Source organism: Amia ocellicauda, chromosome 8 (genome assembly GCF_036373705.1).
Source record: "Amia ocellicauda isolate fAmiCal2 chromosome 8, fAmiCal2.hap1, whole genome shotgun sequence".
NCBI classification, from domain to species: Eukaryota; Metazoa; Chordata; class Actinopteri; order Amiiformes; family Amiidae; genus Amia; species Amia ocellicauda.
The window spans coordinates 3,267,156-3,549,729 of NC_089857.1; the positions used below are offsets into that span (position 1 = coordinate 3,267,156).

General features: G+C 36.3%; 2 protein-coding genes and 1 long non-coding RNA gene across 4 annotated transcripts; 2 read left to right on the top strand and 1 right to left on the bottom strand.

Annotated features, from left to right (window-relative positions):
* The first annotated feature begins 7,101 nt into the window (after window positions 1-7,101).
* arb2a (ARB2 cotranscriptional regulator A) lies at window positions 7,102-215,068 on the top strand. Its single transcript, XM_066711846.1, has 11 exons — window positions 7,102-7,171; window positions 8,350-8,484; window positions 12,342-12,443; window positions 22,127-22,227; window positions 39,622-39,687; window positions 42,567-42,758; window positions 103,311-103,523; window positions 120,207-120,326; window positions 148,209-148,325; window positions 156,329-156,413; window positions 212,577-215,068. The coding sequence occupies exons 2-11, from the start codon at window positions 8,385-8,387 to the stop codon at window positions 212,726-212,728; spliced, it is 1,248 nt and encodes a 415-aa protein (XP_066567943.1). The 5' UTR covers window positions 7,102-7,171; window positions 8,350-8,384; the 3' UTR covers window positions 212,729-215,068.
* Window positions 215,069-239,503: 24,435 nt separating this feature from the next.
* Window positions 239,504-248,584, bottom strand: nr2f1a (nuclear receptor subfamily 2, group F, member 1a). 2 transcript variants are annotated; one of them, XM_066711848.1, is made up of 4 exons: window positions 247,425-247,595; window positions 247,257-247,342; window positions 244,938-245,465; window positions 239,504-240,848 (listed from the first exon to the last, which is right to left on the bottom strand). In XM_066711848.1, exons 1-4 carry the CDS (start codon window positions 247,463-247,465, stop codon window positions 240,574-240,576), a joined length of 930 nt encoding a protein of 309 aa, XP_066567945.1. In that variant the 5' UTR covers window positions 247,466-247,595; the 3' UTR covers window positions 239,504-240,573. The 2 variants fall into 2 exon arrangements, with proteins under 2 accessions (XP_066567945.1, XP_066567944.1); XM_066711847.1 differs by having other exon boundaries at window positions 247,257-248,584.
* A 6,292-nt stretch (window positions 248,585-254,876) lies between these two features.
* LOC136755342 (uncharacterized) lies at window positions 254,877-262,352 on the top strand. The gene is made up of 2 exons (XR_010817672.1): window positions 254,877-256,011; window positions 262,048-262,352. It is a non-coding gene; the product is annotated as an uncharacterized LOC136755342 (long non-coding RNA).
* The last annotated feature ends 20,222 nt before the right edge of the window (window positions 262,353-282,574 follow it).

Genomic DNA, 282,574 nt, shown 5'->3' on the forward strand with positions numbered 1-282,574 from the left:
TTGTACCAAACTTTAGTAACTGTGACAAATGCAGTGTGAAGGAGTGTGTTGACATTGCTAAACTTGTAATTTCTGTTGTGTCGGGGATGTTCCCAGGAGCCTTTTGAACTGAGATTTGTATTTTTTTTAAATGTATCGTATTTCCAGGGTAGCTGAGAGATTAAATTATAGGTTGTCCAGGAGTACCAGTTTTGCATTTCTTCCTGAAAATACTTGACTGAATCATCTTTCAATTCTGAAGTTTTTTTTATCTTTCTTCTTTCTTTACAGGGTATGATATTATGAGGCATGCAACTTGTCTGTTGCTCTCCTGAATACCTGCATTTTACTCCTGAGAATCTGTCTGTAGATGTACTACTTTATTTATTTCATCTGACATTCTGTACAGTAAATACATTTCACACTTGAATTCTGATAAGGATGTTTTTTGTGTTTATTTTTCGCTTGTTTTGTTTTGTCTTTATTATTTCCAACATTGATTGTGTCAGATTCCTAAAGATTCCTTGAAAAGGGTCTCTTTCTGACACATGGAATATAATTTTAACATTCATTACACATGAAGTAATGCTTTGAGAAAACTTTAATACAGCTACAACTTTAGGCCGTTTTTTGCAATTCCCAGTTTGTATTAAGTTTTACAAGTAGAGACTGACCTTAAAACTATAAACTGTACAAAACAACAGTTGTGTGGGGCAAAGTACACACTGTCCAATCTTACACCAAGAGTATGCTGAAAGTGGGAATGTATAGAGCAGGGAAAGGTCTATTCTTCATATTTGTTATGTAAATAATTAATCCCCAAATACATTCTGACTTTCCAAAAGCTTTCCCAGCTACAGTAGGCTGTGCTACACACTGTCCTGAAATGTTCAGGTACAGTTTTAGTTTAAAGCATTCACACCCTTGAGACACTTATTTTATTTAATAAATATTGTTACTTAAATAAAACTTTTTGAACAACTTTATATTTTAGAGTTTGTTGAACAGCAATTCAGCCTATTGAAAACTTGCTTCTGAAGCATCTGTAAATATTGGACTGCCACTCAAATTAATGTAGAAATTAGGATTTCCTCCATCACTTTACTTAATTTGATTCCACAATACACTGTACTACCTGCAAACGTTTCTCATCTCTCCAATACAAATTGGCACAGAGACCTTCTAGAAGCCCTTCCCTATAGTTACTCACCATGAACAATAGTTATTTATTTTGTTATTTCTCCCAGAAAATTGTACTTATTAAAAACTCTAAAATGTCATTTAAATTACGGAGCTATGATTGTGTAAAATTGTAGGCTGGAGAAGATGATGACAGGTTGCTCCTCAAGATGGAGCAACACTGTTAAAAGTGAAATAATAGTGTTTCAGTGTAGTTTAGTGGTTTGTGTTGTATCTCTAATGACGTCCAAAGGGAATACAGCTCATTATCCGTTTATCTAAAACAGACGTTCTTAGGCTTTTCTTCTGACAGTCTCAAACTGATGTTTTCTTCTAGAAAAGACAATGAAATTTAGGAATGTTAAGGTACTGGGGGGGGTCACAGGAAACAGCCATGACTGCACTGAAGACTCTATGCTAGGAAACCTCAGTTCATCTGAATGTACAGCCTTTCTTTCTTTCAAATGTATGTATGTACATATGCATTTAAATTTATTTTTCTTTCAAAAAGGTTGGGCTCTTTCTCAAATATATTTGAACATTGCAAATTCCAGCATGTTGTTGGTATTCCTATACATGAAGGGAGCCAGATAAGAAGAGGATGCAGGATTCTGGTAAAGCATTAGGAATCATAACTTGTCTTGGATGTCTGGTGACAACAATCAAACAGCCCTGCTGATGGTACGTCGTCAGACACCTGATACCCGGAGTCTCAGAACTCAGGTATTGTACACAAAGGCTGTCACACGCACAGAAAGCACACGTTACGTTCAACTTGCCCTAGACTTCGGTGTCTGAACTATCACTGTTTTCTCTGAAGGTTCCAGAGAGCAGGCAGCTGTGTTTTTCCCAGGCTCCTTTATAAACACAGGCTCTGAGATAACCCTGCAATGACAGTATCGCTTGTGTCTCCTAAACCCTCCAGAGAACAATCAGAAGTTCCCTACATAGAGCACTCTGCCTGGCCTTCTGTCTCACTGCTGGCAGACTGACATGGAACTCCTGTGCTTAAATCATGGCATTAATGGTTAAATATTATATTCTGTGTTACAGGTCTTTGTTCTACAAAGAAAATGGTTCGTTTCCCCCCCTCCTTTTTTTAATTGCCTGTTGACATGAGCTTTTCAAAAATATGTGCTTCAGTTTATTTTATTATTAATACATGTTTCTGTAAGCTTGGCTTTAGTTTCAGTATATTTAATTATGTAGATGAACAGTGTGTAAGTCTGACCAAAAGAAGAATGCATTATTTACCTCAAGCCACAGAGTTCTGTGGGTTGACAAGAGATACTATCATAATTTGAATCAGAAACAACTTCTTTACAACTTGCCACATCAAAATCATTATATACAGTACTGTGTTATAAAGCTAATAAAACAATGACTGTAAACATAATTTCTTAATAATTATGAAACACTCCCAGCAAGATCACCTGATGCAGTTTATACAATCACAGACCATGATTTTTCCAACACTTTTTATAAATAAAATACCTTGGGAAAATCACTTGCTAAAATGGCGAAACAGCATCACATGATAACAGCATATACCAGAACATGGGTGCTAGCGAGTCTGTATAAATCAGTCTGCACCACAACACTACTACAAATCCATCACAAGTTTGTGCTGCATGGTCTGATGTTTACAAGCCAGGTTCCATGCAGAATCTCCCAATAAATGCAAATCACTACTACAATCACTAGACTGTGATGCAATGCAGAAGGGGAAATCAAATTGTATTGTTTTTTTAATAACTACTAAGTTTTTCAATAATATTTTTGAAGGTGTTTTAAAGGCCGTATCAAGCAGTCTGGCTTTTAGGGTCTTTATTAGATGTATGGCTTAATGGGGAGTGACCTGGTATATGGGATAGGCTACTTCTTAGAATCTGCCCATCAAGTACTGTGCATATAAGCAACTTCATCTGCATAAGCTGGGAACACTTTCAGATGGCAGCTAGTGTTAACATTGCTGATATTCCATCACTGAAAAAACAAACTTTGAATAAATCATTAACAAAGCAGACTGACTGTATATGATTTTCTTACAATGTTTGATGAATTCATGGCTATTATTACTAATAAATCTTGTTCAAATAGTCAGCTTGTTATATAAAAGCGTAATATTCTATAGTTCTTTTCAGAAAACCATTCTGCATTCAAAGTTTGTAATGTGATGAATAGGGCTATTCAGTTCTAACCACTGATTAGCATATCTCAAGTATAAAGGATATATTAGGACAATGCAAGAATAGGCCTTTTTTCTTGTTTACCTGGTGAAGGCTGACAGCCTTGAGTGGGCTTAGGAATTGTCACATCTGAAGCGACGCAGGCATATGCTAGAAAGATCCTCTCGAAATTATTAACACCTGTTCGCTACCCATTGCTGACAAGGGATATTTCATTTACTAAATGCTTCAATCAAATGTAAATTAAATGTTTCTGACAATAGAATGACTGAATGCATTCTCAACAGTAGCGGTGGTACACGTCTCAGTGATTTGTATTGAAGCTAGATACATTTAAATGGTAGAAAAGAATGCATAAGCTGTCATCTGTCTGGGAGATTATTAAAACAAACATAAATAAGAGCACTGCTTTGAGACCCTATTTAGGGTACCATAACCTCTCTTGAAAGTGATTTTTTAAATACTGCCATTCAGCATGTTCTTTAAGAATCTTGATTTCATATGGGGGTATTTTACACATTTTGTTTCACTAGTAACTGCTGAGTATGTCATTCTTTTCAGTGTTGATTCCTTTAAGAAAATATTTTTGTTTTGAAAATATTTTTGTTCCTAATACGTTTGACATTCATCTATCGGTTTGAAATTGGATTAGACACAGCAATGACCTTCTGCAAGGAAGCTGGAAATGAAGAATTTGTATCAATGGTAACAGATTTATTGTTTTTACAAAGCCACTTTGTTAAATGTGTATGAAGCCCCTCTGACATTTATGGGAACTGGATTTTCAGTCAAGATTTTAAATGTAAAAATCCCTAAACATTCTTCTATGATGTCTTCGTTAAAAAGTATTCCTTGAGCTGTTAATTCAGTTTTGAAATGGTGAGCACATTTTGATAACTTTTTTTTATTAATATATATTTATTTTATTTTTTTCAATTATTTTTGAGAAAAATCTGTTTTCAGCATCATATAACTAGATTTATTCCACAAATAATCAATTTACAAGATTAATTCAAATGTTTTCTTATCACTGGTGGAGTTCCATTGCTTTGTGTCATTCTTCCCTTATCATCTCTAGAAGCCTAGGCATATGAAAACAATAACATTACTGCAACAACATAAACATCAATAAAAAGTATGTGGAAATGATCAAACAACAACAGCTTCATTGTTAAATTCATAGGAAATAAAGCAGTCAGTTTTACAATTCCATTGAAATAATTTAAACCAGCTATGTTGCTCACAGAGCCTGAGAACCTTAACCCTTTTGGTTTCATGCCTAACTTTTGGCTTGAGAGAATTTTGCCAAGAGGGAATCATAATCAAGGGGATTTTAACATTTTATTCTCTAGTAACTGCATATGTCTTTCTTTTGTATATTCAGAATGGTAAATGTACTGCATTTTCCATCCCCTCCCCTCAAATGTTAACTTATGGTATTGGTTTATATATCATCATAAACCATCTAATTTTACTTTTACAAAAAAAAAAAAAAAAAAAAAAAAATAATAATAATAATAATAATAATAATAATAATAATAATAAATTACAGAATTATTAATAAACACCATAGTTCAAATTAGAATATACTGAATGGTTTCAAACTAATAATTATTCAGGACAAGTAACCATATACTCCTATTGAATCAGTAATACCAGAACAATGAAAATCACTGCATATATGAAGTGGATAAATCAGTGCAGTCATGGTGCTTTTGCTGAATCTAACAAGGAAGTGAAACATGGGCACATTCTTGCAGCAAAATGGAAAATGCAGCCTAATGTTATTTGAAATGCAAATACATTTGGGTGCAGTTCCTATCTTGGGCATTCTTACTATGATCAAAATAAGTATGTATTAGAATTAAATTAATTGCCTCGTAACTCATCTCAGTAAGCTAAAACGCATGCAACATCTCAATGGAAAACAAAACACCCAATACTTGTAAAACCCAAACTTGTAAACCGGTATCATACAATCATGTTACATTTAAAAAAAAAAAAGCTGCACAACTTATATTGCAATAAAAGACCCAGGGAACATATTTGACATGACACAGCTGTTGAATAATCCAGGAAGCAAGTACATTTATCTAATGCTTTCCTGAAACAAGCAGCCCAACATCAACCTGACATTTGTACCATGCGCCATCCTGCGCCATCCTGTCTGATAATTGTTCATGTTGGTGACAAACTTATTTAGTTATTCCAGATATATTTTTTGTTCAACTTTAAGTACATAAATAGTATATATAGCCTACATCTTAATGAAAACCATATTCTTGGTGATAGTCAATATGAGTTTAGATGAGGCAGGTTTTTTGAACATGCAACTGTAGCTGTAGATCATGTGAAAGCATATGATATAATATACTTAGATTTTCAAAAAGCTTTTGATAAGGTTCCACACCAAAGACTGATCCTCAAATTGGAAGCTGTAGGCATTCAGGGTAATGTAAGTAGATGGATTATGAACTGGCTGATGTATAGGAAACAGAGGGTGTCGATTAGAGGAGTCGCTTCTAACTGGAGTGAGGTTGTTAGTGGAGTTCCACAGGGATCAGTACTAGGGCCTTTGCTTTTTCTAATCTATATTAATGATCTGGACTCTGGGATAGTTAGCAAACTTGTCAAATTTGCAGATGATACTAAAATAGGTGGCTCAGCAGATACAATCTTGCCAGCACAGGCTATTCAAAGGGACTTAGATAATATTCAGGTGTGGGCCGACACCTGGCAGATGAAATTCAATGTGGACAAGTGCAAGGTATTACATGCCGTTAACAAAAATGTCTACTATAATTACACTATGGGAGGAACAGAACTAGATGAAGTAACGCATGAAAAAGACCTAGGAGTCTATGGGGACTCCTCACTTTCTCCATCCAAGCAATGTGGGGAAGCAATAAAAAAGGCAAACAGAATGCTAGGGTATATTGTGAAAAGTGTAGAATTGAGAACAAGGGCAGTAATGTTCAGACTGTACAATGTACTAGTTAGAGCTCATCTGGATACTGTGGACAGTTCTGGACTCCACACTTCAAGAAAGATATCGCTGCTCTAGAGGCAGTTCAGAGGAGAGCAACCAGACTTATTCCAGGTCTGAAGGGAATGTCCTACTGAGAGACTGAGGAACTGAACCTTTTCACCCTGGAACAGAGGAGACTACCTGGGGACTTGATCCAAGTCTTCAAAATCATGAAAGGCATCGACCACATAAAACCAGAGGAGCTTTTCCAGATCAGCAGGGACACAAGCACCCGGGGACACAAATGGAAATCGGGATTAAAGGCATTCAATAAAACAGGAGACATCTGTACAACTTTAAATTTCACCGCAAATGGTTTATCTGTATCATCCCGTGAAAAACACAAATTACCTTACGGTCTGTCTTGCTCCGATCTCTATCTCCTGGTCCTGTGGAACAATGGCCTCTGTGGTAGTGAAGATGATATCTCTGTAGAAAAGTCATATATATCACTATATATGTCACTGACCTGGACAGCACAAATACAGAAGCAGACGTTATATCACTTTACAGTTAGTTAGATCTATAAAGCTAGCTAGCTCGATGAGTAATATAAGACAATGTAACTAATAATAATGGCAAAAAAAGTACAACAACATAACATAACATTCAATATTCAATTCAGACAAGATTCAAGCAGTGGCGCTACGCTTTGTTTTCAAATGTTCCCACCAGCTGTCCGTTTCCATGGCGTCGGACACTTCCGCTTCCGCTATGACTCGCTTCCGTCCGCTCTGCGAGATTTTAAGGAAGCTGGATGCAGGATGTTTGTATTTTCTACTCTCTAGTTGTGATGGTATGTGACTAAAGCAAAATGCATGCTCGTAAAAAAATATTTTTTGGGGGGGTCTCTGTTATAGTCAAGTGCGTTAGCGCATAGATTGCCTTCGAGAAAGCACCGCTACTGGCAAGTGATCTTTTTAGTATATATTTTCAGAGCCACTGAATTAATTGCCCGGAATAAATATCATACTCGAATTGAAATATGGGCAACAACAACAGGGGTGACAGTGGCCTGCGTCTTTTTTATTATTTATTTTTCTAAATGGGCGATTTCTCTGGCGGTTAAAAAAAAGCTAAAGGCTGAAGAGTCACCTTTAAGCTGATTTTCATATTGCTAACCTTAAGGTGGATCATAATTTAACTTGCTGCATTTATTATTTTGTGTTGTTTTTTTACTACTTGCGATGCACAGTGTACTAGGCTAATATGTTCCCCACTGCTATTCTAAAAAAAAAAGAAATGAAAAGAAAACACATTAAAGTGCTTATTGGTTTTGTGTCTTTGTACATGCACCTTTTGACTAACACAAACTGCTACCACCATTTGAAAGGGCTCTCATGCACTTTCAACCCAGCGAAACCATATCATCCTGGTTACTGAAGGTGATCAGTGTTTAATTGTGAAGCGTTTTCCTCAGTAAAACGGCATTTAAAACTCACCTCTGTCCCCCTCTTACTTGGTTAAGCGTGTCACAAGATATATTCTTTCTTTTTGTTTCTAACTCAGATAAGGGGTGAAATTGGACACATGGCACAATACAAACACAGTAGAGCTGTCATTGTGTTAGTGCCTTTATTCTGCTTTTCCATTGAGTTTCATTGATAAGTAGTTGTAAGTTACACAATTAGTCTTCACCCTTGAGTTGAACAATTGTAACCTTCTTTAAGGGCCTTCTTGATTTAGTTCACCTCATAAAATGTGTTGTGTTTTACCACATTGAGTTTTAAATACATACATTGTGTATCTACATAAATACACACTAAAACTAAAAACAAAACCTCATCTGAAATATTTCAAGATCTCCCTTTGTTGCATGTTATTGCTTCACCTTTGAATATTAGGAAGTTTTACTATACATAATACAATAAATAATATCTATTAAACTAAAGGTTTGTTTTGTAGAGCTTTGAGAAGTGTGTGATAATTATTTAATACATTTTTTCTCCATCTTTCTTTCTATAATTGATGTAGGTTAGCCTGCAGTAATTAACCAAGGAAGAAGATCCATGCTCGTTAATCTCCATTCTTATATATTATTAATTTTGTGGACAGAGATGGCACAGCTAGGGGGGCATGAGGAAAAAGAGAAAACTACAGCACTTAAAGGTAAGGAATTTAAAAACAGATCTTCTTATACTGGTTTCTTAACTGCATTCAGCAACTATTTATTATTATTATTATTATTATTTTAACCTGAACTGCTGTGAACCTTCATATGGATTTACTAGAAAAAAAGGCTTTGAAGTCCATAGCAAGTGTAGAGAAGAAATGTGACTATGCAGACACACACACACACTCCCTCTGTAGAATTTTCAATAATATGGAAAATAATATGTATACATTCTAAAGTTACCTACTCACTTTCAACACAAAGCTGAGATATTTATTTGCTTTTCATTTTCCTAATGCTTGTGAAAACAAATCCCTTTCTCTTGAGGTTACGAATTAAAGTATGCATTGTATTTTCTATACATTACACTTGGTAATATGTTTGAAAGAAATTGATAAATTAATTAATGGATGTTGTTTAATCACAGAATCGTGGGTTACTCAGATGTACACAGTTTGTGTACAGATATTCAAGAACTTAAAAAACTGAAATATCAATGACTGACAAGTCTAGATTTAAGGCTGGATTAAATCAAAACTTTGACCCATCCGCTAATAGAAAACTACAGAACTGTACTCAGTTGTGGCTTCATTTTTAGTAAGATGCCACTTTCTTCTAATCAGAAATGTAACCGCTATGATGTACAGGTTTGTAGTTTGCTATTATCGGGTGGGTCAATTTTTTTTATTTAATCTGGCCCTTAATCTAACATTTTGAAAATTTTCTGAAATCTGAAACTTTTTCCTTGCGAGTGTTCTGCATTTTGTAATTTAGAGAAAGTATCATCAGCAACATGACTTGGTGGAGATGGACATTTGCGAAGGTCATCTAAAATGTATGAAATGTATGGTGATTTGCTTGGCCTTGGTCACACAGAGATTCCTTTGGTAAAGGGAGCTGTGCTCTGCATGCTTGCACAGCATCATGCATAAACAATGTGCTCTCTTCGTTGGGCTTGAAACACTGACAGCAGTCCTGTAGTTAATACTGTGGATATGCATCCATTTACGCGTGAACAACCACAAGACAGATGAATAAGTCATTCGTTATGGACATTACATATTTAGGAGAAAACTTTAAACACAAACTTTCTGTTCTGTGCACTCATACAGATTAAATACTTCTACTACTGCTAATGATAATGATAATTAAAATACTCCAAATGTTTTTGTTGTAACAATGGCACAACTTCTTGGGGTTATTGTTGCAAATTAAAGCTTTATCAGGACACACTGCCAAGGTAAAAAGAGTTGTTATTGGTGTGCAGCTCTCATATTTAGAAGACCTTGTTATGCTCTTGAAGTGCATGATTTATGGTGGTCTCATAAATACTAACAGAAAAAAGCATTTAAGTGACAAGCACAGATTAAATGCTAACCTTCCACATATTTTAACTTTTAGCTGTTTGATCTGACTTGACTTAATTTAACAGTTGCACTAGGTTTTATTAAGCTGGAAGGAACTTGGTTGTTGCTTCTTTAACAGAGGGCCTAATGTCCTTAATTACATACATATCCAATGTTTAGTTGGTTCAATTACAATATATTTTACTGGGTGAGTCCAATAATAAGTGGTAATTTGTGCTAAAGTTACAAAATTGCTTCACCCTGTGGGCTATTTTGGTGCTCAAATACAAATTTCAAAATCCATCATAGTGTGATGGATATTATATTTTTAGGTGAATTAGTATAAATTGTTACGTTTTGTTTGTTAATAAAAAAATGTTAATTGTTTTATTTTGTTTGCCATTGTACAGGAGAAATGCAGTAAACCTTAGCTTAAATTGACTTGGAAGCATTAGAGTGCTGTCAAAAAAAGTATAGTTACGCATGGAAAAATGTAGAAATTTATGACATTACATAAATATCAGTTGTGCAACACATACATATGTAAAATGTTTTCTTTGCTAGAACCACTTATGCATTAAATGGCTGATTTAAGGCCTAGTGTTTTCTAACATCAAATCACTGCAAAGAAACCTCCAAGTAGCATCTGTGATTATGAATTACATGATCATAATATTACAGTTTAATGTTTCTGCCATATGATAATCTCTTCTATGGTACATGGTCCATACAATATACAATATTGTCAGATTAAATAAAATAAATGACTCTTGTTTTTGTCTGTGACCTTTAGAAATTTAGTTTAAAAACACTGGTAGATGACATTTATTTTCAGCTTTAGATGTATAACAAGCATTTTGTTGAAAAAACTGACTATGCAATAATATGCATATTATTATTATTGTGCATGCATGCATTAATGTATTGTATTATTTGTGAAATGTAATTGATGTTCAGTCATTTTTTTTATTTGGTTAGTATTTACACATAAAATGATTTTAAAACTTCTTAATTCGTCTTTGAGATTATTGCCACTGTATGATTAGGTCATAGGCCTACTCCTCTAAGTTCACATTGTGTTTTTGATTGGAAGCAATGATTAAAAAAATGGTGCCCTTCGACTGTCCCATAACACATGCCCCAATTCATTTTTAATTTTAATTAACAAGACAGTCAATTCCTGCCACATGCGTAATGTGTAAAGGTAGGTTTTAGACAAATTTCAGAAATAAAATGGTTAGGGATTGTACTGTGAATCTGTTTGTTGCAATGAGAAAGAAAACCCTTCTGGGTGTCCCATATGAAACATATCGAATCAACCTAATGTGAACAAAACAAACAAACAATACTAAAACAAAAAGCAGCACAACAAAAAGCGCCGTGTTGGCAATGCATTTACATTTCAGATCTTATAGCTATGTGCCCAAGCCTTTTTTACTGCAAAAATAGAGAAGTATGATACTCTTCACATTATGATTCCCAGTGGTGTGCAGAAGAGTTGATTTAGGAGCTGGTGCAATAGCAGTGAGCATGTGTGTATCTGGAAGGACAACTCTTGAAAAAGCTACCAAAAGCCAAAACAGCCCTGCCAAAGCAGGAGACTGCCATTAACTGTGCTGTGCGTGCCAGAGGATGGTAACAGTCCAAGGAGATGAGCTGCACATCTTGCTGTTTTCTCCCATCATGTGTTGCCATTGTCAGTTAGCGTAATCTGGGGTTGTAAGTGATTGTGACTGGAATCTGCAAGGACATTAGTCTGCCTGTTGAGATTTTTGCTTTAGTTTTCTTTTATTAAAAATGGCAAGAAAGTCTTAACAGTAAGATGAACTATAGCATCTCTTTATCCAGTCAATTACAGTTTACTGTTGCCAGTTGCCCATATTAACAAACAGCTCCCTTCACATGCAGTTGTCATAGACTGGGAAATAAGAGATGAGTGAATGTATTTCTTAAACGGATTGTTTGTCAATGGTGCACATAGTTGCCGCTGAATAGACCCCAACCTCTGTACACTGAATTTGTTTGGCTTTGAGGCAATGCTAGCACAGTATGAATCAGGGGAGGAAACCTTGGCACTTCCATTTAGTTCTATTGCTGGACTTTGATCTAACCAGTGCCTAATGATTTTTATTGAGCCTTAATTCTTGAATTGTCTCTTCTGCAGATGATCACTTAAATAATTAGGGATTAGCTGGAACTTGCAGTGCAGAGGAATGGCATGGAAGTGCCAAAGCTCTCTATGCCTTCTGCAGTAGATGCAGATTTTGAAAGCCATTTTGTAAGCATATGTTTTATGGTGATAAACTAACGTCCAGTTGTTGGCTGAAGTGAGAAAATCAAATAGACTAATGCGTTTTGTAATTACATACATAAGACAACAGGAAAGTATGGGTGACATCTTCCCAACTTGTTGTCTTATGTCCCTTTTTTATGTATGTAAATTATATCCTTTAAGAATGCATCATTCACTGTATGTTTTCCTCATATTCTTTAACATTTTGTTTTAGATTTGTTATCTAGGATAGACCTAGATGAGTTAATGAAGAAAGATGAGCCTCCTCTTGATTTCCCGAGGACGCTAGAAGATTTTGAATATGCCTTCAATGAAAGTAAGTATAGTCTTGCAACTTTCTCAATTTTCTCAATAGTCTTTCTTAATACTCAGTGTGATCTGCAGTAACAAAATGATCTTCATAAGCAGTGCTGCAGCTAACATTTTAAGATTTGAAGCTTGGTTTATAGCAGCAAAATCAAATATTCACCCTAACAATTTTTTTTGTCTTTTTAGTAATTTAAATGTATGATTAATGTACTTTATTCAATTAGCCTACATAATTAAGGAGCTGGTTGTGAAAACTGCCTATTTTGGAATTGATTGAAAGTGCCAACTAATTTTTTTTAGCTGTTTGCTGTTGAACTATGAAAGGGTCGCATTAAAAAACAGGCAGCCTCATAATCGTCAAATATGTTGATATTTTGTGGGGAAGAGCATTTAGTCAGGACAGGACACTATTTGACTTACAAGTTTAATAGCTCACCGGAAATGAGACATGGTGTGATATGTTGATTTTGCATGTCTCCAGGTGTTCACAACTTCTCTTGTCTATGATGACAACAGTGATAATGAGATCTAGAAGAAGGAGAAAACAACAATATGCTTTATAGAAGTACTACACACATACATTAAAAAAAGGAAAAAAAACAAGAGTTTATATTACAAAGGCAAATTATAGGGCAAATCTGCTGCAGTGAATAGTTAGACACTGTTGTCTTAATGCTTTAATACTTTTCAAAATGCAAATGTGTTCTTTATATTCAGTATATGGGAAGCTCTTTAAAAATTGAACATAGAAGGATGACACACACACAGTACTCAAATTATGTTTCTCTGAATGGCTGCTAGACTTAACTGCAAAAATACATATATAAAATAAACATATTTCATTTAATTTATTAAATCTTATTTTAATCACAAGACTGACGGCTTCAGCAAAGTAGCCCTCAGCTTTTTCATTACTGGAAATCCAAGGTTATGTACACCTAATTAAACTAAAAAATTAGAACAGCACGCTAATTATCATGGAAAAAAAAAGTTAGGAAAGCATATTCCTCAGAGAGGTTATGTTGTAAAGGCGATGGAGCTGAACTTTCATTGCATGTTCAGTTTCATAATAATTTCAGCTTCCTTCTGTTAGGCATTGCCATTTTAAAGATTTCAGTTTTTCCTTCCATGAATGCATAATTTATATCTTCTAGGTTAAGATAGTGTTGTTCACTTGCCTTTTTCAAACCAATTTCTTTATGTATCTGTTTGGAATTATCTTGACAAAGCAAACATTTAACATTTGCATTTTGTTGAAATACGAATGATAATGCAAATAGTGTAATTTTTATTTAGATTTATTTAATGGTTGCCATGTGTAAGTAATGTGGTTTAAAGTGTTAAAACACATTTGCTGTTGCTGAATAATTGAATAAAATGTTTGCCCTGTAGGCTGACTGATTTTAACATATTTAAAAAAATTAAGTTTACATATATTTGCACTCATTCTGGTCACAATCAAGTAATTGTAATGCCATGGACTTGAGCACTGCATGTAAAGCACACAGACAAATTAACTTTTACCTTCATTCTATATCTGAAATGAAGCACAATGATGCGCTTTAATAATGTAACCACCTTGTGCGCTAGGTCTCCTGAGCTTGGTGTTTTGAAGGTTTTGCGCTACATAACCTTGGTGTTGTATCTAGGTGCAGAAAAAAAAAAATTAACCTTGGGTGCTGAAATGGGCCCTTGGCACTCTTAGTGCCTGGGGCCTGAGAATTCCCATTACACACTGCAGTTGCAACTCCCTTATATTTCATTTCTGGAAGCCTATGCACTATAATAAAAGTGTAGCTAAAACATTATTATGTGTGTATATATATAATGTATATAGGCCTATATTTATATACATACACACTCACTGATCTTTAGATTATGCTCTATTTTGAATGAATGCTTGCCTAGGGCAGGATTAAATCAAAACTGTTGGCACTGCGAGTCGCTGGCAGAAGCATTAGCGCATGTCTGCAAATGGAAATCGCGCTGCTAAACTATGGCGGTATTAAATCTGACCCGATTTGCGCCACAAAACGACCTTCTCGCAGCTCCTCTCAAACACAATGCAAGAGAATAAAACACAGCTTTCACAAAACTACACCACTGTACTCAGTAGCGCTTTCATGTTTAGTTAGATGCTAATCTCTTCTAATTTTTAAAGTAAATCCCATGATGTAAAGTTGTGTAGTTTGCTATTAGCGGCTGGTTAAAGTTGTAGTTAATCCCGCCCAACAATACAGTAGGAGTGGTTACGTTTTCACTGTAAATCACTTTAAATCAAGAAAATATCTGCGAGAAAACAACCTGAAAATGCTCTTGTAGGTCCTCTAGTTTTAGACACTGCGGATTGTCTAAAGCCTCTCGCGGTGCGCAGGTGCGCAGGTGCGCAGGTGCGCAGGTGCGCAGGTGCGCAGGTGCGCAGGTGCGCAGGGTCTACTGTCAGTACTAAAGATTGAGACACCGAGTATAAAGTTTGTACTTATTACTTTTTACAGTAGATGGCATTGACTGATATTGAAATTATGTATTTTGTACTGATGTACACCTCACTGTTAATTTTCAAGTGATGATAATAAAAATTGTAATAGGCATTTATATCACAACATCATATCCAGCAGTGGCATGCTTAGTGCAGGGCACGGTGCCATGGCAATTTTGAAAGAAATACACGCAGACGGAGCGGGAGTTGGACCCGCCAGCTCAGGCACTCAGAGCTCCGATACTGTGACACCCGCCAGGCCAATCAGACAGATATGTTGAAGCAGGCGGCTTAACACTGTATTTATTAATTCTGAAGGTTATCTCACTTGTAATGTACTCATATTACAAGTTATGTTCAATGAGCTAAAACTACTTACAACATATTTGCGCTCCACTATGACAGAGGAAAGTGTTTATGGGCAGCGCACCTGTATATAAGGACACTAATGTATGTTGATGTTATTGATGAATTCGGGCATCACAACAGGAGACTTATATTTAGTTGCTAGTGTCTTCCAATGATAAATGTAACCACTATGAGTTTTGTAGCTGGTGCGTCACAGTTTGTTTTTAATCTGCACCACTACACATAACCCAGATAACACACAATGTTGCCACAACATTGTAGCAACGTAATTCAACATTGTGGCAACGTTGTGTGTTAGATGAGAAGTGGACGCTGAATAAAATATTTACATCGATCTGTTATTCACCCAATCCACCCGCTAAAAGATAACGCCTAGGTAAGGGCTTCTGCCAATAAAAATAATAATAATAATAATAATAATAATAATAATAATAATAATAATAACAACTACACAGCTTTCATCAATGACGGCTTTTTATTTTACATTTTTTTCTTCTACTCATATTTGTAACCGTTACAAAGTATAGGCTTGTAGTTTTGTGTCAGCTGGGAGATTTATGCTGTGGATTCACAGCACGGAGCACCAGATCGCTGTGTTTATCTGCTTTATTGACCCATCGCTGCTTCTCGCAGGACCGTCCTGCTCTTCCGCCCCTGGTTTCTCTTCCATTTCAGACACTGTGATTGGCTCACTGTGCCTCTCGCGCTGCCCGCCCATCCCAGAAGCCACACTGGCAAAACATGTCTCCTCCCCATTCGCAGCTCCTCATATTTTAGATTTAATTTAGATTTAATTGAGCTGCGAGATTCCCTCCTGCAACTCTTCCTCAACTTTTCGCATTCGCACTTTGCGAACATTTTTGATTTAATCATGCCCCTAGTCTAAGTCACAACAGAATGAGACTTAGGGCTAAACCAAATCAAAATGATTGCACATGCTAGTTTAATCCATAGCTGGTGCAGTACCATACCATAAGATAAAAAGACCTGTGAAATATCCCAGAACAAAATCAAACCCTTCTTGTGTAGAATATCAGCAGTTTCGTTGGTTCCCTTTTGCTGGATGGGGAAATGGAGTGGATTATCACCTTACCAAATCATTAACTTCGGCGATAAGCAACAAGTAAAGATAAAACAACCAAGTAAACCAAAACTATTCTGGTTGTTGCAAAAAACCTTGGAAATGTAAGCAAATCAAATATTGATGCAAAACAATAACCAACAGTACAAAATTATTAGTAGTATTAGTAGTAATAAATAAACTAACATGCATATACTCTTGTAGCTAAAATATATACATGATTATGATACATGCAACATACTAGTTGTGACTTTATGCAAACATTGAATATTGAATACATCATTCAAATCTAGTGAAGACATTTGTATAATTGCCTTATGCAGATAAAATACATTATCTGACTATGGAAACATGGTCAACACAATTCAAAGTTTAAATGTATCTTAAAGTTGACTTTTACATATATCTAGGAGCACACAAAACTGCTAGTACAGTAGAAGAAAATGATGCCATTAATAATATGAATTACTAATACAACAACAATAATAACAATACACTTTGTAGTCATCAATGTGTTGCTGATGCTAAAACATTTTTTAAGATATGTACAAAGGACTTTTAGGAATGTACAGTGAGGGAAAAAAGTATCTGCTGATTTTGTATGTTTGCCCACTGACAAAGAAATGATCAGTCTATAATTTTAATGTTAGGTGTATTTCAACAGTGAGAGACAGAATAACAACAAAAAAATCCAGAAAAACACATTTCAAAAAAGTTATAAATTGATTGACAAAATCAACAGGGGATCAAATACTTTTTTCCCCCACTGTATGTAAAATAATGACAATAAGTTGACTTAATTTGGAGTAAAATTACATTACCTCCTAGACTCTAGCTTTCTTCTCTTTGTCTTTCTTTGTAAACTGGGAACTTGGTAACATTGTACAGGTATGCAAAACAGAGACCACAATGACTCACTAATGTATATCCATGTAACATCTCTCACATGTTAAATTAGTTAATTGCGAATGTTATATTAATATAGAGATATTAAGCACAGATTTTAATGCTGAAAGGTTAACTTTGGTAGATCAACGGATACTTCAAGTCGAAAGTTACATCTGTCTTGGATAACAATCAGTGCAGATGGAGATATTATGGAAAAAACAATGGGAAGGAGTGCATTTAGAAGAAATGGCACACTGTTGAAAGGAAATGTACCCATATGCCTGAAGTGAAAAATATTAGATCAATTCTACCGGTGCTCACTTATGGCTGTGAAATCTGGTCACTTAATGCACAAATGTTACAGAAATTATGGAAAATACAAAGAAGCATAGAAAGATGTATTCTTGGAATTAGGAAAAGGGACAGAAAAACAAATACATGGACAATGACAAACAAGTATGTCACATTATCAAAAGAGTTACAATGGGCTGGACACATTGCAAGAACAAATTATGAACAGAAGAAGCTATAGAATTGTTCAGAAGAGATAATGAAAGACTTAGAAGAAGGCCACATAAGAGATGGGAAGATTAAATAAGAAGCTTTTCTTTTTTACTTGGAAAAGAGACATATGTATATGGAAACATCTTGGAGAAACCTACATCCAGCTGTGGATCGATAAAGGATGATGATGATGATATGAATGTGGATCAGTGACATGACGTGCATTTTCTGTGTCCATTATTTCCCTATTTTTTAAATAAATACATGTAATATATACAATTATTCTATTATATCTACTTTATCTGGAACGTATTTCATTTTATTTAAATATAGTAAATTTTTGAGTTTTGGTGTTCCAAAGCCCCAAAATGTCAGGTGATGCAACCATCCGAACATATATGCAGAGAACAAATATGTAGTAAAAAGGTTATTTTACTCAATATAATTCTTAATCAAATAGTTTGGCGTAATTGTATGTTAAATTGCTTATAAATTATTTTAAGTTGTGAAACAGTGCTTTGTTAAATGTATTCTATTAAAAAAAAAAAACTTTTGTCAGAAAAATGCATTTCTCGAAATGTCAAATGGCGCAAAAAAATGCATTTTTAGGTAATATCACTTTAATAAAACTATATGAACATGATATGGCATCACAAAAGAAGACTCCAAATGACCCCTATGCTGCAGTAACAAGATTAGCAGTTCTCTCACAAGTATTTGATAATTTTACATTTTTCAGCCATGTTGAGGGTGGGTCAAGAATGGTTTTGTAGCAATTTATGTTTTATTTTAAAAATGTATGCATACACTTTACTTCAAGGCCAACATTTAATATAGTATCAGTATCCAGGTGCTTTGGTGGCGAAGGTGACGTAGACTATATCCTGAAAACAGAATTTACAGAATACGTGAAAATCTGGATGGATGCTACTGAGCAAATATTAAGAAAATACTGATTCAACAAACAGACCATTTTAGATATACAGTTAGGCCCATAAATATATGGACAGTGACACAACTGTCATAATTTCGGCTCTGTACCCCACCACAATGGATTTGAAAGGAAACAATCAAGATGTGCTTTAAGACTTAGACTTTCATCTTTAATTTGAGTTGTCTTTAATTGTGTGTGTGTATGTGTGTGTATGTATGTTTCTCTCAATACCCTCTCACATTTTTCATATTTTTGTGTTTTAAAGCTTGCACTTGGCACTTCAAAGTAGTAATTAACATGTGATTTATACACAACCTACTCCACACATTCAAAGCAACAACAAAAAAGCTGTTAGCACAAAATTACCTTAACAAGTCACACAATAATGGAATGGCCTCTATCTGTGTGCAGTAATAGTGGTTCTCATGATTTCTGAATAAAAACACTTTATTTATTATTTATTTTTGTCTGCAGAGTTCCTGGGTCATGTAGTGAATTTCAAGCAAAGACACAACCACTAAGACCAAAGAGCTTTCAAAGCAAGTCAGGGATAAAATAATTGAAAACCACATCAGGAAAAGGGTACAACACTCTCTGAATTTCCCTATAAGCACAGTCTACTGTACACTGTACCACCCAGACATCTTGATCAGACTGTCCCTGCAAATTGAGCAGTGGGGCAGGAAGGAAACTGGTGAGAGATGCCACTGTGAGGCCAGGCAAATACAAGTGGAAAACCTGTGTCAGTCTGCTGAAGACTTAAAACTGAGGCATCTTTTCACCTTTCAGCAGGACAATGATACAGAGCACAAGGCCAGTGCTGCACTGGAGTGGCTAAAGAACATGAAAGTGTCCTTGAGTGGCCCAGTCAAAGTCTTGACTTGAATCCTATGGAGAATCTGTGGAAAGGCTTAGAAACCACTGTCCTTAAGCGATCCCCAAGCAACTTGAGAGAGCTTGAGCATATCTGCCAAAAAGAAGACACCATAAGAAGGGTCTGAATACTTTTGCAAGGCACGATATGTATATATTTATACGGACAGTGCCTTGCAAAAATATTCATCCCCTTGCATAGCTTCCACATTTTGCTGTCTGCTTTTACAACATTACATTTTCAACTAGATTTACAGTCTACACAATCCACTCCAAACTGTTAAAGCTAAAACATGCTGATATTATGTTTGATTTCTCCATGTAACAAGTTTTTTTTTTTTTTTTTTGTTCCTGGGTAGTAAGTGTTATTTCCTAATCGCTTATGCCTCAAAAGTGTAGAAAATGGCTATTATTACTCACAAACTTTGCTTTTGTGACCAGGACAGTGATATTTTGAAAACAGGTGAATTTGTGTCTTTTCATTCACAAAAAGTCAGAAAAAAAATACATATGGATCTAAATGAACATGTATGTATACTAAAGTAATACAAAAATGACTAAAAAAGATTTAGAAGTGAGTAGTTTTTTTAGATTTACGGTTACAAAATGCGTGTTATGCTCTCTGTGTAAATAAAGTGGTTTCACTTGACTTTGGAGTAAATTAATTTGTTTCTGTAAGTTTGCCCAGTTAAATACTGAATTTCAATCCACAACTCACATAGTGATATAACAAACCAACCATGAAGATGAATGAGTTTTCTAAGCTAGTCAGGGAAACTGTTTTGGAGAAGCTTACAAAAATTGTCAGTCACTGAATATGATGAAGATCATCATTCAGTTGAATGTGCTTCATACCACCCACTCACTACCTAGATCGGCCTGCCCTTCCAAACCGAGCAGACGGGCAAGCTGGAAAGTTGTTAGGGATGCTACTGTAAAGTTAGCAGTGACTTTGATAGATTTGCAAATTTCTATGTCTCAGTATGTCTAAATCAACAACATCCCAGCCCCTGTACAAAGCTGGCCTATTTGGGCATGTGGCATGAAAGCAGCAATTGCTGGAAGAGACATCTTCAATTTCATGCAGTTTATGACAAAGCATGTAAATGATACTGCAGACATGTGGCAGAAGGTTTTGTGGTCAGACGAGACAAAAATTGAACCTTTTGGTTTAAATTCAAAACATTACAACTGGCACAAACCCAACAAAGCATATCACCCAGTCAACACCATCCCAAGTGTAAAGCATGGTGGTAGCAGCATCATGTTATGGGGATGCTTCTCATCAGCAAGGACCTGGAAGCTTTTCAGGATTGAGGAGGAAATGGATGATGCAAGTACATGCGAATCCTAGAGGAAAACCTGCTTGAGTTGTCCAAGAATCAATACTGGGTCAAACAGATCACATTTCAGCATGACAGTAAGCTGCAATGGAATGGTTTAAAACAGTGGTTCTCAACCCTTGTCCTGAAGGACCCCCTACCCTGCTGGTTTTTGTTCCAACCGAGGTCAATTACTTAATTTAACCCTTAATTCAATAACTTGCTTACATTTTACTTTTTAAATTGTGTAACTGATAAAAAGTTGGTTCCTTTTGCAATGTTGTATAAAATATGTTTAAGACTCTGGTTTAGGAAGCAATTGAGAGTGCTGTTGAAACAAAAACCAGCAGTGTAGGGGGTTCTCCAGGACCAGGGTTGTGAATCACAGGTTTAAAATGAAGAAAGTGAATGTCCTTGAGTGGCCCAATCAAAGCCCCATTGATTCTAATCAAACTTAAAGACAATTTATGACAAGACTTGAACATTGCATCAACAATACCCAATGCACTTGTCAGAACTGGAACAATATTGCAAAGAAGAATGAGCACAAATTAATCCATCCCACTGTGCAAAGCTGGTAGAAACTTATCCAAAAAGACTCAAAGCACTATTTACTGCCAAAGTGCTTCCACCAGATACTGACTTTGGGGGCTCAATATTTTTCCAACCATTACATTTTAATTTATATATTTGGAGGTATGGTTTTGAATGTAAAAAAGTTAATTTGAAAAATTGGTTTATAATTAATTGTAATTAATCAAATTGTGCACATACTTATGCAAGATACTGTAAATATATGTTGATTAAAAAAAGCTTCAAGCTACCAGACATAATTGCTTGACCCTTCACCCCCCCCAAAAAAAAAAGAAAAACTGAAATTAAAAGAAAACATGTCTTGCAACAGAATTTAAGGTCAGAGCATATCATAAAAGTATATGTTGAAACCTGAATTGAACAATAAACTTTTCTTTCTTCCAATTCTTGTTTTCTCAGCCCAGTGGCATGACATCTCACTTGTCTGCAAACTGAACACTTCACCCATTTCCCTCTTTCAGCACTGATAGAGCGGAGCTGTGGAAACCCTTTTCTGGGTCCTGAGGGAGCTGCTTTGTGCAACAACCCTCAAATCTGAATAAATCCTGTTTATTTATTTTTTCTATTTACTTTCAGAGAGAAACTATATTGGTTTTAGTTAATTTGAATCAATCTAAAACATCTGTATTTTTGTTTTTGTTTATAGAGGGACAGTTAAGGCACATCAAAACTGGAGACCCTTTTGTTTTCAATTATCGCGAGGACTTGCACAGATGGAACCAAAAGCGATACGAGGCTCTTGGAGAGGTATTACATTAAATAATGTAATTGATTGATTGATTGATTTATGTATTTATTTATTGAATTCATTCATTCATTCATTTTTCACCACATCTTTAAACTTTTAATATGAAAGTTGTTTGTTTCTCAGTTTTCTTTAAAAAGAAAAGAGCATTTTCTCTGCTTTGATAAAACAAAAAAACTTAATAACTACAGTGACGGAAAAAAAGTATTTGATTTTGCTGTATGTATGTGAGTATGTTGATTTTGTACATTTGCCTACTGACAAAGAAATGATCAGTCTATAATTTTAATGGTAGGTGTATTTTAACAGTGAGAGACAGAAAAACAACAAAAAAATCCAGAAAAACGCATTTCAAAAAAGTTATAAATTGATTTGCATGTTAATGAGGGAAATAAGTATTTGACCCCTTTGACTTAGTACTTGGTGGCAAAACCCTTGTTGGCAATCACAGAGGTCAGATGTTTCTTGTAGTTGGCCACCAGGTTTGCACACATCTCAGGAGGGATTTTGTCCCACTCCTCTTTGCAGATCCTCTCCAAGTCATTAAGGTTTCCAGGCTGACGTTTGGCAACTCGAACCTTCAGCTCCCTCCACAGATGTTCTATGGGATTAAGGTCTGGAGACTGGCTAGGCCACTAGGCCACTGTGCTTCTTCTTGAGCCACTCCTTTGTTGCCTTGGCTGTGTGTTGTGGGTCATTGTCATGCTGGAATACCCATCCACGACCCATTTTCAATGCCCTGGCTGAGGGAAGGAGGTTCTCACCCAAGATTTGACGGTACATGGCCCCGTCCATCGTCCCTTTGATGCGGTGCAGTTGTCCTGTCCCCTTAGCAGAAAAACACCCCCAAATCATAATGTTTCCACCTCCATGTTTGACGGTGGGGATGGTGTTCTTGGGGTCATTCCTCCTCCTCCAAACACGGCGAGTTGAGTTGATGCCAAAGAGCTCGAATTTGGTCTTTCACTTTCACCCAGTTCTCCTCTGAATCATTCAGATGTTCATTGGCAAACTTCAGACGGGCCTGTACATGTGCTTTCTTAAGCAGGGGGACCTTGCGGGTGCTGCAGGATTTCAGTCCTTCATGGCGTAGTGTGTTACCAATTTTTTTCTTGGTGACTATGGTCCCAGCTGCCTTGAGATCATTAACAAGATCCACCCGTGTAGTTCTGGCCTGATTCCTCACCGTTCTCATGATCATTGAAACTCCACGAGGTGAGATCTTGCATGGAGCCCCAGACCGAGGGAGACTGACAGTTATTTTGTGTTTCTTCCATTTGCGAATTATCGCACCAACTGTTGTCACCTTCTCACCAAGCTGTTTGGCGATGGTCTTGTACCCCATTCCAACCTTGTGTAGGTCTACAATTTTGTCCCTGACATCCTTGGACAGCTCTTTGGTCTTGGCCATGGTGGAGAGTTTGCAATCTGATTGATTGATTGCTTCTGTGGACAGGTGTCTTTTATACAGGTAACAAGCTGAGATTAGGAGCACTCCCTTTAAGAGAGTAAAAAAGACACCTGGGAGCCAGAAATCTTGCTGATTGATAGGGGGATAAAATACTTATCTCTCCTCATTACATTATTTGTCATTTAGCAGACACTCTTTTCCAGGGCGACTTACATTTGTACCCATTTATACAGCAGAGTATTTTACTGGAGCAATATAAGTGAAGTACCTTGCTCAAGGGTACAACAGCACTGCCCCACCCAGGATTTGAACCTGCAACCTTCTGGTTACAAATCCAGAGCCCACACCACTACTCCACAGTGCTCCACAAGGCAGTAATTGTGCTTTTCAATGTTACAGTGCCCTACACTCAATACAAATGAATTAGCATTCATGATCAAACAGGTGTCTGATCAAGGCATTGATCCAAAGACCTGGGTTTGCAACGTTTTCAAGATTGAATTGCAAAGGAAAGTGAGAGATTTGCTGAGCCGATCAGGACAGGCAGGCGAGAGCTATATCATGTGAAAATCTGGTAATTAAATGTTTGTTATGAAAAGTGTGTGACGAAAAGACGGGATCCCGGTTTAAACCATGTCACTTTGGTCAGGTTTTTGATCAGTTAGGATGTCTTTATGGTAAATACTTCAATGTTACTTATTATTTGTTGAGCAGGCAAACAATTTTGCATATCCAGGCTTTTCCCTATTTTAAAGTATTACTTCAGAAAATTTCATTTTTTTGGCATGAATTGCTCTATATTATTATTATTATTATTATTATTATTATTATTATTATTATTATTATTTTCTGAAACCCTTATGAACACATGGCTGGGTAGTTTTGATTTTATGTAATTTATTTCCTAACAAGCTTGCATTTAGGAAACACAAAAGCAGTGAGAAAAATCCCTTTTTATGTGAAAATGGATTTAAAGGTAAAGTTCAGATCTTGCTGAGATCTGTGTTTTGTGATTAATTAATAAGTAAATTTCACATTTACAGATATCTGGATTTCAAGCCTCTCTAAGGGTCATTCAAGGTGTTATCATTAAACTCTAGCAGTCTGTCTATTGGGACATCTGATTTGCAGCTCATATAATAAATGCACACAATGGAATTCAGACTTTTGTTTCTCTATTTCCATTACTTTCCATAAAAATCCAGCTCAGCAAATGCAGTGTGGATTAATAAATCAAATACACATTTTTAATTTGCTGCTTTGTTGTATTTTTAAGACGTCCTGCTATTTGCTGTAATTTTGTTTGTACTTTGATGTTCAAAGAAAGGATTTTTTTTTTCTTATGAAATTGTTATACAGGTGGGATGTTTCAGAAAAACTTTTCTGAAACATTACTATTACTTTTTTTTTTAAATATATTTTCCTACATTTAAGAAACATAATGTATTTCCTAAGAAACAGAACAGCAAATGCCAGACCTGCATGAAATAATCCATCAAAACTTTCTTGGCTCAAATTACAAATGCCAATAAGATCTTATTTAAGTTTGATAAATATGTGTAGACAGAATAAGTTTTGCTGTATGTTAGGCCTATGTCTTTGTGTTTAATGTTTCTCTGTTTTCAGTCTTATGCTAGTATAGGCACTATACTCAGATTGTACACCTGTTCTGAACTGTGGTGTTGGGGTGAGGAGGGGGCATACATGGCCTTCACAAAGACACCTGTATATACACTCACCTAAAGGATTATTAGGAAGACCTGTTCAATTTCTCATTAATGCAATTATCTAACCAACCAATCACATGGCAGTTGCTTCAATGCATTTAGGGGTGTGGTCCTGGTCAAGACAATCTCCTGAACTTCAAACTGAATGTCTGAATGGGAAAGAAAGGTGATTTAAGCAATTTTGAGCGTGGCATGGTTGTTGGTGCCAGACGGGCCGGTCTGAGTATTTCACAATCTGCTCAGTTACTGGGATTTTCACGCACAACCATTTCTAGGGTTTACAAAGAATGGTGTGAAAAGGGAAAAACATCCAGTATGCGGCAGTCCTGTGGGCGAAAATGCCTTGTTGATGCTAGAGGTCAGAGGAGAATGGGCCGACTGATTCAAGCTGATAGAAGAGCAACTTTGACTGAAATAACCACTCGTTACAACTGAGGTATGCAGCAAAGCATTTGTGAAGCCACAACACGTACAACCTTGAGGCGGATGGGCTACAACAGCAGAAGACCCCACCGGGTACCACTCATCTCCACTACAAATAGGAAAAAGAGGCTACAATTTGCACAAGCTCACCAAAATTGGACAGTTGAAGACTGGAAAAATGTTGCCTGGTCTGATGAGTCTCGATTTCTGTTGAGACATTCAGATGGTAGAGTCAGAATTTGGCGTAAACAGAATGAGAACATGGATCCATCATGCCTTGTTACCACTGTGCAGGCTGGTGGTGGTGGTGTAATGGTGTGGGGGATGTTTTCTTGGCACACTTTAGGCCCCTTAGTGCCAATTGGGCATCGTTTAAATGCCACGGCCTACCTGAGCATTGTTTCTGACCATGTCCATCCCTTTATGACCACCATGTACCCATCCTCTAATGGCTACTTCCAGCAGGATAATGCACCATGTCACAAAGGTCGAATCATTTCAAATTGGTTTCTTGAACATGGAGTTCACTGTACTAAACTGCCCCCCACAGTCACCAGATCTCAACCCAATAGAGCATCTTTGGGATGTGGTGGAACGGGAGCTTCGTGCCCTGGATGTGCATCCCACAAATCTCCATCAACTGCAAGATGCTATCCTATCAATATGGGCCAACATTTCTAAAGAATGCTTTCATTACCTTGTTGAATCAATGCCATGTAGAATTAAGGCTGTTCTGACGGCGAAAGGGGGTCAAACACAGTATTAGTATGGTGTTCCTAATAATCCTTTAGGTGAGTGTATGTCGATTATGTTACAAATTGGTGCAGTTCATTGCTAATCAATTGTTATATGGGCTAATACCAAATGAGAACTGTGACCCACCTGCACAGTATAAAAGGATGAACTCTTAGTCAAGCTGGGATCAAGTACTGGATTCATAATATACATAAGTAACAGTGTATACACAGTGCCATCAGAAATTAAGTGTTCTAGAACTTCAATATCAAAGGCACAGAGTAGATTAAAAAAACAACAACACGTTTAGTAGTTTTCAATAAACTCTGTCTCTATTACTTACTATTACTACTCCCTGGAAACATTTCTATAGCTTTTATGTAAAAAAGGGCTCTTCAAATAGTGGAATGCATGCATATTCTTTAAGAGGTGGATGCAAGGGCTCATCCAATGCTAACATTATCATCTGAAGATAGGTACTAAGTGGTTTATCTTTCTAACTTGTAAAACACAATAATGCAATTAGCAGCTAAAGGAGTATATTCCTATGGATTGACCTTGTACTGGAACCCTAATTGACACTGAACCACTAAACAAACTGTACAAGGACACATGTACAAAAGCTTGGTAGAATATGTTTTTGATAAAAAGAGAAACATGTTTTTTGTTTTCCCCCTGTAGATAGTAATCATTTTATTTTTGTGTGCATGTTAATGGCAGCAGAAATAGCTCAAGCTCTGTTAGAAATATCCACTGTGTAATTTTAGTGCAAAATATATTGCTTTTTGATTCTGCAATGTTTTATTATAATTTGGATGCAATATTTAGGACCAAACCAGAATTAAATTATGGCTGTTTTTATATATTTATTGATGGGGGTGTGTGTTAGAGGAAGACATTTATTTAAGGACAATGCGTGTCCTTGAAGCATCAGTCTAGCCTAATATTCCTTTGAATGAGGAAGTGATGATTGCTAGTCTTGGACACTGTATTAGGCATGTCTACTACAGTTTCTGTTACAGCCATGGCCAGTAGACCTTACTCTTAGTGATCTGTGAAGAAATAAATTAACCTTCATTCTTTGTATTTATTAATTTAATTGATTAATGGAATAATTCATTATTCACTTATTTACTTCTTTTTACTTTGCAAATGCTATGATTAATTTGTCATGGATGGTAAAAACAATTGCAGATCAGAGGTGACTTTTTAATTAAGAAAAAGTTATAATAATAATTTAACATTTAATAATATACTACTTTCCTACAGGAGCAGCGTGATCAAGTTTGTGAATTAATTTTTGAAAGCTCGCCTTAAAACAGTAAATGTGTCTTCCTTTTGGTAATTACATTTTGTATGTTGGCAATTTTACTATAATAGTTTAGCAAATTCCTAGAGTTGTCTAATTGCAATGTTTTTTTTTTTTAATATACAATTCTTGGCACATGTGTGTGAGACAGAAATATAAGAGATGCTGCTTTACTGAAAAGCATGAAGGTTGTGTGGGTGGAAAAAAAATAGTTAACCTTGTGGAGGAAGCTGATTCACTGGGGTATTTCACACAGCAGCTTGGAGGGGTCTTTGGAATAATATGCAACTTGTTAACAGATGAGCAAGGCAGACTGAAAATGGCCTCTTCTTGTCTATGTAATAGCCTTACTTTTGGCTCTCAGTTCTGTTACTTGACCATAATGTGTTTCTAATTTATGAATACCTTTTATTTTATATTAAACTGTATTAAAATAAATAATTAGTAGTTAATTTTAATGGCAGAAAACTTATACATAATCACTTAAGAGTTCATTCCTTTTCCTGGCAGTGTTTACTTTAGTTGGATGCTGGTACATCCAGTTGGACTAAAATATTACATAGGACTGGGCATCGGTAGCACAAACAGAGATAAACACGTAGTAGAGAAGAATGGCTGATATACACAAAAGCTTTAGACTTATTGTGTAACTGTACACCCAAGCATTTAATGTAGTTGATTGTTAACACACATACACACACACTCACACACACACAAAACTTTAAAAACTAAAACCATCAGTTAGAAAATGTGTTCTACTTACATTACATAGTTGTTTTTTCTTCACATAATCTTGTAATCCTATTTAAATCCTTGAAATTCTTAAGCAAAGGAATTAAACATGTTAAAGGAATATCCAATCAGTGGTGTCTGTACAATTGAGCACTAATATTTAAATCTTCCTGTGGCTTTTTTTTTTTTTTTTTTTTTTACTATTTCAATACAAATTTAAATGGCAGATTTTGTATCTGTGAATCAGCTTCGTTATCCCTACCTAACATAGAATTATAATCTTTTGTTAACTGGGATAAATCGTTTAACAATGTGACTCCTTTAGCTTGTCATATGCTATACTTAGATTGTCAGAAGGGAAATATATAGTGCACTGAGACTCAATGGATAGGGAGTAGGATCTCAGCTGAGGAAACAGGAATCTAATACTATACAAAAACTGTTTAGCTGCAGCAGCTGTCTTCTGAGCTTGTTGAAAAAGTTGGTATCAGCCTCTCAGAAGGTGGAATCCTCTGAATGTTAATCCTGACACCTTAACACTGACTGTAGCACCCAACAATATGTAGTTACCTGTACAGTAGTCTACAGTAGTCACATCTTGTGTGCAAGTAATATGTGATGTGGAAGGCATGCTTCCTTAAACTTGGATGAAAGGGTAATCAGCTCTTTCCGAGAATACACCCTGTGTCTGTTTCATGTGCTGCTGTCATCTCCAATTTTCGTTTCGGTTCAGGATTTAATGTGGCAAAGAGTGCAGTAGTTACCTGACAAATAATAATGATAAAACAATAATTTGTTTCATACCGTTATGATTGTGGTGTGTGCTCTGATTGAATAACGCAGGTATGCTGTGAAGCTGGGAGTGTGTAGTTCAACTTTAATGCAATTTGAACGGCGGCCCTAAGGGAACTGATGTACTGTAATAAAATTGTAATGCTTGCATTGCATTCAGTCTGGCAACCTCCATTTGCCAATGGAAGATGTATTGTAACTGTTGTTTTCAGAAACATGGAAAATTTGGAGCCACGCATTCAGGAGATAATATGTGATCTGCATCATTGAATCCTTCCTGGGCCTTTGAGGTGCGTGCGTGCGTGAGTGAGTGTGTGTGTGGGGAGGGGGTTCATCAAAGTGGCATCACAGGACTTGTGGGGTTCAGAGATAGTATAATTATGACTGTAAGTGATATTTCTCATAGAGAGGTGACGAGTGTCTGATCTAATCCAGATGGAAGTATATTATGCTGTTAATAAATGAAGACTTTTTTATGCATCTGTGGAGTGACAAACACTCAGATTATTTTAATGAAGTAGGATATGGCCAGATGGCAGTATTTTTTTTTATTTCTTCCCCGTCTGACAATTGACATTATGGTTCACCACTTTATACAGTGGATTTGATATAGAGAGAAGCAATTTAACTATTTTTAATTTCTTCCTTTTCTTTTTTTAATGTGCAGTTCTTCACATATTCAACAGTATTCCTAATGACAGTGGCAGTTGAAAGGATAGGGCTCATCAGTAGCGGGTTTACGTTGGGAACCGGCTGGTGATAGAGGTGTCGGATTTGTGGACACATTCCACAGCTACAGCCCTTGCCTCACACTTTCATGTCATATTGAAAAACATATGTTTTGCAGGTGACAAATCTATATAGAAAACAGTTTAACTGCATTTGGTTTTGATAGTAGGATTGCAAAAGCCTGACCCGTTCTCTCTAGGAACCCCCTGTCACAGTCTTATTCTAGTTTGTACAATGGAAGGTATCAGTTGCAGGGCTTGGATCCAAATGATAGAATTGTCTCGTCTGAATAAAGGAAGCATATAAAAACAAACCACTTTTCTTCCTCCTGGGAAGGATTAATTTATAACCAAAATAACTGATTCAGCATAATCCTTTCTGGATGGTTTTTGTACTTCATTAATATAGGCATGAAGGATTAAATCTGCTTCCAGTAAACAGGCATGACAAGAATGGAAATTTAATCTTAAGGCAGTGCAACTTTTCCTACAAATGGGACACCTGAACTGTGAGGATTTTTCTAATGGGAGATAGGTGATGCAATCCTATCTGGTATTACTGAGCCTGAAAAAATAAAAATGTAATTTTGTCCTATTTTTTTAATGTTACCTTGGATCTCCACTAAAACAAAATCAAACATTTATTTATTTATTTATTTATTTATTTATGTATGTATGTATGTATGTTACTGTTCTAGGGGTAACCTACTTATTATGCTTGTGAGCCACAAGTTATTAAATCACCATAATTAAAGTAATCACTTCTCAGTTGATATGCTTTTATTGTTTTCTTAAACTACTTGGTGTATTTTCCGAACACTCATGTAGCTGTGTTTTGAAGAACAACATTTTCAAATGTATCTAACATCAAAACCTTTTCATGCAGGTCCTCTGGAAACCTTTGCATCTCATATAAATTAAAAAACAAGACTAAAATGTGTTAAAAACAAAATCAGCACCAAAAAAAACACAGAAACTTACTGGCTTACTTGAAATTGTAGTTTATTATTATTATTATTTTTATTTCTTGGCAGACGCCCTTATCCAGGACGACTTACAACATAAGTGGAAAAATACAGAGAAGTACAAGGCATCAATCATTACAAATTCAACTTAGCTAAACCATAGCAATTCAAAATAATACATTTTACAAATTCAAAATTTACACAAGTACAGTAAGAGACTTCCTACATCCTGGACGGTGAAAGCTAAGTGCTGTCAAGATGTAGGGTTACAGACTAGGGCTACGGGAAAAGGAGCAAGGAGGAAAACAATCAAGAACGCGAGGAGCATAATAAGCTGAAGTGCTATCTAGCAGGGATAGAGGACTAATATTACAAGTGCTGTCGGAAGAGATACGTCTTGAGTAAGCGCCGGAATGAGGTCAAGGACTCTGCTGTTTTGACTTCGGTGGGCAGGTCGTTCCACCACTTAGGGGCCAGGGATGAGAAGGAGCGGCTCTGGAGGAAGGAGAGTGAAGAGGAGGCAGAGTTAGTCTTCTGGCACTGGAGGAGCGCAGTGGTCTGGAGGGGATGTATGGAGAGACGAGTGACTGAAGGTAGCTTGGTGCAGTGTGGTCAAGACAGCGGTAGGTGAGGGTCAAAGTCTTGAACTGAATGCGTGCCGCTATCGGGAGCCAGTGAAGGGAGCTGAGCAGTGGAGTAGCATGTGCGAATCGTGGCAGAGAGAATACCAGACGAGCCACAGAGTTCTGGATGAGCTGGAGCAGCGGGTAGTGGATGCAGGCAGGCCGGCCAGGAGGGAGTTGCAGTAGTCCAGGCAGGAGAGGACCAGTGACTGGACGAGTAGCTGAGTTGAGTAGTCGGTGAGGAAGGGACGGATCCGGCGTATGTTGCTCAGGAAGAATCTGCAGGTGCGCGTCAGCGTGGTGATGTGCTGGGAGAAGGAGAGCGCAGGATCGAGGGTGACTCCTAGATTTTTAGCGGAAGAAGAAGGAGAGAGTGTGGTGGATTCCAAGGGGATCGAGATGGGGAGGCCAGCAGAAGGTGAGGAAGAGTGGGGGAAAAAGAGGAGATTTGATTTGGAGAGGTTGAGCTTGAGGTGGTGTGAGTGCATCCAGGTGGAAATGGCAGACAAGCAGGAAGAGATGCGTGAGGGGATGAGAGGGTCAGAAGAGGGAAAAGACAGGAAGATCTGGGCATCATCAGCGTAGAAGTGGTAGGAGAAGCCATGGGAAGCGATGAGGGGGCCCAGGGAGCGAGTGTAGAGAGAGAACAGGAGCAGGCCCAGGAAGGAGCCTTGGGGAACACCTGTGAGGAGAGGTTGGGGGGTGGATGAGGAGCCTCGCCATGTCACTTGGTAGGACCGGTCGCTGAGGTAGGAGGAGAACCAGGTGAGAGCAGTCCCAGAGATCCCAAGGTCAGCGAGGCAGGAGAGGAGGATGGAGTGATTGACGGTGTAAAATGCTGCAGAGAGGTCAAGGAGGATGAGGACTGAGGAGAGGGAGGCTGCCCGAGCACGGCTGAGGGAGTCAGTGACAGCCAGGAGAGCCGTTTCAGTGGAGTGAGGGAGACAGGGCGGTAGTTCTGAGGAGAGGTGGCATCAAGGGTTGGTTTCTTGAGCAGTGGGATGACAGCAGCTTGTTTAAATGCAGAGGGGAAACAGCCAGAGAGGAGGGAGGAGTTGAGGAGGGAGGAGATGAAGGGGAGAAGATCAGGAGCGGTTGCTTGGAAGAGATGAGAAGGGAGAGTTTAACCACATTTAAATCTTTGCCCTTCTCTGCTTGCTGATTTTAAAATATCTTGATAGAAACCATTGTCTCATTTTATTTTTGGAAATTACTATAGTGTATTTAGATTATTAAAATATATTAAATGAATTCCATCTTTCCTACTCTAAAACTGGCTACTTCTTATAACTTTGATGTAATATATTTAAAGGGATTATCTTCACAATATTATATTGAAGGCCTATTCAATGTTTTTGTTTTGATTTGTTCTTGTCTCCAGACATATTCCTTTTTAAATGAAAAGCCCCTGCAATGAAATCAGACACCTTAATTCTTCCACTAACATTTAATAGCACATAGTTGGATGATTACCCTAAATAAATCATGGCTGAATGATTTATGCATATTTAAAATGTGTTCTGCACACATCTCAACTAATATTTCTGAGGCTTACCAGATTCCAAAGCATCTTAAATTAAAAAAAGGCTTGTGTATGTTTTAATTACTCCCAACAGAAAAAAAAACACTTGTACAACAGCTCCTGTTCCATCAGTGCTACATTTTACAGTGAGAAGGGGTCTGTGAACACATTGTACACTAGATAATGTTTTGTAAAGGTTTGCACACAGCACTCTGTTGCTAGATTTTTAAAACAACATAAAACAAGAAAGACAGACAGTAATTAATTTTCCTCTGATTAGGATTTCCAGTAGACCAGTCTGTTTAGAAGTATTCTGACTATTGGCCTACCTGCAGGATTTCTGTTTGTTTTCATTTTTTATCATCACCATATAATACCTTAATAGGACAACTAAAAAGGGGTAGTGTGAATTAAATAATTAAAAACAAGCTGGTACGTATTCCTTTAGCTTACTGTTATATTATTCTTGTTTACAAACAGAACACTACCCATCTGGATAAAATAAACCATACAATAATTCCTGGTGTCATTATTTTCAAGAATTCAAGCCATGGACAGGAAATAAACATCTGCAGGACATGTTATCTTCTGCAATATAAGAAAATGTTCCTATAAACTGCAGTAGATGGCAGCACTATGAAAAAGCGTAATACGAATTGGGAAATCAAAAACATACCTACAACTCATATATATAATTTATGTTTTTGTAATAAATTAATACAATATAAGTAATCCTTCATATAAATAATTTGGGAGGGAAGTAAACCCTGCATTTTGATGAACAAAGACAAAATTGTATGGAACTTACATGACTGTGATGTAGGCTACAAATAGAATATTGCTGTCGACATTGTAGATTTACTTTACACTTATTAGTCTAACAGCTGTTAAATTATTGGGTGCTCTGAACACAACCCGATAATTTTCTCATTTCGGGAACCTTTCAAAAACAATTGATCATCATTGCCTTAGCTACTGGTCTTTAAACAATTAAACAAACCCACCCTGAAATGTGCAGTTTGACTAAATGGATTTTTCTGTCTTGACGGAAGAGGAGCACTGGGAATGGGAGGAAGTGGATGGTCAACTGTGTCCTTTTCAATTGTTAAATACACCTCTTCAAAGATAATTCACATAATCTCTTTCAATATAAAGTCTTAAAACTGTCAATCAAACAGCATGTTGATATCAACATGACAAATAATAGGCTTGTAATAATATTTATTATTATTAATAATAATAAATAATGTATTTTCTATCAGCATTCTTTTTGGGTTGTACACTTTTGTAAATGTCTGCTCGGGTTATGTTATATTTTCTTTGCACTGATACCCAAGTATTGCTTCTGCTTGCACCCTACAAATTAATGTTTTTAATAACCTTTTAAACATTAACAATCAATATCCCCATACACCGATAATACACACTTGTTTTATTCCTAGGGCAAGCAAGTCATTGTGAAATGTACGCTATTACCAGGACTCTCCAAACGTTTTTTTTGGCCAGCAGCAATGGGTAAATATTCATATGCACTATGTTCAGTGCTAGCTAACCTGCACCCATTAATTAACACAATTTTATCTGTGTCTGTCACTTGCACAAATGATCTTCATTGATCTTCAATAAATTAGTGTATTCCTAATTTAATGGAATTTAAAAAAGATTCACTCAATCTTTGATATAGAGTGTTTGTGTGTGTGTGTGTGTGTGTGTATGTATGTATATATAGTTCAATAGCATTGGTATCTAGACTACAATGTGAACAATCAGTTGTTTCTGTAGGGACATTATAGCTTGAGGAACAAACATTCTGAATTACAATCGTCTCAAAGACATCACAACACTAGAAGTTGTTAGAGTACTACAGTACATAACAATAATTACAGCCTAGATGATTTGACAGCAACAAAAAGCAAAATTTCAACTACTTAAATATCATGGTAATGTAAAGTGTTTTTTTATCTGCTATCTTTAAAGTGTTGAACTTTAGGGAAAATAATTTGTTGGAATGATGTATTTTGTATTGTGTTACTTTATTGTGTATTATGTATATTTTGTTACTTAATAGAATAAAGTTTTTGTACTGTGTATGTGTTTAAGGTCATTCCCTCTTAGTGCATAATGCTAATATTAATACAAAATCTTAAAGGAAAGGCAGGACGGCTTCCATTCTCAGTTTGTCATATGTCTCCATTCTTTAAAAACCAGTGGTAGTGGTAGTGGGAGGTGTCTATATATCTATGTACTTTAAAATTGAATTATCCTTCTGCCAGCTTCTTGGGTAATACCTAGGGTGGTCATTAAACATGTCAAGCTTTTCGGTGAAGAATTCCTCACTCTCATCACAGCAATGAGAAGAAGCTGGATACAGACACAAGAGGAACAGCCAAACGGGAATACACTTGATGTGAATTTGCTTTGTTCCTCAGAATGCCAGACTTAAAATAAAATGTTACACTGTATTTCATTTTAATTTTCAGTTCTGTTATGTCAGCCTTTAAAAAAAAAAAAAAAAAAGTTTTTCATACAGGGATTTTCTACCTTTTTTCTTTATACCTTTAGTTCTTTTCTCAGCATTGTTGCATTTGTAGCACCTCACTCTTATTACATAAACAGCTTTGAAGTTGTGCAGTAGCTCATTCATTTACTTGACTAAGTGATAGTTTGTAAACAGTGAAATGAATCAATAAAGAAAAAAACAACAACAACAACTAAATAGTCAGGAGTGCCCATGCAGTCTTGCCTGGTTGAAATGTATTGGAAATTAACACACACACTGATAGGAACTGATTGCTGCCCATCTGATAAAGTGTATTTTAAACTCTTATCCAGCTAAGGCATGCTTTAATTAATAATTTATGTTTGGGTTGGCAGTGTTAAGGTCAAGGCTCCCATAACCCCATGCCTTGCAGATGATCCCCTTATCATTTGAAGAGCAGTGAACTGGACCAAACCTGGCAGCATTAATCACAGGAGATTAGACGGGACAGTGTGGGAGGTCTCAGTTTGGTCTTGTTCTGCCCGCTGTTTGAAGAAGATTTTCCACTGAGGTTTACAAATAGATCAACTTTCTTTCGTCTTGTTCTTTGCTAAGACCATGCTGGAGTAGCGCTAGGTGCCTGTTGTGTTCCCCCAGCTGGGTAGGGGGACAGGGGTTGTGATCTGAGCCCCCTGCCCTGACAGTCCTGTGTTGTTTTTTTGGCATTAGATAGAATTTGAATGGACTTCCTTTTAGACCAATGTCTTCAGGCATGAACAGGTATGAAAAGTTGCACATAAAATAATAAATATATAATAAGCTTCTAATTTATTTGAGTATGTGTTATATTTATTTAATACCTACCTACCTTAATAGGCGTATATTAATTAATGACCTAAATAATAATAAACAACGGAATATCCAAATCTTAATTTCATACAGATATTGTAATTAATTAGCCATAAAAGCCAAAATTACTATTAGAAGATACCTTACACTTTTTGTTGTATGCTAGCAGTAAATGACCTCTCCTAATTAAAATTTACCATGTCCATTTTTCAAATTTCTGGTGTGCTCTGCAATTTTGGAAAACATGTACAAAATACAAATTAAAATAGTAAAATAAAGTTTTGTTTTAAAGTTTATAATGGGGAGAGTGGGCTTAAGAAGTTCATGTACCACAAAACATGTGATGTTAAGAAAGTGTGACTTAGGCTTGGAAACGTTGAGAAACAGTGCTTTACTCTTGGTGTCTGGCAACTCTCTAACATTTCTCTCCAGATTTGTCACAGTTTTGCATTTGCTTTAATCCTCCTGTGGTAAGGATCCAGCCCAGCACAATTTGCTTTAAACAAATCTTCATTATTAACTCAACAATTACATTGTTCCCATGTGTCCATTTAATCACTGTCCTTTGCTTGGATGAAGTCTTTAAGTTTATATTTGTGTACTATATATATGTGTGTGTGTACAGTATGTATGTATTATTAATCATAATCATCATCATTATAATCATAATATATTTACTATTATTATTGTTTTTTTTATTAAGAAGCTTGCTGCTAGGTAATTAACCTCAGTTATTCTACATATTCTTGGCACTTATACGTCCTTCTGAAAAGTATGATTTATATCTAACACTGAGGTTTTAACCTGTGTCATATCCAAGGTCATCATGGGTTATTGAATTAAGTACAGAATTGCTGTACCAAAGTTCACAAACATAAGGTTATGTTGCTCGTAAAAAGAAAGAAAGAAAAACGGAATAATTTAGGATTCTTACCTGGAGGCCTTTAATTATCCAAATAATAATAAGGTAATATTAATTACGTGACAGGCTGGCTTACTAATTATGTTGATATACCACATAAAATCTATGAACCGTGAGACTTTTGTTTTATTTTGTGTTGATGCTTGCAAAGTCTAATGATCGTTTAAATGTCAATCACATTTGGTGAAGTTTGTTTCATATACATTGTTGTGACATAGTTCCTTATATATATTTTATATTAAATGGAATAATAAACTTTACAGTCGTGAAAAAGTGGAAACATCTTGGGGAGGCCTTCATCCAGCAGTGAAGTTAATCAGTATATTTCCTATGATTATTATTTGTATTATTATTATTATTATAATTAGTCACAACTACTTGTATTACTAATTTGAAATAATGCAGAGTCTACATATATAGTAACCACAATTATCAATTAATTAATTATTATGCTTTTAGAATCACAGTAGCAGCCTTGGTGTGTTGAGTGATTGCGTGTTTTCGCAGTTGTTCTCACTGCACTGAACTCCTCTTGCTCTGGCCCAGGGCGCTTTCGGATACGGAACTGAGGAACTGACAAGCACCTTTTCAACTATTCATTATCTCTGCTGTCAGGCCCTGAGTGATGTGCATCTGACTTAAATACATTGAAATTTCTCTTCTTCAATGTTATATGATAGTGAATGTTTTGTGTACAAACTGCAGTGGAGACTTTTTAAAGTTTAGTGGTGGCTGTTGTTGATGTTGAGTCACAACCTGACACACTAAAAACAATGCACCATACCCTCTTCTCCCCTCCCCTATCTGATGATTTTCCAGCCACCTGAGGCACCAAGCAAATAATGTACCACAAATGAAATTTCCTGCAAGGCCTATTGTTATCATTAAACACAAGCATATTGTGTTTCGCAATCATTTAGTCTTCATCGGAGATGTTGACATTTAGTGAATTAGATGAAGTTAAATAGAATATATTTCTAGTCTAAAGCTTTTGTCTGCATTTCCTGAATTAGTTGGATAGTAAAATTTGTAATTTAATTTATTCTTCATGCATTTGTTTTTTCTCACAGATTCTCAAGTCTGAGCAAATGTCACTCTGCATAAACATGTAGTTGCCCAGGATGTTTTACCTTCCTCAGACCATTTTGTGGGGGTAAATCTTTGATCACGTTGAATGAGAATTGCCTTACATGTTTTTTTAAGGGAATAGGGTAAGGCAGCTTTATAATGCTGTTTGGAAGTGGAATTAATGACTGAATGTGGAACTAAGCAACACCTGAGGTCTCACCTGGTAGAAAAGCACAGTGTAAAAAGGGGCTGTGTGTGGACTATGTGCTAGTAACATTTGCTCCCATATTAGTAGTCAATTTGTTTTCATTATGCAATACAATAGGAAAGGAACATGTAAGGCTTCATTGATGCATCAGTGCCTCATTACATTCCCACGCAGTTGTGTAACTTTATAACTTACCAAAATAACTTTAAGCGCAGTGTTGGCAGGGGAACATTAAAGGTTAGTGTGCCTCAGACTTTATACACCATGTTATAAAGACATTACAAAATCCTTTAAACTTGTGAAAGATCCGTTCTCTAATAATCACACTCAAATGACCAAAGCACGAATCGGAGCAAGCTACTCCTTTCTGCAGCTTAGCAGTTATTTCTGAGTGATATAAAAACATTGATGTCATAAAGGAACTGTATCTTTTATCTCAGCTATTGGTTTCCTTGTCTCTGTGCACTGTCTGTTCTCCAAAAGGCAGTCAATAAAGCAGTACGTTTTCTGCTAGCAAAAAATAAAGAAAGTTGTCGATGCCATTGAACCATAAAACTTTTGCCCTTAGGGTAAAATTACACTGTATACATGTTCCCCGCACACAGCTTTGGGGATAAACATATCTTACATCGGCACATGGCTTGTAGCTAAGATTTTCTCCTTTTGTTGACAATTCCCCTGCAGTTTGCTGCGCTTATAACAAGAGAATTGAAGGAAGCCCCCATTACTTCTGAGATACAGAATGTCATGAGATTGTATTTTTATGTTTATAGATTGAATGCATGATACATATATGTGCCCACAATGCTGACATGATGTTTTTTTCTTTTTGCATGCCTCTTCCTTCTTAATAAATCAGTTTTAACTGGGATGTTGCATGTTTCTCACTTTATCTTTTTGTAGATCATCACACAGTATGTTTATGAACTGCTGGAGAAAGAATGCAACATGACAAAAGAAATCCTTCCAGTAAGTACTTTTCTGTTGAGAAATGGCACATTTTATTATTTTGTTATTTATGCTATTGTAGATTAACTGGGTAACAATCAGTAAAGTGTCTTTAATGTGGTTTCTTTGAAGCATGATCATGATTATCTTTTTCTTTGCATTCTTATTTTAAACTTAATTTAAATGGATTGTGGCACATTATTGAAAAGTAAGAAAATATGTTCTTTAATCTGTTTTGCATTTAAATGTGTTCAGAGTTACTTTGTTTGCTGTCAGAATGTATTCACAGCTGTGGTATTTATTTGTTTGTTTTCTTTTGGAAAACTGTGCTGTCTTTAAAGGTATTATGATATTATTGAAAATATGTTTGTACAGCTATTACATGTCAAGTTAGAATGCATTTTTAGAATGTAATTGTACAGAAGAAAGCAAAATTATGTTGCAATTTATTTATTTATTTTGTGGCTTTCATACTTCCAGGCATCTGCAATTCACCATGGACTGTATAGTGTAAATTAAGTTATTTTACATGACTTAATGTGATTCTTGCAAAATGGAAAAAAACAAACACAAAACATTTCAGTGCATTAACTCTGGTGATGTTTAAAGTAGAACAACATGCTTGCTTGTTCTTGATAATATGACTGTTTGAAAATGTGTTCTCTGCTGCCGAATGATGAGCAAATAACAGAGACAAATAAAGGATACAGATTTCAATATCGTTCCCTGACATTTTACTGTATGTGTTGTATTTTGTCTTAAATTGTATATTAGCACTTGAATAAGTTCACCAGTAGCAGTAAGGCAAAGAGGAATGTTACTTCAGGTTAAAATCACAAAATACCTATGCAAATGATATACACTGAATGCTGTACTATACTATAATAATCAACAGCTGCATACATATTATTTATTTTCTAAAGAACTAAAGCAGTACTTTAGAAATCATTCATATAAGACTGGGCTTCCGTATGTATGCATTGCCATCCTGACAGGACACTCCTTATTTACATTCTCCATATATAAAAAGTGTGTACTCTTGTATGCATTCAGTTTATACGTACTCCTTAAAAATAACAAAATATAATAATGTCCAATGAATGTCATAAGACCATTACATGTACAATAATTTTAACACAATCCTCAGTTTATTTAAGATACAAGTCTTAAATAGGCATGAGTTGATTTTCTACAGCAGAATAAGAGAGGCTGGAGCCAACCTTGAAAATCACAAGCGTTTCGCTTTTTGTTGAATAATGTTAAACCCCTTTAACACAATTTTTTTGTTGAATGGTTCCAAGATGTGTGTTTTACAGATTTATAGAATGAAGCCCACTCTAAATACTAGTTGAAAACAGTGTCTGAAGAAGATTTGACAGACATGCTATAGAAAAAGGACAATGAGCAGACTTTTTATAATGTTTGATGGAGAAGAGATTTGTTTTGGGGAGTGTCTCTGAGTGTGTGTGGTTTGCTGGCCATTTACACTAAACTTTCTCTTTACTCCCATGGTTAAAAGCAGATTCAATTATTTTCTGAAGAGAATTAAGGCTTTCTTCTAGTCTGGTCTGATTTCCCATGCAAAATTAAATGTATCCAGAAGTGTGGAAAAAAAAATCCCCTTGAATTATGGATGCTTAGGCAATGGTTGCTGTTGTTTTCGGCAGTGGACAGCGGTCAGCATGGGCACCGTGACTGGTCTGCGGCTACGCAGCCCCATACGCAACAAACTGCGATGCACTGTGTGTTCTGACACCTTTCTATCAGAACCAGCATTCACTTTTTCAGCAATTTGAGCTACAGTAGCTCGTCTGTTGGATCGGACCACATGGGCCAGCCTTCACTCCCCACGTGCATCAGTGAGCCTTGGCCGCCCATGACCCTGTTGCCGGTTCAGCGCTTTTCCTTCCTTGGACCACTTTTGATAGGTACTGACCACTGCAGACCGGGAACACCCCACAAGAGCTGCAGTTTTTTAGATGCTCTGACCCAGTCCTCTATCACAATTTGGCCTTTGTCAAAGTGGCTCAGATCCTTACGCTTGCCCATTTTTCCTGCTTCTAACACATCAACTTTGAGGACAAAATGTTCACTTGATGCCTAATATATCCCACCCACTGGCAGGTGCCATGATAACGAGATTATCAGTGTTATTCACTTCACCTGTCAGTGGTCATAATGTTATGGCTGATCAGTGTATATACTACCACACTATAGACCTATAGACAACAGATAAAATGTTACAAAATATAAGTTTGAACTAACCTCTAGTACAAACTAAAGACTATGTTAAAAATAATTTCCATTATGGAGAGTGTGAAAGCAGACAATTCAAACCCCTGATCACTCAGAAGAGTACTAAAACATTCTCTATCAATTCCCATAGACCAGCAGACACGTACATGATGGGTCAGTGAGTTACTACTCTACTAGACTCAGATACTAGTTTGAAGAAAAATAAACAAAACAATACAGCAAGTATCATGTTGGCAGTGAAGAACATCCCCAAAAGACCAATAGGTTTTAAAGCAAAATTGCTGGTGATTGTTCTTGATGTCAGTATATTTTCAGAAACCCTTAGGCATTACAATGTTCAACAAGTTAAAATCCCATTTGATTAAATAAAATGAAAGGCACAATTCCTGGAAACTTCTAGCATTTTAAGGTTTTTCAAAGAAAATTGGTTTTAAGTGAGAGCTTACATTACCACAATCATAACAGCTTAACACACAACCTGATTGTTTTGAGGGGAGACTAGATCGAGAGTCTCTGAAAATAAAGTAAAAACACAAATCTTATCTTCACCTGGTTACACTGCCCCTGAGATGCACTCATGAAATTGAAATGTGTAGTAAGAATAAAGAAGTGCTTTTTTTTTTTTTTTTTTTTTTTTTTTGCAGGTGGATGCTTTACTGGAAGAACCAAAGAGCTTTATCTTTCTGAGCAAGGAGGCCTTGAATAACCCTGACAAACTGCTGGTGCTGATTCAAGGCAGCGGGGTGGTGAGAGCTGGGCAGTGGGCTCGCCGGCTCATCATCAACGAGGACCTGGACAGTGGGACTCAGATCCCTTTCATCAGGAGAGCCGTAGAGGTAAGCCTGCTGCTCCTCTGAAGGACCTCATCCTTAACGAACTGTCTGCAGCCAGAAGAGACTGGCCATTAGTGAATATCCTCTCAATATTCTGCCTTCAGCCTCTGAGTAATATTTAAATGCAACAACAGCCACATGATTTGCTTTATGCACTCACTCCCCTTCAAGAAATATTTATGCACATTTGTGGTGACACACCGGAATGAAAAATATAAGTAGTAAATAATAGAATAAATAATCTCCCCATGGAGAACTTTAAGAGACTAGATTTTACTGAAGGAAGAAAGACTCATTAACAGAAAAAAAGCGAGAAAATAAATAAAAAATAAAATTGAGTAAGTGCTCCAAGTGAATGGTTGATCATGCAGAGGCTTATATGCTGAAAAAAATCACTTTGCCTTTGTTTTGCTTGATGATTTTCTTGATGATTTATTCATGTCGTAATTATGAGGGACCCGTGTGCTGACTGCTGACAGAGCCAAGCGCGCAAGACCCCAGGTCATGGCTGTTAGCATGATACAGTTTGTAGTGGCAACGAAGAAAGGGATTGCTGTAAAAGTGGATTAGCTGTTATATTTTTGGTATTCGGGACTCTTGTTTTGCCATAGTACATATCCCATTTTGAATCTCATAAATATGGGCCCTCTTGATTATCATTTTAGTTCTGTTTTTATTCTTGTTGTAAGGAGTTCTGGATTTCATACCAATGTGCCTTTTGATTCCGAGAGGCTAGCCTGTGCCCTCTTCTCACCTGTAGATTGGGTCACTGGTTTCGTGTGTCTGTCATCCACGGTCTCAGAAGGTTGAAATCCGTTCTAACGAGCAAAATCTCACAACCATGATCTCACCTCTTTTATACCACCAGTTCCAATTGTATTGCTTACTCACAAAGCATTTAATGGTATAGCACCTTCTTACATTTTTATTATGTTAGCCAATAGCTTTCACCCTGTACCCCTGCAGATTATTTACTTTGCGCTGAAGCCGGTCTGTCAGCTGTTCCTAACTCCAGACTGCCCTCTCAGAGGCACTGGGGAGTCTTCAGTGTTAATGCACCCAGCCTTTGGAATTCCATGCCTGATCTTATCAGAGATTCCAGATCTATAGGGACTTTAAAGCTTTAAAAACATGCATTTTAAATTAGTCTTTCTCTTCCAATTAGGTCTATGTTTTTTGTGTTTAGTTTTTTCCACTCAAATGACCTAGTAATGGGTTTGCAGTTTTCCTGGTTTATCCTTTTTCCTCCCCTATCACCGTGAAAAGCCTTCTTGAGATATTAGGTTATGAAAGTTACTATATAAATCAATAGAAAGATTTGTGTTATTTGCTTGTTCATTTGAAGCAGTTACAATACTGTACAGATTCCCAGAAATTAAATTGTGCAATGTAGGCTCCCCCCTTCTCCCTGCTTGCTACAGCATGTTTAACATCAACATTCTCGTCTAGCCTTGAGTTTGTATGTCACCTGTCACCTGGTGGTTTGTATTAGTGAGACTGCTGCCAGTGTTTTCTGAGGACATGTCCACAGCAATATTGTATCAATACAGAACAAAAGTTGCCATGCTTCAGAGATGTAGAAATGGCTTACTTCCAAAAATCAACATAAACCTTTAAAATGAACTCATGAATGTTCCTCTGGATATAGATTATTTTAATATATTCATGTACGTATATATGCTCTGAGTTTCCTTGAACATAAAGTTTGATGCTCTCTGGTTGTAGTTTAAATACAGAGTAAATTGTATGGGTTGCCACTGGCAAATTTGGTCCAGATGTAATCTCAGACTGTTTGCCATGAGTTAGGAGGATAAAGGCAAACAAAACGAGCCTTAATAAATAATTTGTTTGTGCTGTCAGAAATCTCGTTATCAGCTGTAGAGTTATGCAATTCCCAGTAAGTAAGGGCGAGGGAGTCTAGACCACAGGCGGTCAACACTGATCTGACCCCTTCGATTGGCACCTGAGCTCGAAGACAATTATAAATTACGCAGAACAACCTAGCTGTTAGTCTTGCAGCCAGTATTCCCTCCACAGTCTTCACATGTAGCTTGCACGGCTTAAGATGTAACCCCCTCAAAAAGGGTAAAAACTGACTGGATTTTAAGACACTGGTTGTTTTAGGATTCTCTTTGATGTAATTTAATGTATTCCATAGCTAGACTGTTGCAAGTTAAGGGCTTGGAACCTCGTGCTTTTTAAAGATTCTACTATTAGCTATAGCTTTCCATCTTGGGCAGGTCTCCCATAAAGACAAAACTAGTTATGTTTAATAGCTGTACTGTAACAATCATTTTATTTATTCTAAATTCTTAAAATTCCATATCATGCAGAGAGAAATAGTACCAGTCTAAATATTCCTGAAATATGAACTCTAGCAGTTATTTAGAAAAGAAACTGATGTTTATATGCCAAATCCAAACAAGTTGAAAGGAAGTGATCAATTAATCTGTCTTTATTGGAATCAAATTAAATCTCAGGCCAGATGCAGATTGAAAAAGTTTGCTCGTAAAGTGAAAGTATTGGAGACCTCATTAAACTGAAACTGCGTCTTTGCATTTCTTCATAACCTTAGGATCAAAAAGCTCATCTAGGCTTCTCCCCCTGCTCATTTCTGTTTTTAGTAGTAAAAGTTATATATAGATGTTTCTTGTATTTTTTTTCTATGGGAGAAAGCAGAGACCGTGTATTAGTGTTGTGGTTTTTCTCTGTTGAACATAGCTTGTGTAGTTGATTTTGGGGCAGGCTGTTTTCCACAGCCTACCTCAGCTCTTCACTAACTCAGAAGAGTTCTTAATCTAATCTCTTACACTGGTAAACAACATTTATATAACCTACCAGTTGTTATGACATGTAGCTGTAAGACTGTGAGATCCCTTGTGATTGGAGTCGGTTGACTGTTGTGAGTGGCTGTGATCTTATTAAATAAAATCTGTAGATTTAGCTTCAGGCCTGGCCTCAGGTTTGCAAGATAATGTCGCTGTATTTCTGATTATTATTGCTCCTAAATAACAGCATGCATTCTAGTTCTTAAAACATTTGGAAGTGATCCCAGAATTGTCCCCCGCAGGAATTAGTTACTTGGTTGATAAGAGCCTGTGATGGTACGATATTTTCTGAAGAGAACATCATCTGGCATGGAGAGAAGGAGTTGCTGTTAATATTCTCAGAGGAGATGTGGAAAGTTTCAAGACCTTTCCTGCCTTCGTTCTTGTGTGTATGTGTATGTCGGAGTAGTATTTATCATTTTATTTAGGTAGACCTATCTCTGTTTTTTCACAGTTGAATCGGTTAACACATGACACGTTGGTACAGGGATAGGTCCATCAGAACTGGATGCCATCTGCTCCACAGAATAGAAAGTCTTCAGGGATGAATTTACTAACTCTTCATTTAACATATTGGGCTTATTTATCAAAACATAGGTGTTAATATGGAACCTTTAGTTTCTTGAAATTTGATAGCTGCCATTTCTTAAAGAAAGTGCCTCGGTAAGAGCTGCTTTTGCATACAGGGCCTGGGTAAAACATTGCTTTGTATTAGGGAGCTGACTTAATAACCCAAGCAGAAAAATAAAGTGCATGAAGACCTTGTCATACCATAATGACATAGGCCTACATACTAGCTGGTACACTAAGTGTGGACTGACACTTACTGCAGAGGCACAGTTGACCAACATTACCCATGATACAATGTCATGTGCATTCTGGTGTGGACATTTCCTATTGGAGGGCCCTTTTCAGGTCAAACTCACCGAAATTAGAATTTTCCTGACTAATCACACAAGCATTTGAGAAGAGGACAATACACATCAACTCATACATCAGAAAAAAATAAATCTGAAAAGATAGTATTGATTACATTTGTTCATTTTTTAAAATACAATTCCCCATTAATAAAGTATTGCCTCCTGTGTGCCTTACACTGGCATTTTATTTTTTCAACACAGTTGTCTATGTTGAGATATTTTTATCCATATTTCCCTGGTCATTTGTCAACTGGAGTATTACTACCTCAGTAATTCCATCGCCCACCACTCAAATTGACTTTGGAGAAATCTCCCAGTTTGCCATCTGAATGTCATAGCACTATGTCTAGTCACGGATAATGGAAAATCACACTGTTCTCTATCAACTCAAAGGAGGGGAGACATGAATGTGTGCATTTTAAATTAAAATTGAATATATTGTGACAGTGGTATGGGGTTGTGTCCACACTGTGGGGGATCTCTAAGGTGGGATTCAGAAAACAGGAAGGGAAATTAGTGCAAAGTGGTGATTTATTATATACAGTGCTCAGTGCGCAAAAACAAAATACAGACCAAAACAAAACCTTACTCCTTCTCAAGCCTAACTAAACATATATAACATAATCTAAACATAAACACAATGAACACTGTAGCAAACAAGTCAAATCTGCAATCCAATCTGTGGTCTATGTTCAAATCAAAGTTTGTTACCGTTCGTTCAATCCTTCTTGTTCTCTCTCTCGATCACTCTCTAATCCCGAGCGCTGCTCGCTTTTATGGAGTAGGGTAGCCAGTAGTGGAGGGAACAGCGGGTCAGCTGTTCCAGTGATCGTTCCCTCTCCCGGGGTCCGTGGAAGTACAGGGTAGTTCAGGGTGGTGTCTGTGCGGCTCGGCCAGCAAAGCTTCACAATATACACTCACCTAAAGGATTATTAGGAACACCATACTAATACTGTGTTTGACCCCCTTTCACCTTCAGAACTGCCTTAATTCTACGTGGCATTGATTCAACAAGGTGCTGAAAGCATTCTTTAGAAATGTTGGCCCATATTGATAGGATAGCATCTTGCAGTTGATGGAGATTTGTGGGATGCACATCCAGGGCACGAAGCTCCCGTTCCACCACATCCCAAAGATGCTCTATTGGGTTGAGATCTGGTGACTGTGGGGGCCAGTTTAGTACAGTGAACTCATTGTCATGTTCAAGAAACCAATTTGAAATGATTCGACCTTTGTGACATGGTGCATTATCCTGCTGGAAGTAGCCATCAGAGGATGGGTACATGGTGGTCATAAAGGGATGGACATGGTCATAAACAATGCTCAGGTAGGCCGTGGCATTTAAACGATGCCCAATTGGCACTAAGGGGCCTAAAGTGTGCCAAGAAAACATCCCCCACACCATTACATCACCACCACCAGCCTGCACAGTGGTAACAAGGCATGATGGATCCATGTTCTCATTCTTTTTACGCCAAATTCTGACTCTACCATCTGAAGGTCTCAACAGGAATCGAGACTCATCAGACCAGGCAACATTTTTCCAGTCTTCAACTGTCCAATTTTGGTGAGCTTGTGCAAATTGTAGCCTCTTTTTCCTATTTGTAGTGGAGATGAGTGGTACCCGGTGGGGTCTTCTGCTGTTGTAGCCCATCCGCCTCAATGTTGTAAGTGTTGTGGCTTCACAAATGCTTTGCTGCATACCTCGGTTGTAACAAGTGGTTATTTCAGTCAAAGTTGCTCTTCTATCAGCTTGAATCAGTCGGCCCATTCTCCTCTGACCTCTAGCATCAACAAGGCATTTTCGCCCACAGGACTGCCGCATACTGGATGTTTTTCCCTTTTCACACCATTCTTTGTAAACCCTAGAAATGTTTGTGCGTGAAAATCCCAGTAACTGAGCAGATTGTGAAATACTCAGACCGGCCCGTCTGGCACCAACAACCATGCCACGCTCAAAATTGCTTAAATCACCTTTCTTTCCCATTCAGACATTCAGTTTGGAGTTCAGGAGATTGTCTTGACCAGGACCACACCCCTAAATGCATTGAAGCAACTGCCATGTGATTGGTTGGTTAGATAATTGCATTAATGAGAAATTGAACAGGTGTTCCTAATAATCCTTTAGGTGAGTGTATATATACAATTATGAAAAACAACCATGATAATATGCAGAATCCTGACTTTGTAGCAATACCCACATATGTTTTTTGTACATTAGCCTACATATTGCAGCTTTTTTTAAGTGTCTTTAATATATGACAAACACTTAGTGGACTGCTAATTCACTGTAATTGAACCGTTTATCATTTAACTCTTTATTCTATAATTTTTTTCACCACTTAGTTAACATGTAATTCACGAGTGTTTCTTGTCTAATGGTGATATATATTGAGCTGTAGTGATCCATTGGTTTTCGCTAAATCACCACTGTCAAGCTGTTGGATTGTCCACAATATTGTTCAGTAATGACATTACTACACACGGTCCTGTGATTAAAAACTGTGGTGAAAGGGATCCTATTTGCAATAAAATCATGGAACTGAAACCTGAGGAGCAGTGCTCTATTTTTGTTTTATATTATAATTGTATGTCTTGGTGCTGCAGCTGCTGACCTGAAGGGCAGTAAGACAGTGAGTTCACCTGCTGCCTCTGAGTAGCCCTCCTCTCACCTGTCTGCAGGAGGCAGAAGGGTGAAGCACACAGGCTCTCAGAGGAATAGATAAGAAAGATGGCTGGAACAAAATAAAAATATATATGTATATAATGTATTTTTTTTCTGTACGCAATGTGTGAGAAATTCTCAGTGAAAGAAATTGAAAACACCATGGCACTTTCACAGAGCTATGGCCAGTTAGATTAAAATGTTAGTCAAATTTACCCCACTAGTCTTCCATTTTTGTCCTTATGTTTATTGCTGTTGCACAAAATACTGTTACACATTGATGCCCCCCCCAGGCATGTATTAATATCTGTAGCTTTTGGTTAAGGGAGTTAGTGAAAGCATGTCTTTCTGTGAGGTGTAGTGGGAAACTCCAGGAGCTTAGTCAGAGTACTTTTCTGGTATAATGCATCTGTCAGAGACATTTTCTGCAACACAAAGATGATTTGTGAGAAGTGTGTATATATTATCCATGTACATCTCTGTATGTATGTATGTATTTCTTACATTTTTGAATTATATTTAATGTATGCAATCCCTGAAGAGAAGATCCTTGTTTTACATCCTTGTTTTAATCTACAGTGCTTGTGGTGTTGAGGGAAAATTAAAAAAAAAGGTGTGAGCATGAGAACTAAGACCCAAGATGCAGAGAGTAGGAGATGGCAGCACCTAAACATGACAGGTGCTGTGATAGGGAGGCACAACCTCTTATCTCAGGTGGATTTTGAGATTCGAGGGCAAGGGCCAAGTGTCTTCAAATGCTTTTAATATGCTGGTGATTAATTTGCAGTAGTGCAGTGGTAGTACTGCAATACATTTTGTGTAATTGTGCTGCAATAATACTGTGAATTACCCTACTGGCCTACATATGTTTGTAGTAAACACAGTGATGAAGATGTACTGCAAAATTGATTACTTATTACAATACAACACAATGTGGAAAGCTGTAGAAAATAATATTTTAATTTACTGTCACTTTAAATCTTGTTTAGCATTTTGATCTTGTTGATTAACTAAAACATATAATGAATGTTATATAGAAGGAATACAAGTTCCCAGAACTCTTTTGAGTCTTCAGAGACATGTTGCTTGTACCCCATACCATCTACACACAAACAGAGCAAAATGTTTAAATACAGAAATGAAAATCAATATTAATGAATTAATATTGATACAGATAATATTAATGTTGATGTTCTTTTATAAACCTAATTCAAAATAAATAATTTGCATTCAATAGAAGCAATTTAATATGTGTTGAAATAATTAGAATTATATCGATTTAGGTAATTCATATTTTTATTTGTTTGATAATCACAAATGCATGGGCATGCTCTACTTATGTAAATACCAATGCACATGGAAGTGTGGGCATTTCCGCTATGTTTAATCAAACTACTAACAAATTAGCATACGACACCCAAGTTGCAGTGTCTGGGATATTTACTTACTAAGTAAGGCCTGTTCAGTCAGTCCTTATATTTATTTGTTTGATTATTTATTTATATATTTGTTTTTTGTTTTTCATTTTACCAAACTAATAATAATTGCAGTATGCACCAGCAAAGTGGTGGTGTGCTAGAGTTTCAGGCAAATGGAAACAAGAGACAAAGGGATAAGCAGTAAAGGTATTACACATTCAGCACACACTGTTAAATCACAGACTAAAGGGAGTTGCACAGAGTTTCAATTTGAAAACATACTATAAAATTCCACAAAATTGTCTTTGAAGCCTCTGCTGCATTCAGTATCTCTAATGTCTAAAGGGATCTCATTCCTACAGCTGGGTTCTAGGTAGCTAAGAGTTCATCCCAATTACTAATCAGGCCCCAGATACCAATAGCCGGAATTGACATTACATATTTCCTTGCCGAGTTGAATTATAGGGCAGCATGGTGCTTGGCATGAAGCCACCTAGACACCCCCCCCCCAAAATAAAAAAATAAATCTGTAGCCCGATGATGCCCTAATCTAGTATGCCCAATTTAACAGAAATAACTGTATTCAGCAAGACTGAACAAGGATACCATGCTGGCACCCGCGCTGGTGTGAATTCATGAATGAAAGATGTCCTTTCATTAAAGGTAATGTGTATTTTTTGCACACAGTTATTTAGGTGTCTCCCTGCTATCATATGATAGAAAATCAGGAAGTGTTGAAATCCCAGAGACTTGCTGAATTGACAGCAGACAGCAGCCCACACCAGCCCCAGTGCCAGCGAAGGGAAACAATGAGATGACAGCTCCAGTGTTTGGAGAGAGGTTGTTAATGACAGCTTATTCCTTTATGATTTCAATTCTTGACAGAAGACAGGTCTGCTTGTTGCATCATGGCAGCTGTATCATTACCTTCTGGCCCTGTCAGGACTGAATTTGAAAAAGAGAGAGAGGGAGAGAGCAAGGGGAGAAAGAGAGAGAGAGAGCGAGAGAGAGCAGAAGCTAGACAGAACTACTTGCAGCCCTGGATTACAATTACCTTCTGGAATTTTAGGCACTGTTCAGTGTTAGAAGTGCATAAACCCTTCTGTGATGTCTGTGGGCTTCTGGATATTAACTGCCGTTTCATGCTACACTATTAAGCAGAACATGCCAGCAGCTAATTAAGCATACACTAAAGCTCACCCCTCCTCCTTTCAGCTACCCTTTCTTTTTTTCTTCTTCTTGGCGAATTGATTGCTTGCTCAAAGCATCTTGTTTTAGCTTGCTGTTACTTTGACATTGACCCAACCAAAATATACCAGAGCTGGTTTGCGAGGACGTGACTGGAAAGGATGAGCAGCCCCAGCAGTTGGTTGAGATCTCTTTTCCCAGTGGTTTTCAAGAAGCATGAGTAAAAACGAGCACTTGACAGCGGCAATAAATATACAGCAACTTTGCTGTTGCTTTTTTTTTTCTCTCCATCTTTGCTTTCTTCCTGCTTTTTTTATGGTTTGTTTATGTCTGTGCACCCACCTCTTTTATCACCACCCACATTGACAAAAAAATAAATACAAAAATAAATAAGAACAACAACAACAATAATAATAATAATACATTCACATCTCTATTACATTAAGTCAAAGTCTTTAACACAAAAATAAGATTCACTTCTTTATTTCCCTCCCCTTTTGCTCTTGTTAGTCAGTTACGAGTGGCTCTGGAGACTTGCTGGAAAGAAAGAGGGGGTGTGGTGTTTCAAAAGTGTGTCAAAAGCCTTGGGGTTTGTATATGCCCGGAATTTCAATGGGAGGCTGAAAGGGGCTGGGATACGGCAAACTCAAACATAGGAATCTTGTTTAATTTCTGTCATGTTGCTCTTTTTTTAGCCGGATTGATGTCTTTTTCAAAACTGACTCCTCTCTATTGCCTTGTGGTACTATATCTGAGACCTGTCGTCCTACCCCCCACAACCCTTCCCACCCCCCACCCCCCCCACTTCATCACTATCTCAAATTCCCTCTTCTTTTGACTTTGAGCTTGGTTTATATTTTTTTTCCACTTCAAGTCTAATATTGCTTGAAATGCTCTGAGTCTGTGGATCAAAGTCTTTTTATGTGGTGATTGTTGAGGATGGTAGTGCTTGTAGTGGGGGTTGTTTCATGGTGTGGGGGTTATGGCCCTTTCCGTGTGTGCTTGGTTACTTTCTTAGGACTTTGCAGGGAGAATATCTCTGGGTAGAAGGTATAACATTTCCCGCAGTTAAAATCAATGCACTTGACACTTTCAAAGGCAAGAGAAGCCGTGACTTGCTCTGGGGTTAAACTTTTTTTAAATAGCCTCCCCCGGGATACTGACTGTCAATAAAACACAATAATTACCGCCAGAAGCCTGGGAACACTGTGCTCGAATTGGGTAAATTAAAAATTGATCAGACGGGAAGCGAAAACATTATTTTGTGGTCTTATTTGGCTTCTTTGTTTTGACTCTAATCTGAATATTTAAAAAAATATTTTCTATATATTTATTTATTTCATTCTTCTTCATATGTATTCATTTTGCAAAAGACCAATGTGAGGATTGAACCTATGTTTTTTTTTTATATATATATATATATATACTTTTTTTATATATACATATACATACATACATATATACATATATATATATATATATCTTTGAATCATTCACATTATCATTATTTTTTAAACAACAGAACAGGGTTGTTGTAAGTATATGGGAAACCACCATAATCATTCAATTAGTTATATAGATTAGATTTGATTATTATAACTATGTGTGTGTGTGTGTGTATATATATATATAGTTTCTGTCTCTATATATAGTTTGTGTATATCACAAAATATGTAATATTTATATTTAAAAGCCTCAGATATCCTTTTATGATTAAAAACCAAACCAAACAAACGGTTTCAGATGCAAAACAGATTGAATGAAAGAGAGAGTAAAAAAATAAGTAATAGGGAGTTTGTTTGGAAGGATCACAGGGTGAGAAATCTGGTTTGCTTGGTGGACTAGTGATTCACAAAAAAAAAAAAAAACTTTTGATCTAAAATGTAAAACATTATTAAGAATTATGTATTTATTAGGCAAACTGTTTGGTAATTGGATTTTCTGAAATTAACAAATTATATCATCAAAAACTAGTGAGCGAGGTGTGTAGTAGGTCGTTTGCTGCTGCGGGCAGTTTGTGTCTCAGAGGGACGTGCTTGTTTAGTTTCTCTTACATTGTGCCTGTGGCATTGTAGGTTGGATTCAGACTTGTTCTTCCCCTCCGAGGAATCTCTAAGGCTGTGGATAACGTATACAAAATTAATAAATGGTCTTGCATTTTCATTATCACCAATCTAGTACAATTTACTGTTTGCTCCCTTTATATATATATAAACACACACACACGCATACACACAGCGATTTTATGAAGTTATTTTAATTCGATTTTTTTTTAAGACATTAGTGTATTGAAATTGAATCATAATCTTACTTTTTTAAAGAAATGCATATTTTTATGAATGAGGAAATGCAAGATTTTGTTTTCCATTTTGTGCTTTATATTTTACTTAACATTTAATAACTCTGAAGTCATCTGCTCAGTATGTTTCAATGCTGTTTTAAGACATTATATTCCTATTTATTTTTAAATAATTAAGGATTATTAAACAGCAACTCTTTTTTGTCAAGCACAACCTGAGTTATTTACATTCACTGATCCACAAGATCACTGCCGTTTGTATTACAGAAGAAAGAAAGATAATAACACATGGAGGGATCTTGTATATTAGAAGAAAGCTTAATTGGCACTCTAGATCCTACCAAATTCTACCTGCTATAAATTGACTTTCTTTCTTTCATAAACTGATGCTAAACAAACAACTGTGGATGGAAATCTGTCGCTTATCTTCAGAATGGTTATTGATTATAGGGCAATTGCACTTCAGCCATTATAATGCCCCATAGCTTAATGGCTATGATGACAGATACTTTATCAATATTATTATTATTATTATTTCTTAGCAAATGCCCTTATCCAGGGCAATTTACAATATAGAAAATAATTTTTACATCCAATTACCCATGTATATAGCTGGCTTTTTACCGGAGTAATATAGGTAAAGTATCAGGTACAACAGTCTCCCCCACCTGGGATTAACAGACATTTGCATAGGCATGGCATGGTCTTAAAATAGACGTACACCATCACTATATACATCATTGTTCTTAATCGAATTCTAGTGCTGCTGAAGCAGAAGAGTTATTGTGGAAAAATTTAAAAAGGCCTAGCCAGAGTGCGAGTCGTATTACGCTTTGCCATATGAACGTGGGGGAGTGAAACAAAAAAGTCCAAGAACTAAAGTGATACGAACAATGCTAACATCAGCTTGCAGGAAAAATCACCACCGCCACCACAACCACTACCAAATGTCATGTTTTCCATTAAGAATTACATTAAATTGATTATATTTTTAGATATGTTGCATACAAATGTTTAATACAGATAATATCAAACAATATATGTGTTTGTCATTTAAAATACAGATCTTCTAATGCTGCCTAAACACAGTGAATTAATAATTTTTGTAATGTTTGTTTCTTATGTTAATAGGGTTAATTACAGTGTTAACTGCCTGATGATTTCTCTCTCTTTTGAAATCATGCTTCTTTTGAGCTGTGTTCAAAGCCTAGCCTGCCCATACTGGATGGAAGTGTGTTAATGAAACAAAATAGGCCAAACTTACGAAATAGCGCTATATTCTAAAACTCGGTGCTGGCCTGGCTAAACAAATGTGTCGAGTTAAAAGTTCCAACCAAACCCTTATTATTAAAACCACTACTGTAATCTCGCTCTCGATCACTACCACCCACCCCTTGCTATATATATAAAAATACAATATAATTAAGGCAAAATATACTTGTAAACATGTTTTTGTGGTAATATATGTATACATGTATTGTCCTTGCTGGTGTTAGTGGTCATGTAGGAGGAGAGCCTTGATTACAATCCAGAGTGGCAGCGATGGGTGTTTCAGTGTGTTTGAAGAATAGGAAAATGCCATGAGCACCAGGGTTTGTGTCTATGACGAGTTAAAGTACCTAGACGCTCCCCCCTCCTCCACACGTCTTTGAACTGACATGGCACATTACATTACATTAGGCCTCTTGGAAAAGAAACTCCCAAATCTTGGCATTCTCAAGAAAGCTTTGTTAATTTGAAGATGAGCAGGGAGGGTGGGGGGGAAGGTCCATACTTCTGACCCAGATTTCATGTGACATACAGTCATCAAATTAAGCCTTCTGAATATCTTTTGTCAGGATTTATTCAACCCTATTACCAACCACCTGTTTATCTGCTCTGGAGAATAGTTAAAATCCTTCTTACTTAGAAAATCAATTGCCAAGGGGAGCAAAGCTTGTCACTTGGTATCCAGTCTGCTGCGGGAGAAGTAGATGATACCTTCAGCTGTACAAACCCATTGGAAATCAGCATTCCAGCTATGTCATAACTGGTGGATACAGAGGGAGTCATCAGACAGTTTGTCAGACATATGTGTCCCCTCCTGAGACCCAGCAGCACTAGGAACCTACTGTCCTTGAAACATTGTCTTATATCCTTCATTAAACATAAGAAGCCAAACCATGTTAATATAAAGATTCAATTAAATAATGAAGTTCACTACAGCTGGTGATGTTCTTCGTCTTTAAGTAGCAAATAACAAAGTTTCAATAAATCATGTTGTAAAATATGTGTTGTCAAATAGCCAGGCCTCTTTACAGTGTCTCCACTGTTTAAGGATCAATCACTTGCTCCTCCAAATCATTGAGAACGATTCACCACTTCGGTTTGGTTGCAAAACAGTGAATGCTAAATGGCCTGCTAGTTTTCGTAGCAGCCTTTAGCCAACTAGGTTTGTATAACCCATTTTATGTAATTTAATGGCATTCACTGTACCTATATAGGATAAAGTTATTAAAAAAATGAAAAAGAAAATGGGGAGGGGGGTATTAATCACTTATGAAGAAAAATAACAAATATTGAGCTCAGGCAATTGTGTTTTTGGGTTTGAACATTTCCTGGATATCCTCCATATCTGTATTGGTGGTTTAGATGGACAGCATGCTGGTGGAGGTGTGCTCCTGTGGGTACAATGATAAAGCACAGTCCCGTCTGCCGTACTGCCACACAGATCCCTCAGCATATGTCATGTTCAGGAGGCTACTCTAGCCAAGCTTCTCCAGAAACTTCACTTCTTCACTCCGACAGGGTGACAGCCCGGGCAGCTGTATTTGACCTTCGCCTCAGCCCCCCTGTGTTAGACACTGGGTAACTGTGTGCTTATCACAGGACAGGCGAGGCAAAAGGCTGGCTGGGGATTGCACTTTTCTGTTTTAGACTGAAGATAGTGTAGTATTGTCTTAACAAAACACATTGAATGCAATAGTGCAATAAGTTATGCAGTGTTTACAAAACAGCATAAACATTAACTTAATACTATAGTAGTGATGAATATTGTTATTTTTCAATTACATTTTAAATGAAATTAATTTAAATTGAATTGATTTAATTGAAATTTAATTTCTAGATTAAATGAATTTATTGTCACAGTGTTTCTGATCACACCAAATTTAGAACAATTACAAAAACAAACAAACAAAAGTTCTATAATGGAAAATTATGTTTTAAGTTTCCTCTCCAGTTGCTGGCATGGAGTAGATACTTTTTGGGGGTTGGACACACTTCCTCATAGAGAAAACAATAACAAACCACAATAACCCTTGGCTGTTTACTCTCGCTTTGGATGCAGAGAAGGAGGAAGCTCTAGGAAGTTGTGAGTGCAAGTAACACTGGATAACAGCCAGTTATGTTTAATGAATAACACAAAGGTAACTGAAACATAGTAGGTGCAGATCGAGAGAGTGAAAGAGAGAGGCAGATGGATGAGGTGAATAAGAAATTGGGAAAGGGAGAAAGAAAGTGAAAGGGAGGGAGGGAGAGAGAGGGTTAACAAGAAAGAAGGAAAGGGTGAGATTGAGACTAAACAAGGTAGAGTGGGTGGGGGTAAAAGAGAGAGATGGAGGGAGGGACAGTGTGAAAGAGAGGGAGGGACAATAATGTCAATTTTCAACCTTGATAGGAATTTAAAGGAGTGTGCATTTCATTATACAATGCCAAATGTAACTGCCTTATAATACTGACTAATATATGCCATGTATAAATGTGGCTCTGTGAACATCACACTCCCTGCATCTATCAGGATCATCTTTTCACTCTGGGTGATTACAGTGTCCTTTGCCAATATCATTTATTTTTCCAACCAATTTCTCAAAAATTAACACTGTTAATGACAATTACTGCATAGGGATTATGTATTTATATCATTAGAAAATCCAAGTGTATTCCTACCTAGTAAGATTAAAGTAAAAACTCCCCAGTAAACACTGTATGCAATATTTGTATTTTATTGATCAAAATGTAATAAAAAAAGAAATGAAAGGAAAGTATGACTATATTATTTATAGCAATGGAAAATCTGTCAAGGATATCAGTTAAGATCGTATCAGCCTTAGTGTAGTGGCTTTAATGTCTTGGAATCATGAAGATCACCTTGAATTATTCCAGACCAAGAGTGTTTACTGTGTGTTACCTCGACTTTTCACGTTGTTGTCAAGACCAGCCAGAGACAAGTCATATTAACACTTGTCCCATGCAATAGAACAGTAAGCATCTAATTTGTTGTTATTTAATGAGGGTGAAAGGAGGTGACTAGCCAGTAGTGGGAAAGGACAGCACACACAGACTGTCAAATCAAATCAAACATGTCGAGACATTTGCAGTCAAATTATAAGATCCCTTCCTTTTAGTGAAAACGAATATAGCCAAACAAACAAAAAATTGCAACACTCAAACACTACATAAAACGTCTATCACTGTATTAGCAACAGGCCTATTTGTACGACTGAAAAATGTCAGACCCCTCTTTCAGCTTAGTAGGTTTCAGCCTTTGTAAAATATTTGTTTATTACCTCTGCCCTGCTGTGAGCAGGTCAGTGGGTCACAGGGTGAAACTTACACTGTCTGCTGTCATCAGCACCTGATAGGGTATGTGTGTGAGACAGAGAAGGAGACAGAAAGCAAGCAAGAGAGAGAGCTCTGTAAACTTAAATGTGTTTTTCAACAGCCCTGACAGCAATGTAAGATCTCCTAACACTCCAGGATGAAGGAGTCAGCCTGGAGCCCATAAAAACATCCTGGTTGCAGAGTTCATGACCTCACATGCTCTGCCACAGCAGTTTTTACGAAAAAGTTTTCTGCATTTATTTTTAACCAATCACATTAATCACTCACCCTCACCACTCTTTGCCTGATTTAGCTTTCAATGTGTCAGTTTGCTCAATCTGTGTTATTCTAAATTGCAGATTTACACAGAATGTTCTTGTAATTACTATGCTGATACATCTTTACAACTGATTTAGATTTAAAGACAAATAGCAGAAGCCTTATGTGTCAGCCATACTGATATTTCTTTTTACCCAAACTTAATGCTGCTGTATCTTTCTTCAACCTTCAACACCAGGGAATCGTGTTTTTCTTTTTTAGGTATATGTAGAGCTTATTTTATTGTATCTATGTCTTTATTAAACAAAACAGGAATAAAAACCTAGAAAGAATGTAATAGACAAAACATTGTGTTCGGCACAACAAACTTCCTTTTCATCATGGTTGCGTGGCCTTGTATGCCATCACTCCTGGAGAACGTTATCCCACTGCAGATTGAAACGTTGATCAACTTGTGGAAATGCACATAGAGCAGTATTTTATCTCTCAGCTGTGTTGGTCGAGACCTGTCCTTGCCTTTGATGTTTTCATTGTTACTCCAAGACCAGGCTGATAAATGAAACACCCTGCTTAATGTATGTGTGGGAGGGATAACTGTTCAAACTATTGGAATATTGTTGTCATGGTTAATATTGGAAGGCCATTGCTAGGAGCCATAATTTCTAGGATAATTTCTGTATCTTTTTGGTCTATGGCTTTGCTGCTTTTTTACTTTTACCCACTGTTAAGGAAATAAGACTAAAGGCCACTAAAGTGGATAATACGTTTTTTTTTGTTTTTTTTTAAGGATTTGTGCAAATCCTTTTAATTGTTCTTCTGCGTGATACATACCCTAGACAGCAGGTCTTTCCATACTGGTATTGTCAACCAATGAAATGAGAGTTCAATGCAGTCTGAAGTCTATAGCAGTGGTTTTCAACCTTTCCTGATGACCCACCAGTAAAAAAAAAAAAAATAGTGGACATGGTAATTTTATAATTGAAATTATCAATCTTGCATTTAAACTGAAGGGGGTGTTAGTGGGGTGGTTGTGCCTACTTTATGTAGTCGAGGAGAAATTTCTGACTTATGCCCTCACAGGTCGTCTGTTGGGCTGGCACAGTATTTGTTTATGATTACAGGAAAATGCTGTTTTTCACAGAGGTAAGTTGATGAAAGTGGTACAAGGATACACAGTGCCTCCTCTGTGCATTTTGATTATTCAGAGCAGAGAAAAACCCAGAACTTTAAAAGATTCAACTATTAAACTAATGAAAATTAAACTTTTTTTTTTTAACTGTTGTTGCAACTCATTTACATAACTATGAAATAAATGTACAGAATGTACAGTAAGTCAGTGAGAACTGTTGTAATTTCATTTACAAAAATAGCTTAATGGCATGGGTGTCCCCATGCATGATTGAGAGGTCAATTTTAGCTTGTTATGATTTTCTTTGTTTTTTTAAACCAGGACCCTGCAGGATTTCTTTCCAAAACAACACTTATTCTCTTTAATGAGGCCTAAAACGAATTATCAACAAATACATACACTGTTAAGGAAAGGTTAATAATGTCTAATCACATTATTTCCTAAATACATGTTTTGAAGGAGCAATTGAGAGCACTGCTGAAACCTTAGTGTCGCAAATTTGAGAAATGCTGCAGTAATTTATGCATGCTTTAATTTTAACACAAGTTCCCAAAAATATTAAAATTATGAACTTTATATATTTTTCTCTTCTCAAATGTAAAACCAGCTTGACCTACCCGAGAATGTTTCACGACCCACATGTTGAAAACTGCTGGTCTATACAACGCTTCTCAGTATCAGTGCTTACTCATTTCTAATGTGATCTTTTAGATTAAAACATACAACAATTTGTTTTTTCTGTATCCTTTTTTCTGTTTTGCGGCAGTTGTAACCAGGTTTGGGACTGAATATTTTGAAACTGGTGCTAATGATCTGCTGTTCTGCTTTGAGCCCAAGAGTGTGAGTCACAGATGGTGTTTCTGCCAACCCGTACCCCTTCACCATTGCAATCACCATTGGCTTGCCTCTTTGATTACATTTGTATTCTGCACACTGGATACAGATTCAGACGAAAATGGATGGTTATATTTTAAGAATATACTACTTGAGGCTCAGGAGAAACTTAGTAAATTGAGGGCCATAAAACATTGGCCAAAATGGTGTAATAGAAGTACGCAAACAAATATCAAGAGAAAGAAAATGTTGTATAGCACATACAAAAGGGATAGAGACGAAACAAAATACAAAGAATATGTTCAACTGCAAAGAGATCTTATGAAAGGGATCAGGAAAGCAAAGAGGGAATTAGAAAGAAACATAGCTCTTGGAGCTAAAACTAATGCAGAGTTTTTTTTTTCAATACTACAACAGCAAGAGCTCAATAAAGGAGGAAGTGAAACAGATAAGGGCAAAAATTGAAGTATCTTGGAAAACGAACAAGTGGCAAATGTTCTAAATGAGTATTTCACAGAGGTTTTTACAAAAGAAAAAACAGATAACATGCCACAGGTTAACTAACTGTAACCTAACTGCTAACTAAAATATTCCAAATGACACTTAGAACAGGGGATGTACCAACTGACTGGAAGACGACAAATGTCATACCAATCCACAAGAAAGGGGACAAAACTGAGCCAGGAAATTACAGACCAATCAGTCCCACCTGCATTACTTGTAAAATGTTGGACAAAATGATAATGAAAACCATATTCTTGGAGATAGTCAACATGGGTTTAGACGAAGCAGATCATGTCTTACTAATTCGAGTTTACAAGGGCAGAAATGTTAAGACTACAATGCACTAGTTAGACCTCATCTGGATACTGTGTACAGTTCTGGGCTCCACACTTCCAAGAAAGATATCGCTGCTCTAGAGGCAGTTCAGAGGAGAGCAACCAGACTTATTCCAGGTCTGAAGGGAATGTCCTACTGAGAGACTGAGGAACTGAACCTTTTCACCCTGGAACAGAGGAGACTACGCATTTGCGAATAATCGCACCAACTGTTGTCACCTTCTCACCAAGCTGCTTGGCGATGGTCTTGTAGCCCATTCCAGCCTTGTGTAGGTCTACAATCTTGTCCCTGAAATCCTTGGACAGGTCTTTGGTCTTGGCCATGGTGGAGAGTTTGGAATCTGATTGATTGATTGCTTCTGTGGACAGGTGTCTCTTATACAGGTAACGAGCTGAGATTAGGAGCACTCCCTTTAAGAGAGTGCTCCTAATCTCAGCTCGTTACCTGTATAAAAGACACCTGGGAGCCAGAAATCTTGCTGATTGATAGGGGATCAAATACTTATTTCCCTCATTAACATGCAAATCAATTTATAACTTTTTTGAAATGCGTTTTTCTGGATTTTTTTGTTGTTATTCTGTCTCTCACTGTTAAAATACACCTACCATTAAAATTATAGACTGATCATTTCTTTGTCAGTGGGCAAACGTACAAAATCAGCAGGGGATCAAATATTTTTTCCCCTCACTGTACTTACTAATGCACAACAAACAAGCACAATGGGTCAAATGGCCTCCTCTCGTTTCTAAATTTTAGAAGAAGAAGAAGAAAATCTGATAACTGTCTGAATGGCAGCTGCTTCTCCCTGTCTCTTGGCACGTCTCAGCCTTTGAATTCATAAGGATTCTTTCCCCCATTTCCCTCAACAAGCAAGAGAAATGAAGAAAGTTGTACTTTGAATGTTGTGTTTTATAATGGCAACTAACTTATGTATTTTATTTTAATTTTGTTTCCCATGTATATGTACAATTTTAAAAATATTTTCTTCTAGTGTTGGCTCACAATCTAGCATAGAAAAGGAGGAAGAAAAAAAAATGTGCTGCTTAAGGTGTAAAATTGCTATTCATTTTGGATGTCTTCCATGCTGACAGCCTGAGACACTGTTGCTACACTGGTTGACAAATTGGGCCCTGACAAGTAACACTGCTGCCATTTCACTTTTTATTTTTTTCCCAACTTTGTGCAGTTTCTCGAGAGCTGACCTAGAAAACACCCTTTCCCTCTCGTTCAGCCTCTGGCCCTCCTCCTGTGAATGTTATTTTAATGCAGGGCTCTACCTGAGACTCTTTCAGAATGACTCACAGCACGTTTGCCTTCACTTGAATATTGTTACTTGTCATTGTACATCTGGTACACCTTGTGTTCATAGAGGATAATCAAAAATAAATTGTGGGCAGTGCCCTTTTTCTCTAATCAGTTCACTCAGCATCTAATAGATATTTATACCCCGCTTCCACTGGCCACGTTTAGGTGCACCTGCATGTTGCCGGGCTGTTACCGTAGACCTAAAGTTTGCTGGCTGCGTTTCCATTCATTTTTGTTAGGTACAGCTGCCCTGTGAATGTGAGACATGAAAGATCAAAACGCATTCTGCTCAGCGCTTTTAAAAAAGAAATTAAAGTGTATTATTAGTCTACTTCTCCCCTGTATCATGATCCGATTAACATTGACAATATACCTTAACTTAAATATCCTAGATATTTTCCCTTATTATTTCTCTGCGGGAGAATTAAACTGTGTTGCACTATTAAATAAAGTGCATGTTTATGTTTAAATCTGTCCTGGGTAGCCACTTAACATATCATGAAATATACAGTCACAGCCTATATATGTAGTTTCTTAAGAACAACTAAAACATTGATATATAAATAAGGTTACGATACTCTCAGATCCATAACTTACTCAGTTTTTTACAAATTCAGTATAACCTACATAAGCTTAATCAATGTCGCTAAATAAATGTATCACACATCAGAAACATTGTGCACGGCATCAGCTTTTATTTTGTACAGGATTTCTTTAAAAAATACCTTGTTCTGACACCGTAAGTAATGTATCAGGTAGTGATTGTATTAATCACTATTTTGTAAAGGTAGTGATGTATTTCTACAGTCGGTAAAGCATCTATACTAGGATTACCATTATGCTAGTAGTAGTATACAGGTAGTTACTGGTAATGAGGGTTTACAAATATAATTTAAATATTCGCTTCTTCATGTGATTGATCACATTAAAAAAATCCTGTTTTAAGATGTTTATAGTTTTAAGAGAATATAAACAGGAAAGATAAAAACTGGGACATTTAAACTATTTTGAGAGAATTGTCAAGTCATCGGGACATTTAATTTAACTCCAGGACATATGGTCACCCTAGTCTTTCATGTTAGCATGTATTTATACCAAAAAAGTGATTGTATTTTGCCATGGCACACTTATTGCAGTCCGGTGCAGTCCTGCAAATGTATCATATATTAAAAATGTTGCGAGAATCTCTTACACATTAGTCATGGGTGAAAATGTATTTTTGTAGGATGGTACAGAGGGGAAAAGAGAGCCATAAAGTTCACTATCCCAAGAATTTGCCAGGAAACCACTGACCACTCAAGCAACTGCTACTTCTGCATGGTGGACCATTCCAAACGTCGGATTGGCAAGAATGCACCTGCTATCATGTATCCAGATTTTTCTCCATCCATTGCCTCGGTGCCACACTGCCATGAGCTCCCCGTACCCACTCCTATGGAGAGAAAAAGCAGCCGTCTTTAGAAGAGAACAGCAAGTCAGAGAGCGAGGAAGACGTTGTAGATCAAGATGACAATTTCAGAGGTGGAGCTGAGGAGAGAAACCCATACTACCAACCAAAAAGACCTCAACGACTTGATTAGAGAGCTTGGTCTTACCGAGTCCAATGCCGAGCTTTTGATGTCTAGGCTCAAGCAGTGGAACTTGTTGGATGAAAGTGTGCAAGTCGCAGATCAAAGGAAGCGTCACCAACCTTTTTCCAGCTTCTTCACCCATCAAGATGGGCTCTGCTTCTGCCACAATGTGACCAGTGTTTTCGAGGCTGTAAATCACCTGTAACCAGAATGAGTGGCACCTCTTCATTGACAGCTAATCCAGGAGCCTCAAAGCCGTGCTGCTCCATATTGGTAACAAGTACCCGTCTCTTCCCCTGGCTTACTCGGTGTACCTCAAAGAGGATTACAACAGCATCAAGACCTTGCTGGACGCCTTGAAGTATGATGAGTACGGCTGGGAAGTCATAGGAGACTTCAAAATGGTGGCATTCCTGATGGGTCTCCAAGGCAGTTTTACCAAGTTTCCATGCTATCTTTGCCTTTGGGACAGCAGGGACACTAAGGTGCACAACCACAGGTGGAACTGGCCACAGCGGACCGAGTTCTCTGTGGGGAGGAACAACGTCAAGTGGGAGCCACTGGTGGACCCCCGGAAAGTGCTGATGCCACCACTGCACATCAAATTGGGCCTTATGAAACAATTTGTCAGAGCTCTAGATAAGGAGTTGGCAGCCTTCAAGAATTTTTCCCTAAGCTGTCTGAGGCAAAGGTCAAAGCCAGTGTCTTCGTCGGACCACAGATAAAGAAGATCCTGGAGTGCAATGAATTCCCCAATAAGCTCACTAGTAAGGAGAAAGCGGCTTGGAACAGCTTTGTCGCAGTGGTTCGGGGCTTCCTGGGCAATCACAAGGCCGAAAACTATGTGGAGCTGGTTGAGACTCTATTGAAGAACTATGGCACAATGGACTGTAGGATGTCCCTCAAAGTCTATATCCTTGATGCTCATCTTGATAAATTCAAGAAAACATGGGAGTGTACTCGGAGGAGCAAGGTGAGTGCTTCCACCAAGACATACTGGACTTTGAATGCCGCTACCAAGAACAGTATAACGAGAACACAATGGGAGGCTACATTTGGGGTCTGATTTGTTGAAGTGATTTACAGTATAATTGTAAATCTCAAAAAACTACTCACTTCTAAATCTTTTGTAGTCATTTTTGTATTACTTTAGTATAAATGCATGTTAATTTGGATTCATATGTTATTTTTTTCTGACTTTATGTTAATGAAAAGACACAAATTTGCTCGTTTTCTCATTGGAAATAGGTACGTTTCAAAATATCACTGTCCTGGTCACCAAAGCAAAGTTTCTGGGGAATAATAGGGATTTTCTATACTTTTGAGGCATAAGCAATTAGGAAATAACACTTACTACTCAGGAACAAAAATGTTGTTACATAGTGAATTGCTCAAATTTAATAGTCTTCCCAAAGTAAACACATATATTCTTTCTTGGGGAAAATTTCTACCTCATCTCTCAGATCGATAGTAGTTGCCATTATTGTAGTTACAATTTCAAAATGTACGAAACAGTGCCTCCTGAAACTAGTTCGGGCACAGGCAGAGGTGCACCTGGGCCATAGTGGAAACGCCCTGGACTCAAATGGCCACTCTGTGGTGCACCTCAACGTGGCTAGTGGAAACATGGCATTAGACAGCTCAAAAGACAATATTTTATATAATGTCATCAGCTCTTGAAATATGATTAATAGGGGTTTACAGCATCTGATTAATTTCTTCATCCATCTAAAGCTTGTAGCCTTTAGAGTCTATTCATGATGTATTGTATATATACTCCTCTCATTTTCAACTGCTTTTATTTTCAGCAAACTTAGCGTGTAAATATTTGTATGAACATAAAAAGATTCAACAACTGACATAAACTGAACAAGTTTCACAGACATGTGACTAACAGAAATGGAATAATGTGTCCCTGAACAAAGAGGGAGTCAAAATCAAAAGTAACAGTCAGTATCTGGTGTGGCCACCAGCTGCATTAAGTACTGCAGTGCATCTCCTCCTCATGGACTGCACCAGATTTGCCAGTTCTTGCTGTGAGATGTTACCCCACTCTTCCACCAAGGCACTTACAAGTTCCCGGACATTTCTGGGGGGAGTGGCCCTAGCCCTCACCCTCCGGTCCAACAGGTGCCAGACGTGCTCAATGGGATTGAGTTCCGGGCTCTTCGCTGGCCATGGCAGAACACTGACATTCCTGTCTTGCAGGAAATCACGTCCAGCGAAGGTGGGTTTGTGTCCATAGGTGACGTTGTTGCCGGTGATGTCTGGTAAGGACCTGCCTTACAACAGGACTACAAGCCCTCAGTCCAGCCTCTCTCAGCCGATTGCGGACAGTCTGAGAACTGATGGAGGGATTGTGCGTTCCTGGTGTAACTCGGGCAGTTGTTGTTGCCATCCTGTACCTGTCCCACAGGTGTGATATTCGGATGTACCGATCCTGTGCAGGTGTTGTTACACTTGGTCTGCCACTGCGAGGACGATCAGCTGTCCTTCCTGTCTCCTTGTAGTCTTAGGCATCTCACAGTACAGACATTGCAATTCATTGCCCTGGCCACATCTACAGTCCTCATGCCTCCTTGCAGCATGCCTAAGGCACGTTCACGCAGATGAGCAGGGACCCTGGGCATCTTTCTTTTGGTGTTTTTCAGTAGAAAGGTCTCTTTAGTGTCCTAAGTTTTTATAACTGTGACCTTAATTGCCTACCATAAGCTGTTAGTGTCTTAACCACCGTTTCACAGGTGCATGTTCATTAATTGTTTATGGTTCATTGAACAAGCATGGAAAACATTGTTTAAACCTTTTACAATAAAGATCTGTAAAGTTATTTGGATTTTTACAAAATTATCTTTAAAATACAGTGTCCTGAAAAAGGGACGTTTATTTTTTTGCTGAGTATATATTGACTTTTTATGTACATCTCATAGATCGTCAATTTGTGAAATAATTGATAATCTTTGAAACCGTTTATGACATTACAGAATCAAGAGATGGCAAATTCTTTACAGCTTATCAGTTATATTTTATATTTTACTATGTGTTTCTCTGTCATATGTGGGAATCCTAACCTAACACAGGAGCTCCAGTCATACAGAATGTCTGGATATCCATTCATTTTCATCATGTAGCGATCATGAGAAACAACTCTTATAAGATTCTTTATTTAAGCTTGACAATACCAAGTCCTGGTGCTGCATGTTGTGAGCGTAGCTTGTGTCAATAGACCATTGCTCGTAGGCTCATTCATTTTGTTCAATTTTAAAGGAATATTTAGTCCAGGTCACTTGGTGGCATGCGTCCAGCCAGTGAAGAGAACATTAATGAATAATTAGTCTGTGTAAGTCTGTTTTTTGATAGGAGAGGGTTCATGCCAATAGTAGGTGTTTTTCATAAATTACCTGCACTAAATTTCCATCATGTTTTATTTTCAATCCTTTTTTATGTAAACATGTTGCACTACAGGAAAGCAGATGAGATATGTTGCACATCATCAGCCCTTATGATGATTCATGGTGCACTTTAGCTTTCTCCAGAAGAGGTTAATTTCTTTTTCATAGGCCCTAAGATAAGATCATTTAGGAATCGCTCGTGTGTGGAGCAGATTTCCTAGATCCAGCATTTGAGTTTTTCCAAGAGCTAATGAATCTAGCTGAATTGATTCCTGCAAGTCCCTTCTCAACCCTCAGGGTATAAATATATCAGTCTTATGCAGTAGTGCAGATTCTTCATACCAAGCTGTGGGCTAAAGTGAGAACAATGTTGTGGAAAACAAAACCAAACAAACAGGGGAGTAAAAATAAAAATAGGAAAGCGTCTGGCAGTCCTCAGCTGAAGACATCATTAGGGCAATGAAAGATGGCTTAGTGGTCTCCAACCTTCTGTTACGAATGGCTTAATTTGATTCTCAGAATGCACTGACTAGAGAGCCACTTTCTCTGTACTGTATCAATATAACATATATATATATTTTTTTTTTAAATATTATTATTATTATTATTATTATTATTATTATTATTTTTAGCATATCACAAATTATCCAGGAAGCACATTTCAAGTTCGGGGTGCCTTGTCCTGAGAACATTTTATACTCCTCTGGTGGAGGTGTAAGCAATTAGACAGCAATCCCCAATTCAATGAAGGTTCATAAAGACAAATTATTTGTTATATATTTATTAATTACTAGAAAACAATGTTATTATTGTAATCACAGATCCCTGAACATCTGCAGTGGACACCCCGCACTGTGTCAAGGAGTTATTTGTATTTAAAATGGTGAAATGGTTGGAGATACAAAATAAAACAATATTCCTTCCAGGTACCTTTCTAAACAAAAAAGAGAGTAATAAACAGACAAATCCAAATTTGTACTCAAGTTCTAATCCATAAGCCAAAGCTCAAAGCCAGGGTCCTTCTCCCTGGTGCAGTGTATTCTTTGGGATCTGCTCCCTTGTCCCATATAGCAGGTGTCTGTGTTTCTCTCCAACTCCAGCTCCTACTGCCCAACAACAGGAGTGTGCTTGTAGTGCTGGCCTGTCGGCCACCTTATGCCACTCCTAGCACTCCTAGCCACACTATGTACAGTGTATTGCAAAAGTACTCGCCCCACGCCAAGAATTTCACGTTTGAATGAATTACAAATAATGTAAAAAAAATGTTCAGCATAGAACATATATAAATTCAAAAGTAATGATTGTATAAGTAGCCAATATTTTGTGGAAACACCTTTTTCAACAATTACTGCTGTGAGTGTTTTTGAAAAAGCTTTGCTACCAGCTTTGCACAGTGGGATAATATAATTTTTGCCCATTCTTCCTTGCAAAATTGCTCCAGTTCTGAAAAGTTCTTTGGGGATCCCTGATGGACTGCAATCTTCGAATCTTGCCATAAATTCACTTTCTTCTTTTTAAACCATTTCAGTGTGACTCTGGCCTTGTACTCCAGGTTATTGACCTGTTGAAATGTGATTTTTTTCAACCCAGCATTGATTCTTGGCTGATTCCAGCAGGATTTCCTCTTGGATCTGCCTCTACTTTGCATCATTAATTTCCCCCTCAGTCCTGACAATCCCCATTGCATGATGCTGCCACCAACAGGCTTCACAGTCAGGATGGTGTTGACTGGGTGATATGCTGTATTGGGCAGATTAAAACTAAATGTTACATTTTAGTTTAATCTAACCACAACTATCTGTATCATTTGCAGTATAATTTGCATGCTTTGTCTCAAACACTATATGAGATTTAAGATGGGTCTTTTTCAGTAATACCTGCTTTCTTGCCATTTGCTCACACAGGTCAGCTTTGTATAGGTACTGGGATAACATTATTATTATAATAATTGTTTTCCTTAGTGGACACCCTTATCCAGGGCGACTTACAATTGTTACAATAAATCACATTATTTTGACATACAATTACCCATCTTTACAGCTGGGTTTTTTATGGAAAAATCTAGGTGAAGTACCTTGATCAAGGGTACAACAGCAGTGTCCCCCACCTGGGACAGAACACATGACCCTCTGCTCAGGAGTCCAGAGTGACACAGTGACCAGGCAGCCATGCTACTGCTTCATCAAAAGGGCAGTAGTGTGGAGTAGTTGCCAGGGCTCTGGACTGGCGAGTTACAGGTTCAAATCCCCAGGTGAAAGACTGCTGTTGTACTCCACCCAGATTGCTCCAGTGTTGGGGGGGGAGGGGTGTTTACTGTGCTTTGGATAAAAAAACTATTTAAGGCTCAGACCCCTTGGTAAGGCAGCAATTGTGGGCTATTGCTTTTATATAGCACCTATCTTCCCAAGGTATTCATAAGCACTTTACAGTTGGGAGGGGACCTTCACCCAACACACTAACGTGTATTATCATTCCTGTGTAATTGACATGATTATATTTATTAGGAGCAGACAGATTTGAGGCATTGTTTGGCATGTCTCTGTAGATCAAGTGCCAGGGGTGTTCGGCAAACTGTTGTCGTATGGCAGAGGAAGCTGTTAGTGAAGTCCCTGCCACCCCCCTCGCACACAGCGCTTATTGGGAAGAACGTATGGATGAACCTCTGCCGCATAGAGTAGTAACACATTTCCCCCTCAGAGATTCTTGCATATATAAATGATGCAGACAAATAAATACAAAAATATGCATGTTCATCATGATGGTTAACCTTTAATTGTTGCGGAAACTAGATGCTGAGAATCTTGGCAGAAGTGCATTTTTATGCAATTTTAATATAATTAACATTTCTTAGCTTTCTAAGCTTTTAAAGTTAGCCCAGGGCCTCTAAAGGAGCATCAGGGCTCTTCTGCTAGATTGCATACTGCTACCTGTAATGTTATTTCAAATGGCTTAATTAGTTTTTGACTGCAGAGGCAGAAGGATGTACAAGGCATGATACTTTATTAAAAGCGAGAAATGACTGAAACCATGTGACATGGCTGGTTTTGCCTGTGGTTTTTGTTTTCTGGGTCATGTTCTTATACTGATTATTGCCTTGTGGAATCAAATCTCTTGGATATTGTTATTATTGTGATAATTTAGTATTGAGTTAGCTCTGTTGTATGTATCCCTACTTTGTTTTTGTGGTTAATCCTTGTCTTCTGACTATGAAATACTTTGATGTAAAAATCTTATTTTCATTAAAATATTTTGAAATGTTTCTCTTATGGCTTTTTTTGTCTGGAAATACCTTAATGAACCAAGAGATTAATGAAATTGCTCAATACATAAAACTGTGACTCAAGGTTACCAGAGTTTAAAATAGTTGTTTATATATTATTGTGCTTCAAGGTGCCTTTTGCATAAGTATTCAGACCTGTCAACTCAACATTTGGTGGAAGCACCTTTGGCAGCAATTGCAGCTGGAAGACTTTTTGAGTAATGCTGGGGTCACACTACATGATTTTAATCCCGATTTGAGCCCAATTTGGCCCTCACGACAAGTCGGCACTGATCGTCACGACAAGCAGCCTGGTTGTGTCACGTCCCCACTGCCGATGGTCGTGTAGTGTGAGACGGGCTTCGATGCAATTGCTTGCCTTCGGATCGGATCAAAAGCTTGTCGGAGCCTCTGTGCTATTATTAAACATGTTTAATATTTACGACTCGATTGGCACCGATCGTGGAGGGTGACGTGATCAGCAGCCAATGAGAGCTTTGCTGATTGAAGAAATAAAAAGAAACAGGAAGAATAAACATGACAGGAGAAAAAGATTGTCATAAGTATTTATTAAAATGCTTCAAATACCAATGGTTGTTTCGGGGCACGTTATTTTAAAATACTGTACGCTTTTTGTGTTTGTCCGCACAGACGAACACAAACAGCAACAGCAGCTTGTGGTCGTGTTCTTTCCGCAATTTTGCACAGATCTGCATTAATCCACTGATCCCATTGGTGGAGCAGCGCAGATCTGCGCTACACAAACGTGACCAGTAAATGTCCACATCCGTTGTTTACCTTTTCTCTGGATGGATCATGCGTGTTTCTGCGAGATGTGGGGAGTTTCGAGGCTGTGACGCAGATTACCACGACAAAGATTTCAGCCACAACTTCAGATCAGTCGTGTAGTGTGTGTTCCCCTGTACTTAAGCGATCATGTAGTGTGCGCTCCTTCACGATGCAAACGACATAAATTCGGTGCAAAATAGTCGTTAAGTGTGAGCTGTAGGGTTGTAGAAATCATGTAGTGTGACCCACAGATTCTCTATAGGATTCAAGTCAGGACTTTCACTGGGTCACTTAAGGACTTTAACTTTAATATGTTTTAGCCTCTCCAGTGTAGCTTTGGCCTTTGGATCATTGTCCTAGTGAAAGGTTAACTTTAGCAGACTGAAACAAGTTTCCCTCTAGTATTTGCCTTGCATTTGCTGCATCCATCCTTCAATCCTAACAAGCTTTCTAGTCCCTGCTGAGGAGAAGCATCCCCATACCATGATGCTGCCACCACCAGTCATGACTGTAGGGATGGTTTTGACTGGGAGATGACCTGGGTTGGGTCTGCCCCAAACGTACTGCTTGGCATTTAGGCCAAAAAGTAGTCTTGTCTTTCTTGCAGAATAACTTAGGTGCTTTGAGATGGCTTTTTTTTTAGTAATGGCTTCCTTCTTGCCACCCTGCCATAAAGGCTAGTTTTGTGAAGTGTTCTGGATATTGTTATCGATGTATATTTTCTCCCATCTCAGCTATTGAACTCCTTCTCTCTTTTAAAGTTGTTGTGGGCCTCACAGTAGCATCCCTCACCAGTTTCCTACTTGCCCAACTGTTCAGATTGGAGGGACAGCCTGATCTAGACAGTGTCTGGGTGGCACAATGCATCTTCAATTTCTTTATGATTGAGTAGACTGTGCTCACAGGAATATCAGGGATTTATACATTTTGTGGTACCCTTCTCCTGAGTCTTTGCTTAAAATGCACTACCTGACCAAGGAACCTCACAGAAGCAGGTGGTTTTATTCTGAAAGCATGAGAACCACTATTATGTGAAGCTAAGCAGGTCTGGGCCTGGTCAGTACTTGAAAAACTAAGAAAACTAAGGTTGCTGCTGGAAGAGGTATTGGTGAGACCAGTAGGGGGTGCTCACCCTGTGGTCTTTGTGGATCCCAATGCCCCAGTACAGTGATGAGGACACTGTGCTGTGAATAAGTGCTGTCCTCCTGATGAGATGTAAAACCGAGGTCCTGACTCTCAAAACAATTGCAGAGCATTTCTTGGAAAGAGTAGGGGTATCGTCCTGGCCAAATTTCCAACTATGGCTCCTCAAAATTGTCCCTATATATAATTAGGCATTCATTTCTCTCTCTGCCCACCTCCCCACTGGTTGATGTGTGGTGAGCGTACTGGTGCACTATGGCTGCCGTTGCATCATCCAGGTGGGTGCTACAGTGAGGGGAAAAAGTATTTGATCCCCAGCTGATTTTGTATGTTTGCCCACTGACAAAGAAATGATCAGCCTATAATTTTAATGGCAAGTGTATTTTAACAGTGAGAGACAGAAAAACAACAAAAAATCCAGAAAAACACATTTCAAAAAAGTGATTTGCATGTTAATGAGGGAAATAAGTATTTGATCCCCAATCAATCAGCAAGATTTCTGGCTCCCAGGTGTCTTTTATACAGGTAACGAGCTGATATTAAGAGCACTTTCTTAAAGGGAGTGTTCCTAATCTCAGCTTGTTACCTGTATAAAAGACACCTGTCCACAGAAGCAATCAATCAATCAGATTCCAAACTCTCCACCATGGCTAAGACCAAAGAGCTGTCCAAGGATGTCAGGGACAAGATTGTAGACCTACACAAGGCTGGAATGGGCTACAAGACCATTGTCAAGCAGCTTGGTGAGAAGGTGACAACAGTTGGTGTGATTATTCGCAAATGGAAGAAACACAAAATAACTGTCAGTCTCCCTCGGTCTGGGGCTCCATGCAAGATCTCACCTCGTGGAGTTTCAATGATCATGAGAACGGTGAGGAATCAGCCCAGAACTACACGGGAGGATCTTGTTAATGATCTTAAGGCAGCTGGGACCATAGTCACCAAGAAAACAATTGGAAACACACTACGCCATGAAGGACTGAAATCCTGCAGCGCCCGCAAGGTCCCCCTGCTCAAGAAAGCACATGTACAGGCCCGTCTGAAGTTTGCCAATGAACATCTGAATGATTCAGAGGAGAACTGGGTGAAAGTGAAAGACCAAAATCGAGCTCTTTGGCATCAACTCAACCCGCCGTGTTTGGAGGAGGAGGAATGCTGCCTATGACCCCAAGAACACCATCCCCACCGTCAAACATGGAGGTGGAAACATTATGCTCTGGGGGTGTTTTTCTTCTAAGGGGACAGGACATCTGCACTGCATCAAAGGGACAATGGACGGGGCCATGTACCATCAAATCTTGGGTAAGAACCTCCTTCCCTCAGCCAGGGCATTGAAAATGGGTCGTGGATGGGTATTCCAGCATGACAATGACTCAAAACTCACAGCCAAGGCAACAAAGGAGTGGCTCAAGAAGAAGCACATTAAGATCCTGGAGTGGTCTAGCCAGTCTCCAGACCTTAATCCCATAGAAAATCTGTGGAGGGAGCTGAAGGTTCGAGTTGCCACACGTCAGCCTCAAAACCTTAATGACTTGGAGAGGATCTGCAAAGAGGAGTGGGACAAAATCCCTCCTGAGATGTGTGCAAACCTGGTGGCCAACTACAAGAAACGTCTGACCTCTGTGATTGCCAACAAGGGTTTTGCCACCAAGTACTAAGTCGAAGGGGTCAAATACTTATTATACTTATTATAACTTTTTTGAAATGCGTTTTTCTGGATTTTTTAGTAGTTTTTCTGTCTCTCACTGTTTGCAATGCACTGTATTATGTATATGCATTGTAGTTCTTCATATAGTTATCACTGGAATCATTTAAGTCTTGTCAAAGTTATTGCTAAGCAGGTGGCTGAACACTTTGTTAGCAACCCTGTTTGATATGAGCCCAATTGACATCAGTTTGTAATATTAAAGTGTGGTAAAGTTATTGTTTCTTATGGACAAAATGTGCATGTTCAAAATTTTGATCACAGCTGATTTTTATCCTCTGTCTTTTGCCAGTGGAAAATACAATAGGCAGGAAAATGCAGCAGGCTGCCTAATAAAGTAAAAGCAAGAAAATAATAATAATAATAATAATAATAATAATAGAAAAAATCCTGTGGAATTCAGCCTTTATCTGTCCCATTCTGCTTACCTAAAAGAAGAGTGTGAAGGAGCTTATTGTGCTTCCAACCCAGCCAAGTTCCATGTCAAGTGATGACATATCTAAATACTTCTAAGTATATAAATAGACCTTTTATCATGGAAACAAGAGATTTCTACATACACCCTTCTCCTGTTCACTGTCCCATTTTGTTATATCCCAATTTGACTATGAAAAGTGATGTCTGTCTGTTTAATGCTCATTCAGTAGTATCCTTAGCATACTCATTCTGCAGATGCAATGGTTTCACTTGACAAAAACATCAGAAAATAAACTGTTACAGGGCAATAGCAGCACTTTACTAGAACATGAATAGTAATTAAAATGTAATTCCACAAGCCAGCAGTCAATGTGCTATAATTACATGAACTGGGGTTATCTTTCTGTCACTGGTATTTTTGCCAAATGCTAAGATCACTTGAATCCTTACTGGTGAGTGTGGTGTTTTAAGATAATAAAAATAGTCTAGCAATAAATGTGTTTGAATATTTCATACTGACAGCAGTATTTCTGGTTTTATATTGTAAAGTCTATGAGTTTTTTTAAAATTCAATGGACCAACTTTAAGATGACAGCAAAATTGATTTTTGTGTGTGGGTTTAGTCGATGTTTTCCATAGCTCAGTCGGTTCCTGGGAGTGTAAAACATTAACAGAGCCTATCTTACAGAACTATAGTTATTGGATTATTGTTAACTTCACACTGCAATGTTTGTTAGTTGCATAACATTTAAACAGTGAGATTGCTTTAGTTAAAGAATATTAAAGACTTTATTGCAACCATAAAGTTTCTGTCTCCATAGATGTGTTGTAGGACAGCTTCATTAGACCATGGGTAGAAGAAATGCATGTTCTCATAGCTGCATATGACCCTGTTCAGACTACTTTATGATAGCGCCCCCTATGCAAGTCCTACTGTCTTAACATTATGTTGAACCTCCTGGCTAGGTGTCAGTTTGCAGGGGTACCCAATGCGATTATTCCAGTGCGCTACAGATTTATATTTGGGGGACTTTTGTATTATTTTCTATTTGTTCTCCTATTGTATTAATTATTTCTAAGAAGCTGAATGTGGTAGGTCTTCTACCAGTGCTAATTACAACTAACTTGTGTTGGTAAACTTGTGGAGAGATGGACAATTGTAAAAACATATGTTTTGTTAGCAAAAATTGATTCAAGTATATTATTTTAATTTCATTATCAATTTGGTTTTCATTATAATATTTTATTTTCCATTAAAACCATAACTGAGACGAAACCAAGATAAAGATTACACTTCCTGGTAATTTTCTTTCTCTCCCCAGAGGGAATAACAATTCTTCCCATATGCTGAGAGCCGCTTGGAACATATCTGTTACCTGTATAAGTTTCCACTCATAGCTGAATGCAGCTCACCCTTTACATTGCAAGGCTATGTTTCAAAAGTTTTAGCTTTATATTTCAATGAATACATGCAGACCTGTGCATTACAGACTAGGCTGTGGAAATATAACACAACATACTATCTTGACATGCATCCCCAACATAATTGTACTGTTTTGATGTGCAGTATTAAAAATTGATATATTTTTCTCACATCCTTGCTTGTACACTATAATAATAATAATAATAATAATAATAATAATAATAATAATAATAATAATAATAATACTAAATCACAGTAATCATGAATATGTTGATATATACTAATGATTAATGTGATTAAGCCTTTTTGAAGTTGCACATGTAAGTTTCTTGAGCAAAAAACAGAATTAATTTATAAAACATGAATGCTTTTATTATGTGCATGTTTTCTGTGTTTTAATCTTTTGTGATTAAAGGCCTCATTTTTACTTAAGTGTTAAGAAGACAAAAAAATAAGATAACCAGTGTATCGGCAGGTCTAATTTAATCTTGGACTAGCCTGTACTAGATGGGGTATAGTAAAATGTTAATTCCACTCAAAAATATATTTTTATAGAGACTTTTTTGTGTGTGATTTAGGTTATTTGTATGTGGGTGTAAATAAATATTGACTACTATGTACCAAGTATATTTTATAATGATTTTTGTTTGTTAAAATTGTTTCTCAAATTCAACCTGAAGTTAGTAAAAAAAAAAAAAAAAAAGTAAATTGCGTGTACTCCATATGTGCACCTTCCAGATAATTGCAGGCAGCCTAGGTTTAAACTGTATGTTACATGCTGCTTTCCTTTTGTAACACCCCCCCAAAGCCCGCCCCCACAGCTCTGAAAAATCTTCCTAAATTTTAATTAACATTTCATCAGGGGAGATTAAATTAACTGCTCGGGAAAATAATGTTAGCTTTTGTTTGGGGCTCATGATTGTGTTTTGAAGCACATTTGCGTCTTTAGTTACATTTGCTTCTTTATTTTTGCTGTGGGGTGGGGGTGGGGTTTAGGTTAGGGTACCTAAAAGGAAAGTGGGAAGTACTGTTTATATGTGTATCAGTGTAGGGGGACTCCTACTTCAAATGCTAAAAGCAAATAAATTATGATGAAGTACCCTAGGTGAAAGAAAGTGCTGCATTGAGTCAGGTTACAGGAGAGGAAATTAGAATTCCACTCACTGTTTTCCTCTGAGCCTATTCCACCTGACTCATCAAATGAAAAATTCATCAATTAATCCTCTGACAATAAAGATATATACACAAAAATCAATCCGGGATTGATTTTCTGAGCCTGTACATAAAAACTGATCCCTGACTTACATGTAATGTGAAATTTCTCTTTATTTGCTACCTTATTATCGAGTGTAACAACTAAAGTGTTTATATGATTATTTGTTCTGGGCCAAATGGAGGAGGAAGAATAAGAATAAGAATATATGATGAAAAACACAAAAAGAAAATGCTGGGGAGAGGGGGGTGAGGGACAAAACAAAAGTGATTGTTTGAGCTCGGTATTTGTGTGCAATGGAGATGCTCACATGCACAGCCTGAACGAGCTAATAAAGTTGTCAGATGGATGTAAGAACACAGCTGATGTGAATCCCTGGAAGGCAACCAATAGAGAGAGCCTGTGATCACTCAGTCCTGATGGGAGACCACCCAGAACAGTAAGCAGAGAGCTGAGCACCATGACAGATCAAAGGCAAGGGAGAGTAATATTCGATAAATTAAAGAATCAGGCGAAGGAGAGGACAAGAGAGAAAGGGACAGAGGCAGGCAGACAGGGTGCCGTGTCATTTTCAACTTCTTTTTTTTTTTTTTTTTTTTGCACACTGTTAGCTACGATTTAATCTTCATGTCCTTTAACAAAGATCTCATTAGGCCCCAAAGCTGGAATACTCCGTGCCATCCTCAGTTTCATTGTAGGCAGGAGAGTGCTGCAGTATCACTGCACTAACCTACATACAGAAGCATTTTTATTTATTTATTTTATGAATGTATGTATGTATTCATTTTACCCTCCTTTGGTCTTAAGTTTATTTTCAAGGAAACATTTTTATAACGTATAATGTATGTACATTTATAACCGTTATAATGAATGTACAGCTCTCTGTCCTAATTATTTGCATGTCTCTTGTTGATGCTCCTGTAAATTGCACTGTTTTCTAGGCTTTCTCTCCCCACAGCAGTGGCTGCCATGCATTGCCCTCCTATTCGTTGATTAAAAGTAGAGTGTTATTGGACGTACCAATCTGCACCTTTAATTTTAATCCCCACCTCTGCGATTTGCTTCTCTGCGTAAAGTACAAAATAAAGATGCCCCACTGACTTTTTGTTGAACTCCTGTGCAGATAAAAAAAAAAAGAAGAAAGTTTCCCTCCCTTGCAGAATGCAGGTTGATAAGACTCTCTATACTTTAGCATCATGTGCAGGGATGTCTTAAGGTGGCTGCCTGCAAAGCCATCCAGCACAACTTTAATCAAGGATGTTGAAATATTTCTCATAGGTTAAAACGTGCCAGGTTAGAAAGCAGACGCAGCAAATCTTCCTTCTCCGGAGAGGTCTGCTGTATTAAAAGTTTTATGCTTAGGTATGTGTGTCTTGTATGTAAAGCCTAAAAGCCAACTGCTCAGGCCTTCAGTCCAGGATTAACTGTTAAATTACTATCGATCTGAGACTTTGAAGTGTTTTGGCGTGATGCTCGCTATAGTAAGATGCTATATAAAATTTAAAAATATGTATTTATTATGAGGTTTTCGTCATCGTCGTCTTCCTCTTCTGCTTCTTAATTCAGTTAACAAAAACAAAATTACTAAATCAAAACCTTAAAAAAGTTTTAATAAATGTGCTTTCGCTGTTAAATGTTCTCTTAAAAAGACTTCTATTAATATAGCAGACTGTCAATTTCATATTTTTACTTTACTAAAGAGAAAGCATTTTGCAGAGACTCTAAAAATCGCTGTATTGGTTCTGCAGAGGAACTTTTTTTTTTCATTTTTCATTCAACCACATGTTACTTTTTCAGATTTATTTTGATATAAAATGATTATCATTTTCCCATTTGTGAAAAAATATGAAACTAACAAAAATCCAACTTTGCCTGGTTTTCTGATACAATAATTATCCAACTGCTTTTTAAAATAATTATTATTGGTAGTTTTTGTTTTTGTCTTTGCTGTTTGCATTTTCAAGTCATTATGGTTAAGGATTGGAAGTTAACAAGGTTAATTCAACAAACACATTTACATTTAATCTGGAAACCAACAGAATATTTAGATACACACATTTTACTTGTATGTTTCTACATAAAGCTTTTAGCAGTATTTGACGACAACTATGATTATTATAATAGATTTGTTTTGCAGACTAAATATTATTATTATATTATGTAAATTGTAGCATATACATTGATATATATATATATATATATATATATATATATATATCACTAAAAATCCTGATATCTTCATTAATTCTCAAAATCCCCTTAGTCAATCTCTAAAACTTGTTTTCATAGTTTTACTGCACTTTACACCTGTGATTAAAATAGTAAGGCATTGTAAATAAATTAACAACCAAATAAGTAAATAGAACAACCCATCTGCTTCTAATCTTTGGAAAGATGTCGTTCAGCGATTAAAAATATTTACTTTGGTATCTGTGTGACAATGCAAAAGACTTTGCTTCTCTCTCAGAGTGTTGACAATCACTCTGGGAAGCAGTGTGGAGTCGTGGTCAGGGCTCTGGACTCCTGAGCGGAGGGTTGTGGGTTCCTTGGCGTGCTTTACTGCTGTTGTACTCTTAAACAAGGTACTGTACCTAGATTGCTACAGTGAAAACCCAGCTCTATAAATGGGTAATTGTATGTAAGTGATATATTGCTGGGTAAGGGCGTCAGTAATAAATATAATAATAAATGAATAAATAAATAACCCTAATGCATTAAAACCCCTCATTGTCACAGACATGTAGGTAATCATGTAGGACTGCTCAATCAGTGGCAGCACCGTTTATGAAGTGCTGTACCTCCTTTGTGGTTTCTTTTTTAGCCTTTCACCTAACTATAAAGTATATCCAGGATTGAAAGGCACATTCATGATCGATGCAGTGTATAACGTTTAATATATTTACAAAACTTTTTTGTTATACTTGAAATATTCACTCTATATGCAAATCATTTTTCTATTGACCAATCATGGACTGTAACAGACCCATCAGTTGACAAATTCACTTTTCTTATTTAAATCGTTTTTTAATTAAACTGAAATCCCTTTTTGTTTACTTCAAATGGGTTTCAAGGTGGGCTTTCTTAAATACCATACAGGCCAGATTTGTGGAGTTCTTTGGACATTGTTATTACAGGCACACTTTGACCAGTCTTGGCCATAAAAGCACATAGCTCTTGCACCAAGCTTGTCCTCTTGGTAGCCTCTCTGATCAGTCTCCTTCTTGTGCGGTCATTCAGTTTGGAGGGACGGCCTGATTAGGCAGGGTCTTGGTGGTGCCTTTCACCTTCCACTTCTTACTAATCATCTTGACGATGCTGCAAGGGATATTCAAGGCCTTTAATATTATTTAATTCCCATCCCCTGATCTGTGCCTTTCAACAACTTTGTCCTGGAGTTCTTTTGAAAGCTCATTGGTGCTCAGGTTTGAGTCTGTGCTCTGAAATGCACGACCCAGCAGAGGAACCTACAGGAACTGCTGAATTTATTCTGAAATCAGTACAATTTAACACAGGTGCTAGCCACTTATCTTGTTGTGTGACTGGCTACACCTGAGCTGATTTAGAATTCCTATTACAAGGGAGGTGGACACTTATCCAGCCAAGCTATTGCAGTTTTTATTCTTTGTATATTTACTTCAAATTTCTAGAATATATTTTTCAATTGGAAATTGTGGGGTAGGATGTGTAGATAAATTACAGATTTAAAAAAAATGTGTATGCATTTTAATTCTAGGCTATAAAGCAACAAAAGGTACTCATTTTGAAAGGGGGTATAGATTTTCTATTGGCACTATATATATATATATATATATATATATATATATATATATATATATATATATATATATATATATATATATTATAATGAACTCATTACTGTCAGAACTGTCTATCTTAACAAACCAAAGTTTACAATGCAGAGGACACTTCAGATTTTCCTAGAGCACTTACTGGAATTACTTATTTGGCCATCTCGCTGATATCGACTTGGCAGCCTTGGGATGGAGGAAGGAAAAAAAAATAATACAGCTTTTATATATCCATGATCAAAAATGAGCGGTTGATGGCCTGAAGGTTGGAATAATTATCTCTGGTGGCCGTGCAGATCTTAATGTCAGAGCTAAGAACCAGGGGGCAGCAGAATTAAAGCAGAGAAACCTGGCAAGAGAGCAGACAACTGCTCCAGGCTTTGTATCACTGTTTGATACAGCGGCCCTTTGTTGAAAATCATGTTTTTTGGTTTCGAAAGCAACTGTCTGTGTCTAATCTCCCATGTGCTTTTATCATCAATTCCATTCCTCTGATTCTTTTTTCTTTTTTTTTTGTATGAAACTAAAGCAAGATCACATGTTATTTATCTTGAACCAAGCAGCTATATACATTTAAGCAGATAGGTGGCACTCTTCTTACAGACTGGAAACAGCTGAGTTTCCCTCTGCCTATTCACACAATCCCTGGGCTTCAAATTAACCTGTCACTTCTTCATTTGACAAGATCTTCATTTTTATTCATTAGGACTTGGGCTGGGCCTGGATGCATTTATGGTCATTTGCTTTGCTCCCTGTCTCTCTCCCTTTTTACTTGTAGGTACTATAAGTGCAACCTATTATCCCTGTTACAAGTGCATACAATGCAGATGCTCTTCTGTAAAGATGATGAGAAAGCAAAGACAGTAAAGACCACATAAGCTACCCTTGATGAAAAGATAAATGAAAGCATAAATAACTTTGTGCTCTGTCTTGTTTGCCAAGATCAAGGCTAGATTTTGAAGGTTTAGAGAGATCAGGTCTAAAGACTCTATAGACATTCAGCCCCTCTCACTCTGCATTTTCCAGACAGTGTGCTGAGCTGAGAGACCATTTTCAGACCACTTTTCTCTCTCCCTGTCTCTGTCTCTTTTTCGCTGTCTCTTTCTTTCTCTCCCTCCAATCTCATCACCAGTAACAATTAAAGAGAAAATGTAAAGACTTATTTTAAGCAAAATTAAATGGTGGATTAGGAGGTGAATGTTTGCAGTGTCATTTTATAATGCCTGCAGTATTTGCATTAACAAAAGTAAACAGTGCTGCATAAAGGAAATTGTTCCCAATTAAAAATGTAATTAAAGAGATATGTCAGTAAATTATACTGGCTATTAGGCACGTTTAATGACATTTAAACACGAGGAGTATGAGTTTACATAAAGAATATAGTTATATAGGCATAGCTCTTTAAATCACGTAAAAGCTCCAATTAGAGATTATGCTTCATATATAAAACATGCTGCACTCAATCTCTCTTACAGCACCCTCAGTTACGACTTACTTTATAGACTGCAATAAATGACAAGACCAGGAAAATGTACTGAGTGCTTAAATATTTTTCAATAAAACTTAACAGCAGGGGTGTTTGGGAAAAAATATCTAATACTATTATTAATAATAATAATAATAATAATAATAATAATAATAATAATAATAATAATAATAATAGCAAAGTCTGACACAGAGAAAATAGCTTTTGTATATTTTGTAAATGTATAAAAAAATGCATAACTAGAATTGTACTGTGACATTAAATTAAATTATTTATTTATTTTGTATTTCCTTCCTTTCTCCTTTGAACACAGAATGCAATGGTAGGTTTCTCTTCAAGAAAAATAGTGTGTGAAATATTTAAGCTCTATATGTGTGGCGGACATAAATAATACGGCATTCATTTAACTATTACCGGACACCTGGTGATTGGTCGCATTTTCTGTCAAAAGACTGTTTGCAGTTAATGTTAGCAAACCCACCGCAGTCTAGCTGGGTAAGCAGATTAACAGTAATTGTATGTGTGTATGCATTTTGGGGGATGGGAGGGGGCAAGATTTTCATCAGTTCTGAATACGATATAGATTCCTGCTGGCTGTTTTGTATTTCATCATAAAGCCTGTGAGGAGCCTGCTACCCATTGAGTGGCCGTGGCCCATGAAGTTGGCTGCTTGCTGTGAGGTGTTTTGATCTCGGCAGTGGCAGTTATGTTCTTGATAATATTGTAACCCCCAGGAACACCTGCGAATCAGTCCTGGGTTTAGATTAAAATTATTTTTTTTTACTGCACTTTTTAATCAGACAGAATGTAGAGGCCTAGAAAAAAAAAGAACAATATGTGTGTGTTTGTGTGCGTATTTTTTATTTATTGTTTTGTTTAGGTTTTTTTCATTTGACTGGAAGGGGGAGCGACACCAGAAGGTGGGCGGTCTGGTGTGGGTTCGCAGGGATGCAGATAGAAAGACGAAAGTCATATTTCAATTTAATAAGCATTGTGTCACAGGAACTGAACCATAGGTTTGCACTGTGCTGGGAATGATTCAGAGACTATTTCTGGAAAGGTGAATAATTCGTAAGCTGTAGGTAACTAAATACAATCTCAAAATGACGGCCCCTTTGCCGCTGCAATTTAATCGGGCATTGCTTTTTTTTGGGGGGGGTGGGGGGGGGGGGGTGTTGAGGTTGTATTGTAATTTTGCTAACTCCCTTTGAAGAGCCTCTACTTAAATAAAAGGATGGCTTTACACAAGGGAGGGAAAGGGTTTATAAAGCTGCAAATGTCATCCCTGTAAAGTGGCAAGCAAGTTGTTAGAAAACCCCCTTCAAAAGCTATTCAGAGAATTCAGCATATTTTAAAAAAAAAATTATGTGAATTGCACTTTTTTAATATAACAAAAACAACAGTTTAACAAAAAAAAAAAAAATGAGGGGCCGGGGGTTGGGTGGGGGGGGGTCTTTCCTGTGCTCAGCATAAAACATACAGTGCAGTAATTCTCTGTGCTGTACTAGTTAAACTGTTGATGCCCTGAATTAGTAGAATTAGAATAGCTACGGTCTATTTCTATAAATCACATGATTAGCCAGAAGACAAACAATGCGTGTTTTCTAAAAGATGGGTTTCGAAAGTGATTACAATCAGAAAAGGAGTTTTAACTGAGGCGATTTTTGTTCATAACTATAGTATTCTGTGTATTTGTCTTGCAACTTGAGACGCTGTGAAACTGAAAGCCTGTTTTCAAGGACGGGGTGTTTGTATTTTACTAGTTGTTGTAAAATGGAATAACAAGACTGAAAACCCTTTAGGTTGAGGTGCTATTATACTATGCCAAGGTGCAAGGTGTGTACAAAACTGCTGTGTTATATAGCAATTTACAAACCAACACAGTTTTCTATAAGGAGACATAAATTACATGCAATACATTGTGAGTCTTCATATCTTATCTTTTAAAGCTGCAAATGAATGGAAGGTGTTATTTTCAAAATCATTAAGCAGCAATCTAGCAATATATTCAAAAGGCCGCAGAACAAAGACAGATTCGCTGGAAAAGGGTCATTAACAGTTGAATTCAAAATTAAATTTCCAGTGTTTCTTTTTATGTGGGAAAGAATGGTTTCACTGCCTTCGTTTTTTGTTTCTCTCTTTCCAATACATCTATAGAGTGAATACATCATCATATACAGAGTCCATTTAATGGTCTGCTCTGAGTCTTTAGCACTGGAGAATTTCAAGCTGTTCCTTGTGTATAATTGCACTTTGAGTCTTTCCTTCTCTTTCGCCTGAAAACCAAGCTTATTGCAGCTAAGAGAATCTCCCACAAAAACTGCAAGTTGTCCTTGTGCATAAAAGCAGATTCTGCTCTTCAACACCTTTTCAAATTAATATTTGTGATGGGTCTATTCTGTGCCTCAGAGTTTCTGTTCTCTTGCTTTGTTCCTGTGTTTGATGTAATGGAAGCAAGGACAAAAAGGAGAGCTGGGAGAGTGTGTGAAAATGGTAGTTAAGTGGGCTTAAGGGGTGCTTCAGCACTTTTTGAAAGGATTCATGAGTGAATAGGCCTTCAGAATGCTTAGCTGTAGTGCAGTAAATAGACAGGTCCAGTACAAAGCTGCAGATGAAATGAGCACATGCATATCACCTCTTGTGACATCTGGCCAATCCTAGAATATAATTTCACTTCTTTAGCCCTGGCTGAACATTTCCAGAATGCTCTGCCGGTTAAAATCTTTTGTGTGGTTAATTGCAATGAGTATAATATACAAGTCTCTTGGAGGTCTGCTGAAGACAATTAGACAATTGAACGATTTAATGAGATACTGCCAGTTACTCACAATACAGTTTTCTTTCAGCACACATTTTTTTTTCTTAACGGAGAGGAGTCTGGGCAATCACGTACTATTTCTCGATAATCACAAAGAAGAGAGGGTGAAAGAAAGCATTGGATTTTTTTAATAGGTATGTCTGTGCAGTGTTGTTTTCAGTCAGTGCAATTTGCAACTTTTTTTCAGAAAAGAGCTTACATAAGCATTTGCTATTTTATTCCAGCAGGATGTCTTTGGCTGGAATTCCTTCAATAGCCAGGTAACAAGCTGCAATTATGAACGTTGACGTTTTTGAGTGTGTGAATTATTGTCATTCTGGCAAGCACGGAGGTGACCTTAAGGCTAAGCCACCGATCCTGTCTGATCTCTTTAAAACATTTTACATTTTCCTTTTTTCCCCCATCTGAAAAGAAGATAAAGCTGATTAAAATGAGAAATATTAATAAGCTATTCATTATATTCTTGTTCTTATGAAGATTAATTAATAACACTACTTTATGTAGTCAAGTGATTTTAATTTGTAAGCCAAAAACTACACTTGTATGAAGTTGTGAAGGACAGTTTTTTTCTCTCTCTCTCTCTCTCCCTTCTCCCTAATCACAGTGTTACAACAAAAGACTAGGTCCATTATTACTTCTACCGCAAAGAAAAAAGGAAATGAGAAGGGGACAGGGGTTGCTACAGTTTGACATAGGACAATTAATCTTCCAGTAAGCGTTGTCAGGCAGAAATGGACACAAATGGATCACTCACATTAACTGGAGGAGTGTAGGTAGGGATTTTAACAAGCATTTACGAGAGTCCATTTTCTCACTAATGAAGAGGGGAATAAACGGCCCAGTGTAAGCTAGCATTATACACTTAAAGTTGTGTCCTTTAGGCTGCAGCCTGCTCTTCACATTCTTGACATTTCTAGTACAGACTCTGTGATCTAAGCCTGTGCTATAAGGGCTGTGAATTCGGTGCCTGCCTTCGAACAGCATGTCGTTCACTTCACAATCCTGCATCTCCAAATTAATTAGATAACCACAGAGCTCGAGCTTAACTCTTTTATTTTTTATTTCAGGTGGAAAATAAATAAATATGAACTTTTAATGAGCAGGCAGGGACCTTTTGACTGTTGGGCTGCATATTTCGTTTCCTGTTTTTTTATAGACGTATCTAATAATTCGTATTTAAAATATATATTTACAGATATATATTCATATAAATGCACATATTAATACTCTTAATTAAAGAGTATCATACTGTTGATTAACTATTTTCAGGACAAGAATTACTTATTGAGTGTTAATAAGGTAGGTGAGTGGATGGGGGTGTGTTGTGTTTTGTGTGTGTAGCGAGTGTAAAGACAAAGGGAGTCTGGGTGGGTACCTGCATTGTATGGCCATGCTTAAGGGGGGCCCCTCTATTGCTCTGCTGTAGAAGTGCAGCATGAGGGTTATCAATAAGGAGATAAGAACTAAAATCACCCTCACAGACTCCATCAGTACCTGTGCCCTGCCCTTTTCCCTTTGTGATCAGTATAAAGGGAAAAGTTTAAAAAGAAAAAATATTTTAAAACATGTAAACACTTAGATCACCTGCCAAAGTCAGTTACAAAACGAATCTCACAGGGTTTGTCAATTTAAATGACTACCTCAGAAGAAGAATATCACATATGGGATTTACAAAATGCATGCTGCTTTTGTCGTTCCTAAATGAACAGTATGACAAGCCCCCTCCTCTACTGTGTTAAATGTAAAGGGTGGAATCGAAATGCCAAGAAAACAACACTGAGTAGAGTAAGCATGAGGCATTTTGAAGATAGGGTAGAAGAGTTCTTCCGCATCTTGCTGCCTTTGGCATCTCGTCTGCTTTGGCCAGCTGCTCGGAAGCAGAGATTAGGAAGTTCGGGGCTGAATAAGTAGGTTGGTGTTCCCCGTTATTGCTGAACCATAATCATACCTAGGTGTGTGCATTTTTATGATAGCGTCAGTATTGTCATTCTTGAATGTGTAACCATGAATAATCAGAATGTGGCCCGAGGTTGCAGCTGGTTTGGGTTCTAATTGTTTTAGGGGAAGCAATAGAAGAAAAGGTAGAACTTAACGTGTGGAATTTCTAGCTCGGTTTAGAAACCTGGGTGAAGTGTGATGTGTCCATGTTAGAAGCCATCTGTAGCAGCAGTGCATATGTTTCAGAAGGCTCTCCTATAGATTGCTTGGCATATTGTTACAATAACTGCACCGCCTTCAAAGCTGGCAGAGGATTTATAGAATGCTGTCTTAATTTCAGTACTTTCTTGAGCCATGTTGATATTAAGAAGAGGCATTCAGATCCCACTCATCTGGAACTTTTCTCCTTCTTCGTATACTTGTTTTAATTATTGGACACATCAAAAAATAACCAACCTAAAAAACAAAACAAACAACATATATAATATGAAAAGAAAGAGGAAAGAACAAGAAAAGGTATTGGTGGATCTTTTTGTCTTGCTTTTTTCCCTCTCCCCTCTTTCTCTCAGTATTCTGTCCTCCTCTCTGGAGGTTGTGTGGGACAGGTATGTGAGAAGGGACTGCTTGTGTCTCTGAAGTCGCAATGACATGCATTCCCAGGGACCCCCGGCAGGTATGAAATCCTGCCTCTGCAGACTTCAGTGACAGAGACACCTTGCAGTGTGTGATAGGGGACCAGAGGAGATGGGACACACGAACACACAAAGTTTCAAACGCAGAGACACACACACACTTGTCACCTGCATAGACAGGCACACTCCTCCTGGGGAAGAGAAAGGCAATAAAACAGAATATTTATTTGAAATGTATTTTACATAAGTTATTTATTTTGGGGGAAAGTTCGGGGACATTTTTTTCCCCATTTTGTTTTGCTTTTAGCATTTTTTATTTAACGTCACTGTCCAGTATTGTACATGAGAGAGAGAGAGGACATCTCATTTCTTCCTTTAGAGGCCACATGAGCAAGAGAAACAATAAATGTGCCTGTAACCACAAAAAAAAAATGAATGGAAAAAAAAAAAACTTCTCTATGGTTGAAGTTTTTCTTAAAAGTTTACAGATAAGGTCTTGGGATTCTTCACTGTTCTTCCTTTTTGTGGAGCATGTGAATGAATGAGCGGCTGTATTTTTTTTTTAATAGCGGGACCCAAGGGTTTCTCATTTCTCCATTCCCCCTAAAGACATACCGCATGCACCACTTTGCAGTTGGAAGCAGGAAACTCCTTGAAGATTTTAAAGAAAATAAAGGAATATCATTTTATATGAAGTAAAAAAAAAAAATACTGACAGTACTTTCATACTTAAAAAAAATATATATATATTTATATGTAAAATAAATCAGCTGAAAAAATGCATCATAACATATGCAAGATGTTTTAATTGATATATGTATGTTTCAATATATACACATACACACACTTATGAATCTTCACATTCAAGAATTGTTTTCTGTAGAAGTAGAGCACAAGGTTCTGTTTTCTGTGCTTCACATTCCCAGAGAACTCACAGAGGAAATACCAGATTTTAAACAGGATCCGACACAATGACTTTGTTTTAGAAAGAGTGAATTTGTGGGTTCATGGTGCAGTGCTTTAGTTCAAAACTAAAAGAAAAAGCTCTTTAATCTTTTTTTTTTCCATCCTTATATCTCCTTCACATTCTTCATTTCCTTCGTTCTACTAAAGGTCAGTTAAAGACTTAGTTCTTTCCCTTTGTCACATTTTTGATAACTGGGTAGTTTCCTTTTTTGTGAATTATACAACATTTATTTATATCAATATTCAGTAGATTTAGACTGATTTAGAATTAAATAAATTGAACTAACACTGGTATCAACAAGTGGATTTGGGGATTTTTTATAAAGTGGCAAAATATAGGCTACTGTTTCCACTGCCACAACTACTGCTTACAATATTTCTACTACTACTACGATTAATTATAGAAGGCAGTGGTTTTATAGCAGTTAACCAAGCAGGGTCTTAAAGTGCTTCCACCAGATATTTACCATGGAAGTGTTTCTCTCTTGGTTCATGTGTTAAAAGCCCATTAAAAGTTCAGTGCACAAGCTGGAGACAGTGTATATAAGTGCAAAGCGAAATTCATTAAATAAATAGCAGTCCACTGACCTAGAATGTCATGGCTTGAGACAAGAGTGTTTGTTTGTCATTACATGCTACATGTTTTACAGACTCCTCAGGGAATAGGGGAAGACACAATTTCACCTTTTCTGTGCCAAAACATTTTAATTATATCTTCTCCCAAGTACAGCGGTTCAGTAACCAAGGAGCTGACATTGATGCATGTGTTGATAAATCTGCAAACACTGGAAATAAGATTAACAAAGATTTTGAGGAAAGGGTGACAGCTAATTTTGCACAGTATTCTGCATCTAATTCAGGCGAGCTGTTATGATAGAATATATTTTGCAATTCGTATTTGGAAGTCAGCTTGTGCTGGGACAGAATAAACCTGCTGTAAATATGCATGGTAAATGTGTGTACGATGTTAGCAGTTTCTTTCTTTCTTATTATTATTTACCCCCACTCCCCCCCACCCACCACCACCATATCAGCTTGCTTACTCTTCATTTTTTCCCCTTGGTTGTTCAGTCCTAAATTTTGATAATTCATGCGAACAATATAAATTTGGTGGTGGGTCAACAGACTTTGCTATATTATCTTTCATGTGATTTGTCATTCTTGTCAGTTTTGTATGTATTTAACAGGATGTAAATGAGCCATAATCTCAATCAGATATACCAATGAAAAATAAAACATGTTTGGGTAATTCATGTATATATGTATGTTCGTGTGTGTTTATATATATATATATATATATATATATATATATATATATACATGTATATTTATACATACACACATACATGATATACTTATGAGATTTATATTCACACATGTATGTATATAAATATATTGCTGATATGTGTGTGTTTGAACTCTCTAAACTACCCAAGGATGTATATCTCCATATAGAATGTAAATGAATATATATATATATATATATATATATATATATATATATATATATATATATATATATATTGATATTTGTTTGACAGATAAGAAATACCATATATATATATATATATATATATATATATAAATAAGTATGTAGTACAGTAAAATCACATTTAAAAAATTAGGAACAGTAATACATTGTATTTCAGACATAAAGTATGCTTTGTTTTGAATGCAGTATTTTGTTCCAAATGCATCTCTGTATGTCTGCCCTGCTATCAAACTATCTGCTTTCCTATAATGTCTGTATGTTGAATCTATCCATATCTAATCTATATTTTGTCTTAGAATTCTTATGCAGAACTTGAATCACCTTTCTGTTTTTAAAAATCTTTTCCTTTGCTTTAGGAGTGGTGATAGAGAACCCAGAGAGATCTATCTCTGTGCTTCATCACTCCTTTGCTCTCTGAGACAAGCCGATAACAATCATATCTGCCACAGTTGATTCCTAACATTTTTATTTTCGGTGCAACAAAAACACACACACACACACACACACACACACAAAAAACCTCCAAATGCTTTGCAACATTTTCTCTGTACCCATTTTGTTGCTGTATCACAGAAACGTCTTGTATTTTTTTTTTCTTTATCATTTTTTTTTGTCTGTCTCTTTTCCAGCCTCCATTCTCGGAATTGGTTCCCTATCTTCATTTGCACGCAGCTGACAGTTTCTTTCACTTTTCTTTGTCAAATTTTCGTCTTTTTATCCTTCCTTCTCCATCTGCTTTCGCTTTTGTTTGCTCGGGCCCTCTCTCATCCCAACTTGATAATGAGGAATGCAGTGTGACCCTGGCCTCTATCAGCCTAGCCCTGACCCACCGACCCCTCCACATGACCTCTGACCCTCTTTTTGACAGCTTGATTAATTACCCTGTGTTATGATTTATGAGTAAGCAGTATGTAAAAATAATAGACAACAGGTGGTCCTCCAAAACTTTGTGTGTGTGTCTGTGTGTGTCTTGTGTGCTATTTTCTTTTCCTAGAGCAGTCACTTTTAACTTTTTTTTTTCCCTCTTAAAGCCTTGGGGGCCATCAGAGAATGGTATTAAATTCATGTGAGTACAGCAATTTTAATTTGGTTTTATTATGAAAATAACTGGCATAACACAGACATTTTAAGAATGAGGTTTTGCTTTTTTGTCATTGTTGCTCTGTTTTTTATTAATTTATTTTATATTATTTTAAATTTGAATTTCACAGCAGGGCAACTTTCCAAAATTCAAGTTGTGAGGATACATGTGTGCGTTCTCAGGCATACACACACACCCACACACACTTGCGCTCTCACAGACACACTACAGCACACACCCGACATTTCAGAGCTCTTCGTTCGCAGGTCACGTCTTGAGAAAATTGCTCAAATAATGGAGGGGGTGTTTTTCAAGCTGAGCTACAGCTATGTTTACTTTAACGCTTCAATTGCGACTCGTGATTGGTTGCCGTGACCTCACCTGACTCCTGCACCCACAGTGTTGTAACCTTAAACAGAAGGCAGGCCCTCCATTTGCATGCCAGGTATCCCACACAATTACCAGGAGGCCGTTGTGCAGAAGAAGGCAGAGTATCCGTCTGTCTGTGTAGCGTGGCACACTCGCGTACCCTCAGGTCTTCCAAAACCCCCGGTCACAGACCATGCCGCCTGTACATTGCATTGGGGTTGGTCTGCCGCAGTCGGGCTGAACTTGAAAAATTACAAAGATCAGCCTGAGGAAAACGATCTCTCTTTCTCTCTCTCTCCCTTCCCCTCTTCCTTCTCCTTGGCTCTTGCTTGTTTGCTCGCTCGCTCGCCAGCCAAAGAGGTGGACAGAGGTCGAGGGACTCAACTTTAGCCTCTGACCTCTGTGGTCACATCGGGGCACAGTGTGCAGCAAGATTAATACCCCCGGCCAGGGCACTTACAACTCATTATTCATCCGCTCAGCCAAGAGAGATTAAAAAGGATATAAAATTTTCTTCAGATATTTTGGAATGGTGTTGACCTTACAATTGCCCGACTAACAGTCTAAATGATCTGGGATATACTTTTCATTTCTGACATCTGGTTTTCAGCAAGAGTGATGCTTAATCTGATATTGCATGCTTTCCATGGCTGTGTACAGTACGGGACTGATGTTCATTGAATTTTGTTTTACTTCTATTCTTTTCAGTGCACTTTGTCAGTTTATTTGCATTTATTTATTTAACAAAATATGTATCATCAGCAGACACTAATTTGTTTTTAATCATTAGATTTTTGTTCTGAGCCTGTTCAACAGTGGAGTTTTTGTTTATCGTAATAGTGTTTCATTGTTGCCATCACATTATTACTATTATTATTATTATTATTATTATTATTATTATTATTATTATTATTATTATTATGTTTTCAATCTTTTTTTGTTAACTTTCGGGAAATAATTATTAGTTGCAGTGATTTGAGCAGTAATTTATGTACTTATTAATTAGAAGATACCTAATTTTTATTGATGTAAATTTTATTTACAGACTCTTGCAGGTCATTTTTCATCCAGTTACAATTTAAGTTCTCTTCGACCATATTTTCAAAATCATAAAATAATTTTTGTTGTATATTTTTCCAGTTCAGATGTTAATCACTATGCCTAGAGGATGTTAGTCCTTTCATCGCATATTAACTTTTGTATTACTAGAAACTCTATATACAACAAGATGTCGATAATAATAATGATAATAACAACAATAATAATAGTGAATGCATAGATATTTAAAGATTTAACAGAAGCCACACGTTGTGTAAATATTATGTTCAGGGTTGAATTTATCTTCCCACTGGTCCATGAACTAAAGTTTCATTGAAAGGTCACTGAACAAGCTCGAGGCAGTATGATTAAGTAGAGGAGAGTCTCGAGAAGAAAAGAAAAAAGGAAAGGAAAGGTTCACTAACTGTATAATAATAATAATAATTATTATTATTATTATTATTATTATTGTTGTTATTATTAATATTATTTTTATTATTATTAACCTTTCTAGAACTTTCCTTTAACAAATTATTAATAATAATAATAATTACAAAACCCATGTCTACCTGTCATTACCCTTACTGTGAAGAAAGAAATGCCTTGAGTTGATGAGTTGAATAGCCAATATTTTTGTCATCTTCTTTAATGGTAAATAAATACAGTTAGGAGGAAGATGTTATTGTATCATTTTCACATTAATTTGTGAAATGGAAAGGTCTCTCACTTTGGTCTAATATAACGGTGCTGTTAATTGTATCATCTAAACTATTATCTCCTGTACTCATAAAGGAATCTGTATTGATTCCTGCGTGAGATCTTTTGTTCTGTTTTGATGGGGTTAGTTGCCCTCACCTTACTCTTCAGGCTCGATATCTTGATACCGTGTCTGATGTATATGCAAAGGGTGATTTTCTAAATCTGAGAAATTAAATTTTGATTTGCCTGCTGGATATCATGAGTAATACAAAGTGTCTGTGATAAATAGAAAAGAAAATCAAGTGAAATTTCAACGTGGCGTCTTTCCTGATGTCTGTCTCTGGATGGAGAGGCCTGTGGGAAGTCTCCTTTAGGCAAAGCACAGCTACTGTACCTAGGGGGGGCTGTTAACCCCTTGGAAGGGCATCATCCCCAGATAAATCAGGGAATTTCATTCAAAACCATATGGCTTGGCTGTTGAGGCCTGTGTGCATATCCCATCTGTATTTGTTTTAAGCTTGATCGTTAGAATTCATGCCCACTTACCCAAACTCTGTTGTACTGAGCAAGCAGTCAAGCAGAAAGTGCTTCAAGCTTCTACCAAAAAAGTGTCTGCTTAAAAATAAACAAAGTAACAAACAGGGGAAAAAATAAAAGGATTATCATATGGCTCAATATTAGATTGACATCTTTTTTTGTCATGCTTTCAGCAGTTTGATTTATATATAAAATAGTTAGACAAGTATAACAGGGGCACATATCATTCCATGATCTATATCTCCCATCACCTTCATTAAAAATGTATGTGTAAGCTGAGAGAAACAATATAGAAATATAAATCAAAATGCTTAAGGCATAACAATAGAAGATTTGTGTGTAAGTGTGTGTGTGTGTGTGTCTTACTTCAGTATTTCTACAGTACCTCAACAGTTATTTTTTCTTCCTGTTGTCCCTATTGTTTTTAAGCACTATGATCTTTTATTTAGTGTGAGATAAGTGTAAGCTGTTTTTTTGTGTTGAGGTACAGTAAAAACAAATGTCAACACCCTGGGGTAGCTACACTTGTTTACATTAACATCTTGCATGTATGTTGCCTTTAACAGAATGATGATTATGTTTCTTAACAAACAGCACAGCTTAAATGATGTTACCTGACAGTCAAGTTTGCTGTACTGTATTTGTACCAGAAATAGAAAGATGTACTGGCAGTTCTCAATGTGAGAGACTTTGAAATCTCACAATCAGAAAAAAAATGAATATCTCTGCAAGTGATCAGATGTAGACTACTTTTTCGTTTTCCATTATAACCACAGCTTTTGTAATGTTATAATTGTATGCATCAGCTATTGCACAGTTGATTTGGATGTGCTGCTTCATTATTATTATTATTATTATTATTATTATTATTATTATTATTATTATTATTAATTTCATTAGGAGTTATGTGTATTATAATCAATGCATTTTATTTACATTTTACCTATGTGTGTATTTGTGTGTGTGCATTGCTCTTTAAATTAATTCAGATGTAATATATCTATCTATCTCTTTGTATCTATCTATTTATTTATATATATATATTTATTTATATTTTTATATATATATATATATGTGTGTGTGTGTGTGTGTGTGTGTGTGTGTGTGTGTGTGTGTCTATTTTATTATTCTTTAAAAAATTGCTTTAAGGCTCTTATTGTATCCAAGGCATGGTTATTCTTTTTGTTTACTGTGATGTTTCTGTGAACAACTGACATGTTGTCCTCCTATAAAAGTTGACAAATGATTTGTGTAATATTTACTTACACAATCAATACCTTTGACAAATTTCACTTCTCTGATGATTTATGTGAAGTAGTCTCCTCTTTGCTGTAGATAGAATAGATTAAGCTTCAGGTTTCTATAATATATATAACTTCATAATAAATGCATGACCACTGGTGGTACTTTTATCATACAGCCGGTAAATAAAACACCCGGCTATAAGTAAGTAATAATGTGCATAATCACAGTTTGGGAACTGAAATTGATCATGCTCATGGTTAACAAATATATTTAAATAATATACCAATAACAACGTAAGGAGAGGAGAATATAAAAGAAATGTACTAAAACAAAATTGATATCGCTATTCTCCCTAGGTACTGAGATGATGTATTACCTTGGTCCACTTTGTATTTTATGTTCCTGAGAGGTGCTTGTGAAAGCAATACATCCTGCCAGTATTTAGGGACAAGGGTAATATTGCATTTATCACCGTTTGCACTGCTGAAATAGAGGTTGAGTCTAGTTTAACTGGGCTGGGGACGTGCAGTATTGACGTAATATATCAGCTTGGGAGATAAGCTGCACAAAGTGTATCTGTGTCCAGGAGAGAAAGGTGATAAGGACTGGACAACCTTGCTGTTAAACACCAGATCTTAATCTGACTCTTTAATAAAATAAAGTACAAATTGCCGGAGAGTAAGGAATCGGCAGGTGGTGAACGGTTAGAGGGCTGCCCCACACTTCTTCGGCAATCAATACTGTCAGGAGGTCTGCCTTTGAAATTCCACATACATAAATTGATGTTTTCTTAATGGTTTTTTTTTGTTTGTTTGTTTTCTTGGCCTCTCCCATACTTCGTGGACACCACTGAGAAATACAAATAAAAAATAAAATGTTGGATGTTAATATGTGATCTAATAAGCAATCAGAAAAAAATAGAAAAATAAAATGCATGGATGTATGAGGATCCTAAATAAAACTCAGAGACCAACAAAAGTAGTTTGGTTTGAACAAAATCATGTTTATTCTTCTTAGCAGTTATTAAAAAACAAAACCACCAATCAAAAACACTTTGCTATTTTATTAATTAACAATTGCATTGAGTCAGTTACAATTAAAGACATTACATGTGCTCTGTCTTTGTCGTTTTCATTTGAATTATTACTATCACTTTTTTAATTTAATTCTCTAATTCAGTAAATGACTTTTGTCTATAGTGTGTGCTGGAAATCAACTCCTCTTCATAACTCTCCTGCCCTAAATTACCCGTTAAGGTGAAATAAGCCATTTAAATAAAAATATGCCTCTGCTCTGATCTATAAAACAAATTATTTTGGATATTAAAAAAAAATAATAAAGTTCTACACTTTTACAAATAAGCTGCAAGGTTTTGCTTTTAAAATCACTGATTATTGTGTATAGAATTTTTAAGGGAAACTTAATCCTTAATAGTTTAAAGTATGACACTTTTTTATGTCAATTATCCCTTTTAATACATTTGTCCTGTATTAAACAGCAGTAAAAAGAGAAAAAAGTAATCCAGTTGTATATGTTTTTGGGGATTAATATTGTTAGGTTCAAAAATACAGGAGATGTTTACTTTTTTTCCCAGTTATAAGGAACATATTTTAGAGGAAGATTGTACAGAGGTTATTTGAGCATTCTGGGATATAGTCCTGTGGTATAGCAAAAATGTTATCCCTTATCCCATATATATGGTGCTGAGCCCTTGATATCACATAATAAATTTGAACCTGTAGTAGCGGCTGTGGATTTTGTTATTATTTAATTGCCTATTTGTATTTAAGAATATGCATGTCGGATCCCTGTATGAACTCAATGGTGTGTATTTGAATATGGAAGTATTTTAGCTTGAATCAGTTAATTATCACAATATGTATATGTTTTTAGTGAAAATATTGTAAAACTGTAACATGCCAAAACCCTTTATTTGCCCAGATGAGCTCATTGCGGTATGGGGCAGACTGTGGCTTAATCTGACAATGTAGCCCACTTCTCATGTATCTTAAGAACGAATAATACTGCCCTGCATGCTGAAAAAAGCATAAAGAGAAGCGCTGACAGAAAAGGTCAGGATGGAGGTGGTGGCCTTGAGCTGGCTGTCTAATCTATGAAGGGGAAGGACAATTTTTATATTATGGTATTTAGATTTTTACTTCTGGAGCGAGTAATTTATATTTTATAATTGGGTCTATTCACATTTACAGTACCCAATGCAGCAGTTGTTATAAAAGCAAAGGCAGATGCTCTGTAAAAAATAAAAAATGTATTCTGTATAGCTTTTGTTAATGTATTTATTTATGTATGTATTTATAAAAAAAAATCCAAAATCAACATCCGTGTTGAAAACCATTCACTCACAAATACCTTGAGGCTTTGATTGTGTTGCCCTATTCAGATCTCTGAGTCCTGTTTGCCTTGAGAAAGGCTGTGTCTGCTTTCCCATTGGCTGTCTGGAGCCGTTGCTCTTCTGTCCTGTGTCTGGCAAAATAAAAACTGCCAATCACTGAGCAGCATGGCAAGAACAGGAAGCCAAGACCTGCTATCAGGAAATGGGAGATCCCTAGCCCCACAGCGTGGTTTTCTCCCCAGCGATCGGCTGCCAGTGGTCACTATGGAGCATGAACAGCCCCTCTCTCCCGCACACATACGCGTGCATGCGTGCACACATATGCATGCAACCGCTCTGCATACCTGGCACAGTAAACTTCTTTCCCTGGCTCCAAAATTACGCTGCAGATGAGAATCCTTAGCCCAAAATGAAAATGTGTCACTTAGAAACCCACCTATAAAATAGTTTCACTTCACTGAGATAACTTGCCTAAAGGAATGTGTCACCAATGGTCAGTCAATGCACTTGTTTTCTGTTTAAGACAAATAGTTCAGATTTTTTGGGGTTTGAAATGATGGAAAAGTATCTTATTTTTTTCATATGGTAATGAGGAAAATTAATCAATATTAGAAGGGCATGCTGTGTGTTTCCCCTGTCAGTTCTCCTTGGTAACCTAAGAAAACCTGAAGGACTATTATTATTACACAATGTATTGATGTGGAGTTAGAGATAGAGATGTTTGAGAGTGACAGTCTGAGAAAGATGTTGTACTTGTCCCTGAATTAAAGCACTGATGACTTTATGCTTTTACATTACCTGACTGGACCCAGGTTGTTGTTTTAGTTTTTGTAATTACCGTCATTTATTTGTTTATTTGGATTCATTAAATTATCGCACTCTTCTTGTGTGGTGATGATGCAGTGTTGGCGTTTGCAGATCGGGAATGGTGCAGGTTATTAATTAATTATTTGATTTGATTTGATTCTCTCAGGCAGAGCTGGATTGCTGAGCTGGGCTGTTGTTAAATGGGAGGGGGGTGTGCTGTCCTCAGAGGGAGGGTGGGATATAGACAGCCACACAAAAGAGCATTTAACTGTGTGGCCAGAGTCGGAGCACTGAGGTCTTTCTCCCTTTCTCCAACTGGGGCCAGTGCTGACCTCACTGACCACTGCCCCCACTCCACAGCCCCGGGCCTAGGGGCAGCTCCCTGGCTTTGTGCCTCAGCTTGCTGCTTTGTCCTCTCTGGCTGTGCTGCAATGGGTGGAGAGCTCATAAGAGAGCATTTAAAAGAGAAGCCTGGAAAGGGTGTGAAGGCTTGTAATAGGCACTCAGGGAGACTCTTAAAAAACACACACACACACATGCACACACACACACACAGAGGGCCTAATCTGAAGCCAGCTTCAGACTGTTGCAGATAAGACCCTACTTTTGTGTCTTTTTCAATTGGCTTTCACTTTGGGACCGCTTAGGAGTTTGCATTTGTCTTGAGAACACAGGTGTTTAGTTTACCTTGAACTAAATGTGATTTTAAAATTGTATTAACACAATAATAATAATTCTAATAATAATGAAGTTTTTTCAGTAGTGTACCACAATATACAGTGGAGAAATACAAAACAAAAAATGGTTGCATCATGAGGAAATGAAAAATTGAAACATGAAAGCGCCCAACCTAAACCTGGTTAGATCTTAGTATCTGCAGTGTATCTCTATACATTTTCATGGGTGATATTATTATTATTATTAGGTGAGATATTTCTAATTTCTTATTTTAGAGACAGCTGTCTACTGAAAGTTAGTTTGTGTGCCAGACAAGTAAAAAACTAAATACAATAAAATGTTCTTTTTATTTGCACTCTATCTTTAAATAGATCAAAGAAACACATATATAAACAAGCAATCAATACTTATATACCAATAGCTTAACCAAAAAAATGAAACAAATAAATATATAAAGTAAACTGTTCAAAAGCCAGAGCACTCCCTTCCTTTCCAGTGGAGTGATGCATTATAGAAAAGGGACCTGGATACTGGCAACTTAGTAGCCCTGTAGTTGAAACCTATAATGAAGTAACAAGACCTTGTGAATCACAAATCTGCTACAGGTTGACAAAGCATGGTAAAGGTTACTCCGATAAACTTTTCACACAGTTGGGAAGCAACGCCTACAAGCCAGCCTACCCCAGCAGTGCTTTCTCCTCGGAAAAGGATGAAGTTGATGCATGAGAGCCTGCTCTGCCAGTCATTTATCTTCACTGCCACCAGTGGGCAGTGGCACAAAGCATGTGATGTGAAAGACTGGGTCCACGTTTTCCAGTGCATTTGCTAACAAAGAAACCCCAGGCTGATCAAATGTTTAAAAAAGCACGGAAAGGACGAGGGCATGAATGAAAGGGATTTCTTGAAAGGTGTTTAATACTCTTTTAATACGTGGGCTTTGTGCTCCCAACAAATGAGTGTGTGTGTGTGTGTGTGTGTGTGTGTGTGTGGTTGGGGAGGGGTGGCATTTAATACTCTGTTAGCCATAATCATTTGTTCAAATTAAAGATTGCATTTATGGCTTTCACAGGAAATGTTTAAAATCATGGTACACTTTTTCCTTATTTTTTTTCTTGTTCTGTGTGCTGTCTGACAGGTTATAAAACTCTGTAAAGCAAACATTTGTGTGGTTAAAGTGAAAATAACTGCTTTAAAATAATAAGATAACAAAAGCTTTTTCTTTTTTCCCCTTATTGTGTATTACTTCTTTATGAACTTATTGAAATAGGTGTTGATTTTTATATTAAAACATAGACAGAAAAACACATAATGAGCCTGAGGGTACTTAAATATTCTTAATCAGTTTAAGATAAAGAAGAACATATTTTTATTTCTTTAATAATGGTTTGTTTGGTGTGCATCACTAATAAATTGATTAAAATTAAAAACAAACAGTCTTACTGTTTAATTACAAGGTAGAGCATACATAAATAAGGGAATTATAAAGTAGGTCATAAGAAAAGTGCTTTGCAAGAATGTAGTTACAAAAACAAATGAAACAAGTGAAGCTTGTAGGTTCTTATTTAATTTTGTATCTATGCTGTAAATATATATATATATATATATATATATATATATATATATATATATATATATACACACACACACAAATTTCTGCATCGTTCACACCCGATGCTATAGAAACAGAAATTATGATTTTATGACATAACATCCCTGAATGACCTTGTGTGTGTGTATGTATTTATATAAAATTAATAAAAATATCTCTAATAATAACATTTATTATATATATTTTTTAGAACAAGCCCTTGGGAGCATTCAAATATATTAATGGATGAATTTGTTTTCATAACTTTATTCTTCTATGTACAAATTGTTCACATTTAGACAAAAGAAGAAAAAGCTTGTAATAAACTGACTTGTTTGTGTATTCAGTAACTTGCATCGTCTTAATTTGATTTAATGTGTTAATAACTTTTATTTTAATACATTTAGAATAAGGAGCAAATTTGCTTCTGAATTTATGAAAGAAGGTGTGATATAATTTTATAATCACTCTAGCTGTGAATGTGTTGTTTTTCTGTTGTCAACACAAATTCTGTGTTAATGCCATATCATGAAGACCACATTTTGTCACCCTTACAAGATCCACTGTGTGAACGAGTGACTTTGCGAAAAGGAATCACTGTTATAACACTTATTAAAAGAAGATAAAAGATAGCCTTTATATGATATACAGCCAGCTTTTACGGTTTCTGCTTGATTTAATGTCTAATTGTGAATTTGGGATGGGATTCAGTGATCATCTCTTTACTAAAAAAAATCTGAAAGTTGCTTTTGTCAAGACACAAATTGCATTTGAAGTGCTTTTGAACTGTCGTCTAAAGGCATTCTTCTTCTTTTTTTGCCCTGTGAAGATTACAATCAGTTCTATGGTGAAGATCAGACTCAAAGTGTTGCAGTTCAATTCACTAATACCTGGAATAAGTTTAGTAAAAGTACCTTGGAAATTGCAGTGTATTATTTTAGGTTTGTTTCCCGTTTTTAATTGTCATTGTACGTTATCGACTGAATGCAACCTCAAAATCCAAATAATGCCATTGATAAAATAGAAAAGGGTGCTAAGTGATTTTTCTGTCTGGACAAATCTTGTGTAAAAAATCTAACTGCTAGACATCAGCTTGGAGACAAGATAATAGAGATATAGCAAAAATAAGAAAACATAAAAACAGCTAAATATTATATGCAAAACATATAGATTATATATATATATATATATACATATATATATATACTGTATATGTTTGCATCTAAAGAGTGCTGTATGGCTGTGTACACATATATTGAACAAGTCACATATTTATATGTAATTCTAATCTGATTTAATATACCAATTTGTTTTCCTCAATGATATGACCTTTCATGTGAAACTGTGCTTTAAACATGTTAACTTTAATACTATTGCCAGAGTTTCAAAAAAAAAAAAAAAGCATTGTCCAGCGAACATGCATCTGTGTCTGACTGACTGATGAGATAATTTTTGATAGTTACTGACATGTGCCCTTTGGAAACACTTACTGTAATGCACAGCGTGAGATGAGATGTCGTTGTTTGCTAATCCTTTCTCTTGAGTAGTTCATATAAACAGAATTGTACAAACCCTGAACACTGACTTTCCCCACAGTACTACTGCACACCCAACAAGTGTGGAAAGTCTTACTCGTCTTCAGCAGTCAGTTTGCTTTACTGGCAGTGAATATAACTTTTTTGTAGTTGTTGTTGTTATTGGTGCTGGTGGCAGCCATTCTGTTGACCCACACATTCACACTTGTTACATTTAAACAAGTCTCCTTTGATATGTATATTTTGTATTGTTTTCATATTTAATTGTGCCAATTCTGTCATTAACTAGGAGGGCTACGGTGTGATCGTGCTGAACCCGAATGAAAACTTCATAGAAGTGGAGAAACCAAAGAAGCAGACTCAGCCCTCCCCGGACAGCTCGGACGAGCCGGCAGAGAAGAGGGAGCGCAAGGACGAGAAGGAGACAAAGAAACGGAGGGACTTCTATGAGAAATACAGGAACCCTCAGAAGGAGAAGGAAACTGAGCAGATCCCCATTCGGGTGAGTGTGTGAGAGAGAGAGAGAGAGAGAGAGAGAGAGAGAGAGAGAGAAAAAGAGAAAAAGAAAGAAAGACAAGAGACTGGCTATATGGAGGAGTTCGGCTGATTGCCAGGTTGTGTCAGAGGATGTGCCTCTAGTCTACTTCCCCTCATTCACTCTTACTTTGGTCATATGTACTTTAATAGGGTCTGTTGGGGCTGTTATTATTGACATTATCAATATTAATTAATTACATTTTTAATTGTTTGTAATTTTTACAAAACAGTCTGCAAAATTAAATCAAATCCCCTACTACTTTAGTGGACAAAATAGAATGCAGAATCAGACAGGAAATCACGATCTTTGAATCAGAGAGAGACTAATGGGTTTTAAAGCTTATAAAGTGGAATTTGTTGAAGACATGCGAGAGCAAGAGAGACAGACAGACAGGAGGTTGTCTGTGATGTAGGATGTGAAGTCCTACACACTGGTAATTTGTTTTTCCATTGCAGCTGTAGTTTATGTTTAAAGGTTTCCCTGATCTTGTTAGTAGCACCTCACCTGTTCCCCAAATGCTTTCATGTAGCCAGTTGAAAGTTGCAGTCACAGGCATGTGGTCTGTAGCTGTCAGTGCTATAGCATGCAATAAAATGAAATAATAATTAACATTATAATTTTCACCCTCAGCCTCTCTCTTGGTTTTTGTTTTTTTGTGTTTTGTGTTTTTCCAAATGTATTTTGTGTGTTCTTCCCAACTTGACAGGGGCTTCCTTAAGCCCAAATAAGCCAGCTAAGTGATTGTCTTCTCAGCACTGGAAGCTAACGATGACATCTGCTTTTTTAAATTAAAGTTGCAGCTGCCGTCTTGAAGGTTGCCTAGTTACTGTGTCAGAGATTGCTTAAAGGCAAAAAATACCTGAAAAGTTTTCACAACTTGAAAAAAAGAAAGAAAAAAAAAGAAAGAAAGACCCCACAGAGTAGAAGCCTTGGCAATGTGACACTTGTTAACTCTGCCATACTGCAGCTTGACATACATTTGCATGCTGTTTTATCACGAAGTTGGCTTGTCAAACCATACATCTCTGCCTAACAATATTGCTTTTATGAACTCTGGAGAGAGAGAGGGAGAGAGAGAGAGAGAAAGAGAAAAAGAACAATGTATGCAATTTTTTTTTTTCATTTTCATTTATTTACATATTACCATCAGTGGTCGCAAAACTCTCCCCCTGTCTGGACGGCCATTCGGGTTGTGTGCGCATATCATCTGAAAGAAGATGAAGGGAATAGCAGATATTAATATCTTAATAAATATTTAAGCTGGAATAGCTCCTGAATCCTATAATGAGGAAACTCAGCCCCTTGCTATTCCTTTTTCTCTTTCTCAGTGAACCTTTGCACTTTGTAACGCTAGCAGCGTGAGATCGTTATAACAGTGCTACCCAAGGTTTTCGAATTCTGCAGGGGGCACACAATATTATTCACACTTTGACATTAGCTTCTGCTTGGTTTCCATACTATGCATTATACATGGTAGGCAGATACATGCAAGACAGGGAACTGATTATATCAGCTTGTGTGTTTTACATTACAAAAATGTGTGAAACCCTTAGTATCTCTTACTATATTAAAGGCGAAAGTCAGAGTTAATACAAAGTACAGGTAATGCTGTGGTTAATTCTGCTGGAACATGCAGTTGGAGAGTATTTTCTTCCACCCTCTGTTAGTCCTGCAAATCACATCAACACATCACACTATAAAGCAAGTCCTACATAATGGCTAGGTTATTTATTTATTTTCTTCTTCGCCTGCACTTCTTTAGGTAAAAAAAAAAAAAAAAAAAAAAGCTATCTTGGCCGGTTGTATCCTGGGGTATTTCTTATTGTGTTTCTCCAGAAAAAAAAAAATATAAAAAAAAAAACAATCTCTCAAGCAACATTATTGTAGTTATGGCAGACTTTAATGAGAAAGGTTACTATATCCAGACCAGCAGCTTCAGTGTAATCAAAATTTAATTGGAATAATGTCATAATACTCATTAAGGTCCATGTCATTGTTTTAAAATGCGGCATACAAATAGGACACTGTAAGAAGAAGAAAAAGAATAAAATGACTACTGAAAATGTGATTATACCATGCAGCTACTTAAAAATTTGATACAGTACGCCATACAGTATTGTCATTAGTTTTTGTTCCTCCTGTCATTAAGTATGCAGTAAATATTTGTTGAGGTTAAGATTTATTTATTTATTTTTTGTTTTCATTTTATTTAAAGCATTGTGATTGACGCATACTGAGCAAATTGTTGATCTTAGGCCGCCGGCTGAGCTACTCAGAGTTGATCACAAACAGTTTGCTTTATTGGTTTTTACTGTATCTGTCTTGAACTGGGGAATAATGTACTAGCTGGCATATATTAGGACTCAGCAGAGTGATTTAGTCTGGGCAATAAACATGATGTCAGACAAGCCTGCCAGGGAAAACTGTTTAATATGTTTTGTAATAAGACAGAATTCTTGTTTTTGAAAACATCTGCCAAGCCAAATTTGAGAGTGAAGACAGAAAATGTCAACAGATTAGTAATAAACCTGCAAATTTAGTTTCTCTTTCACTGACAAGACAGTAGCAGGGAGAAGCTCAGCGCAGAAATGTTATTCTCAAAGAGATACATGAAATTATGAAAATTGTTAGCGGGGCTTGGGATGTATACGTGTATTGAGCATTCAGCTCAAATAGACTCTTGCCTCTTGAGCCTCATCGCTTCTGATGGAAACTTCATGTTTGTTTCTCTGCTTTCTCTCATCTTTGCAATCTGACTCTAGGTGAATCTTTTGATATTCGACATTCATTTGAACAAGAGATCTCAGACTGTGTCTCTGAGTGAAGAACTTAGTCTCACGTCGCTGAAACTCCATAGTTTCTGTTCCTCCTGCCTGCCGCAGTGCTTCAGTCTTTGGTCCACATGTTGCACACTAACTGCCTGGCTTTTTATCGCAGCGTAAGGGAGAAACTTTAGTACTGTGGCCAGCAAAAGGAAGAGCATGCAAGTGAGCCATGACAAAGTAAATGTTTAGCCCTCTAATTTACTTCCCTGTGCTTAAAAAAAACAAAAAAGATAAACGGATAATTGCCCCAATTTTTATCCTGTTCCTCATTACGTTTCCCCTACAGGCACGGCTTAATTTAGATTAGGGGTGGGGGATAAGATTGTGATAAAATCAAGTCTCTCAGCTGTGTTTTTTTCATCTATTATTGTGGCACCCATGCCCCCCTATATTTTATTTTTAAGCTGCCCAGCTAATTTATCTGGGCACTTTTTTTTTCTTTTTGGCGGCCTAACACATACTGAGAAAAGAAAAGGACCACCTGCATATACTAGATTGGGCTTCTTTGAGCAAATAGAAAATAAAGTTGAGTTGATTAATACGGTTCCTTACACACATTAATAAGCCCTTAACTGCTTTTACGAATCTTACTTTTTAGCCCTTGGTTCATAGTGTCTAACCTCCCAACCTTGCCTAATCTCTAGTCTTTCCAAGATCACAGTCCATTGCTTCATGTTTAGTGATGCTGAGTTTCTTAGCACTTGCTATACAGAAGTTTGGGAGTTCACTTTACTCTGAATTTTAGCACTAATCCAGTTACCTATTTTCTGGCAGCCAAGCGGAGGAATGCCATGAACAAAAAAGACATTCATGGATTAAGAAGCTTCCAAAAGCTTTCACTCGAGTCTGACCAGGATGGATTAGAATTCTGCTATTGGAAAAAGAGCAAGGGACAATAAAAACAAAGTTTGGGCTTTCTTTTAGGACTACTTATTTCTGTAAATGACGATAATACTTTTGCATTTCTTATTGTTGCTTTTTAGAAATGTTGAAAAAGAGGCCTCTTTCCTTTTGTAGCAGCTTATATATATATATATATATATATATATATATATATAAATTTGCTTTTAAGGGGAATGAAACTTCAGGATGCTTGAGGATGTTTTTGCAGGTGTGTAAAGCTTCAAATGTGATAGGCTCCTATCAATTGCCATACATTATTACAAAAACTTAGCATTCGTTCTTGAATGTTATTATGCTGTGATTCTGAGTAATACACACAACATTGTAGGCCCACATGTGCTTTTGACAAATGCACTTATTGGTCTGCAGGATCTCTTTTTTTTAATTTCTCTCTCTATGTTTAATATGTTTTCAAGATGGTGGTGTTAAATAATTCAGTAAATTGACCTGGTTCCTCACATGCCTTCTGGTCACTGGGAGAATCAAAGAAATACATAAATTATACTTGCAGTTTATTTGTTTTTGTTTGTTTAATTCTTCTTTTTTCTTTCAAGCAAAAGAAAGCTGATATAAGGTGTTATGTATTAACTTAGGTAAAGAATGTGAATGAATTGACTTACTTGACAAGTTAACTGTATCGTGGACAAGTGCTTTGTTGCACTTCTCAGCAGGTATTTAAAATGTCAATCCTAATCTTCAGCCCCACAGATACTTGTAATACGTAGTCTAGCATACATTTGTTGCAGCAGCTAAGTATTGTAAAGGAAGAACAAGTTACAAATTGAAGTTGTATATGCTTGGGTATTTGTGTGTAGGATGTAAAGAATAACTTGAGCAGCTCTTACTAGGAAACCATAGAGTACAAACATGTTTCTCCCCAGCACGCCTCCCCCCAGCAGCAGTGGCATTCCTCTGTGAAGCTGTTCAATATCTGATCTGTGTGAGGGCTCCAAGGTGAGCCCTCTGTAGTTCAAGTTAGAAGGTTGCTCCCAATCTTCCAGTGAGGTCAAGCAAAAAAAATTAAATATATGATACAGGGTCAGGGGTAGAAATTCATATCAAAACAACTTCTCACCATGTCATTATGACAACCTGCTGTAACAAATGTGCCTCTGTTTTAACTTATGTCAATTAATTGCTAAAAGTAATTTAATCTGACAGTGACAGGGGCGTTGAAAGGCTAGTGGAGATGTCAAAAAGATGACCTTTCTGCCCATGTGCAGCCAAAAGCCATTTTTTAACAAGGAATCTAGGAAAATGGAGCAACTTCTTTTGTACTTCGTTAATTAGTTATTGATTTGAAACAATGTACTACCAAATATTGTCAGATTAGCTTTGACGCCAGCAAGGTCATAGTGTTATACAGTCTTGACGTGATAATCTTTATAGTATATTAGAGATTTTTTTTTTCTCTTCCCCTCCTCTTCAAATATCTTTGTTCTGTTATCCAGTCAGTCTGCAAGACTTCCTGGCTTTGTGACTGGGTTGACTTTTCCTGCAGCTTTTCTGCATCTGCTAATTACCCAAGATGATAATGGTATACTCACTCACCCTCTCTGGCACAAGGTGGATTGCAGGTTCAGAGTGTTTTTATAAGGGAAGAAACAAATAATACTAATTTGAAATACTGTGTTTTAGAACTTATTAACAGTGTCACCTATCCTACTATATTAATTTACAAAAACAATAATACAATGCCTCAAAGAAAGGTAGATATACCACACTCATTATGTTATATAATAATATTCAACCATACAAAAAATGCAAAGGACTTAAATAAATGGCAAAAAGTACAATAAAAAACAAGACATTCCATTGTCACATGCTGCCAGGTGCTTATGTATTTTAATCTGTATTTCTTTCATGCCATAAAATTAATTTTGATGGAAAACCACCACACACAACAGCCCAATAGCAAAGGCAAATGATTTTTAAATCTATTTATATATATATTTTTAAATATGAAAATATACTATCAAGAACCAAGTGAAAACACTACTTCTGCTGTTCCTTGCTATTATTAATACATTTTTATCTAATTTCATTATGTTATTTTTTTTTTCTTTTTCTTTCATTCTGGAGATTTACCTTTGACTCTTTGCTAAACACAGCCCGCAGTTCAGCTAAAGCCACATAAGAACACCAGATGTAAGGAGTGGACTGTTTTCAATGAATTGTCCCATTGACATCTAGACCCTTAGAACATTTTAGTGTTATGATAAAAGCAATAGATTTCTTTAAAAACGCTAATGTCAAGACCTGCTCTCTTCTGTGCAGAGTAACTCGAACCAAAAAAATAAATAAATAATTAACTATATAAATGAAACCTACCATCATTCCTTTGCCAGACATTAATTTGAATTCATATAAACATGTGGTGTTAAGGTCCACTTACTAATGGCACAAAAGTTAATACGAAACATGTAATTACCAGCGCAGCTTGTTTAATATTTAATTATTAACAAAAATGAAAATAATCATGTTTCCTGCTGAAAGGGATGTATTAAATATTTAAATGAACAGAGTTCAGGTTTGAGAATTTATTGGCTCAGTATGTGTCCGTGGGTATTTAATTCACTTGCTCACTGATGGTTTCCCCAGCACATGTGTCCAGAATACCACTTCACTCTGTGCACATTTACATATTTCTCAACTAAAACCATTAACTAAAAATTAGCAACTCAATTGTAGATTGACTGAAAGTTTAACTGTGTCTTTGTAAATTGCAATACTTTAAACCATTCATGACAATTGTTGATACTTCTCAATTATTGTATTTATGTATTATTCTCAAAAGATTTTTCATGGTTAAGATTCGTTTACTAGATATGTGTGTCAATGCAATGTAAATTATATATATATATATATATATATATATATATATATGTGTGTATGAAAAATGCAACACTATACTTTTTTAAGGAGGTGACAGCATATCATGTCCTGCCATAGTCCTTGTGAATAATATTTTATCTGTGGCTGGGTTTGGGGCTGCATCTTGAGCAGCTGAGGTTTACTTCTATGTTGACATTCACTCATGTGAAGTCAACAGAACCAGCCAGTTTCAACATCAGATCGAAGTGGATCAAAGCTGATTCATTTTAATGGCATTTAATTTAATGAAACAGCAACAGCACAAAAAGACTACACTTTCACATGATGATATAATGGATTAATTAATTAAATAGATGCTAGTATACTGTAAGTTGTATTGTGATTATTGATTCAAATATTATTTTTTTATTTAATTTTTAATGTATTTTTTGTCATATATATAAATGTTATATTTCCTTGGAATATGAGGTGGTAGGTTCTACAGGATAGTCCTGTTATAGTTTCACCATGAGTGAGTTCACATGAAGGATCATGCAACTTGCATAGCTCACCTTTGTTCCTCTTGAACCAGAAACAGTTAGGACCCAATACATAAATAAATACTTAGCAGTTGCTTCTCAAATGTGTTGAAGTCTGTTAGATTCATTGTATCCTGTGGCAGGGATTTTGCATTTTTCTTGGCTTTAATATTATTTTTCTTGCCATTGCATAGCTCTTTTCTTATTTCTGTTTCTCATTAATCCATGTAAACAGAATTTGGGAAATGGAAACATAAATGTGTTTCTGAAGGACTATGGGACATGTAAGTGGATGGGCTTGAGAGCAGAAGGGCAGTCCTATATATAGGCCAAAATACAGTGGCCTGCCTCCATGTATAGCCTTGATAAAGTAACAGTAAGTAACAAGAAAGATGATTTAACAGAAGAAATGCAAGTGTGCCTTTTTTTTGGTTCGAATAAATTAAAATATGTAACATTTTAATATTAACAATACTGCACAGTGCAACAACGTACATTTGACAAATAGTGGATTTTTTTATTATTATTATATTATATTTATTCACCACAATTTCTAATTTGTGAATCCTGCTTTGATTACATTATGAATACACTTGCTATAGTTCTTTATAATTTTCTGGCACTTTTAAGGAGGGATTTTGTGACCATTCCTCCTTACAGAATTTCTCCCGGTCCCTCAGATGTCTTGGTTTTCACTTGGGAATTGCTAATTCTAGAACAAAACACAAATGTTCTGTCACATTTAGGTCTGGAGATTGTGATGACCATTCAAGAATGTTGATTTTGTTTTCACTTAATTTTTTGTAGGCTTGGTCGATAATGAATATTTCAGCATGATAATAATCTATGCATCCATGTTTGAGCGTCATAGCAGAGGGAACAAGGTGTTTGGCCAACATGTCCAGGTGCATGCTGGAACCTGTCTTCCCCTCAATTTTAAGAAGTGCATCAGGACCAGAATCTATATAGCAAAACAGATCCACTTCCATAATTCACAGTGGGGATGATGTTCTTCTCAACATGAGCTTCACATTTTTGGCACCAAATATAACACTGATGAGCATGTCCATAAAGCTCAATTTTTATTTAATCTGACAATGAAACACAGTCCCAGGTGTCATTTAAATGCTTGTGCTTTTGTGTTGTGCTGTCTGAAGAGGCTTGGAACACAAGATTTATGCAGCCTTCTTGATGATGGACTCTATAGTGGAAAGTGACAGGTTCAGCTTTTTGTGAATTTGTCTATCACCCAACTTGTGGAGGTCAATGACCCTTTCCCTGCAATTTTCTGACACCTCTGTAACTTTAACCATGACAATGAATGCTACCAATGGATTGCTTTCTTATGCGACCTCCATGAATACTCTCAAAAAGGGGAGTCTTGAAAAGTTCTATTAAAGTTCCTAATGTTTCATATTAACTTCCAGATAGGACATTGATGTAGGAATACTTTCATAGGATTTTATTTTTCAGAAGCTTACTTACTTATCCTATAACGATCCACTGCAGGATGAACACCTCCAGCAGATGTTTTCACTTGATTCGATCTACAGGTTCTATTTTCCATGTCGCTCCTGCAACGTTCATTATTTCATCTTTAATGTGGTTGTCTGCTAGGTATTTTTTCATCTCTTGGGATGCATTAACATTTTTACTCTTTCATTGATGTCACATTTTTGTTTGCTCTCGGATCAATTCATGTATTTTACCATATCTTCTTGTTATTCCAAGCATACATCTTTCAATGCTTATTTTTGTCATCCGCAGTTTCCATATCATTTTTGCGTGGTGACCAGGTTTCACAGCCGTAAGTGAGCACTAGTAATCTGCATTTATCAAATACTTCTCTTCCAAATCTTTATCTGCGCTGATTTGTTGTCCATGGTAGATATAACTTTTTATGACATATGACAATGTAATTGGCAAACTGTAAGTTGTTCGTATAAGCTCCGTTTAACTTCATTCCATTTTCTTCCCAGTCCAGTCTTGAACACTTCTTCAAAAGTTGCTGTGAAGAGTTCTGGAGAGATTGTGTCTCCTTGACGTACTCCTTTTGCTGATCTTGATCTTGATAGTGTCTTGGTGGAGTCATTTATTGATGTAACATTGTTGTAGATATATTTAATAAGAGTTATATAGGTTTCCTCAATATTTTGATGTCTGAGAGTTCTGATGAATATATTGAATTAAATGCTTCCTCGTAGACAATAAAGTAAATATAATTAATAGCATTGTTTCTCTGTAACAGAATATCCTAGACGTTTCTTTTGTATATGGGTTTTATCCTATTTCTTTCGATAATATAAGTCTCCAGAGTTCATATATATTCGGCCAGTGGGTTTGTCTTAGAAAAAGCTAGAATTCTATTGATGTGGGCATATGGGCAGGACTAAACTGAGTGGAGGTTAATCAGGCCAGTGATATAAGTAGGCATGCAGCCCTGTGAGTGGAAAGAGTTGTACCTGAGAATTGTTGCATAGCTGTTGACATGAATGTAATTGAAGGCTAGTAGAACTGTACTGTATGAAGGAAATGAGGAAATGCACAGACAGCAGATGATAGAAGCATCAGAAATACCTTGGCTGGCAGAGAAGTTGAATATTGATACAACTAATTTTGGTGTTTTGTAAGTTATTGTTTTGGGGCAGTTTTTATTTGTTTAGTTAAACATTGATTTGCCTCTGGGTTAATACAAGTTTTCTAGTAGCATATGTAAGTGTACAGGTACTACTATATAGTATATAGCATGAATCATGTTTTGAAAATATCCTTAATTCCCACAGTGTACCAATCCCATAATGGATCCTTATTTTGCAAAGTGTAGTGAAACAGGCAACTGAAATCACTTCCATTTTATAACAATGTTCACAATGTTTATATAAAAAATATCTGTATACTATACCCTTTTATTATTAAAGGGACACTTTGGTATTTTTGCATTTTAGCCTGATTCCTTAGTCACCCAGAGTCATACGAATCCATGGAAACTTATCTTAGCACAATTGCTGGACATGGTCACAAATCGCAGATATGGGCTGCAGAGTTCAAGTTGTATGGTATGAAGAAGAATCTCTTTGGCAAGCTCAGTGTCGCAGCAGGATGTTTACTGCTAGCAGTTTACTGTCTTGGCTTTGGACAACTTGTAACAGAACAACTTGTAACTGTTTGGAGTTCAAAGTCCAAACAGTTACAATATGCACACCAATATACTTAGTTAGTTTTAGTTTAGAAGACATAAATCTACAAAGAAACTATCTGTTTATTGAGAAGTCTCTGAAAATATGATGGACAAAAAAGTGAAGTAATTTCCCTTTCACAGATGTTAATTGCTGCATGTTGCTGTTGCCACACTGGTACTTTTACGTGCTGGTGTAGATTGCCTAACCCCTGTTTCTGGAAGTTAGTGAACACTCTGAAACAAGTTCCAGTGCTTCTCAATTTGTTTCACTGTTTGATTTGACTTTGTAACTCAGGAAAACTACCTTGCCTGATTATTTTCCCAAGAGGACAATATACCTTATCATGACTATTTATTTTTATGTTGTTTGTTTTGGATAACACAATTGAATTACTTTACAGGAGTTTATTTATTTTGTTCTTTATTATCCAATGGATTTTATTAAATCGGTAGCAATGCATTTTTTTTTTGGTAATACCTCCCTGTAGTCATGTGAGCCCATACAGACAGGCTTTAAAGTAGAATGGTATCTGCAGTGATTATGTACAATATGAATTGAAAAACAATACTACAGCCAGAAAACCGTCTGACAGTCATTTCTTAAGAGACTGGCAACAGGTTAACAGTGGGGAGTCTGTCAAAATTGGCATCCGTACAGAAAATATGTGAACCTGTCACTATAAGCAGTCTCAGGGGGTGAACTGCTTTGCAGGAGCTAATTAACCCAAGGAAATAATTACACAAATATGCAAATGTTGTTTAGATAATTCCATGTGTTATCGGCTCAGGTAGTCAATCATATACAAGGGCCTTGCAAAGCCCAGGTGTTAGAATCTGTGCATAGTTGATAAGGGCCCATACCTGGATCCTTTCAGCTGGGGGCTGTGGTGCTAGAAACGAATTAATGCCATGCTGAATTACTTGCTAATAAGAGTACTTCTGGATTCAATCACCGTATCCACAATACAATCCCTTTTTTTTCCTCATGTTTATTTGAATGGCTATTTAAAAAAAAGATCTGAATATTAACATGTTAGCTGCCATTAGGTATTCAGTCATCATTTACCACTCCTTGCTTCTGGGGGTAGGTCGCCCCAATGTCTGGGGAAGTGTCTCCCCACACTGGCCAGGCAGCTTGGCTGAGAACATTAGATTGGAGGAGAACAGGACCCCAGTCCTCTGTGATAGCATTACTATGTTAAAACTAAACAGGCCGCCTGGTTCCCCACATATGCATTGGTCTGATCATGGTGCTATGAAGGCCATTAATTCCCATCTGCTCCCATATCATCAGCAGCCAGTGTGGGGAGTCTTGGCCAGTTTCCCCTGGAGCCGGGGGCCAAGGGTAGGAGATGCATGGATGTGTGTGTGTGTGTGTGTGTGTGTGTGTGTGTGCGTGTTCATGTGTGCATGTGTGTGTGTCCGTGTGTGCGTGCGTGTGTGTGTGTGTGCGTGCATTTAATCATTTTATATTTTGAATGTAATGTAGAAAATTAATAATAATCCAAATTATAAACTTCATTTGAAGTAGAAAATAAATAGTGGTTAGGGCTCTGGACTAGGGTGGAGAGTCGTGGGTTCAATTCCAGGTAGTGGGCACTGCTGTTGTATCCTCGAGCAAGGTACTTTTCCTAGATTGCTTCCTTATGTAAAAAAGTGATATAAGGGCATCTGCTAATAAATACAACAACAATAATAATAATAATAATAGTAATAACATAAAACAAGACATATGTTTTCCCTATAAGTATACAATACAATAAAGCTGGAAAGTGTCTCATAAGTCTTTTAGCATGCTAACCTAATAGCCCCCTGTAGAGAGCAAACACCTTTCTTTTTGTTTGTGTAAAATTAGGACTCTCATTTTTTTTCACAGCTTTTTGAATGTGACACAAAAAACTGTTTACATCGCTTAAGTTTTAATATTTCATTTCTGTGCATTTAAATGTTTCAGTTTACTAGTAGGAGCACATGATTCTTAAAAAAAAAACAGCACCGATTCCCAGAACAATTTATATAAAATACTGAAATCACAATAACATATCTCAAAGATAACATACTAATAATTATAATGCAAGGTTGTTTGCAAGCAGCACATTAAGTGTCACTTACAGTTGCATGAAAGAAAATGTCCCATGCATTATATTTTGCTATTCAATTTAAGCTTTGCCAGTTGGTTAACCCAAGCCTTCTTTCAAAGATTGATGTTGTTCTATAAAAACTTGGCCATAAGAAGACACACTTCTTTCAGCATCTACAGAATTGGTAACAACTGACAAGGATCTTTGAGCCTTTTGGGTTAAATTGAGAAGTCATTCTTCAGCTTTAATCCAAAATTCATTCAAAGTTATTCTACTGCCATTTGCTTTTGCATATGGTAGGTATTTGTCCATTTCTGATTTACGGCCAGCATCCAATCCTGGAATAGAATAGAATGGGAGGGTTTCCAAATCCAAACTCCACACTTGTTGTGGGTTGAATGTCCTTACTGCCATCTGAAAGTTATGAGCTGATTGAATAAAATGTGGTTTATTTTTGCATTGATTGTAGTAAATAGTCAGCTTTTCAAAAATGTCATGGAAGTTTTTTACACAGTTAGTTTCTGTCAGTGTCTGTGCCAATGCTCAGTATGTATGTATTCATTTTGCAACATTATTATATGTTTGATAGACTCTCACTTCATTGCTTTTGAACCACTGAATCCGATCCACCAGTCCTTTGCCATGTTGTTGCAATCATGAAGAGTTGTGATTTTAAACTTTACACATCTTTAAGCAATTTCTGGAGGTCCTTTAACACTACAGTGTTTGGTGAAATGTGCAATTCCTTTTCCATGAAGCCTGCAAAAAACAATGTATTTGGAATGATATTCAGCAGCAGAATACCAAGTGCCCCATCATCTTATGAATGACTCAGATGGCAACTTTGTGGGTAAAAAGTACAGCCTTCTTATTGGATTGCTTCAGTCAGATGGTCTTTAAAAAGTAGTTTTCTACTCAAGCAATGTGCAAACATTAATTTAACCAGCTTGTCTGGTTTCTGAAAATTATTTGCCCAGATATTGCTGGCAGGGGCTATAATGTGGGCATTATAAGTGAAATGTACAGAATTTGGCAGTAAGCCTTGAAAATTTTAATTGTATGCCTTGATTTCAGTGTTTTATATAAATTGTTGTGGAAATCAGTGCTGTTTTTGTTTGTTTTATTTTTGTATTGTTTTCTTGACAAATTATGTGTTTCTACTAATAAAGTGATACATTTATTTATAGATTGTAACAAATAATATTGAATAAGAAATAATAGTAATAAAGGGATGCATGACTAAAACAATCTGTAGCTGCTGCTGCTTAATCAATGCGCCAAGGCACATTCATAGAATGCATAATTGAGATCGGAATCGGGAGATTATTGATCGAGAAAGGTAGTCACATAAAACGCAGGTCCCTACTTATGATAACTGGAGAATGTATTTTATGAAAGCTTGGTGCAGGTGGCCATAGATATAAGCAATCTGATGCTTAATTCAGTGCTTAATTTGTAATGTTTTCAAGCATCCATGTGGACTATTTACAAACGGCAAAGGGTAACTACAGATCAATGAAGCCAGTATCTTTTGATATAGCTGTTTGAGTAAATCTCTGCTTGGTCTATGAGTAATGCCAATATCAGTGTTCTCTGGTGTTTTCTTTCAACTTGGACTCAGGCCTTTCAGAACCATTTTCTGTATAGTCTTGAACGGAAGAATCAAGAAACTCCTTTATTTTGTATATGGATTTAATAACAGCAATAGAATCAATGGAAATGTTGCAAGGGGCATTTTAGTTGCTTACTGTGTAGTAAAACAAGATTTAATATTTTGAAGGACTTCCATCAGCTTTAATTACTGCTAACATCCTTCAGGGGAAATTGCCCAGTAGCAACAGCTGGAATAGTTGTCTTTTCAAAGCAATAAAATAAGAACTGAATCGTTTTTTTCAACAATAATAAACGTGAATGCAAATGTATATCTGCAGAAGCTGAAGGCAAGGAGAAAGGATGCAGGAGTTTCTCTCTTCCTCTAGGTCTCCCAGGTTGTAAACATTAAAGACTACACAACTGGAGTGTGGAATGAACCTTAGACTACAGGAACAGTGACCAAATGCCAATATAAGCAAATGGCACAAACCTGAAGAACAGTCATTTTCTGTACAATGACTCTCTAGAAGAGACTGTGAAAAGTTACATCTCTGGTGCTTAATTGAACCCCAGGAAACGTCTGGCACTGCCTAGTCAGGTAAGACATGCAGAAGACTAAAGTGAAGGTTGGCTTAAATGGGGCAGAGCAAGACATTCTAAGCTGGCCTCCCACTAGCTTTGATCCAACCCAGTAGAACATTGAGGAGCATTGCTTATGTAAGTGCCAGGAGACGTGCTTGTTCTTCAAAGACTGAACAACAGGCTGAATTGACCAAGGATTGGAATAAGTCTAGAAACAGGTCAGATACATGAAGGGTCCTAGCAGTCACTGAAGCTAACTAAATGAATATTTTATGGTTATTTTAAATGAATGCATCTCTCCAATTTCCTCTGATTTCTGTTTATATTATTACTCAGTATGCCGCAATATAATTGTTGCTTTAATCTGATATGTACAATTTTATCTATTAGGCAGAGAAAGAAAATAGCAATGCAATGTTGTTTTAATTAGTCTGCACAAGATTTAATCTGGCTGCAAATCTCTTTATTATGATAGCCCCCTTCTTGTTGTTTTTTTTTTAGTTTTTTTCTCAAATGATTTCCATACATTTTCCATTTGTCTATGTTTTCATAATAGCTTGATTCCTTTGCTGCACTGTTTCAGTTTAATGAAGAATAACAATAAATAAATTAAAAAACAGAAACAGAAAAAAACTGCAGTTCAGATGTTTATAAGCAGAAAATTAAGAAAAGACTCAGAGTCAGAAATGTTATGTAAATCATTATCCTGACTAATAATGACAGTCATTTTGTTTATTTGTACTACAGCATTTCTGTCCCCTTTGTATTTATATTAGACTTATACATGAGTGTCTATTCTACATGATGCACAAGGCAAGGCCACCATATGTGTTTGTGTGTGCTCTAGTTTGTGCTTGATAATGTGTCACATATTATGTACTATAAACACAGCTATATCAATTACTGTATAGCTGTGAATTGTGAGGGTATTGTATATAATAATAATAATAATAATAATAATAATAATAATAATATAACCTTTATATGTGTATTGTTTTAATTACCTTAATTACAGCTAATATGTGTTTTTTATTTTTATTTTATGTTTTATCTTGAATTGGTTTGGAACCTTTCTAAATATCTTCTCCATCACATAAACTACTGGAAACGTTGAAAAAGCATATTCAGAAGTGCTGTTATGAGGTGTAAAAAATGCACCATTCCCATTTCAAAACACATACACTTTTATTCATGCATGTTCTGTTTTTGTTACACTTTTTGTAGGTGTGTGTGACAGTTTAAGTTTACAAAGCTTTAACCAACTTTATTGAACAGTAATTTATTTATTATATGTATCAATTATCAACTTTGTTCAGGGTTGATTGAGCATGCTGCCAACAACTGCAATTAGTAAAGGTCCATTAAAACCACGTATTTCAGCAGAGTTTATAGACTCCCTTTACCAGTCCTGTTTGAATTGTTTCATGAGCAGCTGCGTGGAGTGATTTGTAGAACTTGTTACTGAAGCACAATATTGCTGCTGATCACAAAGGGAAGTGCTTTCTTAATAAAAAACATAACCCACTTAAGGCTGAAGAGAAGAGCATTGTTCTGATGTGGGATATTTGTTAAAAATCTAACCCAGGACTCAGTGTTGTCGACGCAGTAATTAATGCTTTTTTTTATTTTTATAGCCTATCTAGAAGTTCTCTGTTCTGCATTAATTAAAATGTTCACATTCCTCCTCTCAGCTGTTTCCAATTGTGCGACAAACAGCATGTTTTTTGATTGTATTCTTTTTTTTTCTTTCCTTGATATTTTAACAGACTCCGATGTAGATGTTCCATGTAGATTCTGGAGTGCAGTGCAAATTAAAGAAGTTAAAAAGTTACATCATGGACTTCATGAATTTACGACATATGGACAATCTATGCATGACATCCCTTACCTTAATGCAGCTCAATATAAAAAGTGCTTTGTTATAAATATATTTATATGAAACGTTTCTTGGTTATAAATACACTACACAAATGTAGCATATTAAATAACTTTTTGTGTTTATATTTATATATATATATATATAAGATATTATTTAAAAAAGTGCTATGTGTGTGTCATGTGTCATTATTATTATCAATAATAATAAATCTGGGAAGTAAAAAAATATTAATTTCTGTTTCTTTGTCTTACAGGAAAACAGCTCTCCAGATGAACATGCAATCTATGTTTGGGATAACTTTATAGCTAAATCTGCTGCGAGGAATATCTTCTTTGTGGCACACAGTTACGGCGGTCAGTCATTCGTGGAACTGGTAAGTTTGTGTTATACATTCAACTCTCTTTGATGTCCTTTTTTTCTTCCTCTTAATAGTGATTTTTGATATTGTGGGAAATGTGGCGAATGATCAAAAATAAATAACATTTAGTTTCTTTGAGAAAATACTGCTTCTGTAAATAATACAGTTCATCCTTATCCTCGGGCAGATTTGACTTCCTCTGGATCAGAAAAAAGAATGTCCTATTAAGCTGTGGTACAGAGCATGCAAAGAATGAGGCCCAAAGAAAAACTTGATATATATGTAGATATATATATATATATATTTATAGAGATATATATGTGAATTGCTTTTCTTTTTCTTTTTAACCACCTTGATTTTGTGGCTGCTTTATCACATAGACAGAGTTCATAGTTTTAGCTGTTATATGTATATATATATATTTATTTATTTTTCATATGAAGCCCCTGCCTGAACTGTCAGTCTGCGCTGAGCATCCTTACTGCAGTGACAGTTCATTCTGCAGGCTGGCGATTCTGCTTTGATGTGCAGTGATTCACATTTAGACTCTGTATGAACCCAAATTATTTAAAGCACTTGTTCCCTTTTTTCTCCTTTTGACGAACGGAATAAATCACGTCATTATTCCACTGATAATTCCCGAAATATCTTCAACCTTTTTTTTTTTTTTTTTAAACTTATAAATTTTTTATCATTTTAAGTGCATGTGTTAAATATTCATGTTGTGTTTTGTCCACAACAAGCTTTGGCGTAGTGTGGTGTTTTGTTTGTGGGCTCCATTTCACGCTGCATGTTTAACACAGACGCGGTGAGTCTTCACTTGCTATCGTTGAGAAGGGCTGATGTGCTGAGCTTGTTAACAAAATTTCAAATAACCTCATCACCAAGAGTAATTAATTTCCTTTTGGCTATTTTGCTCAGATAAATTTAGTTTATATCAGCTGCAAGATTGAAATCCTCATTATTTTGCAGTTAAAATACGATACTCGGATTCTTGTGTTACGTAAAGATCCACAGGGAAATAGAAGAGGACACACACACATTCAATCAAGTACAAACAGAAGCACCAAGAGAAAGGCAAGTGCTCTAGGAAGCTAATTCACCTGCAGGAGGGCACACCTCCATACAGAGACCAGTAAAGTACAAAACCATGTAGGACCTTTATTTATTATAGTTTCGGAAATCAAGTCTTTAAACTGGGAACGCACAGGAAAGTGTGTGCATGTGTGCGCAGGTATCTTGTTGCCTGCGTTACGTACTATGAAGCACACAAGGCACCGTGATCCTGATTTATTGTTTTTCCTCCTCACCATCCGTCTCTGCTGCGATTCCCTGACGTTTTGGTAGGCGGTGGATTCTGCGGGTATGACCAGCCTGACAGTCCCCTCCGCCTGTCACCCGCGTTCCCATCCCCCGTCTCCCATCTCCGTCTCACTCTAGGAATCACTCCACTTTTGTTTTCCCTTCAGTTTAATGCACATAGACGTATCCAAACAAAACTTGACTCCTGACCCTGGGGGCTGTGGAGGTCACATTGCCCTGGGCCTGTGAAATCATCCCAGGCTAAGCTCAACTTTTTTCCCCCCCACCCCCCACACTTATGTCAGCCTCTCACTGGCACAGGAAATAGCCCAGTAAGTAAGAAGTTATAAAGGAGCTTTGTCAAGGGGCAAGATGCTCTCAGTGAGGGAGAGGGTCCCGGTGCAAAAATCTCTGCATGGGCTTGAAATCCTGACTGAGGACTATAATACAGCCACTGGCTCTCCCTCACAGCCTCCATAAAGCAATATAAACGTAACTAAATGGGGAAGTTGTGCTGGGTCACGAAACACCCATCTATCCTCGGCCTGTGTCATTTTTAATCGAGGTTGAGGGGAAGGAGGAAGAATCACCCGCAGTTTCTCCATCGACTCCTCCCCATCACCAAACCCTCTGCCTCTGTTTCTAAGTGGAGGTGCATTCAAAAGAACATCGGTGTTATTATTAATATGATTATAATGATCATTTGAAAAATAGACTTTAAATGGTTTTAATATTGAAAGCATTTACTTAATTAAAGGAAAATGCATCTATTGGGAGGGGACAAAAACATATGGAACAGAATTAACCGTTTCACATTAGGAAAAAAAAAAAAACATCGTTGGGTTAATTATTACTCACCCCCTCCTCTCTCCCCTCTCTATTTAATAAACATTTCTGATCAAGGACTTCAAAAAGCAGTGAGATTAATTATTGTGCTTCTTTTCATTATGTATCCTGTTTGGTAGTTGAACTGTTTTATTGCAATTTTTATTTCTTTAACAAACTTCATAGAGTGTATAGACTAATTATAGTTATATCAAAGAGCAGCTAAAGGCCTTTGAATGAGAGAGTTTGGCTTCAGGGAGGTTGGCTTTATGTCTAAGTGAACGTGTGCCTTTTTTTTTTTTATCTGTATTAGGAAGTTGCAGCTAGGGCAGTAGTGAGGGATTTGCAGAATCTGACAGTGTCTTGTCTCTCATATTAGGACTATGGGGGGTTATAGGGTTCACACTTCTTAATTTAATTTCGCAATGGTGTTGCTCTTTCACAGAATGAGGTGGTGTGCTACAAACCAAGCAATTGCAGACATCTCTTTCAGACTAAACTGTATCGCCACAATTGTACCAAAATAAAAAAAAAGCTTGATGTTGCACTTTCAGATCATTGATATATAATACCAAGGAGTGCGAATGAATGCCCATTGAGGTGGTATATAACCTGGTGTCCTTCCTTGCTTCGTGTTGAAAGAGGAACAGATTTATTGAAGAGGGTGGTGTGCATTATATAAGGAGTTGCATAACACTGCATCTGTCTCCCTATGCTTTGATATAAGAGTGCAACTGACTGAGTGTTTTATATAATGTATGGTCAGAATGTATGTACAGTAAGTGGGCAATGCTTTACAGGCATTCTTCTCACTACATATTGGATGCTCATAAGCTAACAGCTGGTGCGGTCAGAAAAAGATAAAGAAAAAATGGCACTGCTAGCTATGGTAGTAATGGAATATCCTGTATGTTGTAAGGGCATGTATGTATATATTTCTGACTAGATTTCTAGCTGATTCATTATGCCTCAAAGGAAAATTCTGGATTAATCGCATGTCAATAAAATAATTATGAATACACTTACTCGCATTTAATAATTCTATGTGTAGCCAGTAATTAATCTATAATGTATTCATAATACATAATACATACATTTCATAATACAGTTTTTGTTTTTGTTTTTGTTTTGTTTTGGCTGTTTGAATGACGGCAGTTTTGCTGTCCTTTAAGACAGACAGGTCTTGTAGTGTAGTGTGCCCTCACACTGTCGTTGGGGGTAGATCTCATTCGTGGTTGTCTGTGGGCAGCTAATGAGATCAGGCTGCCAGGTTTCATGGTTGTCTTTAACACAATATTCTGTTGTAACTTGTGGTTATATATGCGGTGATATATTTTTATTCTAAAAAGAAAAGGACAAACAAATAATAGTACATATACATTTATTTATGAATACATTTTTTATAGCGTTACACCTGAATTTTTAGGAGTTGAAACTCTTAATGAGCTGTCCTTGAGTTGACGGTAAATAAATAACAACAGTGAGAGGTGGATACATATATGATAGTTTACTGTTACTAAAGAATTGGATAAAGTGATAAATAATTATATATTATTAAAGTCGACTTGTGTTTTCAGTGCTGGGGCTTTCATGGATACTAGGGGCAAAGTTATAGATTTAGCTTAAATCCCTTTAACCAGGAAAAACCCCTGAAGTGGAGCATCTTCTTTACAAGATCACAGCTTCCCCAGTGGGCTGAAAACTGGGTGAAAGAATAAATGAATAACCAGATATCCTGTGGCGAGTAGAACAGTAAGACTCTGGATGAAGAACATTAGATATATAATATAGCTGTCTGCCATAGTATCCCCCTCTGAGTGGCAAAAATTAGGTCAGAACACAACAGTGCACTTACGGAAGGGGGAAAAAAAAATCAATCATACATAGGAGAAAGGATTCTTGACATGGCTGAAAAACTAAATTAACCAAAATAGAGAAAAAAAGATGACAGTAAGCTTATAACTTCTCTCTGCCAACTGTCCGTGCAGACTTTTATTCATATTCACATGAATATGCAGATACTGAGATAGATTATCTTATATTACACTAGTAAGAGAGAGAATGAGAGAAAGCAAGACATTACAGGGGGAATAAAGGTATTTATTTATGAATTTGTTTCTCAATAATAGGCTTGTATTTCAGGGATTTCCTGCAGATCAAGTTGTGAAACAAGTATGAAAAATTAATTCCTTACAGTTCAAATTAGTGAAGGAGGATTTCATTCAAAAGTTTTGGCTCATGGTATTAATGCAGTTAGATCCACGCTCCAGGTTATTAAATACTGGGAAACAGATAAATCATGAACCAATTGCACAAGGCAGATGGTATTCACAGACTATAACATTTTTTCCCCGTAATACTTCAAAGTGGCGACAAGGCGCTGTGTAATGAGTGGAGATCTCTCGTGAAACAGCTCTCTGGGGTTAGGAGCTCTGCAGTGGAGTGGGATTGCTTTAACCTCTCACACTCCTCTTCCTCTGCTCATAGAGACACTTTAACTGGTACACAGACAGCTGTAATAGCAATCGAAAAACAAAAAACAAGCAGAAAAAAAGGCATTTTGTCTCAGGAGTCACGGAATGCAACAGCCGCAGAGAGCTGTCTGCTTCCTTTGTGGAGACATCTTTTAAAGATGTGCTAAGGTAGGCATTGGAGGCATTTGTTTCTGTGTTTATTCTGCATGCCAACTTGTACATCTTGAGTTATGATACTCTTTATAATGCCTTTATCGACTCTGTAATGGAGATGCCCTGACCTGATTTCTCAAGGGTATAGGACTGTAAAGGATCATTTCCTTTCTGCTTGTTTCTTAAATCAAGACACAAATAGGATTCCCCCCCCGTAGATTTTTGTTTTTCCTTCCAGTTCTGAAAACTATCTGATCATTGAAAAGCAAACCTAAGGGTCCAAGTCCCCCCTTCACCTGATGAAGTCTGATCACTAGGTGGTGTTCTGCCTGTCCTGAGTGAAAGGTTGACTGTATTTTTTGCCCCTGAGTCTCCTAGGAGGGATGCAAGTTTTTTTATCAGCCTACAGAATACCAGCCAAGACCACAACTGCGCGCTGCCAGCACTGCAACTGGCAATGTCCCGAAACACATGGCTCTGCGAGAAACATCTTGTTCCATGTGCCAGTTCCCAGTTTTTTGCTGTGAGGCCGCTGGGAACCATAAAAAGTCAGCATTTTTGCATCAGTGTTTCAGTCTTTCATATTGAACTGAAGCTGATAGCAATGGCAGCATATGGACCTTTTATGTACCCCCCCTACATACAGGTGGCAAACAGACGTATGACAAACACCTATTCTGCCACTTGGAACTAGGCTTGCACTCATCTGTAGTTCTCTGGACTGTCCTAACCTATCCCTCCTGCTTACAGCCAATGAAGCTGTACCTTCTGACCCAAGTATAAAACACCCAATGTGTTTCCAGCACCCCTGGTATGATGTTGTATGACACACAGTCTGTAAATATCAAAATACTAGATTTCTTATACAGTGGTCTCCACATTTATTCATACCATTGACAAAAACATGATTTAACATTATTTTCGACTAAATGAAAATATGTACAATTTGAATTCTTACAACACCATATAGAGCAATATCATGTTTTACAACAGCTTTTTTTTTCTTTTAAAAAAAACACACTGATCAAATGTATTCACATTTCCTAAATCAGTATGTTGTGCATCCTCTTTTGACTTTGATGACACTGAGAAGACGTCCTCTGTAGTCTGGCACGTCTCGAGAGACTTTTGATCACTCCTCCTGGCAGAATCTTTACATCTCCCTCAGAGTTCCTAGTTTTCACTTCTGGACTTTTTTGAGTTCAAGCACTGATGAACATGTCTGTAATGCTCAATTGTTGTTTAATCTGATAAAAAAACATGCTCCCAAATGTCATTGACATGCAGTTTGGCAAATTAACCAGATTCATGCTGCAAACTTTGGTACTTTTTGTACCAGTTTTGAGATTTCTTCTGGAGATCTCCACCCGATGCCCTTGGGTTTTCTGACTGCAAGTGGTCAATGTTTCTTGCTGCCTCTTCCTGGCAAGGTAGCAATCTTTCCAGTGGCCCTGAACTTCTTGATGATGCATGCTAAAGTGGAAACTGATAGGATTGTCTTTTTCTAAAAACAAGTATAGCCATCACCCAACATTTGCATGCAATTTTAGGACAGCTCTCTGACTTTGATTATGACAATGAATGCCAGTATAGGATTGCTTCTTTGGACCTTTGGAAACATCTATAAAAGTTCCAGAAGCATCATATTAACAATCAGACTACAGAATGTTGAGGCAGGATTTTGTTTGCAGGACTTTATTCTGAGATACATATAGGTTTGAATAAATGTGATTATTGTGTTTTTTTAATTTGTAAAACATTTAATGGTGCTCTGTGCAGTGTTTTTATTATTAAACAAATAATATTTTCATTTATTTGAGCAATAAATCTTTGTGTTACTATTTTATTTTTCATACTTTTTACTGTTTCATTTTTTCACCTTTACTGCCAGACATTCAAAACAGAAAGCAAAACGTAGTATTTAGTCTTGCGATGATAAACACATTAGGGATCCAAGGGGGAAAGAGGATGATAAATGGAACAGCACAATATCAGAAATTAGTGGAGCTGTATGCAAACCGTCCGATCTTATTTGAAGTGAAACAAAAGGACCACCATGACAAACGTGTCTGCCTCCGAGCACAGCAGGTAATAAATGATCAGCTGGAGGAAGCCTGAGAGATGGTCTCAGCCGTGCAGAATAGGGAAGCCCGATGTGTGCGCCACATTTCAAGGACTTGAAATATTTGCTGTGCCTCCCTATACATCAAGAGATTCATTAGCACTGATGCAGGTAAAGCATGTATGTATATAGACACACACTCAGTATATTTATCCAACACTGAAATGTATAATTGTCCATTCTTCTTAGATACTTTCCTTTTGTACCACCACTGCTGTATTTTGTGTCTGAAGGCAAATTGCATTGCTGCCCTGAATTCTCTAATGTATCAGGGACACTACTTTTGGACAAAAGCTTGTCTTACAGCCATACAGAGGTTTTACTTGGTTCCTTAGAGGCAATGTTTCTGCACAACTGGTGTGTTGACCCATGTTACTGTGAACAGTTGTTGGTGGTGTTGTTGTTGTTGCTGTTTTAAATTCAAAAGTGCTTGAGTGCTCTGACAGATCCATCTCAGCAATTGTGTGTGCCATGCCTGAGAATTGTTCTTCAAGGACTTCTTGAGAAAATTATAAATGTTATGTTTTGCCACTCAACCTTCACATTTTGTATTCCATGCCTGTTTAACCTGCTAATGGTATATTGCCAAGTTTAATGATGAGCCTGTTTACCAATACAATTCATTATAAAGAAGAATTATTCTATTAATATGTATTTGGGGAAAGAAAATGGTTTTAAAGTAACTCAGAATAAACGTTTATTAACGCAATGGAATGCCTTTGTATTTGTTCGCTAGTAAGTGTTACCTACCTAGTATTTATTTAGTAGTATGGAACACGACAGCGGTGCTTAAGAGGATATTGGAAAAAAATACCATTGCAAATTCCCAGGGTCCTTCAGTAAGGCACAAGTCTTGTTTTCAACCATTTACTTGATATGACGTATTGTGGTTTGCGCACCAGCTTTTCTTGATAAAGTGACTGATCCGGGGTGTCTGTTTTGTTGAATGCAGCAATGTCCTTTTCTGTTGTCTTTCTTTGAAGAACTACACATTGCATTTTCTGCTGGGCTTAAAAGCTGGGAAAGTGTCTGCTGGAATCCCCTGTTCTAGCACTTGTTGACTGCTTACTGTGCAAACAGCTGTGGGGAAATGCGAAAGTTCTGCCAGCAGAAAAAATAAAAAAACACTACAGTAGTTCAAAAGACAAATCACTGAGCAGAGATATTGATAAATGCATACAATTCATCTTGAAAAAGGCTTTGAGAAACATTCAGCATCGTCAGTCGCTCTGTGACACTGTGAAGTTGTTTTTTGTGTTTTGGTTTATGTCATATGAATCCACATTGATTTGACTTCAATAACTTGTGGAGTGTGGTCCATAATACTAGTTATGTTGTGCAGAGCTCTTGGAACTCACATCCTTAGGGGCTGCAGGCTGCAGATTTGTCTTCAGATTAAAGCATTCATCATGACACATGGAGAAGCTTCTTATATGTAAAATTCTTACTGAGAACTACACACAGAAAAATATGAACTATGTTTTCAGGAAAATAAATGCTGTTTACCATTATTATTGCTTTTATTGTATTTTGTATTATTGTCATTTTACCATGGCGTATGGTCGAGGACTCAGGCTTGAATCCTAATCTGAAAGTTTATGTTGTATCAGAAATCAGTAGAGTCTCCTCTCTGAGTAAACGTAATGTGTATTCAGTAAAAGATACAAGGAAAATAGGTTTTCTGTTAGCTTGATGAAACTGGAACTAGCACAGTCACTTAAATGATTGCTTGATATGTACTCATGTGTGTTAGTAGGAGTTAGAATATTTGTGATTTTTCTGTCCCATTCTATTATTGTAGTGACTTTTAAAACATACATGTATAACTTTCATCACAATCATGGCTACTGTAAATACCTCAGAGGGTGCTTTGGTGTTTCAGGATCTGATGTTTCAACACTAACCTGATAGCAAAAATGACATCTAAACAGCATGGGATTTGTCTTCCCCGCAGCAGCTACATTCAGTAGTAGTGTGACCGTACGGCTCCAAGTTTACTGGGACACTTTGAGATGGAAAAGGATTTTAAAGTAGCCTTTAAACGAAAAGACATTAACACCGTTGCCGAATTGACAAATACCCACATCAATTAATGACTCATAATGCATTCATAATGGTCTTCTTATTTGTTTTTCATAATTAATATGATATTCACTGTTTATCTCTCGTTTAATAAATTACAATAATAATCACTAGATGTAGTATTGATAATTATGCCCGATGTACCCTCTGCACTATATTTTGTATTTGTTTTTAGTTCACATTATCCAAACTGTATATTGCAGTACATTGCATTTTGCATTTATTGTAATCTATTGTATTATGTACATCTTTTAAGAAGTGTATTTTGTGACATGAAGGCGAAGTCTCTCTTAATCAAATCTGTAGCATGTACCAATACCAAACAGTGTTATATTTTGGCTGAGCTTGGAAATTAAGCACCAATGTGTAACGCTTGTAACATTGTTAATGTCTTACTGTAGTAGTAGTAGTAATGATAATATGGGAAAAATCATGCAATTTCTCATTGTTTGTCTTCAGTCACCTAACTAATCATTTGATGATACTTTTGTAATAAGAGAAAAGCTGTTCTTATTTAATTAAAATGACACATCAGTTAACCCAGTTCTATTGTGTTCATAATCCGATGATTGCTTTTGATGAGAATAAAAATACATAAATACTGTAAATAAATTATTTCCACTGTTGGCAGGTGCTTCAGGTTTTTCTATTTATGGCATAGCCAACCCAAGTCATCATTTAGGAAAATAAATACATAAAAGTGCCCCATCTGCTTCCCGTTATTAGCTACAATGAACAATTTATTTATTTAAAAGTTGTATATGAAACAAGCTGGGATGTATGAGATGACAATGATTGACCAGTAATTAGAAGACAATTCCTTTTAGAAAGCATGAGACTATGGACATCCGAAAGCAATTGTATGATTTAAGAACTGAAACACTTTCAATTGCTATGTGTAGCTTCAGATGAAGACTTAAAGGAAAATAAATCTTAATGGCTGGACAGACTGACAGACCTAATATATATTTGCTCTATTTATGACAGACATGTAAAACAGTAGGCATTTAGAAAGATAAATAAAGGCTACTTTAAAATCTCATCCCCTTCTCAAACAGCCATACAGTCACACTACTACTAAATGGATCTGCTGTTGAAGACAAATCTCGTAGTCTTTTCTGTTATCTGGAAAGTGTTACAATTTCACATCTTGAAGAGCTCCGCTTTGGGGTATTTACAGCAGCCAATGATTGTGATTAAAGTTATACTTTACATTTTGTAAAGTTACTTAAATGATAGAGTGGAACAGAAGAATCACATACACTTTTAGTTATACACTCATACTAACACATGGGTCTATATAAACCACTCATTTTAGTGACTAGTTACCCTTTAAGCCACTGTACTGGTCTGTCAATTTCTGCACACTGCATTTTACACTCTTATCACCTGTTGCATTCAAAATGAGAAACACTCACATTGGGCGTCCTTCTCTTGGTTAAATGCTGCATGTAAACTGTACATGTATGCGTAGACCTATTTACAACAAAACATAAATAAAAAGACACAGTTGGGTGTGACAAAACGTAAGATGGGAAATAATAAAGTAGCTGTAAGACATGAAAGAAAAATTATGCACTTAATTTGCTTCACAACGGAAACAGGAAACAACAAACAGGAAAACAGCACCTTATAATAAACTGGCATCCAACATTTCTTCTTGAGCATTTTGTTCCAGCTGTGGATAGGTGCAATCCTTTTGATTATTATTTGAAAATAGCAAGATGAAAGATAGATACATAAATAGGGAAAGATTTGCATATAGGTCTACTAATATGTGCACCAATTACGAGCTTAGTTGTTAGTGTTAATAAGAAGGCAGGAAATATAGCTTTTTTGTTTTAAGATGATTGTTTTAAAATAAAATGGCAGCATTTCATGGAAACGTCATGAAATAAAAAAAAACATTACATTGTCACAAAAACAGTACATTGTCGCTGCGCACTTCAAGTCCAATAAATAATCCAGCTTTATTGGATTGTTTCAAGAAGTGCTCCGAGGAGAAGGGGGGGACGCCCAGTCTCTGAAGTGGCTTCTTATTTAGATTGTCTTTGTTCCCCCAGCGCTGTGTTTTAAAGGTAATGATGTCTAGTAAGCAATCTACATTAATCAGGTTTCTAATCCTGTTGTCAAATTACAGAAAGTGAAAATAGACTTCCACAGGGCTTTCGGGAGTGTTACAGTATTGTTTTTTTTTTAGGTTTTTTTTTTTTGTGAACGTGTTGCCATGGTGACGTAATTGAAAATCATTATGTCTCAAACAAGTATTGTTGAAGTGACTATTCATAATTCTTCTCTTTTGATTTCTTCTCCTTCGTCATCTTCTTCGCCATCTTCTTCCTTCTTGTAAATACAAAAATCCTGCCTGATTGGTAAGGATTGGATTGATTTATTTTATTATTTGTTTGTGTATGTATTTGTTTATTTATTTGTTTGTTTGTTTGTTTATTATTCAGCCTGGTGTAGAAACTAACCTAGTTTAAGAGTTCACTTGAATCTTAAGGGATTCATCATTACATATTTACTGGCTGCGGCTGATATAGCTGTAAGGTTTTATCAGATCCCATTGATGTACTGCGCATGTTCACTCCTAGGGTTACAGGACGTGCTTCTATTTGCATAAGGCCCTGGGCAAGGTTCTTTGCAGCATTGATTGGTCTGTCCAAGGGAGCCTGATGTGCTCTTGCATTGATCACTTTGTTTTTCCCGAAGACAGTGCTACACAGAGTTCAACTCCAACATTTCAGGGGAAGTGAAAACTTTACCACAGATATCTTAATAATGTTTCGGTTCTTGACACCAGTGCAAACCTGGTGTACTGCAGCAGCAGCAACAGCATCAGAGCGTCTCTCTCCACTACGCGCTACAGCTCAGCTCCTCCTGGGGTGCGCCGGGCCGAGGCAGACAGCGCTGCGCAGATGTTTTCTCTTCACCTGATCTCACGATACCTGGGTCTTGGAGAATTATCTGGCTCCCAGCTAAAATCGAAGATATTCCCCTCTCTGAAAGCACATAAGTTGCAGACGAAATCTAAAAAGGCTTTTCTTTCTGCCTCACTCTCTCTGTCTGTCTCTCTTTTTTTTATTCTCCTCCTGCCTTCCCCTGTCTGATTAACACTTCTTGCCTCGCAGCTGTGGGCCTGCTCTCTGTACGATTGGACCCTCGCAGGCTGGTGATGGCTTGATTTAAACAAAGCAGGAACAACAGAGCTGGTTTGTGAAGCAAGCTGCTCGTACCTTTAGTGAGGTCTCTGAGGTGAACCTGTGCCTGCTAATTTGGGGTGGAGATGAGCGCTGAGGTTGGTCTGTTCTGCTGGAATAGCAAAACCGCACCACGGTACCCTTTATACCTTGCCGCCCCAGGCAGTTTCTGTTGTTAGACTGATGTAATAAGCAATACAGCCTTACAAGACGTATTGCAGTCCCCCCACCCCACACACACACTCAGCTTATTTAGTCAGAGTCCAGGACATTTCTGAGTTTTAAGAAAGGATTAATCTGCAGTGTTAGATTATGGCAGTGGTCATTTGGTGTACTTAATTATGTAATACACATACAGTAAATACATAGGTTTCCTATAAATAAGCTGCAAAGATACTGTTGGTAGTTTTAGTGACAATATCTGTCAGAAAACCATGCCGAACAGCAGGCCTGTTTCACAGCTAATGAAGATTAGAATCTAGTGAACTGTTAAAAATATTTCTAATGCTCAAGATTTCATAATATTTCCTTTTGGGAATGTAACTAATTAAATAAATGTATCATAGCATATTTTAAAAATAAATTGAAGTCAATTGGGGTTGCCAATTCTTTCAGGCATTGTTCAGCACACACACACACACACACACGCACACACACACACACGCACACAAAGGAAAAAATGTAAAAAGAAAAGAAAAGCTTTTCCAAGGAAGTGAATTAAATATTCCATAGTAGGCAAAAATGGCCGAGGAGTCTGCACAGTCGGAGCGCTCTGTTTTTCAGTAGCTGGGCAAATGTCACTGAACTCTGAGAACTCTAGGTGACTTAAGTTCAGATTACCCATTGTTTTCTATTTCTGTGCTTTTAAAGTTTAGCGAATGTGGAATGGAGCTTTCATGATGTTTGTGGACAGTAATCCTTCCAAGTAGAAACTGCCAGGCTGATTATGTTTTTGGTATAATATATAAATAGATATATAGATAATAAATGTTTGTGTGTGTTTTTGTAGGTCAGGCATGAGTATTCCTGTTTAGATGTACACTATATTAAAGATACATTAATAAGCCTGTATTTTGATTAAATTGATTAACTGCTTGGCACTATTACACACATTTAGAGTTATCTGTAAAAGCTTGAAATCCTAAAAACCCTGAAAGTTGAACTGTTTTATGTGCTGTTTTAAAATTGTATGTGGTGTGAAAAGTTGTGGAGTTCGCAAATATATATATAAATCTGACATAGCAGTACTGAACCTGTGTAATAGCCTGGTTTAAAGAATGAGGTGAATTCTAGAAGGCAGCTCAAAATGTAAGTGTATTTAAACAGAATCTAGTTGTTTGCAATTCAACAATATTTCAAAGAGAGGTGAGAGGATAAAGAGCAGTAACACAGTGCAAAATCAAATGGTCTTAATTGATCCCAGCAACTCTCAATGAGATCCAGTGCAACATGTTGCAAGAAGAATTAAGCGCTGCAGCCTTGTCTTTCAAAGAGAGCTGTTACATTTATTAATTTTTGGTTCTGATTGAATCTGTGCGCTCACGCTGGGCCAGGCCACCTCAGTTTAGTCATTCTGGCCATGCCTTCTGCGTTATGTATTCAGCGGTTTCTATTAGACGTCTTCACAGTGAGTGATTCTTCTGGACTTTCTGACATCCGCTTTCATGCATGGGCTGTTATTCTGAGCTGATTTTTTTTCCTGAGCTGCCTGGAACATTAAAAACATCTTGGCCGTGTCAGAATTTTTTTAATACTTGCCCCCCTTCCATCACCCTCTACCCCCCCCCACCACACACACATACTCATACACTCATACATACCTCCATTTCCCTGATGGCAGATCCCCAGTGAGTAAAACCTCTTCAGACTCTCTCACTCTCAAAGATTTATTTGATTTCATTTTATTTCTGTGAATTAAAACACTAGGGGGCACTGCTTGTCCTTTGTTACCACTTTTTTCTTATGACAGGAAGGGAAACGGAAAAAAATGGCGAAGACTCTGATGTCTGATTTCTGTAAATCTGCATTCATTAATAATGCAATTCCTATTAACACACTCCTGGGCCATTTAAGCTGCTTGCTATTTTGTTTCTGGGCCTAAGTCAACAGTCAGTGTTTGTTAATGAACGGGAACCGTTTGCAGGGATTCACCTAAGTTCACATCTTATATTTAAAGCCCCTCAGTGGTAACAATGACAATTTTTTCCCCTTTTTTCTCCCTCTGTCTCTGTTGGCAGGGTTGAGGACACAAATTTGGTCCTGTGACAATGGTTAGATCCCTTGCCAGCTGTGTTGTTAGCTGGTAAATATGATGTGCTGGTTCAGAGAGCCAGTATGGCACAGCCAATACAGGGTTACTGTAATTACTTTGAACTCAGGTCAGAGTAAGAGAGATGAACGCCGAGAATGGGAAGAAACAGGAAGACCGAAAAGAAAAAGGGAAAAAAATATTAATTAATTAATTCATTCATTCATTTTGTAAGAAGCTGTATCTTAATTGTGTTCTCTAGGTCACATCATAATCATTACATTTTTTTCTGGCACGTTTTTCTTGTTTTTGTAAGTCTTATTGCTATGAATTCAATTCAGTGCATAGTTATATACATATATGTATGTGAGGGTGTGTATAACAATTACAAATCCAGTTTAGTCCAATTTTATTTAAATAACAAAATTTGCAAGTTTTGAAGCTTTGACATTATTTGAAATTATTGATTGTTCCTTTGCGATTGTAATTTTGAGAATATTTCTCTTGACATTTTAGATTTTCTTAATTGGCACGTCTGAATGCGGCACTAAATAAACTGCATTTATGGCATTGTGTGGAAGTGTCAAACATGCCAGGGAACAAAGGGAACGGCTAAAATCGGCATCACATTAAACACACTGTTGTACCAGTAGCGATGGTACAAAAAAAAAATGACAAGATAATCATTGCATTCAGCTTACCTTTATAACTGCATAAATGTCTTTTATGATTATAAACTAATAAATAAAATATTTTATTTTCAAATGTCCCTGGATTAAGCTTGTAATTACCACACTCCCATTCGACATAATGAGGCTTGACAGTTATTTAATAGTTAAAAAGGTAATTTTAACTTTATACTACTTTTTTGTGTGGAGGGGGGTTTATTCTGTAGTTCTTTCGGGAACTGCTTTCATCTCACATTGATTGAGTGATTGTCTGGCATATTCTAACATATCATTGTGTTTAAAGAAAAATAAATAAATATATATATATATATATATATATATATATATATATATATATATATATATATATATATATATATATATATATATATACAAGCACACATATATAAGCTACCTGTGTTTTATAATTATTTTTTGCAGAACAATCTACTGTATCATAATAAACAATTGGATATTTTGCTGAAAAGATTGTTAATTAATGCAATCCCATGTTTTAAGTACTGTTTCCTTACATTCGGTATTTGATGAAACTCATTAGTGCATAATAACATAATCAAACATTTTAATTTTACTTTTAAAGCAGGATCCGAACACACTTTGTAGCCTGCTTAAAGTGTGAGGTTTACATATTAGTGTTTCACTAATTGAAATTCAGCATTAAAAGACATGTTTTATTCATGTAATTAATTAAGAAAGTCGCTTTACAGTTGCGTTCATGTGTATGTGTGTGCTATTATTTAATTTGTCAACTCAGAATTTTGTAGATCTTAATTTTCTCCATCAAATTGTAAAGTTGCCACACTTGAGGAAAATGAAGCTGAGACCATTGTTCCTAGCCTGAGTGTCTGTACAGCTATGGAGAAATCTTGACATTTTGTAATTACTGTGCACTTGTTCATGCAAAGTGTTTGCGTGATTCAATTTATTTCTAAGATGAAAATTTTGCAAGGTGTATGTTTTATTTATTGATTAGTTAGTTAGTTAACTATGTACCTTTCAAAGTAAAGCCCTGATGCAACTGGACGTTAAATCCAATACCTTTTTTTTTTTTTTCAATGTATAATTTTTATAAGTATGTGCAATGATTTACAAAATATTATTGTATTTCTCTGTCCCTGTACTGTAGTCTCTGAAGCACTTTTACTATAGTATTTTCCAAATCTAATATGTATAAATATATTATCATTGTTACTAGTAGTATAACTTTTAAGCCTGCACTTTCCTGTAACTGTGTTCTTGTTAAGGTATTCTATGAGACATGAAACTACCTAAAGACACGTAGTACATTTTTATGAGACAAAAATACATTTAAAAGTTATTTCATCCAGATTAACAGAATACAGCTGCCTCTGATATGATAAAAAAAATATAAAACACATTTTCAGAATATTTCATTAATTATATAATGTATCCTACCTCTATTTCATTTTTTTTTCCCTTAAAGCAGGTCAGCATTGAAACATGAGAACATTATTCTTGTTTAATTAAAAAGAAAATGATTACTGTAGCTCAAGTTAAGTTCGTCATCACATTACATTTTTTGGTTATATTGAAATTATCAAAACTGAGGGCTGTTTTATGAATAGGTATGAAATCAGGAAATAATCTGTACAAAAAAAAGTTAGGCAAGCAGTAATTGTTTGATTTTTAATATTTTGCATTCTCCATCTCTCTTTATCATAGTAATTAATCTACCTCTTGGGCTTGATAGAACATCACCTGTCCCTGTATTAGCCAGTGAGAAAATGCCATTCTAATCAATAAAGAAGTGGTAGCATGTGTTATATTTAGCATGTAATAATTTGAAACTTTTATTTTGTGGGACAGACCGTCTTCAAGCTATCTGATGCCTGTGCTGTTGTAATGGATTTTTCCTCCTCCTGGTAAAATGTAGCTGTTGGCTATGAAAAGTTAATTTCAGATTCTGATATATTTTCATTAATTTCGGAGCCTTTTACTGAGTAGTGCAGAAAAGAAAATCAAGAGCGTCTCTGTGTCGGCGCGGCAGCTGATCACTCCTTACCTCATGGCAGGAGAGAGCGCCAGTGCTAATGTAAAGAGGACCCTGTCTCTGATAAGTGGCAGAAAGGGTTTTTAATAAAAGTTTTGTCCCGAAGCTTCACAAGCGTGCTGAAACTTGAAACAAAACTTCCCTTGAGAATCCATTTCAACACCTCCAAAGGCAAACTGGCAGCACTGCCCGCTCTGTGAGGATTTTATTTATTTTTTTAATTCACTGCTGATAAGCCCTGTGCAATTTTAAATTTGCACCTGAACAATTGCATTTGTCCGAGTCCAGTTTTCGAGGCTCCTCGCAGTGCGGTCAGGTGGAGAAACTGTTTTACTGTTGTTGTCCCCTGGTGTACTGGCCCATTTGAGTCAGGCTTATTTTAAATTTAAGATATAAAGGAACAGAAAACAATCCGTTTGGGTCAAACTGCCAGAAACTGCATAGAGCCATGTGTTTGCTAATACAATTAATGATGCAGTCAAATGAGATGAATGAAAAAAATTCTAAGATTTATTTTTATTGCACCTCTTTGAAAGATGACATCTAAAGTGTGTTTGTGGGTGTCTTGTGAGCTCTTATTTGCTCTCTGTCTCCCTGTCTCTTATGGAACACATACATTAAAGCCGTGGTCACTTAAGTAAAGTAAAAAAAACTGCCCTTGACCCTTTCCTGGGACAGATCAATATTAGCTGTGTTGAATGAAAAGACAAGCCCCCAACAGGCTGCGTTTTCTAAGTGTAATTGAAAACTAAAGGTGTCAAGAAAATGTCTCAGTTTTAATGCTCATGTTTCCTAAATTCACAATTTGCTAGCACAAATTACTGAATTTTATACTGAAAAGACAGAGGTGTGAACCTTTTTTTGTCTACGCCTTTATTATTTTAAATACCTCTGTTTAATATTTGTAACATAAAATGTTAAGCTGAAAAAAGTGTCTGAACTAGACCTCTCTTTGTGTTTGGCTTTCTTCTATTTAATTCCTGCATGTAAGTGACTCAAAAAGATTTCCAGATACAACAGGCAAAGGTTCACGGTGTACCAGCAGTGACACTAGTGTGAGTTATAGCTCTGGAGGTCTTTTACGAAGACAACATGAGTAGTTTCCTACACTTTTCCAGCCGTGAGTCAATGATCCAAAACTGTGTTAAAATAGGACCATCCCATGTGTGCACTTAAAGGGTGTCAGTTTAACCTGCTCTGAAACACTTATGGCTATTATTATATCTTATAAATCATTAAGAAAGTTTAATTATACTAAAATTTCATAGAGGAAATGTGTGAGATGACACAGGGGAAGGAAAATTTAATGGGCCAGCAAGTCCCAGCACTGAAAAAAAAAAATATTGAGGTTAGGTTTCTATTTTACAGCACTGCCAAAGGGCTGCGAGACAACTGCAAACTGTACCTTGTCAATATTCACCATTTTTTAAAATAGCTTTTAATTTAATTTTTAAGACCACGTCTAATAATATAACAGTCAATTTGAAAGTAATGAAGATGTTATCATTGCACCTTGTATCTGTTTTATTAAGTAAAGTATCCTCTAATTAACACAATACTTTAATTAGCAGAGATACTGTAATTTCACTTTATTGAGGAATGACTCCTAATTAGAAATGAGTTGTATGGGTTTACTGTAGTGTGTACCTGATATCTGCATACATATCTTTATTATAACTTTTTCTGAATAAGTCATCTAACTTTAACTTCTGCTCATTTCATGTTCTTAAATAAGTGTACACATTATTTAATTGTCATAATTTTATGTTTAAAAACTGAGAGTTATTCTACCTTGTTTCCAGTCAAGTAATATTAATATACCACATATTTATTGTATTTAAATCCTAACCATAAGTGTTTCAGAGCATGCTATGATCTTTGTAACAAAGAAAATGTAATACTTAATAAGGTATTATTTTGTACCATACAACCCAGCTGCAAAACATCAACATTTACTGTGCCATTGATACTTAATTATGGTAAAAAATATTAGACCCTTGGAAGAAATTAATTTCTATAAATCTGTCAATTGTTGTAATGGATCTGTACATTTATTTTACAGTACACCTTCTCAAAGCACCTTAAAATGACTGATGTTAACATAGGGCAGAGCACAGTTAGAATATAAGACATGCTAGTTTAATGAAAAGTATTATCAAAATCAACTAGTCTTGAGCAATAAATTATTGGAAAATGGATAAACAACCTAATGGAAAGGACTTTACAGTTAAATCAATGCCAGGATGTTTACAAATGTATGAAGCTAAAACATTTTACCTAATGTTATAAGGCACAAATATACACGCTTGCTAGTCACCTTAGGGAAAGAAGGCAGCTATGAGAGAAATATGCAGATATTTAAATCTACATTTTAATTTACCTTACTCCAACATTATGGGTAAAACTGCCTCTGCTGAATGTTGTAATTACTTAAAATATATTAATATGGTCCTTGCATGCCATTCCCACAATTAATGAATGCATTAATTAATTATCAAATAAATACATACATACAAAGGTTATAAGAAAGTAGACAAATTAAGAGGAAGGCAGGAAGCACAGATTTAGTCTGTAACTAGTTGCCTTTCTACCACACTGAGGTTGTAATACAGCTGAGCAAGTGTGATAGTAGCGTGGTGGGGCAGACAGGACTTGGGGGGATCTCAGTGTAGGGGCAGCAGATCTGAGAGGGTATCAGAACAATGTCACAGAGGACCCAGTAGGCCAGGAGAATTAAGTCTTGTGAAAAAATGTATATCCTACATTCGCACATGCCAATATTTCTCATTGTCCATGTTGGATTGTGTAGATAAATAGCGTACTGTGCTGCAGACACATCAATGTAATAGGCATGTACCAGCATGTTTGCACATGACTTCATCCTTCCTTATCGAGAGCCAGAATCAGATTTGTATAATTTGATCGTGGTGTCACACTGTTATTGTTTTACTGTGTGTCGGGTTGTAATTTAATTATTTATATGTGTCACTTAAATCTTTCAGGCTGCTTATCTCATAGTTAATAAATTCAAATGATTATTTTTTGATTTTAGAACATTGTGTTTCTTATTCCTCTTTTAAAGGAGACATGGGAAGCTTTACATGATGTTAAAGTTTTATGAATATTGCCCAAAGTGTCTGTCACCAGAGAAAAACAGATAGCCTGATAGGCACTGGCACGAATCTCAATGTTAACTTCACCTCGAGATCCACCCACACATAGCACACCATTTAACACCTTTGAAATTCAAACAAGATTACATTATTTCGCATCTCTCTCTCTCTCTCTCTCTAATTTCTCTCCCTATTTGTACTCCCTGCACTAGAATGTAATTTAAAAACCGAAATGCTCCTTAAATAAATAAATAAATAAATAAACCATATTCTGCAAAAGAAAATAAAAGTCTATGGCATGAGCTCGGCTTGCTGGACGTGCGTAGTGCCGTATTTATTTTTCTTCTGTGCACAGACGCGGGCAGATCCGCACATCGCGCACCGCTTCCTGGTATTCTGCTGCCGAGCACGCCGCTCCTTATCCTATGCTTTTTGTTTCCAATAGGTGTCAACTGTTTTCTGCTGTGTCAGTAAATATTTATTAAACTTCCTTTTCCTACTGGCCCCGCTGACGTTATTGTAGAAAGTTACCCTCCTCTCTGATTTCCGGTGTGTCAATCACCAAGTCTGTTTGCAGCTCTGTTTATTCTCACCCCCACCCTCTGCCGCCATCCCCTGCACGTGGCAACCAACTTTAAAGCAGGAAAGGAAGAGGAAGTTATTGCTACACTCTCCTGGCCGCCTGCAATAATAAATCATAACTCAGCCGTGCCACTAACTGGAGAGCAGGAGAAATTATCTCCGTAAATGCATGTGACCTTAACAGTTTCAGCTTGCACACACATACCAGCTCCCAGTGGCCCTGATGCTGGATAGGCTTTTCCTTCCTGAAGTTAGACAAAGGTGGCTGGGACTGAGGCCCGGGCTTCAAAGGACAGGAAAAGCTAATGTTGTCTTATCCTGTCGCAGTTGCTGAAGTGAACTTACAGCTGCTGGTGTTTGAACAAGCTGGGCGCAAGAGGGCCATACCCTGCCTGTCTGAAGGCCGCCTGGTACAGGCTGAGTGTAAACCCCTGACTATAACGGTCACAGGTCCCTCGTCTCGAGAGTAGACAGCCCAGCAGCACTCAGAGGACATGGTGTGCCGTGAAACCACTGCTGCAGAATAGATGCCTTTCAGTTCCGACGGATGACAAAGAGTCCAGCGTCTCATGTTCGAGACCAGAGTGCAGAGGACAGTATATTAGCACAAGTATTAGCTGTACAAATCGTAGGTTCCAACAGGGGAATGTAAATGTCATTGATTAAGAGGTCCACAAGTCTGAAATCCAAGGCCCCTCAGAGCACAGAAAAGAACAGTTTCTGTCTTGCTTTGCATCTGGTGGCTTTCACGGCAGATGACACATAATTGCAGTTTCTGAGATGGCAAACGGTGGGTGATACATAAATGAAAGACTTTATCCTGAGGCTAGCCTTGGTTGTAATACTCTAAAGCAGTCTTTTTTTGTTTGTTTGTCTTGTTGTTGAAGGGGAAGTGAGAGTTAAGAAAAGTATCTATATTTTGTACACTGTCATTTAATAATCCTTTTATTTGTTACCCAGGTCCAGAATTCTAGTGATTCTCCTTCTTTGCACATAGAATTTTGCAACACTCCAAGATGCACACTGTAGCCTTTTGCTCAATTGCCAGCTATCTGGAGGTTCAATCAATCAAATATTTTAACAGTTACTCAAAACATAGTGGGACTACTAAGATTATATTCTGATAATAGCAAAATGTATTAGTCACAAGAAGGGTAGTAAACAGCAGTACCTCCAAATCTCTCAGGGTGTTTGTGCAAACACCTTTCAATGCAGTTGTTAAGTTGTATGATGGTTATTGTTAGTGAGAAGTGAGTAGTGAAGATAAAATCCGAAATTCCCTCATTGTTCGTTTTCTATAGCCGCTGCCTTGGGATATTTCTGCAGATTTCCCCTCTGGGAGTTTATTCTGGATTTTGATTCAGTTTTACCTCATTATCTTGTGGATTTCACTGTAGATGACACATAGTTATCAAGGCACTAAATACGTATCATTCTCCTAGAAAGCAGTAACATTTGTGTAGTAGTACTGTAGTTTGGAGTATTAAGCTCAACAAGGGATCTTTTGGGGAATTACAGTTTTAATCGTTTCTCTGGACATTTCTCTTCATGTTATTTAAATCAAACATTGAATACATCAGAATAACCTGGGATTAATATATTTTTTGTGGTCACCTTGTCTGTGAGGTAAGATTTTATGTGGCTAAAGTCTGGCAATCAGCCGTCTTTACTATCTGAAGCTCCTTACAGTACAAAACCATGTATAGTACTTACATTTGTACATAGAAGCCCAGGAAGAGTACAAAGAACCCAGGGTGGGTGTGGAGGGGTTCATGTCTCTCATAGATTTTCCCCTTTTGTAAGATTTATTCCCCATCAGAGAAGTGCTTTTGGTGAGTTGGTTAGAAATAGCATCTCTATTTGTTATTTAATTGGGTTTTCTACTGGTTTGGGGGGTCTCTTAGCAACCGTTGCCTTCCATAGAATACTGTAAAGGAAATAATGGTTGGAAAAAATTGAGTTCATCCTGAGCTAAGACATACGTTAAGAGCCAGAATGATACTCTGAGCAATTCATGTTTTATATGTGCTCTAAGCTGATTCAGACAGTCATTTCCTAAAGATCCTAATTCCAGTAACGTAGTTACAAAAGTGGGCTTCCAAGAAGGCTTTTTAGAAACAAATTAACAAAGAAATAATAAAAAAAATTGAGTAAGGTTATTAAGTAAGGTGCATGTCCGTAATGCTGGATTTAAAGGCAGTTAAATAGCATTGTCATTATTATTATTATATTTTTTTTAAGAAACGTCAGAATTATTTTTTCTTTTGGTTACATTTTAAAAAACGTAAAACGCTAGAACACAAGTTAATATAGAAGTGGGAATAGTAAACACTGCTTTGTGTTTTCAGTGTATCTGAGACTTTTGATCACATATTCAAATGAATGTCCACAGTGTAATCTAGGATAAAACAGGCGGAATTTGAATGTGGTGCATTGCGTCCCCTCAGAATTTGCATGCAAGTTACTTGATAACTGTAATGTTGTCCAAAGAGAACAACATTATGGTTAAGATTGTGAATCACAGGTTTAGTTCTCATTTCTGCTTTTTCGTTTTTGCATGAAGAACTTGCATTCACTCACAATCACTCTCACACACATACAAACACACTTCGGCTGGAAAACAGAATCAAGCTGTAGCATTGATAATGACAACCTCCCGCATGCTGTAATCATTCGAGTTGGAAATGTTTGCATTTTGTTCTTCATTACCCTCTTATTTACTGCCTGTAGGACTGTCACAGACTGTATTTATCATTGTCTGCACACCTCCATGTAACCTAGAGAACCTTTAAAGGGTCAGTTGGCCCTCTGCTCCCAGATTTCATTATTTATTCCGATAAGCAGCCTGCCTTTTCTGTAAATATGTGTTTGGCGTGCACATGCACACGGAAGAGGGCTCATTGTGTACATTGAGCCAGTTCACTAACACCTGTCCCCTAGACTTTGCAGAGTGTATAACCCCCTTCTGTGTCAGGGGACTGGTCTTTTGGCGTAGTGTAGAGGGGGTTGTTTCTCATTGGGGGCTGTGTGGATCAGGCACTGTCTGTTACAGCGTTTCAAGCCCGGGGTCTGAAAGCACATGATACCTACATGCACTGCACTGCACACACACAATACCACACAACCATAGATTAGATGTGTAGAATAATGCACAGTTGAATAGGGTAGATCCTTTCTCTTTCTGTTTTTCCTCTGGAATACCTGTATTTAAAATAGGTTTGCATTCCTGAAGTGATAACCATCTCTTTTTATACTATACCATTGAATTAAATATGAACCCATTGCTTCAGTATTAGTTTGAGCGGAACATTTTCCTCCCTATTTCACTGTAAAACAGTGTTTCCTGCCAAAAAAGATACATTACAAAAAGCGAAGCCACTTTTGAAGCATCTTTACAAAGGAGATTTTTTTCTGCAGTTTTTACAGATAAAGGAACACAAACTTGTTAAGCTCTAATTCACATTCGAACAATAACAACACCTGTATAACTGAGTAATCAGATGCCAAACATGTTGTTTTGGGTGCTCTGCCCCTTCTTGCTGAGGATGCCCTGTGGAGTCCTGGGAGGCAGTGAAACAAGCACCCAAGAGCACAAGGGGAAATCAAAAGGTCTGTGCATTTAGGAACAACAATAGGAGGCATTTCTTTACACAGAGGGTTGTGGGTTCCTGGAAATTATCCAGCCACATTGCTGAAGCAGATTCCCTAGTATTTCCACAAAAAGTCATTTGATTCTCTGGTGCTTATTGGAAAGTGCAACCAAAAACACAAGGTCATTCTCTTCTCATTTGTAACCTTTCTTATGTTCTTGCTGTCACACTGGCATTTCCCGAGCATGCTCACTAGGGTTCAGATGAGGAGATGCCGCCAGCAGTAAATGCATGTTCAAGATGTGCATGTGCAAGAATCCCCGGCTGATTCAGTGTAAAGTCAAGCATTGTTTTATCAATCAAAGCAAAGCTTGGCCTGTCTGACCCAGCACAGGGACCTGGACCTCATAACAGCTTCATGTATGGGCTGGGCACAATCTCTGCAGTGATCTTAACCCTGGTTAGATTTCTGAAGGTCAGCTCTTCATTGGGCAGGCTTCACAGAGGGTCACCGAAGTGTCTCAGTTTGAACATGGCATTCTTCACCACAAGGTTGTGACTCCACTTGGAAACTGCAGCTCCCACTCTGCATCAACCAAAACTTTGTGGGAGCTCTCTGGCACCTTTCTCCAGTAATATTCTCATCCCCCATGCTGTGTCCTATGACTGATTGTGATGTCCAAGGGTAGCTTTAGTGTTTTTTGTCTTGTGTCTGGATGGGTGTGGTAATCATCACTCTGTAAACAGAGAGAGAGGATATGTTCTTTTTTTTTCTTATCGATAATCAATCCTGAGGTTCTGTTGGTAGTAGGGTCCAATAAATCACTTTATGGTGAGCAAATGCAATTATACATTGTTTTCTCACAGGATAAACTGCATCTTAACTTAATGAATGGTGCCATTTGAAAAATCTCAACAACAAAAGTCTTGCTTCCTTTCACTTTTTAAAACAAAACTAACTCTTGTCATGAGAGTCAGACGTACATGAATAGCAGGCACATTTCATATGTGCTCAGAAATGCAATTAGAAGTTCATGTCTGCTCATTTATTATTTATTTGATCACAATGTGAGCCAGTGTGTTCCATTACAACCGTGCCAAATCTTCTTGGCACTACACCCCACTGGCACTGCCTCACTGCCTTGGACAAGAGGGCAACATCAGAACTCTATAGGCCTTTTTTTGGTTATGTCCCGTCCCTACTCGTCCTCCCTTTCTGGAAACTGTCCTTAACTTGTTACTGTACACAGATGCTAAAGCTTAAGACAAAAGGCTCAAGTAAGATAGCAAATGTTTCAACATCTGTCTCCACTGGTTTGAGCAACAAGTATTTCCACATGTTTTTGTATTCGAACACTGATAAAAACAGCTGTCTTGGTTTGTCTCCAGACTGAGTGGTAAACGCAATCCAACCTAAAGCAATTTCTTGCTAATTCAGCTATATAATGTAACCCCCTTTTAACTTTTCTTTATATCATTATATTTTGTATTATTTGTTAAGGTTTAATATAATCTGAACCAAGTTTGCATAATACTTTAGTTTAACCAGGTATGCACCACTGTGTAGTTGGTGCAGTAAAACCTTCACTGAAAATAACCAAAAGAGATTTTGAATGTTTAATGTTTTCAATTTCTAGAAGCATCTCAGTTCCTTCTAACTGTATTAGCAGTGGCAGCACTGTACCTTTCCATGTCTCATACAATCAAAACATGTGGTGCGAACATGCTAAACTGACTGCAGTAAAATGGAACGTATAAATTATTGTTGGTTCACTGATGAGATTATATTTTCAGCAAAGCAATGCTGTCTATTATGTCAGTATCTGTGTCCATTTTTGTTGTGTGGGGTGGCAGGGGTTCATGACACACAGATGTCTCTTCAGACAGATCACACCTTTTTTTTAAATATTTTTAATATACATATAAGGCTATATTTTGCTCCTTGTTCTTTTATTTCAATATATGTGACAAGACTTTGAAGTATTTTCTATTGATGCTGCAAACTAGATAGATAAAAAAGTGCATCCAAAAATAAACACTCTAAGCTACAAAAATAATTCCCACAAAGATTATCTGATCTTTTAATAGACTTTAAAAATAGTTTAATTGTACATGTTATGAACTGAATCATCATATCAGCTGTTTTTAACTACTAAAGGTATTCTAGTTTAGATGCATGTAATTGTCTTATTTGTTCAATGATCTGACTAATTGAACATGTGACCTGATTAATTAATTTACAACTGTGTCCCACTTTAAGGAACAACCTTAAATGATCTCTTTATTTATTCTAACTTGGTGGGTGAAATGTAATTTCTTGCTCTTTGAAGTTGAAAAATAAATACTTTTCTGGACTACAAGAGAGGAATGTTGGTTTTATTTATTTATTAAATAAATAAATGTTGATAGGTAGCCTTCATTTACATATTTTGTAAAGCTATTTTGTAATGTATCAGGCTCATTCAATATAAAATCCAGTTTACATTTAGTTTACCTGAAAGCTCATCGAATGAAAAAGTATGTTTTTGTGTAAATGTTTAAAAGGGGCATTTTGTTGCTTTGGGAAAATTAATAATAATATTGGGGCTGGTTATTTGTTTCGGCAGATTAAATACAGCCTTGTGGAGTTTTTTTATATGAGAGTTTTCTTCCTTAACATTCCTTTCTTTTCTCCACAATTGGCCAAAAGGTGGTCCTATGAAATTCTTATCTCCTGGATGATATATTAGCTCTTAGCATCTTAATAGATTCAATTTATCTCCATTCACTCACACTTTAATTTAACTGGGGGTGGAAGCTGTATTTAAATGTTCATAGACACTTTGATGTACAACAAAACCTAGCTATGTGCCAATAAAATGTATTGAGTAATGATTGTTGACCTACCATAACCTTAGTTTTTTCTTCTTTTCCAGGGAATTTATAGAAACAACCCACATGGTTTAATCCCTTTGGGTTAAATTATTTTGCTTAGGTGGTAACAAGCTGTTGAAGCAGTGTTTAAAGTGTTTAGTGTTACTTAAAAGAAATGAGGGAAGCTAATGCATATTTAATGGTTTTTGGGGCAAAATTAATTCACACAAGTTACAAGTGGAATATTGTGGAAAACAAGCTGGCCTGTGTTTTGCACTGAGAAAAGTTCTCAAGCAAACAGCAACGACAAAGGAGAAGTAAATCTTAGAAAGTGAATGAAGGAAAATCACCTTTGGCTTTGAAATCACACAAAACAAACAACTATGAGATGCTGTCCATTAAAAACAACAAAAACTCTGCTTGCTTTCCTAGTACTGAGATTTGCAGTGATACAATTACACAGGAACCCATTTTTGTTTATTTTTGTGTTTGTTTTAGTTTTTATTTTTCCCTTCCCTCTCTCGCCCTGTAAGTGAATCGGCAATATAAGTTTTTATTATTTTCTGTGTGTTTAGCATCTTGACTTGGTAGCGTGGTGTAGTAGAGAGAAATTACATTCAAGCTCTTTTACTACCTCTGTGTCTCCTTGGCAGATGATCCAGCGTGAGGTGGAAGTGAAGAACAGAGTGTGTGCAGTGGCTCTGACCGACTCCGTCCACAACGTCTGGCATCAAGAAGCCGGGAAATCCATTCTGGAGTGGATGCAGGAGGTAGGATGATCAGTCTTACAGCAATGCAGTAGTTGTATTTGGGTAACAGGAAGAAGTGGGTTCACTTGTGCTTATACTTGGATTTGTTTTTCAGATTTATATGAAAAAATATTAAACAAAACAACAATCTTCACCAAAATTATTAGGAATACATATCTTCAATATACAGTGCATGTCTTCATAACATCAGATCTGCCCCCCACCCCCCCCATAAAAACAAAAAAGGAAATAAATTCTTACATGGAAAGCATCCCCGGAGACTTTGAAATTGAAAGGATGTGAGTGTGAATGTTTTAGTCTCCAAAGTAAGGATGAAACCAGAAACATGTGTTCCTCCCTCAGGTTGCAACCTAAATCTGTTCATGTCAGTAATACACCACTGTCTTCTCATAGGCTGGATTACTTTTCCTTGCATTGCACACTTTATACCATTTACAATCATAACAAGATTGAATTATATTGTACTTGTGCATTTTCAGAACGCAGCAGAACCAAAACAGATATAGTCTTTGGTTTGGTTTGATGTTTTCGTGAAATTTTATAGTATCATTTGTAGAGCACCAAAAAAAAGAAATCAAACAAATCCTGAGCTGATCATAACAGCGTTATCAGGTGGGTGCACAGAAATACTATAATATAATGCAATACAATGATGATAATAATTGGCTGTATTGTGAAGGCAGGTGTTATGGATGCCATCTTTACACCAAGTGTGGTAGGTGAGCGGTGCTGGTCTGCATGTCATGTAGTAGTTGCTGATTAGTAATCTGTGAAGCAGACTGACAAACAGCAGTGAACTAAATAACCTGCTCTCTTGCAATTGATCCGATCTTCTATGAATACGTTTGTCATTCCGAAAGCCATCTGATAGGCATCTTTATGCATCTCTTTTCATTTTTTCCCCCTTTTTTTTCCATCAATAAATAACTACCCTAATTTGCCTTATTCCCACCACTGGTCTGCTATTTCAGTTGCTTTATTTAGTTTTGCCCTTTATTTCATGACCTCGGGTCTCCTTCCTCCAGCCGTTGACAACACCTGTGATCATTCAATATGCACATAAATTGGAGAAAGCATATCCCTTGTGATGGCTACAGTGGAGCCAAAGATGCAAATGTCACGCATAGCTATAGAATCTCTTTCTTTACAATTGCACATCCAGTTGTTGTGAAAACTCACTGTATTCCTTAGTGAGTTTTCTTTTTTCTTTTCCTGGCGGGGGGAGTTGGACATTTTCATTCCAGGTTGTAATTGACTAGATTTCAGATTTAGTGCTTAGTTGGAATGCAAAGTGCTTTCTGTATGTGTGTGATACTTGCCAAGAAAAAAGAAACCGAGAAAAGATAAAACTTACATCCGTCTCCATGAAAAATAGCTAAAGATTATATTGTTACTGTTATTTAAAATGTTTATATAATAATAATAATAATAATAATAATAATAACACTTTTTGTATTTGTAAATAAGGAATAGTTTGTGTATTCTTGCTAATTTTTGAGTTTTCTCTGGGATACAGATTTTACCTTTGGAAAGTTCAGTTTCAGGAATGTCACAGATTAGGGCTGACTGTCATTTCTTCCTCCCTCTCTCTTTGCCATGATGGGAACATGAATGTTTGTTACCCCCGGGTTTGTCTCAATTTTGAATTCTTGTGTTACCATGTAGAATAAGTGGAACAAGATTCAAAGGTAAATTAGTACAGTACTAATAAGTAAACCTTTACACTGTAATTCAGCATAAAATATATTCAAATTTAAAACATTCCTTATTGAGAGCAGTGTAGGGCCATGTAAAATTCCCTCATTTGAAAGATTAATGAGCTTGGCTGTAGGAAAAAGTGCTCTACGTGTTCCACTATACACTTTGATACACTTTGAGATGTTATAGGTTTTAGTTTTCTTAATTTATGTTTTACCGGATGAAAAGAAATACAGTCATGAAGTGAACAAAGGGTCGTGTAATCCACTCCTTTATTATTACTATTATTATTAATAATATATTCATTTAAAATCAGTTATAATAATCAAAAGATTTATAATGTATTGTAACTTCTCATTCTGTGAAAATTAAATCCCTTTCCTGCTGTAAGTGCATTCATTCCTATTTCTCTGATTTCTACCTCTATTGTTTCTGTTCTCATCCTCATCTGACCCCCCTGCCTTTTTTGTGATTGCAGTGTCCCATGCTTTTTAGATCAGCTAACTAGCATCTACCTCACAGTCCCTGTCCCATACAACAATATATTGTATAGTATAGATTATATGTAATTTATATATAACTGTTTCTCCCCCTCCTCAGTCCTATGACCGCTCACCCAGCAGGTTTCAGAGGCCTGATATATACCTGCTGAGTTTCGACTTCTCTTCCAATCCCAGACCTTATCTGTATCTTTTTTGTCCGACTCCAGTAATTCAGCTTTTGAGGTTAGTCGATTGGATCTAAGGGAGAGTTCAGATGCAGGCTGACTCAGAGTTCACGGCACAGTTGGGCAAGTGATAGAGGCCTAATAACGAGGCAGTGACTTAATGATGGCATTTGTGTGGGCCTTAAATCGAGAAGCTACCCTTATGCAATCACTGGTTTACATGTAGAATCACAGAGAATAATGATTAATGTTTAAATTGTTAAATTCAACATGTAATGTACATGTTTTTTTGTTTAATGTAAGAATGATCTATGCTTTAAATGTATAGAAATTGCTTATTTTATGAAAAAGAAAGGATTTTAATAGATTTTACTAGAATTATCTAGAATTCCTTAATATCTACATAAGTTAATATTGTATTTTACTGTGTTTGAAGTTTGTTTTTTGAATATATATAGATATATTATTGTTACGTTCTAAACCTATGACTGATTGAAATGCGTGAGAATGATCTGCAGGTAAAGTGAGTGTATCTGTGCTATGGAACACCTGCCTGCCATTTATATTTTCCTACAGGGCAATTATGATAGCTGTTAACTTCCCGCTAAGACCCAGCATTGCAGTTGTCCCCTATAGGATTCCTTTCCTTCAATTGCCATATGTTTCTGATTAATACTGATTATCACAGGAGTGTAAAAGTTACCTTAGCGTATGTACTCACATGTTGTGTGTTTAATCTTAAATGATTTTTAATTATGTGTGCTTTTCTTCTTCCTCCTCCTCTTCTTCTTTTGCGTCATCTTCTTATGAATTAATTATTCCATGAATATGCATTACAGAATATCAATGGTAGTTTAGTTAAAAAAACACTATAATTTCAGGTAATTAGCTTCTATGCTTTCAGTTAAAATAAAGCACATCTAACACTTCTGAAAACCATCAATGTCAAATTGTCTAAAACTGTATTGGCACTATTGAGTTATAATGATATAGTTGTTCTTAGAAGCCTTTATCGCTCAATGCATTGTACTTATGAAATTAAGGAAATTAGAATATCAAGTCTGATTTAATTTCAATATAGGCAGATTCCACTACTCACAGATCAGGTCTCATAAAGAACCTACCTATATGCATAACCTATACCTATATTTATACCTATATACACATAGTTCTCTCTCTCTCATATATATATATATATATATTTATTTATTTATATATATGTATTTATTTATTTATTTTTATATATATGTACATATACAGTTCCAATAGATAATCTACACCCCCTTTCAAAATATTATCCTTTGTTGCCTCATATCCTAAAATCCATCCATCCATTTTCAAAACCGCTTATCCTGGTGAGGGTCATGGGAAGCTGGTGCCGATCCCGGCAGGCATAGAGCGCAAGGCAGGAATACACCCAGGATGGGACGCCAGTCCATCGCTGGGCAACACACACACAAAAAGGCAATTTAGAGTAACCAATCAACCTAAACTGCATGTCGTTGGATGGTGGGAGGAAACCAGAGTGCCGGGGGAAAAATCCCACGCGGACACAGGGAGAACATGCAAACCCCACACAGACAGGCCCCCGAGCCGAGACTGAAACCCTGGACCCCAGAGCTGTGAGGAAGCAGCACTAACCACCGTGCCACCGTGCCACCCCTCTAGAAAATTATCTAAACATAAAAACTGAAATAGCTTGGTTGATAAGTGACCACCCCCTTGTAAGGTGTTGCCAATCACCTTCAAAATCACACAAAGTTAAGTGGCCTCCACCTGTGTTAAATTGTGATTCACATGATTTCAAAATAAATTCAGCAGTTCCTGTAGGTTCCTCTGCTGGGTCGTGCATTTCAAAGCAGACTCAACCCTGAGCACCAAGGAGCTTTCAAAAGAACTCCAGGACAAAGTTGTTGAAAGGCACAGATCAGGGGATGGGTATAAACAAATTAAAAGGCCTTGAATATCTATTGGAGGTCAGTCAAGACAATTATTAAGAAGTGGAAGTTGAATGACACCACCAAGACCCTGCCTAATCAGGCCGTCCCTCCAGACTGGATTACCGATCATTACGGAGACTTGTCTGGCAAGACAACAGTATCCCAAGCACTCTATAAATCTGGCCGGTATGGAGAAAGTCCAGCCATGTTGTAAAAAGTTTTGCGGTCTAATGAAACTAAAATTGAACTTTTTGCAAAGCGTTATGTTTGGCGCAAACCCAACCCAATCCCATGGTTGTGGCTGCATCATGTTATGGGGATGTTTCTCATCGCCCGGGACTGATGCACTTGTCAGGATAGAATTGAATGCAGGAAAGTATAGAAAAGACCTTGAGGAAAACCTGCTGCCCTCTAAAAGAAAGTTGAAACTGCAATGGACGTTCACCTTGACAATGACCCAAACCACACAGCCAAAACTGCACAGGAGTGGCTAAGGAACAAAAAGTTAAAAATCTTTGAGTGGCCCAGTCAGAGCATGTGGCATGACTTGGAGATTACTATTCATCATTGCTCCCCAAGGGACTTGACAGAGCCTGAGCAGTTTTGTAAAGAAGAATAATCAAATATTGTCAAATCTAGGTATGCAAAGTTGGTAGAGACCAACAGACTCACAGCTGTTGCTGCCAAAGGTACCAAGTATTAACTCAGGGCTGCTGGAGACCAATTATCATATTTCAGTTTTGTATTTTTAATATATATATATTTTTTGCACAATTCCCCATTTAGTATAGCGTACAGTTTGTAGATAAGTGGAAAACATCCTCATTTAAATGCAAACTCTGAGGCACTGACAACAAAATGTTAAAAAAGTTCAAGGGGATGTAGACTTTTTATGGGTACTATATATATTAATATACTTATCTATCTATCTATCTTTAATTGCTATCTGAAGTTTGAACAGGAAAAATATGTATTTATTTTGTAGTAATCTTGCCTATCTGTTGGATTCTCCTAAGGTATTCAGTATTCAGCTGGATAGGGTGAGGTATCAAAAATGAAACTGCACTTGATTTTTCTTTTGCTGTCTTAATTTAGATGATTTGCAGACAGGCACACACGCATCCACCAACTATCAATAAAGTTTTGCATCGGTAATTGTGAGCTATTTGAAAGTTATTGTGTTGGGGGATGGGGTCAAGGGGAGGGATTTGTTTTTCACAGTTGTATTAATATTCATTTAATATCATCTTTATCTTTAAGTATCAAATGCAACTCAACTGCTATTAGAGTACCACACTACAGGGCAGCCTGTTTGTTTTCGTGTTATTTTGCTCAGTTCAATAGTTTCATTGATCTACGGTTTCTTAAAAAAAAAAAAAAAAATCTGCCATTCTTTGTGAAATTCACTCTCTAATCCCATACAGCAACCCTGCCTTTATGTTACTGCTGCTCTCCCTGGTCCCAAAACAGTAGGGTTGCCTTGACAAATCTATTGAAAAGCCAGTCCCCAGCCTTTATTGGTGGGGACTGGAGCCTTTGAAACTCCTCTTCTCACTGCGCCACAGCTGACATCTTCTTCCAGACAGAATGAATTAAAGAAATACAATAAGACACTTGATCTACCAGTCAAGGATCTTTCCACACAGAGGGCGGATTCCATGGTGCTCAACTGGGGCACCAAGAATCTAAAAATACACAATACGTGCTTGTTTACTGAAATAGCAGTCAACTATTTTTGCTAACTCGATTGACAGGATTAAAAAAAAAAAAAAAGCAAAGATGGTAAAAAAAAAAGAAACAATAAAAAGAATCAAACTAGTCTAATGGCAAAGAAAGCATCTGTGCTCACTAGCAAAATAATTGTTTAAAATAAAAAAATAACATAAAGCACATTTGGAACAGGGATAGATATTTACATATGTCTTTCTGAAACAAATCAAATGCTGGGTGATTCATTGGTTTTGTTTTTTATTCGTGCTGTTTCCTTAAAAAAAGAGAGAGGAAAAAAATCCCTTCCATTAATATCTTTGAATGACCTAATAGTGTCATTTTCGTCTTTGTTAATATTTTGCCAGTTTAGTTTGAAAGGGAAATAGACAAATAAAAGATTGCTTTCAGCTTGCATTCACCTGTTTTGAAGTATAAGTCAAGGAGAAAACATTTATTTGAGTGTACATTTAGATAAAGAGCTAGAAAAGCTTTGTATATCTTACTACATGTATATGTTACATATGTCGTACTACATTTTCACAATATCTATATATTATGTATTATTATTAAAACATTATTTATATTTGGGTGGCATTCTATGATTCTATGAGACAATTATGCACACAGTAATTCTGAAAACACTAATGGATGTAGTGATATAATTATAAAAACTAATAAAAGAGGAAACAAATCCATTCAGAGAAAATATAGACAAGACACAGCCACCGCTGTCTCTGGATGACTGGGCAGCATGTGTGTATACATGCGTGTTTGTGTGTGTGTGACCTTGCATGCCAGAGGGCTGAGGGTCAGTTGGCGCTGACAGTCAAGCAGAAGTCTGAGCTGACCTTGGGCTGCGTTTTGTGTAACACTGCCAGACTAGGCTGCAATAGGACCAAACCCTGGGTGGCGGGGGTGTTCGGCGCTGCTCTCTCAGGGGAAGAGAGGTTTGGGAGGGGTTTAGGTAGAAGCTGTGCTATGATTGGGCTTCGTAGGAATATATGAGTGCAGTATCTGTAGAAAACTGGGCTCCTCGACTTCTTGCAGGAAAAAGAAACAAACAAACAAAAACAAAAAAGAGTAACCGTTCTCTGCTTCATAGTTTCCATGAACAAGCAGTGTGTTCAGTTTCCAGGGATTCCATCTGTACCTTTTCCAAGATTTCTCATGTTTGTTTGTGTATTCTTTTGTTGTTGTTGTTTGCTTTTCTGACTTTGTTTGTGTTTCTACTGAACTGGCCTTATTCTCTCCTTTCATTGGGTTTCTTTGGGTTTCTTTCTTATTCTCTCCAAAGTACAGTACAGAATTAATCCAGCTGATCCACAGCTTTACTCTGCTGTTAGCATTTGGTTGTTAGACAAAGAAGCATGATAATATTGCAATAGAAAGATAAAAGGCATGCATTGCTTAAAGAAAAAAGAAAAAACACATTACAAAACATTATCAAACCTGCAGTACCCAAAAGAGAATTTAGCTCAAAAACAACAATCCTAACTCAAAGTTATCCTATCAGAAAAATTTAAGCAAGAGAAAATAATAAGAGAAGAATATATATTTGTGTGTGTGTATGTTAAAGGTACACTGTTATAAAATTCTAAATGCATATTTGCCTGTGTTCACAGTTACATGTGCCACTTTACGCATTAGTGGATTGGCATAAATAAGACCCGAAAAGTAAACAGCACTGGTGTATGCTGAAGGTGTGTAAGTTATCAATAGTTAGTGTAAAGGAGACATAGATTAGCTTAGACAGTCATAGAAATCAAGGTGAGGGCCACTGTGCTCATTTTAAATAGCTACTTAATAACTGTTCTGATCAATTTGATATAGGAGAGTAGATGGTTACACCTGGTTAGCAGGGGTAAGATGCAGTGTGCAGGCATCTTTCCACAGCTCTTGATGCATTGCTGGTTGTGTTTAACTTTGTATAAATCAGGGCTGTCTCCACAACACATTCAGTCCTTTAATTGATTTGTGTTTTCTCTCAGCATTGCTGTAACTGGGTGTCAAGTGCAGAGCCATTGGATACTCCAGTGGAGACGATGCTCCCAGACTGCCCCAGAGTTTCTGCAGGTACAGTGAACTCAACTTTACAATCAAGTATCAGATTGTCACTTGCAGCTCTAGAAAACTGCATAATACCTCATGTTGCAAAGGTTTGCATTATCATGTTCTTAGTATTATTATTTTTTCAACTAAAATGTGTTTTATGTATTCATTTATCCATTGTACCTTCAAATTCTTCTGAGAAAGCTATAACTGTTTTGTTGCAAGTCGATGATGAGGAAATTCTTAATACAAGTGACTTGTAAGTGACCTGTCCTTTGGATCGGTAAATTGTTCTGTATATGTAATTTGCAAATTAAATCAATGCTTTTTAGCATAATACTGTTTCTAATAAAAGTGAAAAATAGTTTTCTAAAGAAAAGTTTGAGTTTTGTATAAGAAAAGCAGCACCTATCAAATAATCATCAACTGATTGAATGTCAGGTCACTATAAACAGTGGTCACCAGTCCATGCTACATTATTTCCAGAATCAATACAAATGGTGAAATAATTTTGCATTCTTATAAAATAAATCCAGGTATTCATATATTTTGTTGTGTGCTATATGTATATGTATATGTATTTTGCAATACTATAAAGTTCACAGTGGATGTTTCTGTTCATTCTGCCCCTGAAAATCTGGAATTCACAGGATACAATACGTACACAATTTTGTCTTTGTGGTTGTGTGTGTACATGTGCCATGTGTAAAGGACATAGAGTTGGAAAGTGACTATTCCATGCTGTTTAGACACTTCTTGGTATATGAGTCTTCTCAGAAGGTGTGTTGTGAGATCTTTGAATGTATTGCTCATGTCAGCAAGTTTTCCATTATTTCTCATTTTTCTTTTAAGATTTCAGGGGGCCATATTCCTTCACTTTTAGTTGATCTTCTTTTGTTGATTCAAAGAGCTTGTGTTCAGTAGGGTCACTGCAATTGTTCTTCCATTAAAAGCAATGGTTTATCCAGTGCAGCGTGAGATTTGGTTCCATGATTATGCATTGCATTTAATCAACATTTATCAATGTTAATGAAAGAAATGGTGCGATAAATGTAGCTACTACGTGGATTCCCTGCTTGTTGACTGTCCTCCATTATGAATTTTAAAGGTTAAATTGATCTTATTTGCTCTAACTGTTTTTAACATTAACTTTGCAGAGAAATGTTTTTGTTTTTGATTTTGTTATAAACAAAGTGCATATTCACCTGTTTTAAAAAAGTAATACTTTGCAGAGCTTGAGAAGGACACCTCAATATGTAGAAGCAGCTGGACTTCAGATAACCAAGCTGAAACAATCATCTGGGCTCAAATAAACAGCTAAGGGGGTTGAAAAGGCAAAACAACAACAAACCAAAAAAAAGATTGCATCATACTGTATTCATGCAGGCACTTCTAAGAGAAAGACAATAATGCAAAGCCAAAAACTGTTGATATGTGGCGAAGGAGAAAATATAATAATTAAATAGCTATAGATGTGGTATTCATGCTGGTTTAAATGGTATGCGGGTGTAACAAGGTGAAGACAAGAGTTCTGTTGCTCTCAATCATCTGTGAACAGTATTCAAACCAGCACTGCGGTCCTGTTGACGTCTTTGTTTATTGTTTTTAACATGATAAAACTTGGAATAGGTCCCTGTGCACTGGGTGTTTTTTTTCAAAAAGAGTATTGATGGAAGGTCACTGCAGCAGTACTGGCAGACTGCTAAAAGACTGGCAGAATTTTATCAGTTACAAGCACACTGAACACGGCCTAAATATGCAGATAAACTGGAACAAATCTCGTCAAAGCCCCTGCTCTTGTTATAGCCCTCCTCTGGTTTTGACCCAGAGTTATTTGAAGAGAGTGGATTGCTTGGAGAATTGTGAACTCGGGAAAAATGCCCCTATTGAAAATCCAGCTAAAGGCAGTTATAGTCTGAATGCTATTGAAGGACTCAATGTCTGCCGAGTGAGTTTTTAACCGTCTCAGCCGGGTTGTGAATGAGAAGGTTTTTCAAATGACCACAGTCACAGTTTGTCACGGCGATCTCTTCGGACTGTTTTCTGAAGCATCGCCCAGTGCTGTAGAGACTCCTGTTTCTTAAAATTAATGTTATATGTGTATATCCAGGTCACAGCTGTTATGCTCTTCTTTTTGTGAAGAAATGGTGCTTATTTTAGTTATTTCTCAGTTTCAAATGCTGCTTTAAGTCTAGCAATCACGTTCCATCAACATTTAGTAAAATATGTGAATAACTATTTGGATTTAATAAAACAATTATAAGATGAAAGTTGTTCTTATCTTGAAAAGCAGAAAGATTAATGTATCGGGAGGCCAGTATATAACCCAGGACTAGGTTTCCTCTGCCTTTAGCCTGGAGACTCCTGGTTTTCTGGTTGTCATTCCAGCCGAGCTTTAAATCATTAAATTGGCAGTATTGTTTGATTAATTAGTGCATTACTAACCTGTATCCCAGTTCTCTTCTCATTGACCATTTGAGGTTCTACAGTTCTGCAGGTTTTGTACAGCTCTGCACACCTAAAAGCCAAGGACATGCAGAATGATTTGGCACTGTGGAGATCCAGATCAGAAGAACAAGCAGGGCAGTTGGCAGTCCCTTCTCAAGGAACTAAGCTTGTACAGTATGCCAGCCAAGATTAATGGGTCCTTTGACAAAATCCTCACAAACAAAAAATAGAAAGGGGATTGTTTCTGAAGCAGGGACAGAGGTTCAAACAGAGCTGTACAGGAGAGGTTGCAATGAAATCTAACTTGTGTCCACAGTCATTGCTATGGCCTTGCTTTACCTTTTTGGGGAATAGAGAACTTTAGAAGGTGCCAAGACTTACAAATGTGTGTGTGAGATTGTTTGTGTGTGTGTGTGTACGTCTGCCTGTGTTTGTATCCGGCAACAGCTCACTTCTTGACATGAAAAGCCTGCAAAACCCAATTTTTCATACACTGCTGTATTTCTGCTGTGGTTGCCTGTATGTCATGTATTTCCTGATGTATACATGACATTTTTTATATTATTATACATTATACATAGAAATCCTCATTAATATATCATTCTTCTCTCTTAGAAGAAACAAGCATGTTTAAGTTGAAGCAAATGTTAAAAAAAAAAACTCTAACTGAATTTGATGTTTCATTTCAATGAAAGAAAATGTTGAATGTAAACAGTGATTAGTACTTAGCAAAAGTAAGTTAATGTGGATCAAAACTTTAACTGCATGCCTGATTCTATTAATCTTTAATTAATATTTAATTGATGTCCACCACTAATTCATTGGTTGCATTTACAGTGAGGGAAAAAAGTATTTGATCCCCTGCTGATTTTGTACGTTTGCCCACAAAGAAATGATCAGTCTATAATTTTAATGGTAGGTGTATTTTAACAGTGAGAGACAGAATAACAACAAAAAAATTCAGAAAAATGCATTTCAAAAAAGTTATAAATTGATTTGCATGTTAATGAGTGAAATAAGTATTTGACCCCTTCGACTTAGTACTTGGTGGCAAAACCCTTGTTGGCAATCACAGAGGTCAGACGTTTCTTGTAGTTGGCCACCAGGTTTGCACACATCTCAGGAGGGATTTTGTCCCACTCCTCTTTGCAGATCCTCTCCAAGTCATTAAGGTTTCGAGTCTGACGTTTGGCAACTCGAACCTTCAGCTCCCTCCACAGATTTTCTATGGGATTAAGGTCTGGAGACTGGCTAGGCCACTCCAGGACCTTAATGTGCTTCTTCTTGAGCCACTCCTTTGTTGCCTTGGCTGTGTGTTTTGGGTCATTGTCATGCTGGAATACCCATCCACGACCCATTTTCAATGCCCTGGCTGAGGGAAGGAGGTTCTCACCCAAGATTTGACAGTACATGGCCCCGTCCATCGTCCCTTTGATGCGGTGCAGTTGTCCTGTCCCCTTAGCAGAAAAACACCCCCAAAACATAATGTTTCCACCTCCATGTTTGACGGTGGGGATGGTGTTCTTGGGGTCATTCCTCCTCCTCCAAACACGGCGAGTTGAGTTGATGCCAAAGAGCTCGATTTTGGTCTCATCTGACCACAACACTTTCACCCAGTTCTCCTCTGAATCATTCAGATGTTCATTGGCAAACTTCAGACAGGCCTGTACATGTGCTTTCTTGAGCAGGGGGACCTTGCGGGCGCTGCAGGATTTCAGTCCTTCACGGCGTAGTGTGTTACCAATTGTTTTCTTGGTGACTATGGTCCCAGCTGCCTTGAGATCATTAACAAGATCCTCCTGTGTAGTTCTGGGCTGATTCCTCACCGTTCTCATGATAATTGAAACTCCACGAGGTGAGATCTTGCATGGAGCCCCAGACCGAGGGAGACTGACAGTTATTTTGTGTTTCTTCCATTTGCGAATAATCGCACCAACTGTTGTCACCTTCTCACCAAGCTGCTTGGCGATGGTCTTGTAGCCCATTCCAGTCTTGTGTAGGTCTACAGTTTTGTCCCTGAAATCCTTGGACAGCTCTTTGGTCTTGGCCATGGTGGAGAGTTTGGAATCTGATTGATTGATTGCTTCTGTGGACAGGTGTCTTTTATACAGGTAACGAGCTGAGATTAGGAGCACTCTCTTAAAGACACCTGGGAGCCAGAAATCTTGCTGATTGATAGGGGATCAAATACTTATTTCCCTCATTAACATGCAAATGAATTTTTAACTTTTTTGATATGCGTTTTTCTGGATTTTGTTGTTGTTATTCTGTCTCTCACTGTTAAAATACACCTACCATTAAAATTATAGACTGATCATTTCTTTGTCAGTGGGCAAACGTACAAAATCAGCAGGGGATCAAATACTTTTTTCCCTCACTGTATATTGAAGAGGACAGATTTGAGTTTGTTTAAAAATAAAACACAAGTTTAATGAATGCTCTGTTATAGATTTATTTTTTAAACATATGCAATTGAATGTTAAAATGCAAATCTGTGTTTTTATGCTATAAAATCAGCATATGTCACTTAAAACATATTAAACAGTATAATATTTAACCATGAAATGTCCATATAGATCTCCACTCATGCTTGTCCTCTAACATGCCAATGAAGTTAAGGGCAGGAGGCCTGTTGTTTGAAAAGGAATTTAGGTTTAGTTTGGCTGTGTGTTTGGGGTCATATCCTTTATCCACATTCTTCACAATTAAGAAGAATGGGATAATTTGCCTGGCAAAATGGCACCAATGAGCTATTTTATGAATTCACAGCAATGTTTGTTTTGTTAGAAAATATCTTAATTGTTTTCATTATTGTCTAATATTTGTTTAGTTAAGAAAGACATCTCCCCAGATAAAGTAAATGAAAGTTTGATATACCCATCTTTATATTTTCTGGTACTCTCTCACGTCCTAAGGATCAGAAGACACAGCCTTCATTTTCTAATCCTCTTTTCAAGCTAGATAGGGCCTTAACATCTTTGATTTGTCTTTTATAGAAAATGACTGGCAGACTTTGACCCACTTGGCTTATGTCTTTATTTAATGAGCCTGAGTTTAAAGGAAGCATGCAGAAATATTGTGCAGTATAAGGAGTTTTATGTTGCTTTTTGTTAAAGAAAAAATAAGGGGTCATACTCAAGCCACAGAACAACATGCACATAGGGATATAGCCATTTATCATAACAATGGAAAGTCTCTGAGCATTGTCTCTTGGTCTCTGGCACATAGACTTATCTGAACCTTCCTTAGGTGAAATATTTGCATGGAAAATTGTGTTGAAATCTCATGTAACCTAGATTGCAGCTGTAAATTAGTGGGACCATAGACTTCCAGTGAGCTTTCTGACAAGCACCCATTGAGATCTGTCTTGTAACTGTTTAGGATTGAAAAGTGTCAGTCTCTGAAGCCTGTCTTTCAAACCCCCCTTTTAAAGCCTTGATGTTCCTGAAGTGCTGCACTGTACACTAGCAATAAGACATCAGTGTGCTTGCCTCAGGTGGGTGACCTTCTTTCCCTTAAACAAAAGAGACAAAGCTCAGCTGGGGATTGTCAGAGCAGATACAGGACTCAGGTTTGACACAGTTAATAATAAGGAAGCCCTCAGTGTGTCGTGGACTCATGAAACTTGGAGCTCAGCCTTGCAAAACTTTGATCACTGTGCCTTATTTTCGATATTGGAAAGTTGTTTATTTGTCACTGGACCAAAACCTTACGGATTCATGAAGAAATGTTTATCGACCATATTTATACTTGTGTATTTATTGAAAACAAAAATACATCAACATAGGAATATATCCAAACTTACAAACTTAAACCCTAGATATTTTAATGTAGTGTTTGTTCTTTAAATAACTTTAACATAGTTTATTTCATTAATTAAAACATCCAATCACAAAAATCCATATGCTTCCTCCCTTGTGTATGAATTGGCTCTAGCATACAGGCCAACAAACAAGTACATTTATTCTATCCCTTCCCACTGGCACCTCGGCATGTCCGTGCTGTACCCATACACCTAAACACTGCTGCCTGCATTTCCATTGCATTTCGTACAGCTGCCCCAGGAACTGAATATGAGACACCAAAGGTCAAAATGCATATGTACATGCGCGTATGACTTCACCAGCACAGTGGACTTCAGGTATTAATTGTGACAAAAGCCTTAAATTATAAATAAGTAACTGTAAGCCCTTTTGCTTACAGTACCAGAAGCACCAAAATAGACAGAAATCAGAAGAGAAATATGTTATGACAGGTAAAGCAAGCAATAAACTCAATAAATCAACCTGGGATATAGTACCGAATAATGTACAGCTTCAAAGTATACTCTGCTTCTCGGCAACGCAAAAGAAAATAAAGGCTTCCCAAAATAACATAGAAAACAACACAAAACAAACAGTATTTTCTTTGTCATATCTATCTAACCATATGTCCTTAAATTTACAGATGAATTTTGTTAGTATTTGATTGAAGTCTGACCTTTACTGCAGTAGACAGCACTATGCAATGATCAGGTGTAAAATGCATTGTGCAATTGTAAAAGAGACCACATAACTTTAAACACTAATCCGAATTATGCTTTAAAACGATATGCATTAAACCAAAGCATGTTTCCATTGAAAACAATTAATTTTATAATGGCACCAGCTGTTTGGTATGCAATTAAACGGATTATGCAATTATCCAATATGCAATTATAAGGAGTGGACTGTATTACATCACAGCACGGTATTGCAGTCCGATGCAGTCCTTTCTTCAGCAGGATTTTAGTGATCTTCTCAAACACTTTTAAATGTCGTACTGCTCCAAGCAATTGATCCTGTATAGCACTTTCCAACCATGCATTAAATTCCTCTAATTTAATCATCTTCCCAAGGTAAACACACATACATGTAACGGTACGTCCCCTAGAAAGGTTTGGGACTCCATGGGTAAGTACGAAACTGTGCCTCCTAAAACTAGTTTGAGTACAGGCCAAGGGTCACGTAACTGTGGGAGTGCTCGAAACCAAACTCCTCATTTAAACAAGTCCCTACTCTAAACATAAACTAATCAAAAATACAAACACAAATCAATCCGTAATCCAAAGCCATTATCCGATGTCAAATCCACAGTTTCAAATCTCGTTCTCCAACACGCTTGCTCTTCTATCCCACTCACACACTACTCGACATCCAGGCTCTCCTCTCTGCCTCTCCACAATGGGAAGCCCGGTGATTCTTTGTTTTATAAAGGCAGGTAGCCAGTCACAATGGGAACAGCTGGTAAGTTTCCTCCCCCGGGGTCTGGAGAGGTACAAGGCATTTCAGGGCGGATCCTCACTGACGTCACAATGTGTGTGTGTGTGTATATATATATATATATATATATATATATATATATATATATATATATATACACACATATTAGGCAGTGCTTCTGGGTGCACTGGGTGTAATGAATGTATAAATGTATTCCTACCTCATTTTCGCAATAGATAATCTCAAAACATACCCAGCTGTTAGGACAAAAAGATTAAGGAAAAAAAGCCTTGCCATTCCTGTGTGCTACCTTTTGTGTCCTTGTTGATCTCATCTTATCTTTGAGCTTTTTTCCTCATAACATCTCAGCAGTAATCTGCTTGGGTCTCACAGACGTTTTTTATTAGAAATTGTAAATGGAAACTAGTTGCTTAGCAACTTAGAAGGTCAGATAAAACCTTAAAAGTTTTAAGAGCAAATCCACTTTTGATAATAGAAGGAGACAGTGCCAGAATGGTGGTACTGCCATCCCTGGAGAACATTTAATCTGCCCCTTACAGCTTCCAGGTTTGCCCCTATGAAGTTGCAGCAGTCTAAGTTGTGGTCTTTTGGTTTGAGTTGATGACTGGCCCAAGTTATAAAGCAAACCTATCTCAGAAACTAGTTCAAAAACTCACAAGCTTACTGATATTTAAGGGCCACCTCTTTCTAATCCTTTCTCTCACAACATTTTTTTTTTCCATTGGCTCCAAGTCAGTGTGTGAATAGAATATAGTAATGTCGCTTTGTCTTCTTCCTTCATTAATGACTTCACAATCTTCCGATCTTATTGTCATTGGTACAGACAAAGCCTATCTGAAGAAAGAGTTAAGCAGTATTCTGGCTGTGCAAAGTTTGTTGAGGAAAGTCTCACTGGACAGCTTTCTCCTCCCAAAGGAAGTTTTTAACCTTCCATTTAATTACTTCAGTCTATTTATTTATTAAAGTCACCCGGAATAATAAAGAGTGCATTTAGATCCATTTACAGAGCAAGCGGAAAAGTTAAATAGGCGCTGAATTTTTTAACTCTGTCTTGAATGGTTTGATTTCAGTAGTCTTTCCTAAAGTACAGATGCTAGTGTTAGTGATAACAGCTATATAAGCCATGCCTCCCTCCACACACACAGATCAAAAACATATAACAGTGTTTTGTTCTTTTGAGCAATGTTCCGGTTAGGAATCTTCTAGAATTTTTTTTTTTTAATCACCTTCTGAAACATTTTGAGTGCATTTCTTAAAAAACAAACAACAAAAAAAAACAATGTTGTCAGCAGTCACATTAGTATGAATAAATTAAGGTTCAATAAAGCACTTAAACAATTGTTATAATATTGCATAATTTGTTATCTTATTATCAACTAAAAGTCAGATTTGCCCAAGAGGTTTGTAAGTGTGGTAAATTTACTGTTATTACCTTTTTATGCTCATTCATATATTGCAGAACTTGTCAGCCAATTATTGATACAGAAAACTAAAATGTAAACCATTAATTGACTTACCTTATCTGGTGATAACATTGCTGCTTTAATTCTTTTCCACTTGTATTTACTGTTATAGTCAATATTATATTTTGTAATACTTAGCTTTAGGCAAACAAAATGTAATTTTCTTTTTATGTGTTTTATTTTTTAATTTAATGTTGCTGTGTTTCTACTGCTGTGAGCACTTTGTTATAACCCGGACCTTGTCTAGTTTTAATAAATAATAATAAACAGAGAATACTGCTTTTTTCTGTTACAATTTTAGCACACTAGCAAAATGTAGACGTCTATAGAAGTCAGCTTTTTACATTGCCAGTTTTGTATGTACACCAAATAGCATTCAAATGAGGTACCTGTATAATGCATGTTTGTTTGCTTGTCTCTTGCTTATACTCTGTCTAAGATGCCTCCCTCACTGCATGTAGACAGTAGTTGTTGTTGTATTCCTCTGTCAAGCAGAATATCCTGTAGCGACAGAAAAAGAAAAAAAGTTATGAATTGGAAAGTACATTAAAAAGATTAAAATGTGTATCCATACATTTAAAACAAACAAAAATAGACAGATAAATGTAATTATTCTCTGAGTCAGAGTTGGAATGCGTACACAGGATATACAGTTTGGCGGCTGTAGTGGACATTCAGATCTATTGTAGATCAGTTCCAGAATGTGCCCACATCCTTAGATCTAACTTTAATAATGAGCTAATAAATAAATGAAGAAACCAAAAGTTTTAATGTTATCTTGGGGATCTGTGGGTAGAAGTATTTCTCCCATGAGAAAATATTCACTTTGTGAAAATCTCCAATGTTAATCAGTAATCAATCCTTGATTTTTTTTATCATCTTTTTAAGCAGTGTTATTGGGAAAGTCCTAAATGCAGATCATTAGCAATAGCAAGCAGATTCTCATGGGCAAACATATACAGACCTCGGATAGGATTATGAATTGTAGCCACTGTGTCGCCGGCTATTGAACACAAACCCAGGATGTCCGTCTTGACTTCATTAGGGCACCATCAGAGAGGATTCCAGCAGAGCAAACCAATAGTTTGGATGAAAGGTCCATTATCACCCCTTGATAGTTTTATCAGTCCATCAGAGCAAATAAATGGTTCACTTAAGAGTCTCTCCAATGCAGAACAACAGAGTTGTCAACATAGTAATTCCTGTATGCTTGACTTTTATCCTTATTTAATGTAAAAAAAAAATCCAGACTTTTGTCTTGCATTAATAAAATATATATATATATATATGTGTGTGTGTGTATATATATATATATATATATATATATATATATATATATGTGCAAGCAATTTTTATCAGATGGTATTTGGAATTTAATAGTATTCTTCAGTTTGACAGCTCTTGGTTGTAAATACTATTTCTGCTGCTGTTATAACTGCTACTCTTGCTGATCGTTGTCATGATAATACTATTGATGATAATACTTATATTAATGATATTGCCTTTTAAGTAAATATGTATCTGTATTTTAGTAAATATTAAGTTTCAGTAAAAACAAACAATTTGAAACCTGAAATTGCAGAACTGTCATGTTTACAATTAGGTTTGAATTAGTTATCTGCATGCTGTACATTCAAATGTGATTGTTGGGGGGGAGAAAAGCTGGGAGAGTATATTAGGAATGTACATAAATTACAAGAGATGATTATAAAGAGATCCTTGAAGGTCCTTAGGTTGTAATCAGACTCAAATTAAAATATTTGTTTGTTTCCTTTTGCCGGGAAAATGGAAAGTTATTTATGTAATTATGTAAACAAAGTTGACTGAGATTTGAAGAGTTTGTGTCTGAAGCACTGACCTTGGCACATCTCCCACGCACATTGATGACAGATACAAACTTTATTAAACTTTTTTATAGGTGACAGAACCTGCCTATGACACCAGCTCTGAAGTATTAAGGAAATATTAGGAAATCAAAAACATATTTCCTCAAGCTAAACTCCAAAGAACAGTACTAATATCTGAGGTTTGTGTTGTGTAGAGTAGAGAAGTAATTATAAACTGCTTAGAAAATTGCAATGCTTATTGTGCTTGGGTGTAATGAGATAGACAGCACTGATCCTGTTTTGATTCCATTACTCCTAATCCCTGCCTGCTATTCTCATTCCAATCTGATATCCTGAAGAGCTTTATTGGAGATGGGACTCACAGATTTACAGAAGCTTGCGAGGTGACTCCTTCCAACTATTAGAGGCTGTCTTGTGCTTTCCCAGTGTACAATTATCTAAAGGAGTACCATATAACCTATAAACATAGGTTTAGGGTTATAATATAATTATGTAGTTTTTACAGTGGTGCCTACAACCCCAATTCTGAAAACAGTATGGAAAATGCAAAAAACAAACAAAAAGAGTAATTTAAAAATTCAGTTCACCCTGTACTATATTGGAAACACATTAACACAATATTTGATGTGTTACTTTGTGAATGTAATTTATTTTTGAAAATATACACTAATTTCAAATCTGATGACTACAACACACTCCAAAAAAGTTGGGACAGTCGACTGTTTACCACTGTGTAACATCACCTTTTCTTTTAATAATACTTATTAAGTGTTTGGGCACTGAAGACACCAGTTGGTTAAGTTTAGCAAGCGGAATTTTCCCCCATTCATCCATTATGCATTTCTTCAGCTGCGCAACTGTACGGGCCTTCGTTACCTTATTTTATACTTCATAATGCGCCACACTTTCTCAATCAGAGATAGGTCAGGACTGCAGGCAGGCCATGCTAGCACCCGCACTCTCTGCTAATGCAACTATGCGCTTGTAATCCGGGCAGAATGTGGTTTGGTGTTGTCCTGTTGGAAAATGCAGGGACTTCCCTGGAAAAGACGACGTCTGGATGGCAGCATATGTTGCTCCAAAATGTGTACATATCTTTCTGCATTAATGGTGCCCTCACAGATGTGCAAGTTACCCATGCCATGGGCACTGACACACCCCCATACCATGACAGACACTGGCTTTTGGACCTGACGCTGATAACAGCTTGGATGGTCCTTTTCCTCTTTGGCCCGGAGAACACGACGGCTGTTTTGTCCAAAGTCTATTTTAAATGTTGACTCGTCAGACCACAAAACATGATTCCACTGTGCTACTGTCCATCTCAGATGAGACCGAGCCCAGAGAAGTCAGCGGCGATTCTGGACAGTGTTGATGTATGGCTTCTGCTTTGCATAGTAAAGCCTTAACTTGCATCTGTGGATGCAGCGGCAGACTTTTTCAGAATTGGGGTTGTATTTGTTTAGGTTTATATTTTTTAAGAAACATATTAAAGAGTTTTTTTTTTTTTTTTGGTTGTTGATGCTTTCGTATTTCTTCAGGTTTGATAGAAAGCTTTGACTTTCATTGTAAATACTACTGCAAAAGACAGAGTAGTAGACTTCCAGATTTTTTTTGTGCTTTTGAGGGGTAAGTCTTATCTAATCAGCAAGGTACATTTTGCATATCCACAAACGTTAACTGCATTCTGGTGTTCATGCAGCACAACACATGTGTTGCGTCTTGTGTTATATGCTAGTTACCATGCTTTTGCTGTAGTTTGGGTGCAGGGAAACTTAGTGGGTATTTCCAGGGGCAGGGGGAGAGGAGATGTGGCATGACTGAGAATAGTTTGCTTGGAGTCAGAGTTCCCCATTGGAGGCCTTAAAGGTTTAGGTATAAACTCAGCTGATCAGCTGACACACTGTGGAACCATCTCTTCAGTCACCTGACCTGCCAGTGGCTGGCACCCACAGGGCTTCAGACCTGACCAGGACACCCAGCCTCCCCAGCAATAGAGTGTCTCAGTTGTGCTATACAGAAGAAATAATCACAAAATAACTAAACTGCAAATCCTTGGCGCCATTTTAATCCTCCATACCCCCCTCTGCTATAAATGTGATCTTTTGTTTGGCTTTAACAGTTGGGATTTTAAATATATATATATACCAATTTCAATGTATTACCATTCTTGTCAGAAAGCCAGAAAGAAAATAGAAAGATAGGAGTGGGGACAACTAAAAAGTTAATGAAAGACTTAATAGTTTAAAACACATTGTGAGTACTAATTGAGGTTGGCACCAGCTGTTGCCCTGCATCTATGCAACATCTAAATGAATACCGTCTGGCACAAGCCCTGTATCAGGCAGTAATTAGTATAGCTAACATCTCAGATGAAAGAGTCAAGTCTAGGTCAGCAAAATACTTCAAGGGTCTTATCGGGTTAAGGTTGGAGGGCAGTCTCTCCCTTGGTTTAATCTGATGCCATGCCTGGGGAGATTTGCAGAAATCTTAAGTGACCCCTGACCCAGAGGTGTTGTTCCTGGTCACATGCCAGCTTCATTATTCCTGTCTGTTTTCGATGGGCGTCGGGCAGCATGAGTGGCAACTCTGGTGGGGAGTCTGTATCCGAGAGTCTTCGCACAGGTGATCAGCTTTCTGATACAGATGTGGCATTACAAGTTAAACCCCAGTGACATTCCTGCCCCGCCTGCTCCAGCTTCTTTGAAATTATGTAAGACGTCTATTTTTGTGTAAACTTCAAGGTTTTTCTACCTGGGAATATTGCATAGATGCCTTGATTTAGTGCATATATGGATATATATATATATATATATAAAGGGTTATATTGAAAGGGGGACTAAAAAGCCAGACAAATCAGTAGTGGAAGTTCAGAATGCTATAAAGTTGATACGCTATGGCTTGTATCACTCGTGTATTAGGCTTGAAAGGTATTATATTATCTCATGTCTAAGGGCTTCTTTTGGATAGAACTAATGCCAGAGTCACTGTTCTACCTAAATGTTAATGTTGAGGAACATCATTAAGCTGTGCTTGTCACATAAATTAATTCCTGGCAAAGAGCGGAAACAGGAAACAGTTTTACTTGATGTTTTACAGCAACACTTCATTTTTTTTCAATTCAATTTAAAAAAAAAAATGCGGTATGGGTGTCAAAAATATATATTAGCTCTGCCCATCATACAAACACAAAACAATAGCACACTCTAGTAAAGTTTCTATCTGTGGTCTGTGCTGTGTGTGGAACTGTGCAGATAATCATCTTTCTCAGGATCCTTCAGTTTGGGCACGTTTACTCTCACCATTTAATTCATTATCTAAGTGAGTGAGATGTAAGTGTAAGTAAGTGAGAGTCACAATGGAAAAATATATTTATTTATTTCCTTGTCCCACATTCAGCCTAAACTATCAAAAGTAATAAAATGAAGCATTCAAAAAACACTCAGGTAAGGTAAGGCAATCAAGCATTCACATGGTTCTAGTTACTTTACTTAATATTGAAGGGGGTAATTGTGCTGCCATCTTCCATCTATATTTCTATGACTTTTTTGTCTCTTGCACCTCTTTAATGATGTTACAATGTCCTGCTTTATCATTATATTTCGTCTTTATATGTTAAGCCCATTTTATGTCATGTGTCAATGTCAGCAGATGGTTACCACAATGGCAAATCTGACACTCAACTCACTGCTTACTATTTGACAGCTTAGCAAAGAGAGAGCCCACATAGACAACAGCCCTTTGTTTCTGAGCTATATAGCTAATAAAGGGTGGTCTCTTTTTGATTTTCCTCCTTCTTCTTCTCCTTAGTTTTTTTTTTTTTTTTTTTTTTTTTTACCCCCAGCAGCATCCACATTAAAGAGGAAAATGTTTATCCCTGGTAATAAGGCAGACAATTTGCAGCCTTAAATTTGCTCTCTTTTACTTATTCTCCCTGCCTAATGAAAATGTAAAAAATAAAAGGGCTTTAGGAGACTCCCTGCAGTATTCAGCTCTTGGCCTGTGTCCAGGCTTTTGACTGTTCTCCCATTCTTAGTTCCACACCGCTGCCCCTTGCAAGCAGCAATAGCACAGCTTTACATTGACCTTTTGGCCATAACCACTCCTACCTCATTCCGATGATTTCTTTGAAAAAAAATCTCCTCTCTCCCTCTTAATATAAATCTTTACCCTGTTTCAGAATTAATTTATCACATGAAGGAGCCTTTATTGATTTAAGTAAAACATTTTAACTCAGCTCACTGTGGCACAGAAAAGTTTTTCTTTTCTTCTTCATCACAAAATCTTACTCCCCCTCCCTGCCCATTGTAGATTGATAAGAAGAGAAATATTTGATCTTTTGCTGGCCTCAGTTGCTTAACAAATGTATTAACTGGTTCAACAAATATTGTTGCCAGTAGAGAAGGTACTTTTACATCTATTTAATCACCCCCACCTTCCTCACACAAGATCACAGACCTTTTAGAAATAATTTTAAATTGCCTTTGCAGCAACACTTAATTATGACATTAGCTCTTGAAACCAACAACACAATGACCGTGTCTTTCATTTTTTTCAGTAAGACATCTAGTGTAAATGAATTTGTTTTGACCACTTTCAAAATAATAACTAATTGGTACGGGTTATAATGTCACTAGCATTAATAGGGAAAAGAGAAAATAACAACAACACATTAACATTTTATTACTTTGAAACCATCAAATATAAATCATACATCTTTGTTGATGTTGCTCACGGAAATAATTTAATAACGACCTGTTATTCCAGGTCATCTTTACTACTACTCACTAGGATGAGTGAGTGTTCAATAAACTTTGAAAAGATAGAATAGATATAGGTTTAGTTTAATAAACAATGCTCAGGCGCAGACATGTTTATCTTTGTCAAGGTTATGAAGCAGAAAGCTGCTGGAGAAAAGGGGCTTGTTTTACCTTGATCTGAACAAGACCTGATTAGATTAAACACTGACAGTGACACTTTGATTGCCGTTTTACAGAATGTCATGATGTTTTTAAGTGGGTTAACTGTTTCTCTTTCTACTGGATGAATATCTGTTTTATTCTAAATCATCAAATATATTTTTAATGAATGCATTAAGGAATATGTGATTTTAGCTATGACAGTTTGATTAATGGTCACTTAAGGAGAACATTCTGATCTGATGTCTTATTATTCTTCAGTGTATGTATGTCCATGTACAATGCAATGTCCTTGTGTCACTGTTTGTGTTGCAGTGTTCTGGCTGAGCTCTCCAGTCTGCTGCTCTCGGCTCTCTGTAACTTGTCCCAGACATGTTCAGAGAGATATTTGTCTGAGTAACATAGACAATCAATATTTCACCATTTTCGACAAGTCTAAGGTCACTTCTGTGCTGTGATGATGTACATTGTGTTTTTTTAAAGTCAAGGGGCAAATGATAACAATTTTAACTCTTGCCCTCCTGGCTGGAATATTTAATCATAGCTGTAATGTGACCAGGCCTGGCTGTTCAGCTAAATATGGACAGTGTGAGGCAAAAACCCAGGAACAAGTGAAGGACTATTTCAACATGGATGAAAAAGATAAACAATTATTTAAAAAATACTGTATTGGTTTAATTAGAATAATAATACATAATATTCTTTTATATACACTCACCTAAAGGATTATTAGGAACACCTGTTCAATTTCTCATTAATGCAATTATCTAACCAACCAATCACATGGCAGTTGCTTCAATGCATTTAGGGGTGTGGTCCTGGTCAAGACAATCTCCTGAACTCCAAACTGAATGTCTGAATGGGAAAGAAAGGTGATTTAAGCAATTTTGAGCGTGGCATGGTTGTTGGTGCCAGACGGGCCGGTCTGAGTATTTCACAATCTGCTCAGTTACTGGGATTTTCACGCACAACCATTTCTAGGGATTACAAAGAATGGTGTGAAAAGGGAAAAACATCCAGTATGCGGCAGTCCTGTGGGCGAAAATGCCTTGTTGATGCTAGAGGTCAGAGGAGAATGGGCCGACTGATTCAAGCTGATAGAAGAGCAACTTTGACTGAAATAACCACTCGTTACAACCGAGGTATGCAGCAAAGCATTTGTGAAGCCACAACACGTACAACCTTGAGGCGGATGGGCTACAACAGCAGAAGACCCCACCGGGTACCACTCATCTCCACTACAAATAGGAAAAAGAGGCTACAATTTGCACAAGCTCACCAAAATTGGACCGTTGAAGACTGGAAAAATGTTGCCTGGTCTGATGAGTCTCGATTTCTGTTGAGACATTCAGATGGTAGAGTCAGAATTTGGCGTAAACAGAATGAGAACATGGATCCATCATGCCTTGTTACCACTGTGCAGGCTGGTGGTGGTGGTGTAATGGTGTGGGGGATGTTTTCTTGGCACAGTTTAGGCCCCTTAGTGCCAATTGGGCATCGTTTAAATGCCACGGCCTACCTGAGCATTGTTTCTGACCATGTCCATCCCTTTATGACCACCATGTACCCATCCTCTGATGGCTACTTCCAGCAGGATAATGCACCATGTCACAAAGGTCGAATCATTTCAAATTGGTTTCTTGAACATGACAATGAGTTCACTGTACTAAACTGGCCCCCACAGTCACCAGATCTCAACCCAGTAGAGCATCTTTGTGCATGTGCATGTGCATCCCACAAATCTCCATCAACTGCAAGATGCTATCCTATCAATATGGGCCAACATTTCTAAAGAATGCTTTCAGCACCTTGTTGAATCAATGCCACGTAGAATTAAGGCAGTTCTGAAGGCGAAAGGGGGTCAAACACAGTATTAGTATGGTGTTCCTAATAATCCTTTAGGTGAGTGTATATATACAGTTTGTACACAATATTTGTGTACTCAACATGTCTGGATTTCCATGGATACCCCCCAAATTGTATCGCTCCTGCTTCAACCCTGCAAAATTAATATTTGCAATAACTTTGAATCATTAACAACACATACCCCATATATGTATGATGTATTGGTGCATGTCATTTACAGGGCAAGCAATAGTAACAATAATCATAATTCATGTTTTCAGGGTTATGGGTACTTGCTACGGAAGCTGGTTTCAAACGTTTCGTAGTTTTAGACTGCTATATGCAACAGATAAATATTCAGTGATAAGTGATCAGATTCCTTTTTAGGGTTCTGCATTTTGTGATATCATTATTGCAGTTTTGCAGAGGATTTTACATAAACAAGAGACATGATCTGTAATCTTCAAAGATCACATTAATGCAAAGCACTTTTATATCTGCAACAGATCTGACCTTTAAGGTGTTTTATGTAACTAGCCACTGGTTCCTCAGTTCCTCACCTGCTATGTTCCCATTTCCAAAGACAGTGAATCAGTGCAGCAGGAAATGAAGAAGAAAAATAAATGCTTCCAGGAATTAAAGTATATGTAATACAAATTGAAAAGGTAAGAGTGGTCAGCACTGTGCAGCTGGTATAGTGTGTAGCGCTGGTCAGGGACTGCAAACAGTGAAGCAAGTGCTGTCCACTTCACTCGGATGGAATTCCGGTGCATTTCAAAGTACAGAGTATCAGTAATAGGTTTAAAAAGGTCACAAACAACAGATCACTTGATTTACTAATCAGTGTGATGCACTGCTGTATATGCTAACATCGCTGGTCCCTATTACTGCTATTAATGTGTTCTTGGGTGAGATTCATCATTAAGTGATTGGAATAACAGCAGGATCTGCTCCTCCCAGGTGATTGATGTGGGCCTGGTTTTTGCTATTTAAAAAGAAAATAAATTAAGAGAAAAGAGAGAGATTTTTTTTTTCAATTTTTCCCCAAAGCTATTGTAAAGAACCTCATGTCCTTACTGGCTTTGTAGATCACTGATAAATCCCATGCATGCAGTGAGCTTAAAGCTTTAAAATAAATATGATGGTGCCCATTATTTGAAATGTTGCAGATAAAGCCGGAAAACAAAGAGAGATCCTGAAAGTACTGGAAACTGAGCTTTTCATATTCATTACCATGCACTGTCGCTTCCTGTACTTCTAGGCTATCCTGCCATGACAACCCTCTAGGTTCATATCCTTTAGGTCTTTACATACTTAACCAGCCAACCAACAGTATCTCTTTTCCAAGTCATACCAGCAATTCTTATTTCTTCTCCCATCTTTGGTGTGGTCTTGTTCTAGGTCTTGGGATCCAGGGTCTGAGATCATTGTTTAATTCTGGTAAACCAGCATGGCAGGTGCATTGAAATTAGACTTGACCCCCTCCAATAATTTACCTGCCCGGAAGCTCCATTTATTTTCATTAATTTTTCTTCCCAGTCCACACTTATTTAAGCATTGCCAGGAAGTTTTGGAAAGATTGTGTTTCCTTGATGTACTCCTTCACATATATTGATCTTGTGAATATGTTGTAGTTGGATTGTTGATACAGTATTGTTGTAGATTTATGTATGTTTCTTCAATGTTTTGATTTCTTAGATACAGGATGACTAAGTTTGTACCTATTAAGTTAAATACTTTCTTGTAGTCGGCAGAGCCCAGGCACAGAGGAAGCTCATATTCTCTACATTTCTAATATGTCTAAGATGTCTTGAGTATCATCCATCGTGTTAAAGCCACTTCTGAATCCTACTAGTTCTCTTAGATGGGCAAAGTCCAGGGTTTCTTTTGCTTTGGAATTTAGATTATTAAGTTCTAATAATAAATAAAGATAAACTGATTATACAAATGACACAAAAATATATTGTTTCAACAGTTACTTTCCACAAATGATTCAACATTCAATATCCATGTGTGCAAGTAAGTGAACCTTTAGATTCAGGAACTTGTGGCACATTCTTTAGCAGCAATGACTTCAAGTAAGAGTTTCCTGTGACTATTGGTCAGTCTCTCACATCAGTTTGGTAATTTGGGAATTTTGATTCTTTTGACATTTGAACGCTTTTTGCATTGACAGCTCACTTCAGGTCCTGCCACAACATTTTGATGGGGTATAGGTCTGGACTTTGACAAGGCCAATCTAAAACTAAAAATGTTTCTTCATACGCCATTCTTTTGTAGATCTATGTTTTTGATTTTCTTGCTGCACGACCCACTGTCGTTTCAGCTTCAGGTCATGTATGGAATACAGGTCCAGGTCCTGAGGCAGCAAATCAGCCCTAAACCATCACACTTCCATATTTCCAAAATGTCCTTCAGTGGTCATTCAGAGTCCCAACCTAAATCCAAATACTAACTGTGTGGCATGACTTGAAGATCGCTGTCCAACAATGAACCCCAAGGAACTTGACAGCTTGAACAGTTTTGTAATGAATGTCTAAATATTGGCCGGTAACATTTGCAAATAAATATCAGTTTACCCTGTGTTTACTTTCTTTACTGACACAGACGAAAATGAAAAGACTATATCAATTAAAGCTCAGCTTTGGGAAGGGAAGCAACAGGGAACAACGAGATGAGACTGAGAGAAAAAGAAAAAGAGAAGATGATGGAGATGAGAGAGGAAGAGCAGGTACTACCCACTGTGCCCAAAATATGATTAGCATTATGTTACTGTTACTATGTTACAAACAAAAACGGACCTGATCTCATTCAAACAATGTAGGCTAATTACCACAGAGAAATGTGTTCTTTGGTAATTACAGTGAAGCCTATAGGTTCGAATTATTGGGTAAATTATTTTTACTACACTTTGGCAGGAGACACAATTGAGGATTCACAAAGAAGGGACAGGCAGTACTACTGCACACTGACATGGTTTTAAAGCTATTATTATCCAGCATCTTAAAATGCACATATGTCAATCAGGGAAATCAATATTTTTCGTCTCCCAACCCCGCTAGCAAACTTAGTTTTTCGACCTCAGTATTTTTTAAACGCTGCATACGGCCATGATCTTGAGCAACTTTGACAAGGGCCAAATTGTGATGGCTAGACGACTGGGTCAGAGCATCTCCAAAACAGCAGCTCTTGTGGGCTGTTCCCGGTCTGCAGTGGTCAGTACCTATCAAAAGTGGTCCAAGGAAGGAAAAGTTGAACCGGCGACAGGGTCATGGGCGGCCAAGGCTCATTGATGCACATGGGGAGCGAAGGCTGGGCTTGTGGTCCGATCCAACAGACGAGCTACTGTAGCTCAAATTGCTGAAAAAGTTAATGCTGGTTCTGATAGAAAGGTGTCAGAACACACAGTGCATCGCAGTTTGTTGCGTATGGGGCTGTGTAGCCGCAGACCAGTCAGGGTGCCCATGCTGACCCCTGTCTACTGCAATGGAAGAAGGTGGCCTGGGCTGATGAATCACGAGTTCAAGGTGTTGACTTGGCCTCCAAATTCCCCAGATCTCAATCCAAACGAGCATCTGTGGGATGTGCTGGACAAACAAGTCCGATCCATGGAGGTCCCACCTTGCAACTTACAGGACTTAAAGGATCTGCTGCTAACATCTTGGTGCCAGATACCACAGCACACCTTCAGAGGTCTTGTGGAGTTCATGCCACGAGTATATGCGCATCTCAGTTCCATTGTTGAAGTTTTGTACTGATCCTTACAGGATGAAAGAGGTTTCTGGGGGAGGGTGGGTGGCTTGTTTAGTTGTTGCTTTCCTGCTTGCAGTTCTTTTCCTTCCAAGATCAGAAGAATAGATTCCATGTGAATTCCAAACACTAATTTCTCTCGTTTTCATTCCTTTTACAAGCCATTGGGAAAAAAAATACACATTGATTTTATTTTATTTCTCTCTCAGAGCCTGCAGGAAAGACGTTGCATTATTTCACCAAGTCGAAGCAATTGCAATCTCTTTGCACAATTTCACTGCTTCATGCATTATTGCCATATGTCTGATTTGATGATAAAGATAAAAGTAAAAGAAAGCAGGTAACAGAGAAAAGAGGGACTCTGGCTTGTGGAGAGGGAAATTGTGGACTGCTTGTCTAATATGATTATGGAGAGGTGCTGAAGCCCCCGAACAGAGCTAATTGTATCCATAATCTACTTCTTAATCTTTTGATTCACTTCGTACTAGTGGCTAATTACATTACTCAGTAAAGGTTCACCAAAGTTCAAAGGCAAAAATAACATATACTGTGAAAACCTTAAGTAGATTATAATTTTTTTTTTTATGAAACATATAGTTTATTTCTGATTGTATTCCGATTGCAGTTTTTATATGAAAAATATATTTTGTTCTTTATTTTTTTGTAGTAAAGTTTTCTACACTTGTTATAACAGGCACAAAAGGAGAATGCTGACATTTAAAAAAACTTGTACAATTTCGTTTTCATCTTCTTCCAAGTTCACCTGAAAATCTTTCAAATCATTCATGTCCACTTTGTAGCATTCATACAACAACAAACAAAAAGGGAATCTCTTGAATAATCCTCATAAAGTCTTTCTGGAGATGAAAATGTTGACAGTTTTGCTGATGTCAGTCATATTAGATTAATTGACTGCTGAAATTACTTCAATTTTGTGTGCATGTTATCTTTTGTAGTATATAAATCTCTTCTGAATCTCCAAAGACATTGTGATCAGAAAAAAATGCATGATTTTATCCAAAAGATTATTTCATTGATCTTCTTTATTTATGCTTAATGAACAAATGTGCATATTCATTCAGTTCATTCAAGGTATTATACATGTCCTTTAATTAATGCTTTTGATTCTCTCTATGGTGTTTCAGCCATTTCTACTAATGGGGAAATACTAGATTTACTTAAAAGCTGTAATAAACCACTGTTTACAGTAAAAATATATTTTATAATATTTAATATGAATCGTTGTTTTTGAAACGATCACTTCTTTCCAAGTGTTTGTGTGTGTATGTGCGTGTGTTTATATATATATATATATATATATATATATATATATATATATATATATATATATATATATATATTATTTTTTTTTATTTTTTTTTTTTAATAATGGTTGGTCAGTTTAAAAACAGAATATAGGGTGTTTTCACTTCAGATCCATAATTTTAATTAAAAAAAGTTTGTTTCAGTCATTAGAATTCTGCTATTGCTGCTTACAAACATTAAAGTCAATCAGAACTTCAGTAGCTTAGCAAATCAATATTTTTAATATGTTTGTGTTGCAGAGCTGCAGATTTTTGGCTAATGGATCGCACCTATATTGATTTCCATGGGAAATGTTTGTATGATACCGAAATAATTAAAAAAGAAAAAAAAAAGTCGGACATTATTGGTTTGGAGTTTGAAAGGAGATAGAAGTGTAAAGATTGGTTATTGACAAAATAGCTTGGGGTGACTGAACCTTGGATACTTGAAATAAACTTGTACCACACAGTCATTACTGGCTGGTGCTATGGCCTCTCGCAACCTTGAGTCAGTCAATAACCTATTATAACAATGCAAATTGTGGCCAAATCAGAGATTTGACATATTGGAATTGCATTCTTTTAGAACCACTAGGTTATATATCATTATTGGATCTAAACACAATATTCATTATGTTTACCATTGTCTTTTGTGTATTTATATTATGAAAAGAAAACCATACAAAAAAATGGATTTACACACACACGTGTGATTTACTTAAATAGTTTCTCATATTTTTGTAGTGGTTTTCAAGTGTACATTGCATAGTGGCTAGTCTGACGTATTTACATGTCAGTACTGATTTAAGAAACTAGGTAAGATTGTCATAATAATGTCAGTGGGGTAGACAGTCAGCACAGCAGCCCCCTGATGATGCTAATGTTGCATGGCTGAAAGCCTTCCGGGGAGCTCAAACAGAGATATCGTATATGTTGTCATGGAGCAAATGGTGAGCATTTTAAGCAGTTTACCTGAGTTAATGATTTTCAGAAAGTCGTTAGAAAACATTCAGGTCTGGTAACTGTCAGGAATGGGGAATTTGGTGAAATGCTTGCTCTGATGTTTTTGAAATGTACTCCCTACAAACGCTGCTTTGCCTGAACACAGTTGAGCGGACTTGGCAGCTGCTCAGCAACTGCAGGAAGGAGTGAGAATGGAGGCCCTCTGTAAAAGTGCCTGCTGCCTTCCTTGGCTATGAGACCCTGCCACAGTCCCTCACCTTCCTTCAGCATTGAGCTGTTGTCTTTCTTGGCCCCGCGCCATATCTTACATGCAGACCTAGGTCCTTAACGGCTGGGATCTGAATTTCTGCTTCTCTTCATGTAGCTGCCAATTTGTATAAGGTCCATGGAGGACTCCAGCTCTTATTGGCTCTCTTAGGCCCAGTCATGGGAAAAAGGTCAAGAGTTAACGAGAGGTAATATGTACAGTACAACACAGGTGCAAAAGTTGTAATACTACATTTGGCTAGCAAATTAAAATACGATCAAGTCATGTTCGTGGAGAAACAGTTTCTCTCATACAGGCTTTTTTGATTGTTATTGCTTTGGAGCTGTTAAGAGTGTGTATCCATGAAACATTCAGGAATCTGTAACTTTGCTCCTGTGTTGTAATGTAATGTAATGTGATGTAATTTACATACTGTTACTGCTAGGATATAGTGATGTTCCACTCAGGTAAAACTGATTCCAGATATATTTGTTACAAATCCCTTTGAAAAAAAAGTGACAATAATAAAAATTACAGTATTATCTGATACCACCCCCATCCCCCCTTGTCTTTGCAGTGATTATATGCATAATGTAGCATATTATTGTAAGACTTCCTTTTTAATCAACACAGGACTTCATACAAGTGTAGTTGAAAAGGGCAAACAGAATTAAGGCTTTATATAGCAAAACAGGTTTGATTCGCTAAGCTCCCAGCATTCTAAAATACACAAATTTGTTCCACCAAGTTTTCCGATGGCTTGCAGATGGGCAATGATTAATCAGAGAGCTAACTGTGAAGTAGTTTGCAATTAAAGTGGAAAGCTCTGAAGCATGCTAATTGAATCAGAAAATTAGAGACACTGAACAGTAATTGGCTAGTTCTCATGCAGCAGGTGCCAGGCTACTCAACTGTGGAACAAGGTATTTAAGTCACATTAGCAGTAGTAAAAATACTCCTTGATATGGAACAGTTAGATTTTCTGCTCATTTTCACCATGGATGTCAAAACAGACCAGCCCTCTGAACAGCGCAATTACAGTGTGCACCATTGAGGCGGAAATCAAGTTTCCAAGAGATGTCATTCCTGGAGAAATGATGTCGCCTGAGTCTCAACTTGTTAATTGTTACTGCAATATGAGCAATGTTTTTTTCTTCTCATCTTTTCTTCCTTCCTTCCTGCATTTCACCTTACATGTGATGCCAAGATAAAGCTATACACACTGAAGTGGGTGACAGCAGTGCAGGTTTCCTTCATACATCCCAGTGCAGGAAAATCTCTGAAGATTATCCCTCCCAATCCCCAGTGGAGGATTTTTTTGGCTTGTGCTTATCTGAAGTTCAAAAGTCACAAGACTGTAAACTGTTCCTTTTAATGGGTGTTTGCTTGGCTCTATAAAACTCGGAAGGAATACTTGCTGTATTTCTATCACAGACTTTGAGACATTTTATTTGGCATGATATATATTCCGTAAGATATATATACTTTATACAAATAGATAAATCTTAAACATTGACATAGTTGCATTGAGCATTTTCCATATTTGTGATTGTAAAATGCAGAAATCCTTTGGTGTTTATTATGGAACAGAAACTTCTTTGAGGTCTGTTGAAGAGGGACTTCCTCTCTTAAGCTTAGTAGAGATAACTTTAAACCAAATGCTGTGCCACACACAAAAGCTTAGAAGCACAATGGAACATCAATATCAGACCCACAATTCCAGCTCTTTATGTATTCAGCTCAGAGCCTCAATGTTAACTTTGATATCTTTATTGAGGATGCCAAATAGGCTGTTATGCCAGCAAGTGAACTTGAAAACTGCCTTTACCAAGGAGAGCTACAGTTTTGTGTTTTGCTTTGGGATTTCTCTTGTTTTTATTGTTCTTTTTTCCTCTGCTTTTTTAGAAAGATTTGTGGGTTACCTTAAAACATTTAGGTTGTATTTTCAGTGCTCAATATTTAGTTATTAAGCTTCTTGTCAGTGAGATGTTCATGTGGTACAATGGATATATTATACATTTAAAGCAAAGCCACACACATATTTAAATACATATATATATATATATATATATATATATATATATATATATATATATATATATATATATATATTCTCAATTTATACTTTACAGAAAGGTATGAGGAGCATTATCTGCTGTTTGTGCAATTGTTTATTAAAAACAAAATGGTTTGTTTTTCAGAGGTTTCATGCAAATTAATACTTTTGTCATGTTGCATTCTAAGATTTTACCATGGATACGAGTATAGTTTCTGCTAATGCCTTGAACATAGTGTTAATGCTACATAGTACAAGTTACTTAATAATAATGTACTAATTGTTGTTGTGATGTTTGCTTGACATAAAACTTTTGACAGCACACCTCTAATGTGACTTTGATTTTCAGTTTCGTGTAGCAGGAACATGTGCAGAATAGTTGCTGTGACTTGAATGCAAAACTACAGTTAAGCCAAATTGTTTGTATAGTGAAGAGAAATTTGCACAGATGTGGCATCCTAGCATCATTGTGCAATACACAAAGTAAAGATCAAGCAAGGCACCACAAGGTAGAAGCTACCTGAGACATCCTAGGGGAAACAGATTCCAAATTCTGGATGATTCAGAATATCCCTGTCCACACTACACGGTATGCACTTAATTTTACCTGTCTGTACTACACTCATCCGGTCCCTATTATATGACTATATCTTGCAGTCCTGGCTCTTTTTTTGTATCTGCACCCAGTCTAACACACCAGGAGCACTGTGGCAGAACTACTGTTTCTTCAACTATAGGAGAGACACCCAACCGGGAAAAACGCAGTGCAGACCAGCTCACTTCATACCACCCAGTAGGATAAAGACTTTCGGAAAATCTAGTTCAATCACTACATCACAAAGTTGAGTGGGGGAGATGAGAATCATCATCTCTACTGTATTTTCTCTAGACTGGTTGCATGTCTGCGTGTCATTGAGTCAGTCCTCATGCAGCCACGCAGATGTAATTTGATGTGAATGTGGATTTGCCTCATATCTGTCCCGCGAAACATGCGATAAACTTTCCCAGTTAATATTTCAGTTGATTCTAGCTGCTACAATGTGTAATTTGACTACAATGCTTTTGTGATATTTTACTGTCAGTTTTGTTGGCTAAAACTGACGTGGAGAGAATATGAACTCTGCTGTATTTCTAGAGAAAATCTATAATTTCTATTTATTTTGAAAACATGTTTACTGCTGGCAGTGTTATTTGAGGTTATAAGATAGTTGTATTTTGGTTTTGACGGATATGACATGAAAAATAATATTGCCGTAATATAATGTTCAATTGTTGCAGTATTGTATTTAATACATATTAAGTTATTTAATATAAATTAACTTTTAATTTTCTGTATTTTGTTATTGGTGATAATTTTTTCTGTGGTTGTATTATTGTACAACATGATTGTACGATGTTTTGACAATATCCCAAGGAGTCAACAAATTTGTGTTGCCACACGGTCATGTTGTTCTGTGTTCACTTTATTGCAATGTTGCCACAACGTTATTTGATTTGGCTGGGTTGTGTCTATAGATTTTCTACCAGATTTTTCTCTTCTGTCTGAATTAGCTTGTCACCTGGATGAATAAGGAGTGTGAACAATATTTTTCTAAAGCAAAAGTCTCCACATTTTGCATCTCTCGTGCTATGCATATCCAGACATTTCCGAAATATGCTAGACTCCAGGAAGTTGTATTTGTGTATTGCTTTAGTTCAATTGGTCAGAAAGAGTTTCACTCCTGGGTGTTGCTCACATTATGCTCTGAATCCAAAGTGTGTTGAGCTCCTTTGGTTTGTGAAACAGGCATGGAGCATGACTATTCACCCCTAAATGAAAAAGCAACCCCTAGTTAAACGCTTTCTGGCTGTGATTAGTTTGTAAATTAATACATGTACAGAAAGTTATTTTCAAAAGCTTTCATACCATTTCCCAATTCCAATTTTAATCTGGCATTAGGACATTGAAAGAATCAACGCTGTGCATTCTGTAAACTGTCATCTCCATTTTGAAAGGCGTTTCCTTTCCTCAGTGTAAATTACACTTTGTGTTTCTTCTCTAAACCATGTTTACAAATGGAGTGTTTGCAGATCCAATGAGAGGTTACAGGCTTAGAAAATGATTCAGCTATAGGATCAAAAATGCTTAAATACTGGCAGGGAAACTGAGCATTTTGTACTGGTAGACAAAGACCATCTGCTTGAAAACACATCAGCCAATTCAAAGCTCAATTCCATCTCTTGCATGATGAGCTTGTTAAACAATTTAAAATCACTGTGCAAACTATCGCTTAAAAAAAAATATCTGTATTCAAAACAGCTCTCCTTTTTCATCAATTGGAGTTGATTTTGAAGGATAATCATTTTGAGATTAGCACTATCTTCATCTGACTGGCACAGCAGCAAAAGTATTAGACATCCGAGTATGCTTCCGAACTGTTCTCACCTATTTTGTCAGCAGTGGCCATCCAGTTATGCAATCTCTCGTTTCATCTTTCATAAATTGATTCAACTGGCAGACAAGTGAGGAATAGTTAGATAGCAACTCTGTTTACAAAGAGTGAAGAAGAGGGGAATCCTGTTGAGATTAAAGACCTGGCAAAATTCCTCAACTTTCTTTTGCCTAAACAGTATTACAGCAGCAGTATTCAGTTTTAATCTGATCAAATAGCCTTTCCACTTATAGTTTTTGGCATAGCTTTGTACAGCACAGTGTAATAGGGCAACAATTAGGCTACTGTATGCATTGTCCTATAAATCCTATTGCAGTGTATTTAGGATACAGTCATTGTAGTGGGTCAGTGTTTGTGGACAATGTCATATGAACAGTGTAGTGGTGACATGGATTTTCTAGAACTTATTCCACAGGGATGTCTCATGGATAACTTCAGAATAAGATGTTAAGGTGAATGGAAAGTACCAAGGAATTACAGAGTTTGTTTCACGACACTGTTTAATAATACTGCAACGTTTGGAGATTACAAGGTATTCTTGGTTTAAATCCCAGATCAGTCTCTGATCTGCTCTGAGAGCTGACAGTCAGTGCTTCTGCCTTCCTCCGCCTAATTTTCATGGGAAAGAGATATGACTTCTATGTTGCACAGGGTCACATGTTCCCGTCCAGAAAGCCAGACACATTTTCCGTCATTGTATGGGTCTTCCCTAGTTCAGCCCACCAGGAGTGGAGCAAGGAACAGGTTACTACGTGTTTACAGTCTAGTTGTTTAAGGGATGCCTTATTTTGCTGTATATAATTTCATTTGTATTTCTTTTAATGGGGTATTGATATAAAGTTTATATAACTGTATTTGAAGAAAATATGCAAATATGCAAACCTATATTTTCTAGGCATTTTTATTATTGTTTATTCATGTATGCATTTTTATGCTGCTACTTTTACATATTATTAAAGAGCACCAACTGCAGTTGTAAAACAAAACATACATCTCTCCAAAATGTATTTGAACTATACGTTTGATTTGAAGTTTCGTATCTTCTATTTTCTCTACAGTAGTATTAATTGACCTAAAGGGGTCAATACAATATACTGTAAATACAGTATAATCGTAAATCTCGAAAAACTACTCCCTTCTAAATCTTTTGTAGTCATTTTTGTATTACTTTAGTGTAAATACATGTTAATTTGGATTCATATGTTGTTTTTTTCTGACTTTATGTGAACGAAAAAACACAAATTCGCCCATTGTGTCCTGGTCATAAAACCAAAGTTTGTTGGGGAATAATAGCCATTTTCCATACTTTTGAGGCATAAGCAGTTAGGAAATAACACTTACTACTCAGGAATAAAAATTGTGTTACATAGTGTAATTTTAAGGTTTATAGCTAAAGAAAAAGTTATATTTTTGATAAGGAGTGTGAATGAGGCTATACTCTGAGGATGGAAAATATAAGAAGTCAGGTTTATCATAATCTTGGCTTCTCTCACACAGCTACTGCAATGCAAAAACAGTAATAATCATTTTCAGGCATAGAAGTTAAATTAAGTGGATTTATATCCCCAGCACTAATCTCTTTTAAAAAATTTAGCATTCACAAACAGCAGTGCAACACAGCCAAAATAAGAAGAAGCTGTAATTAGCAAGAGTGGTAACCCACATAAAAAGGTCATAAATATTTCAAGTGGAGTGTTTCATTATTTTAATTAGCTAAATATGCAACTGTTTCTTTGTATCACATTTGTAATGTAACTTCTTAAATCAAAATGTGGTATAAAATGTGCCAAACCTTGGAATGTTTTTTAAGTGCTTATAATCAAAATACTAGTGTGGATTTTCTTTTTCTCCTTTTCAATGATCAAAAAAAGAAAATACTATTTTAAATCAAATGCAGTTTAATCAGCATCTGTGTTGCATTTGTGAATCTGGATTTGGATTGATTCCTAATCCTGGTACACTTGTCACTTGGTTGAACAGAAAAATAAAAAAATAGGTGTTCTGTTCAATGTTAATTAATGTGTTTATTTATTTAATTATTTTAGTGTCTCTGATTTCAGTATATAAAATATTGTGGCACATTACCGTTGAATTCGTGGAAGAATGAAAATCAGGCAGCAGTACCATGTTCAATATTAGATGTGTGATTTGTTTCTTTTTATTAGAAAAGAAGAAAAAATACATATTAGGTCTTGAATCTAAATTGTTTATATTCTGAAGTGTTGCCGCTGGTTTCATAGACCTCGATTAACACCCTCTCCTAAATACATTGAGTATGTATGTTTAGTTCTTTGTGTTTGTGTTTGTGTACATAAGAGAGAGTATTTGTGTGTGATTGTGAGAGTGTGTCTGTGTGCCTGAATATAACTCAACAGCAGTTGCATGTCAACAGTTGTACAGCTGGGGGTTGGTTGGTTGGCTGGCTGGCTGGCTAGTCGTGCCATCGTATCCATGCTGTGACTCATGTCCCTGCAGACCCGCTGAGTCAGAGTGTGCTTCCGGAGGACATGGTGTGAGCGAGCAGAGCGCTTGTCACGGGATCCGTGGTAACAAGCGTCCCTCTGGTTGCTCTGAGTTCGAGGTGTCTCATGTGGCAGCTTGTTTTGTGACTGTACTGTGCTCTGGTCAGTGCTCAAGGTTTGGGAGGTATACATACTGTGTTTCACTCAACACATTGACTGTCCTTGGGAGCAAGAGAGGTGCAGGAGGGTTATCGAACATTCTCATTACACACACTGTGTGCCCTTGAATTGTTTATTTTTTTTGTACTTTCAAGCCTCTTGGTAACTTCTGCTGATTTTTGTATTCAAAAGCAATGCCACTGATGAATGCTTTTTAAATCATATATTTAAGTCATTCCATGCTCTCTCATTGTAGAATTTTTTTTTTCTACTTCCTCTTTCTTAACAATTGATTGTAAGTACCATCTAATCTGTGGCTGAGTTGCCCCTAACACATGCAGCAGATCTATAAATTCCATTGTTAAGTGCATGGGCATTAGCTTTTATAGTCAGAGAGATTTAGTTCTTTTTAAACAAACTCTTGTGTGATCAAGTTATATTTACCTCCCATGTGCAAGCAATTTGATGCCTCTCTTATACTTTCTGACCTAGTTATTATTTTAACACGAAAGTACAGCCATAAATCAACAAGAAATCTAAAGAGGATCACTTCAACCTGCTGTTCCCCATAGGTCCAAACCCTTCATGAAATAGCCTGTGACTTGAAAAGGAATATAAATGTAAACCATCGTTTAAAGTACCCTTTTCAGGACATTTCAATATAATAGCCTTTTAAAAGTACCCCTCTGTAATTGCACTATGATATCATGATAATGAGTACAAGAGGAAAATCCCAATAGCTTGTTAGCTGTAATGTACCTCCGTGTGAGCTGGGCCACTGCAGCTTCACGCCTGGCATCCCACTCACAACAAAAAGAAAAGAGAAATGCGTTCGGCTCTTGAAAGATAAGGATGTGCAAGGAGTAAAAAATATATAAAATAAGTACAACTTTTCTACAGTGCTTCAGACAGCTGTCGGTAGCAAGGAAGCAACTCTATCAGTGTAACCCCAAAAATAGTAAATTGTTGCTATTGTTCCTGTCCTGACATGGTCTTACATTATGTATATATGTTTTCTAAAATCAAAAGTTATGAGAATTATAATATACCAACCTATAGAACCACAAGTTGCATACAAGTATGTCATGTATCATTTTGGGATTAGTACAGAACTCTATTAATAGTTAGGAATCGCATTTTGATTGGTTGAATATTGCTTTTGCTTATCTGCTCTATACAAGCAGATCTGTTACAATACAATCACTCATGTTGGGTGCCAGAAGTCAGAAATAGAGCAGCACACAGTTTGATTATGGCGGCTGCAAGTGATTGGGATTTTCTGAAGAAAAAAAAACAGATGTCTTAACTGACACTTATACTTGGCGTTTATTTCAATTTAACAAATACATTTGCCTTGTTAAAATTTGATGGCTCTTGATTTCTGCATTAAATGTAAAGAAGACTAAAAAGAAAATCCATTCTGACAGATTAATATGAATTGCATTAGTAAATCTGAAAATATCACTTGGCACCGGTTCACCGCTTTTCCTTCCTTGGACCACTTTTGATAGGTACTGACCGCTGCAGACCGGGAACACCCCACAAGAGCTGCAGTTTTGGAGATGCTCTGACCCATTCGTCTAGCCATCACAATTTGGCCCTTGTCAAAGTCGCCCAGATCCTTACGCTTGCCCATTTTTCCTGATTCCAATACAACAACTTTGAGAACAAAATGTTCACTTGCTGCCTAATATATCCCACTCAATGACAGGTGCCATGATAACGGGATTATCAGTGTTATTCACTTCACCTGTCAGTGGTCATAATGTTATGGCTGATCGGTATAGATAGATAGATATAGATATAGATATATTATTTTTTTCCCTCAACATGGAATATTTGTAGATAATATGCCTACAATTGATGCTAATACTTATGGCCTCTCTTTTTTTATGGCCTATACCTATTACATTCAACTGAAGAACACCTACAGATCATATGCCAATATGATGTAATGCTTTCACATTGTATAGCTTAAGCATAGAAAAATCACTTTACACAAAGAAAAAATAAAAGGTTTTGTAGCTTTATTGAGAAATTATCAATACGTATGACAACACTGCATGCAGTCCTAAAATGCATTGCCAATATGTGACACTGATATTGAACGCTAAATTGAGGACTGACAAAGGGGTACTGGTGAAGGGCAGAACATGAAAAACTCATTCATACCAGCTATGCCTTTATTATGGCATCATGTATGAGGTCTTCAATGCCTGCTTGTTTGCATTTTAGTGATATTATTTTTCATAGCCTCACTTTTAGACGATTGCTTAATATAAGTGCTGTATAAATATTGCATGACAGACCTTTGTAAATGAACAACAGTATTGAGTGAGTGGTGCTCAGTGAGGCTCCTGCTGACATTCCACTGAAGTTAATGTTTCAAACAGTTCAGAGAAGACTCTCTTGGCTCTCTGTTGCATACTAACCATGTATTAAAGAGAAAAAAAAACACCACATCCACTTTTTTAAGACACTTAGGGATACATGTACTAAGAAAGGCCAGTCACAGCACAAACATACCACAAGAAGCTGCTCTGTTGTGCTGAGTCTCAGAATAAAAAAGAACATCCTATGTAATAAGAGAAATTATATTAATGAAGACAGACACAAAATATAAATTTAAATATATTTAATGACATCTTTGCATGTGAAGCATCGTGTGAACTTTGCCACATTCCAGCCTGGTCTTGAGCACAAGGCAGATTAAAGGCTGAAATGTCAGTATGAAGCTTTTTTTTTTAATATAGGTGTTTGAGTGTCACTTTCACATTTGTTACTTAAAGCAGGTATACTTACCTTATAACCAGCCATTTCAATTTTTCTTCTCTTTCTACCTGGTATTGGCTACTTTGCTACGACATTTGTGATTATTAGATTTGAATCACAAATCACCTGGACATTCGTAGAATGGGTGTGTTCTCAATTTCTGTAAATATGCTCTGAATAAGCAAAGATTTTAAAGGCATATGTGTACAGTCTATTGCTCTCAACGCATTGGGGATACCTGAAATTCTAAAGAAATGTATTTTTAAAGGTTGTAGGTAAAGCATGCTTTTAGGGAACAATTTTAATCCAAACATTCGTCTCAAAAAACACCAGATTTTTGCGTCTTTTGGCAAAAATACACAGAATTATATATTCTTCAATGGCTTAACCACAAAGACAAATTATTTCCGTAAAAGTGTTTGTGCTTATTTAGTAGATATCACCCAACCTTTCAGACTCATGTGTGACAGGTTTACAATTCTTAAATTATTGGCAATCCTTTTGAATATCTAGCCTTTAATCTCTACACTAAATTGAAGCAAGTAAAAGCATTTGCTGATCTGTATTTTTTTTTCTTTCATACTTTCTTTCAAGTTAAGGTTGCCGTGGAATTAAAAAAATATTTTCCGTTCTTCTTCACTAGCTCCCCAGCTTGAATGAAGAGCGAAGGCAATCTGCCTATAAGGCCTTAAACTTTGATTTAAAGTCTTGGATTTAAAGGGTGGCAGTAGGGGTGGGAAAATAAGGAGGCTTAAATTAAACAGTAGGATGCACCTAACTCAGTATGAGAGTATATGCATTTAAAATTCAAGAGTTATTCTGGGGAAAACATTATTTAAGAGGTAAAAAGAAAAATCATAAAGGTATATATATATATATATATATATATATATATATATATGTTTTCTGTAGGGTGCTTGCTCATAAAAGTGAAAGCCTTTGTCTTCTGAACAGAAAGGTTGTTAGTTATTATTGGCATTCAACATATAGTCATGTTAAAGTGCATCGTATTCTCATTCTTGTCTGCTGCACATCCGCTTTTGTTGTGATGGGAATATACGCATTGGCTGTTGTGTAGGGCTCTAATGCCCAGACATGTATCTCAGAGGCATCCCATAATAGTGTTGGAAGCCTGAGATGTGATGACTGTGCAGTATGGTCCATATGTTAGCATTCTGAATCTTCCTTATCATACTTGCTTACAGCATACACTAAATAGGAGCATTCATCTAAATTAATGGTGTGCACTGTTTGAAGAGGCCGTCTTTTGCAGGGTAATGTTTTTAAACGTCAAACAGCTTAGCACTTGAACCATGACATTTGGTCATTTTACCAGATCTCTGCTTCCTTACACCCCCTATGAAAGGTTGCCATAGTAGATTTGTATGGTCATTTGGCAGATTTTTGCCTGTGTTTTAAATTCTTCAGCCCCCTAGCACAAATAGATGAAAACAGTATTTAAACAATAAAAGCAGCATTTGTGAGAAACATCTCTCACAACTCTCTGACAATTAAATATGTGTATTTAATGAAAGAGTAAAACAGTGAAGAAGAGTAGACCATTTTCTACTGAAATTTGTTTCAGTGCTATTGTAATTATGCAACTCTCTAACTGTTAGGAAAGTTATTGTTATGGTTATTGTTTAAATTAATTCTGCAGAATTGCAATCCTGAAATGATAAACATTTCTTAAATGTTTTGTAACTGCTGGCTATGCTTTTTGCTCAGCCACAGTTTTACTTCACAATCTTGTTTTTTTTGTGTTTTTTTGTGTTTTTTTTTTTTGCTGTTAAGCCTGGCAATTACATATATAATGAGAAAAAATCAACTTGCTAGGTTGTGCTTCCTCTGACTGGAAGAATGCCTTAACACCACACTGGTTTGTCTTACAGTTGATGGAAGCTGGAGAAAAAAGCGCACTTACTTTTTCACAGGGGAGTTTTGAGGTTTGCAATGTGCCATCAACAAACAAAAAAGGGAGAGAGAGAGAGAGAGAGAGAGAGAGAGAGAGCAAGAAAATTAAAGAAATGAAAGGATAATTCCCTAGAAAACACAAGCCTGAAAATTCTGTAACCACAAACAGATTCTGGGCAGACAGAACTTGGCTGGAGGGCACAGAGAGAAAAAAGGCAGCAATGGAGGGCAGCTGATTCCCAGCTCCTCTGCACACCCCTGTGATTACAGGCAGGGCTGCGATACGCGAGAGCCAGGCTTCGAGGTTTATCAGTCTGAGCCGAGCTGGTGGGCTGCTCTGTGTAATTATCCCACAATGCAGTCTGGAATGCACCTTCTCTTGCTCAACACTGACAACTGGGCTCACACTCTCCGTGCGGGAGATGCTGTGGCTGACGGGTCAGCTGTCAAGGTCCCTGCAGCAGAGAGCAAGAATATGGCCTGTATGACACAGTTTGTATACTAAAGTAAGGATGGTCTTCTGGTTTTTATTTTCTCACACATGCTTCTAATTATTTATGTACAGTTATGTACTTAATTAGTCAAAGCTGTTTCTAGGTCTTCAGCCTATTTAAAGATTCAGACAAAACATATAGGTCTGAATCATCATCAATGGGAGGTTTTAAGCACCTGAGAAGAGTACATTTATACAGCACCCACTCATTGCAAAACCAACTAAATGTTAAATGTTTGTTTACTTGCATATTATTATTATTGTTGCTGTTATCATCATCCCTACAAGCTCATCAACTTTGCTTTCACATTGAAACCTACAAAAGTAAACACAAAAAAGCAAGCACTGATTAATTCAGCTGTTTGCTTTCTATTTGCATGAATGTTATTATCTCTGCCATTAAAAGGTATACAGACCTGTTTCTTAGACATACTGAATTGGTGACTGAATTAGAGCTACCAGATTTTCTTAATTAAATTAGCCATGAGTTCCATCATCAGCTAATCCATATGCTCCAGATGCCGGAGTGTAAATACCTTCTTCGTGGTATTCTAGTTGTATTCAAGGTTTAAAGTTGATAATCCACTAAGTATGGTAATGCTTTAATGCCTGTTGTAAACAAGACATATATTGTAGTGATATACTCATTTTTATACTGTGTACACAAGACACTGCCATATTCAATTGCACACTCTCTATAGTGGTGGAATGGCCTAGTTTCTCCACAGCATTTCTGTACTCTTTGGGTATCAGTATCAGCTGTCTGTATGAGTGTCTGAAGTAGGCCATGCATGGAGCAAAAGGCCAAGTTACCACATATTGATGAGTTTGTGTCTGCTTCATTTTGTAGTAATTGTATTGATGTTGCTGTTATATCCTATTCCTGTGTTGTACTTTTAATTTTGCAAGGCTCTATATGTGTCCATCAAAAATAAGAACTGAAATAGCTTGGCTAGATGTGTATCCACCACCCTTGTAAAAGCAATGCTAAATTAGTTCAAGTGTAGCCAGTTGCCTTCAATATCACACACTATGTTAAGTGGCCTCCGCCTGTGTTAAATTGTAGTGATTCACATGATAAATTCAGCAGTTCCAGTAGGTTCCCTCTGCTGGGTCATGCATTTCAAAGCAAATATTCAAGCATGAGCAAGGAGCTTTCAAATGAACTCTGGGACAAAGTTGTTGAAAGGCACAGATCAGGTTAAAAAAATCAAAGGCCTTGAATATCCCTTAGAGCATGATCAAGACAATTATTAAGAAGTGGAAGGTGAATGGCACCACCAACACCCTGCCTAGATCAGGCCGTCCCTCCAAACTGGATGACTGAGCAAGAAGAAGACTGATCAGAGAGGCTACCAACAGGCCAATGGCAACTTTGCAAGAGCTACAGGCTTTTATGGCCAAGACTGGTCAAGCAAGCACTCAGGCTTGTATGTTACTCAAGAAAGCCCACATTGAGTCCAATTTGAAATATACAAAAAAACACTTAGGAGATTCTGGAGCCATTAGACAAAATGTTTTCAGGTATGATGAAACTAAAATTTAACTTTTTTTGCCTAAATGCAAAGTGTTATATTTGGCACAAATCCAACACTGTGTGTCACCCAAAGAACACCATCCCTACAGTGAAGCATGGTGGTGCAGCATCATGTTATAGGGATGTATCTCATCAGCAAGATGAGTCTTGTCAAGCTAGAAGGGGAAATGAATGTAGCAAACTATAGAAAAGTCCTAGAGGAAAACCTGCTGCCCTCTGCAAGAAAACTGAAACTGGGACGGCCCTTCAACTTTCAGGATGACAATGACCTGAAACACACAGCCAAAACTACACTGTAGTAGCTAAGGAACAAAAAGGTAAATGTCCTTGAGTGGCCCAGTCAGAGCTCCAACCTAAATCCAATTGGAAATTTGTAGCATGACTTGATTGCTGTCAATTAATGCTCCCCAAGGAACTTGATAAATTTTGAACAGTTTTGCAAAGAAGAATGGTCAAATATTGTCAAATCTAGATGTGCAAAGTTGGTAGAGACCTATCCAAACAGACTCACAGCTATAATTGCTGCCAAAGATACTTCCACCAAGTTTTAACTCTGTGTAGTGGAGAATTATCCAAATATTATATTAATTTATTTTTTATATATATATATATATATTTTTTTTTTATTATTATTATTATTATTATTATTATTATTTTTTTGTAACAATTGCCTGTGTAAGAAAAGTTGAAAAAAACGTAATTTCTGATGCACTTAGTTCAAGGTGGTGCAGATATATATATATATATATTTTTTTTTATTTATATATATATATTTTTTTTTTTTTCATATATTAACTTTTTTTAACCATCGTTATCATTAGTTTCTTAGTCCTCTTGAAAACCAAACAGCAACTCCCATTTAATCGGTCCATAACCTCTAGGTTAAAATAAAAACTATATATTTAATTCAAAGGTAAAAGTTACAAACACAATTGTGCAGTGCTTACACATTTCAGCAATTTCATCTTCATCAGAGAATTAAATAAAAACCTTAGTATTTGTTCTGGAGTTGCAGACTGCTTTTCCTTCTGTTCCTCTACAGGACAATTTATAAAGCAAATATTTTTATTTATTATACAGTGGCCTCCACCTTTATTCATACCCTCAATAACTTGACATTACAGATTAATTGCAAGTCAGCATTCATTTTCCTTTGCTCAAATGAATAAAAATATGTATAATTGTAATACTAACAACGCTGTACAGAGAAAAATAATGTTTTAAAATCATCCTGTGGTGTTAATACACTATATTGTAACATGCTCTGAATAAGGACTCTGACATGTCTTCTCAAAGCTAGCAGATGTTTATTTACAGCCCGCAGCGTATCGCAGTCAGAGGGGAATAGCGATGGGGTAGCTCCACTTTCTGGGAACCTACTCCTCAAAACCTCATGCAGAAGCTCTATATAACCCCCCCCCCGCTATGCTATGATTCAACCCCACCTCCCCACCGGCAGTTCAGCTATCCCCACGAGTTCACCCTACCTTACCATAAACATAACCCAGTCAATTGTAAACATAATGATAAGGACACCATTTAGAATGGACCCTCCCACAATCACAGCGGTACGTGCCCTAGCACTCCCGTTGCATACAGTTTATTGCTACACTGAAATGTAAGAGGAATTAGTCCCCAACAAGACTAATCACATATGGCTTGCCCTATAACACCGCATGTAGCAGTAGTCGAGAGTGCAATTAAAATGTTTGAATTGCATTGACACATGAAACATGTTCTATCGTTAAAATATATAATGCAAGTTTGTTGTTCTTTGGTCAGATTTGGTTTTGTCTGTAATAACTAAGTATAGTTATTCGAATTTAATAATTTTCACATTCAATTCATGATGATTGATGTTTTTTTCTTTTTAAACTGTATACAATTTAAAAAGTTCACCATTTTAAACAGGTAAAGGCAAATAAGGAAATATGATTAATAAAAACAGTACACAGGCATCAACTAAATATTAAATGCAGCATCGAGACTTTTTCACGGCTATCCGCTTAGTAGTTTGCAACAGGCAGTCCAGTTGAAAGTCAGTGCAAACACAATTTGAAATCACAACAGGCGCTTCTGTAGAAAGGGGGCATCACTGCTATAAAAATGTAATCATATCACTTAGCAGCTGAGTGCAGATAAAGCTGTGTTTGAACTCACAGGCATAAATTATAAATTGTAAACAGAGCACTGGGAGTTATGCTAGAACAGAGCGACTCATTTAAATTATGACAGAGGGTTGTTTTTTTCCCCTCTTTCTCTCTCTCTTCTATCCTTTTCCACGGCAGTTTGTTATGCACCTTGATTAACTTTTAAAGCCCCACTTCTATAATGTTTTATTAAGCTCACTTGACATTGCAGAGATGTAGTAGATAGGCCTGAATTGTTTCCACTGACATTTTACAGTGAAATAATGGCTCCAATGCATGTGGTTAAGCCCAGTTCTTTATGTTATTCAAATGCAGCATGCTGGCGAAGGTATTAAAAGATTATAATTTTTTTTTTTTTTTTGCAGCCCCCCGCCACCCCCTTCCCAGACACACACACATGCTTGACACACACACTCTGCTACGACTTGCATTTCAAAGGTGTCAAGACAGACAAACCAGAGAACATGTTGAAGGACTGCATGAAAATGTTATGTGATCAATTTTAGCCGCTGCAGGGTTAAAGTTTGCTTCTTTTTTTTTTCTTTCCTCCCGAAACCTCCCGCCTGACAAGTGAGAACGTATTGATCATTTTATTCTATTTGCCAATGCCCAGTTCAGCACGCACCTCTCCAGTCGATAAAGCCAGATCCAGAGCACATCCCTGTTAGTTTTTTTTCCTTTTTTTTCTGTGTGTATGTGTCTGTGTGTATGCTTGTTGTACCCTACTCCTCAGATCCAAGATACATTTTTGATTAATCGTGAAACGCTGCGGGGTCACGGCGAGCGAATGTGTTTGTGGAGTGTCAGCTGATGCTGTCAGATAAATGTCTTAAGCTTAGCTAGGGTTCACGCTCCAGCTTTGGGCTGTGCCAACGCCTCCCCTTGCTGAAGAAGATATCAGCTCCTCTAGAGGTGACTGGGCTGTTTGTGCCGGGAAAGGGCTGACCTTGCCATATGCAGCAGCACTTGGGTAAATTAGTCTCCTTTTTTTATTTTAGGACACTAAACAGCGAGCTGCTATACTGTTCACAAGGATAAGAGGAGCACAGGCGTTTCAGCAGGGGATTTATATTATTCTGTTTCTGACTCACATTTTATAAAAAATGCATACAGTTGTGGGTTGAAGTAGCGTTTGAAAAGGTTAACTCTTCTGGCTTTATTTGTTTATGGTAAAAAGGAGTCTCTCTCTCTACATATATATATATATATATATATTTTTTTTTTTTTTTTAATTTACTTTTTTTTTTTTATTATTTATTTATTGTAAATACTTGGTTTAAGCAAACTTCAGTTCCAGGAAGACAGCTGGCAAATCTTCTTAGATTGTGTGGATCACACATTGCGTGTCCCAGAGAGTGCTTCCCAGGGCAGAGCAGGTGAAGGCGGAGGCGTAGGGAGTTCAGGAGCAGTGAGTGTCTTTCATCTGCATTAGTTATCGTCTCCTGGGCCAGCTAGTATGCATGAAACTGACATTTGTCACAGGACCGACACCACACACAAAAAAAAGCCCTTTGAAATTGCTTTTTGATTTAAATATTCACTGTTCAGCATATTCCAACATTTTTATTTTTTCAGAGTTAGGAGGTTGCCAACAAGCGTTCAAAGGTTAAGAGCATCTCGAGATCTGAGGTATCAGACAGAAAGTTTGCATGTTTTCCTAATTTTGCACATCATAAAGTGATTTTGATCTTGCGGGAATTTTTATTTTAGGAAGCAGCGACATTTTACCTTAGGATGCTGTGATCTGACTTCCTCCCTGTGTATACTAGTTTAAGGGAAATCAATCCAGAAGCCTCCTTATATTTCATGTGCTCTGTATATAGGGCACCGTTTTGTCATAGAACAGGAGAGTCCTGATCAGCGTAGAGGTACATTGTGTTCCCCATAATAAAACAACCAAGGTAAGGTAGCTTCTGTTATACTAAAACCACTTTTTCCAGTCAGAAGAAGTTTATCTTCGAAGATGTGTCTTGGTGGCACTGTGTGGTGTGTGAAGGGTGTAACTCTTTGTTAGATAATTGTGATAAATAACACCCCCCCTCCCCTTGAGACGCATGTCATAATGCAGACTACAAAAGTGATAGGAGCAAAAATAACTTGTTTAGAGTGAGTTATCTTCCAATGTCAATGCGGCTGGGCTGTTCAGAGCCTCCCTCCATCTAGATCTAGTGAGGCCAAGGACAAAACAAAGATATGCTTGCAGCAGAAGACAAGTTTATTTGCGCGGGCCCTTTGAAGCCACACATCTCTAATGGCCTGACAGATCACAGCGCTGTCTCTGATGCCACCCGGACTATCTGAATCAGGCTGGAGTGTCACCCAAAGTGAAACAGAGGTCAAAACTGCGACTGACTCGCAGAATGTTGAACCTCTCACCCCATGCAAAATGTAACAACGCAAAAATAAATTAAAAAGCACTGTATCTACTTTTCCTGCTATTACCTAAAGAAAGCATGCATTAAATGCCAGTCATATCAGTGTGTGTACTTGTCTTTCTGTTGCATTTGTCCTCATTGTAAATAATGCAATGGCTGGTTCATAAACTAGTATAATACTCTCGGTGTATCTAGAGGATTGGAGGATTCTATGCTGAAATACACAACTGAGTTATAAATCTCTTGGTTTCTACCTGTTTCTTGTGTAGGAATGACATCCTCATAGTTTAATTCTTAGGTGTTTTAAGAAGACCTATATTGTATTTATTTTGTATTTTATTTGTATGTTTATTTATTTTTTCCACAATGCACAAGACAGCATTATACTTATCCTGTTATGATAATGCTGTGTCTTTTCCTTGAGCTATAGACACATGGAGACTTTGTTAAGATTGTGAAATGCGTTCCAGGGGCTTCTGTGGTTAATGTAAAAACATTGCATTTAATATTTGCCAACTCAAATATTGTCAATCATGTGTGACATCTGCCTGGTCTCAGTTTGTCGAAGCACATCACAGACTTTCCAGTGGAGACTGTTTTTCTGTGGCTGTGCACACTCTTTTCTTGCTGGGTTTCAGTTAAATACCTGAATCAAATGTTTTGCTGTTGAAAGTAGCCATTTGTTTAATGATTGTTTTGTTAACAAATAAAATAATCTGCAACCCTAGTCCTGCATAGCCCTAATTCATCAAGTTTTAAAGATCTCATCAATCAGTGGATGAAGATCATGTTCATCATGACTAATTAAGCCAATAATCAATTCAATTATGTAGCCATGAGCAGGAGTTGGAATGCAAACCAGAACACACAACAGCCCTCCCCAACAAGGTTTGAAGACCCCTGACCTAATGAGTGAAACGAAAGTCTTGATTATGCATTTCCCCTTTTAACACAATACCATCTCCGTAATTGGGTCCTCTCAATCCTGGTTCCCACTGAAACCTCCAACTTGAGGAAGCTGAAGAGCCAGGGAATTGTTATACATACTCCTGAATATCAGCATGCTTCATAAATTAACTAACCCTTACACAACAACAGTTCTTCCTTCATCTTGCTTTTTCAAACAGGAAAATCCTCCTAGTTCTAGATGCACCGCTAATCCAAATACAATTATAACTTTTCACAACCCTTCTTAGCGTGCTGTTTAAAATCAGTGATTGTGCTGTGTTCATTCTTTCTTGATTTCCTGGTGAACCCATTCATGACAGTGTTATGTGAACAGCCCCATTGTTCATTGGTATCTTAACATGATGTAAACTTTAGACCTGATTTTTTTTCTCTCTCAGTATATCTTCGAAGCACATAGTCCAATGTTTTCCCCATTCTGTCTTTCTTCCCATGCCAACTTGCTGAAACACAGGTTATCCATTTGTCTGCCTGAGTGTGCCTGACCCCATTAGCACATTTGCAGATAGAGCAGGGTGCTTCTTATCAATCCCAGCTCATTAATTACACTTTGTTCCCTAAGTGAGCTATTTCGGAGAAACACCACCCTCAGCATCCACTCCAAGGCTATCTCGCCCCTTGCCGAGGTACGATGTAAAGCAGTTGGGTCGAGCATTACTCTTCATTTGTGTGACGTTGTTTTGTGAGCATTGCTATATGTGCAGTGACCCTGTGCTTTTTTCTGGTGTTGCAGTCTATTAGAAAATAACATCTAATTGCAGTGACAATAATATACACTCCCTCCAACACCTCTCTTTGAAGATTCTGTGGAGTGCCCTTGTTGCCTTGATTCTTGTAATAATATTCAGAGAGAATCAAGTAATGTGGTTATCTGTGTTGATGGGTTCTTGGACAACCTAAATTGATTTATTCATTTTGTCAAGTGCATCGTCATGTCATACGTTTTAACAGCTCTTGGCGTCTCTCAGTGCAATCTGTTTATTGACTTGGGCAGCAAGACCTCTTGCCTAAGTTTTGTTCAACCCCCTATATTTTTCACATGGCAGTTATATTTCAGTGTCAGCATCTCTCCCGTTGGCTTGCTTTTACTTCCTTAAAAAATGTATGATGGTGTTTTTTCCCCGTATAATTATGTATTTAAAAGACGATAAGATAATGAACACTAACTGTGCATGCCATTCATTTGAAAGAAGTCTGACCAATGGCAATAATGCATGGTTGTATGGCAAAGAATCACTCATTGTTATTTGAATGAGTGTATCTTTAAACTGTGTGGGCGTGCGTAAAATGTGATTTTGTGCAGCTGAAACATTTATTCCACTAACTGTAAATACAGCCGTGCACCATGTACATCATGGCCATGTGATCAGAAGCAGACCTTGAAAATATACACACCTCTTACGCCAAATATGCACAGTGAATAATTGTATGATTAAGATGCCATTTTTTACATGTCAACCCTTTATTTAAAAATAAATAAATAAAATCCAGTCAATTATCATCATGTGCTGGATCATTAGGTTTGCTGTGAGGCTCAATTTGTGATTCTCCCTTGATTTTATCTTTATAGACATGATATCAACAGTGATGTCTTAAACATATAGTATTAATTTAACTTCTCTCTGCATGCCTATGGGCTTCACTTGTGTATAACTGAGGCAGAGATTTGTTGTTGTAGTGATTTATGCATAGGTGTGGGAGCTGCACTGCATTTACTTCACTAAAACAAAGAAAACAATGAACAATTTGTTTGCGGTTCTGCAAAAGGCAAATGTCAGACTGAATTTCTTTTGGCAGTCTGCATTGCCCATGTCTCAGTTCTGGCTCTGATATAGTGGAATTCAAACTTCATTCAAAATAAGTAATTAAATAAAAGAGATTGACCTTATTCATTTGCTCTCTTAAAACTATTCAAAGCTGTGTCTCTGTACAGAGGGGTTGGGGCTGGTGCAGGGGGAAGGCAATATGCCTCAGATAAAAGTTTGCATTGCTTAAATATTTAAACAAGAGAACTGTACAGATTCAGGGCATGTTATTACCAGGAGAAGCAGTGCAATAAGAAGAAGGGCTCTGTAAATATAATTCCAGGTCATCTTTAACAGAGGATGTTAATTATACAGCAACAATTTAGTTTTGTTTTTGGGGCAAGGTTTCTTTATTTTTTTATGTAAATGCCTCTGGAAATATTAATCACATATATAATGTGCATTGGGAATGTTATAATTTACTATCCTAAGGTTTTCATCTTCAAGTAAGATGCCTCTGTTTTCTCTTCCTTTGGTAGTTTTGGGAAATACTTCTTATTTTCTATTCTGCGAATTAGGTTCCTGTCACACACGTACACTAAAGTGTGCCTGCTTAGAAATGCACTTTTATATAAATATATTTATAAAGAATATGCTTCTGGGGACGTTTCACACAACAATATGAGTTGAAGTTGCCCGGGTTCATTATACATTTATTGTTTGAATATCAAAACATGTACTAGGCCTAGTGCACTAGTTTAACATCGTGAGGTATGTTTTGTAGCTTTATGAAATTTGGGAGTTTGTCGATGGTAACAGATCAATGTAAACCTGATTATCAGAAAGAAGAACCCCCTTATTTCTGACTTCATTTAAAATTGCAATTTGACAAAAAAAAAGCATAATAAATCTGAATCATAGCTCATGATTCAGATAAATGTAGTAAATACTATTATGAAAAAATACCTGTATACTTTATTTCCTTTCAAAACTAAAAATATCAAATAAACCCAATGTATTCTGCTCAGTCAGATGAGTTTGGCATGTGCAGACTCTGAAATTGTTTCTCGTCCCATAGCTCAGGCTTGGGCTGGGACTTAGGCGAGTGCTGTTGTGCTCCACTTTGTGAACGGGGCGTTGTGTGCTGACACTCTCCCCCAGGGCCCAGCAGGGCTGCTCAACGCTGCTCTTTGTATGGTGTCAGTGCTATAAGACCTTCCTACACTGACTACCAAGGTGGTCTGCCTGCCCTGCTTTGATGTGGGATAAGTAACAAAGCTGCACCACACAAGAAAGTGGTCTAGACATAAATGGGGCCTTTTTAGCCGACACTTCATCGGGGATGGGCTTTAAGGCCTCTAACATGGCTTCAAGGTATCTAATGTAATCATTTTATGAGGAGTGTATCGCTGTTTCAAGGATGTACAATACTACCTGATGTTTCTTTTCTCTTCACCTTCTCGTCGGGTTTCAGTCGAATAAAGGCTTATTGTTGCACACAGTTTTCTTGCTGACAGCATTCAGGAAGCCCCTTTGTTGCTTTTGCATTTTTATTTCTCTCTCTCTTTCTTTCTCTCTCTCTATCCTCTTTTTGTCTTTTTGCTGATCTGCGATATTCTAACATCGCTTTTTTATTTTCTCCTTCTTCTTCTTCTTCTCCCTTCTTCCTTCTTGTATCACGTTTAGCAAGACAAGCTCAAAACCCAGCTGCCCTTTCTCTGGGCAAAGGGAAGAAAAAGAGCCATCTCTGGTGTCTGCTCCGTAGAGAAAGTTGATTCATGTGTAAATTGGCCTTTATTTGCTCGGCCTGTGGAGAGTACACATGCAGATAAAAGGCGCAGGGGGTCATGCCTCCATATATGCCTGCCTCTCCAGTGGCCACAATGACAGTGTTGTCAAAGATTATCAGGCATTGTGGGAGAACTCCTGGTTGCTTCCTCGCTGTTAGGTACCTGACAGACGTTATCGCAAGCCTACATAGATTCACGTCGTCTTCCAGACACCAACACATGAGAGCATGCAGGAGAACCCGATTACATCAGGTCATGTACCTGCTGCTTTTTTTGCTTGTTTTTTGGGGATTATTCCTTCTCTCCACCAATTGAAGGTTTCAGCTACTTCCTACTTTACCTAGCAGGTTCAATACTGACAAGTAATGGGAATTGAATATGTAAAAATGTGCTTTTAATGAACCACTTTTACCTCTTAATTCTTGTCAGCTTAGTTAATATGAAAATAATTACTTAGGAGTGTGGAGATTTCTATAGCCAAGCATATCAGACATGCATAAGCCTCCTGTTGTTTACCAAGAATCACCGCTTTAAAGCCGGCAGGTAGAAAACTCCAGCTGACACCAAACCAGATCCTTTTAAGATGTGAATGGTATATTGTTATGATAAAATCAACAAAATATGCATATTTTAAAAGGGAAATATTCAAATGTCAGCTGAATAAAATGCCCCTATACCACCAGTTTGAAACTCAAAATAAATACCTATGTAAGCAAGTTGTGATGACGATGATGTTGATGATGGCCAAAAAAATGTATTCTTTACATTTCCCTACAAAGTACCTAATTTTTACTGCCATTTACAAACCACTAGCAGACTTGCAGTGAATGTTCTGTGTTTTAGTTTGACTGACCTTGACTGACCAACTTCATACGCAGCAAGCTCTGCCAGTTCACCAAATATCAGTAAGGTCCTCACTGTTCTCATTCACTCCCTCTCTCTCTCTCCTTTACTCAGCCCCACGCTCTGCTTGCTTATAGCTTGTATACAGAAATCACTTGGCTCTGCGACTAGCCATCTAAATAGGCAATCAACCCACTAGTCTTGTACTAATATGCAAGGGGTCAATGAACTGTTAAGAAAAGTGTGTAATATAGTATACTTTCTCTTGAGATGCATCATAACTTAAATGAATCCATTCCCAAATGAGGATTATTATCCCACTAATGGCAGCCCTTTGTGAAACACTCTTTTGAGCTGCAAGTGGGCATAAAAACAGAAGCTCTCTATTCATTCGTAAACTTCGGAACTAGTCACCAAGCTCTCACTGTTTACCATTTAAATCCCAACCAATGGCAACTGAAGATCAAACAAAGGCTCATGTGCTGCAAGGAACAGAAAAGTGTTTACAGTGTTAAACTCTATTGCATTGATCTGTACTGGGTGTCTTTTCAGATATTGCATGTAAGCCTATGTGAACCATTGAATGAAAGAGAGAAAAAAAGAGTATTTCATTTGAATTAGCTTGATCTCTGAAAAAACCTAATGATCTGAAGGCCGAGGGATAAGCACTTGTGTTTCTGAAGCCAACTTTGATGTGAACTGTGAGATAAAGGTCATTCCACTTTCAGAAGTCTTGTAAGACCATGGACCTTGATTCAAGCCTCCTGTGTCAGTTTCTGAGTTTAAATACTAGTTTTAAGAAAAACTCTCTTGGACAAGGTGTATATATATAACTTTTGACTTTTTACAAATAACCTCAAATAATGTAGCATATAAGAGGGATTTGCCAGTTTTGGGGCAGTGTTACTTCATGTGTGGGCTTTGTGGTACTACATTCAGATGGTTCCCGCTGTTTAAACATGTTCTGTATTTTAAAAGATGGACTGTTCTCAGAGATTGAGAGACTGATGCTTTACCTCTAACATGGATTTCACAAGGTATAGGAAGCAATGCCTTCAGATAAGCCAACACACACTGTTATTTATTTTTAAAGCTTTCCAATATGGTAAATAAGGCATGAAAAGGCTAACCAGTTTAAATGAATTAATTGTAATTAATAATTTATTGATTCATTGGTTTATTAATAAAAATGAGTGGTGGTAGTGTAAATCTCAAGGCACCCACTGGTGTATGTGTATATATATAATATGAATATATAATGTATAGGTTCAGGAAGTAAACATTTCCTCTTTTCTCTGATCTAATTAAATTATTTGATTATTAATTAATTTTGTAATTATATTTTTATAATATAATTATGTGGTATTTTAAGATATTTTCTTTTCTTGTTTGTTATTTAGTTTCTTCAAAATCAGATTTGTTTTTCTCACTACCAGGTATCTAGCTTGTAACACAGCTCCTAATGTTTTGTGTGTGTGTGTGTGTGTGTTGAGAGTTGGGTTCACCATGTTAGTACTCATTGTGCTCCTCAATCCACAATGCTGAAACCATTGAGGATAAAAACCATTCAAACACCCTAAAATGTGGGGTACTTAACCTTCAGTTGACTTAATGAATTAATTACAAATTTTCATTCTAAACAATCTTTTAGGAATCTGGGTAGGGATAAAATGAACTTGCAACAGTCAGTCTTATAACAAGGCTTTGTTTTCTGCTCTTATTTAGCTTGATTATTCCCAGGTTTGTAATTGAAAGAGTAATAAAGTGCATTGGCAAACATAGGAATGTGTAATTGATTTTTATTTCTTAAGCATATGATTACCCAATCTCATAACAATGTGCTTTATACCATTTAGATGGAAATAAACAGCCATAATTATTGCAATTCAACTTAGATTTATTTGGTTTGAAATGTTGAGACAAACGAACAGCCCACACAAATACAAACTTACGTATTGACAAGGAGATTCTAATGAGGGGAAATCATGTAAATGAGACATATTTTGATGTAACTCAAATAGGGGGTTTAAGTCTGTAAGTCCACCCCCGAATATTGTACTGTACATTGAGAACTGAGCAGATAAGAAATAATTGCTGTGACCAAGACTCAGGAACAGCCGTGTATATCATCTGTCACACTGCTTTGGCAATACACTCACAAGAAGGAAACAGACCCTCCAAACACAATTGCTCCAGGTTATCTTCATCCAGCTTGTGATTATGATCAGGGAGCTGCATGAGCCAGAAAGTTTGAATTCCTGAAACGGGCTTTTGATATTTCCCAAATTTTAAGTCAAGATAGTTTATTAAATGTCTTAATAAAGGATTCCAATTTCATAGTCCGTGATGTGAGGAAGAAATTAGACAGAATGGTTTACATGTTTTAGATTGAAATGAAAATCAAGAGAGATCTGAACTTTTCCTGGTTATGTTGCTGGCTTACACTGATGTAGTACTACCTGTACTCCTTTCTAAGTCTATAGTACCATTATTATTGACATTGAACATGCAGCAATTAAATTAACGTAAGTATGCATAACCTTACAGGGAATTAGGGAATGACACTGTTCTCTTTATTCACCACAGAGTAAACCATACAGCATTCTGAATCTGTCGTTTAGCCATCTGCTTGTGAGTTTGCCTTCTTTGTTTCATTTGGGACTCAGTCTGTGAGCTTCAACCTTATACCCAGATGAGTTATACAACCTGAATAAAAACACGGTCATAACAGCTAAGAGAAGTCGGAGGGGGGGGAGAAAAAAACATGAATTATTGCCAGTACTCTTAAAATAAATTGCATTACATATTGACTATGGTATTTACAGAGCTGTCTGGGAAATCTGCATAAATCTGATTTTAAATGTGTGAGGGGAAAAAAAACAAGCTGCATTTCATGTTCTTCAGAAACAATGACCTTTTCCTATCATAACAATTCTGTTTGGCTTTTAACGTACGGCGCAAAAGGTCATATCCTGTGATTAAAGTCACCCCAGGCTGACCTGTGAGTAAATTTAGATTTGATTAGTTCTTTACCGAAGACAGCTCTATGTTCCCAGTTAGTCTGAACTATGTTAGCACAGCAAGTTGATAGTCCTTGACACCTGTTATGCCCTTGTTGGTCTACAACTGACAGTGTCACATCCAGTAAAACAAGGCTAGCTCGCCAACACAAAAAACAGGAAACTTGTCTTGTAGGCAGAAAACCCCCTAGAAAGAAACGCGATCTGTGATTTAATAGGTGAAATAATAGGGATACAGATACAGATAATACATAAAGGATTTTGAAGATAACTTTTACTAAATAAAAGCATTATACTTTTTCCCTCTTTCTGTTGATTTTATGTTCTTTTGTTTGTTGGTATGGAACCAGCTACATTTAATAACATGAAACATCTGCCTTTAATACAATTCCTTTCACATGCAGGCAAAAGTTTTTTTAGATAGTAAGGTGAGATTATAAATTATGTTTAGTATTCATAAGCACTTTTATCATGTCGAGTAGTCCTATTAAAAGCTTTGGGATAAAACATTCCTCATAGAATAGGTTAAAGTCTTCAAAGCAGAATATTTCTTAAAAAAAAAAAAATGTTACATAGAATGATTGCATAGTAAAAGCATAGCACTGGAAGATAAAAAGCTTTATTGTCTTACATATGTAATACATTAATCATTCAGCAACACAAGCAACCATCAACATTTAGTAAAATAACTAGTAGTTACTTCATGTTATACATTTATTTATATGTGTGTGTGTGTGTGTGTGTGTGTGTGTGTGTGTGTGTGTGTGTTATTGTTTGAATGTGTGTGCATTTGATTTTAAAATGTGCAATCAATGCACCAACAAAACTGTGACACTTTACTTCACTACTCATGTAATTATGAATGATAAAAGTTCAATTCAAATAAAGTAGGCCATTAGTACACAAGCAATTAAGTAGCAAGGCTTTAAATAATGTACCACAGATGGAAATTAATTATAACATGCAAGCTTTGATTTTTCGAGCATTTCTCGAGGCATTATTTTGTGTTTTTAGTTCACCTTGTATTTGTTTTTGAAATCCATTACATTCAGAAGATTACCATTTGTTTGAGCCTCTTGCTTTGGTCACAGAATATGGCCTATAGCTATGGTACAATTCCTTTCAGCAAACAAGAATATTGCATTTTCACTTCATCACAAGATTAATCACAAAATTAGAAAGAAAAAAAATTAACACAATGTAAGTCACATGAAGATCAAAAAAATGTTTATTACCCTGAAACAGATCCAGTCATTTTAGCAGGGGAGGCACGAGGTAACCAGGATCAAATAATCTGCATCTGTTCATTGCATCAAGAAGAGTATTTAGCAAAAAGAAAAAAGAAACAACAACAAATAAATAAGTTTACTGCAACAGAGCTCAAATTCTTCAGAGGTGAAACTGTTTTATCTCAATCTTATCTGTTTTGTCACTAAAAGCATGAGGTCAGGTACAGAACTCAGTGAGAAAAGCACCTACTAATCTATCAAACCATACAAATACAGGTTATCATGTTGTATTACAAAATCGTTAACTTTCTTTTTTTTGTCCAGTTCAGATAAGAATAGAGTGGAAATGTTTATTCAGCTGCTGAAGCAAAATTGCTTTTAAAATAAGACATCTTAACGTTGAATCTGGGTGTTGACCACAATTGCTTTTAAGACATTTGATTCTGACTGGTGACTGGCTATGGTTACATTTGCAATCTAAGAGTGTACATTCATGTATTACAAAACACAAAATAGAGGTATTTTCTAAATGTATTGCCAAATTGTCTAGAAGGTATTTCTATTATTATGTTGTGTTTTTTATATTAACAAAACATGGTATGTTAAGACAAGAAGAGCGAATAGAAAAGCATGGAAAGAAGACAACATGACTTAACTCACTGTTTTAGATGTGGAAATAACTTGCTATCAATTTTAGATCGCCTTGGTTTGCATTTCTGCCTAGAAACACACTACACATGACCCAGTGTGCTTAGAACAGTTAGCGGCGGAGTTGCATTACAGTTCACTGTGGGTTAGTAGCACCGGCTAAAGCAAAAGCTGGCATTGATTGTTTTACCCTACAGAAAAGCAGGGAAAAAATCTTTGCACTTCAAATTGGATATAAATTATAAATAACTACTCTAAAGGCTGTGAATTTTCGAAGGGAGCATTCTTCTGAGACTTACACAGGTAAAAGATGTTAGTGTGAGGGTTATTAACTTGATGATTGCAAGGTTGGTAAACTTGACCCTAGGCACTGATCACCGTGGTCCATAAAATCCTAAACGATCGCCCTGCTTCGCCATTCCTCTTTCTTCAGCAGGCTTCATTAATATAGACCAGCAAGGGGTCAATCTAATAAACACAGGGTCAATACTAGAACTATCAGCGTACACTCATTGGTGTAGCCATAAAGGTATTTTTTAATTGTATCCCTCAGGGCTGCTGCACTAATATAGACAGATAATACATATATGTGTGTGTGTGTATGTGTGTGTAAAGAATGAAAGAAGAGTGACTGTAATGCTTTTGTCTCATCCACTGAGAGTAATTTCAGTAAAGCTTACACTTGTCTTAGAGTCTGTACATTTATGTGTTTAGACCAGAAAACAGCACTGTCAGAATTTATTAGCGTCGTAAAAGAGAGCAACTATTATCATCCTTGAAGGTAATATCAAGGCAAAATTGGGAAATTTATGGGATATTCAGTATGTTCTGCTATCAAAATTTGCTCTGATGTGGCACTGATAACTACAGTATCTGGACACTAATATACCCCAGGACTTTAAATCGTTACTCGTTTCGCAGCCCGTTTAAAACTGCACTGCATTGTCGGATGCCACAAATCAGTTGCTAGGCAGCAAATATGGTTACAGGGTCTGGGCTATTAGCTGGTGAAATTAAGTGTTGAATCATAGTAAGTAACTATAGCAATGACCTACTATTAAACTATGATAAGAACCACAATAAACATGGCGTTGAAGAGAGTGTCATGTTCTGATGTGCTGCCAAAAGACAGTGGCACCTGTACACCGACACCGGCACCTTGGCTCTGAGAGATAGTGTTCTGCTTCTGTTGTGAAACCTGTCAAAAAAATGTTATGGCAGAAAAAACTTTTTTTTTTTTTTTACGAAACCCATATTATTAATACTATATATAGTTTTCACATTAAAGACCTGGCAGCTTTTGAGAAAGAAAACATAATCAAAAGTGTATTCTGCTTAAAGCATTTTAAAATACATGTATTGTGGTGTGAAAAAAATGTTAGAGCACTCATTTGTTGTACATATACAACATAGACAACAAGTGAAACAACAAGAATTGACAAACCTTGATTTGTCAAAGTCTGATTTGTAGATCGTGAACAGTGATTTTTAACAAGTAGGTGATTTAAATTAGTTTGGGCCAAACAAATGATTAAATTAATAGAATTTTAAAAAAATGTCTGGTGTTGTTAATCTTTACAAAATACATTATTTAATTATTATAATTATTATTATTACTGTTATTTTTAAATATGTATTTTAATAATATTTGTTTAGTTTGGTTAATTGATGTTTCATTATGTATTATTATTATTATTATTATTATTATTATTATTATTATTATTATTATTATTATTACTGTAAATCACTTATCAGGATATGAACTGGAGTGCTGTAGTGCATCATGCTATTCCAACTGAGAAATAGCAGACTGGTCAGGAATTCTTATTCCAAGGAAATAAAGACCTCAAAACCTTTTCCAAATATCCAACCTTTTTCTGTTTGTTTTTCTTTTTTGTTGTTGTGGTTTAGTTGTAAATGTGTGTCATGTAAAATTAAAAGGAAGTATTAAGAGCTCAATTCTGCAATGTATGTCCATTGTGTGCTAGTGTGTGCTAGTGAAAAGTAAAATAAATTACGCATAAGTTGTGTTATATATATGCATAATATGTTTAATATATATTTTTAAATGAATATGAAGTATTCAAATACTACAAGTAATGCAAATGACTGGAAACTTGCATCCAAAATCGTCTCTGTCGCAAAAGGTGTTTGAGATATTTGGACTTATACAGAGCAGAGTCTAGACTTATCTGACCCCCTGTCTGGCACACTAGCACTTCACTGCAGATGAACTGCGGTGATCAAATCAGCCCACTAACCCGATTATCTGCTAATGTACTCCTGTGTGTTTGTATACTACGCAGCAGAGATTCATTTATTAATATCACAACAAAACTGTCCATTCAAGTTTCACACCCCCATCACAGAAGTGGACCTCCTAGGATTGTAGGTTCTACACACATTTTTATGACATCCATTTTTTGTATTTTGTTTTTCTTTTATTTTTCGGCTTTTTTTTTTTTAACGGCTGTCCTCTGTTGTAGCAGATTGCTATCAGGCCTGTTATTCTCTCAGTTAAAAGAAAAAAAAAATGAAAAGCAGGGTTTTCACTTTGTAAAATGGGTCTTGCATGTATAGGAAACCAGCAGTGGGTGGAGATGTGTAAATGGTCCTCTTTAATATGGATATTTTGTAGTTTAAGCAAGACAAAATATGTATATTCAGTCAATTTTGTAGATTTATTTCTATTTTTACTCATCCCAAGATGAAACTCTAAATTACTGCATGGTTTGTTTCAATAAAGTGAGGTACCATATGCCATATTTATCATTTATAACCTTAACAAATAATAACAAAGAAAGAAAGAAAGAAAGAAAGAAAGAAAGAAAGAAAGAAAGAGAGAAAGAAAACCTGTTGATCCAGAAGCCTTGTTGATAGTTTACATGGGCTATCTATCTAGAATGTATTTAAATCAATTATATATTTAAGTCTGAAAATCTATAGCTAATTGTGTAGTTTGTAATGTCAACACACTGTAAAATGAAAGTTAGTTTGTTTGACTTTATTCATAGAAATAATTAAAATTAAAATAATAACACTGTACAGTCTTGACATGAGAAGGAAAACATGTTTTTAAAGGAAAACACAATCCTTTGTGAAACTGAAGAACTATGACAGTGAAATAGTTTTGCATGTGCTTCGGGAACCTTGAAGTAATGCATGTCGGAAAAGCCCCCCTCGCTGTCAGAGTTCCCACACAAAAAAACACTGAATTCAGAAAAAGCGCCAGACTCTCCACCTACTCTCCTTAGAGCACATGTTTGAGGAGGAGTAGAGAACTGGAATATGACCCAGAAACAGCCGCGCACAGGCTCCTCCAGGTGGAGGTCAGTCCTTAGAGATTCAGCGGCTCAGTCCTGTACTCTTAGCCTCCTTGCAGCCAGAATGAGAACACTTAGCAAGTGTCTCAGACCATGCAGTCTCGGCCTGCTGTAGGCTGGTGGTTTTCATCTTGTTAAATGCAGAAATATGTAAATTAATATATTTTGTGTGTGTGTGTGTGTGCTTGTTTTGTTCTTGTGTGTCATGTGTGCGTCTGTCTTGCAGGTACTGAGCGACACGAGTTGACTTCCTGGAAGAGTTTCCATTCCATTTTCAAGTTCTTCTCTGCAGCTTTGGAGGCACAGAGCAGCGATGCCAAGCCCACGACAACAGTGACGACCAGGAGTTCCAACAGAATTAAACACGAAGAGATTTAAAAGGGGGCACAAAATCGCTTTTTTTCCCCCTCTCACTCTCTCTTTTTCTCTCACTCTCCTTGTTTTTCTGCAAGCAGTCTCCCAGCCCCTCATTACATTGTTTTCTTCCTAGAGCACAGGGTCGTGGTGTATACATCTAAATAGCGTTTTGCATTATTTCTAGACGAGTGCAACTGTCAAAGCAATATGGGTTCACTGGTTGTGCTTCCTGTGGGCTGTAGCTTGGATTTCGTGCTGCCCATCAGTGCGCAGATTAAGGCTGACAGCAGCAGTACAGCATGCAGTACGGTGCAATTCTAATTGCCCTGACATAGCCCTGAACTGAGCTAATGCCAGAGCTTCACAGCTTCCCCTAGGTCCTATTGCTTGTAGCCTTTTTCCTGATTGATCTAAAATGAGTCTTTTTACCCCCATCTTTGTATCATAAATGCTATAAATTAGCATATAATGATTTTAGCTACAAATGAAGTGTTATATTTTAAGTCAAGTTCTGCTACTTTTCCCCCTTTTTAATGTTGTTACTCCTTTCTGTACAATGCAGTTTATTGTAAAGCCATATGTACAGTACCTGGATCGCTGTGTAAAATAATATTGTGTTTGTGTTCCATAGGTTTATTTTGTTGTGGTTTTTCCCTTAAAGGCAAATATATTTCCTCTTCTTTATTTACAGAAGTAATTTGATATTAAATCTGACAAACTCTTAAATCCTACATCCTTAACTGTTTATTTTATGTAGTTATAAATATTTGAATATTTTAAATGTTTTTTGTTTCTTTCTTTTTCATTGGCAATTTTATGCATGTCTGATACAAATTCTGATTTGGAAGGCAAAAACAAACAAAACAGACAAAACAATCCTATGTTATAAATGCAGAATAAGTGGTTAGCTGTTTTCTTAGATATCACCAATAATGAAGCATCAAATTGAGTTTTAGGGAGGACTCCTGTTACCAGAAAATAGTATGTAAAATTCAGGAGTTATAAAATTGCACTACTATATATATGTCACAAAATCAATGACTTCTGTCAGTACACATTTCTCAAAAGACTGAATTTCTGAAAACCTTCACTATATAAAGTAATCAATTTTTACTATTTGAATGTCTAAGGTCCCTGGGTATGCAGTAGTACTGTCCTGTGGGGGAAGATCAAACTACAGTTCTCACCCTACACCGCTAGGCTGAAACAACTTAAACAATGCCAAACCACACCAATAGTTTTGCATAAACCACCCATGGTGGACTACAAATTAAGATCCCTCATGTCTGGTCATGCTAAAAAATCAAGAGTTTGTCTGAGTTGTTGAGTTGTTTTTCTTCATGTAAAAATACTTCATATAAATACCACTTTCAAAATGTCTTCAAGTCCAAATGATAATTTTAAGGTCATGCACCTGTGTGACAAACCCCCAAATGTATACAAATGCATAATAATAATAATAATAATAATTATTATTATTATTATTATTATTATTATTATTATTATTATTATTATTATTATTATGCACATTTGGGTGCTTTTAGATTTTTTAAACCACTTTGTAACTTAAAAATAATTTATATAAAATTAATAAAATAATCAGGGGAAAGGAGAAACAAGTGAAGTATTTGGCCATCAGAATCAGTGTATTTCATTTTGAAACTGCATGGTTTACTTCCCATCTATTATTATTATTATTATTATTATTATTATTATTATTATTATTATTATTATTATTATGTATGTTGTATTTGTTGGGGGTGGGATAACACTAATGTGCTTTCCAGTATTTGAATATCGTTGCCTTATGAATCAATAACCCAATAAAATCAGTTGCAATGTCCAAAAGGTGAAATGTCTTTAACAAAGCCCAACAAGCCATATTTGCTAGCAATTCGATCGTGATCAGAGCAGCCTTAAATCAAATCTAAAGCACATTTAATTGTACTTTTTCTCAAATTCTAATAAGTATTCTTAATAATAAATGTTTTTAATCAGCCGGTACAATAAATTATAATAGTTTACTAGCATGCAAACCCTCTGCATCGCGTGAAATGGCTTTAATGAAATGTTGGGGGAAACTTTATAGTTTTTATTATTATTATTATTATTAATTTTTGGTGTTTTCCGTTTGATTGTACAGCTGTCTATGTACACGCATGTTCCAAGAGACAGGTATATTACAATGAAACTGCTTCCAAAAAATTATTGGTTTCATTTTAGTTGCTTTTATTTTACTCTGTATCGGACATGATTTTAATTGCTTTCAACTCTTATAGTTGTTTAGTATGGTTATTGATATGTCATTTTCTGTATTCAACTGAAGATATTGCTGTTGCTGAATAAACTTGTTTGTTTTAATATGTTGTGGTGTTGTTGACAATTCAAACATCAGAAAGAATATGTATCTTCTAACATATATTCATATGAGTATGTATGTTTGTGTGCGTGTTGTGCATATACAGCATCCTTTAAAAACTACCAAGACCCTACCGAGTTATTTCAGAATTATAGCATCTTATATTGTTATTAATGATATGGTTTTAATTAAACTTGTGTCTGAATTGATATCTTCAGTGGAGAGACGTGGTTGCTGCAGTTGTCAGGCTTGTGCGGATGTCATTCTGTGTTCCCCTGAAAGACGGCTGATGTCCCTGCTGCTTCAGAGATGTAAAACCAGCGGCTCGGCCCACCCTATACACTTGTGTTAACAAGTCACTTTAACTCAATGGAAGACTTAAACCCCTTCTTCCAATAAAATAAAGCCACCCATGCGAAAAAATAGCGACCTCAGAGGCAGTGACCAGAAAGAGCTGCAGGAAATATTAAGCAATGATCTGGAGCTGGAAGTGAGTTAGGGGATCAAACGGGACGGAGAAGCAGCCCAGCGCCGCGGTGCTTGTCCTGATCCAGCCCCCTGCTCCGCTCCAGCGAAACCGCATCCCGGCCCCCCGCCATCCGACCCGGCTCCTCGCGTATCATAGCGGAAACCGGAGCGCTCCTCACAGTGCACTTACCTGCCTGTGGCATCCTCTCAGGACCATTAGGGAAATTAAGCCAGACGTGCTGAAGTCCCTTTAAAAGTCTTAACTTTTTAGTGTCCCTCATGGTGGTGGTTCTTGGAGTGTGGGGGTCTGTCAGGTTGTATTTGATTTGATTTTGCTTGTTACCATTTCCACGTAGACATCACCCTGTGTCCCTAAATAAATGAACAACCATTGCTGTTCACTTGCGAAATCCATGTACATTGCCCACCACAGCTTTGATCTCATTCAGGATAGCTCGTCAATATTGAAATGTCTAATCGCAGAATAACACACCTAATAACCACTGATTAGACAATGACTAGAGTTGGGTAAGCAGACAGTGAGAACTATAGAAAACAACAGCACTGTAGACACTATAGCCTTAAGTGATTAATGTTAGCTAAAAGCTTCATATCGCTTTAATATTTACAAAATCGTTTGTTTTCACATGGTGCAAACCAATACGGTCATTAACCGCCCCCTCGATAAATCTTTTGAAATCTTCCTATTATTAACCCAGTAACAGCAAGAGAAAACACCTCGCATGTCGTGTCACTTCGGCACGAAATCAAATTCACATTTCACAGAGCGCACAATAATCGGCACAATGTGATAAATCCATAGATACGCAACATGGTTATTAAAATGATCATGTACATTATATGAGTCGAGACATATGAACTTGCACTGGCAATTACAGTGCTCGGTGTTCAAACAGGAATCAATGTGCGCCCCTTACCCATCACCTGGCACTCCTGCCCCGCTTCTGTCGGGGGCATTGCAGGATTTTCAAACTCCTGCTGAAGTTTTCACTTTGAATCTTTTGAGTGGCAGCAGGTGTTGTTTTGTTGCTGGGGTTGATTTATAAAAAGTCAGCTCTATCATTATAGGTTATTTATGCATTGGGCTCATTCGTGTGACAACAGTGTAAGAGCCATCCTCATAAAGAATCACTGATCACTTTCATGCAGGCCTTTATAGTTCCGGAACACAAACATTCCTTATAAATAAATACATACATGAACGTCACAATCAATCAAGATGTTTTGCTGGATCAGCAGAAGTGAATCTGATAGGCCTCCTTCGGATGAATTGACTACATTTGTCAGCAAAACGGGTTTTAAATTGTCCAAAGCGAGCGCATCGCAACCTACTGAAAGACAATCAGCCAAACGTCAATGGTTCGTCATCACATCATCGTGTTTATTTCAGCTGCACTATATTTATACACACGTATGCACTTGCATTTGACGTTTCGTCTTTACACTTCCACGCCACATCTCTGCTGTCCAAACTCCTACAGCCTTGTCAACGGGGCCTAAAATGATATTTCAATTATTGCATGAATCGCGCTCTGCCACGCATGTCCCAGAGCCCAGCCTCTCCCGTCAATCCTGGATATTAACTATCAGAGACCAAACTGCGCTAACTTAAAACGTCACTTTTTTCCGCTGTTCTGCAGGGGAGTCCTCCAGCAGATCACTGGCAGCCCTGTATTTGCATAATTATATGCTCTGGTCTGAAGAGAACACTAACCCCCCCATTTTATGGGTCACTAAGCTGCAACAATCAGTGTTTTATCACGTATGCTAAGCAAAACCTTAGAAACTATCTGAAGATTCTCAGAAGAGGTTTCTTAATCACGGGGAGCAAAAGGTTTGTTGCCAATGAAAGTATGGGCTCTGGATCCTCTGGAAGTGATCTGACATGTTTTTGGGGGCCGGACTGAGCCTGCGCGCTGCTGGGACAGTGAAGGCGCTCGATCTGCGCCCTTGAACAGCAGCGATGCTATCAGCGCTGCAATGGAAAAGTTTGCATTAGACATTCATTGGCTGACTCCAGTCATTTGTTCTCAAAGCTTGTTTGAAATGTATCTGTGCTCAGTCCACATCTCCAGTGCAGTTGTACACCACTCTTACCCGCCGTTTTCCCCTCTAAATCTAACTAAATCTGTATATAATCCCCCGGCCGACTCCTTAGTGCTGCCCGTTTTAAGATGAAACATCTCATAACCCGGTTTGTACTTAATCAGCATAACATAAATATGGGTGCTACTTTTGTGGCACATAAATCAATGAATCGATGAAGAAAAGTGAATTGCAATGAAAGTATACGAATGACACCTCATGTGGCAATGTGTAACACTGTAACAACTTTTTCTCAGTAACGAAACTGATCAATCTCAAGGGATGCCATTGCTTTAAACTCTCTCTCTGTCTCTAAATCAATACCACTTTCAAAATGTGGTATCTTTCGACATTGTCCATCAAGTACATTTACTTCCAATTTAAACGTATTCAGATACATTTGTCCTCTGTTTTTCCATCATACACGAAGATTGGCTCAAATCTCACCTGGGATTTTTATTTGAATGTTATTTTGATCGATATATGTTGGAGTAGCAGAGAGAACAAAACTATTACAGCTTTCTATATTACTCAAGTAAACACGATCAATAATAATAATAATAATAATAATAATAATAATAATAATATATAAACGCTCAGCTAAAGAGAAAGAGAGAAAAAGCCAGGTTATGACAAGCTGTCGCTAAACACCGTGATCCCTGATTTAGACAGAGTGCAAAGAGAGTTGTCTATCAAGAATGTGTGTATTACATTACATTCCCTGCTGATATTTCTGTGGGTGATGATAATTACTAATTTATTTAAATAGATCACCTGAAGCAGTAGCTAACAGCGACAATGGGACATTGAGACGTTGGCACTTCAGACGAATCAGGGTTCAAGTCAGCTCAATGCTCTAGAGTTTCAGAGGTTCTTCAAAGTGTATTTATTTATTTATTTATTTATTTATTTTAATTCATGGTGTAAAACTAATTAATTATCATTAAGCTATGGATTTATTTCATATTGAAAGATATTTTTAAACATCACTTTGATTAAAGAAAACATTTCTGATTTTTGATTGATTACTTAAACAAATAAATACAATTAAATACAAACGTCAGAAGAAGAGTTACAAGAGGTTGAAGTTACCAATATATACATACATGGAAAATGACAGTTCCAGTAAGAACGCATACACTTTGCATTTTAAAAAGGTAAAAATTAGACTGAAAACAGGTATCTGTCAATGTATTAAAATGCCATGTTAATGTATAGTTACTGTTGCGCAGTCTGATATATTTTTTACTCGAAGGCTCTGAATATTGCAAAGAAAGATTAATAGATCAAAGCTAAACATATGAAAACAGAATGTGGGAAGGAAAATACATGCCGCTCAATCACATACGTACAGGTAATTCCCAAACAAACCATATAAGTATATTAGTGGATTAAAATACATAATAATGATCAAGCAGAATTAAATTGAAACATTTCCTGTCAAAGTGTTAACAGTAAAAATAAAACATTAAAGATTCTGAAAATTGAGTGGTAGAAAATACATTTAGTTCAATCACTTATAATTAGGAAATAATTTCACACGCACACAGTGTTATATGTTTATATACTTATGTTTTATTTATTTAATATACATTTAGTTGGAATTAGATTCAAACCAGGTTTTGATGTGATTCTTATTTATTTTCTTAATAAATAGAGTAATATACAGACACGTTTCAGTAGAATAAATTCTTATATACACGCACACACATATATAATTATATACATATACATATATATGGTGAGTGTATGTAATTATATATATATATATACACACACATTTAATTGTACACTTTAAATAAGATTTCAATTATTTACATTGTTATTATTTAGCCAAGTTTCTATATTTTCAGATTTGATTCAAGACACAAAATAACATGTTGAAACTATATAAATAGATTTCCTATGATATATATATATATATTTTAGAATTGAAAGAAATTACATATAGAAGCTAAATATTTTGTAGTAATCCTAAGGCAATGTCTTTCTTATTGTTTTATACGATCATGATTAAACAGGAAATGTTTTAAATGAACTTCCAAAGAAAGTTCTACAGTGCCAATCATGTTTTGGGTATCCAGCTTAAAATGTTATTTCGTCTGCGCTGGCATTTAAAGCAGAGATACCAGCTTGAATAAACTACGCCACACATTTACACCGTTAGTGTGCCTTTACTTTATCGATCGGCAGATAACAGCCCATCTGAATGTAAAATACCTTGTTCCAATACACTTGCTGTTTGGTGACAGAACAAAATGTTACTGAAGCTCTAATACGATCACATGTACCATTTCATACACACATTGTAGCATACAATATTGGGAAATACGTTTAATACATGGTATACATTTCTGCCATTTGATTGTTCAGTATAGTGCTTAGATGCTAAGCAGTTTATGATATGACTAAATAACTAACAAAAATAAACACAAGCATATTAATATGCATAGGTATACTTGTATTTCCAGTAATCAGCATAGTTGTAATATCTTAATGGTAATATCTTAATGGTAAAGTAGTTATTTGATAGTTATATTGATTTAATTAAATGACACAACAATTGTCAGTCGGGGGTGAACTGATATTAATACAGGTGCGCTGCTCCCTCCGCTAATAAATACAATGGACTTGAATATTTTACATTGGAATACTTTATGAAATATAGCCTACATATCGCAGTCGATTTAGCATTTCAGCATTTTAACATATATTGTATTCAAAATAAATAAAACTTTGACGTCAATATTTTGTATTGATCCTCTGAACGAAGATTTTTTAATTATTTATTTATGTATTAATTTAATTTAAGAGAAATTTATAAATTTGGCAATTATGAATGCGAAACAATGGTGTTCCAAAACTTATTTTTTTATCAACGAAAACTCATATATTATATATTATTTTTGTCAGAATAATATAATAAAAAACGTTTCTTTGAACGCAAAATATATATGTATATATTTTTCAGATATTTCTCTCTCTCTCTCTCTCTCTCTCTCTATATATATATATATATATATATATATATATATATATATATATTATTATTATTATTATTATTATTATTTATCCAGTTAATCAAGTGTAAAAGTTTGAAGTACGTAACAAATCATAACGTAGTTTACAGGTTATAGTGAAGTATATAAAGCGGTCAGACTTTTTCAGACTGGAAACGTGAAAAACTGTGTGTACCTGAATTTAATTCATATTTTGAATTAATAAGGCATGTCAAGTGGAAATATGAAATCCACTTGGTTACAGGTTTGTTTTTAGACAAAGGATTGTTTATTCTTATAAAGATATCCACACACCAATAAACATGTGATTTATTATTAGCATACGAACGGTTTAACGACTTCTACAGATAACAACAATTTAAATGTAATTTCATATGTATTCAATTATGTTTTTCTTATAACAAATGTGTAAATGATTTGTGTTCAGTAAATAAATCCCTTTGAAGCCAGTTATTGTGCAGAGGTAGTTTTTTTTTCCTTTCAGTATAATAGCCAAGGTATTAGAGACCAAGGCTAACGTTTCTTTTACTTCATTAAAAACGCGCTGAAATACTTTTTCTAATGTTTATGTGGACCTGGAGGAGGCACTAAATTAAGTTATTGCGATCCAATAAATCCAAATTAGCATGGCTAGACAAGTTCAGATCAGACAGGTTGTATTATGTCATTGTTTAAAAAAATACAGAGAGAGAGAGATTGAGAGAGAGAGAGAGAGAGAGAGAGAGAGAGAGAGAGAGAGAGAGAGAGAGAGAGACTGTCCTATCTTTACTTTGTCACAGTTGCAGGTATAACCTATTCTCCTGAGCCTAGACTTAAGTGAATCCTTTAATCAGTTATATTCTCACCGTTTTTTATAATATATTCCTTCTTTATTAAAAAAATTAGGTCAATTTTAATGTAGTTGTTTTAAAAGTCTATATGTCTGTCTATATATGAATGCCAGTATGTATGTATGTATGTATGTATGAACAGTTCTGGAAAGCAGAACATGATCAAATAGTTTCCCTGTCCAGTTTCATGGGAGGACTAAAGCATTCTCTGAAACCTACCCAATGCATCATCTCATTATCCGGATAATATTTGCTTCTATAATGTCTGAAGGATGCGAGTTTAAAGAATATACAAACTTTGATATTATCTGGGAAATTTTGAGATTTTTAAAAACAAACAAATTATTATTACTATTTAAACAACGACTCCATGTTTTCCATGATATAAATTAACCAATAATTGGACGTATGAATTTGTTGATGAATCAGAACAACACTTTATTAATTTTAGCGTGTCTCACTAATCAAAGCATCCTGTCAACCACACTGATATGACAGTCATCTTTGTAGAAGGTATATTGAAACAAACAAACAAGCAATCATTCAAAGCCCTTCTTTTGTTTTTAAAACTATGTAATTGAAACAGGAACCTACATGTAACATACAAAAAGTGAAATACATCAGTAAGATTTCTAAAATGTGGACTCGTCTTAATCCAATATAATTGATATAAAACTTCTAGAACACGAATCTGAACCTGCCCTTACTAAAATAAAACGAGAATTAGATGTCATATGTTAGGGCTGTTTACATGCTGTATAACGTATATATATATATATATATATATATATATATATCCAAAATAATCAAAGTAATGTATTATATAGTATGCATGGTCTAATATGGTATATGATTATGATTATTATAACTGCAAATCAATTCATATGACATAAATTAATGCAACAATAAGCTAGTGTAAAACTTTGAAGAATACTTTAATTTGGTATATGACAACTGTCTATGATCAAACATATTTATCGTAATACACTTGCAGTGCACAAATAAACATTATAATACACATTTCTCATGGTCCACAAAAACAAACGTTAAAAAAAGCACGAAATATTAATATATAGTGTTATAATATGTGTACATTGAAACATTGGGACATTTAAATGTTACTTATTAGTGACAAGTATTCGTTCAAATTCTTGGTTTTAAATTATGAATATTTACGTGTACTTTTTCATATAAACTTTTCATTTAATTATCAACCTGATGCGCATATTTGAATCAAAAGCAATTCAAATTACTTTGCTTTGTTGTCAGAGTAAGAGTCTTCTCTTTGTAGAAGCATACGTTTATCTATCTCTCTATCCATCTATCTATCTGTCTTGCTTGTGTTTGTCTGTCAGTCTGTCTGTCAGTCTACCAATATATGGAATTATGATAATATTTTGATAGTTTTTTATTTTCTCGTTTATTTTTTATTTTTGTTATTATACAAATTATGTACTAATTTGACACATTCCGTTGAATGTAGTTTTAAGAGTGTTTGGTGTTTTGTATTTTATGCATATAAAGGGTGTGGTATTATGGAATGTGAATTGTCATTGGTCTGCACTGAACATTATTGTAATAAAAGAGGATTTGCAAATCTAAATCTATCTACCTATCGATCAGTTATATCTACGTAGAAAGGAAAGACAATCAGATTAGATTTTAATGTCATTTTGTAGATTTGTATTCATATTTTTAAAAAGTGTGTTTTGTTACAACATATCAAATGCAGTGTTCAAATCGACAGACTACTAACATTTCTAAAGACGATTATCTATCAATCTATCTATCAGTCTGCCTGCCTGTCTGCCTGTCTGTCTGTCTGTCTGTCTATTCAAATTACAATTTTGGATTAGGTTATTTCTATGTATTCTCATATTTGTTTATTGCAATGCATTTCCTTCAATACGTTCACGAATTGTGTGGTATAGCAGCCAAGGTTATTCTTCCTTATTGCTGATATTGAGGTTATAACCTACATACATCTAAAGTACATTTTAAAACGTCATTAAAGGACGCACTCAAGAAAGAAACACAAATACCTGAAACTACTTTTCATACTGGTCTTATCAATAGACTTATCAAAAAAAGAAAACACGATAATGTGTATGTGTGTGTGTGTGTGTGTGTGTGTGTGTGTGTATATATATATATATATATATATATATATATATATATATATATATATATAGACGTATATGAACGCACAAGTTAGAGTCACTGTGTTTAATACATAAAATAATTATGTATCTTTACGGCATCGAGGTTGGGAGTGCATCCATCTGAAATATGCCCTGTATAGTCTGAAGAGAAGAGCCAGTGTAGTGTAGCACCATGGACAGCGCTCGCCTTGACCTTGAACTCGCAGCGCTCTGGCTTCCTATCAAATTATCCCGTCTGTGTGAAACAATGAACTCAAGATGAAGTTTTGATTGGTATTAGAAACTGATGTAGATTTCTTTCATTTTCTTTCTTTCTTTTTCTTTCGTGTAGTTTCGATGTTACATGTCAAATCCAGGTCCTTGTTCTGCACTTTTAAATATTTAATTTGCTAGCGTCAAATCAACGTTGTTCTTCTTCCTGCGAAATCTGACTTTTTCTTTAGAGAGGCAATGGTTTCAGGAGTGCATTTGGTTAAAATATCCTACCTGCCTCACAAAAGGACATTCGCCACTGTTAACATTAGCTTTATTCGTACCGCATCTCGAGCAATTCATTCACCCATTGCTTGCACAACTTATTCATATAAACTCTTAAGAATGTACTCTTGGGCGAGGTAAAATTAGTTCATTGACAGGATGTGTATTTTTCTCTTTGTGTCTGTGTGGTTAATACAATGTAAACTAAACATTCAACTGAAGATGTAAAATAAGTTTGAAAGTAAACTGTTAATTGACTAATAGGGATTCCCCGGAGGATATGAATCAGGAAGTTAATTCGGTGTCAAAGAAAGTGCAGCAGAGATAGAGTTAGAAAACAACCACAACCGGTCTGATGGAGAGAGAGAGAGAGAGAGAGAGAGAGAGAGAGAGAGAGAGAGAGAGAGAGGAAGAAGAAGGGGAGGGGGGTTTGCTGTTGGGGAGAAGCTGTTTGATGGAGCTCTACAGCTTTCAGACAGCTTGTTAATTAAAGCCCCTAGAGATGAGCCTCTGGAGCCACCGTCCATATCAGAACATCGCTAACTACACTGACAGCAACTTACTTAATGAGGAGGCGCACGGGCAGTTACTAACTTGCACTCCCAACTCAAGGAACACCTTCAATCAGACAGTAACATTTTGATCCCAACACATACACATACACAGACACATGCAGCCTCCCCTCCTCCTGTCTTAGTCTATATCCCATATTAGCATCGTAAAGAGAGTTGAAACGTCTCCCCTCTTCTGTTACTATTTCCAAACGTTAAACGCCACATTATTGTCTAGTGGAGCTGTGATTGAATGCAGTCTCTCTTCAGCACGGAGAACCACGTTGTTTCTGCCTGATAACGGCCAGCCAAGTCTTCAGCGGTCTTTTACCTTGTTTCCAAATCTATTGTAATAAGTCATATTTAATATCAATTTAATAATTAGATTTTACCCAGTCCAATGTGAATGAGGAGAATTTTACAATACATGGTGTTTTTAAATGAAGCAATTATATTAAGATAAGATTACCACCTATCCTGTAAATTAATTATTTTCTAATCAGGTCCTTCAAGGAGATTTAAAATAAACAAAATACCTTTTGCCTCATATAGGAATAGAGACATATTACATGGCAGAATTCCTAATTAAAAATGCGTTGTGATGCAAATGTTTTGATGACAATATGAATTATTATTGGGTATGTTTTCTTCTTTAGTGTTATTAAATGCAATTATGTATCAATTTAAATATTTTTCCAGTTTTATTTGCAGATGTTTCTCTAGTGAAAATGCGGTGAACAATCTTCCCTGATAACATGAATGCTGAGGCTTGGATAGTTGTAATCTAATCTAATAGTTATTAAAAACCTATGCGGATCCCTTTGCATTATTCTATACCATCACCGAGCTCATAACCGCCCTTTGCCTCCGGGGAACGCACGCTATTTTATGCATAGGTGAAATGTAAGAATCCGTCAAACAAATAAAACTGAAACGTACACATAGTCTTTTACAGTGTGTGTATCACCAAACAGATATCAGTAAGATGCAGCTTTAGTAATTTCTGCATATACCCTATATACTAACATTTTACATACATAGTCTGTGAATTGCTAAAGTAAATAAATACCAAAAAGATTCAAGGTTTTCTCTTGACATGCAAAGTCTGCATATTGAATGTCGAGTTAGAGGACCAAGCCGCGACACACAGGCACATATAGGCTTATATATATATATATATATATATATATATATATATATATATAAACCACTGAAGCTCGTAAATCACTTTTCAAGTGCATTATGATATTTCCCGAGTTTAAAATTATATTGCTCTCTACCACAGATTTTCTGTGAAAGCGAACTCCTTCTGACACATGGGAAAGCAACCAAAGCAGAATAAATATTTTTCCCACTGACCATTATTTATGTATTTGTTTGATCTGATTTGCAGGGTAACTTTCAAAACATTGCTTGAATATGTATTTTAAAATAAGTATAAGTACGATGTGCTTTCTCGGTTTAATATTTTCCTTTTGCTGATCTCCTGGTTAAACCTGTCCTTCGTCATCCCCAGTGAATATACTAAAACCTTTCACCTGGTTACTTTACTCTTTGTTTCGTCGGATAGCCCCTCAAAGTAATCTTTAAACGGTTCTTCTTGTCCTAAGGTCATTTGTCAACGTCAAAGGTGAACTGGCTTCTCTTTACTGAAAGTAAGACAGATGCTTGACATCTCGTGGGGAAATGTGTGATTTCCAACGATTTACAATAAATAAATACATACAAAATATTAAACATAATAAAATCAATATCTATGCACTTTGAACAATGTAATATATATTTTTTATTTGTGTAACGTGTTGATTCTATGCATATTAGACTTTAATGTATTATGCTATAATGCGAATTTATGATGTTACATGCACACTGTGTCTGTGTGTTTGTACCTACAGACTATAAATGTTCAACAAATGCATTTTAAATGGTGCATTACTTTACATTACATGGATATATTACCTATATAAAGAAAATGTTATATAAAATTAGACGTGTAATAATCTCTACATTTATATGTAGTATAGACGTGTCTTCATTAACTAAATACTAGATGAAAGTATAAAAACAGCCTAATAGAAAAAAATATTTTTATTTTTAATCTTGCTGAATTCCATAGCTTAAGATAACTATTTAGTTACTGGAAATGAATTAATAATTTTCGCCTTTTTATTACTACTTTAAACGTCATGAAACGTGTTTCCATTTCAATTTTGCATGTTAGACACAATAAATGAGCGAGTTTACGAAGGATTTATATAATGCACCTAAATAACTACTGATATAATGTAATTTTCTTTTGAGATAATTATAATCATTCAAAGCGCAGAAAATACATGCTCTTTCGAAAATAATACAGATAAGAAATAAAATAACAGAGAAACATACAAATAACAGGCACACACATAGGCCTATATATGTGTATGTGTGAGATTATATTGGAATAAATAAAAGCAATAGATACTTATTGCTTTCCTTTATAATTTCACAAGTGAATCTGAAAACAGAGGACCCCTAACCTAATTTGACTTTTATCAATAATTATCCAATTAAGTGAACTTTCCTCTTATATAAACGCCCGCATAATACCATTACGGAAGGCATTTTAAGAACAACAATTGTAAATTTTTAAGAAAAACAGGGGAACTAGATTAACTTTGTCAGTTAGGCAAGCTAAAAAGAAAGACAAAAGTTACATTAAAAATGTTTATTCTTTCTGTCAGAGGGTCCCAGTACACAGAGCGCCATCTAGCAAACAAAAGTAGAAACAAACTGAAGCAAACAGCTCGCACAGGAACACTGAGAGGACCAAACAAAGGCGAATCCAGGGAACGCTATCTGAACACACAACTGCTTGGTTTAAACAGTGTGTCATTGCAGAGTTTAAACGAGGTGAATTTTGAATCAGTAAAGCATTACAATTTAGAGGAACGGACAAGGATATTCGAATCCATCTACATAGATGCTACTAAAATCATCTGTTCTTTAGCAAGCAGTCTTCTTTGTGATTATTGGCAGTATTTAAAAAATGCCCTCTTTATTTGTTAATCCAGTTAAAAGACAATTTGGGGGGGGGGGGGGAATGAACAAAAATAGATTAATTTTGCTTATAATCAAGGGTTTATTTCTGTCAGGTTGCCCTGGTGTGATTGTCTCTGTAGGGTAAACAGCTGTTTGAAACTTCAACCATAAGCATGAAATGGTACTTATTTAGCTTTGGAAAATACAGATATACAATACATTCCTTTTTTTTCAGTGTGTTAAAATGCTAAATTTGTCAACTTTATGCATTTATTCATATAGGTGAAACATAAACTGATCTGTCCTCATTCATTTTCATGAGAAGAAAGTATAAAACTTGTTCCAGAACACTTTTTACAAGGTATTTATCACATTTACGTGTGTTTTATTATGTAAAGGTTAGTTTTAAAGGAGTGAATTTCAGAAATCATATGTGGAATTAAATAACTAAATTAAACTGATTTAATAATCACTCCAACTCCATATAAATAAAGGATGAAAACACGAGCAAATGGAAAATACAAATCACTTCTTAAAACAATGCAATTACTTATTTGTTTATGTATAAATAATGACAAGACCCAGTAGAAGACCAAATTAATGTTCATGTTAAATAATTTTAATGAATAATAATAATAATAATAATAATAATAATAATAATAATAATAATAATAATAATAATAATAATAATTATTATTATTATTATTATTATTATTATTGTTATTATTATATTATAATAATGCTGCAGATCTGTTTAAAATGTATTCAGTCTATCTACATTAATCGTATTATTTATCTATCTAAGCTATCTGTATATATTGATTAGCCAAATTAATACGAATTCCTTCTTGAAAGATTACGCATAACCGTATTGTATTTCACAAAAATAAACAGGCATTTCGATTACAGTGTGTTTGAGTAATAAGATCAAAGGCTTACAACACTTTCAGAGCGTTAATATTGATGTCTTTATTCTTAACCTGGGGAACATTAATATATATATATATATATATATATATATATATATATATATATATATATAGGCCTAATACTATAGCTTTCTAATGTATGTGACACCTTTCTGTCAAATGTATATTTGATTTACTGGTTTGAAGGAGACATGCACATATGAATAGGATAATATTCTTTGGAACCTCGTATCTACTATGAACATAGCGCTACTTAAACAGATCAATGTTTTTAACTTTATCATATATTAAGAAAATATACCAAACTTATTTAGAAAATTTGTAGTTGGACTATTAGTGACAAGTACGTAAAATGAGGCAACAAATCACACCGTGTTCAATAATAATTACTATATACATTATCATGATTATTATTATAATGAATTGGCTTGTTTAGATTGTTGCCCACACATTCATTGAAATATAAACTCCGACTTTTTAAAGCACATGTTAATTTCATTTTACGCAAAGATAATTGAGGATACTTTATTAATTAAACCTTTCTTCATATGTAAAATGGATTAGTAGACACGCTTAGAACAAATCAATGCTTGTTTCTTAAACTAGCAAAGATAGTTTTTCAGATTTATGGTTTTCAGGACGCTGCCTAATGGCTAGCTCAGTCTGGAAAGAGAAGGAGAAAGTCACGGCACCCCATTTATCTGGAGATCTTGGTACGGTCTAGAAGTGTAATTGCAAATTGCTAAGGTATAAGTCTACTGTCCTTTCTCTCGGTATGATTTAAATCCTGACAACGGGTAACCTTTCTCCTCTCCAAATTTTATCCCATTAAAATGTACTTGGACCTTTCATTTCACAACCATGTGAAAGAAAAATGAAAGAATGCAGCCATAGCTTATCTGTAAAAAAAATGCTTTAACGTTAATGTATAATCCATAGACAACTAAAAGAGCTATGACTACAATGTCCTCAATGGACACACACGTGTACCTAGAAAAAATACACACACACACACACACACACACACACATATATAAGAATAGATACATAGATAGATACATAGATAGATAGACACACAGATAGATAGGTGGATTAGACGCCTTCTGTGCGTCTTTATATCAATGTTTGTCTGTTATGCTTGTGGGTACATGTAATAGAACATTCGCCTATTTCATTTTACGCCTTTTCAAAGACAGGAAATCTGCTTTTTTCTGTTCTCCTTTTCCTGGCTGCCTTCTGATAATGTCTTGAGCGTTTCTTTGATGAGGTCCCTAACTCCTTCATGGTGTGAATGAGTCAAGATGTGACAGGAGATATATATATATATATATATATATATATATATATATATATATATATATATATATATATATATATATATATAAAGAATAACTTATCCCCTGTAAAGGTTTCCTTTCTGTACAATACCCCCCCCCCTCATGAAAGCGTTGTCCACTATCTGTCCACTTTTACCTTTACCCTCTATCCCCCAACCTCAAGGATGTCTGACATTCTTTATTGATATCATCAACAAATGCAAATGAACTAAGATGGTTAAGGAAAATGTGTGTGTGTGTATGTGTGTGTGTTGGGGGGGTCGACACACACCACAATAACGGAAAATAATTTGTTTGAAAATTGAATATTTAAAGCTCCAAAAATTCCAGAATGTCCAAGCCAGCCTGCATTCTAATTGCTACAAAATACATTCCATTTCAGGAAGAGAATAGATCTGAAAACCAGCAAAATTCGTCCATTCAGATTAAGAGCGTTTATTTCTGCTTGGCCTTTGAAGAGAAGGGGTCATGTCAGTCAGAGAGAAAAGGCCATTCCGTTAACCCCCTCTTTTACACTCACTACACAACTCTCTCTTGCTTCTCTCCCTCTCTCTCTTCGTCTGTATCTCCAACCCCCCCCCCTTTTTAACACACACAGACAGACACACACACGCGAGTGCGCGTACACAGATTCACCATCCAAGCTGGCTTTAAGGCAACATGTAGTAAAGATTAAAGATTTGGCTTCTATAGCAAGGAGAAGAGGCACTTCTATAATCAGAGCAACGGTATGTAGGCCACAAAGTGCTAGCAACCAGCTAGTGATGTCCTCCCCGGAGCTTTGGGCTCTTTTGGTCTGGGAAACTGTTTTATCGACGGGTGTGGAACTGCCATTACCAAGGCTATTCTTATGAATTAACTTTGAATATGGCTGACCAAGTGTTTCAATAGACGCTTTGTGCAACTTGTGCATCTTACAGGTCTCTGTTTCTTCGGGGTGGCAAGATAATAACTGTTATTAACACATAATCGTATGCAATACATTGTAAATATAATATGTATCATCTCTGAGACGGAGCTTATTTAGTATTATTTGGTTTCTAAATCGAAGCGCTAGAATCACTGGTCATTGTCATTATTAAGCTACCATTATTATGTATATTTGTGTTTATTGTTTATTATTGTTTGTTTGTCGATATCATAAGCATGGGAAGAGTATACATTTATTTTCGATACATCGTTTCTGATATTGTTAGTGAATTTTGATCTAAAAGAATAACGCAACCATTCGATCACGCTCCCAAAACCAAAGGCTGGGCCATGAGCAAAAGACTGTCAGAGTCTAGATAGCTTCCATGGGACAGGAATGAAAAATCTCCTCTAACAAAACGTTTCAGTCATTCATTATCAAGAAAAATAGAGGCCACGCTGAGAAATTAGGTAAATAAAAACTAAATTAGAACAATATTAACCACGACATCATTCACAAGCTTGCACGCTTGTCTGCCCCGATGTGCAATTTCATCCCAGCAAATTCGCCTATTAATAATGTTTTAAATGCCCCATCTTTGGGATTTTGTATGATTAAAACAAAGAAAATTGTTTAAGTACAACAATGTCACTCTCCAGAGTTATGGGTTATAAACAAAAACGGTTACAAATATATTGCTTTAATATAAATATGATATACATATGTATGGCAGTTTATCAGTACAGAGTTCTTTTTAAAAGCAGTCTTGGTTCATAAAAGATTTACTTGGCACACTTAATTTCAGGAAAGCAGATGTTAATTTTTTTCACGTATCATTTTATGGCCGACTACATGTGTAACATTGGAAAGATTCCAGGACGCCTCTATTATTTGCTAAATGGCTGTTAGTTGAGACATATTAATCTCTGCATAACCATGGTATAAATTATATCAATAAAATAAGCATCTGTGGTTATACCATGGGGAAGCTTGTGAAAGCGCTACAATAAAAGCAGAATAAGCACTTTCCCCGTCCAAAACATGTTAAAAAGGTAATTCAGTGGTAGATTATTTTCTTTTAACATGAAACAATAACAAGTATTTCCCCAAGATGCGTTTAATTGTATTCTGCCACTATCAAATGATAGCAGTATCCTATTTATGTATTAATATAAAAACAAATACACAAGATGAAAGTCAGCACTGTTTACTTGTGTGTTTGAGGTTAATTTATAGATATGTGTGTCATCCCTACCAATGTAACAATGCGGCTTTGATTACATATAGTTTGTGTCTATAGCCTACATGGTATTGGGTTGGTATACTCATCAATACCTTAACGTAGTATGCCATTAGCATTAATACTTGTTAAAAAGCACTTAGTTGCTGGGTCATGTAAGTGTACTTAAAATGGTTTCCATATAAAAGTAAACTTCATATCCAACGAGAAAATGTTGCTGATTAGCGTGGAACATTACTCCATACAGGGGAGGCCAAGAAGGGAATTTTAACATAAAATGCTGCAAATATGAAAAATAGGTCACCAATAAAATTGGTCTCAGCATGGAGTGTAATTGCAACAAAATGCTGCTGAGTAAAATTGAGGAGCTAGCTGGCTGTGGTGGCACAGTCGCAAACCATCTGGTGTGTATTAAAAGAGAAGCTGTAAATATTCCTGAAAGCCAGTGCGTTATCAGGTATATAAGCCTGGGGTTGTAAGCTTTCCATATGTTGGAATTTTGGAATATGCAAATATTAGATTTATAAATAAATATATCAATACATTCCACATCGGACTGTTAAAACTTCCTTTTTGTGTCTTGTCGCGCATGTTTGCCAAATTCGTGACGTCACTTGTGTGACGGAAACACCGTTCCATTCAAAGTGAAATTGATTAGGGATGCCCACGTTTTTAGAGAAAATATTAGAACCGATTTACGTTTTAAAAGGCAGTAACCAATTTGCCGACGTTGAAAAGGGGTGCTTCAAATATAAAAACAGGAACAAACGCTAAAGCCAGGCATAGTTATGTGTTTTATTTATTTGTTTATTTATTTATTTTACATAGTAAGTCCTTCAGTGTTAACCATAGGAATGTATGTTGATAGTTTGTAACGACAAAAAATAATTCATGCTCAACATGTGAACTACCGTTCAAAGTCATAATGAAGATACAGACAGACATAATGTAAACACATATAAAGTTCTATTTCAAGGAGTCTCAAAACATTTGTAAAATATATTAACTTGCGGAACCTTAACGTTTTTCACTCTCTACTCAGAATGTTTGCATGTTTTACCTCCTGTTTCGCTTTTTCAGTTTCATTTTGTAACCCAAACTTTGTTTTCCATTTTCTTGGTCTCGCACTTCGAAATATTGATTTATTTGAGCAGAATCCCCAGAACACACACACACACACACACACACACACACACACACACACACACACACACACACACACACACACACACACACACATAGCACTCTCAACTTTAAATGCCACGTGTTGATTAATTTGTAGTTAATGACAGCCCAAGTCCAATCATACACACACGCACACAATCCTCTACTCTCTCTCTCTCTCTCTCTCTCTCTCTCTCTCTCTCTCTCTCTCTCTCTCTCTCTCTCTCACACACACACACACACACACACACACACACACACACATTTCCCTCCCCCATCTCTCTCTCTTTCTCTCTATCACTGTCTCTCTCTCACACACACACTCTCCCTTATTCACCAACAAAAAACCCATACTCATAGAGAGAAAATCAAGAAACAAAACAAAACAAACAAACAAACAAAAAACAACAACCCACAACATACAAAATAAAGGCAAAATAAAATTCTTACTTTTTGGCTGAAATCCATTCTGGTTGTTGAATTCGTGTAGACTTTCTTCTCAGTTATAAAGTGTTGGATTTATTATGTAAGAGAAGATCCACTTAATATGGAATTAATATTACCAATTTAAGGACTAGTGCCCCATACCCAAAGGCTTTGACTGCAGTGCAGATTGAGACATATCGAGTTCCCTATAAAGGGATCATTTCATGTGGGAGGTTGGACACAAAGTTTGGACTCGTGACTGGCATTCCAGTGAGACATGCATATTTTAAAACAACAAAGCAAGATAGAAGCGGGGCTTTGCGTGAAAAAAAAAAAAAACTTGGAAAGAAGTAACTAAGTGATAAACAGCTGTCAGCACTGGGCACGTTATGCATTTCAGTGACAAATGCCTTCTCGGTGAAATTTAATCGTCATCTCCTTTTCCTGCAGAATACACTTGTTTACGTTTGTTAACTAATATGCTCTGAGAAAAAAAAAACGTACCATTAATGTTATAGTAGAATTATAGACCAATATTTGCAATATGATTTTATTACATAATACAATAAACACACCATCCTCAGAACATTGAATTATATGTCTTATGATTAATTTATTTTTATTAGACATCATTTTATTATCAACGTTTCAATGTTTTTGTAAATGCATATAGTGATGTAGAGAACTCGCACATACACCCACCCCCATACAAACAGACAATCATAGTTATTAGAATTTGTTCACACGCACTCAGAAGTTTTCCAACTTTATTTCCTTTTCTTGGTTAAAAATGTGGAGCCAATGTTCTATACCCATAATTGGTTCGGATAGGTTTGTGATATGGCGGCACATCTTCACACAAATAGTAAAACAAAACCAAACAAAAAAGTGGCGAAACTCAGCGCCAGAGTGAATCCTTCGCCTGAGGATTATAATACAATCTCTGTGTCAAACTTTGTTCAGCAAATTGGATACATCTTGTATACTTGTTTAAGTTTGCTAGAATAAACGAAAAGAAACACAGTGTACGTGTATGTAGGCATATATATATATATATATATATATATATATATATATATATATATATATATATGATCGTGAGTGTGCGTATATTTATGAGTGTGTGTATATATAGATATAGATATATAGATATACACACATACATATATAGATATATACATACACACACACACAGTTAACATATAGATTCAAGTTCACTTTGAAAAGCTGTGACGAGAGCAATCCGTGGAAATGAAGGATATGAAGACAGAAGCAGAGTTCAGTGTTGAGCTGGATATCTCTGTTAGCTGGCAGTGTAGGTCCATGGACAAAGAATGCTAATGAGGGAGAGCAGAGCGGGATGAAGACTGGAGCTCTCTCTGCCTCCCTCCCTCCCTCCCTCTCTCTCTCTCTCTCTCTCTCTCTCTCTCTCTCTCTCTCTCTCTCTCTCTCCAGGGCGCTCCATCTCCAGTTTCCCCCCCTCTTTTTTCTGCGAGTGGAGGAGATCGATAGCTGACCCGATGGTTTGGCCAATGCTTTATTTATCTGGCCGAGCAATGATATTATCAGCCTTGAACGTTATATACAGCAAACGTCTTCCTAAATCAACACAAAGAGATCGCTTACACAGCGATCTGCCTGCTCTCTCTCTCTCTCTCTCTCTCTCTCTCTCTCTCTCTCTCTCTCTTAAAGAAGCGCCCCCATCTACCCCTCCTTCGTTCACAACTGGGGATATTTTATACCCTGTAGTTTTGGATTTGATCCATTGCTTTAAGCTTGACGAAGAGGTTTGTGGACAAGTAGATGTATATACACAATTATACAGCCATCATTGAGATTGTTAACAACGATCCTATGTCAGTCTGGTTTGACTGCATTTACGCCACTGAACAGAGAACCTGTGCATTTAGAAATGTTTAGCTTTTTAAATGTATTCAGTATCTCCAAACCATCCAAAGTGATCATGTCACAGGTGAAATTCATTTTCTGTGTGGTTGCTTTACTCCTGTTTCAAAGTTGAATTTTGTTGTTGTGATAAGTGTCTATTAACAATTACGCAGATACTGTAGTTAAAGTTCTGCACCCCGACACGTTAATACGATATAGGACGAGGAACATTACTTCTATGTTATTTCTAATTAGACATAACGTCATCAAATAACATAAAATACATAATTTATTTCGAGGAATCCAGAAAGGAGCAAAAGACAAGCATTTTCTCACACTGTTATTCACAAATGTCCATTAGCCACTGTAATATGCAACTGCTAATGTGAGCCCATCTCTTAGGTTGCTGTCCTCTCAGTCCACCGGTACAGGCTGCTATGTGCAATGTGTTTTGTGCTGGCGGTTGACTGTAACACAGCGAGACTTTGGGATAGTTAAGGTATAGACCCTTCACTGCATGAGGTTTTGAAAATAGGTTCCCTGACAAGTAGGGATAATAAATGTGATGCGCTTTCAGACAGATATCTCAGACGTGAAATTACACCCAGCTGCTAGTGTAAGCAAACAAATAGTTTCGTGTTAGGATCCTGGACTTGAAGCTTGACGACCAGAATACGTCAAAGGTAAAAGCTTATTTAGATCGTTTAGGAATACAAGTTTGGCAAGCAGTAACCCCATTTATATCAGGGTAAGATGAGGTCCATCTGGTTTAATCTCCCCTATTATTATTATTATTATTATTATTATTATTATGTATTTTTACCAACCGCTATAACCATGTCAGATGTATTGTGTAAATGGTGCATACTTCACATAGGCTATTCAAATACCGTTTCGCATGGACTACACAGAAAAATGTATATATGTGATCTAACAAAGTTCTACACTTCCACTAATTCTTTTCCATTTGAATTTATATATATATATATATATATATATATATATATATATATATATATATATATATATATATATATATATATATATATATGAATATGTTTATTCACCAAGAAATAATTATGCGGAGAATAAAAACGCAATCTCGCAACAGTAAACCTGTTGTATTGTATTGATATGGGGAAAAAGGTCGACTCAAAAGCACTTTTATCAAAACGTGTAGGAAATTGTTTTTGGAAAACCAAATGACAACCAATTAGTGTTTAAGTGGATATTTTAAAAGAAGCAAGCATTTTGTCAGTATTAAAATAAACCTCTTAAAACGTTCATAATTGTCCCGGAAACGTGCGTAACATAACACCAGTGGATTAAAAAGATATATACAGGCCACAAGATTACATAATTTATTAGCTCTGCTTGTAGTTTTGTGTCGTGTTTTCCAGTTTTATGTAACAAATTAAGCTGTATTTATTAAGAACATATGTCTGCTTAGAATATAATATTATATTTTTTCTGAACAACATGCTAAACTAAGAATTTTCTCAGCGTTGAAAATAAACACATTCCTCGGGGAAATGCAACAGATTAATATTAAAAAACAACAACAAACAACAAAATTCTGCTAAATTCCACTTAAAACCCGAGTCAGCAATTTAGTTGGAAGCTGCAAATATGATTTCATTAATACTGGCCTGCACTGTTTTACACTTTACAGATTGACACACCCAAATGTCTCCTCAAGACAAAAATGAAATAAAGAGCTCTTCAAGTATTTTGCTATAAAAAGTGTCTGTTTTTAGGGGGTTGGGGAAAGACATAACCCTTAATATGTATTGATAAAGGTAATAAGAATGATTGTTTGCTGGGAAGAAAACGTACATTCAAGTTGTGCTTATTAAATAAAACTTAAGATTTTAAACTTTATAAATACATATTTAAGAAATTCAGCACTGACATTAACGTATGTTCTCGTAAGGAAGACATAACTTATATTGATTTATTCGTACTGAGTTAAATAGAGAACAATTGTAATAATTGCCTTAAACAGAAAATCTTTTCAACATAAGCTTCACAAAGTCTTTAAAAGCTTATTTTTAACGCTAGTCGTTAGAATATGATCAAAACTAAAAACTAAAAGGAGTGTTTTGATCTGTTCTGAGTTTTCAGCTAGACGTGAGCTCAGTTGATCGTATATTTAGATCATTGGACAATTTGGGGAGATGATACATTGCACAGGGTCAAAGAAAAAATACTATTCAACATTCTTATGATTTTTACTGACAACATTCTGTCCTTTATTTAAAGCTAATAAATAAAATAGAAATTCTACTAATAATCAGCCAGCATTTGATCAATAATTATGTACATCCCCGCACGTTTGTATCTTAGTGTTATGTTTTCCAACAAAACATCAAACTTAACTTTCAATGGAGAAGACTGGGGAAGCGAATTCAATGATATAATAATAATAATAATAATAATAATAATAATAATAATAATAATAATAATAATAATAATACCTTTATAGAATCCTCTTAAGGGCCAAACCGTCCTTCCTCATTTCTCCCCACTCAAAAAATGCAACCTAACAAAACATTAAACCAAAACAGTTTTCAGCCCCCCAACCACCCACCCCCCCAACACACACACACACATTAGAGTTACACATCTAAATATAGCAATTAACATAGACGCAGTCTTTAAGGTATGTACTGTAATACATTAATTTCCACAATCGCGCAGCTAAGTAGTGGAGGGTGCAAAAAATAAAACAGAAAAAATGTGGCAGTTTTCGAACAAATATCTTGCTTAATATGCCCGCTTTTCATGTATTCACTAAAACCTTGAGTACATTTGCATAAGTACTAAGCCGTATAGAGTAGATCCCAATGAACCCTTATTTTAAACAGTAAACCTCAAAGCAGAGCGCCACAGCATCATAAGGAATTTCTGAAATTGCAGTTACTATGGGTTTCCTCGCGTTGAGATCTGTACAAAAGCAGTATGTTACCTAGTGTCACAACACACATTTATAATGCCGATTATCTATCTATCCATCTAGCTATCTATCTATTTATCTAGTAGTAGTATGATGTAGTTGTGCTGCTGACATTAAAATGGCATGTGTGTGCGTATATATATATATATATATATATATATATATATATATATATATGTGGATATATAGCTATATATTAATAGAGAGAGAGAGATAAAAACATATAGATAGATAGATAGATGTATTTATGTATGTATGGAACGCTTGCATCAAGGAATAAAAGGCAAAAAGGAAAACATTATCAATAATGCTTCAGATTGAAAATGCTGCTTCTTCGTAGTTTGTTCGTGGTGATATTTTTAAAGATCCAGTTTTATTAATATGTTAGGAAAAAGCTCCCTTGGTAGTGTGTATTCTTACAGTTCTGTCTGAGCAAACTATAAAACATTAATGTGCTGAAACAGCTTCAGAGCGGTGCTCCAGCAACTATGAGAAACCAGAGAAAACCTGTACCCTCATGTACAAACTGTGTGTCTCTGTATGTTTGTATTTGTGTGAGGGCGCATTGACACACACACACACACACACACACACACACACACACACACACTCACACACACTCAAACGCTCGCACACAGTAAACCACCTGCAGTATTGGCAAATATCCACAGTGGCAGTCATTCATAAACTCTCATATCTGAGAAAAATCCGGGGGAAATGGGGCCTTATGGTCATTTATTGTTAAAGTTCTTCAGGCACCTTGTTAGCTGGAACGGGTAGTCTAGTGATATGTTTGTGTGTTTGTGTGTTACAACGAGACAGGGATATTAGCGTTAACATGAAAAGAGCGTCCTAGACTCTTTTTTGGTGTTATGTCTTGAAGGGAACCCCGCGGCAATTAAAAAATGAAACCTTCCAATTCCAAACCTTACATGAAATTTCTAGAGAGAAAGACAATGGTACCCATTCCTTTTTAATGTTGCAATCACCAGCACACAACTCCGAGCAACTGATCATTTTGGAAAATCTGCTTTATAGCAGGGACAAACTAAATAAACCAATAAATTTCAAAAACAGTGAAAGTTCAAGACGAAACAAACAAAAAATGTTTGAAACGATATATTAAAAGTGCATTTGACCTTTCTTTGTGTATATTTTCATTCTTGTTTCTTACTGCTGCTCAACTCCATACATATTACCCAGGGAAGTTAAATGTCCAGATCTTTTGGCCGTACATTTGCAGGTCCGTAGAATTAAGCTCTAATATCAATGCCGATATTCTCAAAGCGAGTACACTGCTTGTGTTTTTTTTCTAAATTTCTTTATTTTTTATTTTTAAATTCTCACTTCAATTTTAATTCTTGGAGAACATAGCTTCGACAACATATATCGCACTCATTATAAGAAGCAAAAGGTTATATCAAAAATTATTAGTATAGAATCACAGGAAACCTGGTTTGGAACCAGAAAAAATACAAAACAGATATAGATACATAGACACAGGACATTTCTTATAATTGTTTGGAAACGTTATTTTTCCCGCTAAGTCTTGATTCTTTTTAATGCGCATACGATGTTTTTCTCTTTACTTTTTCTTTTTTCTTTTAGTTACAAAAAAATGAAAATAAAGACTAATATTTTACAAAATGAAGAGTAATGTTGATGTAGGTGAGTGGATTTACACAGGAGTCAGTCCAGTTCCTTATTTTCTGTACAGAATATCCATCCCAGTCCACCAAAAAATGAGGGGGGTGGGGGTGGGGTGGGGATCGTGAAGGTCCTGTCTCCATATTTTCTAAAGTGTTCAAATAACGAGGTCCTTCCAATTGTTCATTTAAGGTCCACACACACACACATATATATATATATGTATATATATATATATATATATATATATATATATATATATATATATATATATATATATATATATATATATATATATATATATATATTCGTCATAATTTCCTCTTGTTCGAGTTGCTGTGTTTTGTTTTGGTCCTCTTTTATTTTTTGCTCTCACTGCTCACTGGATAGACATGTAAGGCCAGTTGAAGCTGCTCCCGGATAACAACATATCCCTGATGAGGGTTTCAATAGGAGTTTTACCTACCAAGCGAACGAAGAAGAGCTGCTCAATTACCGAAGAAGAAACGGTGCGGAGAGAAGGCAGCCTCAGTAAAAGCTTGCCAAAGCGGCTGGGCTGGTTTGGATACTGGCTCCTAACGTATTCCTCAAGGGCACACTGGGACTTCTCCTGTAGGCTTTCGATGTGAGCAGCATCTGACAGGCCACAAGCGTCTAAGCAGGCAAAACAGAACACAAGAAAGCTCCGGTTAGCATCAAGCACCACTGTAATACGTATCTCTGTACAACAACCCGATTGTGTAATGCATGTTTTTTCTCACACAATCAGCAGGAAGACACTCAATTTTGCATGCTCACACATAAATCATTCACAAAGACTTGCATTTCATTTACTTTTATTATATATATATATATATATGCACAGAAGGGTTAGGAAAGGACATGTTCTAGTACTGTCATACTGTCATGCTTCTACGGTATCTCAAAGTAGTGCCTGGGAGACTGGGAGACCCCTGTTCTCATTGTCTTTGGATTTAGATTTGCGTTAATACTGAAGTCATATTAGGTATCTATCTAAGAACACCGCTTATCACAGGAACACTGCAAAGACAACGCGTCACAACACATCCGAACATTATACATGCGAATCTGTCTGCAGGCTTCTGTGTGGTTCTGCTATGCTTTCCGTATATTTTCTGAGCGCTGAAACTAGGCCCCTGGAAGCAATCAAATATGTTACCAGGGGTGAAGTCAACAGTCATGCTTAAAGCACGTCAAAATAGAAAAGGAACCATGACAACAGCAAATACAACATTAAAAGAGCCTCCGTATGTGCATTGTATGTGTCTGAGGCCCTTAACTTCAGAATAAATGTAAAGCTTTTTCATTATTCTGAAACATGTCGAAGACTCCGACATTCTCAATAGACAAAGTAGATCTGTTGCTCTTTGAGTATAAATAAACTGACAAAAGTACGGAGAATAGTTGTTTAAGAACTATTTCATACTAATGTCCTATTTTATCTTCCATTAGATTCCGTTAATGTAAATGCAAAAATAACCTAATTTGAGTTGCATAAAAACGTGCGAGTGTGTGTATATCGTATAAATCGCTCGTGGTCGCATTTCAGAAAGAAAACTGCATTTCTAAATCAGTATAATCTATTAAACGTTAGACAATGCTTCCCAAAAGCCTCTAGGACCGATCTTTATTTCTTTAGGCAATAATTCACTATGGTCAGACACAATAACCTTATGAACTTATGAACTGTGCCGGGGCTAGGCTAAGATCTCAGTGTGATTTACAGGGATCTTAATTTGAGTAGGGCGGCCTATATGCAAATATATGTGGATTAGAAGTGCAGGTTTTCTAAGTTACTAAAACAAAATATATACATAGTATATATAGCCCAGGAAAAGCTTTAAATACGTTTATAGTGCTTTAAACACACATTTCAGAGGAAAGTAACATCCAGAATCATTGAGAAAACATGTATATTATACTCTCTCTCTCACTCTCTCTATCTGTCTTGTCTATCTATTTGTCCATCTGTCTCTCTGTGTACAAATGCACACACAAATATGTATAATGTGTTGAGAAAATGGAAAATAAAATTTAGTCAACATAATATTAAACAAATTTGAGCCTCGGGATAGAGTTATCAAAGGTTATCTAATACCAAACTAACTAACTAACTAAAAGTAATAATTAGTAATCATGAGTACTCTAAAAAAGGCAAATAATAATAATAATAATAATAAGAAGAAGAAGAAGAAGAAGAAGAAGAAGAAGAAGAAGAAGAAGAAGAAGAAGAAGATAAATAAAATAAACTTTGAAGATTAACTATTGACATGTATCACTGAAGGCTAATCTGATGGTGTAAAATGTATTTACTTATTTATATTTATATTTCAGTGAATGGGTTAAAATATTAAAGGCAGGTCACCACTTTTCCATGGGAATATATAGCAGTGCTTAGTAATAATAATAATAATAATAATAATAATAATAATAATAATAATAATAATAATAATAATAACCTATTTAGATCTAGTCAAATGCTGCAAAAAACAAAAACAAAAACACACACCTTAACCATTATTAGCTAAATTTGTAAAATTTGTGTTTTAAAACTCTAAAAAGGTCCATCTAGGGAAGTCCATGTCCATGAAGGAAGGTTTAAATATCTGAGAATGAAAAGACTTCCTTTGAATTCCCCTTTGGCTGGCAATCAAAACAAGTTTATTCAGAAGTGGAACTTCAGTGTGTGTGTGTAGTGTCTAGGGGGTGGAGTGCTGGGTGTTTCATGTGACACTCATATTTTCAGGTAGGATACTTAAAAATGTTATATTACACAACTTGTCTGCAAGGTTGTTGTAGGGTTTTTGTGCTTTCCCCTTGCAGAGCCTTTTATTTTTTTAAATCTTTTTAATAATTAATTTTAATGTAATTATTTAATATATTTTTGCAATATAATTTATATTGCATACACTTTGCTTTTCCCACACAAACACACACACACACACACACACACACACACACACACACACACACACACATACACACACACACACACACAAACATATGTATTTTTAAAAGAGGTTTATATTTTGGATGTTGTTTGACTTTCTCAAATCTTGACTTAAATGACAGTTTAACATTGAAGTAACGCAAGTCAAATGGCCCTGATGATAAATAGCTTAATATGGATCCTTCTACATTTGGGACTGATTAAACACAGTTAAATTGTATTTGTCAATTACCTTTTAAACACATGCGAGCATTCAGATTCACGTTACTTTATTTTTTCTGATGTAATGAGTAAATAGCTTTGTGTTTCCTACAATAAATATTTTAAACATTATTAAAAATGTACCGGAATGGTATGAGGTAACGGATACACTGAATGAACAGCATGGTCTGTCACTTGAAGGCGAACTATTCAGTCTTTTAAAAACACATCTTGTGATGTTTAAAATGCAAATTGACGTCGCACGAGTATCACTAGAGTACTAAGATGTTCTGAAAGTCACATTAACATTGCATTTTTGTACATTCATAGAGAGAGTATGTGAGAGTCGTGTATCAGGCTTTTCAGGGTTCCTGTAAGGCCTAGAAAACATTTCCCACTGCCATGGCTGCACTTTGCAATGTAAACGTGTCCATATTCTGCTGTTAACTGGCATATTTTGTTTATTAGCTCGTTCTCTTTTTATTTAAACGTTGTCTTACCCTTAAATGGGTACGATAACTTTGTAGTTACTTTCTATGTTTCACACACATACACACACACACACACACGCACACATCTATATATACTAATACAAATATAATACTATATATAATATATAATACTAATAATACACTATATATTAATAAAAAGATGTTGACACTTTCGTATTGTATCGATGCGTATATTAAAAGTTATATAGGCTATCCAAACAATTAATAAACAGACATTAAAATACATTCAACATACATTTCAGTTAAAATGCTATATTTAGAATGTATTTTAGGTGACATTTACATTATTTTGTAGATTGCATATACTGCTTTGGAACTGCAAAAAGTTTATAAATTAAACAATTAAAATGGTTTGCGTAGAATATGTCATGTGTCTCATAATGCAGGGATACTTGAAAGGGAACACGTGCTATAATTTGCATTTTGTAAAATTATCCTAATGATAAACGAGTTTAGTGACAAAAAATAAAACAAACAAAACTTCATATGCACCCATACCCCTATCGATTTGTATACACATTCATACAGCTGGCGTCATTTATTAGAATGATGACACGTGTATCGTGTAAACTGTCACACTGCAGTGATAATTGTACTTTTCCTTGCATTACACGTTGGTAATGTAATATATTCGAGGTAGTTGCATTAGTAAATATGAAAAGGAATCATTAACAAAGTACTCAAGACAACTGAGAAAGAAATCTAATATTAAACCTGCATAATGTGCTCCGTGAAACACTTTGTATCATTTTTCTTTTTCATCCTCTACATGACCTACATTGGTCCACTTAACAGTCTGGTATTTGCTGTGGTCTTTTCTGTACTGTCACTAAATGTATGTCTTTCATTACTATTTTACACCAGTTTGTCTCCCAAAGATAATCGTTTGTCCTTGTCCAGTCGAATTTAAAAAGGGCCAAACCGTTGGAAGCCAGAACTATCTTTTCTTTTTATTTGACTCCCTGACTCCCTCTCCTCCTCCTCCTCCTCCTCCGCCTCCTCTCCCACTCTCTTTCTCTCCAGAAGGCCCCTCTCTTGCGGTTCCGCAATGCCACTCACCTGATGTGAAAAGCACTATGGCTTTGATGCAACTGTACTCTGCCGAATCGACGTGCAGGGCCTTGAGTTTCTCCACCTGCTCCTGGAAGATCCGAATGTGATCCATAAAGGCCACGACCCGGTCCGCAGACATTGGCGAGGCGTGGAGGCCGGCGGCAGCCAACAGCGGGGCAACATGCAAGGGCATGGAGCACTGAGCCGCATTAAGCACAAACAACTCGCTCCAAGTCAGCCTGAGTAGGGACACTTGGTCTGTGATCTGCAGATCGGGGAAGAAAGGGATGTTCCGGGCCCATTCCACGGCGCTGAAGAGCAAACGCGCCGCCAGTTCGCAGATGTTCTCGATGCCCATGATATTGTTGGGCTGCATGCACTGGCTGCCGTACCGTGAGGTCGGGTACGGCTCTGCCCGAAGCAATAACGAGATGTATCCGGAGAGATAGCAATGGCCGTTCAGAGGATCCCCGTTCGTCAGTGCATATTGACCTGGGTTCGGTTGGGTTGGAGGCATTCTTCCTCGCTGAACCGCTGACAAAAAGAAAGAGAAGGAGAGGAAATGTGCATCCAGGGCTGATAAACATAAGAGTTTATGTATAGCACATAAAACCCGTAAAGCCTTGAGGTGTTCTTACTCTATTTAGAAAAAGCCCAGACATAAAATCATCACATGTATATAGGTAATAAAGTAAAAATAACAGATACAAAAATACAACACCGTTTGAATGTAAGAAAAACATGAATTCAATTTAACACAACTGGCTTTAAAATGTAATATGGAGTTGAAGTGCCCATGCATCAGTCTGACATTGTGTGTGTTGTATATGTGTGTGTGTGTGTGTGTGTGTGTGTGTGCTGTTGGTATCTGTGTAATTTGCAATTTGTAGAGCTTTTGTAATTTTACAGAAACCTCTCAATTTTAACTACATTTTGTAGACTCGTAATACGAAAACATTAAAATAACTTAAGGTAAGATTTCCTGGAGGTGGGTAGTGGGGAATCATTCAGACAGACATACACACTGAATACACAACTCTGTAGCTGCTGAACATAGGATTCATTAACCATCTGAATGCAAAAAGCAATCATGCTTGCAGTTTCTGAAGGTGACTATTTTTTTCTTCTTCCAGGTTTACATCCCTTAAAGCTCTAACAGACAAACATACACATACATACATACATATATATATATATATATATATATATATATATATATATATATATATATATATATATATATATGTGATTTTATAGTATGAAAAAAATAGTATTATCTTTGAATATTAATGATTACATGGCCATGAGGCGCCGGACTATGGAACAAAACTGATTGGAGTTGTAGTGTATCAGTAAAGTTACAGAATCAGTTTAATTCAAACGAGCTCTAGCATTGTCATCTTTAGCTCTAATTATATTTTAAAAAGATTCACTGTCTCTTCCTCCACTTATTTTTATACCAATAATCATGAAAGACTTACAAATCACTAATAATAAAAACAATAATAATTCATATTATTACTACGACTAATAATAATAACAATAATAAATTGGGCAGAAATTATCAGTAGTAATGTCTTTCCGTCAAGACTCATTGGGCTGAAGTAACCACCCTAAGTTGTATACAGTGACAATGTAGCTCAATATCATAATTCACATTTCCTTGTCATTATTGACTTCTAACACAATTAAAACAGAAGTTCGCATGCTTGCTTAAAAAATAAATACAATGCAAATATGAATCAACATCTCATCCTTTCTTTCCTCCTCCTCTCTCTCCCTCTCTCTCTCTCACACACACACTCTCTCTCTCACACACACACACAGACATACATACATAGAGAAACTGTTTGAATTCTATGTAGGTCAACGTGCAAACTTTTATTATCACTACATATGTAAAGATAACCCCAATCGTGTCTGGTTCACACACGACTAGAGAAGATTGCATGCAGAACTGGGGAGAATTAAAATGGAATATAAACACTCAAATACCGCTGCTTTGTTAAAACGAGACAGAATCCAAATGGTCTAAGCTTGTGCATCTGTAGCTCGATCTTTAGAAAAAAAAAAAGCAATGCATTTCAGGCTTTGAATGGAATGGCTTTATGTGCATATGTGTGTGTGTGAGATATATATATATATATATATATATATATATATATATATATATATATATATAAAAAACCATTACGTAAATATAAGATATACAATTTTAGTAAAACATTCCAAACGGCGGATTTCATGCTACATAGCAAAGCAAAACGCCTGTGGGAACGAATAGCCTATGTGAGTTAAGATGTAGCATTAGAAAAAAATATTCACCTTCCCGCCTCATGCCCACTTTTAAACATTTCTTCAGTCTGCAGTACTGGCACTGGTTGCGATGGTGCTGGTCGATGGGACAGTTCCTGTTGGCACGACATGTGTACGTTAAGTTCCTTCGGACACTCCTCTTGAAGAAACTTTTGCAGCCCTCGCAGGTGAACTGACCGTAGTGCTTGCCGCTGGATTTGTCTCCACAAACCACACATTCAATATGCTGTTGATTCTGTCCTGAATTCTGCTGGCTCTGTCCCTTGTCTCCAGCAGTCCCTGGCGTTGACGGAGGTCCCGGCTGACTTGGAGTCTGCGGGGTGTGCGGTGCTGCCGACGCCGCCTGCTGCTGCTCCCTCGCCGGCTGAGCTGCTGGGTTCGGGCCGCTTGGAGTTCCTCCGGCCACGTCTTCCTGCGGATCTCGCCAGACGCTAACTACCATTGCCATATCTCGGGCCCAAAAAGTGCTATAAAGCGAACTGATCGCTGGGGTTTTCGAAAGTGAAAAATGAGATTTTAGATACACGGCTGTGCAAAGTCAAAGCGAAGCAGGCGATCACATAAGACAAAGTGGGAGAAGAGGACGATCAATACATTCAGAATAAAAGTGGCTGTAGAAGGCACCCGATCAGGATATGCAAGTATCGGGAGGCCAGTTCCAAGGTAAATTGCAGTCAGCCATTCAGGAAACCAATCTTGGAAAAGGACCGAGGGTTTTCAGATTAGAGAGTTTTTTTTTTGTGTGTTTTTTTTTTAATAGCCTAACAGGAGGCAGGACGGATTCACCGCGATCACAAATAAATAAATAATACCAAATAACAGCACGCGATCCAAAGTACGGCGAGAAAATAAATCCGCTTCTCTCTCCCCGGCTCCTTTACTCCTGTCTTCAGTGCTGGATGCAAGAGAGAGGAAAAAAAAAAAAAAAAAAAAAAAAAAAAGAAAGAGCCGAAGATCGGGAATGTATATCTATATTTTAATAAAACTCATCTTGAAGAAGAAGGCACAAAAATAACGTCGCAAGAAGTGCCCCTGTAGTTTCACCTCTCCGGCAGGAATGAGCGAAAGAGAAAAGATTACACACACAAAAAAAGGAAAAAAAAAAACAACAACTAATAGAATATGCAAGGAGGAGAGACCCAAAAATGAATGCGTTTAAACGGGAAGACCAGCAGAGCAATGTTTCCGAAACGGGGATCTGCGCGAATGTCTGTATATAGTGAACTTTGACACTACTATTGAAACTGACACGTTTCTATGGAGATCGCTGCGCCTTATATGGTGCTCATGTCAAGGAGCCAAGAGAGGGGCTGCTGGCAACTGATAATCAAAGGCGACTGACTGGTCAGAGCCCTGCATTGGGGGGGTGGGTGTGTGTGTGTGTGTGAGGCTGGGGGGGGGGATGGGGAGGGAGAGATGGGAGGCTAAGGTTAGCCAATCCTCCTCTACTCCATTGGTTGGAGTCCTCGATTCTTGCTACCTACGAATAAGGGTTCTGACAGGCTGAATTTACATCGAGCTCGCCCTGCGCTGCTATTTACTTTGAGACCTGATTAGTATGGGGCGGCTATTGTCACAAAAAGAGGAAGAAATCCTGGATAGAATATCAAAAAAAAAAAAAGGAAAAAAGAGGGGGGGGGTGGGGGTGGTGGTGGGGGGGGTTGGATGAGCTCGGTGTGCGTGAAATAAGCAGACGTGCGAAGTGCAAATGGTTTCTACCAAATCCCTCAAAGTTTGTTCTTGGTTTCTTTGGAGCTGTTGTCTAAATTATGAATCCTAATACACCACGTTATTGCCCGGGTCAGTTAGGCTCGGTCTCAGAGAGAAATGCGTCTTTAAGGTATTTTTGATCTTTTCTTTCCCTTCTTTTGTCGCCTTTCTGTTTTAGAAAGTAAAGCGTCATGTCCATTCTGGAAATGCATGGCTGAATTATTGATAGTACCAAAAAAAAAAAAAAAAAGTAAAAATGTAAAAACTGGTTTGATGAGATGGAGGGTGGGGGGTGAAAGCGAATGTTTTTGTTTCTCTTGTGGAACTGGAGTAAATTCTGATAGACGTATACACGTTTAAAGATGAATACATGTCACTTATGATCTGTTTAGTTTTAATCATTATTTGTTGAAATCAAGTGAAGTTGCCACAGAATTGTGAGGGAATCTAGTTGTCAACTTAAGCCGGCGCCTTCCAGACTTAAATTACTGGATCCGGCTGCCATCTAGCGTACAGTACACTAGCACAGGGTACAGTGCTTCATAATTTATTGTGATTATTCTTCCAACCCTTTAAAGATATATTAAAAAATATAGTCTCCTATGTGTTTTTGTTTAACCCCCCATCAGCTATACGTTTCATTGGGATACATACAGATTTTAATTGCTTCAAAATAACATTTGGTGACGGTAGCCTATAAATACCGGTACATCCATTTTGCATTTTAGTTACCATGGCTAAATGTTTTTAGATATCCACGTCTGGATGCAATAAAGTACCACAAAGAACAATACATTCATTGCGTGCATTAATGTATAGGCAATGTAATTGATGTTGCAACAAAAAAGGACGAACAAGCAAACACTTAGTAAGTGCCACAGTAAAATGTTATACAAAGTAAATATAAAGCTTAGTTTAATTGTCTTAAAGTATAATCGTGGACCACAAGACATGTGTTTTCTTATTGATGTTTAAATCGCAGAGGAAGAGCAGTACCATGGGGGTGCCACGTCCAAGAGATCCCATTGTATATAGCAATTCTAGAAAGGGGGAAAGGTTGTTATTGACTAAGCAACAGTGGTCTTTTCCTCTCCCTCTCCCTTGCCTTCCAAACCCATTCTCGGTCATGTCTTCTCCTCAATGAAAAGGTGAAACGGATAAGATTAAATCAGACAATAGGAAAGTTCTGTAAGTGTATCATCAAGATTTTACTCTACAGATTGGGAAGAGAGCGAGAAGAGAAGAGAGAGAGAGGAGAGAGAGGAGAGAGAGAGCGAGAGGGAGAGGGGGAAGAGAGCGAATGGGAAAAGAGGAAAGAAGGAGAGCACGAAAACATCGAGGCGAGAGAGGGAAAGTGGACACTAGGACATTAAAGGAAGAAGCGATCGGCGCAAGGCTAGAGTTGAAGAAGTGTGGATGTCCAACGAAGCACCTGAAAAACAGTCTTCGTCAGGCAAGTACAGGCGTCTCTTCATTTTCTACACGTATAATAAGGCTCTTCAAAGAAATCACGTTTAAACACAGTGGGCTATATCAGAAGCATCTGTACTGATGCAAATCTAAAGGCATTATTATTGTTGTTGTTGTTGCTGTTGTGTTATTGTTGTTTTTGTGTTTGTTTCTCTATGATGTTGGCATCATGTGTGCCAGCTTGAGTACACGTATGAACTAGGAGCTGTTTTCCAACTTGTAAGCTTCTCACCTGCGCTGTGTCCTGTTTGATCACATAATGAAAAGATCGATAGCAGCCTGTTTGTCTAAGCGATAGTGTCAACAGATTAAACGGACAGCAAGAAGATCGACTTGGTCGCTTTTACACACACATAAATAAACAAGCAAACACATCAACGGAAGATAAACATGTGAACATCACCTGAGCGGTGCCAGGCGGGTCTGAACCTGGGATCTGCTTCACATAAAACAAATGCACGTTTAACTGTGAAAGGGAGAAACAGAAACCGCCGAAGACGTAACTAGGTCACGTTTCCCCACAAACGTCCCAAATTTTGACACGAAGGAAATTTACAGTCAGCAAAAAATAGAGGTTGGACAGACCGAAGCAGAAACGTGTGCAGAAGCTGTACATGGCACACGATTGTGTCCTTAAGTTTTTAGCTGTCCTTTAAGTTTGAGACTCGAGAGGACAGGAGGCTATAACGCACATTTCTTTATACTTTCATTCTATCATTCCCCTTTATCTGCCCAAGACTATAATGCCCTTCAAATAACCGTATAATGGGAAACTTGTAGACGTGTTTTCAATGTCAAAAATGAAACCCAGTATTTAATTAGCAAATAGCTTTATGCAATTTCCCTATATCTACACTTTATTTAGGCTACTTAACAGCGCACTTTTTTGGGGGGTTGCCATAAAGCATTGTAAGATTGCACTTCATCTGGATTGCGACATGTGAATAAATGTTTTAAGTGATTCGGTTGTCTTTTATGTCAGAACACAAACATACAAACAAGATGCAGTTGAGAGCTTTCACGCTTAACCAAGCCCCGTAATGTCTCGAAGTTTTTTCTAACTCTTTTCGAAGTAGATAATAACATAACAGCACAACCATGTCACTGAAAAGGTAAGTATATACTTAATCTTCAAATATGAATATTTTATAATCCCCTTTGTTCAATAAACTTTATTAACAGCAAACAATGATGTATCTGTTTTTATCCATTAAACAAATATATATTATTAATACCATTAATATGTTAGATATGTATTTTTAAATGTTGATATTGAACTAGTAACACAATATTTTAATTTTATTTTTGCAACGCTGGGCACTGGGAGGAAAAGTGACTTTTTAGTCAATGTATTTATATTCAATTTGTATCTTCTTTAATCATTCGTGTGTGATTTAAGAAGATACAAATTAGTTTTTTGTTACATCTTAGGTCATCTAGGAACTGCAATGTAAGAATGATGTGTTCTGTTTTTCATTTGGTGATCTAGTTGTCACGGGCTAAATTGAGAGGGATCTTTCAAATCAGTATACCATTTAAGTTAATATTAATGTAGGCTTTTATTGCTCTGCATGATGCTTAAAGGCCTCTGTCGAGGAGCCACCTGTAAAAACACGTCTTATGTTACTGCAGCAAGAGAAAGAGTTACAAATTACCAAGACAGACGATCTAACATACAAATGTTTTCACATTCCCCTGTATGCTTGCATCTGCTTTGAAGTGCCGATAATTTCTATGCGCAGGACTCGAATTGTTGTAATAAAACCATTTCACAGAATCTTTCTCTAAATCGACAATATACTCGCGAGAAATACTATTAAAATAAGGTTTGTTGTCCTAACTGAACAGAATTCTTTCAACATGACACGCCTCAGAGCTCTCGCATACCAACTGGTAGAGCGAGGTGTTCCTCTGTAGAAAATGTGTATTTAGAAGTAGAGAGGCGCAAGACATGAATGTTTTTTTTGCAATTGCATCCTTTTAAATGTGGGTGTGTGTTATTTTTGAAACCGTTATGTTTATCAGATAATTTTTAAGTTAGACACCAGTTATAATTAGATTTTTTAATAGATCATTGATACTGCACACTGAATACATAAAAAATGAATAGAAGTGTTCACTCACTGTTCAAGGTTCACGTACCTGTTCTTAAAAAAAGGTGGAATATTATAGGCTACAGTTAAAAATAATAAAACCTTTAAAATCATATGTATAATACTCACGCAGGACTGGAATATAAAACACCCAAGCGAGCATCTTAAAATTCAAATGGATTTCACAAAATGTTGACAATATATATATATATATATATATATATATATATATATATATATACATTCGTATCTATTATATCTTTTAACCTCTCTCTATAAATACAGAGATGGATAGATAAACAGAAAGATAAACAGATAGATAGAAAGATAGAAAGATAAACTGATTGATTGAGAGATATCATTATTTTATATTGCAATGAATTAATAGAATAATTAAGATAGCCGAAACAGGGTTCATTTATTTATTATTTTTTTTGTAAACACAAGCTGTGCGCAACTTCAGTTGTGCGTGAGTTAGAGGTTTTGTTGTTTGCTCCTTTGCTTTGAGACTCTGCAAGTTGAATGGGAAGAGGAGGGGGCTTTTGTCCAACTTGATCCCTGGCTATTCGGGGGCTCAGATTGGTGTGAAAGGGACGAGAAGGTCACTTGAAATCGCCTTTTATCTGCTGCCATTTTCTCTCTGGATCAGCAATTTTCAATAGACATAATCTAATCGCTCTTAATGGAAAGGGTATTCGTGAGAAATAGCAAAAAATATCTTTACCCGAGAAACACACCACTATATATTACTATATTTAAGACATGTTGCACAAATTTTCAAACTGCAATCAGACTTCTGATCGTCCAAAGACGAAGAAGAAAATCTCCTTGTAGTTTTAAAGGCTTTACACATTTAAACATAAATTGAAGCAGTAAGTTTACGTATAAACAACACAAAACATTATATTTTATAGAATTTTATAAGAAACATAGAGGTGAACAAAAACACAATTGGATGTAGGTGTTAGTCATAAAGTGCATAACGTGAATTCTGCTGATGTAAAATATTGTATTGTTATCTGGTATTGTTAAAAAAATATATTCCATAAGAAGTTAATACATATTTAAATAAATATAGAAGGACTACAACATTATGAAAAACGATGTAAGTGCCGTAATAATGTTTGAGAACTTACACACTTCAGTAGAATAATATTAGACATTTTACAACTGACTATATTATACATGTTTGCGGTTTTCACAAATTAAAGGATTGGTTTTGAGAATCAGACAAGCATTTAGTCCAACACGAATATCTGCACCGCAACAAAATAACTACACACAATTTGTAAGCTTAACATATTGGATACATGAAATAACCTGTCGTACAGGTTACCCATTCAGAGTGAAAATATTACTTTTCTTTATTTTTTCTTCATATTTTCTTCAATTTCTATCCCGAACAGAGTCTTTAAATCTAGAGTTTTTAACATACCCTAAAAAACTATGTTAATGTCTTAACAAAACTGACAGGTGAAACAAAGCTACGTCAAATCAGGGGGTACTTATTTAAACAACACGTAACGGACAAATTGTTCTCACGTCTGTAATTACTTTGAACTAGTAATGTAATTAATCTTTATTTTACTAATATTCTACCTTATACTGGAATCAAGCAAAGTTAAATAGGCAGATAGACAGAAATAGAAAGACAGACAGACAGGCAAATATATAGATTGATAGATAGATAGACAGATAGATGGATGGATGGATAGAAACACATGTTCCTTCCAGGTTTTATGAGCTTCGAGAAAAAAAGAAAGTTATACCTGCTATGAATGAATGGGTAAATAACCCCTAAGTAGTATGTTTTGGACTGGTAAAGGCTGGCAAGACTAATTGCAGACAATGAAGCCGAAATGACTTTTCCAATTAGCTTGTGGTTGGAGTTTAGTTAGAAGGACTGTCAGTTTGCGCAATCGGTAATTGCTTTATTGCTCAGAAAACCATCATCTATTTAGAACATATGTGCTAATTACTCTGGATGGCCTATGAAACAGAGACCATAAATCTATTAGCACTTAAACGGTCGAAGTCTTACAGTATATAGCCTACTGTAAATGTATCCTAAACCCAAAACATTTATTTTAAAGTATTATGCAAGTTTCAGTTTGTATTAATCAAAGGAAACACCAAATTGCAACGCTATACAATACATTGATATTATGTGAATGTTAAGCAAATATAATGGTGTTGCAAATATATTAAAAGTTAAAAACTATTTTAATCAAGTGCCAAGAACAGCATTTTATTTAAAAGACTGATACTTTGGTTTTCCTTATACTTCAAGTAGCATGTCTTCGTCATAGGAATATAAAATAATAAACACAAAAACACTTTGACTGTGTTACATTAACACACACACACACACACACACACACACACACACACACACACACACACACACACACACACATTATGATATACGTTAGCTCGATAATAATGTATAAATATTACAAACTTTCAAAGTGATAAATACATCAATGGGTTAAGCAAGTACGTTTAATAGCAAAGTAGACTGTTCAGTATAATTTCGAACGAATAAATAAAAGAAAGAACTGACAACAAGCATTCTTAAACTAAATCACAATTTCCTTAGCCTTAGTTTAAAGGATAGCAATTATGATTATGCTTATTATTTATATTATTGTTGTATAATGATCTTATAATATATTTCATTCAACAACTGTCAGATTGAATGGACAGAACATGATTTTAATAAAGACGAGTAGATCACATTATATTATTGGAGAACCTGACAAATAGCAGGGCCTGTAGAGATTTCCCTTCCAAGTTTGATGGCATTTGTCTCAGGTAGGGTTTATAAGACACAATAGTGTAATCTGAAAGTTACAGGATAATAGTCACCCTTTAGTCAAAAGGTAGGCTTATTTGTGTGGGCGGCTCAGAATTTAATCAAGTACTAAGTCAAATAATAAAACGTGTGTAATACATAAATAAATAAATAAATAATAATGCACATCAATATTTGTCAAATATTCTTAGATTATTTCTAAAGTTTATACGTTCATTGCACATAATGCCAGGCCAAAATGCAATACATTATTAACTTACCACGTTGGCTTTATTAAATTCTACACCCGGATTACCTTTCATCCCGTAGGCCTGTTATCTTGGATATAACTTGTAGACAGACAAACGCATTCACCGACACAGAGGACCTAGAAGTTTATCTCCTTAACATATTTGCAATTCATGCTTAACTTACTTCTAGCAATATAACAGTAATGTGATTGTATGGAAATTGTGTAGTGTTACAGCGCAGTGAGTTTTAGCCTATCCCTTAATAATATTATTTTAAAATCAATTAAGGCGCAATTACCACTACCCCCCTTCGAAAAAAACACGAGAATATTCTACCTGTCTCTGAAATGCGTTGTCTTTTTTCAACAGATAGCAGGTGTTGGTTTCGCTTCACAGTGGCTCGTACCCACTGAACTCACTGAAGACTATCTAACACGGATAACAAGGTAATTATTAATGTACACACACGTTACACATGTATTAATACATAACCCAATGCTATGTAATATGATAATGTTATTATTGTTTTGGTTAATAATAATAATAATAATAATAATAATAATAATAATAATAATAATAATAGTAGTAGTAGTAGTAGTAGTAGTAGTAGTAGTAGTAGTAATACTAATTATAATAATGTCAGGTGTCCAAACAGCATATGTTTGAACATTTGTTAAGTACTGTGACTCTTGATTAAAACACAATTGTGTTATTTTCTTCAGACATCACATTTTGTTGTGCGTGCACACGAACACACACACACACACACACACACACACGACAATTATGTGAAATGGTATTTAAGCATTTAACAGTAATTGTGCGAGCATTGCTAAAAGCAAAGGGATGCAATATGAAGGCACTTCATTGCAAATTACTTTTGCCTGTTCCCAATGTCAATGAATAGGTAGTCATTTTATCCCCATATTACAAATACACTTAAAACGGGCATTTTCTAAAGCAACACTAAGTGCTTCATTTTGAATGAAATGCTTTTAATAGGCCACGGTCAAGCCATTAAAAAAACACGAAATCTGAAACAGGCTAAACCCGGATCCTGTGAGTTTTGTTAATGTAGACTGCGGTGCAGTAACAAGGAACGACCATACAGTAGGTGGGTAACAACTTCAAGTAAACTCACAAATGAAACATTATTCCAATAACAGAAGAAACACACACACTCGGAACACACTATGAGTGTAAGGAGGTTGATTCTGTAACCCATATTTTAAAATGCCACACATAATTGCTACAAACTGAGGTGGAGAGCTGGAGGTAGTAGACTTCCATGTATCTCCATCTGCATGTATTTAGGTTAAAGCATACTTGGAGTAAGCGACTTAGTAAATGAAATACGTAGACTAATGGGAATCCGACGTAAAGCGAAAACGTGTTCGCCAAACGGAGGCACCATTGCTTTCTCAATACATCACAACCGAGGTCGCGTCGACCCGTTTTAACCACCCAAATACTTAAACATATGTTGTAAACGTTGTGTGAAACTGACCATTAGACCGAGATGTCGCGAATCCAACCTGACCCTCATGAATATGCGAATTGACGTATTGATTTGACGTAATACACCCCTCTTGAACTTCCCATGTAGGCCACTACGTTAGCTTTTGGGCAAAAAAGGGAAAGGGTGAATAAAAACGCTGTATATGGACAGATTGTCTTTTTATCTGTCGTGTTTTCAATATTCATATTCGACTGAAAGCATTTTTTTTGTTTGGCTTTTCACTGCAACTGGCTTTCTGTATAAAACCTTAAACAAAACCAAACACATTGCTACTATGCGTAGAGGCCGCTACAAGATTGATCATGAATGCGAATCAGTAAATGTTGACTTTTCATCGTTGAAGTATTAGTAGTATTGTAGCCTTTTATTGACTGTAATAAACAGTCATTTAAAAGGGATTAGACAGACACACCTATCTATCTATATTATCTCAATGGTACTTATATACCTAATTGCCATTTATGTATATTTTCTTGGAAACAGATTGCTTCTCTTTGATAGCAAATTTGAAATTCAACTTTTAGATGTGATTGCCACCCTGTATTTCACCCTTCATATTTATATACACTCAAATAAACCACAATAGAAAATAACTAACAGTCTAACTCCTGTTTTAGACAGGCCTACTTTTTTATTGGAATACCTAACCCGGGCACACACATGTACAGTCTGATTATACTGTGGGTTTATTATTATTATTATTTTTTTAATGATCCCAGTGCTATTAAGGATTTAACCGTGTACCTGATTACAAAACAAACAATGTAGTAACTATAGGTATTTAAGTGATACATACTATTTTAAATCTACATGTGATTTCAACAACCAATACATAAATAAATACATTTAAAACAAAATTCAAGGCACAGCCATGAATTCAACATCTGTGAGTAATTGTGCATCTTATATTTGGTTAATTACATTGGCATTGAACAGTAATTTATATTTAGCCTCTGAAACACAATGGGAATTGTTAATTGAATTAAAAAAACATATAACTGTATATTCAGTCAGTGGTTTGCTGATGGTGGTGGTGAGGAGGAGGGTTTTATCAACATGCAAAACAGGCACAGGAGACCAGAGCAGTTTCTTCAGGATTACTCAGATTAATTTTAAGCGTATCCCTGACTTCAAATGCACATTAAGTTACATGAGAAAATTAAACGTGGACCAATCATTTCAACATCTGGTACAAAATCAGATGAAATGTACTGTATTTGAATAGAAACGTGTGAGAGAATGTGAGTCTGTGTGTGCGTGAGTATGGTTGCATGAATGTGAGTATTTAATTATTTGATAAATAAAGAGACTCAGATGAAACTATAGCATGTGAGTTTTCCAGCAAGACAACATAGAGCATAGGCAGAGCTGAGGAAGGGACAGTCACTGTAACCTCTGTAGCCCAGGTTAGAATCACCAATAACAAAGGGGGGCTAAATAACAGAAAAACTAAACTGGGCACCCTTAAGTACATTTTGTAAAATAACAGTCATAACCAATAGCTGCTCCCTCAGCACTTCCCTTTAGTTTGATGAGATATCTACCTCTCTCTCCAGGTCCGGGGAACTCTGGCCTCCTGTCCAAAGACTGACAGTAAATGCAACAACACAGTCCAAAGTTGAAATATAATTAATTAGCCTGTTGAGAAACCCAACTTTATCTCAGCTGTTTCAATCTGATGTACTTAATCAAAGTTCCAGCAGGAGATGAAAAAGCTACAGTAAATATGTACATTTTCATGTGAAAAGATTTTTGTAATGTATTTTTTATTGTTATTGATGAAGATAAGTTGCCATTGGTATTCAGACCCCTACTACATAAAACCAATGCAAATGTTTTGTAAATACAGTATAGAAATACTTTAGTGTACTTTTGCTTTTAGACAATCACAGTCACAGCATTTTACTTAACAATGTAAACAAGTAAACAGTGTCTAGTGTGGCATGCTTTGTTCTTAAATAGTTGTTACGTTCACCATCAAGCTATGCCTAACTAAGGTATTTTAACAGCATGTCACAGCAAAATGTACATAATTTCATATTTTAATGTTTCTGTATTTGTTTTTTATCACTCCCAAAAGCTTCATCTGTTTTATTGTATGATATGATATTTGTAATATATTAATTGGTTAGTCTAATTTGTTTAAATCTGATTGATTTAGATGATGATAATGATGATGATGATAATAATACTTATTTCTCAATTTTATCCTGAATAAATTATTCTGTCAATTTCACAGCCACACTGTGTGGGCACTTGTTGTGCACTTATGACTAAATGTTTCACATCCCTTTTGGATTGTTGCATGAAACACCATAGCTGCAGGTTGGCACCTTGAGGTAGATTCATGTCAAAGTTAGTTCCTGGAATGGAGTAAAACTCCACCTTAAGATTTCCTTCATTTCAAAAAATGTAAAAAGTTCTCAGATCACATTTTGGGGAGAAAGGAAATAGAGAGCAGAGTAATGGATACTCCTGGAGACATTCTAAACTGCAGAACATGGTATGAATGTGTTATATGTTCACAATTACTTGATTATGCTGTATATTTTATTTCCTTTACAATATGCATATATAATACAGCGCATTAAAATACATAATTAGAACAATTAAGTTGAGAGTTAGGTTGGAACAAATCATCAAATGTGACTGATTACTCTAGGAAATGAAAAAAAACCTCCAAACCTTTAGGCGACTTATTCAATTGTAAAATTAACTGCTAGTGAATTTTGCTTGGTTTGGGTAAAGTGAAGTTCAACAAAATCCTTATGCACTAATCTTTCTTTTCAACTTTGACCTATTACATCTTGAGTAGTGTTCCAATACCTTAAACATGTACCCTTTTACTTTTGTAATTACATAAGATGTGACAGTTACAAACTATAATTCTATATTCAATGCAATCTATTTCAATGTATCTATTTATATCTGATACCTAAAATACACTGGATGTACTTATCTTTCCATCCAAAAGTATTACTTAAGTGTGTGTGTGTGTGTGTGTGTGTGTGTATGTAAGTATATATATATATATATATATATATATATATATATATATATATATATATATATATATAAACAAGTTCTAAATAAAGTAGAACATACTTTAAAGGCTACAGATACTGCTTTCTTCAAGGGAGACACTTCCCACTTGGGAATGCTCACAGAAAATATAATTAGGTTTGCAGGTTTTTTTTAAACAAAGATTATTTGCAGAACTGGCTGCATTGTGAATATTTATTGAATGGATATGCTATATATATTATGAAAATTGAGATTATTTAAGTTAAAATTAGGTGATAGGTCCTGAGACACAAAGTTTTTATTTTACAAAACACAATGTCGAGCTGTTCAATGACAGCCTGAAAGAACATTCCTGTATAAACTGAACTTTATTCACTAAAGGGGAGATAAGTGCAGAATTGTGGCTATGTCCTAATGACAAGCTCATGTAGATTAAAATATTAAACTCTTTCAATTCTTCCATAATAAAAGTTTTCAGGAGCTGACATATTAAGTGTGGAGTACTATTTACTTTTCTATTCTATTGTATTTGGCACAGACAGTTCTGTGTGTTAAGTACTTTGTGCCAAGTTGGTACAGAAAGGCTAAAGTTTGGGATAGAATTCCAATTCGATTCCATTTTCAATTCTGGAATCTGAATTGGAATTGAAATGGAAAAATATCAGTTGCAGAACTGGAATTGGAGCTGCCTAGATTGAATTCAGGTGGAACTGAAATTGAACAAGAGGGAACTGACCCTGACTTTGGCTGCAGTACTCCTCCATGTCTGGGCTCCAACAGATGATTGCTGATCTGGGAATGTCCCAAAAATGCATAAGGATTTCTGCTGAGGAAAAGGTTGTTTTATACATTTAAAATACTCTCTTTGACTCAACAAGCTGTGTTTATAATGAGATGTTTTGTTACAGGCATGATTTGATGACATCAGCTATATCAGATATAAATCAACACATGCACTTTTGTTACATGTTTTATGTTTAAAAAATATATAGCCTCTTTTCCATTGCTATTCTTCACATCTGTAGCTGAACAATGACTTAAAAGAGTGAAGCCAAGTGATCACTGAGCTTTCTTCTGTCTCACAGAATTATCAAAGAAAGTAATGTGAGGTCTTTCCAAGGTGTTTTTCAAGGTAGTAGCATAAGTTGAGACTTAGAACGTAAGCCTACCTGATAAAGAGACACGATCCTCACTCTTCTGAAAGGTTCTGCTTCATTAAAACCTATGGGTCACACAGACCTCTGAGACAGAACGCGTTTTGTCTATTCCTGATTGTACTGTGTTCGTGTTTTTAGCCCTCTGTCTGGTGAAACTTATGCTATTCTCCAAGGAACTGCCTATTAAAGTATCAATATCTGTCATTGCGATTGGTGTTTTCTCAGTTGTTGACAACTTTTTGCACTGGGAATAATTAAGAGACCTGCTAGTCAACTTAAAGTCAATTGAAACTTTCAAAATTGATTTAAATGATATGAATGTCCACTCAGGATCACTGTACTGTAATATACGAACAAACCAATTAACAAATAAACAAACAGATAAACAGCCAAAGAAACAAACATACAAATGAATAAATTCATCTGACTTTCATTATTAGATTTAATTTTACATTTGAATTAGACATCAATTGCTCCATGGGTAAGAAATGTTGCAAATGAGATATATGTACAGAAACACAAACAGAAACAAAGAAAAACATCTGCAATATTAAATCAAGTCAATCAGCCAATTCAGCAATAGACAACATTTTCTATAATGATGGAATTGTCGGTGTTGTTTAAGAATGTGATTAAGAACATAATTGCAATGGAATGGTCTGTTTCAGGGCAAGGATAAATGTTGTCTTTAGAGACAAGTGGAAACACCAAGACACTTTAAATGGACAACAGTTGAACTCACTTTGTGTGAGTGTGTTTGTCTTTTGTTTCACTATCAACAGGGCACTTTGGTCAGATCCCTCGTGATGCTCAAAGACCAGTATGGACTCCCTCTTATTCAATGACTGATGAGTTTGGAAAGAGCCGAGATTTGGGATGGTTGGTAAAGATTTTCATGAGTTACTTGAAATCATTTCACCACAATGTCCTACTTGATTACCTGTTAGCTTTTGATTCACTGTCATGTTGCAGGATGCAGGTACAGGTGTGTGGCATCTTGTATTAGAAATCCTGATTTCTTCATCAGTGCCACTGCTTTTTTGTTATGCCACAAATTAAAACTAATAAAAAGTTCTGAATCACGCTATCATAACCTGGTTCTGAAACATTACTTTTAAATGTTCTCCTTCTAAATATCTAGGTAGCACACTAGTTTAGACTTTATCTTGAAAACATTTCCTGCTTTGTTGCAAGGTCAAATTCAATTCAGCCAAAGAAGGTCAATGTCCTTTTAATGGAAATGAAATACCAAGAGCTTAATTTGAACAGACAGTTCTTGAAATTAAATTATATATAATTATATATAATTATATATATATATATATATATATATATATATATATATATATATATATATATATATATATGCTAGCTTTGGCTGACTGTTGTCCACACACAAATAAAGTACCTTTGATACATCAAAACCTTCAAAATACCATTATGTTGTTCAGGAGTTTAAAATAGTATACAAATCATGCCACTAAGCTTTTGGATGTTCAATGCATCAATTATCATGAATTTAGCAGGACCTGATGTGTCTCCTAGAGAATCTGTAGAATCATTGCAAAATAAAGGCTATATATATATATACAAATATTTATTTCTTAAAAATTACAATATGCTGCAGTGATAGCCAGTATTTTAATATTCCCTTATGATGTACTAGTACAAATAAGTGTTTAATAAGTGACTCTATCCTGAAACTGTAAAGTGTGGAATAATTACATTACATTACACATATTATTTCCAGCTGAGCACTACCCATGAAGTCATAATTTTAATATGAATAGCCTTATTCACATATGCATGTTTTGTTTTGTAGATGTAGGACTGGTTTTCTTTTTTTTCTCTCTCTCTCTTAAATTTAGTTTATTTTATTTTACACATTGTACAGCTTCAAAGGGATCTCTGTGTACAGTGCAACTATAGGGCTTCCTTTCCCAGTAAGAAGCTGTTTTGGTTCTGCAGTTTGAAAGTTGACACAGCTGATGTCTTGGGTATGTGTATTAGACACGCAGGTAAACTTAGCATGCTACTTAAAAATCTAGAGTATCACATGCATGTACATTGCACAAATAAATCTTCAATATGAGATTAATTAATTGATCCATTTCCAGGCAAGCATGTTTTATTGTCTATTGACAAGCCCTGGTTAAGCCCCACACAGTTCTGCTCAATTGGTGGTCTTCTGGTCCACCAATGTAACACTCTAAACAGTAATCATTATTTTTATATTTTCTAAGAAAGTAGGAGGAAGAGTCCCCTTTGGTATTTATGTGATTCCAGAGGAGAGAACAGTATCTTCCTTTCACCTCTGACTCCTGCCAGCCCTTTCCCATCATTAAAGTTGCAGTGTGTACGTGTCCTTATTCATCAAAACATTGTCAGCTTCTGCAGTCAAAGTGTACTTTCAACAATGGAATTGTCATCTTAGCACTGTTGGTCTGATTCATACCTCTGTTCATTAATAAAGAAAAACAAACAAACAACCAGCTGCTTAGTTGAATTGTCTGGCATTGTTCTCTGCAAAAAAGTGTCCTTCAAAATTACTCATTCATTTTGCAGCAATGATGAGCTCCCTACAACACAGCATAAATACATTTCCAGAATTTTCAAGAGATCAAAGAAACACTTGTACATGTCTTTCTATGTTTGTATGTATGTATGTCTATCTATATTTCTATCTATCTAGCTGGATGTGCCTACTCTTCAGGGAGTGGTTTCTGGTTTGACTGTTGCTCTGCCATAAAACAGTTAGGGGGATTGAACTGTGAAGGAAGTCACTATAAGTTAATTCATTCATGTTCATTATCTTTTCCCCACCCACTCATCCAGATACACACACACACACACACACACACTTCTCACCTCCCGCCAATATCTTTCTAGCAGTGTCTCCTAACTGCGGGTGAGAGTGTCATCTGCAACTCTGACTGAGTGGACCTGTGACAGGTGAACTGAGGTCTCTGGGTCAGGACTGGACACTGAGATCCTGGACAAGACATGAAACGTGCAACATTCCTCTGGATGTACATCCCTAATCTCATCTCTCGGAAGGGAGGAGGAATGTAGAGTTCATCTTTGAACTCATTTTTCATAGGGAAGTTATGGAGATCTGTTACTTTGCAAAACATTAGCTTAGACGAACGTGAATATTAATATTGGCATTAATTTAACGCTCTGAAGAGCAGCTTTCATTTAATGTTCCACACAAACAAGAAAAAGAGTTTGTTTGTAACTTCCTTGTAAGGATTTCAGGAAAAATGCCTATTCCAGGCTGACTAAGAAAATGCCATCCTGCCTCACAGATTGGACACACTGGGTGGGAGGTAAGAAATGTGAAGATGGAGGATTGGTATTTCCACATTTGAAGAAGAGCCTCCTAAACTGAACCTGGAAGTGTGCATCGCAGTGGAGAAAGATTGGCACTCTTCTTTAAACCTCTGGTTACAACATGAGTGGCATGTCCCATTACGGTAACAAGGTAGCTAACTGCACTGCTTATGGATTCCCATGGTTCAGCATTATTTATTTATGGTTTTCCACAGAATGAACTCATTCCTTCTGCTGAGTTGCCTGTTCATTAACTTTTTTAATACACATGTATCCACTGTGGGCAGGCACCAGACTGGTGTCTAGTTGAGGATATAGGAACAGACAGAGAGAAGGGTATGCCTGGAAAGTAACCCGTTGCTACAGACCATGTCATAACATTGTGCACAGGGTTTAGGATTTCCTCTAGAGAGAAACAGAAACCACTACTAACAATTGATCAAAACCTTGAATATTCTCATGTTTATTATTATTAATTCTTAAATTTAATCCAGTACATTTACTGAGCCTTTAGTGCTCAGTTTTGTAGTGCTTTATAATTTTTTCCCTGATTAAAATAATGTTACAGGTGTCTTTCAGGACATCTCCTAATGCTGTTTTTCCACACTGACTTGCACAGTAATCCCATAACTTTTAAAATGTCTATGTTAATATTACTGAGTATGTTTGCATAGACTTTATACCTATCAAAAGTGTCTGAAAAGATTTAAAGCATATATGAGATTTATCATTTTTCACACAATGTGTGAAGCCAATATCTAATGCACCGTGCATACTGTCGTGCTTAAGCCTCGTCCATCAAAGCGTGACCAAACATTAGAATCTATAAGGCTATAAAAATCTATTATCCTATAGCAACAATGGAAATGTATACCATATGTGTGCTGAGGAATCCCTGGAGTTGATTGTAACACTGTTTCTCTTTTCACTATCTCCTCTGCTAGCCCTGCCCCAGTTGAATCAATATTAATAAAATGGAAGATGATAAATAAATTATCAAGATCACAGAAAGATCACTGAACGAATAAACATAAAGGTTGTGGGTCGTGTCTTCCAATTAATAAATTACATCATATGTGAAACACTACTTGTAAGAAGCATTATTTTTTCTTGTTATTCTTCAAGACAATCTGCTGTAATATATCCTCCCCAAATCAACTGATTCCTCAGTATTTTCCCAGTATTGGTGTAAGTTGTTGTCTACCCTGTCCCTTAGGGCCCTTTCTCTCTGCCCTCTTTGGTGTATAAAAGCAGCTCTGAATGATGGATTACTGTGTCATTGCAGCCTGCGCAGGATTAATTTGTTTCATTGATTTCTCTTTAGGCAGAATGCCAGCATTCTCTGCTTCCCACCTTTCCAGGAGACTTCCAGCGGTAATAGACGGTAATAGCCTAAGACAAATCAACCCGTTCTTGTAAAAATAGCACCAAATAACCCTGGCTCTCATGAACACTCGTAGCTGCTCGCCTTATTCCCACAACCACAACAGCATTAACAAATGAAATGTGCACCCACATACAAACAGTCATGTGGCCAGAACACTTTCGCTGTGCAGGAAGACTACAGAATGCATATGTTAAAAGCCAGCCAGCCTGCATGCATGCCTGCCTGTATTTGCTGTGTGAACATTTTTGCTTTTCAACGCTTTAATGTGTATAGTTATACTTTTACTGCACTAACAGTGTCATTGGACTACAAATGAGCACACATTATTACTGGATTTATGTATATCTATTTATATTTTAATTTCCATATTATTTTAAAATAAAATATACATACATGGTAAAAATAATAATATACATGGCTGTTATAATACATACATAAACTTTCTGTCAGATTAAATATCAGAAACCCTGAAGACGTAACATCACTTTTGTCTTGCAAGTGTGACATATTAAGTTTCCAATTTAATAAAGGAATTATTCTTTGAAAGCTGCAAATACATCCCTAGTTATTATTAATGTTAGTAGCACATTTACACTTGCATTCTGTTTGGAGAAAAAAAAAACACACACACACACACACACACACACCTTTTTCACTTAGTTGTGGGCTTGACTCAAGTCTCCTTCCAACCTTTTGGGGTGTTTTTCAGAATTCTGCTTGAGGAATTTAAAAAAAAGTCCATATAAACTGGATACATTTCAAAATTGAAAGGAAATGGATGGATTACTTTAAAACAAACAAACAAAACACAAAACACATACAAAATAAATAAAAGAAGAATATAATTAAAATACCAAATTGGATCCACATGATATGTGCTGACAGCACAGGCATGAGAAGGAGTCGGTCTGAATCAGTCATCAATATCGTAATCAGTTCCTAGAGGGCTAACTTTTGAAAAGTCTCTCAGTTCATGCAATTAATAGTCAGTTTTATACTATGTGTGAAACCAAAGTTCAACTAATATATAATTACCAGTTCTGTAAATGTGATGTTAGATTATACCCATATGGAAAACTGTATTTGAATTGCATTATAAATATGTTACACATATATATCATTATGTATATACACACACACACATATATATATATATATATAAATAATACATTATCAGTCATTAACTTTCTCCAATGTATTGTGAATTACTTTTGAAGTCTCACATATAGGCAGTGCAGTAAATGTCTGTCAATCTTGTTTTTCGGCAGTTGGGTTGTTTTATTGTGTTCTTTGATACTGCAGATTTCCTTGATCGATAAAACACAGTAAGTTCCACTGTAGTTTTAATCTGTGGAGGTGTTAAAATGCTGCTGCCCTTTTATTTGATAATCAAACTAGTCATAAAGTATTTTAAATGTCCACCCTAGGTATGCACAGATCTCATTCATAGGGAATCTGATTGTTAAATAAACTGTACCTACAGTGTTGATAAATACAGGAATTACATCTTTTGAACCATCAATCTAGCATCATTTACAATCCTATGATTAATTACAATTTAGAAAGAAAAATGGCTTTGCTGAGCACCCAAGACTAAGTGCTGTACTTTCAAAGATAGCTCCTCAAACCACCTGTCCTGGAAAACCTTCAGCAAAATACTTTCCTTTGACATTAACATGTCTTCAAGGCAAATATTTACAGAAGATTAGGCAATCCAGCAATGATATTGCACACACTGTCAGTCTCACAATTTGATGTGATCATACCAGTTTAAAATATTTATTCTCAAAGGTCCTCAAAATGCTTTCCCAAAGGTTAGTGATTAGATAATTGTACAATCAAGTTATGTTTAAATTAAGTGTTTGCACTTGTGGCACAGATTTATATTCCCATTATCAAAAGACACATATTTGGAATTGTGAGATGCAGAGACTTAATTGTGTAGCATTTTGTTTCAGATCACTTTGCAGAGAAGGATACTGCTGCTAGTGTTGTGAAAAAAACAAGCATAGCGTGACACTGTTGTATGTAATTAAGCTACATTAGTTATTAATAGGATTTATTTTTATATATTATAGTTTAGTAATTAATATGAAATAATGTTATCCCTCCACCCCAGGGGAAAAAACGCAATCCAACATTCTTTTTATATATAAAATTAGTTTAAATCTAAAATGAGCTGTGCCAGGAATATTCTGTTAACACTGTCACTCTCACTGGAACTAATAATCTTAATTGACCTCGCCCTAAGTACTAATATATTATTACAAACAAACAAACACACAAACAACAATAATAATAAACAATCTTGTCAAATGTGTGGGGTTTCAGTTATATTTCTTACCTTTTTAGTTACTTCAGTGCATGAGTTTTTAATAGTGGTGAAGAGTGCCAGTTGATTTAACTTCTTATTGTCCCACTATCAATGTAGGTGATAAGGAGTGAGGACAAACACTGATCTTCTACCCATTCAATCGTGACATGTTGAAAATGTTAGGCTTTTAAAAAACAAAAACAAAATTAAATAAGAGACCCCCCCCTCCACTATGGGAATATATATGTTTATGTATGTATCAACATAATGACTTGTCAACCATTGTAGTTGAAATGGCAAAGCAATGCTTAGTTTAGGGGAGCAAATGTCAAAGGTCATGGAGGACCTATAAAACAGTTGCAATGACCATCAATAATTCTGACATCCAGATAAATACAGTGTGGAATTATAAGGAGATGCAGATATCCCTAGGATTCATATGCTCATATTGATGACCAAAGGCCAAAAGGTTATTGGGCGTTTTTTGTGTGCGTTATTTCCTCATATGTGTGTTAGGTCAGCACAATGACAATGATAAAAGTATTATCAATTTCAAGTGAAAAGACAACTTCAAGTGAAAGGGCAAAGAGCACAATCTTTAAAGTGTTGGCCAAAGTCAAAGGTTATAATGGTCATGCAATTGTATAAAGTGGTGTTCTTGTGTGTATGTTTTGGGGGGGATCTTATGTCATGTAGATTGACAGCCCATTTTCAGATTTCACAGTCACCAAAAGACTTACACAAGTCAAGGGTGAATCAATTATTATTATTGCTATTACTGATTATTAATATTATTAATTACAAACCATAAACATTAATAATAATAATTTAAATTATAGTATACCAGTACGTAGGTGCATCAATATCTACGTGACTAGGTTGCTGTTACAGTATATAAGTGACAACCAAAGTACCACAGGCCTTTAGTTGCTATTAAATATGAATGGCCAAGGTCATCAAGGTCATAGTATGCATTTAGCGCTGGTGACCAGTGCCAAATGGAAAGGTCAAAGTGGAATTAGTTGTGCTCCAGCATAAATGGAATAAAGCAAGTTTATGCATCCAATTGCCAGTGATTTATTACTGTAGATAAGAGCATGGAAGGAAGAAAACACTTTCTTTTTCAAATCCCGTCAGCTTCTGTAAACTTGATACTTACTCATATCAATCAACATGTCATATTGAATCACCACTATATTCTTTGGCAGGGATTAAAAGGCTTTGTCTGTGCTTTTTTTTTAAAGACATGACTTTTTTTGTTCACATTTCTTCTCCATGAATTACCCCTTCTTATACAAGTATCTGTAAATGCTGTTAGCACATTTTAATTTGATGGTAAAGTGGTTAGTGGTCAACTGTATCAACAAACTTCAAACCCTTGCTTTACTCCAGAAGAAAAAGAAGAGGATGAAAGAAATATTAACGTCTGTAGGTAGCAAATTATAAAATGATTAGCATGATAAATAATAATAATAATAATAAGAATATATTTTTTAAAAGAATGAAGAACTCTGCTGAATCATTTTTGTTTCTTCCATATGTGCTCAATCTCACTCTTCACCTCACAATGTTTTAGTCAGGTAGTTAAGTGCCTCTTTTCCGTTTTGACTACATTTCCATTTACTACCATACTTCTATTTACATTTAACAGGCCAAAGTGATATATTATGTACTTCTTAAGACCAAACACTCACTCAGGGCTAGAAACTGAAAGCGTAACACAATTTCTAGAATTATGGTTTTATGTGTTTTTACGTGTTTCTATAGTGTATAAGTCATTTGTATACCACTCTTCCAGATCGATTCTATACTATAAGCAATTTTAAAACTACAAGTTCAAACTAACCCAATAAGGTGGATGTCAAAAGCCTGCATGTACGTTCTTTTGGAATTTAAAGGATGTGGAGTAAGAATGTAGAATAACAAACACCAACACTCAGTAGACTTGATAATAATGACTCGAGTTGCCGCGGGGAAGACATTTGTAGTTTTTATGCTATCCAGGAAGCTATGATACAACCCTAAAGCAGTATATGCAGTTTTTTTACATTCACCTTTCATTGGTAAGATTTACATTTTAAAAGTTTCTTAGGTGATAGAATCGGTATACATTTTAATGATATACTATAGTATTAGCAACACATTGGGATGGTCTGCTAACGGGCCTGTCGCTTAAGAAAACGATCCTGGCGTATAATGAAGGCACAGCGACACACCGAGGGGATTGAAGAGCTGACGTGGTGTGGTGGGATTGGTTTATTCGACTTAAATACAGAGTAAACACACATTAAAAATACAGTAATACAGTAATAAATAAGCAACGCGAGTTCAAAGCAAAAGAAGATGGATTATGGAGTTGAAATGACTGTTAAAATGTATAGTTCATGAGCGCCATGAAAGAAGATTGTGTCGTTTGGAAACAAAAATCTTGCCAAGAGGAAAAATCCTGTGGAGAAATGTGACAAGGATTTGTATTCTTTAAATGATACAAATGAGACCATTTACTCCACTAGAGCTCACTGTGAACTTTACATTTCGGTTTGGATATGGGTAGACACTGCTCTGTCTAATTAATTATTTCTTGTTAGTAATTGCCTGTTCATTGCTGCAGATTGCCATGATGTCTTTCATTGTTGTTTTGTTGTGTAAATAATATGGTATTTACCAATCTATATTGATCACTTTGAATCATCTAAAACTATTGCATACCTCACTTCTGCATTTATTTGTGCTTTGCATAATGGTATTTACCAAATTGCTTTTGTTAAATTTGTTCAGTATAAATCATAAATAAATGTTTGTTTTACATACAATTTAAATAATCGCACATGTAACTTTTAAAGAAGGACGTTGTTACTGGCTTTCCTTTGCTCATTTTTGCTCATTTACATCGTGACATCATTAGTTTAACATTAGTTTAATATTTTGATTACTGCACTGGCATTGCTTTTGTATCATGCCACAATGGATATGACGATGCTAAATGTATGGACTGATTTGCAACTCTCTGATCTTACAAATATGAGATGTATTATACTATAATATATCATGTTTGCCTGCATGTGTGTGCTGTCTAATTCTTTATAACCTACCCTTGTTTGAATAATTCTCAGGTTTTGGGCATATCTAGCACAGGATATGTTGGATGATTTCTGTATCTGATCTGGTAAACATTTATGTATTGTTATTCTAATCTAGTGTATTCTAATAATGTATGATCTTTAACCTACGTGGCACCCAGCAAAAGTAAGATAATACAGAACCTTTACAAACATAAAGATATGTAAAATTATATTCCATATTCTTTGGATGTTTCCCTTTAAAATATTGTTATGTTTGGCAAAGGTATAAAAGGATGATGTTGGATCAGATCAGCTGTATGTTTCATAAATACCTGGATCTTAAAAGCAGATTAGGTCAACAAACTTAACATTGGTCAAACCATTTCCTCTTAATTAAAATATACATATTTTCCTGTGAATTTGTCCAGTAGCTGAAACCATTTTACCTGACATAAAACATTGTAATATTGTAAATGTAGCTGTCAACTTTCATTTTTCAGAGATTTCTAAAGCCTTGAATCCCAGCAAAGAACATGCTATCTTCATCCTCTTTGGTTTTAAAGCTGAAAACATTTTGGACAGTGCCTATTGTTACAACACTCATGTGGTTTGGGTTTTAAAAAATGCTTTTGAACCACGTTCCAAGCGGAAATATGGTCTAGTGCCACATTTCAACCTAAACCATAAAGGGATATTTTTCTTTACTGTAATATAAATAAATTTAGCCTTTCCCTTTTCTCGTGTTTTTTTCCCCACATGAAGATGAAAGCATCATAATAAGATAAGCTGTGGAAAGTATATTACCAAACCCCTATTATTTGTTTAGTAAATTTTTTTATGCTGTTTTCATAACCTCATTCCATAAAAAAAGAAGAAAAAACGTAACTGGCTAATTATTCTAGCCCTGAAGTAGAAAACCTTGCCTCTTGCCTTTTACATCTCAGGGGCCAGTTGTAGAACTCCAAATATACCATCTAGGTATTGTTCTGACCTTGTTATATGGCTTGTGGAACTAAATCATTACAAGGTAATCAAGACTGATTACAACACAACCTGCAGACTAAGTTTTTCAACACTGAGAAGGCAGTGATGTATTTACAGTTTTAAGGATATAGCAGAGGGCATATTTTCTCCCAGTGAATAAAAAGAACAATCCATCTGCTCTGTGGTTATTTCTACAATTATTTGTTTGTCTTAGTTGTTTTTCACAGCATTTTAACACTTTTTAAAGAACACTCCCCATTCTTGATTGAACATATGTGCTTTTTGTCACCTTGGCTGATGCTAAATTCAAGAAGGTTTGGTGTGTTTGTAGAATTGTGAGGGAACATACAGAAATCAGAAAAGTTAAAACTTGTAATGGAAATACATGAAACTCACAATTACATCATTGTTAGAACTAAAATTACCATTAATCATACAATATTTCATACACTCCTAAAGTAAACGGGATAAAATGTTGGAATGTAACAACTTTTTTAGCATTTTTGACAAACATCCTTTATGGCAGTTCAGTTTAAAGCAAATGATCATCAAAAGCAAAATACATTTTCCCAACTGCTTTACAATAATATTTACTGTATACAAGCTGCAGCTTTCTTCCTTATTTCCACAGTTTTAGTTTTATGTTTTAGTTACGACAGAGCATTTTAATTACTCTTATTCCTACAGCTTCTGCAATTAGGCCTACTGATCATAACAATCTAATAAAAAAGAATTTCCTCAAAACATTATAGCATTTATAGAGAAATTGATTGAAATTACACATGTAAATGATTTTGTCCTTTTTACTAATATTTCTATTAAACGCTTGCCCTTATTTATTTGTTTGTTTTTATTAATGTATTGTTGGAGTGAGAACTGCCTTTGGGACTGCAATATGACTTGGGGATAAACCAAATCAAAGTTATAGATTCAAAAGCTTTCCCGGTACCAAATAAAAAGGAAAAAGATCTGTAAAATATCCAAGTTTCAAAACAAGCCCCACTTACATTGAAAACCATACAATTAACAGGCTCCCTTTCACTCAGAGGGGAGTGATGTCAAAAACAACTTTGCAAAATGAAACACCCTTCAGTGAATCCATTCTCAAGTCTGTCCTCAGTACACTTTTTATAGACAGCTCAAAATCATATATTGATGCACACAAAAGAGTAAAGAACAGTAACAAATTCTACTACTACTACCACCACTGCTATTACTACTACTAATTATAGCCCTTCAGGTTGATATGGATTTGAGTGAGACCTACAGATGAAATTCTCCACTAAAGTTAAACAAGACTTTGATTCATCAATTAAATAAACAAATAAGAAAGTTTACAAACGAGAGGAGGCCATTCGACCCATCTTGCTTGTTTGGTGTCCAATAATAACAAAGTGATCCAAGGTTAGAATGTTCCTAAATTGTCGGCTTCAACCACATTGCTGGGGAGTTTGTTGCAGATTGTGACACCTCTCCGTGTGAAGAAATGTCTCCTGTTTTCTGTCTTGAATGCATTGAACCCCATTTCCATTTGTGTCCCCGGGTCCGTCTGTCCCTGCTGATCTGGAAAAGCTCCTCTGGTTTGATGTGGTTGATGCCTTTCATGATTTTGAAGACTTGTAAATATTAACAGTTAATTGCATTAATCTGGTGCACTTTGAGAGGAAAATAGGCTAGACCCGTGATGATTTTTTTGCATTTGTAAACAATCCAATCATAAACCCATGCAGTTGTATCAACTTGAGCCATCAAATAAATTAAGTAAAAGCTATCACATGTTGTACTGGTTCATTTCCACTGCAATCATTTAATGAGAAGAAGAAATAAAAAAAAATACAGGGGGGCACACACATCAGTTTGCATCCCGCATTCGGACAATTGATTTCTTGGTCATTGAAAAAAGGTTCACAGTAATGCTCATGTAATCAACATAATTTTAGGCTACATATCACAGTCAGGATACACAGATAGCTTTGCTAATTAATGCTGGAAATAATGTTTTAAACTAGGGATGAGTGAATCTATCATTCGAAAAAAAAAAAAAAAATTGATTTTATTTTAAAGCCTGTACTGTTGATTGGCTATGTAGCTGTAATGAAGATTGACGGGAGGGTGGGATTTGTTATTTCTTGTCTGTAATTGTCTTACAATGGTCGAATTCGTGTAGCTTGGATTTCCGCAGTTCTGCACACATCTGCAAGGCTCCACCAATGGGATCGGTGGAATTTTGCAGATCTGAACATATGTGCGGAAATCTGCTCTACAAGAACGCTACCAATGGCTTCCTCACACAGAAATTCTGCATGGAAATACTTTGACAAAATAAATGAAAACACTGTTAAGTATATAATATGTGCAGTGCAATTAAACTACCACAAATCTACAGCTGGTATGTTAAATCACCTAAAAGCCAAACACCCGTCCTGCTAAAGTAGCAATGACAAAAAAGGAAAGAGGAGCAACAAACACATTAACATTATTAAGCTACACACACACACACAGCCAGATGTTGCTATTTATTCTGTATTCACTGCAACGCGAACACACAGGTAAGTATATCTAATACATTTTCTATTTCACTGTTGAAAAACATTGATACAAGGACGATTGTTTTCGTTACAGCTCACATTGCTAAACTATTATTGAATTAAAATGAAATGTAATAAAACATTTAAAATAAAAACGTTTTGTTTGTTCAGTTTATAAACAAATAGTCACAACCTTTATAGTTAATTTGAAAAAAAAAAGACAATATTGGGGGAAACAATAATAACATGAGAGGATGACACAAGATGCGTGACAGTTGAGAGGTCTGCTTATTGCTGATGTTATTATGCCATTTCCATGTCTTCAAATAGGAAGGTATTTTTACATAGCCTGTTTATTTTACAAATTTGTGTTAGATAAGCATTTTGAAATAAAGTTTTGCAATTACAAAAAATGTCACATTGCATTCGCTTTTAATGTCACATTTTGAATGGGGGCGTCGACTATTCGAATAGTCGTGGACAACAGCTGTGGGATTACCGAGTCAAAATATTTGTCTACTAAAATCAACACAAAATATTCAATGGTAACACACCACCAAGATGCATTTGCTGCCTCCTCTTCATTCCTTCTCCCACCTTACTTTTATAAATGAAGAAGGCGATTGGCCGCATAAAAAATGACTGATAAGGGTCTTCTTCAAGTGATTGGCTGCATAAAAAAATACAGTTACCCACATTCCATGGTTCCTAGCCCCATTTCCGGTTCTGTCTCCTAGATTTCTACGCAATGTTGAGCATACATATTTTTTAAAAGATGAAAAACATGAGTGAACTTAATTTCCCAGCGGCAAATGTGTATTGAACTCGAAACTCCAGGAATACATTGGAATAGTGAAACTGTTTTAATAGTAGTAGGCCTATATGTTAAATGAATGCTTACAAATCTAAATAGAAGACAAGTTTGATTCCCAGTATCAATTTTCTATTCATTCCTTCTTAATAGCATATCAAACAATCAAATTTACAGTGGTTCACAGATGATGCATTTCATGAAGAAGTAAATAATATTAAGAACAATAAAGAGAATACTCTGTCAAAATGCTGTATTATTTCATGCAGTGATATGTGGACTTTCTATAACATAAAGACCTTAAAGTTTGGAAAGAATTGTTAAAATATATTACAAACAGTATAACATTACAAATGTTGAAGATATATTTATTTGTACATAACAATGGTTAAAAAAATATATTATATTGCATAAGAACATAAGATTTGTATTCATCAATTAAATAAAACAAATAAGAAAGTTTACAAACTAGAGGAGGCCATTCGACCCATCTGCACATAAATATACAACATCATAATCTATAGAAATTTGGCCCAATATAAAACAACATTTCATCTATTAAATTAACATTAAAGTGATACATTTAAATCAAGAAAACAATTTGGATTGAATAAATATGTTCACACCATTAGTTTCATGTATTACATACACCGATCTGCCATAACATTATGACCACTGACAGGTGAAGTGAATAACACTGATAATCTTGTTATCATGGCACCTGTCAGTGGGTGGGATATATTAGGCAGCAAGTGAACATTTTGTCCTCAAAGTTGATGTGTTAGAAGCAGGAAAAATGGGCGAGCGTAAGGATCTGAGCGACATTGACAAGGGCCGAATTGTGATGGCTAGACGACTGGGTCAGAGCATCTCCAAAACTGCAGCTCTTGTGGGGTGTTCCCGGTCTGCAGTGGTCAGTACCTATCAAAAGTGGTCCAAGGAAGGAAAAGCGGTGAACCGGCAACAGGGTCATGGGCGGCCAAGGCTTATTGATGCACGTGGGAAGCGAAGGCTGGCACAACAACGAATTCAACGTGTTGACTTGGCCTCCAAATTCCCCAGATCTCAATCCAATCGAGGATCTGTGGGCATCTATGCCTCGACGGGTCAGGACTGTTTTAATGGCAAAAGGGGGACCTACACAATATTAGGCAGGTGGTCATAATGTTATAGCTGATCGGTGTACAATACGATTTTCTATGCAATTGCATGTATATCTGTACTTTATTAATTAAATTAAAGGGAGGAAGTGTGAGGTGGAGTTTTATTTTTTGATGTAGAATTCATTATTATTATATGATATAGAAATTATGGGTACATTTTGTAATTTATTAAAATAAAAGGTCACATTGTATGTACAATAATATTTGTATTTGCATTGACAAAACCTCAGTGAATTTCACAAATGTACAAACATATACACATCACGTATAACTTAATTTTTAAATTATTTTGAGTATAATACAAACAAAGTTAACAAGGTGTATTTGTTTCACATATAGGCTACTAATAGTATCATATAGGCCTATTTGATTTAATATTCAGCATCCACTTTACCGCTGGGAAAAAATATTAGATTCTACTTTTAAATGTAAGCACACTTTCCTTCCAATATACTAATGTATTCCCAGTTTCAAGTTCAATACACGATTGCAGCTGGGAAATTAAGTTCTCTCATGAGTTTTCTTAAAAAATACGAATACCCAGCATTGAATAGAAACCTAAGAGAAGGAACTGGAAATGGAGATGGGAACTTTTGTATCCTACACCGAGTCTGCACCTATACATACTTGCATACAAATGACAAAAACTTGATACTAGTGATACAAGCATTTTGCACAAAATATATCAACTATATCGCAAAAACTCTATTGTATATTGCCTATCCCTAATTATAACTACATAACTGAAGTGTGAACATTAAATAAATCGATAAATCAACGTGAAATACTAATACCGGTAGTATGTTTATAAAAAGTTCTTATGCAAAACACAATTCCGGTTATCACACACTGGAATGACAATCATCAAATTTACTTTTCTTCAATGTTATGAAGATTTATTATCTATAGAACTTGTTCTGAAGCCCACGATACACTATGACATTTCCATCAAATCCAACTGAATGCAATCCGAATGCGTTTTATTTAATTGGATTTCATGAAATCCGAATTCGTGAAATCGCACGATTTCATCGGCTGAAATCAGATGAAATCCTGATGCAATCGCACGCTATATTAAGGGCATTTGGGAGCGAGACTATGTGGTGAAGTGTGGAGTTTTGAAAGAGAAAATCAAGAAAGAAGGTTGAGAGTGTTAATACTATCTGTATACACATATTTAGTTATGGCAGCAAAAAGTTGTGGCAAAAAGAAGATGGCTTCACTCACGTCTATGCAAGTGTACACTCAGTATCTGTTGCAGAAATGAATGAAAACAATACTATACAAAATATATTTGTCCAACATACTTTGGTATGAAACTGGTACTGAAACTGAATTCGTAAGGAAATATTACAGACAAAGGAAAGGTTTTCTGTTTCATTTACATGCAATGGTTTTCTTACAAGGGCACTGTGAGTAGTTTACAGTATCATTTGTGAGCACAACACCCGTCTGCTGTAGCAATTATAATTTAGTTTGCTGATTATAATGATTTGGTGTTTTTTTATATACATTCCTAATTTGTTTTTACCATTCCCGTTCAGCGTTGTTATACTGTAATATCAATGCCTAGTATTTATTGAAGTGTTACTGTGTGGCACAACCACTTCACGACTGTTACACTTATTTTAATAAGTGAACGATGAATCTACAGATGAATCACCTAATGCCCATTGATAAACAGATCAAATATGTTAATCGACTGACAGCCATCATATATATATATATATAAATAATGAATTTGTGTGTGTTATTGTAATTACATGTAGGTTTGCATTATTATTATTATTATTATTATTATTATTATTATTATTAGCAACTGTACGTTATCCAAAACGGAGATATCGAATATTTTGCTTTTGTTATTAAAAAAAAAAAGACTTGGAACAAAGACTAATAAAGGCTAACTTACCAGTATACAACATATTTATAAATGTATAACTTTTCATGTAATTACTGGATAAATATTTAACACAGTAACATCAAAACACTAGATCTGTGAAAAAGAGCAACCCCATATTTAAGATTCACAACTATGATTTGAGGAAAACGAACTGGGAGGTAAGACGTACCAGACTGAAAGGAAAATATGTATTTAATTAAAGGCTTTTGTCAATTTACCACAGTTTTATGTGTACGATCCATAAACTGTGGGGAAACTGTTGCTTCTCTTGCTCTGCTCTCCTGTCCAACTTCCTACCTGCTGTTCAAGATTCCCAGTGATGTCGTAGATATTGTCATGTGACTCCTTCTTGATCTCTGATTGGATGAGATTTCATGAAAATAGGACTCTGCTCTATTGCTTGAAATCGGATGAAATCGATATACATCGGATTTCTTGCGATTGTACGATGAAATTTCGATGACATTTTCGAAACATTCGGAATGCATTCAATCAGATTTCATGGAAATTTCATAGTGTATCATGGCCTTAAGACACTTTGAAAGCTTAGGTATCTGCCTTCCCTTCCTGCTGTCCGTGGTCACTCTGACAGTATGTGTAGTTCACTGCTGTGCCTACTTATTCAACATCAGTGCATGTCTGCAGTTAGGACATCTGTTTGAGTATACAGATATTTATTATCAATTCATTGACTTTAACAAGCTCATTCACACTGTCAACAATAAACATAATATACATAGCACATAGATGATTCGCTACATAATTATGCACAACATACACTTATATATTTATTACACATATTTTTTATCTTGTACTACTACTGATGTCTGTGAGTATATTCATTCTTATTCCTACTAATGAAACTGTAGGTGATGTGGACAATGAAACAAATAGAGGTAGAATGCAGTGGGCAAAGAAATAAAGAGGTGGGATGCAGATCAAGTTTTTTTTGCTCTTCCGTCAACTTTAAAAGGTAGGCCTACAAAATATCAGCTGTGGAATGATCCATAGGTGTTTTATTTTACTGTCACACTTACCTGCCCACTTTATTGATATGTTTCGCAACTCTCCCTCCCCCTTTCGTGGACAGGATTTGTTTTGGTAGCGTGAATTAGAAGTTGCGAAATTGGAACCTGTGATAAACTTGCTGGCTTTCCCAGAAGTGATTAGGATTTGTATTTTAATACAGACACAAAGATCAATGACAATTTTTTTCTTTCTTTAAAGAAATTAAAATATCTATTTATTTATTAAAATTATATTATACAGATATACATCACCAAGTTTCAAAAGACCACATTCATCATCTGAGGCAGTAAAACATTTCAAATAACACGCACATGTCGAATCAACAAATCTCTGCTATAAAATATGATGTTATCAATACCCTGATCAATAGTGCAAGTTGGCCATCATGTAATTATTACAGCCACTTGTATCAATAAATCTGTCATGGTACATCTCTGCAAATGATTCAAATGCTAAAAACTGATTTGTATTTGTATTTTTTCCTTAATCTACAATTTATTATTGAGCTACAGGCATTTCAAATGCATGTTTGCTTCTTTGGTTTCTTGTATTATCCTATGAGTTGGGTACTACACAGCTTAATGTTACTCTCTCACAAAACAAATAGATACATTATAATTACTATAATAATATCTTGTATTTCAATACTTTTTTTTCTCTTTACAGGAGTAATAACACTCCAGTTTCTTTCTGCAAAAAAGGAAAAAGGTATTTTCATTACCCTCCATCTGCTGTATACATATATTACTGCCCTTTTAGTGTTTAACCAAAGCCAATTCCTTCTATAAGCAAATAAAACATCTAACCGATCTGTCAGATTTGATTCTCCTTTGAAAAACTGCCAAGATAAATTTCATAGAGCGCACAAAATAGTTTTCATGTAACCTTTGCTGGAACTGAAGTCTTGGCTTGTCTTTAACAGTTGTATACACTTTTATGTGCACTAAAGCATAACAAAGATGCCAACAGGTAATTGAATATGTAATTATATGAACATTTTGTTTGTGTGTGCTTTTGTGACAACAATCTGTCAGTAATTTAACACAACCTGTACAGACACTGGTTAAAATTATAGACAAACTGTGCTACAGACCCACTATGCTAACAGGTGTGAGAGTATACTGAGATTGCAGGGAAGTGACTTTCAATGTAACAGGTGAACCCTGAATAGTGTGGAGTAGTAGTAGCTATTTATTTAATTTAGTAAAACTTAATTTAAGACTGAAAAGGCTGTGTCTGCACAGCATGTACGTACACACAATGTGCTATTTTTGTATCAGTACTGGGTGACTGTGTGTTTCACTGACATGGCCTACTGGAGAAAGAACTCTGCCAATAACAGTTAAAATATAGAGTGCAAAAAGTAACCGATTTTATTACAGTTCATTATTCATGTAATTTCTGGCAGCGTTTGTGATTACGGATCGAGTGATTGACTAACTAGACATTCTTCCAAATGAATAATGAAAGGAACTCCCTGTAGCCCAGCAGATTGCCCGCATTCGCAATAACTCTCTCCACCAGTGCTAAATCATAGCACGCGTCAAAGATGGAAGAGTTAATAATAACCTCGTGTTTAATATAAATCTGTCAAAAAATTAAACCAGCTCAGAAATGGTTATAGTCAAGAGATGCAATCAATAGCCTTTTAATGTGATTATTGATATACTTGAGAGGATTTAAATACTTGGGGGCAAGAGTGGGGGGTTGGGAGTGTATAGGAGAATTCCAAAACTACCATTACATCCTCACCTGCAGCAAAGCACTCTGTCTCTCATTCCAAATTAATTTCTGAGCTAGCGAAAGATCAAAAAAGCTAACCGGAGGAGTAGACAGACTATACAGAAATATGGTTAATTTTATTCACTTCAACCCCCTGCTGTTTTCGAGTCTTTGACATTCCTGGACCTAAGTTCACAGTGAGAAATACAACATGTGTGTGTTTCAAAGTAAAGGCACTCTTAAAGTTACTTGCGGCTGAATGCTGTAGCTGATAGCGTATTGTTGGCCACTACTGGGTTGCCTTGCTGTAGTCTGCAGACTGATGGAGCTGCACACAGATTTGTTCCAATCTCTGGCCACTCACTCCATCTTGAACACCGGCAGTACATCTTATAGGTGTGCATGCCTTGTACACCTACTAGTTGATTAGGTAACATTTTACAATATGTCGCCCTAGTTACAGTGTATTTACATAGTATGTACTCAATAACTACATCTGTAGTTACTTATAAAAACAATGTAATTATGCATTATCCACTGTACTTAATGTGTACAAATGATTAATGGTATATATACGGTACACAATTGTATCTACATTTGTAACTATGTTTATAATTTTTGTTTTCTTAAATGCACTTGATGAAATATAAAACTAGACACGTGTGTGTGTAATTTATTTGTGTATGCACAGGATACTGCCAGGTTACAGGTGACATCAAGTTTTGTACAGACTGAAATTAAAGCATTTATTTCTGTAGGTACTCAAACAGAACAAAGCACATGATGAAAAGTGATCTATGTATGGAATGTATTTGTTTATTTGTTAACATAATTTGTTTTTTTATGTTAGTCAATTTCCGCATTTAATAATATCTGAAAAAAAATGTGCATCTGAAATGCACGGACATTTAAAATCTGAATCTGAAAAGAAGCAAAGCAAACTGGAGCCACCCCTTCCAAGAGACTCAATGTTCCAGGAATGATATTTGACATATTTGTGCTGTCCTATGTTCAGTGTTTCAATGTCTGATTCATATAACTTTTTTGGGAAACGGTATGAATAAGTAAAACCT

What these genes read in the sequence shown, in the direction of transcription:
- nr2f1a (XM_066711847.1), bottom strand. Translation starts at nt 247,695, where the DNA reads ATGGCAATGGTAGTTAGCGTCTGGCGAGATCCGCAGGAAGACGTGGCC. An exon ending in AGTGGGCATGAGGCGGGAAG is followed by an intron (nt 245,466 to 247,256) that starts GTGAATATTTTT and finishes TCTTTTTGTCAG; the next exon opens with CGGTTCAGCGAGGAAGAATG. An exon ending in CATAGTGCTTTTCACATCAG is followed by an intron (nt 240,849 to 244,937) that starts GTGAGTGGCATT and finishes TTGCCTGCTTAG; the next exon opens with ACGCTTGTGGCCTGTCAGAT.
- arb2a (XM_066711846.1), top strand. Translation starts at nt 8,385, where the DNA reads ATGCTCGTTAATCTCCATTCTTATATATTATTAATTTTGTGGACAGAG. An exon ending in GAAAACTACAGCACTTAAAG is followed by an intron (nt 8,485 to 12,341) that starts GTAAGGAATTTA and finishes ATTTTGTTTTAG; the next exon opens with ATTTGTTATCTAGGATAGAC. An exon ending in TGACAAAAGAAATCCTTCCA is followed by an intron (nt 39,688 to 42,566) that starts GTAAGTACTTTT and finishes TTTTTTTTGCAG; the next exon opens with GTGGATGCTTTACTGGAAGA.